The following is a 288,358-nucleotide window of genomic DNA, read 5'->3' on the forward strand; positions in this document are numbered from 1 at the left end:
TAATTCCCGGTCCACTTCGAGGTAATAACATATGGGCAGTAGCTCGGATGGTATTGCAAATGTAGGCAAGCGCACGTGACAAAGGTAAAGGAACTGTCCTACCATTTAGGAGAAGTGATCAGTTTTTCCACAGTAAATTTGTGGCCATCTTGCTTCTTCTCATCATGAATAGAAAGGAAGAAAGGTAGAGGCAACAAAGAAGGATTCGACATTCCGTCAAGAACGAGATAATTAGAAACCGTAGCGAACAAATCTCCGAACTGAATAAGTGGTCAATTTCTACTCGTCACTGCGCCCATTGGGTGTCGAGTCCCAAAATAAAAGCGTGGAAAAGGAATTCAAAGAGGAGAGATGCTTACCATTCTTCGAGATCGAAGAGCTCGGACCTGCTACAAGCCTCGCTGAACGCCGTCGGAAAATTTCGCAACAGCCCGGGTTTGGATTCTCGGGTATTCCGATGGCAGCCGCTCGAGCCACTCGACGCCTCGGTGCCATCTATTATTGTCGCACGGTGCGGCTGGCTCAGTACCGATTGGCACGAAGTCTGGAGCGATCGGCAGCGCGACAAGGTGATGGCACGGCGGTGCGCGCCAGAAATAAAAGGCAGCGAGGCGAGCTGGGCGAGGCGATACGGCAGGGCAAATATAAACAGCGGCGGCGTGTCGGCGCCACCTGCCGCCAGACACGCACATCTGGACGCCGGCTGCGCGCCCGCTTATCGCCGATAACGCCGATCGACTCACCGCGCCACACGGCCACAGCGCCGGGAGCACCTCTCGGCCTTTAAAAATGAGCGAGAAGTTACAATTTGACGTTTCATCAACTTCAGAACGACAATGAAACTGTGTGCCTTTCGTGGGCATGTGCCCTACCGTCTAATCTATCCAAGCACGAGTCACGAAATGTCGTCACAGCTTTGCTTCTGTCAGTACCTCATCTCCTACCTTCCAAACCTCACAAAAGCTCGTGCGAAACTTCCGGCACTAGCACTCCTGAGTGAAGTTTGGAAGGTAGGATGTGAGAACGTTTCATATCAGCAGACATACCGCTGCATAATGAAAATTTCAGCCTGAATCACAAAAGAAGTTACAGTTCACTGAAACCTCAATGAGTTTGGACGGCGTGTGTGTGGTTCAAAATGGTTCTAAACTAACCTAAGGACATCACACACATCCATGCCCGAGGCAGGATTCGAACCTGCGACCGTAGCGGTCGCTCGGCTCCAGACTGTAGCACCAAGAACCGCACGGCCACTCCGGCCGGCTGCGTGTGTGTGGAAATTTAATTGTGGAAGAATGATGGCAAAAAGTCCGTAAGTCCTCGCTAAATCGTTGTCAGCCTAGCAACAAATAGACCGTACAGGAATCTATCATGCAGTCAGGTTCTAATGGCGTGTAACCAGGTGACATTTACAGTTCTCACTTAGGTCCACGGGAAATACGAGCCCCACAACAAACTAGTGACGTCACATTAGTAGCCTTGCCCGATATACAGTCTGGGGCCAGATGGAAAATTTGAATGTCAATGAACATGTACCCAAGAAAGTACTTAACTTTATCACACGTTGTGGAAGGCGTGAGTCTATTTAAACGCGCAGCTGTGAAGTATTACAGTGGTCACAAACAGTAAGTCGCTCCACTGTGGACACAGCCGCTGCAACTCAGAGACCTGTGTTGTCACGTGCTGTGGCGTACGCCGCAATCCCATATATCTCGTTGGTCCAATGTTCACTCGACGAACGTTATCTCCGTGGAGCTTCTGGCCGCCGCTTACAAGGGCATCGTGGCCTGTAGGTGGCAGGGCCAGGTGATCCACCGGGAGCGCCGCCTATTGTGAGCTGCCGTTCCCTACAGCCTCTGACTTGACGACTTCGGTATCTTCCACGGCGCAATCGATGTCGTTATCTGAGCGAGATACAAGATTCTGCTATGAAATTCCTGTGGTAAGCCATCGTTGGATGGCAGTATGAAACAATATCGGCTTAGAACACTGGTCTCCAGGTTGTTAATGTTGCTTTCCGAACCGGAAGTGCTATTTCTTATTCAGTAACTCACCATCTGGCTTCAGGAGTTCGAATGGACCCCTCTTCAGTCTTCCCCCCAACGACAAATTCTTCACACAAGTGTCTGAATTATTCTGATGTCTTGCTTCCATTATCAGGCACATTAGAATTGCCACTCTCTGACTATTGCACACGATTAGCAACTCTACCTGAGCAATCTGGACGAGTGTGGGTAAGCGTGCAGGGAAAATGTGCAGGTAGCTATGAGCGCGCCGGTTCGCGTGCCGGCGAGGCATGCTCTGAGACGGCGGTATCGCTGGTGCCATTGAGAATTTGCGCAGGGCGCGTTATCTGGCGTGGCGTGACGCAAGCGGCGGCCGTGAGCAGATAGGCAGCCGACTCGCCGCCAGATGTGCGGCGTGCCACACACAAACAGCGCAGCACGCGCTTACTTCAGCTGCTGGCCGCTCTCTGCAGGGAAGCACTTCGCGGGTCTCGAGCCGGTGTTGAGGCTGGCGAGCAGTACCTCATATCGTCCCTTGCTGTTCGTAAACGGAGCGTTAACTTCGTTCAGATCTCTTTGTAAAGGAAGTAAGGACTACTTGCGGCAATGCAGTTTGGTTTTCCCGAAGATAGGTTCAGACGCCAAATCGGAAGCGGTCCCTTTCTCTGCGCTGTTCAAATGGTTCAAATGGCACTGAGCACTATGGGACTTAACTTCTGAAGTCATCAGTCCCATAGAACTTAGAACTACTTAAACCTAACTAACCTAAGGACATCACACACACCTATGCCTGAGGCAGGATTGGAACCTGCGACCGTAGCGGTCGCGCGGTTCCAAACTGTAGCGCCTAGAACCGCTCGGCTACCCCGGCCGGCTCTCTGCGGTGTGTGAGAGTTGTATTGTAAGTACTGGGTGATTATAATTAAAGTGCAGCTACTCACAGAGTTCGAATGTGGGCTATAATTATCGTATGGCAGCGAAATTCGTTAGATATTGTAATATGCTTGTCCAGAACCGATTTACTCTGGAAAAAAAAATTAGGTCGAATTTTCACCACCAGGTGCAAATGTGGCTCTGTGAATGCAAGGAAGACGTATACAAATGTTTGCATATGTAATGGATTAGAAACGAAAGGTATAACGTTGATTTTATTATTAACCCCTACTTACACAATTTGTTCAATATGAGCACCGGAGTCGTCGACGAAATGCTATGTATTGCTAGATTTGCACCTGGTGGCCAAAATTGGAACCAATATGTTTCCCGGAGTAAATCGGTTCTGCATTAACGCATTAGCATATCTATCAAGCTTCGCTGCTATACAATAATTATACCCCACACAGGGCCTCCATGGGTAGCAGCACTTTAATTATAACCACCCGGCGTATCTGATGAATGTGGGTGACTAATGGGTATGTATGTAGAGCAGAGTCTTGTTTGCGCCTTACGATGATGAGAGAAGGAAGAGGACGAATACCACGGCCGGCACACCAAGGGCAGAGCTTAAGCGGTCGGCACAGGGGCCGTGCATACGAACGTTAACACGCCGAGTTTCTGAAGTCATAGAGTGGAAAAAGAGCATTTGGAAGTCTTTCCGGACGTGGAGAGTAATACCTTACATGTAAGATATTCTGAATGTGCGTTTGAACGTAGACCAATGGGATGGAAGAACGCCACCTACGTCACATGACGCCGTCTCTTTGCAGATTAAAGCTGCGCGTAGCCATATTGGCTTTCAGCTGAAGCCCAAACGTATATATGCCGTTACTAAGCACCAGCAAGTCGAAGATCTCTCGAAAACCCTTCGTTAATTGAACAATTTGTTTTAATAAAATGACAGGAAACGTCATATTGGTGATTAAAGAATTATTGCTATTTCGTTATTACGAAAATATGCCGTTTCATGTCAACGGCACATTGAGATCCATCAAAAACGCATTGTTCTTGGTACATTTTGTTATGATTAAATGTCTGTTAATGACATACCTGGATTAATGTTTTCAGTAGATGGTATTATGCAAAGTGTGGTCGGTGTAGCGTAATCAGTAGAAACGCAAAATTGTAAGGTAAGAGGTAACTTGTTGCTGGTTTGCGTCTCACTGAGTCCAGAGGCCGGCCGGTGTGGCCGTGCGGTTCTAGGCGCTTCAGTCTGGAACGGCGTGACCGCTAAGGTCGCAGGTTCGAATCTTGCTTCGGGCATGGATGTGTATGATGTCCTTAGGTTCGTTAGGTTTAAGTAGTTCTAAGTTCTAGGGGACTGATGATCACAGATGTTAAGTCCCATAGTGCTCAGAGCCATTTGAACCATTTGAACTGAGTCCAGATATTTATTTACTAACCTTCGTGTTTTCTAATAGGTTCTGGTAGCTTCTTACTAGTTTAATAGAAGTATATTCCATAATATTCGATGCTACGCAAATATAAGCGCTCTCTGTCTCTCTCTCTGTCTCTGAAGAGTGAGCCTGTTCGATTGGCTTTAACTACAAGACAGCTTGCACCACTTGTAGTAAGATATTTTCAACCGTCTTGTTTTAACATGACTAGCATATGGGCAAGCGCGGAAATGTGCGTTTTAATAGACAAGGTAGGAAGTTTAAGCTCGTTCATTTTGTAAACATTGTGATTTGCTAGCTGACGACTGCCGCTGGAGGGCGCTGCGTTCGCACATTCGAAGTACATCCAAGAAAGTAAGTTTCCCGATCTTGTTTCCTCTAAGGCAGACGTATTTAGCAGGGAAAATGGCGCATGCGCAACATATCTATGACGTGACAACAAATGCAGGCCGGAGTGGTCCAGCGTGGTGCCAATATCGCGGCAGCAGTGCTCCAAAACGGCGTCTTTTAATCGTTCACCCGCCGCCTGCGAGGTTCGGTCAGCGACAAGGTTTCTTAATGCGACCATCAAAATTCATCGTCGGCTCTGTGATATCTACAGGCAGAACATTATGAGCAATCAGATGGGGCGTCGCTGGTGTATGCTTTTTTCCCGGCAGTCGTCAAAGTGTCCACGATGAAGGGCGCAATGGGCGACCGTTCCTCATCGGTGATCACCTGGTTGAGCTGGTGCGGCAGCGCACTCTGGAGAACCGTCCCTTCATGATTACGGAGCTTGGCAGCCATTTTCCGCAGACATCCCGATCCTTGTTGCATGAAATTGTCACTAAGCACCTCCTGTTCAAGAAATTGCGTGCCGGGTGGGTGCCAAAAAACCTGACACCCGAGCACCAAACGAAACGCTTTGGAGCGGCACTGACATTTCCGCAGTGGTATCATGATCACGGCAACGAATTCCTCGGCAGGATCGTCACAGGCGATGAGACGCGGGTTTCTCATTTGACCCCGGAAACCGAGCAGTAGTCAATGCATTGGCGTCACAGTCGATCTCCGGTCAACACGAAATTCAGACAGACTGTGTCGATGCAGAAAGTGATGTGCATGGTGTTCTGGGACAGGAAGAGCATTCTGCTCATTGACTTCCTGCCCAGAAGGTGAAAGGGTGAACGCCGATTGTTACTGTGAATCAATGTGGAAACTGCGATGTACCATTCAGAACAAGAGGTGTGGAGTACTTACTGCAGTTGTTTTGCTGCTCCATGACAGTGCTTGTCGGCATACGGCTCGGCGCACAGCGACTGTTTTGCGCAAGACCGGCTGGGAACTGTTTGATCATCCAGCATACTGTCCTGATCTTGCTCCCAGCGATTTTGTCTTTCCTTGCACATCAAGAAACTCCTGTTCTCCCGCCAGCGCTTTTGACAACGACGAAGAGCTGAAGACGACTATCAAAAAATGGTTCAAATGGCTCTGAGCACTATGGGACTTAACATCTGAGGTCATCAGTCCCCTAGAACTAATTAAACCTAACTAACCTAAGGACATCACACACATCCATGCCCGAGGCAGGATTCGAACCTGCGACCGTAGCAGCAGCGCGGTTCCAGACTGAAGCGCCTAGAACCGCTCGGTACGAACATTCCACAAATTGCTATTTGTACAGCAGAATCTTCAAAATGCAGCGCACTGAAACATTTGAGACCAGCAATTTATGCCCTCTTAATGTAAGTGGCAACTACACCCTGAACGTCACTTATCAAAGTGGTTCGTGCTCCATGAATAACAATAAATTCTAACGTAAAATCCTTGCTCCTTGTAGACAAAGGGAAACGAAATAAACCAACACAACCACGTGCAGCTATATTGGCACACAGCACATGTGATTCGTCAGATTTCTTGCTTATTCTGAATGGTCAGTGCGGTCTCATATTAGCCCACACACGCGCGATCTACCGACACACAGCGCGGTTTGGCAACGGACTGCTACAATAGGCCGCTCGCGTGTGCGGTCCTTTATGTCATTAGGCATGGAGCATTCGAATTGGTCAAGGATGCGGAGAAAATCGGCTCTACCAATGCATTTAATGACGAAATGAAGAACGTTAAACTAGGACAAAAATGAGCACACCTGACAAGTGAAATCTTTATGCGGGGCCGATGCTCGTTCTCGACCAAAGGCATCAGACGTTCGCCGGCCACACTCTTGTCGGCTTAGCCATCTGTGCACGCTACTCGGACTGATTCAAAGGTACAACCTGTCAGAAGTTGCTCCAGACATCTTTCGAACTGCACAATATGCCCTCCGACCACCTTGTTGACTACAGTCGTTGAAAGGCATGAGTGAGGAAGGGAGGCGGGGGGGGGGGGGGGGGGGAGTCGCAGTGATGATATTATGTTAAGAGTGGCGTCTGCTAGGACAAGGAATGAAACATTTCATCTCACAATCTCACAAACATACCTGAGGATGTAATTCGTCGAAATCAGTGGTAGTTATTTTCTTCCACGGACGCTAGTAGCACTGACAGAAGACGTCGAAAAATTTTAAAGTAGGTGTTTCTTGTGTTATCACGAAATAGGTGAGAATTTCACAATTATGGATAGCGACATGCGATGGTAAACGTTAAACCAAAGACCTTTTTTTATTGTGACGAAATTAATTTCAATCGGTTTCTCCTGTTCGCCTAAAGTGATGTGGGGAATCAGTGGAAAAACTGCAGCAGGGGTGCCCGGAAGGGGATTGGAGCGGCGATGCTTCCGAGTACGTGTCTATTGTGGGAGTAAGGACGGAGCCTTGAGGGCCGCCAGGTGCGGCGCAGCCAGTGCATTAGGTGGACGAGGACGAGCTGGCGGCAACGCGCGAGCGCGCACCCCCGCGCTGGCGCCAGTAAAGGCGGCGGCGCCGTGAGTCAGCTCCAGGCGGGCTCTGGTTACGTGGGCAGATTTAGCCGCGCGCTGCGGCGCCTGGCCGACCGCCAGCGCTGCCAGGTGTTCCGCGCCGCACCTGCACACACTGCCGCCACTGCTACTGGCGCCAAGCCGCGCACAGCGGGACTGCGCCACGCCAGCCGCACTCAACCCGAGGTGCGCACGGCACGCGCCGTACCGTAGCTCTTGTTCGAGCTTTTCCTCTGTCCAGAAACCTTCGAGAATGGCACGTGCTGTACACGCAAAATAACTCAGTGCAGGGAGGGTAGCAAATCTGTACAGTCCCTGCCTCCTGTCGTCAGGAGTGTCCGCTGTGATGCGGGTTTCACATGCGCAGCTTAGTAAACATCGTGGAAGGAAGGCTAGCATTTACTGCCTCTTAACAGAAGAATGGAAAAACTGGTAGAAGGTGACCTTGGGGGAAGATCAGTTTGGATTCCGGAGAAACGTAGGAAGACGCGAGGCAATACTGACCGCACGACTTACCTTAGAAGATAGGTTAAGGAGAGACAAATCAACCTCTACACAGAGGTGACAGAAGTCATGGGATAGCGACATGCAAATATACAGATGTGGCGCGCACACAAGGTGTAAAAGAGCATCGGCGGAGCTATCATTTATACTCAGGTGATTCATATGAAAATGTTTCCGACGTGACCACGGCCGGACGACGGGAACTAAAAGACTTTGAACGCGGAATGGTACTTGGAGCTAGACACATGAGAAATTCCGTTTCGGAAATCGTTGGAGAATTCGATATCCCGAGACACACAGTGTCAAGTGTGTGCCGAGTATATCACATTTCAGGCAAGGCAGTGACCGACGGGGTTCACTTAACCACCGAGGGCAGCGCTCGTTTGCGTAGATTTGTCACTACTAACAGACAAACAACACTGAGTGAAATAACCGCAGAAATCAATGTCGGTCGTTCGACGAAAGTATCCGTTACGACAGTGCGGTGAAATGTGGCGTTAATGGGTTATGGCAGCAGACGACCGACTCGAATGTCTTTGCTAACAGTACGACATCGCCTACAGCGCCTATCCTGGGCTCGTGACCATGTCGGTTGGAGCCTAGAGGACTGGAAAACAGCGGCCTGGTCACGTGAGTCCCGATTTCAAAGGTGATGGTAGGGTTCGGGTGTGGCGTAGATCCCACGAAGCTATGGACCCACACCGTCAACAAGGCATTGTGCAAACTGCTGGTGGCCCCATAATGGTGCGGGTTGTGTTTACATGCAATGCACTGGGTTCCCTGGATGTTCGGCTACTTGGAGAGCTTTTGCAGCCATTCACGGACTTCATGTTCCGAAACAACGATGGACATTTTAAAGATGGTAATGCGCCATGTCACCAGGCCACAAGTGTTGGCGATTTGTTTGAAGAACATTCTCGACAATTCGAGCAAATGATTCGGCAATTTCAGTTCCTGCGCAATATCCTGCACCGGCAATACTTTCGCAATTGTGGGGGCCTCCAACGACTTGTTGAGTCCACGCTATTATCAGGTATACCATGACATCTGTCACCTCAGTGTGTTTATACCCTAAAAGAATTCAACACATGGAATGCCACAGACATGTACGAGACTGTACAGTATCTCGCTTCTTCTGAGGAGTGCTCATTGTAAGACTGGTTGCGCATGTGCGAATGAGTAAACTGCCAAGGTAAAATCAGTGTATCTATTGGCACGGAACTCCTCTGCATCATAAAAGTCTGAGTCAAGATGAAGTGAAACTGGAAGAAATTTGTACTGCACAGTACGGTAACGATACGCTGGTAAGCGCAAGAGAGTATTAACTGCTTTAACTGTTTCGTGAATGAGTATGAAAACTGCTTGGTCACGTTTATGCAACTACTGTATCGAACGTGCTGAATTCTTAGTCTATGCGAATCGTCGAGGAACAGTTCATTGCACTACAAAGGGGATGAACAGCAGTGTTAGTAAGCACTCCGTCTTCAGGCCACAAGTGGCCCGTCGGGACCATCCGACCGCCATGTCATCCTCAGTTGAGGATGCGGATAGGAGGGGCGTGTGGTCAGCACGCCGCTCTCCCGGTCGTTTTGATGGTTTTCTTTGACCGGAGCCGCTACTATTCGGTCGAGTAGCTACTCAATTGGCATCACGAGGCTGAGTGCACCCCGAAAAATGGCAACACCCATCCAAGTGCCGGCCACGCCCGACAGCGCTTAACTTCGGTGATCTCACGGGAACCGGTGTATCCACTGCGGCAAGGCCGTTGCACAGTGTTAGTAGCAATGCAACAATCATTCACGACGATCCATTCTTCAGCAAATTATCTCTGTGTCTCCACTACGTGTGCGCAGCCAGGGTATTTGCATGAGAAGGGGACATGCATCACCTGAAAACAGTTTCTGTGTTCACTTCGAGTTGAAGGTGATGTCTTGCAGCAAACTGCTGTCACGCCTCATTAAGATTCGAAATAGTATTCACGGGCGCCATATAGCGTCCCTCTCACACGAAACCAAAGTTAAATTAAAAGAAGGACCATATATTTGCAATGTTTTGCGAGCAGTCGTCTTAAAAGCGTTTATATGGATCTCTTAAACAAAAGTGCACGATCGATACGAACTATGTTATAGTTTATTCATTTCATATAAGGTACTTGTCTCAAGCGGTAGTGAGAAATCGTATTTCCGAGAAGAACGAGCGGGATATCTACAAAACATTCCTGCAACTCGATACCTTTTGGAAGATGTGCCATCTATAATTCGAAAATTTGCGTTGTTTCAACATTTCAAAGCTCACGATTTTACAGACCGTCTGAGTTATGTTTCTGGCTACAACTGGCTGGACATTTTTCAGCTCGTCACGTACGGTACCAACAGAGCACTTCTTCTAGCTTCGTTTAAAGATCCTAGTTAACGAATTCCAGTCGACAGTGATAGGGATCCAGTTGCTAGCACTGCCGCGACCATTAAGGTTCGTTACTTCGTTCCGATGCGAGAACGTGAGTGACAGTCGATAGATCGTCTGGCACGCAGTAGTGGTTCTAGTTACGGTGGTCGATGGCATTTAGATCAGGACTTTGAGCAGACCATTACAGCAAACCCGTCAGATTTGCTTCCCGTCATTGTGCAACGATTCTGTTGCGCTAGTAGGAGGACAACCCTCTCTTAACGAAATGGTCTGTCAGCAAACAGTTGGCGCCGTATGAGAAGCTTGATCTTGAATGTCTTCATGAACACCATCTATTATTTTGCCGCCAACCAGTCACTAGACCTAGGAATGCCCATCCGCTCACCAATCCACCTTCACTGAGTGTGTTGTTCTGACGCTCTCGGCTCGTATTCAGCGTCCAAACATATTCCGCCATGAATGCTACTGATGCAAGATGACTCATCATTAAAAAAATGAAAATATGAGAAACTTTACTCTAATACACAGAGCATTGAAACGCTATCTCAACGCCATCAAGCGAAATTTTCCTTTCATTTTAGTGATTAGCTGCTCCTGGGTAGAAACACGGCCGTGGGACCAGAGTTTTATCACTTTTCTATCAGTCGTTGTCTCGTTGACATACGCATCTAATATGGAAAGTAAGGCCTTTTTGACAGCATTCAAGATACAGGAAGTTCGCCATATGCGGATAAAATGTTCTTGGCCTTCCAGTCACGTCAAGTGGTTAAAATCACATGAGCTTTCCCTTGTTGCTCCTTGACCATTATCAAGTGCAATGAGAATGGCCCAGAAATACTTGATCGAAAGCTAGCGTCATATTAACCATTTGACGCTGGTGGAAGCCCGAGAATATTTTACTCAGTGTTACCGCGGCGATTCTCCGCATACTTACATTACTATACAGGGTGTTTGAAAGTCTTTCCATCAAGGGGTGATACATCGAGTGTTGGGGAATGTCTCTTATCGGAGACAAATTTTTCACCGAGGCTTCCCGGCAACAGTAACCGCCTTTAGTGTTCGGTGGCCGTGGAACGACGAGACTTCACCGAACCAGCAGGGTTTGCTAATGATGTGTGCTGTGTACTACCCGCAGCAGTAAGCTTACAAAGTGATTCTCAACAAGAAAACCTTAAGAATGAATGTCTCTACGATAAGGAACAGATTTTGGTAGCGAATCAAGTGCTTTAATTTTACTGGGCCTATCCCCTTTCATACGGAGCAGATGACAGGAGTATAGGCAACACACAAGGCATACTTACGCCGCAGAGTGCCTACGGCCCGCCACAGCTGAAAGACATATGCAATACAGAAGGACACCTAGAGTCATTGGGAATCGTCAGCGAGCATTTTGTCTCTGACAAGTGTTTTTCCCCATGACGTGACGTATCACCCCTAGACGTTTGATGAAAAGGCTTTGAAACACCCTATACGCGAAGATTGCTTTCGTGTGCGGCAGTCGCTACAAGATGACATCTCAGAGTTGCCATGAAGTTTATTGAGCTCGGTGCTTCATCGATAATAATGTACGATAAATAATGCGACAGATTTTTTTCGGCCAATTTCGGTTGAAAAATGCGGAATTTGTTGCGGAACACCGTGGAATATGCCCGTTTCAGCACCTATAATTTCATGAAGTTACGATAGGTGGCGGCGCTATACCCAGCGTTCAGAATGGCGCCTGTAACGGAGTTGCGTTCCAAGCAGAAAGCTGTCACTGAGTTTCTTTTGGCGGAGAACCAGAGCATCGCAGATATTCGTAGGCGCTTGCAGAATGTCTACGGAGACCTGGCAGTGAACAAAAGCACGGCTGGTCGTTGGACGAGGCGCCTCTCATCATCGCAAAAAGGTCGCGCAAACCTGTCCAATCTCCCGCCTGCCGGCCGGCTGCACACAGCTCTTGAAGTGTTGGAACGTGCGGACACTCTCGTTAGAGGTGATCGACGGATCACAGTCAAACATTTCGCTGTTCAACTGGACATATCTGCTGATAGCGCTGACGTACTCGTTCACCAGTTGGGGTACTCAAAAATGTGTGCCCGCTTGGTTCCTCACCACGTAACGGAAAACCATAAAGAGCAATCAAGGAGCATCTGTACGGAACTGCTTAAGTGATACGAGGCTGATCCTGATAATTTTTTGTCGAGCATCGTCACAGGCGAGGAAAGATGGATTCATCACTTCGAAACGGAAACAGAACGGTAACCCACCTTTCCTTCGAAGAAAAAGTTCAAAGCCGCATCCTCATCCGGACGGTCTTCTGGGACTCTGAAGGGGTTGTTCTGTTTGGTGTCCTCCCTCATGGTGCAACGATCAACTCCTTGTCCGTGACAACACAAAGCCCCACGCAAGTCTCCGCACTCGAGAGGAGCTCACAAAACCTCATTGGACTGTCCTTCCTCATCCACCCTGCAGCCGGGATCTCGCACACTACTACTTCCATCTGTTAGTGACAGTGAAGGATCTCCGCGGCAAGCAGTATGTAGATGATGAGGAAATGATGGATGCAACAAGACGTTGGTTCCGACGTCGAGCAATAGAATGGTACCACACGGGCATACAGGCCCTCCCAGAAAAGTGATGTAAGGCGGTCGCATTGGACGGAGTTTATCTTGAAAAATAAGGCTTTGTAGCCAAAGGATTGGGGAATAATGTAGTGTATTTGAATCCCGAATAAAATCAACATGCTTTCAGAAAAAAATGTGCTGCATTAGTTAGTGAACGCCCCTCATATTTGATACATACCACCATCATCAAATCCACAGCCATCACAACCACTACTGTCATCCACTGTTGCGTGAAGAAGTTTTTCCGCTCATTACAAATGGCTCTGAGCACTACGGGACTTAACTTCTGAGGTGATCAGTCCCCTAGAACTTAGAACTACTTAAACCTAACCAACCTAAGGACATCAGACACATCCATGCCCGAGGCACGATTCCAACCTGCGACCGTACCTCTCATTACAGTCTCCACTTATATATCCATGTTCTTCCTGCGTGTCTTCTTATGTCATCTACGTACGTTCCATTACGCCGACATTTAGTAACTCGTGGAATCCAGCAAAGAATTTACTCGCACAATTCGCCTGGCTAGACGCCCTTCCCCCACAAACCCCCCAACTAGCAGACGCAATGGAGAGCGCAGGGGTCGATTTGGAGGCCACAGCCGAAGATGTTGATCCCTGCCACGCCTGCCTCTGACCAGCTATCGGCGAACCGCCGCATTGGTTCGCTGATAATGGCGGGCCGCCTCTCGCCTCTCCTCTTTTTGTCATTACTCTTACAAATATGCGCCGGCGCCGCCTCAAACATAAACAGCGGCTATTTTTAGGGTCGCTACGGGATGTCCGCGTCAGGCGGCCGATGGCTGTTATCGGCCGCGGCCAGAGGGCGACCCCGGGCCAGCTACGAGACCTCACCACGCCGGAACCAGCTGGTCTACGTCGGGCTCTTAAACAGAGCAGCACTGCTGTTGTTTACGTTTTTTTTCGGCAAATGTGACATAAATGCTTGTACTTTCGATCAGCTTAGCAAGTGTGTGACTCCTGTTCGTTTGCGATCACATCTGATAACGGTACTGAGTACTAGAGTTCTAAACTGTGGCAAGAAGAATGATGTGTCAAGCAGACGAACCTTTACAGAATCTCAGTGTTCTGCCTTGATGTGGCAGACTAGGTATAGGAACCTCGGATATACTGCATTTCCAGTACAAATAGCAACAGTTACCTGTGATCTTTAGTAACAAAGAGATAGGAATGAATGGGTGAGTGTGGAGGAAGTGTTTTGCACTGAATTGCATTCGGCACATTTAGTTGTTAATTCCGTTTTCGTCACTCTGATTGCAGGCCATTTTCATTCACTGTGTATCACCGCATCTGCAAGACTATGTTCTCGAAAAAATGGCTCAAATGGCTCTGAGCACTATGGGACTTAACATCTGAGGTCATCAGTCCCCTAGATCTTAGAACTACTTAAACCTAACTAACCTAAGGACATCACACACATCCATGCCCGAGGCAGGATTCGAACCTGCGACCGTAGCGGTCGCGCGGTTCCAGACTGAAGCGCCTAGAACCGCTCGGCCACACCTATGTTCTCGGAGTGGAAGTAGAAATGAGGAAAAATAAACACTAGCTTCAAGAGGAGATGTGGGGTAAAACTATTATGCGAGAGGAAAGAATGAAACTGACACATTAAGACAAGTCAGTGCGAGTGACGTGTAAGTATTGAAATATCAGGAAGAGCATGGGAGGTCAAATGATTTCTTTGAGGGGCGGTCGGCTAAGAAATACCCTTAACTCATTCAAGGCTGTAATGTACAAAACGCTGAAATTAACAAGAAAACTACGAAAAAATGAATACGGCTTGATAATTGCAATTTATTTAAAAATTCAAACTTCTCTAGTAAACGACAAATTTATTCAGATGACATACAAAAAGAACGATTGCAAATCTCATAGTAACAATTGAAAAATGGATTCGCATTTTGGAAATATGCATTGACGTCGGCTGTTTGCGACACGTGAAAATTTGTGCCGGACCAGGACTCGAAAGCCGATTCCCCGTTTATTGCAAGCGGTCGTGTTAATCACTTCGGCTATCTAAGCACCACTCAAAGATCCATCCGCCGGCCACTGTAGACGAGCGGTTCTAGGTGCTTCAGTCTGGAACCGCGCGACCGCTACGGTCGCAGGTTCGAATCCTGCCTCAGGCACGGGTGTGTGTGATGTGGTGGTGGTGGTGGTTAGTGTTTAACGTCCCGTCGACAACGAGGTCATTAGAGACGGAGCGCAAGCTCGGGTTAGGGAAGAATTGGGAAGGAAATCGGCCGTGCCCTTTCAAAGGAACCATCCCGGCATTTGCCTGAAACGATTTAGGGAAATCACGGAAAACCTAAATCAGGATGGCCGGAGACGGGATTGAACCGTCGTCCTCCCGAATGCGAGTCCAGTGTGCTAACCACTGCGCCACCTCGCTTGTGTGATGTCCTTAGGTTAGTTAGGTTTAAGTAGTTCTAAGTTCTAGGGGACTGATGACCACAGCAGTTGAGTCCCATAGTGCTCAGAGCCATTTGAACCATCCAGACCTGCTCAACTGCTTCACCCTCGAATAGTATGTGGGAAAAATTTACACCTAGATGATATTGTTTGTCATAAACAATTTTTTATGCTGTCAGGTAGGATTTTCTTTTATTTATTTCTTGCATGGCGCTTTTCGGGAATTAATTCGCACTCTCACGTACGTTTCTCGATTATTATGGATTTTATGCGTGATATGTGAGCTGTGTTGCCGTTACTGTAATATATACACACAGGCAGTTTTGTAATTAATGCCAAGTTTTTCGATATTGTCCGTCAGTGATATCCGTTAAGGATGCCATTACTCCAGAAGAGGACAGACGCAGAGGATAGGTTTGTGGCATCTTCTAAGTGTCGTGCTAATAAAACACAGTCTGGTGACTGAGTACACATTATAGATACCATGCTGTGTTTCCACGGTTAAACTCTCGCTGACATCGTGGTCAGTAGAGCCGGAGCATCAGCACAGCTGGAAGAGGATAAGGGAAAGAACCTGAGCTGTTCTCCTTCAATTTGCGAGTTCAGTGTCTTAAACATTGCGCCACTGCGCTCAACCGCATGTCTGAGGTCGAGACATTAAAAATTAGTAGCGGCATACTTTTCCTGCATTTGCTGCACAACGGTTTTAGCGCGAGTGAGAGCCGACAGTGACTCTCCGATGTACGAAGCTCGAATCGCGTACAGGCTGGCGCTAGCCACCTGGCGCCACGAGTGGCCCCGTTCGCTCGCGCACTGGGAGCCGGTCGGCTGCGCTGTGTCTGGTGTGTGTGATGGATGGCGCGGCCCGCTGACGTCACCCAGTTCCGGCTGCTCTGTCGCCAGAGGGGGGGGGGGGGGGGGGCGACCGCAGCCCACGAGTCTGCATCTGCGTCCCCACGTCACGTCGCAGAGATTCAGTGTCCTTTACAATATGCTACATGTTCTGTGCACCGAGCGAGGTGGTGCAGTGGTTAGCACACTCGACTCGCATTCGGGAGGACGACGTTCAAATCCGCGTCCGACCATCCCGATTAAGTTCTCCGTGATTTCCCTAAATCGGTTCAGGCAAATGCCGGGATGGTACCTTTGAAAGGGCGCGGCCGACTTCCTTTTTCTAATCAGATGGGGCTCATCACCTCGCTGTTTGGTTCCCTCCCCCCAGATCAACCAACCAACCATGTTTCGCGCTTGCATATACTTTTGGAGACTAAAGATCTCATGTGCAGAAATGAACTTGAATTTCTCTAAGTCACTGATCTTGGTAAACCTAGCTCGCAATTTTCTTTCTTAAAGCTAGAGGGCAGTGGTTGGTTTAGCCAAAGTTATGCCGTAATTCTTGAGTGCAACAGAAATATTTCACGAATACACTGCTCTGGAACATACACCAAGTAAGTTTCGCCAAATTTTATGTTTATCAACTGTAAGGCCATTTCCGATTTGGTTCCTCAAATTATCAATTTTTTCTGTGCGTCTACTTAATTTTGACAAAGAATTATTTAGCTTAGTAGTAAAGCAGTCATCAATCCGAAGATTGTTTTGAACACCACAGTGCTTTATTAGGCAGGGTCCTGTTGGACGTGGTAAACTATTGCCTTCCTCTAACCTTTGAACAGACTTGCCTAGCAGGTTGTATGGCGACCTACAGTATCCACCATGGCATTTAACAAGTGATGTTACTCACGAAAATCCTCAATTTCGATGAGTAAGATTCGACTCCAATATCTTAACTATTGCAGGACTTTGCTCGGTCCTGAAATGGGATGAGAAGGTGATTGAAGGACGCTGAGAAACTTTGTACCCACCTGCCACGAAACGGTATTGCCGAGTAGAGATACGGGCATCACATGTAGTGAGCAAAGAGGAGGTGTACAAATAACTTCAGGCGTGCCTTAGGGAAGTCTGTTCGTACCCTTGTTATTTGTGACGTGTAATAATTACTTATCAGACAATATTAACAGTAATCTTTAGACTTTCCAGATAATAAGTTATCTACAAGGAACTACTGTCTGAAAGAAGCTGCACCAGAATTCAATCAGATCTTGATAAGATTTTAATGTGGTCTCAAGAGTGGCAACTTGTTTTAAATATACAGAAATGTAAAATTGTGCGCTTCACAAAATGCAGGAATTTTGTATACTACCACTAAAATATTAACGAGTCACAGTTGCAATCAGTTAACTGATACAAATACAAGGAAGTGGCAAAAAGTTCAGTCGTAGGTAAAGCAGATGACAGACTCCGATTCATTGGTAGAGTGCTGTGTAAATGTCGTCTACAAAGGAGATTACTTGCAAAACACTCACACTATCCTTCTTACAATACTGCAGAAGTGATGGTACCCGTAATAGACACGCCTGTCAGAATAGCATTAATGACCAGAAGTTTCCAGAACGAATATTGACTCTGCAGCGAAGTGCGTGCTGATTAGGAACTTCCTCGCCAACTTTTCGATGGACCGGGACTCGAAACTAGGACCGTTGCCTTTCGCATTCGGTGTACAGTTTTAATTTGCCAGTATGTTTCCGACCACAGGCATGGCTGCGATCTCCAAAACCAGAAAATTCAAACTCGACGTTGCGGACTTTTTGCCCTATAATCTGGAGTATCTATTTTAAATATAGAAAGACAGTAATTTGGAAATTTGCAATCGTTTATTAACAATCAATTACAGTCAGTTTTTTATGAGACCTTACACGTGCTTTAAAAATGTGTTTCACGCGGTCCACTCACATTAATGTGGCCACCACCTACGTTGAACGTCAACGTCAGATAGCTACTCACAGACGGCAGGTGGCAGCACCACCCGTGGAGGTACATAAATCATGTTTTGGGGTACGCGGAAAACAGTGAACCTTTGTCGTGATGCTGAAACGGAGCGATTTCCCTGACGTACAAAAAGGCATGATCACTAGCTATTGAACCAAAGGTGGAAGCATTTTCGAAACGACTATGTTTGAAACTGTCCGCCTGCCGCCGTGGTTAAACTATACCCTGCAAGGCAAAATGGTGCAGTCTAAAACCGGCGCCGAGGCAACTGTGATGAACCGTGGGCCTTAGATGACAGAGATGAACGACGGCTGCGGAAATGTGTACGGCCGAATAGACGTACAACTGCTGAGCAACTGACCGCTCAGATGAGCCAAGGAGATAACAGGAGTGTCTCCTCAATTAATGTTGTTGTGTATGGGTCTCCGCAGCAGGCGCCTGGTTCATGCACCCATACTGCCTACTGTCGTCGGCGTCGAGGGCTGGAACTTGCACGCGAATACCGCAACTGGACGTCCACCGAGTGACGTCAGGTAGCATTTTCAGTTGAATCACTTTTTGTGCTCCGTCGGGGAGATAGACATTGTCGTGAGAGGTTTGAAACTTGTGACAGCAGAGATCCCTTGTAACAGTTATGGTCTGGGGAAGGTTTTCGTGGAATCGAGAACTCGAGCGCAGCTGGCCGTGCCACTGGAGTAGGCGTGGCTCTACGTCCCTGTCGGTCCCGTCCAGAACCACATTGACTCTCTTCTTGCACGTCTTGCAGTGGTCCGCGCTGAGAGGTGGTCGCCTTAATGTGACTAATAGTATCTTACAAACACCTACGTATCGCTCTTCTAGGGACAGCAAGGACAAAGGCACACTACAACGTGGGAACGGGTATATAAGCAATAACTCTGGCTGCGCTCTGTACGGGAAACGAGCGGGAAGAAGACTTAACGCCTGGCACGCACTTGACAGTGGTTTGCACAGTGTGTGTGTGTGTGAAGACGCAGGGCAGGGGACGGGTGTATGCTGGAGTCGGCCCGGAGGAGAAAGCCGCGCTGTGCCTTGCTGCAGTGTAAGGCGACTCTGGCCATGTGGCGGCGCGGCGGTAGTTTTTGCGGCCGCGCCTTCTGGCGACAGGTGCGGCGATAGCGCGACACGGCCACAGCCACAGCCGCAGCGCAGCGCAGCGCAGCAGCCGGTCCCGCCCACGCCCGCGACCTCGGCCGGCCCGGCGCATCTGGCCGCCACAGCCTGCCTCGCCAGCGCTGACAAAGCCGCCTGCCTACAACTCTCTCTCTCTCTCTCTTTCTCTCTCTATCTATCTCTTTCTATCTCATTCTCCATTTTTTCCAACGGAGCGGCACTGGCAACTTTTAACTTCTGTATCAGCCTCCGAAATCTACGTAATGGTTCATATGGGTAAGTGTACGCGCTTGTGCAGGACACTGTAAAATGCAAGACTGACCGTATTTGGTATTGCGCTTTACATTACATTTTCCTCCCTAAAGGGGACGAATACGTCATACTAGAATAAAAAATTTAAAAAACTGTTACGTGAATTTCGCAAAAATTGCGGAATATCGCTAATTTGCTGCCACGATAGGTCGACACGGAAATTCTGGTCACCTTTAGGTGTATATCGTCGAATATACGCTAAGCTTTTCTGTTGAACAAGTTATCAACACCCTGCACTTCTCCTTAAATTTCAAAGAAAAAGAATTGAACTTAGGGAAAGATATCGAAGAGGATTTCCACTCATGCATTTACCTTACGACCAAACCTCCAATTAACAATGGTTGAGACTGACAAGCAAGAACAAATTTTAATTTCTTTCTGGAAAAATATGCCCCAGCTAAAAATAAGACCTATTCGTTGTCTGTAGCTGCTCGTGTATGTAACACAGTAAAGACTAAGGATACTTCAGTATGAACAGAACACTAAAAATCAAATCTGTAGTACTGCGAAATATTTTTACTCTTCTGTACACGGTGTGCTGAATATTTGTAACACGGTAAAATTTCATACGGGCACTGAACTCAATCTCCAACACGGGCCTCAGGGAAGTACATCAGTTGGAAGTACACAACTCCAAAGAGTCACAGAATATATCTATCTGAGTCAACTGATAAACATGAAAGGAGATTTCAAATCAGGAATATTACGACGAATTAAATTGGGCTGGCAAGCTTATGGGAGGCATTCTTCAATTTTGAAATCTAAGATTTCGGATGAGCTGGAGAAATCTATTTTTGACCAATTTATATTGCCAGTAATAACTTATGGCTGCAAAACATGGACTTTACATGAGTCAATTGTTAGGAAGCTAACAGTAGCCCAAAGAGGAATGGAAAGATCAATCTCGGGTTACAGAAAAAAGACAGGAAGAGAGCAGTTGAAATAAGAACAACGATGGTCACTGACATAATGGAAAGAGTGACTACATTGAAATGGCAGGGGGCTGGACATGTTGCTCCAACAAAAGATGGTTGATGGTCTAAACAAGTTCTAGACTGGAGCTCAATTTACCAAAAAACACCTGGAGGAAGATCACCAGACAGATGAGACAGACATATAAAGAAGACAGTGGGATTCAATTGGCAACGGGAAGCTCAGGATCGGAAGAAATGGAAGATGTTACTGGGCTGCTTTGTTACACGCCGACTCAAAGAGGCCACATCATTAAGTGATAGAACTGGCTGCTCCTGCTGATGATGATTACTGGCCGGGAGTTTTGATGGTTCGTCCGCCTGGCGCAACGTCTTCTACCTGACGCCGCTTCAGCGACTTGCTCGTCGCTGAAGATGAAATGAAATAATGAAGACAGCACAAATATACAGTCTTCTAGCCGGTCGAGAATCTAGCCTAGGACTCCGCGATCTAGAAGCAAAGACGCTAGCCACTAGACCACGGACTACGGACACTTCACATCTCCATACATATATGAATTACTCTGCAATTAACAATCACGTTGTTGACAGAGAATGCAAGACTCCACTTCAAAACTCTAATATGTACTGTTCCACCCTCGAATAGTTCGAGAGAAAAATTAACACCTAAATATCCCGGTAAGAGCTATGATTTCTCCAACTTAATCGCTATGTATGCATTCGGAGGAGAAAGCATTTCATCGAATTTCGTCAAAGATCTCGTCACAAAATGCCTTTTTCTCAATATCTGCCATTCGGAGCAACTGTGTCACCTACTTCGTGCTAACACAAAACAAGCCATTTTTCTTTGAATTTTTTCGATGTGTTCCTTCAGTGCGACTAGCATCCGCGAGAGAAAAGGTGGAGCAGAGAGATCGACGAACAGCAACCTCATGAATGTTAGTGGGATAAAGTGTGATTATCTCAGCAGACACCTCATTGAGTACAGTTGGGGCCGGCCGGTGTGGCCGAGCGGTTCTAGGCGCTACAGTCTGGAACCGCGCGACCGCTACGGTCGCAGGTTCGAATCCTGCCTCGGGCATGGATGTGTGTGATGTCCTTAGGTTAGTTAGGTTTAAGTAGTTCTAAGTTATAGGGGACTGACGACCTTAGAAGTTAAGTCCCACAGTGCTCAGAGCCATTTGAACCAAGTACAGTTCGGAAGATATCTGGAGGAACTTGTGACAGGTTGTCCCTTTGCATCCGTCAGTGATGCGTGCACAGATGGCTATGTCGGTAAGAGAGTGGCCGGCGAAAGTCTGATGTCCTGGGTCGAGAACGAGCATCCGCCCCATAATACACAGATTTCACTTGTCGGGAGTGCTGATTTTTTTGTCACAGTTTGACGTGTTTTATTTCGTCATTAAATGTATTGGTAGGGCACAGTTGCTGGCAGGTATCGTGTGAATGAAGGTGGATGGCTGTAGCAGGCTACAGCAGGTGCAGTGGGTCGCCGCCGGGAATGGAAGGCGGTCCACGGCGCCGCGCCGGGTCGGCTGGCGCCGTTCACACGCGCCACTTGCTCGGCCGCGGGGACGGGAGGGGGACAGCCGGTTCCCACAGCCCGCAAACATCTCTGCCGGTGCACGCTGCACGGCAGCGCCACCACCTGGCCGCGCCTCGCGTGCCCACAGCTGCGGACCGACTAAGCTCGTGGGGAGTACTGCACGTCCGTTCATCCTTCATCGCGCCCGCTATTATTGGAGATACCGCACCGATGACAGTTTCCTCGCCGTGGAAGAAGAATTTGCTCATGCGACAGAAAGCGTTTACCAGCCACGTACTCTACAAGGAGACATTTGCAATGAAGAGCCAAAGAAACTGGTACACCTGCCTAATATCGTGTAAGGCCGCCGCGAGCACGCAGAAGCGCGGCAAAACACGACGTGGCATGGATCCGACTAATGTCTGTAGTAGTGCTGGAGGGAATTGACACCACGAATCCTGCAGGGCTGTCTATAAATCCGTAAGAGTACGAAGGGGTGCATATCTCTTCTGAACAGCACGTTGGAAGGCATCACAGATATGCTCAATAATGTTCATGTCTGGGGAATTTGGTGGATAGCGGAAGTGTTTAAACTCAGAAGATTGTTCCTGGAGCCACTCTGTAGCAATTCTGAACGTGTGGGGTGTCGCATTGTCCTACTGTAATTGCCCAAGCCCGTCGAAATGCACAATGGACATGAATGGATGCAGGTGATCAAACAGGATGCTGACGTAAGTGTCACCTGTCAGAATGGTATTTAGACGTATGACGGGTCCCATATCACTCCAACTGCACACAGCTCACACCATTACAGAGCCTCAACCAGATTGAACACTCCCCTGCTGACATGCAGGGCCCATGGACTCATGAGGTTGTCTCCATACCCGTACACATCCATCCGCTTGATACAATTTGAAACGAGACTCGTCCAGTCAGGCAACACCAGAATAAAAGTAGCCAGCCACGCTTTTACCCCCGAAACAGGGTTAAACTATTCGCAGTACCAAAGTGAATGATTAACGCCCTGTAGCTATCTAATTAATTTTCGGAAAAAATTTCGAAATCCGACCATTGAACTGGAATATACTGACCGCTAACACCGCCTACCGAGCTGCAACTCCAACCGGTATTCCCCACAACAAAAAACGAAACAAAAAAAAATCGGTTTCAACAGGGAAAGAGTGACATAAATAGCTTGCAAATTTCAGCGGAAACCGCTTAGTCTGTCTCCTTCGCTGAAACGCCAGCGCTACTGGCTCCGCGATCTGATGTACGGCCTCTGCCTACCAGCCACATGGAGCCTCATATAAAAGCAACATTCTCTTAGAAAACTGGTAAGTGTCTCAGCAGAATTTCTGGCTTGTTTGCCGACACACGTATTATATGCAAAGTTTTCGCACCGCCGTAATAGTTTGGTTGATCAACCAGCGCGACAAACGGCTGACTTCGGATAAACACTTCTAGAAAACCTCCTCTGCTCCGTATACCCGCGAGAAACACCCAGGATTTCACGGGCTCGAAAGGCCGATGAAATTATTTAATATTTAGGCCTTCAGGCTAATCAAAATCAGGAGGAGAACGTAGGGATTTCATTGACCATTTCTGCCTCCTGCTTATAGTGTGCTGCTTCCTGCCAAGTCTCTTAGTAAGGGGTGGTGATAATTAAAGTGCAGCTATGCGCGAAGGTCCAGTGTGGGCTGTATTACCGCATGTCATCGATACGTGGTAGATATTCTGATTCGTTAAGCGGAACCGATTTACAAAATTAGTTCCAATTTAGCGCACCAGGTGTAAATGTGGGGCTGTACAGCATGTCATCAGCGTCTCCAGTGCTCATGTTGAACAAATTGTGTAAGCGGTGGTAAATAACAAAATCAGCATTTTGCCTTTCTCACTTGTTTCACCTTTTCTGCCCAAGTCCCGTTCCTAATCCATTACATATGGAAATACGTCCATGTGTTTTTGTTGCGTTCACAGCGCGATTTGCATCTGTTGACCAAAATTGGAACTAATTTTTTTCCAGTGCAAATCAGTTCCACAACAGCGCATCAGAATATCTACCAAGTATCGATGCCATACGATAATGCAGCCTACATTGAACTGGTGGCCAAAATTGGAACTAATTTTCTTCCTGCATTAATCAGTTCTGCATGACTGCATCAGAATGTGTACGAACTATCCTTGCTGTACAATAATTATAGCCCATACTGGACTTGTGGAACCAACTGTACTTTAATTATAAACACCCAGTATTTCGCTGCAAAGCGTGTTTGAAAACACCGGCCCTAATGGGGAAATCACTCGACCTTGAGCCGGCCTCTTATACCCAGACTGTTATCAACTTAGAAGAATTAAGGAAAGATCGTTCCTAGGAAAACCATTTCTTACGTAAACAAAAGCCAGTGGAAGAGCACCCAGAGGTGGCAAGGTTCAAATGGTTCATATGGCTCTGAGCACTATGGGACTTAACTTCTGAGGTCATCAGTCCCCTAGAACTTAGAACTACTTAAATCTAACTAATCTAAGGACACCACACACATCCATGCCCGAGGCAGGATTCGAAGCTGCGACAGTATTGGTCGCGCGGTTCCAGACTGTAGCACCTAGAACCGCTCGGCCACATGGCCGGCCGGAGGCAAGGGAATGGTACGTTCCACACAGTGACGTTGTCCTTCTGTTGTTGGTCATCAGTGTTGAGACTAGAATGAGGTTTTCATTCTGTAGCGGAGTGTGCATTGCTGTGAAACTTCCTGCCAGATTAAAACTGTGTGCCGGTCTGGGACTCGAACTCGGGACCTTTGCCTTTCGCGGGCAAGTGCTCTACCATCTGAGCTACACAAGCGTGACTCACGCCCCGTCCTCGCAGCTTTACTTCTGCCAGTACCTCGTCTCCTACCTTCCAAAGTTTACAGAAGCTCTCCTGCGAACCTTGCAGGAATAGCACTCCTGAAAGAAAGGATATTGCGGAGACATGGCTTAGCCAGTCTGGGGGATGTTTCTAGAATGAAATTTTCACTCTACAACGGAATGTGCGCTGATTTGAAACTTCCTGGCAGATTAAAACTGTGTGCCGGTCCGGGACTCGAACTCGGGACCTTTGCCGTTCGCGGGCAAGCGCCCTACCGACTGAGCTACCCAAGCACGACTCATAAACGTCCTCAGAACTTCAGTTCTGTCAGTACCTTGTCTCCTACTTTCCAGAGTTCACAGAAGCTCTTCTGCGAACCTAGCAGAACTACGCTGCAGAGTGAAAATCTCATTATGGAAACATCCCCCAGGCTATGGCTAAGCCATGTCTCCACAATGTCGATTCTTCCAGAAGTGCTAGTTCTGCTAGGTTCGCAGAAGAGCTCCTGTGAAGTTCGGAAGGTAGAAGACGAGGTACTAGCAGAACTGAAGCTGTGAGGAGCGGTCGTGAGTCCTGCTTGGGTAGCTCATTCGGTAGAGAACTTTAGAGCGAAAGGCAAAGGTCCCGAGTTCGAGTGTCGGCCCGGCACACAGTTTTAATCTCTGCCAGGAAGTTCCAGTCTTGAGACTGGTGCCTTGCAGCTCTCCACGCCAGTCTATAGTTGTCAACTCTTTCTATAAGATTAAAAGTCTGCGAGTCGCTGAAGTGTGTACAGCAGTGGGAGGAGACGGCCCTGTGAGGCAGCAGGGGCGAGCGAGTGGCAGTGAGCCGTGGCAGCCGGCGTCATTAGCGGCCGTGGGCGTGCGGAGGTCAGAGCGGCGCGGCGCGGCGTTCACACAGAGACGGCGGGCCACGTGTGTGGGGCCAGATGCCCGGCCGGCGCCGGCTGGCTCCTTCCGCGTGGGCCCGCCCCGTCCCGCCAGATGTGCCCTGGCGCCAGGGGCCGCGTTGCCAAGTCGCGGCGGCCGCCGCCGTGGCCGCTCCACTCGTGGGCGGCCGCCGGACCTGCCAGCTCCCCGTCCTCGTCACCTGTCCCGTCTGCCAGCCGCGCACCTGTTCGTCCCGCGGCAGCTCTACCAGAAACCCATCCCACCTCGCTATTCATTCTGATCGTTAATCGTCGCCTCGTAACTAGTGTGCCCTAGTGACCCAAATCACAATCACTACCATCATAACTAGCCACTTTTCCTCCATCACTAAACCAGCGGGGAAAATACATCTATCGGAGCACAAAAACGCGAATATTCTCCTGTTTATTAAAACTCTCTGACTGAAAACTGGGGTACCAGTTGCCTCATTCTGCTTTCCTCACCATCTACAAAGACTTTCCCAAAAATTTTGCCGTGCGCTCTTTTTAACATGTAACTCACATCTCGCTCTCACAAACTCCCCTAGCAGGCCGGAGTGGCCGAGCGGTTCTAGGCGCTATATTCTGGAACCGCGTGACCGCTACGATCGCAGGTTCGAATCCCGCCTCGGGCATGGATGTGTGTGGTGTCGTTAGGTTAGTTAGGTTTAAGTAGTTCTAAGTTCTAGGGGACTGATGAACTCAGAAGTTAAGACCCATAGTGGTCAGAGCCGTTTGAACCATTTTTGAAACTCCCCTAACTGTAACTCACTCGCACCCATTAGTCCATCCCCGTAAGACGCTCACACTCATTCATTCCCACTTCCCCGTCCTCACTCACTGATTCAGCCCACCTCACTGTCATTATCTTCTTGTGTCTCTCTGTCACTGTCCCCTATCTCACACCCACAGCCTCCTTCGTTCTGTCCTACTAATACTAAAAATTGTTCAAATGTGTGTCAAATATTATGGGACTTAACTGCTAAGGTCATAAGTCCCTAAGCTTACACACTACTTAACCTAAATTATCCTAAGCACAAACACACACACCCATGCCCGAGGCAGGATTCGAACCTCCGCCGGGACCAGCCGCACAGTCCATGATTGCAGCGCCTCAGACCGCTCGGCTAATCCCGCGCGGCCCTAATAATACTGTCTCTTCTCACTGTCATTGTCTCCCTCTTGTTCTCTCTTACTGCTCCTCTCTCTGTCATTCCTTCCCACAGCTACTGTCTGCACGAGTGTCAGGTCACATTCCGGTAGTTCCCTGCAGCGCCTGTTGAAATCACTGCGTGTCAGTAAGCCAGTTGTCATATTTTGTAAGGCCTATAAAGCCGACATTATTGTGTTTAACATGAATTTGCATCGAAAGTTCTGCATTGGGTATGTTAAGCGGAACGCTGACAAGTCGCAACATTCGCGCCGGCAACTAGTTACTCGTTTGTGAAAGGAAGATAAGCTGAAGTTCATCGTCCGGAATTCTCTTAGTGATCATATAAATGAAGCGTTTCTAAGTACTCGTACGGTTCAAAGGAAGATACAAACCAGGTTGGTTTTCATCTGCAAAGCAAGTAAAGGCTCAAATGGCTCTGAGCACTATGGGACTTAACAGCTGAGGTCATCAGCCGCCTAGAACTCAGAACTACTTAAACCTAACTAACCTAAGGACATGCCACACACCCATGCCACAGGCAGGATTCGAACCTGCGACCGTAGCGGTCACGCGGTTCCAGACTGTAGTGCCTAAAACCGCTGAGCGGCCTGCAGCAAGTAAAGGTTCAACGACATTTAATCTATTGTATTGTATTGTATTGAACTGGGAACCTAGAAACGACGGAGAGGCTTCATCCCCGCCGTAGCCCTCAGTGGTTCACAACCCCACAACAGGCTACAGCAGTCCACTCACCCCACCGCCACCCCACACCGAACCCAGGGTTATTGTGCGGTTCGCCCCCAGTGAACGCCCTCCTGGGAACGTCTCACACCAGAAAAGTGTAACCCCAAATGTTTGCGTGCTAGAGTAATGTGGTTTGTGTGTACGTGGAGACAGTGTTTACGCAGCAATCGCCGACATATTGTAACTGAGCGGAACCAGCCCGCATTCGCCGAGGCAGAGGGAAAACCGCCTTAAAAACCATCCACACACTGACCGGCACACCAGACCTCTACACTAATCCGCCGGGCGGGTTCAAGCAGTGCGTTAGACCGCACGGCAAACATTTACTCTAAGTAATATACCAATAAAAGGTCAATTTCTTAGGGATCTGTCGAAACGGTAATATATTTTCACAGAGCGTTTTCATGCCTGTGTCTGTCTGTCTGTCTTATCCGTCCGAATACTAGTCAGGGCTGGCAAGTTTAAAACAAAGTCTTCTTAATCAAGCGTTAAAAACATTTTCTAAATTTATGTACTAAATTTTTCTGTCAAATTAAAGGTGAAAATAATAGCTACTTTTAAAATTCACTATAAGTGCATTAATTAAGTTAATTGTGTCAAAAAATGTCAAATGGAAGAGAATACTCAGAGTGTATCCATTATTGGAAATGAAGTCCCAAGCTTCTTGACAGAGCGTAGGGGAACGATGCGGGAGACCCGCACCGCCGTACTAGGCGAGGTCCTACTGGAGCTCGTTTGCCGTTGCCTTCCTCCGACTATAATGGGAATGAATGACGATGATGAAGACGACACATCAACACCCAGCCATCTCGGGGCAGGTGAAAATCGCTGACCCCGCTGGGAATCGAACCCGTGACCCCGTGCTCGGGAAGCGAGAACCCTACTGCGAGACCACGAGTGGCGGACGTATCCATTATTATAACGGATAAAGTTTTCTTTCACGAAATTATCTAGCTGAAAAACTCGGTGTTGCCCAGGTATTTTTTTATTCTTATCTTCTGTAAGTCCATCTCCTCTTGCCCCCTTTTTCTATCCGTCTCCTCCTTCCTTCCCTCCTGTCTCTGTCCACCTCCTCCCCCCTCTCTCCACCCATCTACTCTCTCTTCATCCCTCTCTTCCCTTCTCTATATCCATGCCCCCTTTTCCTGTCCGTTACCTCCAGCTCTCCCTCTCGCTCTCTCTCCCTCTCTCTCTCTCTCACACACTCTCTCTCTCTTTCTTCTCTCTCTCTCTCCATCTCCACCACTATCTCTCTCTGTCCACCTCCTCCAGCCGCGTTCTCTGTTCATCTCCTCCTCCACCTTTCACTGTCCATGCTCTCCTCCCCTCTTCATCTCCTTCCCTTTCCGTTCCGTGCTCATCTACTCCTCTCTCTGTGGATCTCCTTCTCCTCTAACCTGTGCCTATACCCTCCACCCCCCCCCCCCCAAACGCAGTCTGTTCATCACCTTGTCCTCCCTTCTTTCTCCACATTATCACACTCACTCCAACATGAGATGACTAGTTATTACCCCTACAGCATTTCTTTCCAGATTGTAACTTATGTGAGTACCAAATATGACTTGCTCGACGCACATATCAAATGCATTTCACACATATTTCACGTGTATTTGTACACATATTTCATCTGTATGTCTAGCGAATTTCACCCTGCAGGTTTTATTTTCACGCAGGTTAATGTTTATGATGTTCTATCTCCTGAACTATGCGCCGTACAGTGATATAATTTTGCAGCTACGTGCTGTGTTATATGTGACTACTATATGAAAAATGTGCAGCAAATAGAATTAGTAGTAAAGGAGAAATAAATTAAAACGACATGCTTGATGCGGCAGTTTCTCACTCATCTGAGTATTTATGACGTCGTATCTCCTGAACTATTTGCCGTAAAATGATATAATTTTGCAGGTAAATTCACCAGTAAAAGTGTATACAGTCTGCGAAAAATGTTGCGAATACTATTACTAACAACGAGGTAAAAAATTTAAATGGCTTGCATCATGCGGTGGTTTTTGACGCATTCAGTGTTTATGACATCGTATCTACTGGACTAAGTGTCGTAGAATGGTGTAATTTTTGTGGTACATTCAGTGGTATATGTGAATACTGTCTGCAAAATGTGTTATGAGTATAGTCAGTGGAAAGAAGTAATAAATTAAAACGTCATGTTTGATGTGGCAGTTTTGCTGTATGAACACCGAAAATGTAGTTAACGACAGACTTCTTTTTCCTTTCCGCATTTTTTTGGGGGTCGTCAGCGAGAAAAAGTTTCGTCAAGGTTTGAAATCATGTCTGAAGTTGGTTGCAGGTTTCTAAATGCTGGATAACTAAAGTATGGGTGTTCTCGCGTCACGGGCTACACTGCTTTTTCACACCCGCACCCACGCTTTTGATAGATAGGTGGTTCTTACCCCACAGTGATCCTTTCCAGACAGTAAGTGATATGTACATCAAGTCTGGCTGAAATCGCTCCAGTGGTGTATGAGGAGAAGTGGGGCATACATACATACGTACGTTCATTTTTTAATTTCTATGGATATCGTGGAACCCATTAGGTATTGCTAGTGGTATGAAGCGAAAATACGAACATACCAAACAAATTTAATTACGCGGTAAATCTCACGTGAGGGGAGGGGGTGTACCGACTCTCACCAAGGAGGAGGGAGGTCCAAATTAAAAAAAAAAAAAACACCCTCACTCAATTAATGGACGTACTGTAATGCTCCTTTTACGTGAGTGACTTTCTTAAGCTGATTACTCGTGGTGAGTACACGTCACGTAACAGCGTGTAAATGAGCGACAGGCCCCTTCGTAAGTGGGTCACTGACGTCAAAGATAGACTGACTGCGCCGCGTGTAGAGTTCTAAAATCCTCGGTATGCTGAAGGTTGCAGAAACAGGGGCTGTTGCGTCGTCTGCTACCATTACAAGTCGATCTGTTCTCGCCGCGCCTACACACAGTAATTGATTCTACGTCTTCTTATCCGTTATTTTTATTGCTTCCTTTGTTATCGTGAGACATTGCAAAATTTGCATGGCGAGGTGATATTTTTCCTACGAACGTTACAACATAAGAGCGACCGAATACCTGAAAGCAAAAGGTAGACGAAAAACGTTTTGTAATGAAAATTGTTTCAATAGCGACAGAGTAAGTTGTATTGAGGAAGACAAACGACTCTACGCGCTGCTTTCTTAACATTGTTTGATGTGTTTGGATTCATGTATTTTCTCCAACAAATAATTGGCCATGTTCTGACATGCTTAGACGTCACTTTTCTTATTCTCTCAATTCTGAGCAGTGTGGAAAATTTACCACACCTTTGTCCAGAACAACCATCATGAATTTTGCTTTGCTGATTAATAATCCTTAATTGCATTAATAACAAATAGGAAACACTTTCCTAATGTTCTGAAAAACTGTATTTGATTGGTAACAAATCGGATTTCGGCCTCTTAGGCCATCGTTAGATGGGCAGCTAAAGGTCACAAAAACAGATAAAATGGCATCTGACTTACAAAGGTATTACTTGTGCACAAGATAGAAAAGAAAATGAAAACTTGTAAGGGTGTTTATAAGCGAAAGTATTAGATTTTTATGTCACGCACAAATAGTTAAATTTAACTAAAAATGAAAAATGACGTTTTACTTGGATGCCGTTACAGATGGCGAGAGCTGAAAAATAAAGCTGAATTTAGAATTGTTGTCTAATCTTTGTACTACTAATACTTCATTTAACAAAAGAGGAACAGGAAACTGAGTTTCGTCAGTTAGTACTAAGCTTGCATCCTGTGTGATACATTTATTGATCTTCAATATTTCCAGTAGGGTCACCTTCCTGTCTTTATTAGCAGTTCGTAACACTTTGCACCTGCATCGTAAGGGTGATTTTCTATTAAAAGATATTCGGCAGTGGTTGGAAGTTGAATGTAACTATTTCTGAGTGAAATAAATATGTGATATTTCACTTTTGTAAACTCTCTACATGTCCGCAGCTCGTGGTCGTGCGGTAGCGTTCTCGCTTCCCACGCCCGGGTTCCCGAGTTCGATTCCCGGCGGGGTCAGGGATTTTCTCTGCCTCGTGATGACTGCGTGTTGTGTGATGTCCTTAGGTTAGGTTTTACGTAGTTCTAAGTTCTAGGGGACTGATGACCATAGATGTTAAGTCCCATAGTGCTCAGAGCCATTTGAACCATTTTGAACTCTCTACATGTCTTCATTTTTTTTCTTTTGTATCTTCCGTATAAGTAATATCTGTGTAAGTCGCACCTCTCCTTATTTGCGTTTTCGACGTTTCGTTGTGAACTTGAAGATGACCAAGGAAGCCGAAAGCTGGTTCGGGATCAACTAAATATAATTTTTCGTAACTTAAGCGAAGTATTTCTTATTTAATGTTGCTATATTCTGTCAGGGGCCGATGGGAAATTCAGTCAATGATCTAATATCATTGCTAATTTCTTGATTCTGTCACTACAGTATACTTTTTGTAAGATGGATGTTCCCTCAACTGAGACTCAAACAGCACAGCAGACAATTCTCACAACACACGCCGCGTTGAACAGTGACATGGAAACTAAAACGACCATCCGTACGGGAATAACGTTTCGGGGGCGATGCAGTAGACTAACTCGCCACAAGCAGTCCACGGAGACAAGAGAGTCGCTCGTATGAAAGGGACTGAAAACAACCGACGCCCGGAAGACAGGTAACTGATCGAGCTAGGAGTATTGATTGTTGCCTTACGTGCAGATACTACGATTTCCGAAATTTCTGACTGATCGCGCTACACTCCATGTATTACCTTGCCCTCCTTTTCATTACCTGCTTCCATTCTTGTTTGTCCATCGCTTTCCTTCTCCTACTTCCATTGCTTTGTAATCCTTCTCCAATTCTTCAAGCCACATTTTCCTGGGTCTTCTTCTTCACTTTCTCCCTTCGGGCTTTCCTACACCACGTGAGGTGTAGTGGTTAGCACACTGGACTCGCATTCGGGAGGACGACGGCTCAAACCCGCGCCCGGCTTTCCTGGTTTAGGTTTACCGTGCTTTTCCTAAATCGCTTAAGGCAAATCCCGGGATGTTCCCTGCCGACTTCCTTCACAATCCTTCCCTAATCCGAAGGGGCCGGTGACCTCGCTGTCTGGCCTCCTCCCCCAAATCAACCAACCAACCAGCTTTACTACAAACACTTCCTTCACACTTCGAGTTTCTGTCATTCTCTGTACATCTCCAGCCCATCTTATTCTTTCTTGCTTGATTTTCACTACCCTACTGATCTGTCGTAAACGCGCCAGTAGTTCTGCATTTGTCCTTATTCTCCAGCTTCCTTCCTCTCTCGCCGCCCCACATATCTTTCTCAGAATTTTCCTTTCCCATCTCGATAACTAGCCTTCGTCCTTCGTTCTCATCTCCCAGTCTTCCGATCCATACATTATTATAGGTCTTAGTCTAGTCAAACATATTTAGATTTTTGTATTCCTAGTAACATTTCTAGACTTCGGTACATTTTGCACGGACTAACAACATCGGTTTCCACTTGCTATTCTTCCTTGAATTTCCTTCCAAGCTCTGATATTCCTTGCAGTTAACGCTACGCCGTCAGCGTATGGCACCAATCTGGACACTATTGTTCCTCCTGGTTTTGCTGCCATTTGCCGATTTACCTTCTCTAGTGCAAATAAAAAAAAGGTTCAAATGGCTCTGAGCATTATGGGACTTAACATCTGAGGCCATCAGTCCCCTAGAACTTAGAACTATTTAAACCGAACTAACCTAAGGACATCACGCACATCCATGCCCGAGGCAGGATTCGAACCTGCGACCGTAGCAGTCGCCAGGTTCCCGACTGAGGCGCATAGAACAGCTCGGCCACAGCGGACGGCTTCTCTAGTGCTAAGTTAACACAACCGTCGTACAGAAAACCGATAAGTGACCGAGATAGGATTAGTGACTGTGGTTTAACGTGTGGATTCTACCATTTCCAAATTGCGTGTCGGCCCTTGCGGAGGGCCGCACCTGCGTAGGAGCTGTTGCAGGTGGAATGCACGGCACGCAGTGCGCCGGGCAGGGCAGGGCAGGGCAGGGCTGGGCAGGTATTTGAGGAGCCGTGGCGTGGCGTGGCGCGGCGCGGCTGAGCGGTTGTCGTGACCGCCAGCCGCAGCCACAGCCTCGCCTTTTGAGGCTCGCCGCCTCCCCCCACCCCTCCCCTCCTGGCGACCGGCTGGCGCCACGGACAGGTGTCTGCCGAGCAGCCGACACAAAAAGGCGGCCCGCAGCCAAGACCTCAGACCTCCCTCCCTCTCTCCCACCCACTCTTTCTCTCTCTCTCTCTCCCACCTCGTCCCCTCCGCCCCCCCCCCCTGTTCTAGCTGCGGTTGCTCTCGGCCTCTGGGTGACCGGCAGGTGCCTGCCACTGGTTTTTGGTGCAACCAACAGGTCATTAGACGCCGATCGCAGCCTGGAATGTCAACCAGTGGCATACGTCTACAGTCTCCGTCTTAGGCACCCGCGCTCCTCGACCATTCACCCCTCAATTTGGAACCAAAACCTGTACCAATCACCCTAAAAGAAATCCTGTGCTGTCGCATGCACCGAGCACGGACTCGTCAGCTGCACTACGTTTTCGAATTCGTCGCGCTGTACCGCTGTGAATAAGAGGAGCTACTAGATGTTTGACATTCGTTGTAATATTTGCGAGAGGATAATTTGTATGTAAAGAAATAGTTTTCTGTGGAAACCACGTTTCTGAAATAAACAGCGTTCAGCTGCAGATGAACTTTTAGAAGAATACGACCGGTGTCGTGACTTCAAATCACATCTTCAGGTGTGCGTACGCCAGTAAAACATTTATACGGGAAGGAGGGGGACGCAACATTCTCAAAATAAAATACTGTTTGAAACTATGACGCCCTGCTTATTGCGCGGAACAGTATTTTATTTTGAGAATGTTGGGCCCCCCTCCTTCCCATATCAGGGTTTAAAAGTTTTACTGGCGTATGCACACCTGAAGATGTGATTTGAAATCACGAAAGCGGTCGTATTCCTGTAAAAGTTCACATACAGCTGGAAGCGGTTTATTTCAGAAACATGCAAAGAAAATAAGTTCTTTGCCAATAGATGACATGTGAGTATCCTGTTTGTACAGTAAACATTTTTTGTCTTTCTGTGCATCTTCATGTTTTCGCTGCGCAGTGACTGCTCCATTAAATTTCGGGCGTGCATCCGCAAGAGTTCCTCTTTTTCTTCTAATACTTCGGCCGTATACCGTTCCGCTTATTTCAGAGTGAACCGAAAGAGCCAGTCTTTCGGCTCACTCCGAAGATGGCTGAACAGTATACAGCCGAAGTATTAGAAGAAGGAGAAGAAGTATAGTTTATGCAGCTGCACGACTAAATGGAGCGTTGTTTGTCTTTGCTTTGTGGCGCCCATGTGTACCTTCACTTGATGCTGAACATGTCCTGACATTGTGCAATTATGTTGGGACAGTTGAGCTTTGTGAATGGTGCCCCCGCCCATACGTTAGGTTTTTTAACATTATGAATGCGTTGACACTAAATGTCCGTCACAACAACCAAAATAATATAGACGCAAAGTAAATACTGTTAGTGTTTTCTTCCAACCTTTGTTTGCGCGCCACAGTCAGATATCACACCCAATTTCCTGCATCGCTATGTTCACTCTACTTCTTTGGTATAAGTGACAAGCATTTTAGTACAAATCAAAAGGATTTAGCGAATGCAATGAAGAGTCTCTAAAGAGTACACAGGTATATTGGCCAGTTTGCTAGCAGATATACCATCCTAACGAGATGTGTACTATCGTTCAGTCGGTTGTTTGTCATGCTGTATGCTGTAATTGTATAGCACATGACATTACATCGATGCTCAACCTGGGGAGTTACAAGTAAATCGAATATCAAGATTTTCCAAAGGCTCCAGAACATGTGACTAACACTGAAAACACCTTGGTGTATCGTAACTGCACAGACACACGTATAACTTGCCGTGAATGACGTTGACAACAGATAAAGGAACACACCAGAAAATTAATAGAAAAAAAACAACAGAAATGCTCAGATCTACTGCACTGCAATCACAGCAAACTGGAATAAAGTAAGGATTCCACTGTCGATGATCAGAGATTAAGAATATCTCGAAGTAGTTATAAAGGCCTAAGGGAACAAGTTTTTGTGCCCAAAGTTTCCCAAAAGCATAATAAATAAAAGCCAATGATAGTAGAAACGAAGTATAAACACAGAAAGTTCAGCCTCGAAAAGTGGTAGTCACAAACACACTCACACACACACACACACACACACACACACACACGCGCGCGCGCGCGCGCGCGCGCGCGCTCGCAATTAAATCAAACATCGATCGTAATGCAACTCTCACGTCATCCCCTTTAACTGCGATCGATAGTGTCATAGGTATGAGGAAGTGTCGTCGAATTTGCTGTATGTATTTATGAAACACATTGACACAGGGGTACAATTAACATTAACTGCCATCCGTCGGTTCTGGCCAAGGCTTTCGGCAAGATTACCTTGGCTCTAAGGCAAATGCCGGACCTGGAAATCTCCCTTACGTGACTCCCTCTATGTTATTACCGACTCACCAGATACATGGCTCTGAAGTCCATTGCTGTACAATGAGCCGTTACTCGAACCGCACGTTTCACCTAGAGAAAGCGAGCTAAGACGACGCGAGAATCGCTACTGCCATCTGCGGATGGCACCAAACGGACGTCTCGAGACCGTCTCGTTATTAACAATGGAAACGCACTCACCGCGGTCTGCGTACTGGACGACGGAGCGGCAGAGGCTGGCAACAGGCTGGAGGCGTCGATGCGTCCGGCGGAGAGGCGCAGACTGTGGGAGCCGCGGCCGAGTATATGGGTTTGTTTTTGTGGCGCGGCGCGGCTCGCGTTCCTGGGCGGCAGCCGGCGCCAGCCCAGGCGGGCGGTGGCAGAGGCGGGCGCGCCGGCGCCAGCCGTAGCCGCAGCCGCCGCAGACACCAGCCAGCGGCCGACAGGTGCCGCCGGCCGGGCCACAAAAACACCTGGCAGGGCACACACCCCGCGGCCCAGGGACCCTCCCCAAACCGCACCGTCGACCCACCCCAGAGGGGCCGGTGTCGCTAAATTCCGGCGCACACCGATAAACACCGAGCTGACTCTAGACCAGTGGCGGCTGGTCACAGGAGGCATGAGAACCCGGAGCTTCACTTTTATGTTGTAGTAGTATAGTAACAGTAGTAGCAATAACGACAATGAAGAGCCAAAAAAAAAAAAAACTGGTACAGCTGCCTAATATCGTGTAGGGCCCCCGCGAGCACGTAGAAGTGCCCCCAACACGACGTGGCATGGACTCGACTAATGTCTGAAGTAGTGCTGGAGGGAACTGACACCTTGAATCATGCAGGGCTGACCATAAATATCTAAGAGTACGAGGGAGTGGAAATCTCTTCTGGACCCAACGTTGCAAGGCAGACTCAGAAGTAGTGCTGGAGGGTGTAGACACCATGAACCCTGCAGGGCTCTCCAAAATCCGTGAGAGTATGAGGCGGTGGAGATCTCTTCAGAGCAGCACTTCACAAGGCACCCCAAATATGCTCAATAATGTTCGTCTCTGGGGAGTTTGGTGGGCTGCGAAAGTGTTTAAACTCAGAAAAGTGTTCCTGGAGGCACTCTGCATCAATTATGGAAGTGTGGGGTGTCGCATTGTCATGCTGTAACTGCCCAAGTCCGTCGGAATGCACAATAGATTCAGGTGATCAGACAGGGTGATTACGTACGTGTCACCAGTCGCAGTCGTATCTACATGTATTAGGGTCCCGCATCACTTCAACTGCACACGCCCCACACCATCACAGGGCCTCCACCAGCTTGAACAGTGTCCTGCTGACGTGCAGGGTCCATGGGTTCCTGAGATTGTCTCCACACCCGTACATGACACAATTTGAAACGAGACTCGTCACTCGCCCGAGCAGGCGACATGTTTCCAGTCATCAACAGCCCAATGTCGGTACTGATGGGCCCAGGGGAGGCGTAAGGCTTTGTGACACCAATGGTACACGAGTGGGCCTTCGGCTCCGAAAGCCCATATCGATGATGTTTCGTTGAATGGTTCGCACGCTGACACTTGTTGATGGCCCAGCACAGAAATCTGCAGCAATTTGCGGAGGGGTTGCACTTCTGTCACGTTGAACAAGTCTCTTCAGTCGTCTTTGGTTCCGTTCTTGCACCATCTTTTTCTGGCCACAGCGATGTCGGATTCCTGAAATTCACAGTACACTCTTGGAATCGTCGTGCAGAAAAATCCTCACTTCATCGCTATCTCGGAGAGGCTATATCCTATTGTTCGTGCGCCGACTGTAACACCACGTTCAAACTCACTTAAATCTTGATAACCTGCCATTGTAGCAGCAATAACCGATCTGACATCTGCGACAGATACTTTTCTTATATAGGCGTTGCCGGCAGCGTTTGTTGTCTTATATAGGCGTTGCCGGTAGCAGCGCCATATTCTGCCTGTTTACATATCTCTGAATTTTAATACGCATGCCTCTAACAGTTTCTTTGGCGCTTCACTGCATTTTTTATAATAAACCTTTATTCACTTTTGTCGCCGAGCACGAAAGACGTTAGCTTCTGTTATTCCAGCTTAACTGCCAGCACTAGAGAGCAAAAAAGTCAAAGCGCGAAAGCTTAAACCTAGCCCGAGGCTTACGGATGCGCGAAGCATACGGCGAGGAGGCCGGCGAGGTACATGCTGTAAGCGCTCGGTTCCTGTGGTAACCACGGTGTCACTACTGGGAAGAGAAGAGGGTTACAGGCTGTAGTCGCCGTGTTGCCTTGAGCTTCCGCGGCACTGGAGGGCTGTAACTGTGGTGCCGCCTGCCTAGGTTCCTCTTGCGTTTTGTTGTCCTGCATGCAGTGAATATAGGTGAAGCCCGACCGTGACAAATACTGATGTAAAGCTTTCGAATGAAGACGTCACTACTTCCTTGCAGGAGCTGTCGTATTCAAATGGTTCAAATGGCTCTGAGCACTATTGGACTTAACTTCTGTGGTCATCAGTCCCCTAGAACTTAGAACTACTTAAACCTAACTAACCGAAGGACATCACACATATCCATGCCCGAGGCAGGATTCGAACCTGCGACCGCAGCGGTCGCGCGGTTCCAGACTGTAGCGCCTAGAACCGCTCGGCCACCCCAGCCGGCTGTCGTATTCAACGTGGTGTGAAACTGAACGACGTGAATGATGCACAGGTTTGCAACAATGCTGTCTCAGAATGCATAGCTTACATGAAAACTTAAGAAACGAAGATGAAATAGTCGACTTTTCAATTCCACGAAACGCTCTAGTTCGGAAGCTGAAGCTTCGATGAACAGAGCTGAAATGACGGACAAATGCAGTGGCAATTCATTGATGTCAAAATACAAACAAGTGTTCTTCGAGGCATTCGACAATATTGTAACACAACTGGAAACAAGATTTTTCACGTTGTCAGAAACTGCTCCTTCTTATATGAGGCAATACTACTCAGTTCGCCAATTATGGTCACCATTTCCCTGTAGACGGTGTGGATTAATTATTACAAAAGTAATTTGCGTCCTTCAGTCGCTCGTAGTTGCGCGTGCAACTGGAGACTTCATTTTCTTTCCAGCATACAGAAACATATCAGCTCGTCAGTTTGGGAGACGTTATCAAAAGAATAATTGAGAATGAAACGGACCGAATTCTTCCAGAGGCTTTGAACTATTTTGTCTAATTTCTACCATTCTTGCAACACGTGTTTCAGTTGAAAGGAGTTTTTCCTGTCTAGAACGCTTAAAAACGTATTTTAGTTACAGCATGGCCCAGGACCGCTTATCATCGCTTGCTTGTACCTCAACTGAAAAGCCATTACTGCGAATACTTGAAAGCCGAAACACATGGTACGACGATGTCATCGAAAGATTCAGAAAGGAGGAGGATCGTGTGGTTAACTTGTTTCAGAAGTATGGATCGTCAAGTTACCTTTTTTCACAGGCAACACCAATGAAACGTTTGTAAATAAAAGTATTATCGGTATTGTTATTACTATTACTATTATCGTCGTCGTCTTAGTAGTACTAATAGTAGTTGTAGCGGTAGTAGTAGTCGTTAGGAACGCTAGGTGTGCATACATTAAAAGAAAATGAAAAGGGGCTTTCTAGTATGTTTCCTGGCCTCCCCAGAATTTAGTCCCATAACCCGTCGTTGCGCTAGACGGACACCCCTTACCACGTTTCTATTCGTAGTTCTCGTTGACGTGTACACAGGGGGTGGACAACAATATAGAAACACCGCGGGAAAGCCATGCTTGAACGCAAACACAGATGCTAGCCGAGTCTGCAGGTGGGGGTGGAGGTGTAGATTACGGGAAAATAATAACAGGTTTGTTTGGCTAATTGGAAGGCGTATGTTGATACACACTAGAAGAATAACCGTAATGTTTCGCGAAAACGTGCTAACAAGATGCGAGGAAATTGTTTTAGTTGCAGGAATCTCCTAGGTGTTGTTGAATTCGTTTGTTAAAATATCATCCTACAGGTAACAGATCCCACGGACGCATAGTAATGTAAACAGTCATTCTCCTCACATTCTGTGCAAGATTTAAATGAGAACAATTGTTTCGGACCAGCGAGAACTATATCGTGGTGTTCACAGAACTTAAAAAATTTAAGCGAGTCTATGAAGAGTAAGCGCAGTACAAAATCGTCAGACTATAGGAAATATTATCCCATTCGTGGAAGACCGAAAATGGATAACAGACGTAATGGCACAGTTAAAAATGCATGTTAACATGTGTTTACGCGATGGCAACATCCCTCAGATGTAACTGGCCGCACGCCTATGAAACATTTTGTTCCGTAATTTGTCACGTACAAAAATTCTCGTACTGTCTTCATCAAGGATATATGGGCGGGCCGTTTACAATAATTTACTGTCGTATTTGCATAGTACCCTCTTCTGTCATTGGGACTCCTACGTGAAATTATTCATAGCTTGAAATAAATTCCAATTTCCGCGACTGCACCGTAGATATTCGTAACGACGCTTTCGCACCACTGACAGCACTGTAACAAATCGGCGAAGATGATTTACTGGCGACTCGACCCCCAATAAACGACACAGCCCCGGAACAACACACTAGCGGGTCATTCGAGGTGATGCAACAACGAAATCCCTATATTGGCGACGAGTTGCCTAACTGCCAGATCATGTCTTCCCGCGGGGTGAGGCTGCTGATTCACTGACTGGAGTCAGCGATACTCGTCGACTGACGATTTGGTTGCCAGCGAGGACCTACACGTAGATGTTTCAGTGAAGCTGAGTTATAAACACACGCGACAACACAGTGACGGAAATCTCCTGCTCTACAGTAGGAGGAAGCAACACTTTACCAACGCTGAGAAATACGTGAGAGTTATGCTTATAAAAATGGAGACCTGTCACAAGAGGATTTCAACGATACACATTGAGCTGCACAAAACTTGGATGTTAATATAATGAGACGCTAATGGAACAATTTTATTTTTAAAAAGGTTAGTATATTTGCACGGTTCTTTACCTTTTTTCCCTCAATAATCTGAACGAACTGTATTTGTTGCGTTATCGGTATGTAATATGATGTGTTATCAGCTGTTGTGAGTTCTTTATTTTATTTCATTTATCTGTCAGGTCCCATGCGAGCCACAGTTACTTGGCCATGGAACGAGTTAGTACACAGCCTACAGAATGCTGACGAGAAAATTTATAAACGACAGAATTAACAAAAGCACGAAAAAATGAGAGAGAGTTTACGAATAAAAGACACATTTACAAAGAGAAGTCCTCAACTACTGCGAGGAACTCCTGTACATAATAGAAGGGGTGTACCAGAAGAAAACTTTTCAACTTGAATACTTGGGGCTTATCAATCAGTTTTTTTCATTTCTGCTGGAAGGCTATTGAAAATGAAAGCTGCTGAATGCTACGCGCATTTCTGTACAATGCTTAAGGATGCCTTACCCACATGCACATCGTTTCCACATCTAATGTTCACTGACTGAATGAATGTTTCAGTTTCTTCTGAGTAGCCGGCACGGTAGCTCAGCGTGTTCGGTCAGAGGGTTAACTGCCCTCTGTAATTAAAAAAAAAAAGAAAAGAAAAAGACGTCCGCCCCGAACAATTACACCGAACTAAAACGAACAAAATGAGATAAATAAAGAGCGAGTCAGTACTGTTAACACAAGTCCCGTCACGGAATGCACGTGCGGAGATGACCGAGGTAGAACTCAGAGATACCTGAACCTACACGGAGTTCGCGAGCTTACACCTCAGATCACTCCTCAGATGGCTCTCATCATCTTTTCCTGAGTTATGAATGTTATTGGTGAGTGGACAAGAATTGCCTGAAATGTAACACTGTACTAAACACTAGAGGCAAAATAAGCAAGGGAAACACGGCTCCGTGCTTCAGTCTCGGCGACAGTGGATATTATTGTAACAGTAAAGATAACAGCATTCAATTCTGCGCAAGCTTGTGGACGTGATATGTACTTCGCAAAAAGCTTCCGACCTGTCGTCAGCCCGACAAATTGAAAACGGTCGACTTCACTGACTGTTTGACCCACTTGGGACAATAGAATTTAGCTCTTACAAGAGCTGTATGTCAAAGTGTATGTTTTGCGTTCTGCTGCAGTTCAACATTAATCCGTTCTCTGAGATTCCCAAGCTGATGTTACTGACAATCTTATTAGCTACATAATTTATGTTGCATTTAATCTCTTTCGCAGTAACTCTTGTGTCATCTGCCAAGACAAAAGATTTTTTTAGTCGTCATATTTAATGGCAGATTTATATTGTCTCTAACGGGCATAAGAGCAGATAGTTTTACATTTAATACTTTAACATAAATACACATCTGTGTGTTGGTTGTCTGCGTCAAACAGTCTTCCCACAAACTCATCACAAACATTAAACCTGATGTTTTCCGCATGGCCATAACTGCACCACCAAGTGGACTACGCCTGACAGTACGGACCAACCGTTCTGCGTTCACGTATCCCGTGTCCACACTTCAACATCTGACCTGCTTCCTAGACAAAATAAGCATTAATGGCTTGCTCTTGCCACATGGATTTGGAGGTACTAACCAACTTAAAAGCGTACTACGGATAATAGCTGTAATTACTACCCTGCAAATGAAGTAAACACTTACGTAATGTTGTTCAGTACATCGTCCTCAATCATCAATAGAAATATCTGCATATATACATCCTGTATATATGTCAAGAATCTTGATCCAGAACAGAACTGTGTGTCACCCTACACTTTACATGACTCCAGTCAGATTCAAACCTCGCCCTGTTGGTTGCCACTGGATTACAACCTTCGTTTCGTACTTCCCAGATATGAAGTGAACCACTGCTGAGCTTTTTCCCTAATCCTACAATGTTCCAACGTACGCAAAAGTATTGCATAGTCTACACAGTCAGATACTTTTGTTAAATCTGTATGTCCTTGCACAGTTATACAATTATTTTAGATCACCAGGTGTACCACTTCTATAATAAAGTGCTGGCTCCACAAAACATAAATTACGGATTAATTAAGGAAAAAAGATTGTTGTTTTCTGCTATTGAGCAATACAATTTATTTTAATGCCGAAGCATTTTCTGTGAAGTCTGTCCAGACACTCTGTGACCAAAATGGTACTGAAACAGAGGATGACAGACTAAAGGCCGAAATACTAAATGTCTTTTTCCAAAGCTGTTTCACAGAGGAAGAGTGCACTGTAGTTCCTTCTCTAGATTGTCGCACAGATGACAAAATGGTAGATATCGAAATAGACGACAGAGGGATAGAGAAACAATTAAAATCGCTCAAAAGAGGAAAGGCCGCTGGACCTGGTGGGATACCAGTTCGATTTTACACAGAGTACGCGAAGGAACTTGCCCCCCTTCTTGCAGCGGTGTACCGTAGGTCTCTAGAAGAGCGTAGCGTTCCAAAGGATTGGAAAAGGGCACAGATCATCCCCGTTTTCAAGAAGGGACGTCGAACAGATGTGCAGAACTATAGACCTATATCTCTAACGTCGATCAGTTGTAGAATTTTGGAACACGTATTATGTTCGAGTATAATGACTTTTCTGGAGACTAGAAATCTAGTCTGTAGGAATCAACATGGGTTTCGAAAAAGACGGTCGTGCGAAACCCAGCACGCGCTATTCGTCCACGAGACTCAGAGGGCCATTGACACGGGTTCACAGGTAGATGCTGTGTTTCGTGTCCGCAAGGCGTTCGATACAGTTCCCCACAGTCGTTTAATGAACAAAGTAAGAGCATATGGACAATCAGACCAATTGTGTGATTGGATTGAAGAGTTTCTAGACAACAGAACGCAGCATGTCATTCTCAATGGAGAGAAGTCTTCCGAAGTAAGAGTGATTTCAGGTGTGCCGCAGGGTAGTGTCATAGGACCGTTGCTATTCACAATATACATAAATGACCTTGTGGATGACATCGGAAGTTCACTGAGGCTTTTTGCAGATGATGCTGTGGTGTATCGAGAGGTTGTAACAATGGAAAATTGTACTGAAATGCAGGAGGATCTGCAGCGAATTGACGCATGGTGCAGGGAATGGCAATTGAATCTCAATGTAGACAAGTGTAATGTGCTGCGAATACATAGGAAGATAGATCCCTTATCATTTAGCTACAAAATAGCAGGTCAGCAACTGGAAGCAGTTAATTCCATAAATTATCTGGGAGTACGCATTAGGAGTGATTTAAAATGGAATGATCATATACAGTTGATCGTCGGTAAAGCAGATGCCAGACTGAGATTCATTGGAAGAATCCTAAGGAATTGCAATCCGAAAACAAAGGAAGTAGGTTACAGTACGCTTGTTCGCTCACTGCTTGAATACTGCTCATCAGTGTGGGATCCGTACCAGATAGGGTTGATAGAAGAGATAGAGAAGATCCAACGGAGAGCAGCGCGCTTCGTTACAGGATCATTTAGTAATCGCGAAAGCGTTACGGAGATGATAGATAAACTCCAGTGGAAGACTCTGCGGGAGAGACGCTCAGTAGCTCGGTACGGGCTTTTGTTAAAGTTTCGAGAACATACCTTCACCGATGAGTCAAGCAGTATATTGCTCCCTCCTTCGTATATCTCGCGAAGATACCATGAGGATAAAATTAGAAAGATTAGAGTCCACACAGAAGCATACCGACAATCCTTCTTTCCACGAACGATACGAGACTGGAATAGAAGGGAGAACCGATAGAGGTACTCAGGGTACCCTCCGCCACACACCGTCAGGTGGCTTGCGGAGTATGGATGTAGATGTAGACGTAGAAGTTTATGAGTTTATCATGTATTAAAGATTTAGTCTGCTGCGCTCGTACATAACTTTCACGTCTCTGTATGCCCATCTTCTCAATAATGGTTGCGGGACTCGGCTCTTCGGCACAGGATGTCAGATCAAACACCTGTCAGCCGCCCAGTTCCGAAACTTATTTTATTTGGCTACCAGTTTCGGCTATTTACTACGCCTCTTCAGGATCCTGACCGATATGTATGATGATTCCACCTCGGTTCTGGTCAAAACAGGAGGCAGCAATACTAGTATTAGTAGATTTCTGCTTCATTTTTAGAGATCACCATTATCTGCCGACTGACCAGAACCGAGGTGGAATCTCCTACACGTCGGTCAGGGCCTGAAGATGGCGTATTAAGACGCTGAAACTTGTAGACAAATAAAATAAGTTTGGGAACTAGACGGGTGAAAGGTGTTTGGTTTGACATCCAGAACTTTTATGGTCTCGAGATCATGAACAAATAAATTCCCCGTTGCAGATTCATAGGACATTACGAGTAATTTGCCTGTCCCGACCTGAATGTCCTCCCTGCGCTCTGTGTTCGCACAACACACGCTGACGGAAATTCTTGTGCAGCACTCACAGTCGTTAGCCCGCAAGTGAAACCGCGACCTCTCGCCGGCGAAGACAATTACTCACGTTACCGCGCGGCGTCCAGACAACAGCGTGCCACTTTGCCAAGGTTGGCCGCCCTGGGCCAGCTGCCGCCAGATGCCGCGTAGCTGCTGATCCGATTAACAAATAACGGCAGCCGGTCACATGCGGTGCTGGAGAGAGGAGAAGGGGGGAGGGGCACATCCGGTCGATACCGGAGCTGCAGATTGTCTGCCGATAATATCTCACTGCCCGCACACAAGAATTCTTACCGTGTGAACAGATTGCTCTGACGCACGCAAGCTTCACGGAATGCGGCGCTGCATATTTGCATATTTCGACCTCTGTTTAACGCGTTTGTAAACCCTACATTTTACTTCTTTCGATTTCTTCCAGGCCGAATATCGTAATACGATGTGGCTCTGCAGCTCAGTCGTTTCAACGTCTCATCGGTAGTTCAAAGATCGCTGACTGGTCGCTGAATTTTGCTTCATGGCAGGTAAAGCGAGACATCCCTACTGGTAAATTGTTACTGTGTTACAGGAAAAGAGTGGACTATCCATAAATGGAAGACACGCGCAAATCATAGCCATTACAACAAGGCTTCCAGAAGCTGAAGTTTTTGTTTTGTTTACAAATAGCTCGGTGATCAGCGCGTACCCTAATATTTATAGTTTCATAGGAAATAAACAATAGGGATTCAAACTAACCAGAATAACACAGTACACATAATATAGCTGAATGCTTAAAAATATTGGTGGGTGAAAACGATTCAAGAATATATAAAAAGCTACGAATACTATCCTGTACGAGCCCATTAGAGGAACAGTGCAAACCGCAGTAGCTGCTCTTTTGCCAACGGTTTGTGTAGCGTCTTTTGACCACTGGATTAATGAGCCAGAATTAGAGTCACTCGTGTCATACAAACATTCGGAAGTAAGAATGGCATGAAACGCAATAACCACATAGGCTTGGTTGTAGATAAAGCAAACGGCAGACTACGATTTATTGATAAGGTATTGGGGAAGTCTATATATGTCGTAAGAGATTCATGACTAAGGAATTTATTGCTAGCGCACTCGAGCAGATGTAATTTCGATGGACTGCTCACGCGCTGCCTGCGATATGTAAGCTATCAGAGAATCTCGGACCAGAGAGCAGTGTTGGCTGCAATAAGAACTGTGTGGCAGTAAGTAGTAGTTAGCTGTCGTGTGTATCGAGCTGGCTGGGCCGGTCGTGGGAAGCGATGGCGGTGCCTGAGCGATGCAGTATAAGGTAAAAGCAGCCTCGCGCATATGTACTATTGTTATATCAGGTCCCATGTAAATGTTTTTTAAAAAAATCTCTTAATAATAATCTCTCTTATAAAAATTAACTTTCGAAAATCACTCATCTCAATTTAAAGATTTTACTAATTTCTCCAATCCATGGTCATCCCGATTATTCTAAAGAAAAATCAGTTATTTCCTTTTATACATGACAAATCTATCGGTCAGCATTGCACTGGGCTGTGCCAGAAAAATTTCTTATAGGAGCAGATATATACGCGTTATCCGGCGACTTCATAGAGGTAAGAATTTTCAATTTATTCAGTATGATCTTTCAGGGCCATGACGCAACACTGCTGACGTCCAAATTTACCAGTTTAGATTCACAGCCAGTTAATTATTGAAAGGTTACATATTAGTCACAATTTTATTGAGAAAGAGAGTCACATGTTATTATTGGTAGGTTACGGAATTTATCTGTTGGTAGGTTACACTGAATGTGAATGATATAAGATTTTTTTTTTTTTCTGTGGGGAGGTTACACTTGGTTACTGCAGCCAACACTGCTCTCTGGTCTGAGATTCTCTTATAGCTTACATAACGCAGGCAGCGCGTGAGCAGTCCATCGAAATTACATCTGCTCGAGTGCGCTAGCAACAAATTCCTTAGTCATGAATCTCTTACAATGTAAACAAGTGATCTGACGGACAGTGTAACAATCTGCGACTACATACTGACGAAGCCGTGGCGTACGGGAAAGTACTGTCAGTGAGTGACTGCAGGACGATACAGGATGGTTTCGACAAAACTTTTAGTTGGTGTTGTTACGACGTAAAGTCAAGCGCCGGAACGCCAGTCGGAAATGACAGGGAAGAGAAGGCTGTGAGTAGAAGTCAGCCAGTCGCACGCTGACCGGCCCCCCTTTCAGGACGACAACGCGACAGCAGCGGTCCCTATGTGAAGAGGAAATAAGCGCAGCTCCCGACTGGTGACGGCCCACTTGGATAGCAGCTTCAATATTAGCCACTTTGACAGCAGTTCAGGACAGACTTATGTCAGTTAGAGATCAACAGTCACCGCAAAGACTGATTATTTCATATGTCGCCCTTTGCTTGCGACACATCTGTGTAATTGCCATAGTTAAATATTGTATTTGATTAATTGTAATAAAACCATTAATACGAGTTGTCTGATTGGCAGGATTCCTAGACACAACAGGTGTGATGAATAGCAACTTGCTCTAAATGTAGAAAAATGTAGGTTACTGCAGGTGAGTAGCAAAAAAAAATCCCACACTGTTCGAATACAGCATTAGTAATGTGCTGCATGTAATGTTGTTGCATTAATTTGAGATGTAAGCGGTGCTGATATTCAAGACCATAAAAGTGGGTTAAAAGCTGTGAGCTATGTGAGGAAGTTAACCTTGCATTACTGCGCAACTGTTTCACCAGGTATCCAGTCTAGCTTACCAAATTCCCAACCAGACTAACATTAATTATAATCTTTTAGTACTCATCTTACGATAACCGGTGATATATATATATATATATATATATATATATATATATATATATATATATATATATATATATATATATAAAGTCAATTTAAACAAAAAGAAATAAATCAGTTTATTTGGACATTTATTTTAACATTGATCACTGTTCCGTTAAAATTTCAGCATATCAAACTTGATTCATAACTAAACTGGTGCCTTATTTAGGATTGTGAAAATGTGAGTTTGTATTCTTACGGAACACATCAAATAGGGAGCCAAGATTGGGAGACTACATACAACACTGCATTCATAAAATAACACACGAAGAACGTTGAAACATATCCAAGAGGAAATTAACCACAACCAACCGATTCAATTTTCACCCAAAGAAGTTACGTTCGTAGCGCAATCCTGTCCGTCATGAAATTACCACACACTGGTATACTAAATTCATACTAACACTCTGTGAAATCTTCCCGAAAAGAATAGCTGAGGGCTGCTTTGATGATTACACCACATGCTACACGTGGTCAACTTGGTTTACACAAAGAGTGTAACTCCACAATAATTTTGATAATTAAATTAAATTAGATCGAAAAGCAATTTACAAAAGAAAACCCCGAACTGGTTACTATCGTCTTACTATTAACCTGATGGGTCAAACAATTGTATAAGCACGTGGTACTGGCCTCACAAAGTACAGCCCACGTGGGTTGAACATAAAGAAAAGTTGCTATATTGAAAAATATTGTCAAGACAAGACATGAATTACATATCAACTGTGTTTTAAAGTGTAGTAGTGTGACAGATCGTTCTTGTTTATGTGTAAAAGTAACACGTTTCACTGCGCAGTCTCCTCACAGATAGTGAGAAACACCACAGTAAATTTAGAAGAGGAATTTATGCCGTAAATGACAACAGATTTAAGAAATTAACATGAAAGGAATCCAACAGAGACCTTTCACACTGTAACATCGATACAAGCCTAACGTAGCAAGCGATACGAAATGAAAGGAGCACGTAAGTGTGGTCGTAGGGAAGATGAACATCGACTTCGGTTTCTTGGGAGAATTTTAGGAAAGTGTGGATTATGTGTAAAGGAGACAGCGTATAGAGCACTAGTGCGGCCCACTCTTGAGTAGTGTTCGAGTGCTTGGGATCCGGACCAGGTAGGATTAAAGGAAGAGATCGAAGCAATTGAGAAGCGAGTTGCTAGATTTGTTAGCTGTAGGTTAGAGCAACAAACAAATATTAGAGAGATGCTTCAGGAACTGAAACTCTGGAGGGAAGACGACACTCTTTTCGCGAGGAACTGTTGTGGAAATTTAGAGAACCAGCATTTGAGAACAACTGCAGAACGGTTGTACTGCCGCCAACGTACATTTCGCGTAAGGACGACGAAGATAAGATGCGAGAAATTAGGGTTCATACGGAGGCATTCAGACTGTCGTTTTCCGCTCGTTCTCTTTGTGACGGGAACAGGAAAGGAAAAAACTTCTACAGTTTCGTGGTACCCTCCGCCATGCACTAAACAGTGGTTTGCAGATTGTGTATGCTGATGTAGACGTAGAAGCAGAGTTTATCTCCAAAAGAGATAGCCCACTAAAAACGAGTACAACTCATTTTTGAATACTGCTGAAGATTTGCAGAAAAAATTATAAAAGTCCACACTGGAAGCAGTACCTAGCAGAAGCGCTACAGTTGGGACCGGGAAGTGGTCAATAAAAGTGACTAAATTCTGCTCCTGATTCTGATGACACTAAGACCTAAATGTTAAACAAATCGGTGGAGCGTCTTGGGAGCTCGTGAAATCGAAGCAGTCGACGATAGCCCTCGAGGTGGTGGACCCTCTACGGCGGCGTTTGACATGTAAAGTGATTATCGTTTCAGAATTCGGGAGTCAGTGATCCTTCGTAATCAACGAGTTCACATTTTTCGATACGGAAAGCCTAAAAAGCATTCGGAAGTGCGATCCCATGTGCGGGCGCCGAACGCTTTTAGCCACTATTTCTCTTGCGGATTGGTGAGTGCGAACTTGTTCGGTAAAAAGATGCCTCAGAGCAGAGCGTGCAGCCATTGCCAAATCGGAGATGTATTGGATAAATGCGACAGGCTTGGCTAGGGTCAATTCATACAAGTAAATTTCATTCGTTGTAGCGCAAATCTGAGTGTTTTGGTGTTGTGAGACTTTTTGCTTTATTGATATTGAACAAAAAAAGTCCGCTGCTGTATTGTTGTTGCCGTGATTATCGGTGGGAATATCCAGCCACCAGCTGGGGGCGGTACATTGACTTGTCAGCGCTTAATACACTGTGCAGTCACATTAATGTGACCATCTGTCAAAAGCCTGAAAAACCAGCTTTTGTAACGCGAGAAGTGCAGGAAGATAGTCAGTGCAGTTCTGGTAGGCACCGTAAGCATATGGAGCCATGGGTCCAGTGCCGCGGCTACCTGCGCAAGTTTCCTCGGTTGAGAATCCATGGCGCGAATAGCTCGATCTAGGTGGTCCCACAGATTCTCGATTGGGTTTAAATCCTGGGACTACGGTAAACTCATCCTGGTGCTCTTCGATGTACGCATGTGTACTGCGAGCTATGTGACACGCTACATTGCCCTCCTGTTGGATGACAGCGCGCCGAGGAGAAACAAACTTCATGGTCCCCAGAGATAAATGCAAACTTGTGTCGTTTCATTGTGCCTTCCAGAACGACGACAACATCTAGGACCTTCCACGAAAAAATTCCCCAGATCGTAACGCTCCATCCGGTCTGCCAAGCGCTGTTGGCAAGCGGGGTGCACTCAGCCCTTGTGAGGCTACTTGATAGAGAAGTAGCGGCTTCGGTCTCGTAAACTGACATACGGACGGGAGAGCGGTGTGCTGACCACACGCCCCTCCTCATCCGCATCCAGTGACGCCTGTAGGCTGAGGATGACACGGCGGCCGGTGAGTACCGTTGGGCCTTCATGGCCTGTTCGGACGGAGAGAGAGAAACAGAGAGAGAGAGAGAGAGAGTTTGGTTTCAAACGTTTGTTTCAGGCCGTGCACGCCAACACCTTTCTGTCCAATGGAGCACAAAATGTCATTCATCCGAAAAGGCCACCTGTCGCCGCTCAGTGTCCAGTTGCGGTACTGACGCGCAAATTCCAACCTTCTTCGCCGATGGGCAGAAGTCGGCATTGGTGCACGAACCAGTCGCCTGCTGCGGATGGCCATACGGAACAATGTTCATTGAGAGACACTTTTGGTAGCCCCTTGGTTCACCTGGGCGGTCAGTTGCCCAACATTACCACGTCTGTTCGCCGGTGCACACGTCCGCAGCCGTCGTTCACCAGTGCAGTGCCGTGTATGGCTCCTGCTGCACCACGGTTGCACCTGTTTTGGATAGAGCCATTTTGCTACGGATGGTGAATGGATCGTGAATTTTCCAATCCAATCTTCGGGTCTCGAAATCTTTCCTGAAATGAAAGGATTTTGATATTTGACTTCAGATGTGTGAGACGTTTGAACCCTGTCTTGTCGGTCAATGGAAGGCTGACATGTTTATCAGAGCACAGAACTAATCCGGGTTGCCAATAAAGGTTTCTCATTAAGACTATACAACAGTACATTGCGTAATTTGTCTCGCGCCCCGTAGAACGCCAAAGTACGTAGAACCAGGTAAAGAGGTGGTGGTGATTCAGGCCGCGATCGCAAGTGAGATTTCGCGTGACGCTACGGACACTGCAAGGCAGGGACAAAAGGAGCGTTTCACCACAGCCATTCAATCCGCAGTGAATCGCACAACACAGATGAGGATGTAAATATCTTCATGGGTTTGCTAAAAGTTTACTATGTACGTGTGATAATCTTTCCGAATGACAGGAAGATGATCGTCGGTCGTCCCTAGAAACGGACCCGCAGGTTGACGAGGCTGAGCGTGATTCGCACAATCGGCTTCAGGTTTGGGGGTCGTAAAGCCAGGAGGCGTGAATTGGCGGTGACCCCATTCTTTTTATTAGTTTGTTAGCCCCTGGATACACGAATGCAGCCAGTCGAAAGGCGGTGAAATTGGACGCTGGTAGGTGTGGAGCCGGGCGGCAGGTGTCCGTGTTCCGGAGCTGCCAGGTGCGGGCAGGTGCTGTGCGCCGCGGCAACACAAAAAACACAGACAGGTAAGCGGCGCGACACGCGGGCGCCAGCCCCACACCAGCGCGCGCTTCGCCCGCCCTCGAACTAGCGCCCACACCGGCCACACACCGCAATACACTCCACTCACTTCTGACGTCACAATCATTGCACCACAACCCTTCAGCAAATTCAGGATGCCCCGATACAAGCTTGCAACACCATTCAAATCAGAAATACCTGTTAGGAAAGATGTTGCTACATTTATTCCCATCTAACTACTTGCCTCAGTAGGAATTAATATCGCCACCTCACACTGAAATGGCCATGATTTGAAGAGTTTTTCACCTGTCTTGGGTGCTGTATTACGCCAACAGAAGTGATTTCATCTGGACGAAGGTCACGACGAAGATGACTCGTCCACGCCTTTATTTAAGTCACTGCGTTAGATATCTACAACCCACTTTTCGTCTGTGGCGGTGGAAACTGGGCGTACGTGTATCATTCTCCCCACCCCACCCCTCCCCCCTTCCTTTTGCAATCGCAAATGGTGCGTGCAAAGCCTGGCTGTCTGTTAAACCACGTTCGCTTTCTCCAGTTGGCTTAGTAGTTATTATCTAGCACATCTGTCCCCGTCTGCATTATTTGCAACATATGAGATGAAATGAGTTTTCCGATGTCTGATCAGAGAACTACTCACGCTAAACGCAAAGAATTGCCGCGTATAAAACTGCCAAATAACAGATATACAGTACTACAAACGAACATCCCTAACGCCTCTCTGTTTCAGGTTCACAGAGCATATTGTAAGCTCGATCATTTTGACATTCCTCTAGGAAAAGGAGAAATCAAAGAAGACTACTAACGCCCCGTCGACGGATGGGGAGGGAAATTATCCGTGCTCTTTCAAAGGAGGCATCCCAATATTCGTCCTAAGCAATTTAGAGACATTACAGAAATCCTACATCTGGTCGGCCGCGTGGGGATTTGGGCCGCTGCTGAGGATAGTTTCCATCTAGGCCAGCATCACTTTTAATTGTTCTGCATCTTCAGTTAACACGATCATTAGAAAATCTCAGCATGCCTATTTTGTTACCCCTAGCTTCATCTGTTGCCGTCTGAATGTTTCCGTTTAACAAAAGAGGAGAGAATGAACAGCCCTATTGTCCACCCTGCTTGATAATGGCTTCTTCTTGAAGTTCTCCACATCGTATGACGGCCACCTCATGTGTAGGCCTATACAGTCTCTGCGCTGCTCTTCCGCCCCTATACTTTATGCCAATCTCTCTCAGGTTATTAAACAGCTGTCGCCAGTCTACCCTGTCAAATGATTTTTCTAAGTCGATGAAGACAATGTAAGTATCTTTAGCCACCTTTAACATTTTGTCAAGAATTAATCGTAAGCTGAGTATCGCTTCTCGAGTGCCTACACCTCTTCTGAAGCCAAAATTATAAAAGTTACAAAATATTTGTAAGAATGCTTCTTGAGTTTTGGCCATGGTTATAGGGCGATTGCCATGTTGGATTAATACAAGAGATTGAGAACATCCAACGAAAAACGGCGCGTTTCGTCACGGGATCGTTTAGTAACTACGAAAGCGTTGCTGAGGAGCTCGGCAAACTCCATTGGCAAACACTACAAGAGAGGCGTTGTGTATTATGAAGAGGCTTCCTGTTGAAATTTCGAGAGTACGTAATCAAGCCAAGTGGCATATTACTCCATGCCACGTACGTCTCGCAAAGTGACCTCTACGAGAAAGTCATGATAAGTAGAGTTGATACGAAGGTTTAGGCTCTACATCTACATCCATACTCCGCAAGCCACCTGACGGTGTGTGGCGGAGGGTACTTTGAGTACCTCTAGCGGTTCTCCCTTCTATTCCAGTCTCGTACTGTTCGTGGAAAGAAAGATTGTCGGTATACCTAATCTCTCTGATTTTATCCTCATGGTCTCTTCGCGAGATATACGTAGGAGGGAGCAATATACTGCTTGACTCCTCGGTGAAGGTATTTTCTCGAAACTTCAACAAAAGCCCGTACCGAGCTACTGAGCGTCTCTCTTGCAGAGTCTTCCACTGGAGTTTATCTATCATCTCCGTAACGCTTTCGCGATTACTAAATGATCCTGTAACGAAGCGCGCTGCTCTCCGTTGGATCTTCTCTATCTCTTCTATTAACCCTATCTGGTACGGATCCCACACCGGTGAGCAATATTCAAGCAGTTGGCGAACAAGTGTACTGTAACTTACTTCCTTTGTTTTCGGATTGCATTTCCTTAGGATTCTTCCAATGAATCTCAGTCTGGCATCTGCTTTCCCGACGATCAACTTTATATGGTCATTCCATTTTAAATCACTCATAATGCCTGCTCCCAGATAATTTATGGAATTAACTGCTTCCAGTTGCTGACCTGCTATATTGTAGCTAAATGATAAAGGATCTTTCTTTCTATGTATTCGCAGCACATTACACTTGTCCACATTGAGATTCAGTTGCCATTCCCTGCACCATTCCGAAAGGAACAGGGAAAGGAGGAGGGGGGAAAGAAATTCGAACCAAAAGTACTGTCTGCCACACACCGTAGGATAGATTATGAGCAGTAGATAGAAGTTAGCGGGGATTTGCCTGTGTGGGGGCGTCAGTGTATGCGAGTAAGTCAGGCTGCCACGAATCAGGCGATGTCTTAAATTGGCAGTGTCACGTAAACAGCGAGTGCAGGTGGCCAGGTGAGCGCGTCCCCGTGTGACCGCGCCCCAGCTACGGCCGAGTTCGGCGCCTGCGGTCGCCGCGGCCGGTCGGGACTCCAGGCGAGACAGCAGAGACGGAATCGCGTGCGAAACCGCCTTAGCATTTTTCCCACGACCGCCTAACAGGTTCGGGCGGCGTGGAAATGGCGTGTCCTGTCCTGGCCTGGCCTGTCGTGTCGTGTAGTAGCGGACACGCAGCTCGCCCGACCCGAGTTATGAATGTGCGGGCGACGCCTTTACCCCAGCCAGTGGCCGCCTGTGCGCCTGGCGACGTCTCCGCCGACTGCCCGCAGCACGCCGCCACCTTCAGCCAGGCTCAACAGCGATGTGTGCGTGTGTGCATGTTTGTGTGCGCGTGTGTGTAAATATCACGTTAACAGGTCTCTAGCTGAATTTGTTCGAGGAGACTGTCGTTAAAGGCGTATCAAGTTTTAAAATGTGTTTAATGCAAATTTATTTACAATCACACTAAGTTTTCTCCATTCTTGCCTACGTTCACCCCCTAAATCAGTCTATCACTCAGTTTGCTTAAAAAATAGAAAACGTTATCTATGTCCTAAAAGATGCTGCACATCTGGCTATAGCATAAGAGAGAGGCCAAAATACGTTACTGTATTGAGACCGACTGATCAGTTACAAAAGAACTGGGCCAACCGCAATTACAACACAAAGAAGTCTATTCCCAATTTATACAAGGACAGGAGACATCTTCAGGGCCTATAAATGCTTCGTTATTTGATATTCGAACTCAAACAAGCTCAAAAAACTGAACAGTTGATACATAACCGCAGAAAGGTTACGTTATGACGTCATAAGACCGTTCCTAAAGATCGTGGAGTCGTGTCGGACTGGGATATGTACCTTGCACTTAGAAGAGTTGGATTTATTCGCTTTATATTGCACTGCAGTTCACAACCTATCTAGTTTCAACCCTTCTTCTTTTCTTTTGCAGTTGTTTTTTTCCGGTTGTGTATGAACAGTCGGCGTCCTGAGTTTGTCTTAGTTCTATGATCAACTAACGAAGTACAAGAGCGTTATCAGGATCAGGAAACAAGCTTTAGGCACAGAAACATACGTTTGACACGACCTAATGTCGATACTGCTACGCCGGCTGGTGTGGCCGAGCGGTTCTAGGCGCTACAGTCTGGAACCGCGCGACCGCTACGTTCGCACGTTCGAATCTTGTCTCGGGCACGGATGAGTGTGATGTCCTTAGATTAATTAGGTTTAAGTAGTTCTAAGTTCTCGCGGACTGATGACCTTAGAAGTTAAGTCCCATAGTGCTCAGAGCCATTTTGATACTGCTACAGTCACCAAGGACACCAGCCGTGAAAACCATACTGTATACTTCTCACAAGGGAACCTTCCCATCGCACCCCCCTCAGATTTAGTTATAAGCCGACACAGTGGATGGGCCTTGAAAAACTGAACACAGATCAATCGAGAAAACAGGAAGAAGTTGTGTGGAACTATGAAAAAAATAAGAAAAATATACAAACTGAGTAGTCCATACGCAAGATAGGCAACATTAAGGATATGGTGAGCTCAGGAGTGCTGTGGTCTCGTGGTTAGCGTGAGCAGCTGCGTAGGGAGAGGTCCTTGGTTCAAATCTTCCCGCCAGTGAAATAATTTCATTCTTTATTTTCGCAAAGTTATGATCTGTCCGTTCGTTCATTGACGTGTCTGTTCACTGTAATAAGTTTAGTGTCTGTGTTTTGCGACCGCACCGCAAAACCGTGCGATGAGGAGACGAAAGGACGTGCCTCTCCAATGGGAACCGAAAACATTTAATCGCAAGGTCATAGGTCAACCGATTCCTCCACAGGAAAACACGTCTGATATATTCTATACGAGACTGGTGACAGCATGTGCGTCACATGACAGGAAAATGTTGTCGACCCACCTAACTTGTACACTTGGCGAATGGGTAAAAAGATTCTTCTACCTGCCCGATTTAGGTTTTCTTGTGGATGTGATAATCACTCCCAAAAAAGCGATGAAAACATAAGAGTTTGTCACATAAACTGCAACAAATGAATGCAACAGTTTCACAGTCGCACAGTTTTCCTTGTGCTCTGTCAAAACATATGTTTTTAACGTTTTCAAATTTTTCCGCGTGTAGACCGTCAAATCCTGTATATGTCCAAGCAAATCTGAACATGTCCTGGAATTTTGGAGAGCGAAGTTGATTTTGTGTAAGTGCCTGAACTTTGATAATTGTCTGAAAATAAAAAATTAAAATTTTCGCTGCAGGGAAGACTTGAACCAAGGACCCCTCGTACTGCAGCTACTCACGCTAACCACGGGACCACGGCGCTCCTGAGCCAATATTCACATTTATATTGCATATGTTGCACATGGACTACTCAGTTTGTATATTTTGCTTATTTTTTTCATAGTTCCACACAATTTCTTCCTGTTTTCTCGATTAATCTGTGTACAGTTTTTCAAGGCCTATCCACTGTGCCACCTTATAACTAAATCTGAGGGGGGGGGGGGCGATGGGGATGTTCCCTTGTCAGCAACTTCGTCTCCGTAAGTATCTCAGACTGTAGGTACTCTCACAGGTGTAGGAAGTAAAGTGTCTGAAATGTATCCTCTCAGTAGATGAGTGAGGCGGACTGGGATACATCACGCCAGAAGAGTCGTCTTGTCAATCGCACCTTCCTGTTTGCGTCTTGTAGTCAGTCTCCAACCGATGCATGACTCCATACGTGAATAGGGAGGTTATATTATGTAGGGGGACAAAATGTTCAGTGCGTGTTTCCCTGACTGTCACATCTATTAATTCATATCCCTGAATTCCCGTGTGCACCAGAGCCCAGCACAATGACGCGTTCTTTTGTGTCTTTTGCAGTTGTATAAGTGTTTTTGAGGTTTCTGATTATTTCACCTGCTGGATGTACGCTGTGCACAGACTATCGAGCTCGCAGGATCTCAAGCTTATGAGAAATTTCTCAGAACAAGTCATCAAGTAACTTTAAGGTCATGTAATACTTTGTATCAATCTCAATAAATTGATACTGCAATCAGGTAAAATGACAAAAAGTATAATTTTCCATTACATATGTACGCACACTGAATCGATTAATGAAAATCTGTACGAAGGCTGGGATACGAAGTCAGGTCTCCCGCTCACTAGGTGGATGCGCTAACAGCTCCACCCGGGCGCAATGGCTTTGCTCAACTGCACAGACTATCCTAGCACGACTCTCTCCCATTCACGCCTCAATCCATTTGGTATCCTCCTAAACTCGAACAACATTGCAGAGGCTCCCCAGCTGTATTGGAATGGCACCACGGCATCGAATGAAACGTGGGATCCTAGTTTCGTCATCGCAATAACAGTATGTTACGTCTAGACTCAGTGAAGATGATTGGAATTACGAAACACTGATACCAAATATATTGACCGTCAGCTGTACACTAACATTCGAGACAAAACACTGGCGGTGGAGCGTTCTAACAGCAACAAGATTAGAATGCTGCTATCGTAGCAGGAAACCATCATATTACAGCGACGTAAAGCTGTTAGCCACAGAGATGAGCATATGAACAGAACAAACATTCATAGAGCATTACACTGAAAAATGGTAACAAGACGCTAGCATATTTAATACACTATAGTTGGATTCAAGAACAATGGCGGTCGAGTTTAGGGCTGTTCTGCGCACCTGCGTCACGTTTTCTTCGACAGTCAATGAGCATTCAGTAGAGTTGTGAGCGCTCTGCCGTAGCTAATGCGAGCATTAAACGTGATCGTAGCGGCTTGTTTAGTGAATTTCGATTCCATTTGTTGCGACCTGTCATCGCTGACTGCGACAGTAAGTGATAAATTCTGCGTAAGCAAGCGAGAGACATGATTTGCAGGATACACGTTTTCTTCAAACGTAAAACACGCGCAAGGGCGTATCGCAACTGTCGCTTGGAATCGTCAACAATTTAATCCCCGTCTGTGCCTCGACATGCGCGAGCCGCCATCGTTCATGGATCGGACTATAGCTGATGTTATAACAAACGTAGCTGGGTCATTATTCGCAGAGTCTTGCCACATCATACACTGGAACAAAATCATCAATGGGCTGTGTTTTTCAGTGTTGCCGAGCAAAAAGCACTTTTATTGATGGACTGACTTTTCAAGATAAAAAGTTACGAGACATAGCTAGGATTTCAGATCCAGTCTATGTTTGTTAGTCAACTATGTGGGCCTATTTCATGAGTACCGATTTTTTGATAAGGAATGATTATATAAAAACAAGAAAGAAAACAAGATCAATGGGGAAGGATAATGCATGTGGTTTTTTTATTTTTTTAAAGGAACCATCTCGTCATTGCCTTAAGCGATCTGCTAGATCCAAGAAAAATTTAAATGTGAATGGCCAAAGGTGATCTGAACCGCCACCCTCCCGAGTGGGAATCCACTGCCTTATCACTGCGCCAATTCACCCGGTAATGATTGTACGCTGTCTATAAATAATGGAAATGCCGTTAGACATGACACGTACAACAGCTGACAACGTACTCGTCCTTAATGGAGACAAGGGAAGGATGGGTGTAGAGAACGTCAGGAAGAGATTAACTGCCGCACCAAATAAGCGCCGACTGCCGTACTGCTTATAGCTTGCAATCCGCATCGTCACCTGCCCCGCCTGCCAGCTAGCGTCAAGTACGCACTTGTAACGCGACGTTCACTTGTTAACCGCTGTCAGCGAGACTACGTTGCGAATAGGATACGGTCAATCTAACGTCAGTGCCAAGGCGCCTTCACCTAAGGTGTGCTATTCCTCGCGTATTACAAATGACACTTCACGAGTTGTGCCATCATTCACTAGGCGCCATTTCGCGTCAGAGCGTATCAAATTACAGCCTCAAGAACTGTCGTGACGAATTTTACGACAGCCGTCGTAGGTAAGTGCGTGGCCGGAGGCGGACATAATTCATAAGTCCTTTCCAGGTATCATTACCAGACTGTCAGGCATAAAATACTGAAAAATTCATTTACATTTGGATTCTATATGTATTTGGAATACCTGGATATTTCCACCGATTGTGGAGAACCATCGTTTACCGTAATAGCCTTTATATAAATAATAGACACGCCCACATATACTCTGAAGGAACCATCTTAAGAAACAGTCCGTACTCTAGATATCTAGGACTAAGGCTCGATCGAACTTCCTACAACAACTTCTGGAAAATGTCTCAGATAAAGTAAAAGCCAGAACAAATATAATCCAAAAATGATCAAGAACGTCATGGGGGCGCGGGGGGGGGGGGGGGGGGCTGTTGCCAGCACCTTGAGAACAAGCAGCTGCTGAATATTGTGCCCCTGTTTGGATCAATAGGTAACACGCAAATCTTGTCGATGTCCAACTCCTCCAAGCAGTGAGCTTAGTTACGGCAAAAATCAGGTCAGCTCTCACTCAGACGTTACTCATTTAAGCAATGTAGCACCGCCCCAGACCAGACGTCTTGCTGCTCTAAAGCCTCAGCTTCAAAAATGGTCTTATAAACCAACACTGCGTATTCACGTCGATTCTGTCCAACTCGTCAACGAACATACGGAATTAAGACTCATATCAAGAAATCCCCCAGTGAGAACAGCAACACAAATTCGACACTTTACTACAGACGAACACTGGCGATCACTCTGGAGATAAGAAGTCAGAAACCGCAAGCTCATAAAAAAATTCGACAATCGAATTCCCCGGTTTCAACTAGAGTAGAAGGGTGCGGTGCAACCTCAACAGACCTCGCACTGGACAGGCAATGGCCGAAAAGCCTTCATGTGAAAAGCGTGAAACTAAAGAACAAACAACTTCCCACATGCCTTCGAAAGCCCAAATACTCTCTTTGAAGGGTCGCTGCTAGAAATCCATGACCTTCCGCCTTCAATACTGGACTGGCTGAAAAACAGTAATCTTTGTTTGTGACACGTTTGTATTCATTTTTCTTAATTTTAAATTTCGCTTTTCATCCGTATTTTACTATGGTTGTATAATTCCTGTTCGTCTATATGTTATGTACATGTTATTCATGAAGCGTTCTATAATGTCCATATGAAAATAAATATTTAGATTCTAGAAGTCGTACACCGAGCGAGCTGGCGCTGTGCTTAACACACTGATCTTGCATTCGGGAGGATGATGGCTCAAATCAGCGTTCTGTCATCCAGATTTAGGCGTTCCGTGATTGTCCTAGATCGTTTAAGGCAATTGCTACAGTAATTCCTTTGAAAAGGACCCGGCCGATTTCCTTTCTCACTACGAGCTTGTGCTTCGCCACTGATGCCTCGTTCTCGACGGTATGTTAAACTCTACTCTTTCTTCCTTTCTTTCCAGAACTCACAGAGCGACGTGTAGAGAAGGGTACACTGTGTGCAAGATTTATTTGCCCGTCTTCTGCAAGACACAGACGTTAGGGATATCGATCTTCACCTTTAACGTGAGCAGTCGGTTCTACGCATTTTCCCAGTCGCGCATGACTGTTTGTCAATAAGTGTGAAAGTATTACAGCTAATTTTGTGCCATATCTCTGTTTAAATGATACATCGGAGACACTTTAACGTGGCAGCCAGTCGCAAGTGTAAACAAACGAGAACTACAGCCACCACGGGGAGAGAAGGGTAACAAGTCCCAACATCCCTCTCGCAGGGCTGGGAGCCTACATCCCACATCCGTGCTCCAGCGAAAGCGGAACTGACACATGGTCATAGCGATCGCTGATCCTTTCTGGTGTCGTGCAGTCGTTATGGATGAGGATTAGTCTCTTCTCTCATTTCAAATTAAGAAAAGAAAACAACGAGCAACGCATAAAGTGAAGAAAAGCGGAGTGTACAAGCCATTCGGTAATGACAACGGCGCAGTTGCTTGCTAAGGTTGGTAGTTTCCTAAACGAGGTATTAAACACCTGGTCTCTGCTGGTATGCTGCGTAACCATAATTCAAAACACCCTCACCTACAGCTGTCGTCTTATTATGTCCGCACTATATAGTGCTGTCTTACGGCACTTCTACAACAGAACGCTAAATTCTCATCACGCTCTCCTTCCAGTTTTGGATTTTACCTGTCTTCGACTTAGTTACCACACGATTAAAATAACTCATTTGGTGTCGTCAATAGCCATTAGGCTGCTCTAACTCCTTATTTCTCCTGTCTGACCTTTTATCTTATCCCCCTCATAACTGTAGCCATGTTCTCTGTTCCAAGTTACAAGAGCAGTTAAGCCGTGGCGACGTTTCCTTCCGCTAGAGAGGATTTGTTTCTGCTCGCACTAGGGGACGAATAACACGTGGAGGCGCAAGGTTGCAGTGCCCGAGCAGCTATCGTGGAAAGTTCCACAACAGTCTGGCGCCAGTAGCGTCCCCCTTGGCTTTCGGCGTCCTGCAAGCTGACCGTCCATTAAGAGAGACAAGCCAACGTGACGACCACTGGGCTTCCCCATGTCTTTATTTTTCACCAGACGAAACTTACGACCCTGAGCTACAGAGGGACTGTGACATTACATGTCATTTGATTGTGGAACATCTTTTAGAAATTGTTATTGTTACTGATAGTATCATTGCTGTAGCGAGGAATGACTCGAACGATCTAGAATTAAGATTGACACAAAATTGTGAGGTACCAAACAAGGCTTGGAGTGCCGTTTACACCGTGGATACCCCAGGGCGGAAAGTAGGGCTTAATTATCAGTTGCTAATCGTAGGCCCAGGCCTGTATGCGACACACGTCACACTATATAGGGTAACAAATGACAACTTCGACCGTTGTGGTTGTGTACTGTTCTAATAGGATTTATAATAAATAACGTTTTCTCAATAGTAGAGAAGAAAGTATCAAATACAGTATCAAATTAACTAGGGATTAAGAGCAATATTAACCTAAATATAGGACGTAAAAGGGCGGGTAACACAAAAGCCGCAGAATTAATATAATAAAGAATATGTAACCTCTCATGCGACTTGACGAAATAAAGGTAAAGTTATAGGCTATGTGCTGTATTTCTTCGAGTTCAAATGGTTCAAATTGCTCTGAGCACTATGGGGCTTAACATCTGAGGTCATCAGTCCCCTAGAACTTAGAACTACTGAACTAACCTAAGGACATCACACACACCCATGCCCGAGGCAGGATTCGAACCTGCGACCGCAGCGGTCGCGCGGTTCCAGGCTGTAGCGCCTAAAACCGCTCGGTCACCTCGGCCGGCTTTCTTCGAGTAATTGCAACCATATTCACAATGATCAACGCTCAGCCTGAACAAAACAATGGCTCGAAGCTGCTTCCTCAAACCGCGCCTAAAATTATACTCATAACCATAACCCATAACTTTTCGCGGATGATGCTGTAGTATACAGAGAAGTTGCAGCATTAGAAAATTGCAGCGAAATGCAGGAAGATCTGCAGCGGATAGGCACTTGGTGCAGGGAGTGGCAACTGACCCTTAACATAGACAAATGTAATGTATTGCGAATACATAGAAAGAAGGATCCTTTATTGTATGATTATATGATAGCGGAACAAACACTGGTAGCAGTTACTTCTGTAAAATATCTGGGAGTATGCGTGCGGAACGATTTGAAGTGGAATGATCATAAAAAATTAATTGTTGGTAAGGCGGGTACCAGGTTGAGATTCATTGGGAGAGTCCTTAGAAAATGTAGTCCATCAACAAAGGAGGTGGCTTACAAAACACTCGTTCGACCTATACTTGAGTATTGCTCATCAGTGTGGGATCCGTACCAGGTCGGGTTGACGGAGGAGGTAGAGAAGATCCAAAGAAGAGCGGCGCGTTTCGTCACAGGGTTATTTGGTAACCGTGATAGCGTTACGGAGATGTTTAACAAACTCAAGTGGCAGACTCTGCAAGAGAGGCGCTCTGCATCGCGGTGTAGCTTGCTCGCCAGGTTTCGAGAGGGTGCGTTTCTGGAGGAGGTATCGAATATATTGCTTTCCCCTACTTATACCTCCCGAGGAGATCACGAATGTAAAATTAGAGAGATTAGAGCGCGCACGGAGGCTTTCAGACAGTCGTTCTTCCCGCGAACCATACGCGACTGGAACAAGAAAGGGAGGTAATGACAGTGGCACGTAAAGTGCCCTCTGCCACACACCGTTGGGTGGCTTGCGGAGTATAAATGTAGATGTAGATGAACCACTGGGTGAAATCAGGCTTATAAACAATTAATTAAAATAATTTACTTAAACAAATGACATCACGGTGACAGAAAAGAAATTTTGTTTTTATTATGAGAGCACAGGCCGCGTAATGGTGTACGTGAAAGGTCAACTTTATCTGCAGAGCAGTTTAGTTTCCCACGGCTCTTTAAAAGTAGTTGTGTTTGCATAGCTAAGATGGAATACAGTGCCGTCACAGAATTCTATGTTTATACGGTCGATTCCCACCGAAAAACCTTATCCACTGTTAGCGAAGACTCTTTTATTTACGGCTGATGAGGAATGAACGATTGAATACAAAAGTGTAGTTCTAAGGATGATAAAAATGCAACTACAGATGAAAAAAAGACTTGAGTAACCTGCGTAACACAGTATTGGAGGGTTAGTGATTTAGGCTCTATGAAATAGCTGACGCCACAGGGATATTTCAAAAACAAACAGCGGAACAATAAACACTGTTCTTAGCAATGTTTGTATCGTTTTAAAACAGAAATTAACAGATTTTGTACCCTAATTTCTGACTGTGGATGAGGCGTAGGTCCACCGTTTCACGCTGGATACAAAAAAGCTGTGGTTGGAAGCCGGTAACTGTTCATTAAAAACTCGAAATCGTCGTCCACGAAAGTTGTAAGTGTTTCGAGGATCAGTGAGATTCTGTTTATGGCTTACATTTTAAAGGAATAGGACACAACTGTTGAACACTATGTAAGTCTTCTGAATGAAAAAATACTTCAAAAAAAGGAAAAAAAAGATAATGAGAACAATTCAATAGTCCCAAAGGTTCTTTGCCAGCGAGGCAAGTAAGATGTCTGGAACACGTCTTCAGTACACTAAGTGGTTATGGCAGTCGTAGTTGGGTACTACGCAATGCTTCGATAATCTCACTTGATGGATGAAAGTCGCCGAACGACGTACGCTGACCTAAAAGGAAACTAAGCTTAAAGTAAATTTACATTTGACCTGAAAAACAGTGTTCGACCGGTAGTCCAAAAAAATTTCCTTCTTGCCCTCGTAGATCGCGCCGTAAAAGTATCTCCTGATCAACTAAGCTCATTGGAAAAAATAAGAGAGAACATTGTTCGATTCGGAGCGCTTGTAAATGGCATAGAACTGCTACCAGATGGTCATCATGACCCTTCTCCACTAACATAAATCATGGCAGTCAAGTGATGTCATTGTCGATGTCCGTCCGTCGTATGGAATCAGTGCAGTAAAGTAGACACATGTGGAGCCGTGACGGACTAGTAGAAAGGAGATATAATGTTTGTGCGTATCTACACGAACTCTCGAATGTTTCTACACAGAATGGTGTAGCATTCACAGTCATGTAACACAGCGAAAGAACAGTAGTCGTAAAGAGGTCCTAACCGACAGGAACCGCAGACGAACGTCCCGCGTTGTCAATAACGATCGGTTTCTGACCCGACGGGAATGGTGTTCTTAGTGAATTCAGAACTACCAGGTGTAGGAGTATAAAACCGGAATTTCTCTACAGATGGTGCTAGCCCTGTGTATAGGGCCCGTGAGACCGCATCTGCAGAGCCATCTGCTTCCTGTAACGGCTGATGACGAATGTCAACACGCAATAACCCAAGTTCCATACATCGGTATCTGTTTCAACCCCGTAAACATGTCGAGTTTTGTGCCTACGAACTATGATTTGCCGACGGCATTTGTTTTCTGTTAGCATTTGAGGGAAACTGCTCCAGAATCGCATCGAATGCTTGTCGAAGCTTTCGACGAACACGCTCTTGGAAAACACAGTGTTTCTAGTGGACCAAAAAATTCAAAAGTGGTGATTTTGACACGAGGAACGACGAGTGCAGGAAACCACCGGAAAAGATTGAAGACAACAAATTGCAGGCCTTATTGAACGAAGATCACACTCAAACTCAACAGGAACTCGCGGAAAAATTGAATGTGATGCAGAAAACAGTTTCTCTTATGTTTAAAGCTATGGGAAAGGTGCAGAAAGTGGGAAAATGGGTTCCGCATGAACTGAATGAAAGACAGCAAGCAAGTCGGAAGACCACTTGTGAAATGCTGCTCATTAGATACAAAAGGAAGTCTTTTCTCGATCGAATAGTGACAGGTGATGAAAAATGGATATATTTTGAGAATCCTAAGCGTCGTAAATCATAGGTGAATTCAGGCAAACAATCGGCATCCACTGCAATGTCAAATCGCTTTGGAAAGAAGACAATGCTCTGTGTTTGGGGGGATGATAAGGATGTCATCTATTTTGAGCTGCTAAAACCTGGTGAAACCGTTAACACTGATCGCTACCAACATCATTTGATCGATTTAAATCGAGCATTACGTGAAAAACGACCGGAATATGGAAAAACGCAACACAAAGTCGTATAGCTCCATGATAACGCCCCATCACACACAGCAAAACCGGTCAGGGAAACGAACGAGGCGTCCGGTTGGGAAATACCTGGCTCCGTCCGATTATGATCTATTTGCCTTACTGGGACACGCTCTTGCTGAACAACGCTTCAACTCGTATGAAAAAGGACTACTGGTTAGCTTTAATATATATATATATATATATATATATATATATATATACTCCTGGAAATTGAAATAAGAACACCGTGAATTCATTGTCCCAGGAAGGGGAAACTTTATTGACACATTCCTGGGGTCAGATACATCACATGATCACACTGACAGAACCACAGGCACATAGACACAGGCAACAGAGCATGCACAATGTCGGCACTAGTACAGTGTATATCCACCTTTCGCAGCAATGCAGGCTGCTATTCTCCCATGGAGACGATCGTAGAGATGCTGGATGTAGTCCTGTGGAACGGCTTGCCATGCCATTTCCACCTGGCGCCTCAGTTGGACCAGCGTTCGTGCTGGACGTGCAGACCGCGTGAGACGACGCTTCATCCAGTCCCAAACATGCTCAATGGGGGACAGATCCGGAGATCTTGCTGGCCAGGGTAGTTGACTTACACCTTCTAGAGCACGTTGGGTGGCACGGGATACATGCGGACGTGCATTGTCCTGTTGGAACAGCAAGTTCCCTTGCCGGTCTAGGAATGGTAGAACGATGGGTTCGATGACGGTTTGGATGTACCGTGCACTATTCAGTGTCCCCTCGACGATCACCAGTGGTGTACGGCCAGTGTAGGAGATCGCTCCCCACACCATGATGCCGGGTGTTGGCCCTGTGTGCCTCGGTCGTATGCAGTCCTGATTGTGGCGCTCACCTGCACGGCGCCAAACACGCATACGACCATCATTGGCACCAAGGCAGAAGCGACTCTCATCGCTGAAGACGACACGTCTCCATTCGTCCCTCCATTCACGCCTGTCGCGACACCACTGGAGGCGGGCTGCACGATGTTGGGGCGTGAGCGGAAGACGGCCTAACGGTGTGCGGGACCGTAGCCCAGCTTCATGGAGACGGTTGCGAATGGTCCTCGCCGATACCCCAGGAGCAACAGTGTCCCTAATTTGCTGGGAAGTGGCGGTGCGGTCCCCTACGGCACTGCGTAGGATCCTACGGTCTTGGCGTGCATCCTTGCGTCGCTGCGGTCCGGTCCCAGGTCGACGGGCACGTGCACCTTCCGCCGACCACTGGCGACAACATCGATGTACTGTGGAGACCTCACGCCCCACGTGTTGAGCAATTCGGCGGTACGTCCACCCGGCCTCCCGCATGCCCACTATACGCCCTCGCTCAAAGGCCGTCAACTGCACATACGGTTCACGTCCACGCTGTCGCGGCATGCTACCAGTGTTAAAGACTGCGATGGAGCTCCGTATGCCACGGCAAACTGGCTGACACTGACGGCGGCGGTGCACAAATGCTGCGCAGCTAGCGCCATTCGACGGCCAACACCGCGGTTCCTGGTGTGTCCGCTGTGCCGTGCGTGTGATCATTGCTTGTACAGCCCTCTCGCAGTGTCCGGAGCAAGTATGGTGGGTCTGACACACCGGTGTCAATGTGTTCTTTTTTCCATTTCCAGGAGTATATATATATATATATATATATATATATATATATATATATATATATATTTTTTTTTTTTTTTGGCGTAGCATTCATAGCCTGCCGGAGAGGTGGGAGAAGTGTATAAATAGCAATAGAGATTATTTTGGATAAAATATTGTTTATCAGTTTCAAACAATCGACACGCAGTTATTGCAACCTGATTCCGGGTTCATACTTGTACATCTGGTACATCGATCCATTTCCAAGCGAACTGCATGCTGTGCACATTTAGTATGAGGTACTTCGTAACAGGACATTGCTCACAGCGTCACACCGTGGTCGTCGTCAACGGGCCAAAGGACACATAAACCGGGCAGTAACAGATTTGAGACGTGTAGCGTGGTATGAAGAGTCGCGATATTACCACTTTTCAAATGATCAAGGCACTGAGTGCGTGAGTCGTTTAGCTCGCAGTGCGTGTGTGGAAGGTGTAGTACAAGCCGGAGATGGTTCTGTGATGTTTTGGGGGTGTTTACAGTACAACAAATTGAGTCGATTCGTTGAGACTGCCGTGAACACGATCCAAGACATTTATTTCAACATTCTCTATGAACAAGTGTCGCTCTTTCGTCTACGTATTCATGAAGAGTCTGCTGTGGACACACCGAGCGGGGTAGCGCAGTGGTTAGGTAGCACAGTGGGCTCGCATTCGGGAGGACGAAGGTTCAACCCCGCGTCCAGCCACATAAATAGCTTAAGACAAATGCCGGCATGGTTCCTTCGAACGGGCACGGCAGCTTTCCTTCTCCATCGTTTCCTAATCCGAACTCGTGCTCCGTCTCTAATGACTTCGTTGTCGACGTGACGTTAGAGACTAATCTCCTCCTCCATCCGCGGACTGTCAGGTTTTACAAAATGTCAACAGCCGTGTTCCTGATTGGCGGAACGATCAGACACCATATAGCACCTCGAATGATCCCTAAATCACTTGATCTTAATTCCACAGACAACATCCATAACTATTTGGAACAGCAGGTGAACGTAGCAATCAGTATCTCCGCAATTTGGTAGTCCTGCGGGTTCTAATGCTAAGTTATTTCAGTGTGATATGGCACGTTGTTATTGTTGTTGTTGTGGTCTTCAATATGAAGACTGAACTGATGCTGATCTCCACGTTACTCTATCTTGTGCAAACCTACATCCTTCTGAATATGCTTACTGAATTCATCTCCTGGCCTCGCCCTACGATTTCTGCCCCCCCCCCCCTCCCCTCCCCGCACACGCACACACACACACACTTCTCTCCAATACCAAATTGTAGTTACCCATCATTCTTCTGCAGCAAAACTTTTCAAAAGTCTCTGTTCTCTTCTTGTGTAAATTTTATCACTTCCATATATGGCGAGACTCTAGATAAATACAGAAATACTTTCAGAAAAGACTTCCTAGAACTTAATTCCATATCCGACGTTAACACATTTGTCTCCTTCAGAAACGCTTTTCTTGCCACTGCCAGTCTACATTTCATACCCTCTCTACTAACTCCAACATTAGTTACTTCGCTGTCCAAACAGCAAACCTCATCGACTACTTTTACTGTCTCGTTTCCTAATCTAGTTCCCTCATCGTCGCCTTATTTAATTCGACTACATTCCATTGTCCTTATTTTGGTTTTTTTGTTGTTCATCTCATATCCTCGTTTCAGGACGCTGTGTCCGCGCGGCACCCTCCGTCGGAGGTTCGAGTCCTCCCTCGGGCTTGGGTGTGTGTGTTGTCCTTAGCGTAAAAAGTTAGATTAAGTAGTGTGTAAGCTTAGGGACCGATGACCTCAGCAGTTTGGTCCCATAAGATTTTACCACAAATTTCCAATTTCCAGGACGCTGTACGTTCTGCTCAACTAATCTTCTAAGTCGTTTGATGTCTCTGAGAGGATTACAATGTCATCGGCAAACCTCAAAGTTTTCATTTCACCTCTCTGAACTTTAATCATTCTTCCAAATTTTTCTTTGGTTTCCTTCACTCTTTGCTCAATATACTAATTGAATAACATCGGGAATAGGGTACAACCTTGCCTCACTACTTTAACAACCAATGTGCCCCTCTGTGTGCCCTTCTGGTTTCTGTACAAACTGTATATAACCTGAAACTTCCTAGACCGTGTGCCGGACCGAGACTCGAACTCGGGAACTTTGCCCTTCGCGGCCAAGTGCTCTACCGACTCAGCTACCCAAGCACGACTCACGCCACGTCCTCACAGCTTTAACTCCACTATTACCTCGTCTCCTACTTTCCAAACTTCGCAGAAGCTTTCGTGCGAAACTTGCAGAACTAGCACTCCTGGAAGTAAGGATATTGTGGAGACATGACTTTGCCTTTCATTCTGTATACAACATTCAGCTCCCTGTATTTTACCCCTGCTACCTTCAGAATTTCAAAGATAGTATTCCAGTCAACATTGTCAAAAGCTTCCTCTGACTCTAGAAATGCTATAAACGTGGGTTTGTCTTTCCTTAACATATCTTCGAAGACAAGTCGTAGGGTCAGTATTGCGCGCGTGTACCTACCTTTCTCTAGAATTCAAAGTGATCTTCCTCGAGGTCGGCTTCTACAAATTTTTCCATTCTTCTGTAAAGAATTAGTCTTATTATTTTGCATAAATGGTATATATGAAGAAATTCGTGGACTCTCCTCCTTGCCGAACTGAGATCATTATCAGTCGACTTTATTCGGTAGTAGTGTTATGCCTTCTGGGTTGGCCATTTTTTTAATTATTTTGTTTGTTTGTTTGGCGTGCTTATTTTCTTAAACGGTACATGAACGATATGGACCCAGCGCAGACGTAGGACATTTTCATTTTCTAACGTAGGGGGAACTAAGGGCGTCGTGAGACATTCGGGTATTGTGGGAGGTGGGAGATAACAGGAGCAGGCAGCGAGCGACAAGTGAACAACGTGTTCGCCTGGCTGTGGTGGGCGGCTGGCGGGCAGGCCATGCACCTGTTTCCGGCGCGAGGCGAGGAGCGCTGTTTGGACAAGTGGCAGCATCTGGCCGGAAGCCCGAGGTAAACAGCCGCGGCGTGGCGCGGCCGGCGCTGCGTGCACGCCTCTGAGGGCGCGTGTGTGTGCGTGAGCGTGTGCGTGTGTGTGTGCGTGCTGCGCCAGACAGGCAGCACGCGCCGGGGAATTCCCCCTCCCCTCTCGTGGCGCTGTCACCGCCAGACGCCGCACGTTAAGCCACTGCAAGCCTCTATCGGCGCAGCGGATAGCCTCGTAAATAGCGGCGTGCATCTGGAGCGCCGCGGCCCCGGGGGTCTGTCTACATGGCTGTTCTACACGTGAGATCACCCCCCCAGTGCATGGGGAACGGACGGCCGTGTTACTGGGTGCTTCCACTGCAAATAACAATAACGGCTGATGCGCTAATGGCAGTAAGGATATCATGCAGTCTTTTCCATGTTCGACCCTAATAGTGGCAGCACGCAATGCATCCTACCACAGGCTGTATCTGCTCCATCCCAACCAACCAAAAATGTAAAAGATACACTGTAGACTAGTGAACGTGGGTGTCGTGCCCGAAACAAATTTCGAGCAATACTTAATGGTAGACCGCAAACAAACTCCTAGCCATTAGGAAACTAACAGTTCACATTAACTTTCATTGGTATCTACAAATGGTCTGCTGTTTGGGCGTATTATTAGAAGAAAATGGAACTCAACACCCAACACGAAACCAGAGACGGCTAATATTTATCCCGAACCCAGCCGGATCGAATGTAGGTGGTCGCTCAAACCTTCCAATTTCCGTATCTCTCACCGACGTCCTGTGTAAATCACACACCTCTCCGCAGTATGTCATAAAAAATGGCATACGAAACAGTGGATGGTGATCTACTCGTCGGGTAAGCGCGTTCCGGTCGACTGCCCTCATCAAATTACGACATTGTTCATAAATTCACTGTGCAGTCATTCACATACACAGGTGACACATCACGAAAAGTCGGACGAAGATTAGGGTGAATGCCGATTTTCCTCCATCGGTTCCAACAAACGCTCACTGCGAGCCTTCTTACCCAGAATTCGAGAACTCGGTCTTGACATGGCACACACACACACACACACACACACACACACACACACACACACACACGCACAAAACTCTGAGAATTCGCCCCATTCTCCAAGGAAACTGAAAGATAATAATAATTACTCTCAGGAAATGGTGCCGCACGGCTGTTAAATATTTGAAAAATGCCATATTACCGCTTTGGCTGCTGGTAAAATACTCTATTTATGTAACCAATTTCAGTCGTCTAACCATCATCAGGTTCCTATACACCATATAAAATAATACATAATTCACATTACAAGCTTAAATTGTCACGAATCTATTAAGTGTTGAACTTATTAACATCTTTGGCTCTATCTTTGGCTCTATAAGTGAACAGTGATCGGCTGTTCAGCCGTTTCTGTGTGGTATGAATCTGTTCACAGCCTTCACAGTTTTAACACGAGTGAATACACTCCTTAGCACAGTTTCTATAGACTGACGACGTAATTTATATTTCGGTATAATAACAGGTACCTCCGTACAAATATGAACCAATTACGTCTTTACGATATGTAGCTCTCGTAATGAGTCACGTCACCGTGTTATGATAAACTTTTATTTTCCGTGTAATAGTTAACAGATTCGTGACAGTTTGAGCTTGTAACGTTAGTTACGTGTTGTTTTATTTGGCATAGAGGAATCTGATGATGGTCAGACGACTGAAACTGGTTTTATAAATAAAATATTTTGCCAGCATCTCAAGACGATAATTTCACACTTTTCAAATAATTATTATCTCAAAAACAAATTAAAACCATAACATCATCAGACATTTGACATCTGCTGCTCGATGAAGGTCTCCTCTAGACTTTTCTATGCATTACGATCTTCAGGTTACGAATCCATCTTATCTGAATCCATCCACCTGCATATGAATCCAGAGTCTTAATATCGATGCTACCCATTCGCGAATTAACTGAAGTTCTTGCACTCATTTAGATTTTGCACAAGAAACATTTATTTGGTAGTGTTCCTCTGTATCCAGTGACACTGTTGTCTTCGTACCAAAGATAACCGAAGTGTCAAGACAATTAGGACTGTACACAGAAGACACAATTACAATTTGCGCTATTTGCTAACAATTTATCTTTGTAATTGACGTTATTCACCGTACATCATTTTGCTCATACACTTCATTTCAATAATTTCTTTCTGGTTTCTTTCTTTCGTGACAGCTCATTTTCCATTACTTTTGTGATTTAAAACATCGCAAAAATTCGTTAATAGTAAATCCTAATATGTAACAATGAATTACGCAGTTAACCAAATAAGATTGAAGTTTCTTAGCGGGAAAAATATTTATTTTCAACTTTGTGAAGACGTGATGCTGAGGTAAGGAATGTAACTGTTTTAACAGGTAACTTCTAAATTTCAGACTCGTTGTCGGAATGAGAAATTGTCTAATGGCTTGCTTCTGAACTTCCTGAAAATGCAGAATGACCAGTTGAACAGGAAGCTGTTACGAAATGTGTCCTTGACTGCTCAAGGGTGTGCCATTTGCATTCCTGAGTAGTGTTGACGGCGTTGTACCGAGACTACAAGGACAATGATCAGCCAATTCAAAAATTGTACTACTTGCATTTCATTCACAGTCTGGTGCGAGAGAGTTCAGTGTTTAAAATATTAGTCTCCTACCCGGGTACCTCGTTTTGTATTTCACGTGGTTCTTCTGTGTCACTTAAGGCGTAAGTTAGTTCTTTCAAAAAGATAGCTTCTGTGTCTCGACACCACACATGTCAAAATGATATACACCTTCGTCTCTATCTTGATGTTGACAGTAAAACCCTAATCTTTCTTCCTGATGTCTCACGAAGCTATTGCAGTACATTTCTTCGTTTAGGAAAGTACTAAATGTGTGTGAAAACTTATGGGACTTAACTGCTAAGGTCATCAGTCCCTAAGCTTACACACTACTTAACCTAAATTATCCTAAGGGCAAACACACACACCCATGCCCGAGGGAGGACTCGAACCTCCGCCGGGACCAGGAAAGTACTATACAAGAAAAGGTCGATAAAACAGAAAAGAGTAGCTGTTGGTACCTTCTGCGAGAATTTAAAACACTGGAGCTAACAATTACGAGACTATATTCCACCCAGAACACAAAGAAACGCGTTATAGGTTATTAGACCTACATGATCTTAATATGTAGGACCTTGAAAACTGCAGAACTTAAGAAAAATGACTCATCTGAACAGAACAAAGACACATTTGTATCAAGTTAAAACTTAGTGTTGGTATATGAGACACTCGACTAGCTCCACTGCAAGAGCATTGCCCGGAAAAAGCATAGCAGCTACCCTCTACAGATTTGAGAAAAGAAGACGACAAAATGTGAAACAAGTGAATAACGATTTTCAACTGTCTAGCACTTGGCCTTTAATGACATGGACGGAACGCAAAACTCTTATTTTCTTTGCTAGTAGTTCATGGTCTTAAGAGAACATGAAGAGGTGCTGGAGTATAGAATATTGTAATTATTAAGGAAATTGTCATTGTGGGAAGGCTGACACAGTTAGTTACTCTTAGAATCCAAGTATTTCAATAATTGTGCATCGTCTTGAGAAGAACTGTTGTCTTTTCCAATGGAAGTGGAGTGAGGTTCAGAAGTAAACTAGATTTTAAGTTACTGTCAGTTATGTTTCAAATTAGCACCTAGAAGCAAGAGAAAACGATAGAGTTCATTGATTTTTTAAAGAATAGCATTGCAGATTAAATTTAATACACAAGTATTTGAAAATATAATTTTACGATGGCTACATTCGCTCTACCAGTGAATACTTGCCGAATGTGCAGGCACGTCTTTTCTGTTAGTAAACGCAAAATTAATGCGAATATATATTTCAAAATCTGAATTAGTTCCTTTAAACGGAAATTTAACACGTTGGGTAGGTGGGCTCCAACAGAAAATTAAAATACAGCAACTATTATTGCTAAGTAATTATTTTAATATTTTCAGTCGACTATCAACTTCTTTGGGTCATCAAGTCGAGGTTGGTTTGATGCAGTTTACGCTTCCAGTCGACTGTTAGCTATTGCCTTCATTTCAACGTACCGTAATTGCTGCATTCTACATCATCAACTGTCTTCCTCACACGCTCACATCTAGGTGCGTGTGCCTGTCATATCGAGTATGGGTAGCGAAGTTTCTCGTGATGATGTTCATGAAAATGAACTGTACATATGCTAGAAATCTTATTTAGGTTGTCACATTCTGGATGTAGTTTGTCGAGGAAAAAGTTGCACTCATCGTATCTGTCATAACTCTGTTCGTGTGGCAGATACCTTACAAACGCCACAAGCGTAGCTGTCTTCAAACTGAATATTACTTTGAACGCTACAGAGCTTTACTAGGCACAGTTCTATTGGACTCGGTACGCCCTTTGTTTCCCTCTGTGTTTGGTCTGGCTTACTAAGAACGCTGTAAGTGATTCACTGTCCGAAGGTTCGATTCCCCGGAGATCACATTGGCTTTTCATGTTGTGGTAAGCTCTAGGACGGGATGCAGTCAGCCACACGAGAAAGTCCTTGAGTAAATAAGCAGTGCCATTAATGCACAAGTCGCTTAAGTGGCCTCAGTAGGTGGGTGTTATACCAAGCTATGAACCCTGCGGCACTTATTTTATTGATTAATTGATTATGAAAGAGAGCACATTGGAATGATAAGTACGGCAATACGTACCAGTTGCCAGTAATAGTTTTCAGCTATAACAGTTCAAAGCGACTGCTTTTCTGCACACTATCGCCCATTCGCCATGTGCTTGTCGGAGAGACGGTAGAGATGGGAAAAGCTGATCGGTTAAAACCGATACTGCTATTGTTCGATATTAGTTTGTTCTTGTTTATGAAAAGTATTTTCATTTTTTTCTAATAACCGGGTGAAAAAAATCAATTAGCCACAACAGCAGCGCTAAAATTTTTCGTATTTAAATAAACCGTTTTTAAAGAACTGGTAACTTTATCCGTAACATTTGCATTGCTTTGAAATATTGTGTTGTTATAGAAAATGGGAGAAGCGGTCAGCGTAACAATGCCAATAGAAACGAGCAACAAACAGATGGCATAAGAACTGGTACAGCATTGCTGAGACTATGATGTCCCTGTTACCATGTGGTGTGACCTGTTAGATGGTACGTGTGTACATATAGTGTGCAAGACTTGCCCCATCTGGTCTACATGGTAGTTTCTCACGATCGTCGTCTTACAATTGTTATACAGAATGACCCTCCCTAGTCTGGAAGTTTTAACCAAGTGCGCCGGCCGAAGTGGCCGTGCGGTTAAAGGCGCTGCAGTCTGGAACCGCAAGACCGCTACGGTCGCAGGTTCGAATCCTGCCTCGGGCATGGATGTTTGTGATGTCCTTAGGTTAGTTAGGTTTAACTAGTTCTAAGTTCTAGGGGACTAATGACCTCAGCAGTTGAGTCCCATAGTGCTCAGAGCCATTTTTTTAACCAAGTGCGGTATCCATGAAATACAATGCTCCATTTAATGATTAAGAACTGGAGGAGCCACAACTAACTTGAGACATAATATAAGGAGAAAACTCAAAGCTTGACAGTTCATTCATAGTTTACATTAAAAGAAGAAAGAAACTGATCTGCAGCCGGTGTCTAAATAACATGTTTTTATCCGCTTGTAGCCCTTGAAAACGGACAAATTTACACGAAAAATAGAGTTCTTCAACATCAGTTTGCATTCTTTAGTACTGGCTGTTCGTAATGTCCAAATAGTGGTTCATATGGCTCTAAGCACTATGGGACTTAACATCTGAGGTCATCAGTCCCCCTAGACTTAGAACTACTTAAACCTAACCAACCTAAGGACATCGCACACATCCGTGCCCGAGGCAGGATTCGAACCCGCGACCGGAGTAGCAGCGCGGTTACGGACTGGAGCGCCTAGAACCGTTCGGCCACAAAGGCCGGCTGTTCAAATAGTTGTATGACCCTGATTAATACATGATTTTTGAGCAGAGTTTCAAAACATTAGAACCAGTAGGAGAATACTGGTGTTTTTTTTCTCTGTAGTAGTCAACCACTTATCAATTTTGGAGAAAAGCAGCGAACGGTGGACGAACTAAGTTTTCTTTTACTAGCTTATTTAGTTTAATATTTCGACACTAAGTATCTTAAAACTGAGGGAATGAAAATTTTTCAATTTTTTTCGATTTCCACGTTTAATACAGGAAATAACTTTTTTGTTTTGAGCTGTTTGAGTAGTTCAGTTAAAGTGGCGTTGAAAAAAAAAGCGATATAACCGAAAACCGCTACTTTCGACGATAACCGCCGTCCCTTAGGGACGGGCTCTTGTGTGGGCCGGCCGCCCGGCCGGGCATTCCAACGCAGCTGCGACCGGCGCCCATCTGGCGCGCCCGCCGCGTGTGTGTACGTGAGGCGCCGGCGAGTCGCCAGTCGACTCTGCCCAGCCTCGAGAGATCGATAGGCGCCAGCGGCAGTGGCGGAGCCGGCGTCTCTCCGGGACCCGGCGCGGTTGCCTGCACCGGAGGTCGCAGGGTCGATACTTTCCCCCCTTCGATCTCACTTAAGTTTGTTCATTTAGCACCCTTAGAGAAATAACGTGAAGGACATGTCGCACTGCAAAGTAATAAAATATCAGAAGCCAGTATGCAGTCAGAAACCACTACAATTCATTTACTATTTTTCGTTTTGATTAAGAACCTGTTTTGAGACAGTCTGCTCGACTATTAGAGACACCAAACGGAAGTGCTTTGTTTCCTCTGTAACAGATATCTGCATGGCCAAATCTTCTACCTTTTGCTTTGCAAAAGGAGATTTATAGCGAGAACTGTAATCTTCGGATACACTATTATAGAGATAATGCATATTTTCGTAGTATTTATATGATTCAGACTGGATTTATAAGGCACCGGATGATTTACATACGAACGTACACCCGTGTGGGTACGATTGGCTGACACAGCGAAAACAAGTTTAGTGTGACTTGATACGCGAACTAAGCGGCTTCAACGTTTATGAGCAAAGAAACGTCACACTTTCATTGCTTCATTCGTGAAAGAATAACAACAAAACACTTACTGCATAAGGAAGGCATACTCCGAGTAGCCTTACGACACCAGATGCTTGAGTGATATAGCCGATGACGATTACCAGAGAATACGTTTCCTTCCACGACGATTCAACCTTCAACTTATTGTGAGATGAAGATAGTAGGCTATAGCTGTTCACAGGCACGACGAAAAACTCCAGTAATGTTATTAATTAGACACAGAAGGCTTATTCTTTATTTTTCTTTTTTATGTAAGTACACAAATAGCATACTGTATCAGTAGCAGCAAAAGCACTGGCTGAAGGGGCAAGTAAATTTTTTGGTTCAAAATGGCTCTGAGCACTATGGGACTTAACATCTATGGTCATCAGTCCCCTAGAACTTAGAACTACTTAAACCTAACTAACCTAAGGACAGCACACAACAGCCAGCCATCACGAGGCAGAGAAAATCCCTGACCCCGCCGGGAATCGAACCCGGGAACCCGGGCGTGGGAAGCGAGAACGCTACCGCACGACCACGAGATGCGGGCGTAAATTTTTTGGATTCCTTCCTTCGCCGTCACGTCTCGCTCCAGTCCACAGTCGATGGAAATCGACAAAACCTCTAAGCCTTCGATCCCAGCAGAAAATTTGGTTCACCGTCCCCGCACCCACGTTTCAGACCCTACATTACCGTGGCGAAACAATAGCAATAACTCCATTATTGGACATGATCGAGCTGTGTATATGGCAGCTGTGTAAATCATGTTAGCAACAGACGTCTGTTCAGTGGTAGTCGTCTTCTTGTGAAATTACTGGGACGAAATGACACTTTAGAAATGATATTGTGCCTACATCATGCGTTTTAGTTGCTGGTGGAACGGAAGGTCTCTTCTCGTATGCATAAAATAGGAACCCGAGGTGTAAAAGTACTCACGTAGCTCTCCCGTTAATTCTCAGGTACTCTTTCGGAAGCTGTTCTTGAATCACGACATGTATCGTTCTTCTCATATCAATAGGTGTCGAAAAACGTCTCATGTCCGCGACACGAACAGTAAGTAATCCATTTGATTACATGTGACCGTAGGAACGTGAAATCTGACGCCGAATATTCCATGTCTAATGTGAGTGTGAGAACAAGAAACTGAAGGACATAATTTTATCCATTTGTGGTTTGCTATATAGTAAAGACATGTTCCTACAAAGCTGGGCCCGCTAGTCTACTAGTGAATCAGCGTGAGTGCAAACCAAGAGACCGCTGGGTCGAATCCTCGTCGAACCGCGGAAGTTTTCAGTATGCCTATAATCTAACCTTCACATCTCAGTGAGGTGAAGAGACACCAGGAACGACACGTAGTTCGGACTCCAGTTAAACTGTAGATCTCTTTTCCTTGGTTGCCTAGGTTAGGAACACGCAAAACACCCTGATGGTTTCCAATCGAAAGTCTTACACCTGGTCAGTGAGCCGTACGCAGTTACACTACTGGACATTAAAATTGCTACACCGAGAAAAAATGCGGATGATAAACGGGTATTCATTGGGCAAATATATTACACTAGAACTGACATGTGATTACATTTTCACGCAATTTGGGTGCATAGATCCTGAGAAATCAGTACCCAGAACAACCACCTCTGGCCGTAATAACGGCTTTGATACGCCTGGGCATAGAGTCAAACAGAGCTTGGATAGCGTGTACAGGTACAACTGCCCATGCAGCTTCAACACGATACCACAATTCATCAAGAGTATTGACTGGCGTATTGTGACGAGCTAGTTACTCAGCCACCATTGACCGGACGTTTTCAATTGGTGAGAGATCTGGAGAATGTGCTGGCCAGGTCAGCAGTCGAACATTTTCTGTATCCAGAAAGGCCCGTACAGGACCTGCAACATGCGGTCGTGCATTTCCTGCTGAAATGTAAGGTTTCGCAGGGATCGAATGAAGGGTAGAGCCACGGGTCGTAACACATCTGAAATGTAACGTCCACTGTTCGAAGTGCCGTCAATGCGAACAACAGGTGACCGAGGCGTGTAACCGATGGCACCCAATACCATCACGCTGGGTGATACGCCAGTATGGCGTTGACGAATACACGCTTCCAACGTGCGTTCACCGCGATGTCGCCAAACACGGATGCGACCATCATGAAGTTGTAAACAGAACCTGGATTGATCCGAAGAAATGACGTTTTGCCATTCGTGCACCCAGGTTCGTCGTTGAGTACACCATCGCAGGCGCTCCTGTCTGTGATGCAGCGTCAAGGGTAACCGCAGCCATGGTCTCCTAGCTGATAGTCCATCCTGCTGCAAACGTCGTCGAACTGTTCGTGCAGATGGTTTTTGTGTTGCAAATGTCCCCATCTGTTGACTCAGGGATCGAGACGTGGCTGCACGATCCGTTACAGCCATGCGGATAAGATGCCTGTCATCTCGACTGCTAGTGAGCAGCACGGCGTTCCGTATTACCCTCCTGAATCCACCGATTCCATATTCTGCTAACAGTCATTGGATCTCGACCAACGCGGGCAGCAATGTCGCGATACGATAAACCGCAATCGCGATAGCCTACAATCCGACCTTTATCAAAGTCGGAAACGTGATGGTACGCATTTCTCCCCCTTACACGAGGCATCACAACGTTTCACCAGGCAACGCCGGCCAACTGCTGTTTGTGTATGAGATATCGGTTGGAAACTTTCCTCATGTCAGGACGGTGTAGGTGTCGCCACCGGCGCCAACCCTGTGCGAATGACCTCATAAGCTAATCATTTGCGTATCACAGCATCTTCCTGTCAGTTAAATTTCGCGTCTGTAGCATGTCATCTTCGTGGTGTAGCAATTTTAATGGCCAGTAGTGTATTATTTCTTCTAGAAACATTTTATGAAACAATTTTAATCTAAAACATGTAACAATACGGTACGTATATAATTTAGCAAATAGTTATGGAACCAGTAGTTATATCTGTTTAATAACCATTACAGCAGCTCATGTAGAGCATTTCCGAGATTCGTTCATATACCGATAAGGGAGTTCGGCGCCAAGCTCTTCTCCCGAAGTTGGTCGCTGTGATTACTCGCCCCTGCAGCTGACGTGCGTATGCCCAAGAATAACGAAGGGCGGGGCGCGGGGTGACTAACGGAGCAAGTGAACGGCAGCAGATGTTGAGCGGTAGGGGAATGGTGAGGAGGGGGTGATGGAGAGGGGGAAGGGGGGGGAGGCATGTAACATGCTGGCGTGCCAAGGCAGGGCCCCAGCAGCACATCCGCCTGCTGTATTAACAGCAGCACTCGCTCATGTCCTGCTGTGACTTGGCACAGCGGCTAATCATATTGCAAGCAAACGTCAAGAGGACTCCGGCAGTCTCCCGTAGCTTTGTGGTGAACAGATAAAGAGCAGTACTTTCACCATTTTGTGAAAGCTACAGTTCTCCTTATTTCCGTGCTTGCTACGAAAATGTGAGAGGAATTCTGCATGATGCAAGACACGTCTGTAGTTTCACATTCACACAGACGTGTTACTGTTTTTCATGTTGTGGTGTTCTTGCATTGTGTGTTCTTTCGCTTTTTTTGTGCACAACTCTGTGCTTGGTGAACAAATCGTAGAAAATGTTTGTGTAACCACAAAAGGGAAGAAATAAACGTGTTACCTTGACCTAGACAACTTGAAAACATCAGATCAAAACTCAAAGTAACATTCTCAATAATTTAATGCGTAATAAACGGAAAAGTAAAATAACGTTTTACTGTTTGCAGATGACAAGCTGTAGACTGTGTAATAGGCCTAAAGCAACTAGCATAATTATTCCATACCTTCGTGTGAGTCATGTAAACAAATGTATACATGCACATTAGTTCTAAACGTACAATAAAACTAGAACCTTGAGACATATCCTAAATAAACGATATAGAATGCCTCAACTCAGTGATACATTTCTTAATTCTGATTCAAAATGGTTCAAATGGCTCTGAGCACTATGGGACTTAACATCTGAGGTCATCAGTCCCCTAGAACTTAGAACTACTTAAACCTAACTAACCTAAGGACATCACACACACCCATGCCCGAGGCAGGATTCGAACCTGCGACCGTAGCGGTCGCGCGGTTCCAGACTGAAGCGCCTAAAACCGCTCGGCCACTGTGGCCAGCTCTTAATTCTGTACTGTACTCAAAGCAATGTAAAATATTAGACAATAATCGCACATTTACAAACGTAAATATTTTGTACCAAAAGTTTCTTTAACGGTTAACATGTGACAACAATTCTGCGGAAGGAAAATAAACAAATAAGCTCACTGAAGATAGCACAAAAAGTACTGAAATATGTCTGGTTGAAAACAAAACTACAAAGATGTCTTGCATCAGGCAGAATTCCTCTCCAAGCAGTATTATGTGATAGTATATAAGACATGTACAATTCATCTCGTAAAGTCGCCGGAAGAATTAGAATCCCTCTTTTCCACTAGACATACAGTTTCTCCGTCCAAAGAAACGCTGTTTCGTCCAATAAATCGCATAAGATACATTCTTACTATGTTAGTTTAAGTTGTGGCTGGTTAAGCCCTATTTCTTTTCCTTTTCTTAATTCGATTCTACTTGTTGCACATTTGTCAACAGTGGTTAATTCACATGAGTCTGATCAAAAGTTAGCCAACTAAAACCTTGAAAGAGATACTTGATAACAGATATCAACTCTTGCGTGTTGACCGTACCACAGTCTCACAGCGAAGCGCGACTTGCGCCAAGTTCTTCTCCTTGGCAGACAAACGTGTTACACGTGCTGGTATGAGATATGATACAACTGAACATCGAAACTCATCTACACAATGTTCACATCCATGCAAAGCTGAACTGCCTGTAGGCTAACTTCGTCCGTCTGTCTAAAAACATACAAAAGTGATAAGTGACACCGAGTAGCCGCATTCTTTTATCGGAAGGTAACAAACTGAAACAAATATGTGGCACCAAGTTTTCACGAAATGTGATTAAAGCTGAACTGAAACACAATATGTCGTAGTACTTGGACATAGCGACCTCCTGATGGGTCATGCTCTACCAGTCTACAAGGCTTCTTACAGAATGGCACTCCAGAAGAATAGCTATGGGCATTGCTGTAAGTTTTAGACACAGGAAACGCCACTTTTCCTACAGGAAGCTCTTCAATATTTAGTTTGTATTCCCACACTGTAAATCACAAGCCACCGTGCTTTTTTCCTCATACATTTTCATGACGTTTTGGTATCGTCAGCAATTACGTATTTCTGAGATCTAAATTGGCTAAATGAAAGTAAATACGAGGCTTTTTCCTTAATGGCCACCTGAATAGCCTAATGGTTAGCGTCGCTAGGGAAGGACGCAGTTCGTTTCTCGGTAAACCTTCAGACTTATTTCTGAGGGAGGCAGATGTGGAACGAGGTCCACTCAGCCACTGTGAGGCCAAATGAGGAGCTGCTTGAATAAGGAAGCTGCAGCATTATCAGGATTCATCAACTGGCAGTAATGGCTGGAGATCACAGACCGCTTCTCTTACTGCCTTGTAGGTAGCACTTGGCCAATCAGAACAGAGCTAAGGCCTAAACCGTCAATGGTGTTTACTTTTCATTTTTTTTCCTCCATATCGTTAGATTGTGTCTTAACATGTTTCCTCCATGGGATCATTAAATGTGCGCTTTTACCGTATTTCTTCACTGTACAGCATATCATCTGACATAAACACGCTTCTAATGTTATTCTGAAGATCGTCGAGCTAAACAATAAAAAACAAGTAATAAGTTTCTTTAATTTACGTCTATGGTCACAATCTTTTTTGTTTAACAGATTACCGGTTTCGGTCTTTAATGACCATCATCAGATCTATTTCATAAAAACAAAGTCCTAATGTACTGCAGGACTATGTTTTTATGAAACAGATATGATGATGGTCATTAAAGACCGAAACCGGTAATCCGTTAAACAAAAAAATTGTGACCATAGACGTAAATTAAAGAAACTTATTACATATACGGGTCAGTGTGGTTTTTCGCGACGATGTCGCAGCTTGTGAAAAAACAAGTACTAAAAAACAAGCATGATTGAAAAAGAGCTAAAACCCTGTCAATGGCTACATCGCATTAAGTAAGTTGACATTTCATAAAAGTTCGGTTTCAAAAGGTATCTGCCTTGGAATGGTGCTGCAGTTCAGACTTCCTCCGAAACATTCAGGGAGCAAAACGGCTCAGCACAAGAAGCTGTTATAGTTGTTCTATGGCTAGAATTTCTTCACTGTCTGCGCCTGTTTGGTGCCTTTACTTTAGTGTCCGGCATACGTGTGTAGCCACAAACTCCATTCTTTAAAGGTCATCTCCGCCGACAGAATAAAGTCGCTGACGATCCATTTCCCAATGTCAGAGGCTGATGGCTGTTACAGATTCAAAGTTCAGTAATGTGCCCTCCTTTAGGAAACACTAAGCACTCTAGAGACTAATGACTTTGTACACAGGTTGGGAACGGCAAGCGCCGAATTCTCACCTCGTTGACAAATGCCATCGGCGTGACGGCTACATATTATGAAGGGCAGCCAGGCCAGTCGGTCTTCGACAGCGATCACTTCCAACCGAATAAACAACCCACGCTGTTCTGGAAGTGGTTTACGCGGTTTCTTCTTACCTGTAAGACAATGAAAATTTATCATTTCTTCTCATCTGGAGAAAAGCGCTGGCTGCACAACAAAATGGTTCAAATGGCTCTGAGCACTATGGAACTTAACATCTGAGATCATCAGTCCCCTAGAACTTGGAACTACTTAAACCTGGCTAACCTAAGGACATTACACACATCCATGCCCGAGGCAGGATTCGAACCTGCGACCGTGGCGGTGGCGCGGTTCCAGACTGAAGCGTCTAGAACCGCTTGGCCACACCGTTCGGCGGCTGCACAACAAGTAGACAGATCTGTACGGTGTATCTCAGTCAGACAGAGCATATTGTTTTATATTTTTCAATCGCTACTTCTTGCGAATGTTCTTATACGAGATACCACTTTATGTGCGCTCAGAGCCATTTTCGAACCACTTTATGACTGGCATAAAGTCAAACTCGTTAGCTCTTCATGAAACACGAACTGTGAACAGTAGGCGCATGCATCCTCCAGGCGAGTGTCTTAATCAAATCCAGGTGAGACAATCAAGCTTGGATCTGTAGCAAAAAGCTATCAGGAATTGGTTTTCAGCAAGACCCTAGGAATTTCCAATGCGAGGTGATTCAGTGAAGATGTCACAAGCTTTCAGGGATGATGGAGAAGGGTAAAGGTATCAGTCTCAGGTAAGGGACGCTAGTCAGGAAACGACAGAGTTGAAAAGTATAGCTTAAGCGAAATTCTACTCAAGTTCCTCCTTCACCTCGCGCAGTGCTCACACTAAGGACATGAACTTCCGAACCCTGATCATGACGCACAAAGTTCCAGTTTAATACTCCCCAATACCCTTAGAAAATTTCCCAGTTGTGGACTAGTAACGACATAAGCAACTTGATATCAGAAAGATCGAAAATCCTAAGTCTACAGTACAGTAATGATGAATTCCATTTACCTACAAAAAATTTTACAAGCTGCCGTATTTACAATAGTTCTTCAAAATGGCGTCCCTCAGCATCAATGCAGCCATGGCATCGTTGTTGCACTACCGTCTACTGTACCCTTTCCAGTATCTTCGGTGTCATTTGAACAGTCACAGACAGCAAGAATTCTTACCAGGTGATCTTCTTCAGTCTCGAAAGGCTTCTCGTATAGAAGACTTTTCACAGGGCCCCACAAGAAGAAATCAAGTGGGGTGAGATCAAGTGAACGTGCTGGCCACGAAACAGGACATCCTCCGCCTACCCACTTTTCAGGGGATGTCTGATCCAGGTGTTCAAAGTGAGGTGCGGCTCCATCTTGTTGGAACCACATCCACTGACGTCTAAAACTTGATCGTCGGCATTTTTTACTCTACAATTTTAGCAACAACGGTAATGGTACATGTATTCGACTGCAAGAGTTATCAGAACGATATTCGCTCGTAGCTTTCGACTCGGTCGTTTGCGAACGAAGGTCCCTTACTTCAAATTGATACATTTACCGTTCTCCATCATCCTTGAAATTTTGTAACATCGTAAGGAATAATCCTGTATATTGTTCCTCTAGAACCGAATAGTTAAAAAAAAGGGCACAGAGCCAGATAAGCTATCAGACTTGCCATGTACCATGCACATGTGAGTATCTGCAAACCAAATTGAAAACAATCACGTGGGAAGAAAAATGGTAGTTGGTATCCCGCCCATACACCAGTCCAGGTTACAGTAACAGATAGGCCGACAGCACCAATGAACATAGAGAGGTCAACTTAACCGTAGGAAGAAATTAGATTTTTTACGATGGTTTATAGTTCTCCTCTCACTTTCTTAGTTAAGCTTTCCTCTATAGCGTTCGATCTCACACATGTTTCTAAATAGTAGTATGATACGTCAAACGGTGTGAAGTACGAAAAAGTATGTTTTATTTTTTTGTTTAAAGTAAATAGTCGTGAAATATAAAAGAGAGGCTATCGTAGGAATAGTTGTGACTTGAATCGTTTAAAAATTTGTGTATCTCATTTCTATACGAACATCTATACTCAGGGTGAGACGGAAGGTACCCTCCGTTTGCTGTGCTTTGCGAATGGTGCGCGGCAAGAACAACTATCCGTAAGTCTCTGCACGAATGAATTTTCTGTGTATTAATCTTCAGGGCCATTTCCAGAGGTGTATATGGGGAGAAATAATATGCTGCTTGACTCTTTTTGGGATGTATTCTCTGATAATGTTGACAATAAGCCTTTCAATGATGCAAAACACTTCTCTTGTAGCGTCTGCTATTGTAATTTGATGAGCTTTTCCGCGACGTTTTCGTGCTTGAGAAACGAAACGGCGACGAAAGGCACCAATCTCCTTTGGATTTGCTCTAATTCTTGTCCTACTGACTAATAATAGCGAAAGATCTAACGATCGACACACGTAACTACTTCTTTCAGTTATTTCCTTAGGATTCTTTCACTGAATCTTAGCCTGGCATTTGTTTTTCCTACAAGTAATTTTATGTGGTCGTACCATTTTAGGCGGCTCCGGCCGCGTCCTCTTAGATATGTTACGGTTGTTAATGTCTCCAGCTATTGATCGCCAATAGAGCAGTCGAACAATAGTGGGTTTTGTCGCCTATTTTTGTCAAGCGTCGAATCCTCTGGAGACTTGCCGCACTTCGGCACTATTTTCTGGCGATGCAGTTTCTATTTACAACGGCACCATCCACGAACAGCCGCAACAAGCTTCCGACGTAATCGAACAAATCACTTACGCAGAGTGAACCCGAACTCCATCGTCAAAACTGCGGAAGAATGTTCAAGGATATTTTCTGACAATTTTCATTTAAGGGTTTAGTGATTTTTGGTTATTCGTTACAGAGTAATTGTAGTTCGTTTGATTTCTTACCTGTACTGCATTGAAAACGTCTGCACAACAGTGTAAATTTTTCGACAGTATGCCATGTGCATATTGTTTGAAAACAAACTTTTGCACTCGCTCACGGTGCTTGCTTCTGACAACAGTAACCCGCATTTTACTCTTCGCTCTCATATTGCACTGCCCGGTTCTGTCGCCTATTTGTTTTTCCGACAGCAGTAGCCGTACAATGACAGCGATGCACGGCAGTACTGATAGGTTTAGTGACGAAGTGTTGCCTTATACGCACTCCGTGTATATGTTCACTGAATGCACTGGACGAGTGGCACGACAAAGCGATGTAGAGCTGTTGCCTCAGCGACGTTGGCGACATCGCTCTACATCAGCTTGTCTATGGTGCGCGAGCGCACACTCTATCGTCAACACGGTGGTGCGAATTTTGAGGACTACCTGTTACGCGACTGGATTAGCAATTTGTTGTCAGAAAGGTTGCAGTTCGTAGTAACTGACGGGAAGTCAAAAAGTAAAACAGAAGTAATATCGAGAGTTTCCCAAAGAAGTGTTATAAGCGCTCTGTAGCTCTTAGTCTATATAAACGACTTAGGAAAGAATCTGATCAGCTGTCTTAGATTATCTGCAGATGATGTTGCCAACCTTCTAGAAAAACTGCAAAGGCTGTGGTTCTCCACATGAGTACTGAAAGGAATCCGTTTAATTTAGGTTACACGATCAATAATACAAATTTAAAGGTTGACGATTCAACTCAATACCTAGGGTTTATTAATTACGAACAACTGAAATTGGAACAATCACACAAAAAATGTTATCAGCAAAGCGAAAAGCCGGCTGGGGTGGCCGTGCGGTTCTAGGCGCTAATGTCTGGAACCGCGCGACCGCTACGGTCGTAGGTTCGAATCCTGCCTCGGGGCTGGCCGCTATGGCCGAGCGGTTCTAGGCGCTTCAGTCTGGAACGGCGCTGCTGCTACGGTCGCAGGTTCGAATCCTGCCTCGGGCATGGATGTGTGTGATGTCCTTAGGTTAGTTACGTTTAAGTAGTTCTAAGTTCTAGGGGACTGATGACCTTAGAAGTTAGGTCCCATAGTGCTCAGAGCCATTTGAACCATTTTGAAAGCGAAAAGGATACTTAGAAGGTACAGCAAATCTGCTAGAGAGGCTGCCTACATCAAGCTCCTCCGTCTTCTTCCGCCGTTATGGTGGACAGTATGGGATCCTCAGCAGACAGGACTGAAGAAGGACATCGAAAAAATTCAAAGAAGGGCAACTCGTTTTGTATTATCGTGAAATATGGGTGAAAGTGTGACGGGTATGAGAAGCGAATTTGGGTGGCAATCATTAAAACAAAGGCCTTTTCTTGTTCCACGAAACTGAATTCACCAACTGTGTCCTACTTTCATGGGGAGAAATACCATCGTAATAAAGTAAGAGAAATCAGAGCAAACACGGAAAGATTTAGGTGCTGTTGTAGACTGTAACGGTAGATAAATACTCTGACAGTGGTTCCACGAACCCTTTGATAAACAATTACGTGTTAACTGCAGACTAGTCAGGTAGATGTAGTGTAAGGGAAAAGTTCTGCGCTTGTCAGTAGCGTACACTGATAGAAAGTATTGGTTCAAATGGCTCTGAGCACTATGGGACTTAACATCTGTGGTCATCAGTCCCCTAGAACTTAGAACTACTTAAACCTAACTAACCTAAGGACATCACACACATCCATGCCCGAGGCAGGATTCGAACCTGCGACCGTAGCAGTCGCGCGGTAGAAAGTATTGAACAGGCTGTTAAAACAGCGTACGTTTTTGGTCTGAAGATTGTTGCATTACTGCGTGTTTTGTATCGTACATTTTGGTCATTGAATATTGAGTGTTTTGTGTATCTTGACACAAACAGAGGTAATTAACGTAATAAACCGAATATATTATAACAGCACTGTTTCACTATAAGAAGCTACCCAGAGACCATGGGTCCCTTACACCAGAATAATCAGCATATACTATCGTCGATATAATCGTCTTCAGAGATTCAGCAACTGTTTACATAATTAAGATAATTCTCATTTATTGTTCCGTCTCAGTCGCACATTTTTAATTAGATCACATGTTTCAATCACTGTGGACCGTCTTGATATCTAAGTAATTGCGATAGTAACTCGTCTTGTCTACTCAGTACCACATGTCAGCGTATTGTACTGTCGCAGTACAGTACCCTGGTACGTGGTACTGAGTAGACTAGAGGGTTCAACTACCTACACCTGAAGATGATCCAGAGTGGTCGAGAAATGTAATCTGATGAAAAATGTGCATCTGAAATGAAACAGTAAACGAGAATTATTTTACCCAACAAATATCCCTGAAAAATGTCCGACGTTTAGTCGGTGGAGCTCGGTTTCACTCCGTATAAGCTGCGAATAGTACAGGCCGTATAACACAACCCTAAGCTACTCAGGAAGTAAATTTTACATCAGACGATTTCACCTCACTGAGAGCGTCGTGTGGTCTTGTATGCGACAGGAAGAGCTAAGTGAAATGATAATTCTGATCTGATATTCCGTAAGATTGTCTTTTGCTCGCTAGGTGGGAGTGCGGCACGGTATCGAATGCTTTTTCAGGAGGAAATGTCGCTCACGGCTTTAGGATAAGAGCCTGCCTGCCGTGTGAGGAGGGTGCCCGAGACGACTGGCGGCCACATGGCGACTAATTTCCGCGGCCCGCTCTCGTTTGACGGCGCGTGCGGCTTATCTGTGGCTCGCCGTGGCGCGCCTGTCGGTGCGTGTGCGCTTGTGTGCGTGAGTGTGCGTGTGTGTTGCGTAGGCGCCAGCTGCGTGGCAGGTCCCTGGGCGCGTGCCAGGGCTGGCCACGGCGGCTCCGCCACCGCCACAGCCGGCGAGAAGGGACCCCTCCGGCCTCGGAATTCTCGCCGCCCCGCGCCCTCGGGTGAGCCGCAGCTACGCACTACGCACGGCAGAATGCGACTGCCCTACCGGGAGGTACCGCCTGTATACCGAAATTCACGCCGCAGACTTCTTCACTCACTTTCTCTACTTCTCCTCCTACAGTAGGGCCAACCTGAACACGACAGAGAAAATAACGGAACGTGTTTAGAGGTATTTTCTCAGTATTTTGCTATTAGGGACCCATGATCTCCAGAGATAAGTTATGCAGTAAGAATGTAATTACGACTGTCGACGGCGATGCCGCGGTGGATACACCATTTTTCGTCAGATCAGCGAAGTCAAGCACCGTCGGGCGTGGTTGGCACTTGGATGGTGACCGTCCGGGCCGCCATGCGCTGTTGAACTACCGAGATGCATTTAGCCTCATGATGCCATCTGAGGAGCTACGTGACAGAGCGGTAGCGACTCCAACTCATGAATACTGTCAACGGCCGGGAGAAATGTGAGCTGACCCCACGCCCCTCCGTGTCCGATTATACCAGTCTACTAAGGAAGTCACGGCAGTCGGTCGGTATCGTTGGGCCTTCCGCCGCGTGTTCTGACGGAGCTTGGTTTGTTATTATGATTTATTTGGGTAATTACGAGAATGACCTTTGTTGCTACGAAAATGCCTTCACAACAGTAGAAAAATCTATAATAGGCAACAGTCAAAACGTAAAATACAAAATACAAAGTAATCCAACAGCACTATCAGACGATATAAATGTGTGTGTTGTTGTTACCGTCGATGCGGGAACAGCCGTGTATCGTATGATTCTGAATCCGCTGGTTTCATACGATACAAGGAGTAAGAACTACAAAACTGTGAAATAGAGATAGAGAAAATCAAGGAAAAAGAAATAATTCAACAACTTCCGGCAGCGTTAGCTGCACGTAACAGTGAAACACAGAAGTGTGGATTGGCCGATATGCAGCTCGTGTATGGCTTCACAGAGTGCAACGGAAGAGTAAAACAAGGAAGCCACGCTAAGCTGTTCCCGCACCGACAGTAACAACACACACATTTACATCGTCTGAGAGTGCTGTTGAATTACTTTGTTGCAAAAGTTGCAAGACCATTTAATCTCGAGTCCGGGCAGCGAGAGAATATAACAGTAAGCCTTTCGCGCAAGACAAATGATGAGGATGGCTAGGTTTTGTACTGCTCAGGACGGAGGTGGCTAGGTCAGAAGTATGGCACATAAAAATGCAGTCGGCTGCATCATCTATTTTTCCCATACAACAACACTGCAGAAATTAAAAAGCAATGTACATTTCTGAGGTAAAGATTCGCCTTCTTCACACTGCGGGTATCGAGGTTCCTTATTCTACACGATTTCTATGTTTCAAAACGAGTATAGTTTTTCCCTTAACTCACGTAATGTAGTCTATTGATTCGCCGATATCTTTTATTTTTAATGATAGTGAAATAGGTTCATCAGAGGACGGTGATATGTTGATTAATATAGTTTCGTAATGGGTTAGCACAAGTACAGGATGTGCAACGAAACTCTAACGCAGTATAATAATCAAGCGTCAATAAGTTAGTAGAGGCACTTCATAATTTGAAGTAATTCCCAGAAATCATCGTGCAGGTAGAAATAAAGAAAAACCGTGACAGGTAAAGGCAAATTTTGTTTTATAATAAAAAAGTCATTGTTGTCACTCTCGCATGGTTTCAAAAATGGTTCAAATGGCTGTAAGCACTATGGGACTTAACATCTGAGGTCGTCAGAACTACTTAAACCTAACTAACCTAAGGACATCACACACATCCATGCCCGACGCAGGATTCGAACCTGCGACCGTAGCGGTCGCACGGTTCCAGACTGTAGCGTCTAGAACCGCTCGGCCACTCCGGCCGGCATGAAACGACACTCGTCCGACCAGGCAATATGTTTGCAGTCATCAACAATCTAATGTCGGTGTTGACGGGCCCAGGCGAGGCGTAAAGCTTTATACCGTGCAGTCATTAAGGGCACACGAATGGGCCTTCGTTGAATGGCTGAGTTGGCTCCGAGCATTATGGGACTTAACATCTATGGTCATCAGTGCCCTAGAACTTAGAACTACGTAAACCTAACTAACCTAAGGACATCACACACATCCGTGCCCGAGGCAGGATTCGAACCTGCGACCGTAGCGGTCACGCGGTTCCAGACTGAAGTGCCTAGAACCGCACGGCCACACCGGCCGGTCTTCGTTGAATGGTTCGCACGCTGATACTTGTTGATAGCCCAGCATTGAGATCTGCGGAAGGATTGCACTTCTGTCAAGTTGAACGATTCTCTTCAGTCGTCGTTGGTCCCGTTGTTGCAGGATATTTTTCCGGCCGCAGCGATGTCGGAGATTTGATGTTTTACCGGATTTCTGACATTCATGGAACAAGCATGAAATGGTCATACGGGAAAATCGTGAGATAAGATGAGGTATAAATTTTCGTCGAAGATATATAGTTTTACCGTACGCCCGTCCTACAAGACGATCCCCAAACTGTCAACGGCCTACAAATTTACTTTAGAACAGTGGTCATGTGGATAATAATACGCGCACTGACTCGGGTAATGAACTTGAGTAATTAAAATGGCTCTGAGCACTATGGGACTTAACATCTATGGTCATCAGTCCCCTAGAACTTAGAACTACTTAAACCTAACTAACCTAAGGACAGCACACAACACCCAGCCATCACGAGGCACAGAAAATCCCTGACCCCGCCGGGAATCGAACCCGGGAACCCGGGCGTGGGAAGCGAGAACGCTACCGCACGACCACGAGATGCGGGCACTTGAGTAATTATAAAAGCGTCGTATTGGCTATTCAGTTTTGCGAACATACCCGCTCTGTACTACTAAACAATTGATACGGTTGCACACGTCATGAAGCAAATCCCTCCTTCAGCATTTTGCGGTTTTGCCTGTGTAGCACCTGCCGAATAATGAACTCATATGTACAACTAACAAATATTGTTGTAGGTTGTTTTGTGTGGTCAAACAGTTATTACTGTAAGAGTAATCGGCGTAAACTTCATAAAGTATGTGCCTAATGATGGAACCAACAAAAAGAACGAAATAAAGCAATATTAAAGTTAAAGGGCATAAAACAGGCTAAAGAATTTAACAATTGTGCTGCAGCAAGGGTCTTCGTTGAATGGTTCGCACGCTGATGTGTTTCACAGTCACATGACTGAGAGTACCAAAAATCACACAGCACGAACCAATACTAAGATTGCTGTTGTACCATGTGGTTTGACTTCGATGCTATTACCTTTAGTCGTCTCTCTGAATAAACCGTTCAAAGACTATATACGTGAACAATGGAACAATTGGATGATGTGTGGCGAACAGACGTATACGAAAGGTGGAGCTATAAGGGCTGCATCATATGATGTTTTGTGTGATTTCGTGATCAAATCGTGGGAAAAAGTGGAAGTGGAAACAGCTGTCGAATCCTTCAGGAAGTGTCGGATTTCCAGTGTAGTTGATGACATTGAGGACGTTTTGTTATGGAATACTGATGACGAAGCGGAAATCGTTTCACAAGGTGCAGAATGGGACCAGTATGACGAGATCCTCAAGAACGAAAGTGAGGATGTACTTGAGCAACTGCTTTCCTTAGATGATGTCTGGGAGCATTTTGCGGCGTTTTAAAAGCATTAGTGAGAAATGTAGTTTATTTTACAATAATTTTAATGTATATAAATTTCAGCCCATGTTTTATAGCGGGCCGAAGTGGCCGAGCGGTTCTAGGCGCTACAGTCTGGAACTGCGCGACCGCTACGAATCCTGCCTCGGGCATGGATGTATGTGATGTCCTTAGGTTAGTTAGGTTTAATTAGTTCTAAGTTCTAGGGGACTGATGACCTAAGAAGTTAAGTCCCATAGTGCTCAGAGACATTTGAACCATGTTTTATATCTGTCATATAAAATTACCCAGATTTTGGGTGCCTTGTTTTATGCTTCAGCTATTGTCTTAGTTGCCGAAATATGCGACATGTGTTATGTGTCGTGCGACTGTATCGTGGTGCCATTTTCAACCGACAATGCTCGTCCGCACATGGCGGGTGCCTCTTTGAATGGTGAGCGTGATGTTGAAGTAATCCTGTGGCCAATAAGATCCCTCGATTTCTCCACGATCGAAAATGTTCGGGATCAGCTCAGGTGTCAATTCTGTCCCAGTGCCAGTATCCAGGAGAGTTTTTATATCATATTGAGGATATGGAATGGATATCATTATGCTCCAGTATAAATATCTTACACCGGCAACTGTTTTAACATGGAATTTGCGTACTGTAAAAAAATTAAAAAGATACTTTGTACGTGCCTGTGTTTACAGTACTTGCCAGTGCGAAGAGAATAGACTGTGGTGCGCTGCGGCGCGCCTCCAGCCAGTGCGGCAGAAGCGTCCGGCGACCCTCCCGTGAAGGGGGTGAGGAGGTTGTGCCGGGCCCAGCTGCGTGCCGGCCACGTGGCTGTCACGTGCAGCTCGCGCACGCGCACTCGCACGCGCTTTGCACGGTCCGCTGCGCACCGCTCCCTACCGCAAGCCGCCTATCCAAGCTCGCCCTTCAGCACTTGCCGCGAACGCCCACTGGTCTGCGACCCACAATAGCTCACAATTCTTCTGCTTCTCGTAAAAGAAAAATTAGAATAGTACCAGTTGGTTATAATTAAACTGACGGTGTTCCGAGTGGTGCCGTGCGGGCTGTATACATCATAGAACGATGAAACATCGTAGGTATGCTCTTTAATAGGTGCGATCGCGGAATATGCTGAAAATATGTAAGTTCCGCTTTTAGCAACCAGGTGAAAATTGGGCGCTGTAACCAGTGAGAATGTGAAATGTTTTCTGTTTTGACATCAGTATGCTGTTTGTCGCCTGGCGACAAGCGTTGATTTCTTTTGACTGTCTTTGTTGGTGTAAGGGTCAAGAAGAGTGAACTTTTCCGTATGAAACGCAATGTCAGTTGAGAAGAGAGAACGTGCGCTGTTTTATCAGAACGGGAGCAACAGCAGCGCTGGACTGCGGGAATATCGTCGACAGAAAAAGCTGAGAAGAGGCCCCATGTCAATAAGTCGGCTAACGAATACGATCAAGAAATTTGAAGAAACAGGAGAATTTGGTAGCATATCGGGGATAGGGAGGCAGCCCTTTCCCATGGCAGTTGCTGTAGTTACAGCCGACCGTGGAGTACATGCCTCAAATTCTGCAGCCAGTGCTGGAGATGTGTCATAGCAGTTGTCTTTCCCCTGGTCGACAAATAAATAGATTTCGCGGCGCATTTTACACTGGTATCCCAGCAAGATTGAGAATGCGCCCTGAATGGATCCCCATGATAGACTACAAAGCCGTGACTTTGTCCTTCGTTCTTGGTTCGCATGAAAATGGTTCACATGTGGCTGGGAAATATTATTTGTATGGACGAGGTACATTTCACTCTGCACAATGCCGTGAATGCACAGAACTGTCACACATGGGGTTCCACTCTGCCACATTTTGCGCAGGAACATCCACTTTATGTGACTGTGTGGTGTGGTTTAACAAACTCCTTCGTTCTCGGCTCGTTTTTCTTCAAGGAAATGACACTTCGCGCATCTGTCAGGTGTACAGTGACATCTGCACGTTATAAAGATCTCCTTCGCCGAAACACAACTGTGTTCACACCACTATTTTCATGCACCACATGCCGCTTGCCTGGTGCAAGATTTGATTCGAGAAAAATTCGGTAGCGACCGCATCATCTCTAGGCAATTTCAACATGTGCGGTCTTCCAGGTCCCCCGACCTAAATCCATGTGACTTCTCGTTCTGGGAATACCTGGCAGATCATGTCTACCAGGGATGTATCCGCACTCTCCCTGATCCTTAGGGTAGCATATGACGACATATCGCTCTGATTTCAACGGATATGCTGCGGGCAACTGTCGGCCTTGCAGTGTTAGAGTTGCAGCAGTTACTGAGTCGGCGCCCGGGTTCCCGGGTTCGATTCCCGGCGGGGTCAGGGATTTTCTCTGCCTCGTGATGACTGGGTGTTGTGTGATGTCCTTAGGTTAGTTAGGTTTAAGTAGTTCTAAGTTCTGGGGGACTGATGACCATAGATGTTAAGTCCCATAGTGCTCAGAGCCAAGTTACTGAGTCGAGAAACCATACTGAACACATATTGCAACTTGTAACCATATCTTAATAAACGTGCCAAAACCACCGTTTTCATCTGTTTGTTCATTCCTCCCCTCTCCTTGCACCCATACCAGATTCTGACTGCTTACAGCGTTATATTTTCACCTGGTGGCAGAAAGTGGAAATATTATTTTTTCAGTGTATTCCCTGAGCACGCCAATTAATGAACATATCTACGATGTTTCAGTGTCCTGCGATATACAGAGCCCTCACCGTAGACTCGGAACACCGTCAGTTTAATTATAACCACTTGGTATGTAGGTCCACCATCTTTGTCGGTGTAAATATCAGCGACTCGTGTGAACTACACATCTTTTACTTCGTGTTTGTCGTAATTACAATATAAACTAAGCTGAAGAAGAGTTTCTGATGCCATACATCCATTTCTAGTGCCATATGTTGTGCCGAAATCAAAACATGTCGCTACCAGAAGCGGAAGTATGCGATGGTGCGTTAGTCGCGGCCATTTCCAGTCGAAACGCAGCGGATCAGCGATAAACTGGGGAATTATTTGTTGCACTATAGTCTATCTATCCGCTGATACAATCCAACTCAGCTGCTGGCGATTTTTTTCATTGACGCATTGTTGATGAACATAGCTGGCGGCAGCGTGCAACATTAGATTCAGACATAAGATCCCCCCCACCCACTTCCGCCGGCCGGTGTGGCCGTGCGGTTCTAGGCGCGTCAGTCTGGAACAGCGTGACCGCTACGGTCGCAGGTTCGAATCCTGCCTCGGGCATGGATGTGTGTGATGTCCTTAGGTTAGTTAGGTTTAAGTAGTTCTAAGTTCTAGGGGACTGATGACCTTAGAAGTTAAGTCCCATAGTGCTCAGAGCCATTTGAAACATTTGAACCCCCACTTCCTTGTTGAGACATATTGCCTGATTACAGGAAGATATTAAATTATCAAATGTAACATTATGCGTAGTTCATCATAAACAACAGCCAATCAGCAAGTGATCGCCTCCCTCCATACGGATGAAACTGACATATTTTTAAGAAGAATTACATACCTGCGAAATAATATATGAGAAAATAGCCATAATCCCACTTTCTAAATCTCAATGTACCCCACTGTAGAATACGGGAACCGTTATTTTAATTGTCTGATTATAAAAATCCAAGGGAAGGAGATGACGGTGTTTATAGCACCGATGAAGTCGGCCTACTAAAGCGGAGACGTAGGTTAGGTAAGGAAAGTGGAAGATTCCGCCGTAGTTTGGAGAGCTTGGTTTTCTCCACACCAAAAAGAGCGAGCACAAGCGAACGAGAACTTTAGATCGTTGGCAACTGTGCAACAGGGGTTTAGACTCAAAATGGTTCAAATGGCTCTAAGCACTAAGGGACTTAACAAAAGTTCAAATGGCTCCGAGCATTATGGGACTTAACATCTGAGGTCATCAGTCCCCTAGACTTACAACTACGTAAACCTAAGTAACCTCAGGACATCACACACATCCATGCCCGAGGCAGGATTCGAACCTGCGATTGTAGCGGTCACGCGGTTCCGGGCTGAAGGGCCTAGAACCGCTCGTCCACAGCGGCCGGCGGCGTTTAGACTAAAAGGAATAAGAGAATGGGCGTCAAATCATGCGAACATTCCATTCTAGCTGTTTTCATGCTAAAATCATCCAGTCGTAGGTTCTTACCGCAGAAAAGTAGGTTATTCACGAACAAAAAAAGTGAACAACCGATAAACTATACAGTATCGCAAGCACGTTGTTAGCAATGAAGAAAGTAATAGATTAGATTTGGTAATATATTCGCTAGCGTGTGCGACCTTCTTGGCCGCGGGCAGAAGTATGCGAGACTACAGCCTGAGGGGAAGCGGTGGTGGAAGGAGGACGCGGCGCTTGTAGCTGGTTAACGGCTAGCGGCCACAATGGTGCACTGTGGATCCAGCTGCCACCACTGAGTCACTCGGCCCACGGCTGACGGCCGGGCTCGCCGTGTGGGAGGGGGGATGCGTCACGGCAGGGTGTCTGCCTGCGCCCTGCCCTGGACGGGGGCAATTAGCCGTCCCACGAAATAATGCGTCTCTGCCTTGTCCTTGACAGCATCTATCGGCAGTGCATGCACCGTCGCGGACATTCGTGACGGTTCAATTAGTGTTCGAGGCAGAGGATTTGGCAGTTTACAAGGTTGACTGAGAGCAATAATTCCACAGCGGCAGCACATGTGACAGAGACTGCCAACATTTATATAAGATCGTAGACTACCACGGCCAGTACCATTTTGAATAAAACTACCGCCCTGATGAGAATCGCAGCAAGTTGATCGAAACGTCGGCAGTGTAGTTGCTTTAGTATTTTACAATACCGCGGCCTAACATCCCAAATTTTATTCAGAACTGCCCACACTATTTCAGAAGCCGCCGAAGGCCTGTAAATACTACACACAAGCAAGAAATGGAGAGTTACGGATGCACTGGAAGAAACAGAAATTTACATGTGTGCTAAAAGATAATGGGACAATATCGTGAACGAACAGAATTACGTAGCATAAGTTCTTTTATAGAAATTTAGCCAATTGTTTGATAACAGGAAAAGTTATAAATGTTGGAAATAAGTGCTCAAACGTTCTACGATTACATCTGTGCTATTATACGACAGCCGGCCGGATGGCCGAGCGGTTCTAGGAGCTACAGTCTGGAACCGCGCGACCGCTACGGTCGCAGGTTCGAATCCTGCTTCGGGCATGGATGTGTGTGATGTCCTTAGGTTTGTTAGGTTTAAGTAGTTCTAAGTTCTAGGGGGCTTATGACCTCAGCAGTTGAGTCCCATAGTGCTCAGAGCCATTTGAACCATTTTTATTATACGACAACTTACAACCTCGTTAAGCTAGTAAAGGTTTCAAATTTCCTAGCTGATAATGTTTGTTTTTCATTTCTGACTTCATTTTATATTTTGACTTAGTGTGCGACACGACGTAAACGTTTTCATATTTATGTCTACGAGGTGGAATAGATATATGATAATAATTTTAAACACATCGACAAAAGACATATAACAGTGAGGTACCATGTCTCCGTCCCATAACGATAGGTGCAATTTTCGACAAAAATTTGAAGAGTTTTCTACGGTGGATAAGTATGGAATTAGATTTTTCCATGTGGGAGAATCCGCCAAAGAAACGTCAAGAACACCAAACATCCCATTCACAACCGACATAAATCGTCTGGCTTTCCCTACCAACTCACAAATAATTCTTGGAGGTATGTAATTTAGAGCAACTAAGGGAACGACGGAAAACAGATGAAAATGACGACCACAAATAATTGATAATAACGTCCGTCACCAGAGTCACATGATCGATTTACGTTCGATATGAATCGTTTGGACTCCGCGAGTTCGATAGGCAATCATTCTTGGAAATTAACTCAGCAGTCGACTTGGGCATATTTAGAGTGGCTGAAATGTCTCTGATGGGATTTATTACTCAGGTGTCCTCCAGTGACTAGTTCACGTCGAAATCGCCGAGCTCTGTTGATCGACTGATCCAGGTGCTACTGCTCTGACAATACTCCCCGCCTCCTTTTATAAACGTGAAACATAGTGGTCTATTCCGCATTATGTAAGGGAGTCCGGATACTCTTTAACCAGATGGTATACCAGGAGGAAAGCTGTGAATGCGTGAAGTGTGTTTCCTCTTCGTACCTGCAATGTTCCAGTACTGTGGCTGTGCGTACACTTGAAGTGGGGCGGCTGTGCAGCCCTGGTGCAGGCAGCAGGCAGCTGGTGCGGACACCTGTACGGGCACCCTTTCCCTTATGCAGGCGGGCAGGTGCTGGGACGGACCACCTGTCGCTACCACGTGCCCCGGGCGGGGGAGGGGAGTGGAAGGGGCGACAGGTAGAGGCCCCGGTCGTCAGCCAAAATGGTACGGTCGCGTCTGCCCCCATTATCATAACAAGGCGAGTAATTGTCCCCCGGCGGGCGCGCTCTGCGGTCGCCGGACGGGACGTGCGGCCGCATCTGGCCTCTCCAGGAATTTCACCTCCTGTTCCCATTTCCGAGGCACTCTTCCGGGCATCCGCTACTCTCACCTGGTTACTGCTCACTTCTCATTTGATATGCCGCAGTCCTGCAACTTCATTCCAAGGAAATGCATTAAGTCGGTGCGACAGTCAGTAGAGTTTTTGTTCTGCAAGTTGGTATTCCGGTTGCTATGGGTTTATTTATCGATTGTCATTTTTTATTTTTAGTTTACTGTTGCTATCTGAATTACATATTATCATTTTGTCATCTGGATATAGTGAGTGGAGCTGTGGACGCAAGTAAACGGAGTGCCTAGAGGTGAATTCGGAATATTTCCGACATATTCTTCCGTTTAAGTTCAGTAGAGCGGTGACAGCAGCGGAGGTAGCCAGAAACATAAGCGCCGTGTATATAAATACTGCCTTTATGGTTTTCTCGTTTTAAAAAATGGTTCAAATGGTTCTGAGCACTATGGGACTTAACATCTGAGGTCATCAGTCCCCTAGAAGTAGAACTACTTAAACCTAACTAACCTAAGGACATCACACACATCCATGCCAGAGGCAGGATTCGAACCTGCGACCGTAGCAGCAGCGCGGTTCCCGGCTGAAGCGCCTAGAACCGCTCGGCCACAACGGCCGGCTTTCTCGTTTTAAGGAGGATCGTTTTGGCACTAGTGTCAAACCGTCTCCATAGCATGAAAGTGTCGCATGATGGAGGAATGTTCACAGTTCATCATATTTGCCAGTTCTCGAGTACAGTGACGTGGGACATTGTGGATTAATGAGATCAAATGAACTTCAACAAACCTCGACGGTTTTCCTGGACGTGCATGAAGGCGGAATGGAGAAGGAAAGCGGCCGTGCCCATTCAAAGGAACCATCCTGGCATTTGCCTTAAGCGGTTTAGGGAAATCACGGAATACCTAAATCACGATGGCCGGACGCGGGTTTGAGGCCACAATCTAACCAGCGTAGTACTGCCCAAAACACACTTACTTACCAAACATTTGACACTGGTTTTGGGGTTAATTCGATGCAGTGATCATAAATATGGAGTCCGTCTTTCTAGAATGGTTGTAATTTTTTAGATACAGGATCTTGAAGCTTATGTTCAAAAATGACGTAATTCCTCCAGCTGTATTAAGGTGTTGGTTTTATTGGCAACTAGTTTCGATGTTCCGCATGGAACACGCCTATCTCACCACTGACTACTAGTGTTAGATACATACGGTTACTGTCAACGAGTATGGGCCTGAAGATGATGATGAAACAACATCGAAACTAGTTGCCAATAAAACCAACACCTTAATACAGCTGGAGGAATTACGTCATTTTTAACATATATCATACCAGCTGACTTCCTAAGTCGTGCGTTTTAATTATGGATATATGAAGCTTGAAGTTTATGTTTTTAGTGAAATACATATATTTTTCAAATTCTATTCAAAATTTTTAACAGTGACCAGAATATAGAAATGGATTTACACAATTTAAGGAGTGCTGAATCCGTATTTCCCATTATTTTTGTCAGATGGGTTCAAGTTTCTTTAGATATTTCATGATCTATGTCACAGAAACATAACAGCTTTGCAATGTCGTTAAGTCTAACCTGTTCACAAATCACGTGGGCAAAAAAATGAAAGCGACACTCAATTTGGTCCAATTTAAGATACTCTATTAATCGTTATCTTGGTTACAACATGCGTTTTCTCTTCGGCTGCCACTTATGTAGAAGATGGGACAAACTCCAGCGACCGGCCGTTGTGGCCGTGCGGTTCTAGGCGCTTCAGTCCGGAACCGCGCTGCTGCTACGGTCGCAGGTTCAAATCCTGCCTCGGGTATGGATATGTGTGATGTCCTTAGGTTAGTTAGGTTTAAGTAGTTCTGAGTTCTAGGGGACTGATGACCTCAGATGTTAAGTCCCATAGTGCTCAGAGCCATTTGAACCAAAGTCCAGCGAAAATCTGCCAACACTAAATCACTGAAACTTTCTTGGTATCGATGCACTGTTACAGAGATTTTCTGGCGAAACCTTTTACCTTCTTCATCACTAAACGGCCACAATCTTCAGGAAAAACGTCGATATGTGGATGAATGAAGTACATTCTGAATGACATGTTTCTCATAAGCATATAAAGTCATTCACGAGTTCAATATAATTTCCAGCTGTCTTACTGCTCAAGAACAATGACGTAACTTTCAGAAAGTATTGCCACGCACTTAGCTCACCGAGACTGAGAATACATTCGAACTGCTGGTCTCCAAGGACCTTACATATTTGTGGGCCAATGAATACTCTCTGCTTGACATACGATGTAACAAACTTCGTACAGCACTAAAACTGGAACTAAAAACCAAAAATTATTGTCATTTTAGAATTAAGTGCACCAAAAATCGGTAAAGATTGGGTGTTTTTCTTTATGTAAAAATTTCGTTGTTGAACACTGTAATTTACTTAGCCCGAGGTAGCGTAGGAGTTAAGACATTTTAGGCTCGCTTCTGTGATTAATGGGGTTCATGACCATATACGGCCATAAGCATTTGTTTTGGGGGTTTCCCTAAATTTCATAAGGAAATGGCGGTGTGGTTACTCCGGCTGGAGTGGCCGAGCGGTTCTAGGCGCTACAGTCTGGAACCGTACGACCGCTATGGTCGCAGGTTCGAATCCTGCCTAGAGCATGGATATGTGTGATGTCCTTAGGTTAGTTAGGTTTAAGTAGTTCTAAGTTCTAAGGGACTGATGACCTCAGAAGTTAAGTCGCATAGTGCTCAGAGCCATTTGAACCATTTGGTGTGGTTACTTAGAAAATAACACTATTGAATTCGTTACCTGTCTTTGCCGAGTGGGAGCACGTGCTCTGTCTCTAATGACCTGTACGTCGACAGAAATTTAAAAACTCTTCTCTCCCAGGTTGCATTCTGAATATACTGGCGGCCAAAAGAGTTAGTCCAGTGCTTAATACTGTGCTCGCACTGGGTAGGAGGGGGGTTTAAAATCTGTCACGAACATCAAGAGTTAATTTCTGTTTCCATAAATCGTTTGATATGCGTTCTTGAGAGACACACCGCAACCCTTGTCCAGCTGAGCTGGTTCTCCGTCCTCAGTAATCTCAAAGTCGAAGGGTTTCCAACTCTAACCTTCTGTTGTCAATACGCAGACGAGTGCCGGACTGGGAGGCCCGCCGCCGCGGTCAGCTTGTCCAGAGGACGTGGGCGCCGGACCAGCTGCCAGCGAGACGGCGAAGACGCACTGTTATCTGGCCGGCTGCTGCTGACGCATGGCGGCGCCACACACGCTCCGCTCCGGCACTTCACGCGCAGCGCCAGTTCTAGGCCACCCGCGGGCGCCTATTCCCACCAGCCGCTCCGCTCTGCGTTAAACGTCGCTGCAGCGGCGCTACCCAAGCACGGATGTACACACGGAGAAGCATTACGGAAACGGGGCAGATTTCAGATGCGTGTTACGCGATAGTTAGGCTGGACCGAAAGAAATTTTACAGGTTCGACCCCAACTACAACCATCAGCTATATAATGGGATGATGACAACAAAAATTTATGTCGGACCAGGACTCGAAGTCGAATTTGCCGCTTTTCGCGAGCGGTCGCCTTACCATTGGGCTATCCGAGCGTGACTCACGGCCAGACCTATGTTTCCATATGTCGTCAACCATGTGTCTGCAACTTGTACTCGTACTCCCACTGTGTATAATCCCGTACAGGGGAGACATTGTACTTGAAAGTCGCTTGCCCGGTGTCGGCGGATAAATCCGTTATTGCAGTGCCGGTGTTATTCCGAATTACGACGCAATGCTCCCTTGGGAATGCAGGAATCGTGATTCGGAATAAGACAGGCACTGCTATATCTGCACGGCAGTGCAGCTGTCGTCGGTATGTGCTTTGTCTTTTCTGGAAACAAACTTGGTTCATTTTCGTACGGTAGTTGCTATTCATAACAGTGATTCCCACTTTACTGTTTTCTCTCTACATCGTACACCTGCACACATATTCCGCAAGACAACGAACGGTACCCTGTACCACTACCAGTCATTCCTTTTCCTGCTGCACTCGCAAATAGAGCGATGAAAATACGACTGTCTGTGTGCTTCCGTATGAGCCCTAATTTCTCGTATCTTATCTTGTGGTCCTTACACGTAACGTGTGTTGTCAGCAGTTGAATCGTTCTGCAGTGTGCTTCAAACGCCGGTTCTCTAAATTTTCTCAATCGTATTCCTCGAAAAGACGGTCGCCTTCCCTCCAGGGAATCCCAAAGCTTCTACGCGATACTTCCGTGTTTCTCGAACCTACCGGTATCAAAACTAGCAGGCCGCATCTGAATTGCTTCAACGTCTATCTTCAATGCGGCCTGGTGTGGCTGCTAATCACTCGAGCGGTACGGAAGAATGAGTAGTACTAATGTCCTTTTTGCTGTTTCCTTTATATACCGGGTGATAAAAAAATCAGTATAAATTTGAAAACTGAATAAATCACGGAATAATGTAGATAGAGAGTTACAAATTGACACACATGCTTGGAATGACATGGGGTTTTATTAGAATCAAAAAAATACTAAAGCTCAAAAAATGTTCGACAGATGGCGCTTCATCTGATCAGAATAGCAATAATTAGCTTAACAAAGTAGTAGCTGTAATCGTGGAATAGTTATGTGAAGAGCACTGTAAAGCATGTCCGGAGTTATGGTGAGGCATTGGCGTCGGATGTTGTCTTTCAGCATCCCTAGAGATGTCGGTCGATCACGATACACTTGCGACTTCAGGTAACCCCAAAGCCAATAATCGCACGGACTGAGGTCTGGGAACCTGGGAGGCCAAGCATGACGAAACTGGTGGCTGAGCACACGATCATCACCAAACGACGCGCGCAACAGATCTTTCACGCGTCTAGCAATATGTTTTCTCTTTTTTTTGTTCTAATAAAACCCCATGTCATTCTAAGCATGTGTGTCAATTTTTACCTCTCTATCTACATTATTCCGTGGTTTATTAAGTTTTCAAATTTATACTGACTTTTTGATCACCCGGTATGAACAACACTTTCCCAAAATTCTCGCAATAAACCGAATTCGACCGTTCGCTTTCCACACACAGCCTTCGCATGCTCGTTCCATTTGATATCTCTTTGCAACGTTATTCCCAGATATTTAAACTACATCAGGAGACTACTGATGCTGTATTCCAACATTAAAGGTTTGTTTTTCCTACTCATCCGCATTGACTCACATTTTTCTACATCTGGAACTAGCTGCCATTCATTACACCAAGCCGCGCGGTCTTGGGCGTCTTGTCACGGTTTGCGCGGCTGCCCCGTCGGTGGTTCGAGTCCTCCCTCGGGCATGGGTGTGTGTGTTGTCCTTAGCATAATTTAGGTTAAGTTAGATTAATTACTTGTAAGCCTAGGGACCGATGACCTCAGCAGTTTGGTTCCATTGTCATTAACACGAATTTCCAATTTCCATTTCACCAACCAGAAATTTTGTCTGTCATCTTGTATCCTCCTACAGTCACCCAACAACATCTACCCTCACAGCATCATCAGCAAACAACCACGGACTGCTGTTCGCCCTATTCGTCAGATCATTTATGTATATGGAGAATAACACTGGTCCTACCACACTTCTCTGAGGCACTCCTGACGATACCCTTGTCCCTCACGAGCATTCATCGTCGGATAACGTTATGGGTTTTGTTACTTAAAAAGTCATGCAGGCATTCACATATCTGGGAGACTATTCCGCATGCTCATATCTTCCTTAACAGTCTGCACTGGGGCACCGTGTCAAATGTTTTTCGGAAATCTAGAAATAAGGAGTCTGCCCGTTGCCCTTCATCCATAGTTCACAGTACATCATGTGAAGAAACGCAAGCTGAGTTTCACACGAGCGATGGTTTCTGAAACCGTGCTGACTCGTTGACATAACGTTTTAGGTCTCTAGGAAATGTATTATTTCGAACTCAGAGTATGTTCTATAATAATCTAGTGGATACAAGGATATTGGTTAGTAATTTTGCGGGTCCTTTCTTTTGCCCTTCTTATATGCAGGAGTCACCTGCCCTTTTTTTTCAGATGCCTGGGATGCGCTAGGAATTCAGTACTGTTCGATCCTGTCTCTCAGGTTTGATTTTCGCTGTCTTAATTGTACACAGAGCAAAGTGCGTAAGTTTGTTTATGAAGAGTTGGCCGATATGAGGTTCACTGAATGCAGCGGAAGGTGCAGGGTGACAATTATTGAACTATATGAAAAAAAAAACGTAAGTTAGTTGCAAACCACGGCGTGCACACACTTTATTCAACATATAAACGTCACTACAGACATTCGGATTTAGGTTATGATATGTTCGACATGCCTTCCATCATTGGCGATGGCCGGCCGAAGTGGCCGTGTGGTTAAAGGCGCTGCAGTCTGGAACCGCAAGACCGCTACGGTCGAGGTTCGAATCCTGCCTCGGGCATGGATGTTTGTGATGTCCTTAGGTTAGTTAGGTTTAACTAGTTCTAAGTTCTAGGGGACTAATGACCTCAGCAGTTGAGTCCCATAGTGCTCAGAGCCATTTGAACCATTGGCGATGATGTGGCGTAGACGAATAGAGAAGTTCTGCATGACACACTGAAGTGTCGGGGCATCGATGCAGTAGATGACCTTCTGAATGGCTGTTTTCAGCTCTGCAATGATCTTGGGGTTATTGCTGTGCTCATTGTCTTTAATATAGCCCCACAAAAAGGAGTCGCGCGTGCTCAGATCCGGAGAATATGGCGGCCAATCGAGGCCCTTGCCCGTGGCCTCTGGGTACCCCAGCGCCAGATTGTACTCCCCAAAGTGCTCCTCCAGGACATCAAAAACACTCCTGCTTCGACGAGGTCGAGTTCCGTCTTTAATGAACCACATCTTGTCGAAATCAGGGTCACTTTGGATAATGGGGATGAAATCTTCTTCCAAAATCGTCACGTACCTTTCGGCAGTCACCGTGCCATTAAGGAATATCGCACCGATTATTCCGTGACTTGACTTTGCACACCACAGTCACCCGTTGAGGGTGAAGAGACTTCTCGATCGCGAAATGTGGATTCTCAGTCCCCCAAATGCGCCAATTTTACTTTTTGACGAACCCATCCACATGACAGTGAGCCTCGTCGCTAAACCAAACCAAAGACGCGTGCGCATGCGCATGCTTGTTCCCATCATGACCCGCGGCCAACCGTGCAATTTGAACGTCCTAACGCAAACCGTTCATAAGTTGTGACTATATTATTTCATACAGTTCAGTAATTGTAGCTCTGTACGTACAACGACGCGATGCAGCGCTTTTAGTGCAGCGACAGCAGCCACACCAAAGTGCTTCTGCTTCTCTCTGAAGGTTGTTACTTTGGTTTGTGTTTTTGTGTTGTACATTTTCATGTTTGCATATTGCAAGATTTTCCACTATTGTAAAGAAATTTGTTACACGAAACAATGGGACTGGGGTAACAAACCGTTCAAAATGGTTCAAATGGCTCTGAGCACTATGGGACTCAACTGCTGAGGTCATTAGTCCCCTAGAACTTAGAACTAGTTAAACCTAACTAACCTAAGGACATCACACACATCCATGCCCGAGGCAGGATTCGAACCTGCGACCGTAGCGGTCTCGCGGTTCCAGACTGCAGCGCCAGAACCGCGCGGCCACTTCGGCCGGCTAACAAACCGTTTAAATCGTAATTACATTACACTATTACTTTCTAACGAGGCACCAGAGAAAACGTGTCCCTTTTACCAAAATACTCCGAAAATATCTCTGAACAAAATTCGAAATTTTGTCGATGGGGTTTCGGTTCAGCCTGTGTAAGCAGTGAATAAACGAATGTGACGCTACCTTAACATTGTACAACAGAAGTATCCTCTGACAAGAACCAAACACCAATACCATGTAGTGTAGATCTAGTTTGAAATTAGCTTCTCCTGATCTAAAAATACATTGACAAACTTGTCTGTTACCTTCTCCAATCGCTCTTACAGAAGGTGTAGCGTAGATCTAGCTTTAAATTAGCTTCTCCTGATCTAAAGATACACTGAAAAAAGAAAAGAAAAGTAGGAGCTGTGAGTTTAAGGGGTACAGGTAACTCAGCTAAATTGTGTGTTCCCTTGTCCAACTGCTGCTCCAGAGCGACATACAGGGTATCGGTACCGGACGAAGAAATTTAACCGTTGCATCTAGAGAGAGCAGAGAATATATGCAAAGAGTGTAAGGTTGAAATGTTACGCAGAGTCGACCGACGCTGAAAGAGAGACGAGGGAGACCGACCAGAAATTAATTGGCGGAGCAGTGAGCACAAGTGTGGCGCAGGTGTCTTTGCCAGACTGCTTGTTGTTGCTCGTGATGTCAGAGGCAGGTGCGCCACCACCAGGGCGACATATAGGCCGCGTCCGTTCCACACGGGTGTTCCTTGCCACGATGCGCGTAAACAACTGCCTGTCTGCGGCAATTACACTCTAGTGATGTTGATCCATCGGTGGAATGGGGACGATAAGTTTGGCGGCCTCATTGGTGCTACTCGGGAGGAGCAGGCTCTGCGCCGGCACCTTGGATTCACCCTCTCCCTTCTCTCATCATCATCCAACACAAACATCACACTATATACCTGCTTTATAGTCACCCACACATACCAGACACACTTAACAGTATAACTGTTACACTTCGCGAAGGGAAGGTGCCATTTGACCGTACGGAAAAAAAAAAAGATAATTACTCAGCTGAACCTGACCTTCGGTGTCTCCCAGCCAACAATACCATACGGCTTTACTTCTAATTTATCGAAACCAAGATTTCGATAAGTGGCATTAGGTCAGAGGCGAAAATTTTGCTGCACCCTTAATGTAACTTTTTTACAGACAGAGATCCTGAAACTATTGTGATTTTTGATAGATTAAATTAATTTCTTTCCTATGGAATTCTGAAGCACATCATGTAACTTGTTAATTTTCATTTCAAGCTTTCAGCAGAACAGTGAAATGTGAAAGCTTTGACAACTGTCTGATTCCCGTTTCAGGTAGTTCCTTCAAACCTTAAATACAGTGCAGTTCTCCGATTTTTTTTCAGAAACTGCCGTTTTAAATGTTACAACCTTTAATCACAGTACTATTATTTTCCCAAGCGCTGTTAAGACATTACATACTTGTTATTACATGAAAAAAGGCTGTTTCAATATGTTGTTGAGAGCGATAAGTAGCAAAAGTCAAAGAAGCTAAGAAATACTCTATGAGCATTCGAAAGCAATGTGACAACGAATGGAAAAATCAGTTTTACCATAACATATTTTTAAAAAATTATCTTTACTTTATTAGTTTCATGGACAAAAGAGTAGATCACTGGCTAAATTACAAAGAAAAATGCAATTCCTGAAGTGCGTATTACCTGATATTCAACAACTAAGCCGGCCGGAGTGGCCGTGCGGTTCTGGGCGCTACAGTCTACATCTACATCTACATCCATACTCCGCAAGCCACACGACGGTGTGTGGCGGAGGGTACCCTGAGCACCTCTATCGGTTCTCCCTTCTATTCCAGTCTCGTATTGTTCGTGGAAAGAAGGATTGTCGGTATGCTTCTGTGTGGGCTCTAATCTCTCTGATTTTATCCTCATGGTCTCTTCGCGAGATATACGTAGGAGGGGGCAATATACTGCTTGACTCTTCGGTGAAGGTATGTTCTCAAAACCTTAACAAAAGCCCGTACCGAGCTACTGGGTCTCTCCTGCAGAGTCTTCCACTGGAGTTTGTCTATCATCTCCGTAACGCTTACGCGATTACTAAATGATCCTGTAACGAAGCGCACTGCTCTCCGTTGGATCTTCTCTATCTCTTCTATCAACCCTATCTGGTACGGATCCCACACTGCTGAGCAGTATTCAAGCAGTGGGCGAACAAGCGTACTGTAACCTACTTCCTTTGTTTTCGGATTGCAATTCCTTAGGATTCTTCCAGTGAATCTCATTCTGGCATCTGCTTTACCGACGATCAACTTTATATGATCATTCCATTTTAAATCACTCCTAATGCGTACTCACACTTAATTTATGGAATTAACTGCTTCCAGTTGCTGACCAGCTATTTTGTAGCTTAATGATAAGGGATCTATCTTTCTATGTATTCGCAGCACATTACACTTGTCTACATTGAGATTCAATTGCCATTCCCTGCACCATGCGTCAATTCGCTGCAGATCCTCCTGCATTTCAGTACAATTTTCCATTGTTACAACCTCTCGATATACCACAGCATCATCCGCAAAAAGCCTCAGTGAACTTCCGATGTCATCCACAAGGTCATTTACGTATAATGTGAATAGCAACGGTCCTATGACACTCCCCTGCGGCACACCTGAAATCACTCTTACTTCGGAAGACTTCTCTCCATTGAGAATGGAGCCGAGCGACCGCTCCGGTCGCAGGTTCGAATCCTGCCTCGGGCATGGATGCGTGTGATGTCCTTAGGTTAGTTAGGTTTAATTAGTTCTGAGTTCTAGGCGACTGATGACCTCAGACGTTAAGTCGCATAGTGCTCGGAGCCATTTGAATTTTTTTTCAACAACTAAATCCAAGCCAAATGCCAAGTTTGACTAACTAATAGGGCTACTCACAAAGGAAAATGTAATTGTTTAAAATGTTAATACTTTAGACTTTAAGGACGCGAACTATTGTAGAGCACGCCTGAAAAAAAGGTACGGTAACTGCAAACAAAAAACGAACTCCACCACTGTTACACACGCCGAGCGAACGCTCATCAGATACTCGACAAAGAAGAAACGGAGGTTTAGTTGCGAGCAACTTCTGCGTCTATCGATAGTGCAGGAAAGCACTGGGCGACGAGTTGCAACGTATATCAAGTTCCATGTCAAACTTTACTTCTTGCAAATGTTTCGAAATAATATATCAAATGGCATAACCAGAATTCACAAACCGACTGATAACTAACGTTGCGATTATTTCTTCATATTGCAGCCATTTTTAGAAATTCTGTGTACTTTAAAATTCAGTGCTGGACGTCCCAACTCGTACGTCAAATGAAGCAGTTGCCTTTGATAAGCAACCAGATGTTCTGTTAACCAATGAACGACAGTTAGGTCCACCCTTTTCTGTAGCTTCTTTTCAGACATCCTGCACCATTTGCTCTAAATGTAGTTGCGACATGATTAATGACGTTTGTAAATGCGATTTTGGTACTTCAATATAATTTCGTTCGCTCCCGGATCTCGCCAACCCCAAACACAAGGGAACCTTCTTCGAGAGCGCAGTCCAAAAATAGAGATTGGCATATGTTGTTTATATCCACCCAAATTTTTTGTCGCTTGCAGTGAGCTTTAAACTGACTGACTGATTGCAGTAAAAAAATTCGATTACTCACTGTTTCAAATGGCGCTCTCATCTGAGACGTTCCCGCTAGCGATTATTCAACCGCAATGACAGCTGCATAATGGTTTTTGCTCGACAGTAATTTGCAAAGTACTGAATCAATTCCTAGGAAATTCAACAATAAATGCGATGGTACTTCATAATAAAGTTAGGCCTGCGGCATCTCATAAAGAAGCTCTTGTAACAGCCGCTGCTTGAATAACAGGATACTTACGTCAGCCTTAACAACGTTATTCGGGGAACAATGAGCAGTGTTGACAGTAACTGCTGTTGTGCTTTGACAATCTGGATGTAGGACTGCACTTCATGACAACTCAGTACAAACTGTAGAAGCAGAGGTAACTTGCACGTTCGGTCAGAAATAGGGAACTGGCGCCTTCGTTAAGACACTGGACGGGCTGCTCTAGTCCCTCTTCGGCAACTCATCTTTAGATTTTCTGTGAATATCCTAAATCTTTTACGGCGCATTTAGGAACATTTTCTTCCCGTTTCTTGTCGAAAGCCAGTTTGCTCTCGGCCACTTCATGACGCCGAAGTCAACGGGACGTTACGCCCTAATCTTCCTATTTTCCGTGATTCTCTCTGAAATTGTAAAGAGCGGCAAAAGTAGAACATTCACGTTTATGGCAGTGGGAAAAAGTATAAAAATGATAATATTAAATTGAAACCGACATAAAAATGTGAAAACTAGTTATCTTCCACAGTTTATGAGAATGACTGACGAAGCTTACAGGCACTAAAGATCACGGCCAACTGCAGGTTAGGTGACGTATGTCAGAGTCCACTGCATTTGGTTTCTTCACGTGTACCAAGTTTTCTATGATACAGTCATACTGTAGGGTCCCCCACACGTAAAAGTTCAGCGTTGTTAAATTCGCAGAATTCTAAGGTAACTAAACCACAGTTTCTCGACATTTCTGAAATACTGAAAGACTGTCACCAAGGTAATCTGGCGTGATATCTTGTTGGATTGCCGCGAAGAGGTAGAACAGCCCTTAATTCGAAGATTGGTTCTACCACCGCAGTGTTTTACTACCAGTTGTCCAATTGGAAGAGGTATGCGTTTCTCTTTTTCCGGGTTTCGAACTGACTTATCCAGCCAGCTAAAGGGGAACCCACTGTTAATTTGGGCTCCGAACCACAATGCAGCTTGCCGTTTTTCACATCAGTTCGATTTTTCACATCATTGCCAGGGGAGGAGGAAACTATAAACGACAGAAAAAATGTTAAGTCCGACCGAGGACTTAACTCATGCACCTCCAAATTCGTAGTCTTATACACTCCTGGAAATTGAAATAAGAACACCGTGAATTCATTGTCCCAGGAAGGGGAAACTTTATTGACACATTCCTGGGGTCAGATACATCACATGATCACACTGACAGAACCACAGGCACATAGACACAGGCAACAGAGCATGCACAATGTCGGCACTAGTACAGTGTATATCCACCTTTCGCAGCAATGCAGGCTGCTATTCTCCCATGGAGACGATCGTAGAGATGCTGGATGTAGTCCTGTGGAACGGCTTGCCATGCCATTTCCACCTGGCGCCTCAGTTGGACCAGCGTTCGTGCTGGACGTGCAGACCGCGTGAGACGACGCTTCATCCAGTCCCAAACATGCTCAATGGGGGACGGATCCGGAGATCTTGCTGGCCAGGGTAGTTGACTTACACCTTCTAGAGCACGTTGGGTGGCACGGGATACATGCGGACGTGCATTGTCCTGTTGGAACAGCAAGTTCCCTTGCCGGTCTAGGAATGGTAGAACGATGGGTTCGATGACGGTTTGGATGTACCGTGCACTATTCAGTGTCCCCTCGACGATCACCAGTGGTGTACGGCCAGTGTAGGAGATCGCTCCCCACACCATGATGCCGGGTGTTGGCCCTGTGTGCCTCGGTCGTATGCAGTCCTGATTGTGGCGCTCACCTGCACGGCGCCAAACACGCATACGACCATCATTGGCACCAAGGAAGAAGCGACTCTCATCGCTGAAGACGACACGTCTCCATTCGTCCCTCCATTCACGCCTGTCGCGACACCACTGGAGGCGGGCTGCACGATGTTGGGGCGTGAGCGGAAGACGGCCTAACGGTGTGCGGGACCGTAGCCCAGCTTCATGGAGACGGTTGCGAATGGTCCTCGCCGATACCCCAGGAGCAACAGTGTCCCTAATTTGCTGGGAAGTGGCGGTGCGGTCCCCTACGGCACTGCGTAGGATCCTACGGTCTTGGCGTGCATCCGTGCGTCGCTGCGGTCCGGTCCCAGGTCGACGGGCACGTGCACCTTCCGCCGACCACTGGCGGCAACATCGATGTACTGTGGAGACCGCACGCCCCACGTGTTGAGCAATTCGGCGGTACGTCCACCCGGCCTCCCGCATGCCCACTATACGCCCTCGCTCAAAGTCCGTCAACTGCACATACGGTTCACGTCCACGCTGTCGCGGCATGCTACCAGTGTTAAAGACTGCGATGGAGCTCCGTATGCCACGGCAAACTGGCTGACACTGACGGCGGCGGTGCACAAATGCTGCGCAGCTAGCGCCATTCGACGGCCAACACCGCGGTTCCTGGTGTGTCCGCTGTGCCGTGCGTGTGATCATTGCTTGTACAGCCCTCTCGCAGTGTCAGGAGCAAGTATGGTGGGTCTGACACACCGGTGTCAATGTGTTCTTTTTTCCATTTCCAGGAGTGTACTTACTCATTTAGCCAACGAGACTGCCATACACTGAACAAATCGTGTAAGATAGTGTATCTTCATAAGGGAATGGACGGGCTAAGCCTCATCATATCCCCCCCCCTCCCCTAATGTCTCCAACCTCCTGTACTATTTTCCAAAACAAACCACAGTACTGAATTTACCGAGAAAGGGCTATCTTCATTTAACGCATGCTGAAGTCTTGAAATGTACTCTTTACGTGCCGTATTTTTAAAGAATGTATTGTAATTATACTGGTAGTCCAACGCCCAATCTCGAGCTCAGACCCTTTTGATGGGCTGTAAAATATCCAGCAATGCAGTCTAACAATGGTTCAAATTGCTCTGAGCACTATCGGACTTAACTTCTGAGGTCATCAGTCCACTAGAACTTAGAACTACTTAAACCTAACTAACCTAAGGACATCACACACAGCCAAGCCCCAGGCAGGATTCGAACCTGCTACCGTAGTGGTCGCGCGGTTCCAGACTGTAGCGCCCAGAACCGCTCGGCCACTTCGGCCGGCACAGTCTAACAAGCACTATGACTAAACACCAAATATCGCATAATGTACATAACAAAACAGAACGAGTTACAAAGTGATCGCAAATGCTTCTACAGGGGCGTGCCGAAAAGTAATGCCTCCGAATTTTTAATGTGAAAACTCTTATAAAGTTTTTAAAAATAAAATAAGAATTATTAACATTCTACATCTTTATTCTTCATCTCTACATACATGCACCCCCTGGCCCTAGAGGGCTCCGAATTGTAACGTGTAATATGACGTAACTATATCTGTGTGTAAGAAACAGGGTGCTGTAATCGAGTTTCGAATTCTAAGACTTCATCCACACATGAAGCAACCTCTCCTTGAGCATGACAGACTACACACGAGAGTTGCGAGTTCTGCAATAATCCGACGCCTTGGGTTCGCTGTCCTCCATACAGTCCCGACATGGCCGCATCCGATTTTCATCTGTTTACAAAACTTAAAGATCATCGTCGAGGACTTCACTTTCATAGTGATGAAGCGCAAGCAGAGGTCAGATCGTGGCCTTGTCAACAAAGCCGAACATTCTACAACGACGGTATCAATAACCTGGTATCTCTGTGGGAAAAATGTGTTTGTTGCCAGGGTGACTACGTTGAGAAATAAATGTGTGGACATGAAGAACAAAGATGTAAAATTTTAATACCGTTTGTTTTCTTTAAAAAACCTTAAGAGTTTTCACATGAAGAATTCGGAGGTGTTGTTTTCCAGCACGCCTTCGCAAATATCTTCGACATTCATGTCTGCACTTCACTGAGTCGTCGACAACAGTCTTAGTTTTTCATCACTGCCATGAAGTTGCTTTCGGCTGGCCCAGCGGAAATCGTGACTTAATTTTCTTTATTAAATTTATTAGTCGCATGAAATTCCTAATTCGCCCTATTTAAGTGATATCTGTTACGAGAATAAAGGGTAAAACTATCATCAATCTGAAGGTTGATTTGAACACCACAGTGCTTCACTAGGCATGATACTCAAGAGGTGGTACTGCCTCCCTCCGACCTTGGAAGTAACTTGCCCACTCGTTTGTAGGGGTACCAAAAATTTTGCATAGGTTCCAAACCACATTGCAACACTGAATTTTTACATTACCTGGCATTACCGAAGTCGAAAGAAATGATAAGAGGCAAATAAAAATTATAGGTCCGATAGGGGATCGAAGCCAGACCTATGTATCCGCAATCTGGCACTTACCTACTCTTTCTTTTTTTTGTTACCCATTAACGAAAACTTAAGTAACAGAAACTGTTCTCGTATTCCAGCCCAGCTAGCAAAGATATCAGCTATCAGCGTATAATTTTTCTTATAGTCACCCTTCCGAGGATGGGTGGAGATGAGTAAAACATCGCAGTGTACCGTAGAGCGGCGGCCAAAAGCGAGAGGTATTCGGTTTCTGTGCGGCCGTAACCCCGGACAGCGCGGTAACAGAGCACGTCTGGAGCAGGTGGTCGCAGCCACACCTGCCACTGAAGCCAACACCTGCCGCTGCAGGTGCCGCAGAACACAACGAAACGCCCCACACTGTCGCAGCAGGCTCTGTTATTGCGTGATCCGTCATTGTCTTCCACGCACGAGGCGTATTTTGATGTAATACGTCTTCGGACGGAGTAATAGCTAGTCCAGAGAAGACTGATGGTAGGAACAGACGTTGGCCTAGATGAAGCATCCCAACCAGTTATCGTAGTATGTCACCTGTGATTTAAGCACCAGAAAATCAAAATCAGGAGAAACGGAGTGGGAGCATGGTAAACTGAATGCCGAAATATTAAATTCCTCATTCAGCAGTGTATGCACTCAAAAGTGAGAACGGAGATGTTGATATAAGCAATAATATTAAAGCAATAAAATCAATTCATTCTTGGTGAGTAACGAACACCACTGTTGTTAAACTGATATTGCTACATTATACAGTGTCATTGAAGATTCGTAATGATCTTCGCAAAGTACAGAACGTAGGTGAAAGGTGACTTACAACAGATTTTGAAAATTTTCGGTAATTATTTTGAATTGCTTTCCAGTCCTCACCTAGTCTTTTTTCTGACACACATTACAAATTTCGAGCGATACTCAACTGTTGTTACAAACAGTTCAAAAGATGACTTTGTCAGTACCGTGGGAGTCCGTTTCTTTAACTGGTCCTTTTCGCGGAACCCTCGTCAATCAATCACGGACTTCGAAGACTAAACAGGACTTCACAGTCGAAACTTTGGGAGTAAAATGGTATCCTTGAGTGATGTCACCACCAGATAGTACTTTAATTGTAGTTCTGCCGATATTTTTCCTCTGTAAGGATGTCTTATATAGTGGAAGGTAACTATAATCTTCCAAGAACTGCACAACATATATTTCTTTCTCTCATGATTCGTGAAGTAAATAGGACGCTAGCCATGTTGATTAATGCCGTGTTATTAATCTTATCTTTACTGCGAAATTGGTAGGCAGGTAACTCCTAATGCCTCACAACTGAAGCTATGGGTTAAACGTTAGCAAGTATAATATTGAGCGTCTTCCTATTTAGGATGTTCAGGATGTTGGCGGATTGCCATGTGATCCGAACAAATTTCCGTTATCCCACAGGTTTTAAATATTTGACGTAAAAGAAATTTGCAGACGGTTTGTATACAGTAAGAGAAGTGTTGAACTGTTTTACAAAGAGAATCGCGTGTCAAATCAAAACATCTTCACCATCGAAGTTTCTTCGTCCTTCGGCAAAATAATACAAGGCTACGCAACAAAAACGATGAATCCAGAGGAATCTACTTCTGGTAGGGAGTAGTCCACTAATTAAGAATATTTTTTCCATACATACATGAATCGTGAATATATTCTGTATAAATGCAACTACTAGGTCTATTCTACAATGTTATAGATGGCTACGTGAATTATTTCACGTATCCACTTCGTCATTCTACGAATTCGCGTATATTTATTAAACTCTTCGTGGAAATTAGATAATTACAAATATGTGATGCTGCTAATTGTAGAAAAAATGGGAAGACATTTATGAAACCATACTAAGCGAAAAGAAGCTTTCAGCAAGCACATTCATTTAATTTCAGTCAGCAAACAACAAAGAGAAACAGAGATACCAGAGTTTGTTGTCAAGAGAAACAGGGTTCAAATTTCGGTTTGACTATCCTGGTGTTTCATAAAAGCAATTAAGGCAGATTTTGTATCCTGCTCTAATCAGTAATCTTTTTACTGTTACAACTGCTTTTTAGCCACAATTTCAAGTATGACAAATGTTTTTTTACTGAAATTGCAAGTGTGCGATCAGAAAATTAAAAAAATATAATTTCAGTTTTTTTTTCCCTTTTAGGTACGGCACAGCTATTAACACTAGCAATACCAACGTGTTTTCCATAACTTGTACTACCAAGGGTTTGGGTGGGTGGATGGGTGGGTGGGAAGGGACTTTATGCCCTCGATAAAAAAATTTAAAAAATCAAATTTCGTTAATTTCCATTAATATATTAACGTGGTCACTGATGTTTAGGTAGGGTTCAGAACCTAAAAATATCTTTTAGAAAAATCTTAGAAATACCAACGTATTTACTAGAACCAAAGGGCGATACTTTACGATCAGCGCAAAAAAATTTAAAAAATACAAATTTTGTTAATTGTCATAGACTTTTATTCATAACATACTTTTTAAAGATGTGCTGATGTGTAACAAGGGTCATGAACTTGATAATATGATTATTGCTCTTGTTGTAAAAACCGACATCCACTGCTGAAACTTAGATTTTTTGTTAAGTTTTACTGAAGAATTTAAAACAGTTACGGGCTGTGGTAGACGAAATCATTAAAAACAATAAAATTTTCTCTAAATTTTAAAATATAAGGTACATGGCCAGATGATAACATTTTCAAAAGGTGAGCACGAAGTACCCCTCCCCCCTGCTAATGCAAGGCTTAATGGAATAAATATCCATTGTGTGATGCACTATATTACTTCTTTCTTTCACTACACTTTTACGTGCGTCAGCTTACTTTAATTGGTGTATCATAATACTAATGCCAAAATGAAGTTAACTCACGCTATTGGTAACTGAGTTTCAGTTATTCTTGTAAGGAGAAAAATCCCTTTTATACAGCTCAATAATTTGTATTGATTGTTAAACGGGAAGCGTGGGACAGTAACTGAATTCTTGGTTATATTACTGAAGAAGGAGAACTTGGTATTTGCATGATTACTTCCAACTAATATCAGCAATGTCAGTCACTAAGATAATAACGCACATCACAGTTTCTCGAAACAATACGTTACATTGCCTTCAGCGAAATGCATACGTATACTTTTTTTCCAATGTATTGTTCCCGATAAAGTAAAGATAATCAGCAAATTTCTCTTATTAACCAAGGAAAATATTACGTTGATGTTCAATACCAGAGGCAACTGACTGCTTCTAAATGCAGCATTCGTCAACCAGAAAACAAAAACATGTCATACGTAGTGAGCCTATAGTCATGTGTACGCATTGTTCGTTTGTTTAAATTGCCGACTGCAGAGAATGTGACCTATCTGTACAAATGTCAGTTTCATAACTGTTATCTCAGAAAGACATTGAACGTTGATAGCTAATCTTTGCTACTACAGGGAACTGATACTCAGCCAAAACAATAATACATCTACAGTACAATGGCCATTACCACCGTCGAATGTAACACGTGTCCATTGCAAGTGATTACGACAAAAACGTAAGGCTGCTTGTGGCTTTGCACTTATTATGTAAAGCCACGCAACAACCAAGATATGGCTATCAGTGTTGTCGCCCGGGAAGAGAGAGAGAGAGAGAGAGAGAGAGAGAACGCGTCATGTTGCCAGTGCAACCGTACTTACTTTCGCGGCGTAGTAATGAATGAACAGCTATGGCTCACATGTTGCCTTTCCCATCTAATGTACAGCTAAACTCAACAAACTCGCTAAATATGGATTGATGTTTTTTGAGTAATAATGTAATCAACAGTCTTTCCAAGAATCTAAATAATGTCTATTTTAGTACAGCTAAAATAAGCCTACGCACTGATGCTCATAAAAATATGTAATACCATTTTTTGCCAGTATCTTCCTTCCATCGTAATACTACCTTACACACTCTTCTAGTGTAGGTCCACCTATGATGGTACTTGCATTCATTCGTTCGATGATGGGACATTGTTACACAATACCCTACTAACCCACGGAAGTTTGTCATTCACCTTCGCCGTAGCTGAACCAATGCGATCGTCCTATTTAAAACCACCCATTTCTACATTAAGAGTTTATTTGGGGAGAGGGTTAGCGTTGCACAGTAGCCCCTTACTCCTTGAAGTTATCCTAAATGATGTTCTACTGAACATAAATATATCAAAATACTGAGGTCTGTCTGTTAGCACGATAGTTTCTTTGAATACAACAGTAGCAGTTATTTATAACTTTACGAATATTTGCAATTGTAGTACAACTGCAGCATTAGTGCATTAAATCCGGCCCCGGTAGCTGAGTGGTCAGCGTGACGGAAAGTGAATCCTAAGGTCCCGGGTTCGATTCCCGGCTGGGTCGGAGATTTTCACCGCTCAGGGACTGGGTGTTGTGTTGTCCTAACCATCATCATTTCATCCCCATCGACGCGCAGGTTCTCCGAAGTGGCGTCAAATCGAAAGACCTGCACCAGGCGAACGGTCTATCCGACGGGAGGCCTTAGCCCCACGACATTTCATTTCATTTCAGTGCATTAAATATAGAGCGAATGTTCGTTACGACGACTTCATACAGAAATCACGAGTGAGTGAACCATTTAAAAGCAGGAATCACACATTAAAACGGCTTGCATTAAATATGAAACATATTTCGTCACCGAAATACGTAGACATCAGGCTACCCTACAGATCAATATGTTGCCAGAAATTAATATTCAGTTAACAGATTTCGCCTAACCTAAATATTGAAATATGCGTCAGATCAGTCGGTCACCACAACCAACATTTTGGAGTCAGGGAGGCAATATCACACTTGAAACCTTTCTCGTGTATGACTACAATTTTCGGTATTTTACAAGTTTCACACAAACAAAACTTCCAAAATAAAATATTTGTATACTCATATGAAAAATAGGGACTTTACATACGCTTCGCACGATGCCGTCCTAAAATATTCCGCTTCACATCGTGGATTAATCGCTTCCACAAGTGATAAAAGGAGAACCGTATTTCTCGTCAAAGTTGATTGCACTTGTTTTTTATTCAGAGGTGTTACATTCTTATCAAAGACTATATTCACCTTCATTTTCAACGTTTCTGGGGCACATGGAAAGATTTCGTTACTGTAATTAACCTACATATTTTTAATAATCTTTGAGAAATTTCTAAAGATTGAAACAGATTTAGCTTCGACGTTTGTTTTCATTTTGTAGCTTGTTATTTTTCTGGTGTCAATAGGGACGATATTATACACAAGAATAGCTACGACGAACGTAAATTCATTTTCAGCATGATGCACGGGAAACAGAACACTAACTTATGGTTCAAATGGCTCTGAGCACTATGGGACTTAACATCTGTGGTCATCAGTCCCCTAGAACTTAGAACTACTTAAACCTAACTAACCTAAGGACATCACACACATCCATGCCCGAGGCAGGATTCGAACCTGCGACCGTAGCAGTCGCGCGGTTCCAGACTGCGCGCCGAGAACCGCTAGAACACCGCGGCCGGCACTAACTTATGGATATGAAAGCAAAATACTAGATATTTATACAATATCGAAAAGAACGAAAAGAAAATTTGTATGCTGTATCATAAATTTAACTTTATTCTCAGAAAAAAAAACATCCACCTCAAATAATAGCGTTCACATGTTCGTAACGTGACGCAAATTAACGTGAATGCATGTCATCTTTGACAAAAATGTAATACCTTTGGAAAAAAAAGGATTGAAGGCTGTGCCGAGCGTGTGACTTTCTTTTTTGTTATTTCGTCCAAGCATGATTCATATACACAATCGAAACATTATGCGGGTGCATTGGGGTGCAGTGCGCACTATTTCGGGACTATGTGTGTGAGATACGTTAATAAATACGCTAAACTTATTATGCATCCATATTTCTAACCTCAGAAAATCGGATCCGAAGCTAAACATATAGTTCACCCAACCACTTTAATAAATCGACAATTGTTAAAGCGTCTAGCACATATTTATTCTGGTGCGTATCTGTAGGCTCTGAGCACTATGGGACTCAACTGCTGTGGTCATAAGTCCCCTAGAACTTAGAACTACTTAAACCTAACTAACCTAAGGACAGCACACAACACCCAGCCATCACGAGGCAGAGAAAATCCCTGACCCCGCCGGGAATCGAACCCGGGAACCCGGGCGTGGGAAGCGAGAACGCTACCGCACGACCACGAGATGCGGGCCGCGTATCTGTATATGTAGTCACAAGTTTTATAATCTTTGCTCCAAATATCGAAGTAAGAATTCCACTTTATTATATTCTTGTGGAGGCGGTGGTGAATGCCTGCCACAACCTCAAATCTCGTCTCTCAAACATTTTCAGGCAGTTTGCTTCCAATAAAACTTTTTCAGCGCGAAGTACTTGCATTATCTAAGGAAGGGTCATCGCCTTGAAGTTCGGTTTGTACATATTTCTGCAGTGCTAAGCACGGCTCAGCGCTATGGCATGGTTACATGCCTATCAATCACCGAAGAAACAACACACAGCAATTCATCGACTATCAAACCACCAGTGCAAGAACTGAAAGACCAAGCCACACAAAAAGTCGAAGGCGGCAAAAGAATGGAGAAGTTTTAAACAATGAGATGCAGTTTGTGGTGGAATTAGAAACTTCTATCGGATTTAAAATGAAATACGCGCCTAACCAAAAATCGACGTACTTTTCCGTTACCGCGTCCCTAACGGGTAGCATACGGAAGTGGGGTCTTAACATAATTTTCTCATGCATAGGCCAAATCGATTTCATTTTTTGTAATTATGTGTCCAGATTATTTTGCTACGTCCCGCCTACAAAAGTAAATAGACTACTGCTCACCTCATTCACAAACCTATCTAGAACATGATCTATTGTAGACATCGGTGCGGTACTGATACAATACTTACTGAAAACCAAGAAATAAAGGATTCATTTGGTTACCTTGCTCGACGGCTTCTAGGATATTTTGTGAGAGAGATGCGGATTTTGATTCATGAGATCCACGTTTTCGGATTTCGAGTCGTATTTTGCGGAGAATCTAAGTACAGCCCACTCTGTCCCCGAAACATGTTACTCACCTCGACTGGCGGAGTTGTCTGTCATTTAATGCTTGCTTTCCGTTGTGTGTAAGACAGAATATGATTAATGGTTGCATGTACTCTCTAAGAGGTTCCGCGAATTTCTGTGTATCCGGTAGCTGCCGACTCGTAAACACGCGGGGAAAACCGCTTGTTGTGGCGGTGGAGTCGGTATCGCGGCGTCCTTATCTGCGTAAATACTGCACACGCACTGCGGGTGGGCCAAAGTCTGGCCTCTCCCCCAGCTTGTCGCTTACCCCCTCCACAGGACTTGGCTACTGGGAGCCAAGGCAGGGTCATCTCCGGTAGGCGGGGAACGGCGCGTGTCAGCCCCTGTTTACCGTCAACCACAGCGGCAACATAGGCGACGAGGCCCTTGGGTGTACTGATGGGCCACGCGGCGCATCAGGTTGCAATGCATCGAGGGCTTTCTTGTTTCCTATGCACTATACAGGGTGTCGCAGGAGGAATGATCAGTATTCAGGGATATGACAAGAAAGCTCTTTTGAAGCAAAAAACTTCATGTGGACATACGAGGTCTAATCAAAAAATTCCTGAAAATTCATGATTTCGCGCCAGTGGTGAGTAGGAACAAAATGCTGTTGGCATCCATGCACACGCCTGTGTTTAATGTGCAACTGCCGGACGTTTCAGTGTAGTATGTCTGTTAGTTATTGTTCAGTGCTGTATTGAATAAAGCGCTGTGTGCCACAGTTTGCTGCGAGATAGCAGAATTGGAGGAGCAAAGCGATTGCATTAAATTTTGCATGAAATTCGTGAAAACCTTTACAGAGGCGAGGCGCAGCAAATGATGCAGGAATCCTACAGTGACAAGTGCTTAAGCCGTACTCGATGTTTCGATGATTCATACGGGTTAAACAGGGCCAGACGGTAGTTAAAGATGACACTCGTTCAGTACATCCTTGGGCGGCTAGCGCCGACGCTAATGTCAGGAATGCCAACAAAGTTGTGTGGGTCTATCGAAGACTGACTGATAGAGAGATTGCAGAAGAATGTAAGATTTCAGTTGGAGCCTGTCATGAAATCCTGGGACAGCATCTTGGAATGCACCGTCTTGCCGCCAAGTTCGTCCCACGCACCCGCACGTTTATCCCTGTTGGTGCGTGGCTGCTGCACAAAAATCGGAATCACTTTGTTGCCTCGTTCTCCGTGCTCTCCAGACCTGGCCCCTGCGGATGTTTCTTTTTTATTATTATTTTCAAAGTTAAAAACCGCGTTGAAAGGACGGAATTTGCAACGATAGACCAGATAAAAGAAAATTCGCAGGCGGCACTTAGCGCGTTCTACCAAGAATCGTACCAAGACTGCTTCCGGAATTGGAAACGGCGTTGGGAGCGATGTATCAATTGTGGAGGAGAGTATGTCGAAGGAGACTGTGCACAATATATAAGAGATAAGCGTAGAAACATTTTGTGGACAGAGTTCAGGAATTTTTGAACAGATCTCGTATGTCCTGTTCCGAATGGTTTCCGAGATAGAACACATTTAATGCACATCTGTTTTTGGGCTATTGGCGCTCACGTATGTGTCTTACCCACCCACCCTCTTTGACGTTTTATTGTAGCCCAATCAACCTCGTTGCTTTCAACCTCTTTGTTCGGGATGTATCTGCCATAGGAGTAGGAATAGATTCAAAATTCAGCTCTGCGGGACTCTCTTTGTGGTTTCTCGCCAGTCACTAAAATGTTCTACCCTCCACACTTCGTTTGTGTTACTCATCACAACTTCTTGCATCCTTTCCGTGTAATTCAAACCATTTGTGTGTAAAGCCATCAGTTTCATAAATAACACTGTACATTAAATGTGTTCCATCTCGGTAACCAAATTGTAGCACAAGTACATATTAAGTATTTTGCTTCAAATGAACGTTTTTGTCATATCCCTGAATAATGACCATTCTTCCAGGGACACCCTGTATAGTTATATTGTTTCCCCGAAAAGTAAAATAATATCCGCTGTAGAAATTTCTACTCAAAAAAATCGTGATATGGCTATGGGAAGCAGTCTATTGACGTTTTTAAACTGTGTGACAACGTACCCGCTAAAATAAAATACAAAATAAATATTAAAAAAACGCCAAGATATAAACTAAAATATCGTATAATATAAACCACTGAAATATCGTATAATCTCTGGAAACAGAATGAAGTACTTACTCCGTTGCCATAAATTAAGCAGCTGCCTGTTTTTTCAGGCGTTTATTATTACTGTGACATGACGATAATGTCAATGTTCGCTGAGCAGACGACAACTGTGGACTTTTATGAGTTGGAACTCGTAATTAGGTTATCGAGGCAATACTGTTGCCACGCTGCTAAAATTATTATTATTCTCAAAAGAGGAACAGAGTCAGAACTGCAGTTCAGCACATATTTATGGCAGGCAGCTAATGGCATAATAGCAGACTGAAGAATGTATTTGTTTAATTGCGCAGGCTTCCACTACCAAGAGTCAGTTAACGTGAAAGTTTTTTGGATGTTGTACAGCGCCATATCGAACAGAAAAATTGCTAGTGAAATCAGACCCATAAGAAGGCCACTGAAACCGTGGCCGATACGTTGCTTTCAACAACAAAAGTGTTTTACAATATGACGCGGTACCATACCCAGGAAACATTCGTGTTACTTAATTTATTTTTAATTATTTATTTTAAAATTGAAAGTTTAGTTCTATATGAATAATTTACTGCATAGTTTAACTGTCCAATCTATACACTAAATCATTCTTGAGTAAACATAAAAAAAGGGCCAAGCGAGGTAGCCGCGCGGTCTCTGGCGCCTTGCCACGATTCGCGAGGCTCTCCCCGTCGGAGGTTCGAGTCCTCCCTGGGGCATGCGTGTGTGTGTTGTCCTTAGCGTAAGTTAGTTTAAGTTATATTAAGTAGTGTGTAAGCCTAGGGGCCGATGGCCTCAGCAGTTTGGTCCCACAGGAATTTACCATCACCCACCATCCCATAAAAAAGGCTTTTAAACTCCCAAACCAATTCATACGTCGTATAATTTATATTGAGAGACAGAGAGAGATCGTGATCAGGCACACGTTAAGTACCTGGAGATGAACCAAGCTCGCCGAGTGTTGAGAACACAAAAGGGAAGAAATTGTGGTTAGCATTTTGTCACTTCGATGTTATTTGGACGAGATGGCCTAACGGGAAGAATTCGAACTCGGAAAGAAGGTATTTCAAAACCTTGGCTGGAGATTTAAATTTAGGTTTGCCTAGATCGCTTAAAGCAAATACTGCGTTGTTCTCTAGAAAAACACGAGGATGATTTCCTTACCCATTCTTCCCTTATTCAAATTCGTGGTTATTCACTAATGACTGGTCGTCGATGGGACGGTAAACGCTAATACTCTCTCTTTCTTTTCGTCTTGTATTATCTCGAAACAGAGCGTATGCGGATAAAATAAGTCACTGATAAAGGAACATGACTTAATAGCCTGAAATGAAAACTTAGCACGAAATTGCTTTCCTGGTGATTATTTACATCAGGCATGGATAGCTTTGGTGACCCGCAGGCGTGACCCGAGAGCAGCGCTCCTAGCACATAAATTCAAAACTATAGCGTCCCTGACGTTAATGTTTATGGAGTAATGTACCGATATGAGTGGCACCCCTCTCCCGACACGCCATGCCAAAAAACTGTGCGTTAAAACTCGCGACTCTAGTACATTCATTTTTTGTTCACCAGGAATTTCTTCCACGGGCAGGACTGGAACCAATCGCAGGCCGGAAGCCGGTTACCGCCAGTGGTTTACATAGAGAGACCTATACTCAGTCTGTAAGATGTCGAAGAAAAGCATGTACACATTACTCATATTTACGCCAGTGACTGTTGAAATTGGTCATGCTGCATTCCTTTCAGCAGCTTAGTCACACACAATGTAGTGATATTGTTTACGCAGAAAAAAAAACTGCAGAGCATATACGCGTAATAAGCGACCTACAGAAATGGGAGCGAAAGAATTATTAGACACGCTTTCGCCAACTAGTTAAATATTTGCAGTAGCCGAAATGCCAGTATATTCGTGGCTAGGAAGTGCATACCCAAGACAGCAGTACGAATTATAACAGCTTTATTACTATATATGTAGAAAATTATTCATGCTATCGTATTGGTAGCACAAGCTGTGCTACTGAAACTCATTAAAAACCTCAGAACTGCTGAATAATTCCCTGCTACTTAAGATTTGCATCAAAAGGAGGAATGTACACTCTTTCTCTCTCTTACGAAAATTATATCACGATAATACATTACATAGAAACGGGTTCCGTACTCGGAAAGAGTTGTAGATGTTTCTTGTTGGTACTAAGAAGGAACGTGTTATTTCTGTAACTAAAAGAGACGATATTTTTAATGAAATAATTTGTAGATGATTTTTAGCTACAAGACTTTTTCATGGACTAGAAAACTTTATATTACAAAATATTGTTGTAATGTCGTATTGACGGGGCAGCTAGCAGCACTGAATAAGAGCCTAGGCTCATATTGGAAAGAGCAGGGTTCAAACTCATGCCTGGCCACCACGAATTAGATTTGTCATACTTTCACTAAATGACTTCAGTGAAGCGACGAAAGGTTTTTTCCCCTGAGCCAGTAACGAACTGGGCACTTCTTTAAAAATCTTGACAAAGACAGATTACTAAATATTTATTTAACTTTTCTTCGTTCTATATCTCCAACAGCTACTTCAACTTTATTCTAATATAACAACCTTAGTGACCGAATGAACATCTCGGGAGAGTTGTCTAAGGCAGAGGTAAGACAGCAAACGAAGATTTCATATTGCGACTAAGAAACCGTGATATCCCTCTGTGGATTCTAACTCTGGCTGAGTTGTAAGGACACAAGCATGTAGAGACTGGGCTGATGATACGTATCTAGCGGGTGAAATGGTTTCAATGGCTCTAAGTACTATGGGACTTAACATCTGAGGTCATCAGTCCCCTTGACTTAGAACTACTTAAACCGAACTAACCTAAGGACATCACACACATCCATGCCCGAGGCAGGAGTCGAACCTGCGACCGTAGCAGTAGTGCGGTTCCGGACTGGAGCGCCTGGAACCGCTCGGACACAGCGGCCGGCTAACGGGTGGAACGGAAGGGAAATAAGAGGGCGCTGGAAGCGGAGAAAAATTCCCGTTATTTGTCTTCCGATGGCTACAAGGAACCTTAATCGAAAGGATAAATTTTAGCCGCACAGGAAATTCTAGTTTGAGGAAAGGAGGTTTCAGTAGACATATCACCTCACAGACAGCGTTGTCGATCGAAATTCGCCGCGAGTGGGTATATCGAGAACGAATACGATGCTGCAATAAATGAAAGAATAAAAATAAAGCGTTCATTAACCAAAAGGATTGGCTGAACACCGCGATTCATTGTGTGTGCTCCCATTGGAGATGGGTTCTCCAACCCGAAGGACCGGATGTCTTCGTAAGTTATGGTTTAACAAGGAGTCCCGGTCTCCGTATGCCTTCAGTTTGTTATTTTACTTTTGTACAAAAACGATGTGTCGTCGAAGATTAGAAACGTCTCACCTGATAGGCGACAAGTCAGTAGTCAGTCGTTTCCTGAGGTTTCAAAAGTTTCTCGTTGGTGGACGTCTACAAAGTAAATCAAACTTTTAAAACGCCTAGTAACAACAATTGACCGACTGTATTCTTTTCACAAAAGCTTTTTTTTTCTGTTCCCCCGGTTGTGTATTGACGTCTTTCTATTCTGAGAACGTCGGAAGAAAAGTGAGGATCCGTTTCTTTCCTTTTCTTCAGTAACTATCCCTGCATTTGTCTATATTGTTCTATCGCAATTACCGAATTGGTAAATGACGAGCTTCAGATTTCCAATCTCTCTCTTCACTGCCGCGACCCCTCCGTTGGAAGCACTCACATATTTCGATTCCGAATCTCATTTGTTTCGTAAAGACGAGAAAAGATGTTATACTGAGCTGCTTCTACCTATCTGAGAAACTGAGAGCTTTCGTGGTCTCCCTTGCTATATGCAACACGTAATAATTTAATACAGGCCTAGAGCGGCCGGCTAACGGGTGGAACGGAAGGGAAATAAGAGGGCGCTGGAAGCGGAGAAAAATTCCCGTTATTTGTCTTCCGATGGCTACAAGGAACCTTAATCGAAAGGATAAATTTTAGCCGCACAGAAATATAATAAAATTTTTATGACTCTAATCGATACACAAGTGAGACATTTGTAGATGTTACATTGAGATGTGATCTCTTTCTGGAGAAGTGTAGTCGTATGATTCTTAGGTAAAGAAAAATCTTATTGTGTGCTTTAAACCAACGTATTCCTTATCTCTCTTTGGAAAATTTTTGAGGAATTTGCTTCCAATTAACAGCATAATATTTTAATATATTTGATTAACGTCTCACTTTTCATCGAGTAGAGGATTTCGCATCTTAATTTCGGGGTTCAGTGCAGTAAAAAATAAAATAATAATAATAATAATATTGAACAGGTTTAGAACTGAAAATCTCTGTTGTTGACGTTAAGTAATACACCGCCTTTCTCCGTATTACTCTTCAACTTCTATCAGGTATGTAGTAGTAGTTTATTAGTTACAAATAAGTTAAAAACCTAACTGAGTTCTATAATCTTCTTCGGAAAGCGAGCGGTTCTAGGCGCTTCAGTCTGGAACCGCGCGACCTCTACGGTCGCAAGTTCGAAGCCTGCCTCGGGCATGGATGTGTGTGATGTCCTTAGGTTAGTTAGGTTTAAGTAGTTCTAAGTTCTAGGGGACTGATGATCTCAGAAGTTAAGTCCCATAGTGCTCAGAGCCATTTGAACCATTTCTTCGGAAAGACGCCTGTGGGGTTTCGTCAACAACACGGCTCGGTTATCTGTCACCAATACAGGAAACAATAGCAGGCCAACATTGGAGTAGTTGATGTGGAGTTCGCAAACGACAGAAATTCTGGAAAGCTAAATGTGTTTGAATATTATTGTGTCGATGTGTGCTTCGTTATTTGTACCTGTTATTGAAAAACCGTCATATAATAAAACAAGTTTACGCAATTATGTGAGTGCAGAGTATCTCCAGTTCCTCATATATTACAAAAACGATGACACACCGCTCACATATCAATTACTACTTCTGTTACACGGGCAATTTTGGTATAACTTCGCCATACGGCCTCTACGAGTATTTTCGCAAGATCCATACACAAGAGCGAAGTTGCGTTCGACAGTCTTGAGAGGCCAGTGCGTACTGTGAAACTGCCTCTATTTCTAGTCGATTGAAGATTAGAAAAAAGACCTAGACCGTCCAGACATCGCAAATGGCTCATGTAAATTTAATCGGCTGACATGAACACTGCGAAGCTATGATAGTGATAGAACTTCCTATGGACAAACAGAACCAACGACGAGGGGACAGTTCGAAAAGGTGCGATATCAATATAACGAAACATTGATCAAACGGGAAGACACGTCAGTATGGGGCCCGGCATGTTAATTTTTCAGTGTTGGTACCGGTTTCAGACGAAAGTGTGGCCGTGGTAAATAAATTAGAATTTAGCCCCTCTGCTATGTCGGAGGAGAACGCACATGAGAGAGTGTATGGAATAAACTCAACAGTTTTAGAACTGATCTATCTTCGTCACAGATGACTAGAAAGGAACGCCAATGCACTACACAGGGAGGAAGCTAGTTGATGAAATTCAGCCATCTTTCGAGCTCTGTTACGACGAATAAACAGAAATTATACCCAGTTTGATCTGCAAGTACGGCACAAGATAACTTCGTAATTCGCACTGAATTTTGGAGTAATTCTTCGTCATTTGTGTACGAGCTATTTTGATGGTTCCCAAAGTGTAATTGTTATATTAAAGCGTGTTAATGGAGTAGCTGTTGCCTTCCAGAAGCGTCTGTCGAATGAGCAACTGTACCGTAGGTAGCTTTTCGAACTGTTTCTTCTTCGGCAGCATCTTGAAACTGAAGCTTCGTGTTTCACAGTGTGCTCCACCACTTAGGAATTTACGTATCCCGCACATTTTGTCCCGTATTCATTAGAACATGTTTCGGTATTTTAAACATCATCAGATGCGGATTTGCTCCACCGTTTTCTAATGTTACGAATGTGTTCTGCCTTTAAATTCTGGATAGTGGTAATGAGATAGAAAGTTGTTGCGGAATATTTTGGCACTGCCTGCCAGTGCTGCATCCTCCAGCGATGAAATGGCTAATGTGAGTATTTAAATAAGTTAGTACTCAGAGAATTAGGAAGAAACAGGTCTCAGATTTCAATAAAACATCTGCCAAAAGTAAAAATTTATCCTTGGCTGAACCGAGTTAGATAGTACCGGAATGCAACTCTCAAACAGAATGCAAAATATAGGTTGACCCTTAAATAGAAGATAACAGCATTTTTCATGAATCCCGCACCATCACCCCAAGGAAATTTCATTAGTTGGGAAAACAAAACGAGAAAGCTAATGTAAAATGTGTCTTAACGTGAACTAGCCGTCTATAGATGAACCTGTTGGTTCGAAACCAGTAACAGCGCTATTTAAGTAAATAAACAGCATTGTAAAAAAGTGGTTGGGTGCTGTAATCTTCTGTGTATGAGTCAACCTATTTTCTGTACACAGCCACGAGCTCAGAATATCAGTTTTCGACAAAATAGCGGAATGCAAAATTTTGTAAGAGAAATAGTGACACCCAGAGTAGTCGGTGCTTTCGCTAAAGAAGCCTCAGGGACAATTTAGCAGCGACAAAGAATATTTGCGGAGATATAAGGGTTAGACAAAAGAAAATAAACCAGTTCCTTGTTTTACATCAGAAATAATGAAAATATTACAGCAGAACATGAATAAGATTGGGATATATTTCTGTCAGAGGCTCCTGGGCACACATATACGAAGCAAATCTACTTCTTAAATACAACAGTAACGAAAAATTCTCACGGTAAAATGTGACGTGTTTTCCATGGATATTGTAGAGGTTCCCACCTTAACTTTTGCGGCTAAGTGTCTCGACATGTTAAACAACTGTATGAATGTTACATTTAAAACTTCTCTAATGTATAAATGTTTCCATTAATTCGCTGGATAGGCGTTTCTCCAGAAGTTTCATTGAAGTATAAAACTTATAGTATAGTGTACGTTGTAAATGATCGCAACATAAACAAGAAGTTCACACGAAAGACTTTGTCCAGTGTTGATCCGTCATAATATTTTTATTTTAATTGATGTTATTGACATGTTTTAGTAAATTGCTACAATTCTCTTTAATTTAGTTTATGATTAACGAAAATAATATTCTGCTTCAATTTTCGCATATTAGTGTACTATTTTGGCTGTGTACCTTTGACCGGCAATGTCCTTTTCGATGAACTTCAACACTGGATAGAACTAAAAATTACTCCCATTCAAGAAACAGAAGTTAGAGACGAGATAAAGTTAACACCTGATGATGGAGACGCAGAGGCAGAAACGCAGTGTAGAATGAAATACAGACATTATATATACGCCGGCTGCAGTTAACTTCGGGTGCAGTGCATATGTTCTTGTTTTGTAAATATGCTGTACAAGAACAAATGTAATTGTTTTTCGTACAGGACTTGGGCGCGGCACACTTTTGACGTGATACCGCATAGAATTAGAAACAAAGCAGCGCCGTTCGCGATGCAGGTGAACACTCGAGAACACAGTCACACGCGTCGGTTGACAAGGAGGCACATCCCGGCGGCCGCGGCTGCTGGCGCCACGGAGGCGGCGGCGCGCAGGTGCGTGGGCGGTGTCGCCGAGCTCTAGGGTACGCACCTGGCGTGGCGGGCGGCGTCGTGTTGGCGGTCAGCGGCGGAGGCGGCAGTGGTGTGCGGCGGTGGGTGCTGCGGCGTGAGCCGTGGTCGTCGGCAGACTGGCGTGGCGGCGGCGGCGGCAGCGGCAGCGGCAGCGGCGGCGGCTACTGTGCGGTGCGCGCGCGCGTGTGTGTGTGTGTGTGCGTGCCGGCTGGCGCCAGCTGCGGCTCCGCCGTGTCGGCAGACGCCGCCTGGGAGGGGCGGCGAGGGGGCGGCGGGGGAGGGCGGCGGCGGCGGCGGCGGCGGCGACCTTCCGACAGGCGCCAGCCGGCGCTGCGAGGCGCCCACGCCGCTCCGCACAGCCGGCCGACCCGAGCCGCGCTGCAACAGCATGCAGTTCACTAATTGCTTCTCGCCGCTCCTGCGCATCTTCCGCCCAACTTATGCTCTCAGACGAGATGGCTGGCGGCGCAGGTCACATCTGACGTCCAGACGAACTTCACTGCGCCACAGCTGGGCATATACGTTTCACTTTCTATCCACATGTTCCGTACCAAATGCAGGAAGATCTGCAGCGGATAGGCACTTGGTGCAGGGAGTGGCAACTGGCCCTTAACACAGACAAACGTAATGTATTGCGAATACATAGAAAGAAAGATCCTTCACTGTATGATTATATGATAGCGGAACAAACGCTGGTAGCAGTTGTTGTTGTTGTGGTCTTCAGTCCTGAGACTGGTTTGATGCAGCTCTCCATCCCACTCTATCCTGTGCAAGCTTCTTCATCTCCCAGTACCTACTGCAACCTACATCCTTCTGAATCTGCTTGGTGTATTCATCTCTTGGTCTCCCTCTACGATTTTTACCCTCCATGCTGCCCTCCAATACTAATTTGGTGATCCCTTGATGTCTCAGAACATGTCCTACCAACCGGTCCTTCTTTCTTGTCAAGTTGTGCCACAAACTCCTCTTCTCCCCAATTCTATTCAATACTTCATCATTAGTTATGTGATCTACCCATCTAATCTTCAGCATTCTTCTGTAGCACTACATTTCGAAAGCTTCTATTCTCTTCTTATCCAAACTATTTATCGTCCATGTTTCACTTCCATACATGGCTACACTCCATACAAATACTTTCAGAAACGACTTCCTGACACTTAAATCTATACTTGATGTTAACAAATTTCTCTTCTTCAGAAACGCTTTCCTTGCCATGGGCAGTCTACATTTTATATCCTCTCTACTTCGACCATCATCAGTTATTTTGCTCCCCAAATAGCAAAACTCCTTTACTACTTTAAGTGTCTCATTTCCTAATCTAACTCCCTCAGCATCACCTGACTTAATTCGACTACATTCCATTATCCTCGTTTTGCTTTTGTTGATGTTCATCTTATATCCTTCTTTCAAGACACTATCCATTCCGTTCAACTACTCTTTCAAGTCCTTTGTTGTCTCTGACAGAATTACAATGTCATCGGCGAACGTCAAAGTTTTTATTTCTTCTCCATGGATTTTAATACCTACTCCGAATTTTCCTTTTGTTTCCTTCATTGCTTGCTCAATATACAGATTGAATAACATCGGGGAGAGGCTGCAACCGTGTCTCACTCCCTTCCCAACCACTGCTTCCCTTTCATGTCCCTCGAGTCTTATAACTGCCTTCTGCTTTCTGTACAAATTGTAAATAGCCTTTCGCTCCCTGTATTTTACCCCTGCCACCTTCAGAATTTGAAAGAGAGTATTCCAGTCAACATTGTCAAAAGCTTTCTCTAAGTCTACAAATGCTAGAAACGTAGGTTTGCCTTTCCTTAATCTATTTTCTAAGATAAGTCGTAGGGTCAGTATTGCCTCACGTGTTCCAATATTTCTACGGAATCCAAACTGATCTTCCCCGAGGTCGGCATCTACTAGTTTTCGATTCGTCTGTAAATAATTCGCGTTAGTATTTTGCAGCGGTGACTTACTTCCGTAAAATATCTGGGAGTATGCGTACGCAGACATTGTAATTCTATCAGAGACAGCAAAGGACTTGGAAGAGCAGTTGAACGGAATGGATAGTGTCTTGAAAGGAGAATATAAGATGAACATCAACAAAAGCAAAACGAGGATAATGGAATGTAGTCGAATTAAGTCAGGTGATGCTGAGGGAGTTAGATTAGGAAATGAGACACTTAAAGTAGTAAAGGAGTTTTGCTATTTGGGGAGCAAAATAACTGATGATGGTCGAAGTAGAGAGGATATAAAATGTAGACTGCCCATGGCAAGGAAAGCGTTTCTGAAGAAGAGAAATTTGTTAACATCAAGTATAGATTTAAGTGTCAGGAAGTCGTTTCTGAAAGTATTTGTATGGAGTGTAGCCATGTATGGAAGTGAAACATGGACGATAAATAGTTTGGATAAGAAGAGAATAGAAGCTTTCGAAATGTAGTGCTACAGAAGAATGCTGAAGATTAGATGGGTAGATCACATAGCTAATGATGAAGTATTGAATAGAATTGGGGAGAAGAGGAGTTTGTGGCACAACTTGACAAAAAGAAGGGACCGGTTAGTAGGACATGTTCTGAGACATCAAGGGATCACAAATTTAGCATTCGAGGGCAGCGTGGAGGGTAAAAATCGTAGAGGGAGACCAAGAGATGAATACACTAAGCAGACTCAGAAGGATGTAGGTTGCAGTAAGTACTGGGAGATGAAGAAGCTTGCACAGGATAGGGTAGCATGGAGAGCTGCATCAAACCAGTCTCACGACTGAAGACTACTAGACAACACGCGTACGGAACGATTTGAAGTGGAATGATAATATAAAATTAACTGCTGGTAAGGCGGGTGCCAGGTTGAGATTCATTGGGAGAGTCCTTAGAAAATGTCCATCAACAAAGGAGGTGGCTTACAAAACACTCGTTCGACCTATACTTGAGTATTGCTCATCAGTGTGGGATCCGTCCCAGGTTGGGCTGACAGAGGAGATAGAGAAGATCCCAAGAAGAGCGGCGCGTTTCGTCATAGGGTTATTTGGTAAGCGTGATAGCGTTACGGAGATGCTTAGCAAACTCAAGTGCCAGACTCTGCAAGAGAGGCGCTCTGCATTGTGGTGTAGCTTGCTGTACAGGTGTCGAGAGGGTACATTTCTGGATGAGGTATCGAATATATTGCTTCCCCCTACTTATACCTCCCGAGGAGATCACGAATGTATAATTAGAGAGGGTCGAGCGCGCACGGAGGCTTTCCGGCAGTCGTTCTTCCCGCGAACCATACGGGACTGGAACAGGAAAGGGAGATAATAACAGTGGCACGTAAAGTACCCTCCGCCACACGCCGTTGGGTGGCTTGCGGAGTATAAATGTAGATGTAGATGTAGACGTATCGTCTTTAGGAACACAGATCCAACCAACAGTAAATCCACATCTGTTCACTTGTGCTGTGGTTTCTGCATCCAAATGTGTGCTTTATCGTACTACACACTGTCTGATCAAAAATAGCCGGACACCTATTACATCTGCACCTATATAGGGTGAACAGTAATAAAACCTACAAACTGCAGAGACGAATACCCAACTGGAAACTGAGGATAAAGGTCCTATGAACATGTGTCCAGAAATGGACGATGTGCGTGTAACGACAACAAATCGTCCTGGAACAACGTACAGAGCTGCATAGCATCCACGTCACGACAGATGTTCAAAGTAGCCTCCGTGGGATGCAATGCACGCGGCTGTCATGCAGGTTACACATAATCGTACTCTGGCTTACATCATGTTGACGGGCCAGTTTGCAGGAGCTTGAATTAGGACTCGTCTTAATATCCTCTAGAACCCGATCCTCCAAGTCTGGTGTACGCACAGCCCGCCGCTTTCCCACACGTTCGTCTGTCTGATGCGACCATGATAGCACAAACGCCCAAAAAGGGCTTGAAATGTTGTGTGACGTGATTGGTGTCTGTGAGGGTACTTGTTTCGGTGTAGGCGTGCTATCTCTCGACCATTTCAGTCTGCTTAACCGTAGACAAACACCATTTCAGCTTGATCCCGACGTGCATAGCGGACCATTCTGGTGCTTACAGTACGCTGCGTCAATCACGCAGCTTGCAATACAAAAGGAACACACGGCACGTGCTCAGAACTATCATTCGTCAGCGCCAGCTACTGTGCCGATGATGCATTTGCGGTGCGGACACATGAACATAGGTCCTCCCCCCCCCCCCCCCCCCCATTTCCACGCAGGAATCTGTCCCTGCACTTTGTTGGTTTTATAATTTTCACCCTGTACTCCACAAGCCATCTTAAGGTGAGTGGCGGAGGGTGCTTCGTGTAGCAGTACCACTTCCCCCTTGTTACTTTTCCAGTTGTGAATAGCTCACGGGAAGAATGACTGCTGGTAAACCTCTGTGTTGGCTCGAAACTGTCTAATTTTATATTCATGATCTTCTCGCGAGATGTATGTGGGAGGAAGCAATATATACTCTAAGACAAAAAAGGAAAGAGACGAACCACGAAACATTATCCGGATGGGATGGAAATCGAGAGATGTGATGTACATGTACAGACAAACATGTGACTACAATTTCAGAAAAACTGTATGATTTATTCAAGAGAACGAGCTTCGCAAACAGAGCAACTCAATAACGGGGTCGTTCCACCTCTGGACATTATGCAACCAGTTGCTCGGCTTGGCATTGATTGATAGAGTTGTTGGATGTCCTCCTGAGGTATTTCGTGCCAGATTCTGTCCAACTGGGGCGTTAGATCGTCAAAATATCGAGCTGGCTGGAGGGCTGTGACCATAATGCTCCAAACTTTCTCAACTGGGGAGACATTCGGTGGCCTTGTTGGCCAATATAGAGTTTGACAAGCACGAAGACGAGCAATAGAAACTCTACCCATGTGCAGGCTGGCATTATCTTGCTGAAATGTAAGCACAGGATGGGTTGTCATGGGGGGCAAGAAAACTTACTAACTTACTCCTTGGCACTACAGTCCATGTAGGGCCTTGGTCTCCTGGACAATCTCCATCCACTCTTCTCTGTTGGTTACCTTGGCTCTTCATCTTCTAACTCCCATTCTTCTCAAATCCTCCTACACGTTGCCTAGCCATCTGGTCCTTGTTCTTCCTCTTATACGGCGTCCACTGGTTTGCCGTTGTAAACTTTCTGGATTGTGCTGCTCTCCACCATTCTTTCTACACGTTCCAATCAACGTAGTCTATTACTCTTTATTTCTGTCACGATATTTTGTTTGCTGTACAATTCTATGATCTCATTATTTCTGATTCTACAAAAACCCCTATCATTCACTGACCCAAAGATTTTCCTAAGTATCTTCCTTTCCCATCTCTGTAACAGCTGCACATAATTTTCCGTCATAGTTCAAGTCCCCGAACCATACATCAGCACATGTCTCACAACTGTAAGAAACACTGTCAGCTTGAGATTCCTACTAAGGCTTCTTGTTTTAAATGCTTTAATCAGTACGAAGTAGCTCCTGTTACCAGCTGTAATCCTTGCATGTACTTCTTCTCCCATATCGTTATCCTCAGTTAGCAGGATACAAAGAAATTCTTTATGAGGATGGAAGATAAAAAGAAAGGATTCCAACGCAGAGCAGTTTTCTGTAAAGTATTGTAGGGCAAAAAAAGTCCATCGCGCCTGGCTGTCGGGCCGAATGGACGGCCCAGACAGCGCAGCGACAGCAACCTGACTGTCGCCCGCAGTTCGCCCCTATGGCCCAGACTGATGGTCTGAGGTGCCACTTGGGTTTTCATCCCCGGAACCCTAACAGCACAGCGGTACATCGATGATATCCTACGTCCGTTTTATTGTCCTTCATTGCAAGCCATCAAGGGCTTACATTTCAGCCACCTGCACACGGGTAGCGTTTCTATTGCTTGTCTTCGTGCTTGCTAGGCCCCATCTTGCTAAGCAAGATTTCCAGATCTCTCCCCAACTGAGAACATTTGGAGCGTTATGGACGGGGCCCTCCAACTAGCTGGAGATTTTGACAAGCTAACGTGCCAATTGGACAGAATCTGGCACAATATCTCTCACGAGGACATCCAACAACTCTATCAATCAATGCCAAGCCGAATAACTGCTTGCATAGGAGCCAGCCGTAGACCAGCGCGTTACAGACTTGCTCAATTTGTAAAGCACGTTCCCTTCAATATATCATCCAGTTTTTGTGAAATTGTAATAATTTGTTTGTATGCACATATGTATACATCTACCGACTTCAGTCCCATTCGAATAATAATGGTTTGTCTTTTTTTTTCTTAGAGTATATTTTTTGACCCTTCTAGGAACGTACGCTCTTGAAATGTTTTTTATTCCAGTCTCTGATCACAATATCAATTCTTTAGACGATGACCGCTTTCAGTCCGTAATGACCGTCCCCAGATCTTTGTTACACCATGTCCTAAAGTGATTATGTCGCAGTTGGTGAAACGTACGCTCTTTGTGTTTTAATAGTAAACCAAATCGTGACCGAGGACGCTTCTCTTGCAGCGTCTGCGACAGGAATTGATTGATCATCTCCGTGACGCTTTCGTTCTTACTAAACGAGCCTAAACGAAACGTGTTGTTGTTCTGTGGGCCTTCTCTGTTTCCCCCCAGCGATTATATCTGCTACGACTCGCAGACTGCAAATACTGCTCAAGTACTGGACGAACGTGGGTTTTGATAAGCTACCCCCTCTGTTGATGGACTACGTTTCCCCAGGATTCTTCCAACAAATCTGTCTGGCATCTGGTGGCCGAGCGGCTCTAGGCGCTTCAGTCCGGATTCGCGCTGCCGCTACGGTCGCAGGTTCGAATCCTGCCTCGGGCATGGATGTGTGTGATGTCCTTAGCTTAGATAGGTTTAAGTAGTTCTAAGTCTAGGGAACTGATGACATCAAATGTTAAGTCCCATAGTGCTTAGAGCCATTTTTTTTTTTTTTTTTAGCTGGCATTTACCTTACACGCGATTAATAGCTTTAAATAGCTCCGAAAGCATACTCCTAGATATTTTATGAAAATAACTGTTTCCAATAATCTGTAATTGTGGTATCGTACAATAATGCGGCTTTCTGTCTATGTATACGCAATACCTTACATTTGTTTATGTTGAGGTTCAAATGGTTCAAATGGCTCTGAGCACTATGGGACTCAACTGCTGTGGTCATTAGTCCCCTAGAACTTAGAACTAGTTAAACCTAACTAACCTAAGGACATCACAAACATCCATGCCCGAGGCAGGATTCGAACCTGCGACCGTAGCGGTCTTGCGGTTCCAGGCTGCAGCGCCTTTAACCGCACGGCCACTTCGGCCGGCTTTATGTTGAGGGTCACCTGCCACTCCCTGCACCAAGCGTCGATCCTCTGCTGGTCTCCCTGCATTTCGCTACTATTTTCTAGCATTGTGGTACGTACAAAATTACTTGCACGCCTGAAAACTTCTCTCCGTTGAAGATGACATACTATGTTCTGTTTGCTAGAAACTCTTTAGGCCAATCACGCTGTTGATATGGTAATCTGTCCGTTCGTATTTCTTTGGTTAGGCAGCAGTGCGGAACTGTATCGAATGACTTCCAGAAGTCAAGGAACACGACATGTACTTGGGCGCCACATATATCGCTTTCTGGGTCAACTGAACATTAGTATTTGATGTGTCCACCCTTAGCCTTTATAACGGCTTGAACTCTGCTGGATAGAGTCACATTGAGGTATATGCATGTCTGTGGGGGAATGGTAGCCCATTCTTCCCCAACACTCGAAACCAGTGAAGGTAGTGATGTAGGATGCAGAGGTCTGGAGCGGAGTCAACGTTCTCATTCATTTCATTGGGTTCAGGTCGGTACTCTGGGCCGGTCAAACTATTTCAGGAATATTATTTTCGACAAAGCCCTTCTTCACAGATTCTATTTATTGACATGGTGCAGTCTCCTGCCGAAACAAACAATGACGACAAGTAAAACTTAGTAGCGATTCGTGCATCTGTAAAAAGGTCGTTGCACGAAGCGTACAGCTACCATCGTCACACCCTAGCAAAGGATCTAGCCGAGAACCCGAGAAAAATTCTTGTCCTTCGGGAAATTGCTAAGCGGGTTGAAGGCCTCTGGCCACAAACACACCGTCTTGTGACCATAGCACATATTCCCGTATGGAGGGCTTAGTAAAAAGCGTCCCAGGTGTGGAGAATCAACTGAAAGAGTGGAAAACACAAAAGGCGCCACCTCCGCATGGAATCCCGTTTCGATTTTACAAAGAGTACTCTACGCCATTTGTCCCTTACTACTTAGCTCGCATTTATCGCGAACTTCTGCTCAGAGTAACAAGCGACGGGTATATACAGTATATATAGAGCCAAAGAAACTGGGTTTGAGTTGTTGTGGGGGAGGAGACCAGACAGCGAGGTTATCGGTCTCATCGGATTAGGGAAGGACGGGAAAGGAAGTCGGCCGTGCCCTTTCAGGGGAAACACCCGGTATTTGCCTGGAGCGATTTAGGGAAATCACGGAAAATCTAAATCAGGATGTCCGGACGCACGATTGGTCGTCCTCCCGAATACGAGTCCAGTGTGCTAACCGCCGCACCATCTCGTTCGGTCAAAAAAACTGGTACACCGGCCCAATACTGCGAAGGGCCCCCGCAAGCGCGCACGAGTGCCACAACACGACGTGGCGTGGACTCGCCTAATGTCTGAAGTAGTGCTGCAGAGAACTGTCACCATGAATCCCGCAGTTCTGTCCATAAATTCATAATTGAACAAGGGGTTGGAGATCTCTTCTGAATACCACGTTGTAAGGCATCGCAGATATGCTCAATGATGTTCATGTCTGGTAAGTTTGTTGGCCAGCGGAAGTCTTTAAACTCAGTAGAGTGTTCCTGGAGTGACTTTGTAGCAATTATGGACGTGTGGGGTGTCGATTGTGCTACTAGAAATGCCCAAGCCCGTCGGAATGCACATGGACATGGATGTATGCAGATGATCACACAGGATACGTGTCACATGTCAGAGTCGTATCTAGACGCATCAGGCGTCCCGTATCACTCCAACTGCACACACCTCACACCATTACAGAGCCTCCATCAGCTTTAACAGTCCACTGCTGACATGCAGGGTCCATGGATTCATAAAGTTGTATCCATACCCTTACACGTCCGTCCGCTCGATACAGTTTGAAACGAGACTCGCCAGACCAGGCAACATGTTTCCTCTCATCAACAGTGCAATATCGGTGTTGACGGGCCCAGGCGAGGCGTAAAGCTTTGTTTCGGGCAGTCATCAATGGTACATGAGTGGGCCTTCAGCTCCGAAAGCCCATGTCGATTATGTTTCGTTGAATGGTTCGAACGCTGACACTTGTTGCTGGTCCATCACTGAAATCTGCAGCAGTTTGCTGGAGGGTTGGAGAAAACCTCATGAATCCATTAACCCTGCATGTCAGCAGTGGACTGTTCAAGCTGGTGGAGGAGCTGTAATGGTGAGGGGCATGTACAGCTGGAGTGATACGGGACCCCTGATACGTCTAGATCAGGGCTTAACAACTGGCCGGTTTTGAGCGCGAGTACTCGCGTCTGCTCAGGCATGTGCTCGCGAGCAGGTGCAAGGTCGCGGAGTAGGGTAGGAGGGGAGGGAGGGGAAATGCGCGCGCACGTTTGAATAGGGCCGCAACATGCCTATTGAATTCGCACCTACTGTGTAACGTTTAAAGTACTACGATCAGCTCTAACAGTCACTTCTCTGGTTAAGAATCATGTCAAGTCGCCGTTGTGTAACCCCAACCATGCTTTCGCAGTTCAACCGCCATTGGCAGGAATTGTATCTGTTTACAGAAAAAGATGGAGTTGCAAAATGTTTAGTATGTCACAAAACGCTGAATTCTTTTAGGAAATTTAATTTGCAGGAACATTATATGTCGTACCACGCGAAAGACTACAGAAGTGTAAAATGTGATGGACCAGATCGTGCACAGGAAGTTATTAAACTTAAAAGGAAGCTATCCGAAGAAGATCTGGACGACGAAGAAAAATCAACAGGCAGCTCTCAGAGTGAGTTACAAAACTGCTTTGCTTTTAGCAAAATCCCTGCGCCCCTTCACTGATGGCGATTTAATAAAAGAATGTTTGGTAGCTGCAGCGGAACATTTGTGTCCATCTCAAGTTGAACAGTTTCTGATTGTGCCATTATCTAACATGACCATTATGCGTCGCATACAGGACATGGCAGACGACGTCCAGAGCCAGCTTGCAAATATCTGTAAAGGTTTTTTGGCGTATTCTATAGCTCTGGACGAAAGTGTTGATATCACTGGAACAGACAGCTTGCCATATTTATTAGAGGTGTTAATAGAGATCTTCAGGTGAGGGAGAAGCTCCTCGATGTAGTAGCCATGAAGAACACTGCAACTGGAGGTGATATTTTAAGTAGTGTTGAAGAAAGTGTTGAAAATATAGAATTGTCGTGGAATTCTTTAGTTTCAGTGTCTACAGACGGTGCACCAGCGATGACAGGGAAAAAATCAGGTTTCGTTGCGCTGTTGAAGGAGAAAATGCAAAAATTGACCGTGCCGAATGAAATAAGGAGCGTTCACTGTGTGATCCACCAGGAAAACTTATGTGCAAAGAGTATCACTCTAAAAAATGTGATGAGTGTTGTTGTTCGTACAACCAATTATATAAGGAAGCATGGGCTACAACACAGACAATTTAAAAGCTTTCTTGAGGATGTAGAAAACCAGTATGGTAGCCTGCCTTATTACAGCGAGGTCCGCTGGCTTAGTCGTGGCGAATTATTAAATCGATTTTTTTGCCTATTAGATGAGATAAATATGTTCATGGAAATAAATAATATGTGTGTTCCTGAACTGAAAGAGCCTTCATGGAAATGTGATCTCGCGTTCTTAGCAGATTTAACTAGCCATCTGAATGCTTTGAACATTTCACTTCAAGGTAAAGATCTGCTAATTACTCATTTCATAGATCGAATACGAGCTTTTAAAATGAAATTGACGCTTTGGGTGAGTCAGCTGGAAATAGGAAATCTAGCTCATTTTCCTAAATTACCATCCATGCAAGATGTTCACAAAAACTGTGAACGTTATTCACATAGTTTAGTTGCCCTTAAGGAAGAATTTGATCAACGCTTTCAAGATCTGACAGCACTAGACAGTGATTTTGATCTGTTCTCCTCTCCATATTCAGCGAATATTGAAGAGATTCGTCCTGAGCTGCAACTAGAAATTATTGACGTGCAGTGTGACAGAGAATACAGAGACAAATTTCAGAACAAGAAAAACATTTTGGAATTCTACAGACACTTCCCTCAGCATAGATTTCCTCGTTTGCACAAACTGGCGGCTACAATAATATCAATGTTCGGTTCCACGTATGTTTGTGAACAACTGTTCCCTGCAATGAAATGTAACAAGACGCGCCTGAGAAACGCATTTTCTGATCAAAATTTAAACTGCACGCTGCGCCTACAATGCACAAGAACAATTACTTCGAACATAAACGCAATTGTAAAGGGCAAAAAGTACAAGATAACCGAGAATCCCACACTTCAGTGACACCTTTTATTGTGTAACAGTTCACAAATTAATACGAATGTAGAGGCATACACTAAGCTAATAAAATTATCTGGCACGTGTACATTCTCCTTTATTTGTTTCATTTGTCGCAGTATAATTCGTGAGTGATATCCCTGCAGGCGGCCGCGGATTTACATTGACTGGCGGCAGCTGTTGTGTGCCTCACATGACTCTCCCCACTCTCCGCTCTGGTCCGGTAGTGGGGGTAGCGTGCTCGCGCTGCTCCGTGCTCGCTCCTTGCTGCTCACAGCTTGCTCCGCGAGCACGTATGTTGTGAAGCCCTGGTCTAGATACACCTCTGAGAGGAGACACGAACATAAGTATCCTGTCTGACCTGCATCCATTCATGTCCATCGTGCATTCCTACGGACTTCGCCAATTCCAGCAGGAGAATGCGACGCCCTACACGTCCAGAATTGCTACAGTGTGGCTCTTCTGAGTTTAAACACTTCCGCTGGCCACCAAACTCAGCAGATATGAATATTATTGAGAATATCTGGCATGCCTTGCAACGTGCTGTTCAGAAGAGAGCTCCACCCCCTCGTACTCTTATGGATTTATGGACAGCCCTGTAGCATTCATGGTGTCAGTTCCCTCCAGCACTACTTCAGACATTAGTCGTGTCCACGCCACGTCGTGCTGCGGCACTTCTGCGAGCTCGCGGGAGTCCTACACGATATTAGGAAGGTGTACCAGTTTTTTTGGCTCTCCCGTGTAGTTGGCGATAGAAGAGATTATAAAAAATGCAGCAAAAGTGAAAGAATAGAAAAGTCTAAAAAGTGAGATTGACAGAAAGTGCAAAATGGCTAAGCAGGTATAGCTGGTGGACAAATGCAAGGCTGTCGAAGGACGTATAACTAGGGGAAAGGGTAGATACTGCTTAAAAGAAAAAATCAAGGAATCTTTGGAGAAAAGAGAAGCAGCTTTATGTATATAGGGCGCTCAGATGGAAAGCCAGTGGTAAGCGAAGGTGACAAAACTGAATTGTGGAAGTAACGTATGTAGGCGCTGCACAAGGCAAATGAACTTCAGGAAAATATAATAGAAAAGGAAGAAATTATATTTCTCGTGAATCAAAACTGATGTTTTCCTAGGTCACATTCGAGCAGTCTTTCCAATATTCTGTAGACAATTCATATTTCAGTTTGCTGCCATTACTTACTAAACAGATGATTCAGTACACTCGCAACTGCATTCTTTTGTGGTGGGAGTTTTACAGTCTTCTTGAGGTCTGCGGGTTTATCACCTGTCTCATGTATCCCACATACTAGGTGGAACAGTGTTATATAATGGTCGGTTCTCGAAGATTGTAATAATTCCGAGGAAATGTCGTCTATTGCAGGTGCGTTGTTTGTATTTAGGTCTTTGAGTGCTCTTCTTTCACGATTCCCCTTAAATCTTTTGTCAACAATCATTAGATTTTACTCCGTGCCAAATGTTACAAGGAAATTTTCCATTTAGTTTACTTTCTCATGGCCCATGTTCCTAATATTTTTGCTGTTCTTATGTTTTTACTACCGAATTACCTTTCTTCATCAGAGTTACATTTTCGTCTAGCTAGCGTACTAAATAATTTCTTTTATCTCCTTTGATCTGGGACACATTTTCCGTGGGTCGTAAAGACCCATCTGTTGCAAACTGCTCGTCCATTGTCTCTGTGCTGATCGATTTTGATGAAAGTTGTCACAGTGAAAGGACAGCGTTCAGTTAATAGGAGCGGAATTGTTCCTTTTTTTATCAAATTGTGTAGGCTGATAAATTGTCTTTATTTTAGGCGCAGTTCGGTTATAACCAGCACTTCCTCCCGTCTCCCTTACTCATACAGTCTTCGCGTGGAACAACCGTCTTTCAGTTTCGTCCCTGCCGCCAACGTGTTCTTCTTCGTTTTCTATTTCTTGCCGCATTTGCGGTCCGAGGGTTAGGCTGAACTTCTCCACCTCCTGCGTGGCACCTTCAGGACTGAGGAAACTGTACCGGTTTGAGACAACGTGGGCTGCAGTGTTTCGTTGCGCCACACAGTCTACTGGCGCTTCACGATTTGGTTCCTGGCTCGTGTGTGTCTTACCTGCTTTCACCGCTGTCGTCTCCGAGAGCGTAACTTGCTTCGGGCGCCAGTATCATCGGCACGCCATGGCCGAGATTTTGTTGAAACCACTCATTACGTTGCCCAGTGCTTAAGGTGCCAAAGATCCGGCCATTAAGCGATTAGATCTCTTCCCAAACAGATCGTTATTCCCGCGCCATCCTTCGGAACGACCCCTGTGGTGATTACCGCCCTAGGTGGCGCAGTGGTTAAGCCACCATTTGGCAGAAAGGTCAAACCTCCAACCCTCCTCATCCCCCTCCCCACCTCACCGTTTTCCAGCTGAGCTAGCGCAGCGCTGGTGCTTCCCCTCTCGCGATCTGGCTGTCCAACAGACGTTAAACTCCCACCTTCATCCCTCCTTTCTTAAAATAAATGGCTGGCTCTGAGCACTATGCTACTTAACTGCTGAGGTCATCAGTCGCCTAGAACTTAGAACTAATTAAACCTAACTAACCTAACGACATCACACACATCCATGCCCGAGGCAGGATTCTAACCTGCGACCGTAGCGGTCGCGCGGTTCCAGACTGTAGCGCCTAGAACCGCTCGGCCACTCCGGCCGGCATGAAACGACACTCGTCCGACCAGGCAATATGTTTTCAGTCATCAACAATCCAATGTCGGTGTTGACGGGCCCAGGCGAGGCGTAAAGCTTTATATTGTGCAGTCATTAAGGGCACACGAATGAGCCTTCGTTGAATGGCTGGCTTGGCTCCGAGCACTATGGGACTTAACATCTATGGTCATCAGTCCCCTAGAACTTAGAACTACTTAAACCTAACTTAAGGACATCACATACATCCATGCCCGAGGCAGGATTCGAACCTGCGATCGTAGCAGTCCCGCGGTTCCGGACTGCAGCGCCTAGAGCCGCACGGTCACCGCGGCCGGCTTTGTTTGATTCAAAGTGTCGCATGGTCTGTGAGTGATTACTGTTTGTTTGTGCCCCTATAAGTTGTTGCCACGAATACTTCATAACATCACACTGCATTATTACAGGTAAGAATATACTTATCAAATTAGCGCTGTTATTTAATTTACTCTATTAATATAAGACAGTGACAATTCCATTTCGTTTGCTCTAACAATGTTTCGCTTACTACCTTTTTTTCATATCAGTGTGAGTCGGGTAGTACGGACCATGTGACATTCGGGTGGTATGCGCCACGGAACTCATTTTATTTTCTTTTTTTTTTAGGATACCGTCGCAACATTTAAGGAAAAAACCCCTCAGCTTGCTTCCCGGGCTGAATCTACAATCACTTCTGGAGACTCTACCACTTCTCTCAATGCACTATGTAATGTTGTTGCATTAATTTCTTCTGATAGCGGTGCTGATATTCAAGACCATAAAAGTGGGTTAAAAGCTGTGAGCTATCTGAGGCAGTTAACCTTGCATTACTGCGCAGCTGTTTCACCAGGTATCCAGTCTAGCTTACCAAATTCCCAACCAGACTAACATTAATTATAAACTTTTAGTAGTCATTTTAAGACAACGGGTGATATATATATATATATATATATATATATATATATATATATATATATATATATATATATATACATAAAAAGAGACTTTAAATAAATCAGTTTATATTTAGACATTTATTTTATCATTGGTCATTGTTCCGTTAAATTTTCACAATATTAAACTTGATTCATAACTAAACTGGTGCCCTATTTAGGATTGTGAAAATGTGAGTTTGTAATCTTACGGAACACATCAAATACGGAGCCAAGATTGAGAGACTGCATACAACACTGCATTCATAAAATAACACACGAAGAACGTTGAAACATATGCAAGAGGAAATTAACCACAACCAACCGATTCAATTTTCAGCCAAAGAAGTTACGTTCGTAGCGCAATCCTGTAATTAAAATAAATTACATCGAAACTCAATTTACAAAAGAAGAACCTCGAACTGGTTACTATCGTCTTACTATTAACCTGATGGGTCCAACAATTGTATAAGCACGTGGTACTGGTCTCACAAAGTACACCCCACGTGAGTTGAACATAAAGAAAATTTGCTATATTGGAAAATATTCTCAAGACGAGACGTTATAATCTCACACACATTCGCATTTAAGATAGATGATCTTGGTTAGAGTTACGGATCCTCAACACGTGGTTTCACTTTACTCACAAAGTAGTGACAAAGCAACTACTGGAAGATATTCTGAACTTCACACTCGAATTACACTGCGTTGCAATTTAAGATAACATTAGATATTTTACAGCTAAACCTGAAATAAAGGTGATTAAATTTTCAGTTAGGCTGAACTTAAGAAATCCATTGTCCTACGGACTTAGCAGACACGCGCTTAGCCGGAGATCTTACCACTTCAGACGCTCGCCTCGGACAGACTGCCCGTGGGCCCCTACCACAGATACAAACGGAAGAGACCGGAGAGGTAGCTTCCTATACCAACATGACAAGGGACGGACAGGACCATAGTAAGAATAGAAACTTCTCTGCTTTTAGAAAGCGTAGCTACCTGTTCCGACGTTGGTCCTACTGTTCTCTAGCAGACAGGCTTGTCTGCTACCATCAAGCATGCAACTAGAAATACATTTGCTCATTCATCCTCTCACACAGAAGGGAAGGGGGATGACAGTATCTTATCATATACAGTATATAAAAGAAAGCGGATGTAGGTTCCGTATGACACTGTGTGACATGAATTACATATAAACTGTGTTTTAAGGTGTAGTAGTGTGACAGATCGTTCTTGTTTATGTGTAAAAGTAACACGTTCCAATGCTCAGTCTCCTCCCAGATAGTCAGAAACACCACAGTAAATTTAGAAGAGGAATTTATGCCGTAAATGACAACATATTTAAGAAATTAACATGAAAGGAATCCAACAGAGACCTTTCAACTACACTCAAGTGAACACACTGATTTTGCAAGTATTTTAAAAGAGGAATCGCCTTTGCCTTCCTGCAGTGAAAAATTGGTTGACATGTCAGAAAAGAAAGGCAGAGAGAAGCGGAATATTGACATCAACTCCAATAAAAAAATATACTGACAGAGAACTAAGATTCAGAAGAGCTAAAGGAAAAAGCACAACAGAAAAAGAGACAAATGAAATTAGCAAAACAAGAACAAACCATGATCAATAATAAGAAAAATGAAGAAATGAAAATTTTTCGTAATGACAGTCCTACACCAAGCACATCTCAAGACGTTGTAGATGTAAAATGTATTGTGTGTAGAGAAAGCTATGAGGAAAACTGGATTCAGTGCAAAAAGTGTGAAGGCTGGGCACATGAGCTCTGTGTGGACATTGGCGACTTACTTTTTTTCTTTTGTGATATCTGTAGGTTAAATAAATCATAGAGTAAATGAGCTATAATATGTTATACATTGTGTATAGTATTAAACAATAAAACTTTTATTCAAAACAATGTTTTTAATTGATAAACATAATCATATTGGTGCGGCCCGTTCCAACGGCCGATTCTTAAAATTCCCAAAATGCAAGGTTAATTCTAATTACATTTTGTGTTATGTTCCCTTCACATATTGCTACATATATTTTTATTACTTAGAGGATAGAAGTAGAAAATATGATTTTTTTCGCTCATAAGTGAGTTACAAATATGTTTTTTAATTTACATTTTTTCTTAAATGGACCATAATACCCGCCGTTACTCTATACATTTCTGGATGTCGAACGAAAAATAACAGTTGTATACTAAATGTTAGAATTAGGGTCGCGTACCCTGCCACCCCTCTTTATTTCAATCACAGAAAAACAATAGTATTTCCCAAAAAAACGGAAAACTTTTGTTTACAGTGATTCTGTTTGGGATATATTGTGTGCGTTGGTAACACTGATGGTTATAGGCGTCTGTAAATGATCATCTCCGCTCCTGTTTAGTTTTGTTTTCGTAGTATGTTTTGTTTACATCCTAATTAAAGTTTGTCGCCTAAGTGCTACATATATTTTTGGGTATGGATATTCTTTTATGTGTATTGATAGCTAGATCGAAAGCATTAAGAAATTTGGGCATAAAATGTGGCTGTAATATCAAAGACGAATTGATAGCCTATGACAGACTACGGGTGTAGCAAGCCGAAAGATTCGCTCTTCGAGTAACTAAAGAAGCAAGAAGTGCTGAAACGAATGCCAAGAGGAAGACTGAACATAAAGAAATGCAGCGGCGTGAAGATTATGTTTCAAGGATGTTCTGAGACACAATTTAATTGGACTCATATCTTAATTCGCAATTTCACTCAAGTTCTATTTTTCAGAATATACACATATCTGCTTAATTTAATAAAACATTAAACTATTTTTTTCTGTTGCCACACCTATCTAGTAGACTTAAACTTTATTGCAGTTAGAACTAATCGTAAATTAAAAAGACATAAAATTCTTAATTAGAAAATATATTCCAAAAATTAAAATATAGGATATAATAATAGTTTTCTGGTTAATATATATAATTTCTGGAATTTATTAGGTCTACTATCTCAGTCATCGTGTCACACAGACACCAATGGATCAAAACGTTATGAGCATCTGTTTAATAGCGTGTATTTCGAATTTTCAAACACAGTACAACAGAGATTCTGCTTGGCATGGATTCTACATTTCCTTGACAGGATTCCAAAAATATATGGCACCAGATGTCTACGTACAGGTTAAACAATTCTTTTAAATTACGGGGTGTTGGTTTACGGGCACGCAGCTGGCTTCCGATATGCGTTAAAAAAAAAAAAAAAGTTCAAATGGCTCTGAGCACTATGAGACTCAACATCTGAGGTCATCAGTCCCCTAGAACTTAGAACTACTTAAACCTAACTAACCTAAGGACATCACACACATCCATGTCCGAGGCAGGATTCGAACCTGCGACCGTAGCGTCGCGCGGTTCCAGACTGTAGCGCCTAGAACCGCTCGGCCACTACGGCCGGCTCCGATATGTGTTCCAGTGAGGTACATTTTTGGCCAAGACATCGAGTTCACTATAATGCTCCTCAAATCACTGTAGCACGATTCAGATCTTGCAAGACGGACAATTATGCTTCTTGAAGATGTCATCGCCGTAGGGAGAGACTTCAAGGATGGAGCGATTCAGGTGGTCCGCAACAATGTTCACGTAGTTCACTGCTGTCATGATACCTTCAGTTATCACTACAGGTCCCATGCACGCTCAACTCAATACACCCCATTGCATAATTCTGCACTCTTCAGCCCGCGTCTGTGGCGCGGGGAATGTTCCGTTGAGCCATTCCCCTGGATGGCGGCATTTAAGGACCAAACCATCGACCTGGCGTAACAAGAAATGCGTCCGCCCCCGGTAGCTGAGTGGTTACTTCCGCCTGTGCGGCGTGTGCGAGTGTTTGTTTACTTGTGGACTCAGTCTGCGCGCGGGCTAGTAACAACGATCATGGCGAACAAGTACAGGAAAACTACATTACGATTCAATTTCTGCAAAGACTACGAACGACCAAAGGCTGTAGCAGTGGAACGATTCATTCGAGAGGAAGTCAAGATACCGCCAAACGATATTGTCGGAATTCACCTGTCCATCATTAGTCCCTCGGTGTATGTTAAGATGGTAAATGACGCGGCGTGTGAGAGAATTCTGCAGGCGACAAAAGCAGGTCTCCGATTTTGCCACAGTGACGGGAATGTCGGTGCGGTAACTGTAGAACATGCTGGTCTGGGTGTACGGACAATACGTGTTTTTGAGCTGCCATCTGAGCTCCCGGCTGAAGAAGTTATCGAGGCTTTTAAGCCATACGGCACGGTACATGGTCACACGGCAGAACGCTGGACACAATTCGCCACGTACCCCGTTGTTAACGGAGTGCGACAGATCACTATTGATCTTCAGAAGCATCTACCGTCCTATCTGACAATTGGTGGTTGTCGTGCGGTGGTGATTTACGATGGTCAACCACGTACATGTTCTGGCTGTGGCCAGGAGGGACACCTCAGGTCGAACTGTATGCAACGGCGGATTACGCAACTGCCTTCAGATGTGCGGGAGCCATCGCCGGCGATGACAGTACTACCGATCACCTATGCCAAAGCCCTCACTGCGTCCGCTGATGACCGAAAGGACACAGCCCTGGTGGAAGATCAAGGTGGCACTCTCCGAAACCTTGTCGCAGACGTCGGGATGACAGAGGATGCTGTTCCATCGAGCATACAATCTACAGCGACAACATCAGATGAGACCGAACTCCCGCCAAGCACACCGATAGTCCACGAAGCAGTTCCAGCCACTACGGATGCTGTTCCGTCTGGAACGCACTCTGAGACGACAACATCAGTTTCGACCGAACTCCCGCCAAGTACAACGATGGGACTCGAAACACTTCCAGTTCCTACGGATGCTTTTCTGTCGGGCAGCCGTGATTCCCTACAATCTGAGGACACGGAAGGAAGATCACGCAAACAACGTTCCCCGAAAAGGAGGAAACGGCGGCGTCGCACGACATCTCCTCGGGATGACTCCCCTTGCCCCGACGACGACGTGCATGTGGACCAAGACGACACAACAGCCTCTACGAAACAGGATGAGGCACTGGGAACTGTTCGATCAGACCCACAGCGATCTGTCACATTGACGGTATCGGGACGTGGTGATGCTGAAGAGGAATCACAGCCAGTTGGCTCTCCAGACGCATATGCTGTGGCTATGGACACGAATATATCACAGCCTGAAAAGATGTGGTATGACGATATTGAGGAGGCGCCGGACGTCATACAGAGGCAGCCGGCACTCACGAAGACGGCCTAATAATTGCTGAAGGTGAAGGGAGAGGGGTGAGAGAACGTCTTCTAACTCAGCCCCCAGCGCCGATGCAGGGAGATGTTGTTGCGCCTCGACAGAGTGGAATTCAACGCCATGCGAACCGTATTGCGACATTAAATATAAATGACGCGCGTTCACCGGCCAAAATACACCTACTGAAGGAAACGATTTGGGCATCTGATGTGGATATTGCTTTGCTGCAGGAAGTCCACATAGCTGCACTCCCATACATCGCAGGCTACCAATCCTATTCGTCACATGGAGATCACAATGGGAGTGGGGTGGCAGTTTACGTGTGAGATGGCTTCCCAGTGGAAAACGTGTGTTATCTTCCGTCGGCCAGGGGAATGGCTTTCACGACGTTTGGGACACGCATCATCAATCTTTATGCACCGTCGGGAAATAATCGGCGGCGGGAAAGGGCGCGATTTTATGCAGAAGACATTGCCCCACTATTCCATGGACGTTATGAATGTGTAATAATTGGTGGAGATTTCAACTGTGTTCTCAGCCAGAAATACCAATGGCCGCAAGCAAACATCAGCCAGGAGTTGCGAATCGTTGTCAACGACCTTGTACTTAGTGACACGTGGGAATTACGACATGGAGATGCACCGGGATACACCTCTGTGACAAGTCATTCGGCGAGCAGATTCGATCGCATTTATATCTCACGGGCTCACGAAAATGATGTCCAGGACGCGGGACGCTGGCCATTGGCATTTTCCGATCACAGCTCTTACATCTGTACGGTGCTTCTTCCCCGTAGAGAGGTGTGGAACAGTAAGGCCCCGTGGAAACTAAACATTCAACATCTACATGATCCTGAATGCCGTCAACGGATCCTTGAGACATGGACGATGCGCGAGCGAAGGGTTGGAAGGTATACGACGATGCTTGATTGGTGGCTGTCTTGTGCTAAACCGGCGCTTCGCCGTATGTTCATCTCATATAGCAGGGAGATGGCAGAATGGCGCCGCCGTACGACCGACTTTTATTTCGCAGCACTGCGCGACCTGGGTGATGGTCCACCGGGACAGGACATCTGGATCGAACGCAAAAGGATAAAAGCTAAACTATTGGCTTTAGCTCGGAAACATCTTCAGGGAACCATGGTGCGCGCCAGATGTCACGATACGATAAGGCACGAGATTCCTTCCATGCACCACGCCGTGAATGAACGAAAGCACCGACGACGCGTTTTGGTACGGGAATTAATTACCCGCGAAGACCGAAGAGTGACGCGTCAAGCGGACATTGTCTCTGCATTCGTCGACCATTCCCAACACATCTATCGGGAAGAAGCAGCCTCTGTCGATGACCTCGACCGTATAGCAACGTCCGTCTCCCGTACACTGACGGTGGAAGCCGCGGGAACCTTACTGGAAGCCATTAGCTGTGAGGAAGTACATGATGCGATCGCACAAGGTGTGTTGAATCGGTCCCCAGGCATTGAAGGGCTTCCTGCTGAATTTTATTGAGAATTTCGCAACGAAATGGCACCGCGATGGACGGAAATGTACAACGTGATGTTAAATTCCGATGCACCTATTCCACCTGCTTTTATGGAAGGCCTCTTGGTGCCAGTACATAAACCGAAGCCCGGAATTACGGTCTCACATTACCGCCTCATCACCCTGCTTAATGCCGACTGTAAGATCTTTGCACGGTTACTAGCGTCCCGATGTCGTATGTTAATTCGTAGCGTTCTCTCTCCAGAACAGACGACACCGGGTGGATCGGTGAATGTGCAAACAGCTACTGGCGAATGCCGTGATGTGATAGCGCTGGCGGAGGAGTGCCGGCTTAAAGCGGCGATGGTGGCGGTTGATTTTGACAGTGCTTTTGATAAGGTGCGCCACAACTATCTGTACGCTGTACTGGAACAAATGGGATTTCCAGACCGTTTTACTGTCTCATGAGAAGGATTTATGGGGCGCACAATCCTTGGTACAGGTTAATGGGCGTATAGCAAGGCCCATTCAAATTCGACGATCCGTTTGCCAGGGCTGCCCTCTTTTGATGCTGCTGTTCGCGATAGCGTTGGAACCATTAATTGGGAGGCTAAACAATTCTCTTTCTGGGATGGAACTACGGGGCTACACCTTCAAATGTCGTGCCTATGCGGACGACCTCCTGCTGCTCGTTCGTTCTGAGGAAGAGGTGAAGACGGCCCTTGAACTGTTGTTGGACCACAGTGTGACGGCGGGTAGTGCAGTGAACATGAACAAATCGGCGGCAATGCCGGTTGGACGCGACCTAACGCCGGAAGAAATCAGTCCGTTTCCTTATGTGCAACGATTCCGCTATCTCGGTGTAGACTTTACCTCATCTGTGAAACATACTGCGGCAGTTAACTGCCGACGTATATTACAGACAACACGTACCATGGTCCGACAACATCTCCTACGGCGCCTTGATCCTTTGCAGCGAGTCGAGTATCTGAACAATTATGTGGTTTCTCGAATGGTGCATATTTCGCAGATCATGCCCCTACCACTCACGCTCGGACGTCGACTTCAATCAGCACTAGGCTATTTTGTGATGATTGGATCGCCCCTCAAGGTGCGATACGAAACGCTCACGCCCCCTACGGACAAGGGGGGACTCGGACTTACGAATGTTCACTGCCGAGCGACGGCGCACCTTCTAGCCACGATGTACAAGCAGTGGCGTAGCGGGCATGATTCCCTTACATCCCGCCTACTGGATCTCCTGGTTCCAGCGTCCCTCACACCTCCGGTGGCGGTGGGCAACATTACTCCACATTTTGCGCATGTATCAACATTTATCGTAGAACTTAGTTATATCAGAGACGAGCTTCCGCGCACGAGACCGCCATGCGCGAAGGATTTTTATGTTTGGCTGCTACGACGGATAAGTCGTAATGTCATTGAACTCAAACACCCCAGGTTGCATTGGCCGAAGATTTGGAGACATGTGCACCAAAAATACCTTCGTTCTGGCACTGTGGTTCTCTGTCGCCTGTGGCAAGTTCAACACCAACTAACGGCTCCATGCAATTGGGCTAGTGGACACTCCACTATGCCCGAAATGTCGCCAAGTGGATGACGACCATCACCGCTTAATTTGTATCGCAGTGGAGGACGTCTGGCTCCTAGGAAGACAGATGGAGGCTTGCTACCTCCGTGTGACCCCGCAACATATTACACCTGCTTCCTTCTTACATCCGGAGAGTGACTACTTTCCGGCGACTAAATCACAGTCGATCATCTGGGTCAAAGGTTGGACGATCGCGTACCTCTATGGGGATGCTGCCAAGTCGCGACTTGACTTTTGGTATTTCTTGCAGCAAGCCCACAATGAGGTTCATAGATGGTCAAACTATCGGAAAACCTTTGCCAACTATCTTCAGGCAGTCTTCCTCGACCCCCCACGCAGTTGGGATGTGCCGGGTGCAGTCGGTGTGCACATTTCACAGCTGATAATGAACCTCATGCTTCTCTCACCACTCAATATGTAATGCACATACTATACGATGAAATTATCTACATGTTCCTTTCAACAGAGTGATCTTTATTGAAAATAAACAAATCAATCAAAAAAACAACATCCCTGTTCCTTTAAATTTGTGATTTGTTTTAAAATGATTTTTTTTTCTTTTTGCGGAGGATGCATTTCATTTAGTGTTTGTGAACTGCCTAATTTTGTATCCAAATAGAGTACCAATAAATAAATGTTAAAAAAAAGTGGTCAGCGCGACAGAATGTCGGGTTAGATTCCCGGCTGGGTGTTGTGTGGTCCTAATCATCATCGTCTCATCCACATCGACGCCGATTCATTCGACAGGCGACACGTTTCTATTAATCCACGGTAAGAAGTCAGTGATGCTGTGTCCACTGCAAATCATAACTGACGATGTCGTTGGGTCAACACAGGAACACGTAAGTGTCGTGTAGAGCTCCATGTCCAACAATGGCCTTTGAACGGTGTCCTCCGACACGCTTGTGCCTGCTCCAGCACTGTACTCTGTCGCCAGATCTGTCACAGATTGTTGCCTGTCCTGAACTACACAGTGAGGAATCTTCCGACTCTACGTTTTATGACGAGACATAGTCGTCCAATACCTTATGGCCTACTCGTTAATTCACCATCCTTCAACCGCCTTCTATAGGTGCTCACAACAGTAGTACGCCAACAAGCGACCATCTTCACCGTTTCAGAGATTCTCGTTTCCAGTCGCAGTGCCCCAACAATGTGACCTTCCTCGAAGCCGCTTATATCAGTGGATTTCCGCATCTTCGCTATAATGATTGTCCATTGGTTTTTGTTCCACTTCATTTTTCCTTACTGCGTCATGTGCCCGCAACATCGCCAGGAGGCAGTGAACCTTGTAGTGGACGGTGGTAATAATGTTTTGGCTATAGAGTAAAAATTATATCTCCCTCACGTGTCTATTGTGGGATTAAATACCGGTGGTGTTTGGACTTGAGGAAACATTTTTTATTATTGCTTTCTGCAAACAACAGTGCTTGCAAAATTGTTCAAAATCTTATAAACTGTTTTTAAGGCACTCCAAATTAACTGTGATTAGCTGCAAAACTGTAAAACATGTGCAAAGTGAAATTTACCGAGCGTCCTTCAACCATTGTTCTTGGATACAGGATAACCATGGGTCAAATCTCCCTTCGGCCATTCAGATTTAGGTTCTCTGTTTTTTTTCTTTTTTTCTTCTTAAAATTCTTAACATAAATGCTGGTTGACACCTCTGGGCCGGCCAGAGTGGCCGAGCGGTTCTTGGCGCTACAGTCTGGGACCGCGCAACCGCTACGGTCGCAGCTTCGAATCCTGCCTCGGGAATGGATGTGTGTGACGTCCTTAGGTTAGTTAGGTTTAAGTAGTTCTAAGTTCTAGGGGACTGATGATCTCAGAAGTTAAGTCCCATAGTGCTCAGAGCCATTTGAACCACTTTTGAACACCTCTGGAATGGACAGAACCGATTTCCTTTGTGAATCCGAGCCCTATGCGAGTACCTCGTCTCTAGAGACCTGTCCGTCGACAAGACGTTTCAGCCTAATGTTCTTGGTGTTATGGAAGACAAGGAACGTTCCTGTTCATCACGACCTTGAATTACTGCACTTACCGGTCTCTGTAATAGCAATCGACAATACTACAGGTAGATTCCCATACACAGCGCTTTTTTGCTAGGGAACCCCTGCGGGACGCGTACCCCAAAGCTATTTTGTCCGCAAAGTATCTTCTTTACGATGTAGAAGAACTTAGAAGTTTGCATACGATTTATTCCACGGACAGAAATCGGATTTATTACACTTTTTCATGTTGGTAATCGCAATATAAATGGCGCCAATCCGGTCTGTGATGGGAAAAGCGAATAGGACTGCATTTAACTGTTTCTACCGTTTCGAAGCGGCAGGCAACCATTTTACACAACTGAACCGCTGGCAGGCAATATTTGAGTCTACAATGTTACTCTATCGACACACGGGATACGGCATGCTTGATTATTCACTTAACTGTCCTCTTGTTGGCTGTGCGTGTGATTATAGGCTAAGATGTGTCTTGCCTTTCATTGTAAGTCAGTTTAGAGGTTAAGGTAAGATGAACAGCAAGGGAAACTATTTTACTTGATCTCCTCCATCTACTGCATCTACTTGCCAATAATTTATGTGCGAGTGAAAAGTCAGGAACATCGACGTTGTCGGTGCATGATAAAAGTGAAAACGCAAATCAGAACACTTAACCCACGTGGAAAATATAGCGAACGAAAGTGTGTACGATAGCAAGTCAAATGCTCGTCCAGAATGTTGGACTCTGGATCAAGAAATCGCATTTTGCGAGAGAAAATAGCAGATAATTTTTGCAGACAAAAAATTTCATTGCGAAATTTGGAAAGAAACAGGAAATTTGGACGTAGACAGGAATAAACAAGGTGTGAATACTGAGCAACATTGAGCTACTGTGTCTGTGTCACCATCTGGCGATTCACGAAAAGAAGAGATGATATCTCTTTTTTTTTCAGAAAAAGAATATTTAAGCATAAGGAAAGTCCGCTCATCAAGCAGCTGCCCAAATACTGCTTTGTGCTAAAGAGAAGTCCTTGGAAAATGTTGACACTATGGGGTTTCAAAATGAGCGTGAGATGACAGCAAATATGTTACGACTGGCTTTTAAAGTAGCGAAAAGGAATCAACCTTTCAATGATTTTTGGACCGAAATTGACTGGCAAGAAGTTGATAGAGTTGACATGGGCCAGATTTTACGTTCTGGAGAAAGGGATATTTAGAGGATTTCTGGATTATCTGACGGCGAAGGAAATGCCAGGGTCCCTCCTCCCCCTTCTCAATGCAGTGAAATGTGGACCGCATATCCAGTAGTGAATACGAGAGCTGGTTTTCTCAAATGAATATCATTGCCAAACCTACAAGAACTCCATGCTAGCTTTCTAGCATCAGCACATTGACATTCGTTTAACTATTGGTCGTCTACTGCAGTTGTTTCGACATATAGATTACGTACGCTCTTGGTTTATGAAAGACAGACATGTTGTTACTGATACGAGAAGTAAAGTAAGAAGGCATGAACAGTTCAGCAGCCATGAAGTGCACTCAATTTTGAGGCTGTTATAATGAGAGCTAATGTTAATTACAATATAGTTTTATAGTTCAAATGGCTCTGAGCACTATGGGACTCAACTGCTGTGGTCATCAGTCCCCTAGAACTTAGAACTACTTAAACCTAACTAACCTAAGGACATCACACACATCCATGCCCGAGGCAGGATTCGAACCTGCGACCGTAGCGGTCGCACGGTTCCGGACTGCGCGTCTAGAACCGCGAGACCACCGCGGCCGGCGTTTTATAGTAAAATAAATGGATCGCTATATTGGAAACTTCAATAAATGCCGCTGCATTATATCTAATGTGAGAGTACCTCAAAACTTTTTTTTTGTTTGTAGAAAAATAGCACAGCCCATATATATGGTTCATCTTAAGGCCGGCTTTGACATTTATCGGAAAATCTTTCACTGATGATAGAATTTGGTTCAAAAATGGTTCAAATGGCTCTGAGCACTATGGGACTTAACTTCTGAGATCATCAGTCCCCTAGAACTTATACCTACTTAAACCTAACTAACCTAAGGACATCACACACATTCATGCCCGAGGCAGGATTCGAACCTGCGGCCGTAGCGGTCGCGCGATTCCAGACTGAAGCGCCTAGAACCGCTCGGCCACACCGGCCGGGAATATGGTAAGAAGTTGGAGATCTCAGTATAAAGAAAGTAACAACTTGTCGAAAAGAAAGAATTGACATTGGGATGTTGAAAATGTGACGTGCTGTTGACTTCAAACAAATTCTGTTACAAGAGGCAATAAATGTGCAGTTTATCTAATGAACAGTGAGACGGTCAGAAAGACAGTTCACAATGGGCACATTTTACATAAGTGATAGCCTCACTCTTTGCACAGCCATGATTTGTCAATGAATAGAAGCTATAATCCATTGACGCAATTCACATTCCAAGTTCGTCGTCCAAGTATCTGCCCTTATAAGAAGCATATCTAATCAAGTTCTTGAAACGAGGAACACTGAACTGATACTGGGAAATGGACTGCAAAGCTAAAAAAACTATCATGATGCCAAATGTGCTCCCGTTTCTCGATAATAATTGTGTCCGTTATGTAATGTCTGAAAAAGCAAATATGCGCCAAGTACTTCGGAAGCAGACAGTGCATGAATCCACTAAAAGCAGAATTCCTCTCATCAGGCACACTTGGCCAGAGACGGCAGCTGGCACTCGTAACACCTGCCGTGTCACCTTCTGTGACGTGAGCGCCGCGGCCTGTCTTTCTCGTGTGCCTCGATTGGTTAGTTGGTTGATTTGGGGGGAGGGGGGGACCAAACAGTGAGGTCATCAGTCCCATCGGATTATGGAAAGGTAGGGCCACGCCCTTTCAAATGAACCATCTCGGCTTTTGCCTGAAACGATTTAGGGAAATCATGGAAAACCTAAATCAGGACGTTCAAATGGCTCTGAGCACTATGGGACTTAACATCAGAGGTCATCAGCACCCTAGACTTAGAACTACACTACTGGCCATTAAAATTGCTACAGCAAGAAGATGCAGATGATAAAAGGGTATTCATTGGACAAATATATTATACTAGAACTGACATGTGATTACATTTTCACGCAGTTTGGGTGCATAGATCCTGAGAAATCAGTACCCAGAACAACCACCTCTGGCCGTAATAACGGCCTTGATACGCCTGGGCATTGAGTCAAATAGAGCCAGGATAGCGTGTACAGGTACAACAGCCCATGGAGCTTCAACACGATACCACAGTTCATAAACAGTAGTGACTGACGTATTGTGACGAGCCAGTTGCTCGGCCATCATTGACCAGACGTTTTCAGTTAGTGAGAGATCTGGAGAATGTGCTGGCCAGGGCAGCAGTCGAACATTTTCTTTATCCAAAAAGTCCCGTACAGGACCTGCAACATGCGGTCGTGCATTATCTTGCTGAAACGTAGGGCTTCGCAGGGATCGAATGAAGGGTACAGTCACGGGTCGTAACACATCTGAAATGTAACGTCCACTGATAAAATTGCCGTCAGTGCGAACAACAGGTGACCGAGACGTGTAACCAATGGCACCCCATACCATCATGCCGGATGATACGCCAGTATGGCGTACACCTTCCAATGTGCGTTCACCGCGATGTCGCCAAACACGGATGCGACCATCATGATGTTGTAAACACAACCTGGATTCATCCGAAAAATGACGTTTTGCCATTCGTGCACCCAGGTTCGTCGTTGAGTACACCATCGCAGGCGCTCCTGTCTTTGATGCGGCGTCAAGGGTAACCGTGGCCATGGTCTCCGAGCTGATAGTCCATGGTGCTGCAGACCTCGTCGAACTGTTCGTGCAGATGGTTGTTGTCTTGCAAACGTCCCCATCTGTTGACTCAGGGATCGAGACGTGGCTGCACGATCCGTTACAGCCATGCGGATAAGATGCCTGTCATCTCGACTGCTAGTGATACGAGGCCGTTCGGATCCAGCACGGTATTACCCTCCTGAACCCACCGATTCCATATTCTGCTAACAGTCATTGATGTAGACCAACGCGAGCAGCATTGTCGCGATACGATAAACCGCAATCGCGATAGGCTACAATCCGACATTTATCATAGTCGGAAACGTGATGGTACCCTTTTCTTCTCCTTACACGAGGCACGACAACAACGTTTCACCAGGCAACGCCGGTCAACTGCTGTTTGTGTACGAGAAATCGGTTGGAAACTTGTCAGCACGTTGTAGGTGTCGCCACCGGCGCCAACCTTGTATGAATGCTCTGAAAAGCTAATCATTTGCATATCACAGCATCTTCTTCCTGTCGGTTAAATTTCGCGTCTGTTGCACGTCATCGTCGTGGTGTAGCAATTTTAAAGGCCAGTAGTGTACTTAAACCGAACTAGCCCAAGGACATCACACACACCCATGCCCGAGGCAGGATTCGAACCTGCGACCGCAGCAGCAGCGCGGTTCCAGACTGAAGCACCTAGAACCGCTCGGCCACAGCGGCCGGTGGATAATGAGAGTATGGAGCAGTAAAATTTATGTGACATTCTGGAGCGATGGTTCGTTGATTAGTGTTTATAGAATCTACTATACACCTCTTTCAACTGATGATCGGAAACAGAAGCTCCATAGATTCCCAAATGTTCTGTCCCAACATTTCAACACACAGCCTCCAACTGGCCATGAACATCTTCCGTCGATGATTTCCTCGGCATCAAAACAGGAATCCATTTCAAAATCAATTACAGTGACACTGTTAAATAATTTATGAAAAATGATGAATTAAAAAACTGGCCATATGCGAGTAGGATTCTCACACTGAGGGTTACGTACAAATTTAATTCTGTATATTACACAGTTCATCCACTCCGGGAATGGAAGAATGTCGAACATTGGGTTTGCCTGTTATCGACACTGATACCGGCAAGATATCGGTCCCAGGAATTCCAAGATTTAGTATAAATGTGACACAAAGCCATGTAGGAGGCAGGCCACCATTATTAACTACCAGCAGTTCACCATTCAGGCTGACCGGATCGCAATGGTAAAAGCCAAACATCAGGCGAGGTATGAATTTCTTGCTAATTTGACGGGTTTCGGAATTCATCCGTCCTCAGATATCCAGGAGCGATTACAGCGAATGTTTGTTCTAGATACAACTTCAAACGTCGTATCTACATGCAATAATCGCTCCTGGATGTCTGATGATGGATAAATTCCGAAACGCGTCATATGGGCAATGAAGTAATTTTTGCCTGATGTTTGACTTTCACCATTGCAACCCAGTCAGTTTTTTTTTTTTCGTGTAACGTAACAACAAATTAACAGTTTTCGGCTTATTTGCTTTACTTGGTACTGTGAAACCTAGCTTATTGGCAAATTTCATGATTCTAGGTCAACGGGAAGTATTCAATACGTTTTGATGAGTTTGCGAGTATAAAAATATATGACATAAATGACAGTACGTTTTGATAGTATTGACTTGGCAGCTAACATTTGGTATGCCAGGGGAGCATAGATTTAAGAATGTGACATAAATGTCAGCTTGATACGTCTACCCGTTAATGAGAAAAAGGGATTTTAACAGTCTGACAGACAGATGGATAACAAAGTGGTCCTATATGGATTCCGTTTTTACCGATTGAGGTGCGGAATCCTGAAAACGAAAAGTAAGATTCATAATAATCCATAAAAAACATCATCTCTAAAAGAAATAGGAAATAAATGGCAAATCAATGCAGTGAAACTTGACTCTACTGTGGAACAGTTTCGTTAATCGAAGATGTTACTAACGAACTAAAGTAACGAAATAAATGTAAGAAAATCTGCCATCTAAAATTAAAGTTACAATTACAGCACTATACAAGAGACCACAAACTCAACAAGGAGCAAACATAATTACTGTTGCAACTAGTTATTCTGAAAAACTAACGATCTAAACATACACTACCGGCCATTAAAATTGCTACACCAAGAAGAAATGCAGATGATAAACGGATATTAATTGGACAAATATAATATACTAGAACTGACATGTGATTACATTTTCACGCAATTTGGGTGCATAGATCCTGAGAAATCAGTACCCAGAACAACCACCTCTGAACATAATAACGGCCTTGATACGCCCGGGCATTGAGTCAAACAGAGCTAGGATGGCGTGTACAGGTACAGCTGCCCATGCAGCTTCAACACGATACCACAGTTAATCAAGAATAGTGCCTGGCGTATTGTGACGAGCCAGTTGCTAGGCCATCATTGACCAGACGTTTAGAATTGGTGACAGATCTGGAGAATGTGCTGGCCAGGGCAGCAGTCGAACGTTTTCTGTATCCGGAAAGGCACGTACACGACCTGCAACATGCGGTCGTGCATTATCCTGCAGAAATGTAGGGTTTCAAAGGGATCGAATGAAGGGTAGAGCCACGAGTCTCAACACATCTGAAATGTAACGTCCACTGTTCAAAGGGCCGTCAATGCGAACAACAGGTGACCGAGACATGTAACCAATGGCACCCCATACCATACCATCACGCTGGGTGATGCGGCAGTATGGCAATGACGAATACACGTTTCCAATGTGTGTTCACCGCGATGTCGCCAAACACGCATGCGACCATCATGATGCTGTAAACACAACCTGGATTCATCCGAAAAAATGACGTTTTGCCTTTCGTGCACCCAGGTTCGTCGTTGAGTACACCATCGCAGGCGCTCCTCTCAGTGATGCAGCGTCAAGGGTAACCACAGTCATGGTCTCCGTGGTGATAGTCCATGCTGCTGCAAACGTCGTCGAACTGTTCGTGCAGATGGTTTTTGTGTTGCAAACGTCCCCATCTGTTGACTCAGGGATCGAGACGTGGCTGCACGATCCGTTACAGCCATGCTGATAAGATGCCTGTCATCTCGACTGCTAGTGACACGAAGCTGTTGGGATCCAGCACGGCGTTCCGTATTACCCTCCTGAACCCACCGATTCCATATTCTGCTAACAGTCATTGGATCTCGACCAACGCGAGCAGCAATGTCGCGCTACGATAAACCGCAATCGCGATAGGCTACAATCCGACCTTTATCAAAGTCGGAAACGTGATGGTACACATTTCTCCTCCTTACACGAGGCATCACAACAACGTTTGACCAGGCAACGCTGGCCAACTGCTGTGTTGTGTATGAGAAAGCGGTTGAAAACTTTCCTCATGTCAGCACGTTGTAGGTATCGCCATCATCGCCAACCTTGTGTGAATGCTCTGAAAAGCTAATCATTTGCATATCACAGCATCTTCTTCCTGTCCGTTAAATTCCGCGTCTGTAGCACGTCATCTTAGTGGTGTAGCAATTTTAATGGCCAGTAGTGTAAAAACATATGCAAACGTGTGGAGTTAAGCAATGTGAATCTATGTGATTTAAAATCTGTTTCAGAGGTAGAGAGATTACCATGTCAAACGCAAAACAAAATAAACAATAAATCGCTAGAAGACAACACTTTGAGTCATTCCAAGTAATCAAATCGTTTAAATCAGTGTGTGAAATTCCATTAAAATTAGTCAGTCATATTTCAACAAATAACTACTTATTCTCTTGGACATCCCCCCTCCGGGCTTCCCTTAATTCTCTAACAACCGCATCAGCCGAAAATCGCCTAAGTGATTCAACGACACTAGGCCTGGCCCTCCCCACGTGCCGGCCGTCGATCACAGTCTTGGGACCGAGCGAAGTGGCGCAGTGGTCGGCGCACTGGACCCGTTTTCGAGAGAAGGCGGTTCAGATCCGCGACCGGCCATCCAGATTCAGATTTTCCGTCATTTTACTAAGCTCTACTCAAAGGCCAGGATAGTTCCTTCGAAAGGGCGCGGCCGATTTCCTTCCCCATCGTCGAAATATTCCGAGATTGTGCTCCGTCGCTGATGAGGTCCATGTCGACAGGATGTTAAGCCCTAATCTTCTTCTTGGTGTTCGGTTCGAGAGTTCTGCAGCGGAGAGAGCTTTGGAATCTAATAATGAAATGCTTTAGAAACATGCTCCAACGTGGTGTAAAGTGGAAACAAAATAAGAGCTCTCCATCTTGACACCGCAGACCAACTCACAAACACGCATGCATACATGTAAACACACATACACAAATGATTAATTTTTGTCTGGGGCAATATACAACATTGGTCTAGTAATAAATTAATATAGTTCCAGTCCTGCAACTTAACCGTGGTATTTGGAAGGTTTCCGTTGGTCATCAGGCGAATGCTGGAACTGGGAATCCCCCTCTCGGATATTCCCCATTACGGTTCCCTCTACCTCACTCCCTGCATGGTGGGGTATCTAGGTTAAAAGAATGAAGTTCTACAACAGCCTGCGTGATCTCAGGAGTTGGGAATGAAAGATTAAATAAGTAAATAAACACACACCACCACAAAGTGACACAAAGCACATGCCGAGCCACTCATCGATTTTACTGCATACACACACACACACACACACACACACATATATATATATATATATATATATATATATATATATATATATATATATATATATATATATTATTTTCGATTATTCCCATTTAAGAGAGCGTTTGAACTTGAATTCCTTTATGATGATTGTTTATGTTTTTTCTGAGCCCAAATTTTCTTCATGTGTTCACTGTGTTGTTTCTTTCGCTCCGCTGTCCATTTGCATCCTGTTCTCTTCTGTGTTGTGGTGTCAAATTTATGTTTTTTGATGATGTTCCTGAATTCAGTTCTATTTTCTGCATAATTTACTGTTATGTGTGCTTGTCTGAGGTCCTCTTCAACTTCTTTTATCCATTTTGTTTTTCCCCTGCCTGAGTTGATGACTTTAAGAATTCGCTTTGAAATTCTGTTTTCATTCATCCTGTGGATATGTCCGTAGAACTGCATTCTTCTTTTCCTTATTGTATCTGTAATCTTGTCTGTGTATTTATATAATTCTGATGTTGGTCTCTTCTTCCAGATTCCTTGCTCTTGTATCGGGCCAAAAATTTTCCTGAGAATTTTCCTTTCTTGTTTCTCTATTTCTTTGATTTTAGTTTGCCCACCTATTTGTGTTGTTTCAGATGCATACAGTGCCTCCGGAAGTACGACGGTGTTGTAGTGCCTCAATTTTGCGTTAATGGATATGGACTTTTTGTTATAATAGTTCCACGTGAGTTTATATGCTTTCTGTAGTTTTTTTATTCTTTCCTCATTGGCCTTTAGGTTGATCCCTGATGGTTGGATGATTTCTCCCAGGTACTTAAAATGTGGTACTTGTACAATTTTCCCATGGGTTGTCACAATAGGCAATTTGTCTTGTGGCACTCTTTCTATGTACTGGGTTTTCTCATATGAGATTTGCAGGCCGGTTCTTTGTGCAATTTCGTGTAATTTCTCTATGGCGTTAGTAGCTTCTTTTCTATTATTTGTGAGGATTGCAAGGTCATCCGCAAAAGCTAAACACTTCACATTGAATCTATTATCTTTTCTAATGCCAATTTGGATTCCTTTGACTTCTTTTTCCCATGTCCTGATAATTTTTTCAAGAATGATATTAAAGAGTAATGGTGAAAGTCCGTCACCCTGTCGCACTTATTTTTTGGCTGTTACCCGTTGATTTCAATTAAAAATACTTCCTATCCCCCGGTTACGACCAAGGTTTTACCAAATGAGACTACTATTGGTCAATTATCAGCACACCTGGTAATTGGCTGAGACGTCCCTGTTTCTACACTGGGCCACTGCTCAAAGAGCCTGCTCTACCTAGTGAAGTAAAAATGATAGTACAAAGGGCAAAGAATGATCAGACTTGGTATTGGCACTTCCCTAGCTATCGGAGCTTCATGACCGGAACATCGAGAGTAAAGAGAGAGTTGTAATGAATTGTGGCTTGGAGATGTCGAAGGATAGGTTCAACCACCTATTTGTTAAGGTATTGTCCCTTCTCGCACAATGGAACCTTTTTTTTACTCAAAGCGTATTTTTTCTTGAGTGTGCGATATGTTATGGATGTAATGTAGATATCCTCGGTGTAACAAAGCAGCTTAAATCACTTAATAAAGGCAAGGCCTCAGGTCCAGATTGTATACCAGTCACGTTCCTCTCAGAGTATGCTGATAAAATAGCTCCATATTTAACAATTATATACAACCACTCGCTCACAGAAAGATCCGTACCTAAAGATTGGAAAATTGCTCAAGTCACACCAATACCCAAAAAGGGAAGTAGAAGTAATCCCCTGAATTACAGGCCTATATCACTAACGTCGATTTGCAGTAGGGTTTTAGAACATATACTGTATTCGAACATTATGAAGTACCTCGAAGAAAACGATTTATTGACATATAGTCAGCACGGATTTAGAAAATATCGTTCTTGTGAAACACAACTAGCTCTTTATACTCATGAAGTAATAAGTGCGATCGACAGGGGATGTCAAATTGATTCCATATTTTTTGATTTCCAGAAGGCTTTCGACACCGTTCCTCACAAGCGTCTTCTAACCAAACTACGTGCCTACGGAGTTTCACCTCAGTTGTGAGACTGGATTCGGGATTTCCTGTCAGAAAGGTCACAGTAATAGACGGAAAGTCATCGAGTAAAACAGAAGTAATATCCGGCGTTCCCCAAGGAAGTGTTGTATACCCTCTATTGTTCCTGATCTTTATTAACGACATAGGAGACAATCTGAGAAGCCGTCTTAGATTGTTTGCAGATGATGCTGTCATTTACCGTCTTGTAAAGTCATCAGATGATCAAAACGACTTGCAAAATTATTTAGATAAGATAAAATGTTCAAATGTGTGTGAAATCTTATGGGACTTAACTGCTAAGGTCATCACTCCCTAAGCTTACACACTAATTAATCTAAATTATCCTAAGGACAAACACACACACACATGCCCGAGGGATGACTCGAACCTCCGCCGGGACCAGGCGCACAGTCCATTACTGCAGCGCCCTAGACCGCACGGTAGATAAGATATCTGTATGATGCGAAAAGTGACAATTGACCCTGAATAAAGAAAAGTCTGAAGTTATTCAAATGAGTACTAAAAGAAATTAGCTAAATTTCGATTACGCGATAAGTCACACAAATCTGAGGGCTGTAAATTCAACTAAATACTTAGGGATTACAATTACAAATAACCTAAATAGGAACGATCAAATAGATAATATTGTGGGTAGAGCAAAGCAAAGACTGCGATTCATTGGCAGAACACTTAAAAAGTGCAACAGGTCTACTAAAGAGACTGCTTACACCACGCCTGTCCGCCCTATTCTGGAGTACTGCTGTGCGGTGTGGGATCCGAATCAGATGGGACTGACGGATGACATCGAAAAAGTGCAAAGAAGGGCAGCTCGTTTTGTATTATAGCGAAATAGAGGAGATAGTGTCACAGACACGTGAATTGGAGTGGCAATCATTAAAACAAAGGCGTTTTTCGTTGTGACGGGATCTTCTCATGAAATTTCAATCACCAGTTTTCTCCTCCGATTGCGAAAACATTCTGTTGGCACCCACCTACATAGGGAGAAATGATCATCACGATAAGATAAGAGAAATCAGGACTCGCACAGAAAAATTTAAGTGCTCGTTTTTCCCGCGTGCCGTTCGAGAGTGGAACGGTAGAGAGACAGCATGAAGGTGGTTCATTGAACCCTCTGCCAGGCACTTTATAGTGAATAGCAGAGTAATCACGTAGATGTAGATGTAATGGAGCTGTGTATAGCGTTGCACCGCGTTTGTGCGATAAGAGAGAGAAGGGACAAAATGAAACCACAGTGCCAGCACATAGACTGATCCTATTAAACAGCAGCAACCCTATGATCTTGCCTCGATCAGATGTACGGATGATCAACGGTAATAATAGCGCCAATTTATTTTTGTGTTCAAGGAATGTAATGTAACCTCTATTTTCATTCCACATCATACTTCATATTTGTACTCTAGATATTTTTCAAACAGTAGTTTTAAATAGTCGATATGTTATGCCACAGAGGTTCTGAGAATAAGCAATGTGATCTTTGGTTGCTAGTATCATTGTCGTTGGTGCAGCATTCTAAGAGAAGCTAGTGAGTAAGATGGATGTTGGTCATGCTACTAAGCCGTCCGGAAGTAGCTTGCAGAGAACAGAGGTAAAGATACAGAGGATGATGACTTTTGGAACACAATTTGATGAAGATTAATTTGACAAGTAAAGATTTGAGGTAATGCTGTTGCTGCACAGCTTAGCTGTGCATAGTTATTATGCTTTTGAATAACGGAAAGTCTTAGCTGAATTTTTCGTTATTGGTTTGGGTTGGTTAATTTCATTGTTCAGAGGTAATTAAATAAAGTTATCAGCCCACATGACTTGCACTCAAAGGTTACCGATTTACCTCTCCTTTACCAATTCAGTAATTAACTTCATGTCAGCGTTATATTTATTATAAAAGCAGTTTTTGTAAAGATCATTCTAACTATCAAAAATTAGTTTTAACTTTTGCAATACAGGATTTGAAAATTAGGTTCTTTTCAGTCATTTAGTATGTTCAAATTCCACCACTGTCTCCTCACGAAAGAATTTCATTTATCTGATTATATGTGTGGCCGCGTTGCACTTTGCAGAATACAGTGGTTAAAGTAAAAGCATGATATATTTAAAATAGGTGTATGTCTTTCCATAGCAATGCACAATGTTTTCATTCCTTTTAGTTAGTTTGCTACTGCGCTTTACTTTTCGATGTTCATCATTCGAGTAGTACCGAGTTACCGTTGCCACAGGTACGCCATATCAATTTATTAGGGCCAGTTTCACATCAGTTAGGAAACAGTAGGCTCAGTTTTAGTTACGTGTTGCATTTCAAAATTGTCAGGTTCATTTTTGCTAAAGTTCAGTTTAAAATTTCATTTCTTATTGACACAGTCTTATTCTTACAGTGCAGTGTTACATTTGCGCGTGTATCGCTCAGGGTCTGGAATTTTATTTAGTCGGTTTGCGCACGTAATTTCCTGGGGGATTTTAGCAGACACATTTTCGTTATTTATTCTTTCAAAATTCGATTGGTTGTTTTATGTAGCATTTTCATTCTGTTGGTTTTGTGTGTTGAAACTGCAAGTCACGTTTTGTGACGTCACGCCATGTAGCACTGCAGTGCACTGCACAATACAGAGTTTTACAGGACAGATTAGTTTACAGCTTTAGGTTTTCTAATTAATTTGGTTGAAGTTAATTGCAACAGAAGCATACGGTTATACAGCTTCGGACATTTGGCGACTCATTTTATAAGTTATCGTTTTCACAGTTACACTACTTGTTTTGTTCAGGACGACAACACAGACAAACGAAGTTTAAGATAGGACACCAGTCCAGTCCAGGTTTATCTCACAACACACAAACATTTTTTTCTTCAGAAAAGTTACACAGTGCTGCATTCCCCTTCTCTCAGTGAGACAATGCGGGAAGGTTTGCATGTCCATCCAAGACAGTGACGGAACTCCTAGTGAAGAGGATCTTACACCATTGTCTCTCTTCCTCTCGTGAACGAAACACTGGGTTAATAATTTCATCACCCACGAGGATTTAACCGGCTACCTACGATAGCGACGTTGGCTATGAAGTTGGGTAACGTGAACAGTCAATACAGGGAACAAAATTATTTCCTCGCTAAGGTTGACTGTTTTTACTGACTTCTTCTTCTTAAGCTTCATTATTACCATGCCGACGCTAAATTTATGTGCGTCAACGTTAATAGTTTAAATACGTCTACTGAAACTAATCACGCTTGTCTAGGCGCCCCAAATTTCATCTTCTTCCAATACTTCCTTCCCGTTGTATCTCCTTGAATGATTACATGAATCTGATATTGGCCTCTCCAGATGAATTAGCCAATGCTTCTTAGGTTTTCGAAATATTTCTCACCCATCACTTACCACCTCTATACTCTTATATCGAGATGTTATTCCTTCTACAGCTTTTAGAAAGTGAGTAAACCAAGGTAAAATAGTTAGTACTACTTCGAATTACAATCTCATTACTGATGAATTTCTGAAAGACGGATCGATATTTACGTTACTTGGAAATGAAGAGAGTGTCATTTAGAGTTACTATTAGTTATGAAAGCTTTCCAGTTCAGACTGGCACAAGTATGCACATCAAAATGCAATCCATATTTAAGCGCGGTTGACCAGTAGATAACCCCTACCCATTGAAACTGTTTTACACTTGGCGATTGTAATGGCTGAATAAAACGACTAGGGTATTTCTTATGATTGAGGAAACGCTCTCGTCTTCATTGAAGTTGAGAACGGAGAACAAATAATTAATCACGAATTTGTCCCTGTCTTACAATAAAATAGAGATTTATTTTGACCTTAAATATGTTATTTTTACCAACGAACCGTTTACACAATAAATATCGTATTGTGTGTTATCTGTTACTCCCGTACTCCACATACGTACTTGGCACCTATTTCTTTGCGTCTCGACTTACAACATACACAGAATAAATGGAAACGATTCGATCTATGAGCACACGAGAGAATAGCATGAAAAGCACTTACTATACCACATCTTCACCACAATTGTCAAAACAACTGACAAAGTTCCATAAGTTCCCGCTGTACTGTATTCCTTTTACGAATGCGTAGCTTAAGAAAATTGTGTCCTTAATTCTTTTGTGGACGTGTAGCGGGCGGGATTTATTTTGGAATAAGAAATAGGGGGGAGCGGCAAAATATTGAGAGTGTGGTGGACGATCGACGCAATGCTCATAATAATCTTTGTAGTGATATTTTCCTCTACTGGATTCGTGATTTCCTATAGCAATTGATAAAAACTCATCGAGTAAAACAGAAGTGATTTCTGGCGTTTATGCCCTCTGAGTTTCCTCATCTATAAAATGATGTAGGAGACAGTACGAGCAGCCGTCTTGGACTGTTTGTGGATGATGCTGTCGATCGTCTAATAAAGTCATCAGAAGATCAAAACTAATTGCAAAACGATTTGAAAAGATATCTGCTTGGTGCGAAAATTGGCAGTTGACCATAATGAAAAGGGCAAGGTCATTCACGTGAGTGCTAAAAGGAATTCGTTAAACTTCGGTTGTACAATAAATCAGTCAAATATACAGACCGTAAATTCAAGCAAATACTTAGGAATTACAATTACGAACAACTTAAATTGGAAAGAACACACAGAAAAAGTTGCGGGCAAGGCGAACCAAAGACTGTTCAAAGAAGGGCAGCACGTTTTGTATTATCGATAAACTGGGGTGGACATCATTAAAACAAAGGCGTTTCTCATTGCAGCAGGACCTTCTCACGAAATTTCAGGCACTAACGTTTTCCTCTGAATGTGAAAATATTTTTTTGACGACGACCTACACAGGAAGAAACGATCATCATAATAAAATAAAGGAATTGCCTATTGGCTTCTGTCTCGGGTTTTTCGGCCGACGTTCATCTAATGATTTTACTGACGTTTCGCCAGCACGAGTGGCTGGCGAAACGTCAGTACAATCATTAGATGAACGTTGGCCGAAGAACCCGAGACAGAAGCCAATAGGCAGTTTGTCAACAAGTGGCCACGAAAGCCTTAACTATTTTTTAAAATAAAGGAAACCAGAGATCGCATGGAAAGATAGAGGTGTTCGTTTTTTCGACGCGCGTTTCGAGTGGGACAATAGAGAATAACTGTGAAGGTGGTGCGGTGAACTCTGTCAGGCGCTAAGTGTGATTTGCGGAGTAGCTGTGTAGATGTAGATGTATTAGGCAGGCGCCTATGTGAAGATCTGTTCAGCCTGTTTCCTCCAAATGAAGAGTTAGCGGCTATAATAATTTACGTACCCCACCTGCCTTTACTGTAAAAACGGTTCTGAGCGCTATGGGACTCAATTCTGAGGTCATTAGTCCCCTAGAACTTAGAACTAGTTAAACCTAACTAACCTAAGGACATCACACACATCCATGCCCGAGGCAGGATTCGAACCTGCGACCGTAGCGGTCTCGCGGTTCGAGACTGCAGCGCCTAGAACCGCACGGCCACTTCGTGCCTTTACTGTAACTTCATTACCATCGAAAGAAGTGACGCAGTGGTTAGCACACTGGACTCGCATTCGGGAGGACGACGGTTCAAACCAGCATCCGGCCATCCTGATTTAGGTTTTCCGCGATTTCCCTAAATCACTCCAGGCAAATCCCGGGACGGCTCCTTTGAAAGGGGACGGCCGATTTCGTTCCCCATCCTTCCCTAATGCGATGGGACCGATGACCTCACTGTTTGGTCCCCTCCCCCAAACTAACCAACCAACTTCATTACCAAAGTGTCTTACCATCATAGTGTCTCTTACTTTCAGCTCCCGAATTTCTTGGTTGTAGGCAGAAATATTTCGGAAAGTAAGTGAAACAATTAAATACTAACAGTTAACATTCATTCGGAAATCGCGTCAGAACGATGAGCACCCATCTGAGACAAAAGACGCAGGAAGCTACAAAAAGCACAAAGGCAGAATGAGAAACTACCATCTTTGAAAACAATTTGAGCTGCTGGAAAACAGCAGTTATAAATACAGACTATACTATGATTACTGTTCCCTTATAATTTATTGAGGTCATTTAAAAATACAATTTCACCTAGGACCATCAAGAGGAAGTGTTTTCATTGTTTACAAAATAATATAGAGAGAAAGCATGAGTTACTCTGAAACTAAGTTCAGCTGTAGAAGTAAGGCTCACTAGTGGAAGAAGAAATAACTTTTTCGGGAAACGACTTAAACAGAATATAGATTGCGGAGGGTAGATATTTTAAAGTAACGGCACTGTAGTTTCCAGTGTACTGAAATATCATATGCACAGAATTATTCAGTGCGAAAGCAAAAGGAAGTTGAGAAGTATGGTTCAAATGGCTCTGAGCACTATGTGACTTAACTTCTGAGGTCATCAGTCGCCTAGAACTTAGAACTAATTAAACCTAACTAACCTAAGGACATCACACACATCCATGCCCGAGGTGAGAAGTATGAGACTAGTCAGTTCAACTTATCACCAGATTTAAATTGGTTAACAGAATGGAGTCCTGTTGAATGTAAAAAATAACGTAGGTTTCTGATAAGCAAATGTGAATCAAGCAACACGCAATTTTCATTTAAGTGATAACTGTGTGGAAACTGACAAGGTTCTTAAGAAAGAAAAGGCCACTTTAATTTTACAAACCAATGTCCGCGATGACTGTTACGTCTGTGTTTTATGAGAATGGGACACATACACTAACAGGTAAACATAAATTTCAGCTTAATTTTAAATTGACATACGCCGTAAACTAACATGTAATGAAGTACAACTGCGGCTCAAAATTAGCGATACACTGTTCATCCTATGCAGCAAATATGTTGTGTATCTTAAAAACAGATGGATTGTAAAGCTGGAACAGGCGAAGTGGTCTGCTCTATGACGATGAAGATTTAGAATGTGAATGAGTAAATTTGAAGAAATAAAAGTTACATTACTTTATTCCAGATTTTTATCACAATTTTTTAAAACACTGATAGTTAATTTAGTGCACTGTAGTCTGTTATGACGACTCTGAACGTCCACAACATGAATTTCAGTGAACTGTTGTTTCAAACCAGTTTTATGTTTGAACGAATTGTGTTAGTATTGTGTCAATACTGAGACTGCGAATTTGTGGTGCAATTTATCTGCTTAATTGTGACTTACACGTGGGATTAAAAAGATCTGAAGATTTTCATTTTTGAAGGAAATTAATTATCTAGACTTTTTTAAAAAAGCATTGTGGTCAAAGACTTAGAAGAAAATAATTTGAACGTTCTTAGGATCACCGTTAGCTGTTGGCGACAACATTGAATCGGTAAAATTTCAGACTTTTACTCAAGTTGTGACGTTTCTCAACTAAGTTATTACGTTCTACATCAAACCGCTCACAGTATTTGTACGTTAACGTACGCAGGCATGGCCAGCGACGACAATTTCCAACTGCCTCTGGTGACAGCGAGTTACGGTATAGTTTATGGCATTTGTCATCCATTTACAATGTTTGCCCATTAAGCATCACGGGAGTCGGATAGGTGTTTTTGTCGCATCCCTATAGTATTTTCTGTTAGAAAGATTTTAGTACTGAATTGACAACAGATAAGTCGCAATTTTTGAGAGGGTTGCACAACAGACAAAAGCACGTACTTTTTAATACTGTAATTTCCGCCAATCATGTCATGTTAATGGCTGTGGGGAAGATGTATTGAGATGGCTTGAACGATTACTCAGTAGAGCCAGCAGAGCTTAGTTACCAACGCGACCTGTTCATTCACGTTAATTGTAATATTTATGGCCCACAAAGACACCTCAGTCCCAACACGTGTTGGCAACACTGCGCCTGGCGAGATGCGTGAATTTTCGTGCCTTGTTTAGAATGAAATAACAGTTATTTTGGTACAAATTACTCAGTAAATACATGTATTAGTCTGTGTTTTAAGCTTACTGTTAAAGATTTCATTTTCTTTATGAATGATTCCCGAAAACTCGAAAAGATCGTAAAGTTCGATTGTCGTAGACTTTTTGGCTGCGTTTTGCTACAATAAACTTAGAAAATCTCGTTTCATTTTTCTTTTTCTTACCAACAACTTAAGTTGACCGTATCCCTTCATTATTTAGTTCATATTTACGGCACTTAGAGTAAGTTTTAAGTTGTTTCGTTCAGACACTTTCTGCAAATATTTTGTTTACAAAGAGTTGCGTATACTCCAAATTTTTGAAAACATGTTTTCTTGTTTATCGTTAATTTAACTGATTTATTCTGACTAAAGCATTAATTTACCATGAGTGAAAAGTGTTTGACTTGCCGTAGGATTGTTAGTTCCAGGACGTGGTGTGATGTGTGCTGCGGTTGTTTTCCACTGTAGTGGCTTGGAATTGGGGAAGTAAAGAAGGATCTTTAGTGGTTGTGTAGGATATGTAGTAGAGATAGGAAAATAGTGGAACGGGTGGGGAAATTCGCTGCTCATCAGGCTGAATTAGATATGGATAAGGAAGACCTGGACAGCTTAAGAAGGAAAAAGGGTAGAAAGAGCTGGGAAGTGGCAACAGGTAACAGAAGTAACAGCCTTATAACTTCATCTAACCGCTTTGTGGTAAATGTGAAAAATAATTTTGACATGTTGCTTCAACTAGAAACTGAAGTACCTCAGGCGAATGTAGCTGTAGACATGACGCAATAAACTTTGTATTGAAAAGCAAGAGTGTAGGGAAGTCAGTAAAGAGAAAATTTTGTTGATAAGATAATTCTTGTGCTAGAGGTGCAGGTCAACTTTTGAGGGATGAACTAGTATCAGAACACCAAGAGATCAATATTTTTAAGCCTAGTGCTGCTCTAGCTCAGGTGACAGAGGATTTAGGCTCACTTTCACCAAGGAAGACGCCAGGTTTACTTTGGGTGGACCAGGAAAGGGTAATGACAGACACCCTGGGTCCAGCATAGAGTGTAACCTGGTAAAGATTGCATCATAGTCGAGATTAAGTTTGTAACTGCTCTGAGACGCCATAACCGATCTAATTCTAGCTCTTCTAGTCTTATGTTGCAATAGCTCCTTATGTGAGATGCTGTGTCACATGCTGAAGTAGTTCCTGTTGACTCTGTTAGTTGATGGTGTAATGTTGTTGCATTACTTTGTTCTGAAAGCGGTGCTGATATTCAAGACCATAAAAGTGGGTTAAAAGCTGTGAGCTATCTGAGGAAGTTAACCTTGCATTACTGCGCAACTGTTTCACCAGGTATCCAGTCTAGCTTACCAAATTCCCAACCAGACTAATATTAATTATAATCTTTTAGTAGGCGTCTTAAGATAGCCGGTGATATATATATATATAAAAAGACAATTCAAATAAATAGAAATAAATCAGTTTATATTTGGACATTTATTTTAACATTGATCATTGTTCCGTTAAAATTTCAGCATATTAAACTTGATTCATAACTAAACTGGTGCCTTATTTAGGATTGTGAAAATGTGAGTTTGTAATCTTACGGAACACATCAGATATGGAGCCAAGATTGGGAGACTGCATACAACACTGCATTCATAAAATAACACACAAAGAACGTTGAAACATATGCAAGAGGAAATTAACCACAACCAACCGATTCAATTTTCACCCAAAAAAGTTACGTTCATAGCGCAGTCCTGTCCGTCTTGAAATTACCACACACTGGTATACTAAATTCATACTAACTCTCTGTGAAATCTTCTCGAAAAGAATAGCTGAGGGCTACTTTGATGATTTCACGACATGCTTCACGTGGTCAACTTGGTTTACACAAAGAGTGTAACTCCACAATAATTTTGATAATTAAAATAAACTACATCGAAATACAAATTACAAAAGAAAAACCTCGAACTGGTTACTATCATCTTACTATTAACCTGATGGATCAAACAATTGTATAAGCACGTGGTACTGGTCTCACAAAGTACACCCCACGTGAGTTGAACATAAAGAAAAGTTGCTATATTGGAAAATATTCTCAAGACGAGACGTTATAATCTCACGCACATTCGCATTTAAGATTGATGATCTTAGTTAGAGTTACGGATCATCCACACGTGGTTCCACTTTACTCACAAAGTAGTGACAAAGCAACTACCGGAAGATATTCTGAACTTTACACTCGAATTACACTGCGTTGCAATTTAAGATAACATTAGATATTTTACAGCTAAACCTGAAATAAAGGTGATTAAATTTTCAGTTAGGCTGAACTTAAGAAATCCATTGTCCTACGGACTTAGCAGACACACGCTTAGCCGGAGATCTTACCACATCAGATGCTCGCTCGGACAGACTGACCTGGGCCCCTACCGAGCGTGCTTAACAGATACAAACGGAAGTGACCAGAGAGGCAGCTTCCTATACCAACATGACAAGGGACAGACAGGACCATACTAAGAATAGAAACCTCTCTGCTTTTAGAAGGCGTAGCTACCTGTTCCAACGTTGGTCCTACTGTTCTCTAGCAGACAGGCTTGTCTGCTACCCTCAAGCATGCAACTAGAAATACATTTGCTCATTCATCCTCTCACACAGAAGGGAAGGGGGATGACAGTATCTTCTCATATACCGTATATAAAAGAAAGCGGATGTAGGTTCCGTATGAGACAGTGTGACATGAATTACATATAAACTGTGTTTTAAAGTGTAGTAGTGTGACAGATCGTTCTTGTTTATGTGTAAAAGTAACACGTTCCACTGCTCAGTCTCCTCCCAGATAGTCAGAAACACCACAGTAAATTTAGAAGAGGAATTTGTGCCGTAAATGACAACATATTTAAGAAATTAACATGAAAGGAATCCAATAGAGACCTTTCAACGGATTTGTACTATGAATGTCTTAACCTCAGGAGGAAAGGGAAGATTAAATTGGCTATGGTAACAACAGAAAACCTAAGGGTTGGAATGGTAAAATGTTAGTGATTATACCAGTGGTTATAGATATCAAATCTACTCCATTTTTAGGATAGGAAGGATAGGAGAAATAATGATTTAAAGAGAATAAAGACAAGTAGGGCTGAAACAAACTTTAAGTTTAAAGAAGAAACTAAACACCAGTTCTGGGATACTGCATCACAACAAATTTTCAACAATCAATAGAAATTTTATCTCCATCCAACAAATCTGGGATAATTGTGAGAGATAGGTTTTCAAATAAGGTCAAGTCTTAATTAATAAAACGGTTGTATTTTTCATTCATCGTATGAACATGGTGTACATCACTCTACTTCACGTCTCTGAGGAATTTTCCAAGATTATCTATTTTGTAGGTTTTATAACCTGATTAGTATTAACGTTTAACAAAAGAAATTGCATATGATGGTCTGAGAGATCATTGACTATATTGGTTCTGTAACATAATTTTGTTCATTAGACCTTCCTATAAGGGTACTTTCAATGGCTGCTTCTGAACAATTGGCTACCCTAGTTGGGAAGTCTCCAGCAGGAATTAAGTTGTGTGATAATGTTACTGACTGCAGTAAATTCTTATTGGCAGAGTTTTTAAGAAAATCCACATTAAAATCGCTAGCAAGTACTATCACTTCGTTTCTTGGTGTTAAAGAGGTCAAAAGATCTTCAACGTGATTTATGAAGAGATTAAAATTACCTCTATGTGCTCTGTATACACTTACTACGATAAAGGATTTATTATGAAATTATTCTTTTGTTGCACATGCTTCTAAACGCTGTTCTAAGCAAAATTTCTACTTAAATTTATGATGATTCCTGATGAGTGTGGCAACTTCTACTTTCACCCTTTCTGTTCTACAAAAGTCAGTACAAACGTAAGTTCTGTAACACTTGACCCACCTACATCAGTGCTTACAAGATTTTTAGAGCCTTACGTCAGCTGGGCTTGATGACTAACCCCACAATTCAGCTAAGTAGTTCATTAATTTTAATTCTAATTCCTTGAATATTCTGATGCAATAAAGTTACGTAGATGGCTTTACAAACCAAGAGCTGAGTTTATGAAATCAGAACTAAAAATAAGAATAATTTTCATAGAGATTAAAAGTCGCTTTCTTTTATCCCCTGTAATAATAATAATAGTAATAATAATAATAAGTAGTCACATATTTAGGGAATAAGTGTAGCGGAGAAGATGCAGGAACCTTGCACCGCCACTCATGGGTTGTGTTGTTTTGGGGGAAGGAGACCACACTGCGAGGTCATCGGTCCCATCGGTTTAGGGAAGGACAGGGAAGAAAGTCGGCCGTGCCCTTTCAAAGGAACCATTTGCCTGGAGCGATTTAGGGTTCAAATGGCTCTGAGCACTATGGGACTCAACTTCTGATGTCATTAGTCCCCTAGAACTTAGAACTAGTTAAACCTAACTAACCTAAGGACATCACATACATCCATGCCCGAGGCAGGATTCGAACCTGCGACCGTAGGCGATTTAGGGAAATCACGGAAAACCTAAAGGCAAGGTCTTAGTGGAGGTGGTCTTATGTTGTCTTCCTCCGACCTGTTAAGGGGTGTCAAGAGTGGATCTGTGTCATATGGGGGACTTTGAGGTTGCTTGTGCAATATAGTGTTGGGTTTGTATTGTCATGGATGAAGAGAAGAAAGAGGGAGAAACCCAGTGCCGGCACCTAGCCTATTCCTCTTGAAAAGCACCAAGGGGGAGCCGAGGTTAATGTCCCCACCCGACGGACGGATCACCATCAACAGTGTCACATGCCCTGACTCCATGAGACATTGTGCAGAGGTTTGGAATTTAATCCTGGACATTGATACAAAGTATGGCGATCAGTAGCTTTATGCCACCACCTGTCGTACCCTTGCTGGCCAAATACTGGTAGTGAATATTTCATCCACCACCACTATTCTAACTGGCCTACCTCCGTGTCCAGCAATACCGCACTGGCGTTCATTGGCGACCTCAGCTAAGGAGGCGGGTTTAGTCCAGATAGGTGTCCACTATTCGGGAACACACATTTACAGTATCCCGCCAGCAGCCATAAAAATTCCAGCTACTAATGAAATTCAGTTTAAGAGAAGCCCACAGCATTTATTGGTGACCAACTGCTTCTACTACAGTGATGAATTTCTTAGTAGAACAGCTGATGTGTGTCTGTTACCAATAACATCAAATAATCGAGTATTAGTACAATCTGAGGTCAGCACAAGTTCAGTGCAGCAGTGTGACCATCTCCATGTAAAGAAGGCAACGTCCCGATTGACGGACTCACTCACTGACTCATCATCGCCCAGCCCAGCTTGCAATTTGCAGAGGGAGCTGATATTGTAGGCGTCGTTTAAGAAGAGATTTTTCGAAAGTCCACCGCTAAGGGCTGGAATAGGGGATGATTTTTTTTAAATGTCGCTATTAAGACAACTTTGAAGCCAGACCTACGAAAACTGGCATTTGGTTTCTTGGTCAGAAATAGCGAAATACACTACTGGCCCTTAAAATTGCTACACCAAGAATAAATGCAGATGATAAACGGGTATTCACTGGACAAATATATTATACTACAACTGACATGTGATTACATTTTCACGCAGTTTGGGTGCATAGATCCTGAGAAATCAGTACCCAGAACAACCACCTCTGGCAGTAATAACGGCCTTGATATGCCTGGGCATTGATTCAAACAGAGCTTGGATGGGGTGTACAGGTACAGCTGCCCATGCTTCAACACGATACCACAGTTAATCAAGAGTAGTGACTGGCGTATTGTGACGAGCCAGTTGCTCGGCCACCATTGACCAGACGTTTTCAATTGGTGAGAGATCTGGAGAATGTATTGGCCAGGACAGCAGTCGAACACTTTCTGTACCCAGAAAGGCCCGTACAGGACCTGCAACTTGCGGTCGTGCATTATGCTGCTGAAATGTAGGGTTTCGCAGGCATCGAATGAAGGGTAGAGCCAGGGGTCGTAACACATCTGAAATGCAACGTCCTCTATTGAAAGTGCCGTCAATGCGAAAAAGAGGTGACCGAGACATGTAACCAATGGCACCCCATATCATCACGCCGTGTGATACGCCAGTATGGCGATGACAAATACACGCTTCCGATGTGCGTTCACCGCGATGTCGCCAAACACGTATGCAACCATCATCATGCTGTAAACAGAACCTGGTTTCATCCGAAAAAATGACGTTTTGCCATTCGTGCACCCAGCTTCGTCGTTGAGTACACCATCGCAGGCGCTCCTGTCTGTGATGCAGCCTTAGGGGTAACCGCAGCCGTGGTCTCCGAGCTGATAGTCCATGTTGCTGCAAACGTCGTCGAACTGTTCGTGCATATGGTTGTTGTCTTTCTAACTTCCCCACCTGTTGACTCAGGGATCGAGTCGTGGCTGCACGATCCGTTACAGCCATGCGGTTAAGATGCCTGTCATCTCGACTGCTAGTGATACGAGGCCGTTCGGATCCAGCACGGCGTTCCGTATTACCCTCCTGAACCCACCGATTCCATATTCTGCTAACAGTCATTGGATCTCGACCAACGCGAGCAGAAATCTCGCGACACAATGAACCGCAATCGCGATAGGCTACAATCCGACCTTTATCAAAGTCGGAAACGAGATGGTACGCATTTCTCCTCCTTACACGAAGCATCACAACAACGTTCCACCAGGCAACGCCGGTCAACTGCTGTTTGTGTATGAGAAATCGGTTGGAAACTTTCCTCATGTCAGCACGTTGTAGGTGTCGCCACCGGCGCCAACCTTGTGTGAATGCTATGAAAAGCTGTTCATTTGCATATCATAGCATCTTCTTCCTGTCGGTTAAATTTCGCGTCTGTAGCACGTCATCTTCGTGGTGTAGCGATTTTAATGGCTAGTAGTGTATGTATGGCAGTTTGATTGTTTAAAGAAACGAGAAGTTTACTGGTAGTAAGATGAATTTGTTAACATCTTTCCAACCGAATCTGACGCTGCATCTGACACGACGGCACTGTAAATACACTGACGGAAAAAATCTTAACACCAAAAAAAGTTAATGTAGAGTAATGAAATTTTGGGATTACATTTGTCTAGGTAACATAGACTCATGCTCATAAATTAAGTATAATTGCAGAGTATGGTGTCACACAACGTGGCACTACACAAAACTAGCGCTAATAGCATAGGCACATAGGGAACACACACGACACAGATCTGTAAGTCCACGGTACTGGTGGTAAGTTGAGAAAACCGTGCCGAACACATGTGCTACAAAACGCCATTATCTCCTGCGCATGTACCCCGACATCAGTATGGGATATGATCACCATGCACACGTACACAGGTCGCACAACGGGTTGGCATACTCTGGGTCAGGTGGTCGATCAGCTGCTGGGGTATAGCCTCCCATTCTTGCACCAGTGCCTGTCGGAGCTCCTGAAGTGTCGTAGGGGTTTGAAGACGAGCAGCAATACGTCGACCGAGACCATCCCAGACGTGCTCGATGGGGTTTAGGTCTGGAGAACAGGCAGGCCACTCCATTCGCCTGATATCTTCTGTTTCGAGGCACCCCTCCGCGATGGCAGGTCGGTGGGGCCGTGCGTTATCATCCATCAGGAGAAAGGTGGGACCCACTGCACCCCTGAAAAGGCGGACATAGTGGTGCAAAATGACGTCCCGATACACCTGACCTGTTACAGTTCCTCTGTTAAAGACATGCAGGGGTGTACGTGCACCAATCATAATCCCACCCCACACCATCAAACCACGACCTTCATAGAGATCCATTTCAAGGATCGTAATTGACATACGGCCGAGAGAGCGGTGTGCTGACCACATGACCCTCCATATCCGCATCCAGTGTTACCTGTGGGCTGAGGATGACACGGCGGCCGGTCGGTAACGTTGGGCCTTCGTGGCCTGTTCGGGCGGAGTTTAGTCCAGTATAGGTAATGACAAATCACGACTGGAACCGCACTCATATATATATATATATATATATATATATATATATATATATATATATATATATATACACATCACAGATTACAGAACATATTGCGACACAACAAAGTAGCGTCTATCATAAGAAATTTTCGCAGCATTAATGTTTTAAGTTTGAGAAATAGAGTAATATTTTATGCAATATATTATGTCTCTATTTTGTAAATATTTCCTTATGAATGAATATGTTATATAATTTAAATGTAATATCTAAAAAAGAATTACGTAATAACATGTAGAAAACGCACTGGTCTAATCAGTGCGATTAGCAGTTCTGAACAATTAGGTACGGAACATTGTGCAGTAGAGTCTTGAGAGAAGCCCTCAGGCGATGTGGTTGCTAGCGGCATACAGTGCAACAAATTGTAAGCTACCAAACTGGAAGAACTGTATGTTATGACAAGGTGTAGTTACGGCGTTAACTGGGCACAGTGCAAAAAGCATCAAGAGGAATTATTACGGAAGAAGAGCACTGTGGGTCCAAAATTGTATATTGCAAAGCGACGCTAAGAAGAAGCTGTTGCCATATGTTGTTGGCGATTGTTACCTTACGCAGCACCAGCAACCACTCACTGAAGTAAGACCACAACAGCTTTAATGTTTGGAAGTGTATCAAGTCTAGCTAGTGTGGCAGATCCCTTCTGTGAATAATTATCAACCTTAACACTTCGAGTGCTTCAGACGTAATATTATTGCGCTTGCGTGAAATGGTAATGTAGGGGGGGGGGAGGGGGGGGGAAGGTTATACACTACTGGCCATTAAAATTGCTACACCAAGAAGAAATGCAGATGATCAATGGGTATTCATTGGACAAATATATTATACTAGAACTAACTTGTGATTACATTTTCACGCAATTTTGGTGCATAGATCCTGAGAAATCAGTACCCAGAACAACCACCTCTGACCATAATAACGGCCTTGATACGCCTGGGCATTGAGTCAAACAGAGCTTGGATGACGTGTACAGGCACAGCTGCCCATGTAGCTTCCACATGATACCACAGTTCGTCAACAGTAGTGATTGGCGTATTGTGACGAGCCAGTTGCTCGGCCACCATTGACCAGACGTTTTCAATTGGTGAGAGATCTGGAGAATGTGCTGGCCAGGGCAGCAGTCGATCATTTTCTGTATCCAGATAGGCCAGTACAGGACCTGCAACATGCGGTCGTGCATTATCCTACTGAAATGTAGGGTTTCGCAAGGATCGAATGAAGGGTAGAGCCATGGGTCGTAACACATCAGAAATGTAACGTCAACTGTTGAATGTGCCGTCAATGCGAACAAGAGGTGACCGAGACGTGTAGCCAATGGCACCCCATACCATCACGCCGGGTGATATGCCAGTATGGCGATGACGAATAGACGCTTCCAATGTGCGTTCACCGCGATGTCGCCAAACACGGATGCAACCATCATGATGCTGTAAACAGAACCTGGATTCATCCGAAAAAATGACGTTTTGCCATTCGTGCACCCAGGTTCGTCGTTGAGTACACCATCGCAGGCGCTCCTGTCTGTGATGCAGCGTCAATGGTAAGAGCAGCCATGGTCTCCGAGCTGATAGCCCATGCTGCTGCAAACGTCGCCGAACTGTTCGTGCAGATGGTTGTTGCCTTGCAAACGTCCCCATATGTTGACTCAGGGATCGAGACGTGGCTGTACGATCCGTTACAGCCATGCGGATAAGATGCCTGTCATCTCGACTGCTAGTCATACGAGGCCATTGGGATCCAGCACGGCGTTCCGTATTACCCTCCTGAACCCACCGATTCCATATTCTGCTAACAGTGATTGTATCTCGACCAATGCGAGCAGCAATGTCGCTATACGATAAACTGCAATCGCGATAGGCTACAATCCGACCTTTATCAAAGTCGGAAACGTGATGGTATGCTTTTCTCCTCCTTACACGTGGCATCACAACAACGTTTCACCAGGCAACGCCGGTCAAGTGCTGTTTGTGTATGAGAAATCAGTTGGAAACTTTCGTCATGTCAGCATGTTGTAGGTGTCGCCACCGGCGCGATCATTGTGTGAATGCTCTTAAAAGCAAATCATATACATATCACAGCATCTTCTTCCTGTCCGTTAAATTTCGTGTCTGTAGCACGTCATCTTCGTGGTGTAGCAATTTTGATGGCTAGTAGTGTATTAAGCCATACCAGTTATGAGGATTTTCCGGGGTGTCAACCCGTATTTACGGGTCCCGCAAACATCCGTCATGCCTGCAGGCTTCGTAGTTTCTGCTGTACGGCGGTGGCGATATCACCAGAAAAATTCGTCGTTTTGAAACCTTTATTACTGTATCGTGTTTAGGATGCATTAGCTGACGTTCAACTTCTCACTGTTTCCTTCATTTTGTGTACTTTTGTCTTGTGTTCAAAATATGTAGTGAAGAGGAGAAACGTCTGAAGCAAATGATTAACAAAGTCCTTAACGCGTCTGCAGATGATGGGAATGAAATATCTGATGACTATTCAGATTACTCATTTATCGTATTATTTTCGCAGATTGTGTTCTTGCGCAGAGTTTTCTTGCAGGTCAATCAGGAAATCAATCAGAGCGTACAGTTCCAGTCAGTGTTATTTTGGACTACGTATCTCTCAATGTTTTAGTTTGCGTCACACTGTGTCACAGAATGAACGGAAAATTTTGCTTTGCACTAGCGTTTGGCGTGCTTATTTAGATTTAAATATAATTTGAGGACAAATATCACTTGTTTGCTTACCGAAATATGAATTTGAATACCAGAACTCTTTTCAATTTTTTTCTGTGATGATTATTATTAAAGTGATTTCGCAACTGTTACCATCTGTTGAAACAGATTTAAAGCTAGAAGGCCAAAATATGCACATTACTATAGAAAGTCCATAAACCTGAAAGTGTTCAGGAAGTCCAACTACATATTTGTACAGACGAGTTAAAAAAAAGACGTAATTTTAGCTGGTCTACATATAATGGCAGCACCGTACAAGACCAGCACCGTAACTGTTATCATTACTGCTGTGTTACAAGTGCTTAGACCTGAATATTTACCTAGCAGGGTCCCAGCCTATTATTATTTATTAAAACCGAGTGTCACTTTGGATGATAAAAACACTAAAACTTCTGAGTTAATTTAATTTTGAAGATTTGTTTTAAAAAAGTAAAGGTTACCAATACAAAAAATAACTGAGACTGAGTTAAAGATAATGGATTTTGTTACTCAGCGAAATCTTCACTGATAAAGCCGCTATTAATACTTAGTAATCATAAAAAGAAATTTCAGTGAATTTTTAAAGAGTATTGTAGATCAGAATGTTTAATTTCATTATGTGATCAATAAATTCTGCTCTTATTTCCAAAATACGTAACAGTGTTATGCAAAAGTTAATCAGCAGTTAACTAACGAAATTGACGTGCTAGTAAGAAATATTTTGCGTAACGGCAACTATTTATTTAAGAACAATCTCAGTAGCAGAAAAATTAACAGCAGGCATTATGGTAGGCTGTGGCAGACTATTAGCAGTCCAGTGCATATGCTGTGCACAATTTGCTTTACGGATTTCATGATTAGATTTATTTCATGTTGCTAAATGTGATTCTGAATCTGAGCTCGAGTCAATGTTATTATGCCCATTCCTGCCTGACTGCCTCGCATTAATTATTGCGTAAATACTTTTCCAAATTGTTTACCAACTATACGATATTGGTCGCTCACACTGTGCGCCGGCGACAGTTTTCTATAACTATTGCAATCTAAACTAAAAAATTCTTGGGAACCGAAGTTATTTTCCGAGACGACAGGGACACTGTAAACACGTGACATCAATTATTCCAATTATTCGAAAGCGTATGTCCGTCACAATACTTCTATGAAATTAATAATGAAATACCAAAATCTTTCAGAAATACTAAGACAAACAAAAAGGCGAATACGGCTGGATGCGGTCCCACTTTTTCACACTTTCCTACTTTGATAAAAATACGCTCATCATAACGATTACACCACGATATACTGACGGAGCAGTAAACTTTATATGCTGCAACTTAAACTTCGGAAAAGCTATAATTGCCTGAATGTCATTATGAGGCGTTTAATAACACAAATCGTACCAAGAAAGTCGTGTTTTTGTAAATCTTTTCTGCCCGTGCCTTGAAACGGCATACTTTCAAAATACGCAATTTGACACTAAACGGCAACTCCCGAGCATCCCACATCTAACGGTAACGAAAGTCGATAGCAGTTCCTGCTGATTCGATTGTGGGTGTAACATCAAAATGGCGTTACGTGTGCATGAAGTCTTGTGAAACGACGTTTACTCTGCCACGTCGAATGGGGGGCCTCTTTCTTTTTCGTGAGCAAACTATGTGACTCGTATGCTCTCTGATGAACAGGCAGTTACCCGCCGAGCTGCCTGTAACAAATAATAGTCTGCATACTGCTAGTTTTGCAGGTGTTGGTAAAGGTGGGTCAACATATGATGCTTTGCTTGATTGCTGTTCGTAACACATTTTACTACCTAATCCTGTGTGCGCCCCCGGTAGCTGAGTGGTCAGCGTCACAGAATGTCAATACTCAGGGCCCGCGTTCGATTCCCGGCTGGGTGTCGTGTTGTCCTAACCATCACCATTTCATCCCCATCGACCCGCAAGTTGCAGAAGTGGCGTCAAATCGAAAGACTTGCATCCGGCGAACGGTCTACCCGACCGGACGCCCTAGTCCCACGACATGACTTTACACAGTCCTGTCCACTATAATGTTGTTTGGTAAGAACGATACACAGGATTTAGATACTTACTTAGATCACATGGATGTTTTAGCATACAGAATGTAATATTGAGTCAGTCTCGTGGCAGAACTGAATGCTTTAAGCAAAAAGCTAACACTGTTCAATTTGCGTCAGCACTTTTGCAAGTCAGTATTCACTGCCTAATGTTCATATTAGTAGCTGTGTAGGCCCATGTTCGTTAGCTATGCATTATTATACACTGAAGCGCCAAAGAAACTGGTATACTCAATGCGTAATTAGATACAGAGATGTGTAAACAGGCAGAATACGGCGCTGAGGTCGGGCCACGTCTTTATAAGACAACAAGCGTCTGTCGCAGTTGCTAGATCGGTTACTGCTGCTACAATGGCAGGTTATCAAGATTTAAGCGAGTTTTAACGTGGTATTATAGTCGGCGCACGATCGATGAAACACAACATCTCCGAGGTAGCGATGAAGTGGGGATTTTTCCGTACTACCATTTCCCGAGGGTACCGTGAATCAGGAATCCGTTAAAACATCAAATTTACGACATCGCTGCGGTCGGTAAGAGGTCCTGCAAGAACGGGACCAACGACGACTGAAGAGAATCGTTCAACATGACAGAAGTGCAACCGTTCCGCCAATTGCTGCAGATTTCAATGCTGGGTCATCAACAAGTGTCAGCGTGGGAAGCATTCAACGAAACATCATCTAATTACAGAAACGTATGTACACCCACTTCGGTTGCACAAATTTTTGTCAGTTGACCACGGTTTCGACTGCACTAGGGTAATCTTCATCAGAATAAAAAGTTACGTGGACTACATGCAATCACACCATGGTTTAAAATGTCTGAACGAAAGTGCTCTCGTCAGACAGAAATGTCATAGGAATAAAACGTAAAATGTAAAAGTATAACATAATTGTCAACCAGATAAAATTCTTCATGAAATATAATGACAACCGCAAGTAGCTTAGGGCTAAGAGCGGCATAATACAGCCGGTACCGACAGACTAAACGGCTAACACGCCGAGGCAGCCACGATGTGGGCACGAAAATAGATTAGCGCCATCTAGCCTAGTTGGCATTTTAGTTTTTATTCCTATGACGTTTCTGTTTGACGAGCGCACTTTTATTCAGACGTTTTGAACCATGGCGTGATTACATGTATTCCATGTGACTTTTTATTCCGAAGAAGATTGCCCTAGTGCCCTAGTGCAATCGAAACCGTGGTCAATTGCCAAAATTTTATGGAATCGAAGTGGCTATACATACGTTTCTTTAATTAAATAGCGTACGGTTGCTGGACCATAGCAAACGAAATATTTAAAATTTCACGAAACGTCATGGATATGGGCTTTCGGAACTAAAGGCCTACTCGTGTACGCTTGATGACTGCGCGACACAAAGCTTTACGCCTCGCCTGAGCCCGTCAACACCGACACTGGACTGTTGATGACTGGTCACATGAGGCTGGTTTCAAATTGTATCGAGTGGATGGACGTGTATGGGTTTGGAGAGAACCTCAAGAATCCATGGACGCTGCATGTCAGCAGGGGACTGTTCAAGCTGGTGGAGGCTCTGTAATGGTGTGGATCGTCTGCAGTTGGAGTGATATGGGACCCCTGATACGTCTAGATACGACTCTGACAGGTGACACGCACGTAAGTAACCTATCTGATCACCTGCGTCCACTCATGTCTCTTGTGCATTCCGACGGACTTGGGCAATTGCAGTAGGTCAATGCAGCACCCCATACGTCCAGAATTGCCAAAGAGTGGCTCCAGGAACACTTCTGAGTTTAAACACTTCCGCTGGCTAGCAGACTCCCCAGACATAAACATTACTGAGCATATCTGGGATGTCTTGCAACGTGCTGTTCAAAAGAGATCTCCACCCCCTCGTACGCTTGCGGATTTATGGAGAGCCCCGCAGGATTCATGGTGTCAGTTCCCTCCAGCACTACTTCAGACATTAGTGGAGTCCATGCCACGTCGTGTTGTTGCACTTCTGCGTACTCGCAGGGCCCCATCACGATATTAGGCAGGTGAAACAGTTTCTTTGGCTCTTCAGTGTAAAAGCACGTGTATGTGTGTGTGAGTGTGTGTGTGCGTGTGTGTGTGTAACTATTTTTGTTGAACTTCACGAGTCAGATAACGTTTTCAAATTTTTTTCTAGGGTATGAAACTCATACATTGAAGGATTCAGGTATCAATCATCACTGCTTTCGGGAGCAGATCTCTTCTAATCAACCACACGGCAGGCATTCAACATTCATTAATCATTACTATATTTTGTGATCAAGTGTGACATTTGCTTAATAAATAAATAGGTAGGAGAGCAAGCCGCAATACAGTAATTACATGGTCACAAACACTTATTTGACAAACAGAAGTGTTTTTCACCACGGCTATAAATACTTAACTAACTTTTCTTTCAGAATGCTTGAACACTTTCTATTACTGCCAATTAAATAAAATAATAACGTAAGCAGTATCAGTAAAAAGGTCTTCAGGGACGTTGCGAGGGTCATTCACCGGCCATGGTCGGGCTGTTAGCGGCGTAGTTGAAGCTATCTGAAGCCAGTTGGCAGTGTGTCTGACGGCAGCATGATCCGACTGGCGGCGCGTGCGTTTCGGTTGAGACCAGAACTATACGTCCGCATAGCGGTAGTGACGCTCAGGAGCCTACAAGGCCACAATCGATGTCTCTGCTGCAAAAGGGGCTCAGTATGGCACCCACCAGTGTCAAGAAGAGTCTGAAAGCGCAGGATTGCATTCTGCACATCAGAACGAAGCGCTTCCGCAGGTATGCAGGCTACCTCTCTTGATATGCTGCGCTTCAGATCAGCACATATACGAGTGTTCCCCTGGTAAACCTTGTCCTACTGGTAGCCCCACAACCAGAAATCACAGGGAGTGAGATCAGGTGATCGTGCCGGTCAAGCATCTGCAAACGATCAGCTGATAATTCGATCGTTTCCAAATGTGTTGCGGAGAAGCAGGTGAAGGAGGCTTTCCGCCAGTCGTTCTTCCCGCGAACCACACGCGACTGTACCAGGAAAGGGAGGTAATGACAGTGGCAGTAAAGTGCCCTCCGCCACACACCGTTGGGTGGCTTGCGGAGTATAAATGTAGATGTAGAACTTCACGAGCGATGCGCGGTGGGCCCCTATCTTGCATGAAAATTAATGATTTCAATGCGTCTCTCTCCTGTAGGGTGGTTTTGACATGGCGAAGCATATCACAGTAACGCTAGCCAGTCACACTGCACGTCTTTGGTCCCTGAGCTCCAACCTTTTCAAAAAAGAATCGGCCACTGATGAACGTAACAGTGAAGCCACACCACACGGCGACACGTTCACCGCACAGAGGAACTTCGTGCACATTGAATGGAGGTGAAGATCAGGCTCACTCGGAAAAATCTGTGTGTTCTCCTGATCCGTCAGAGAAAAATGGGCTCCGTCTGGCCATAGGATCATTCAGGGCCAGCCCTCGTCGACTACAATCCTTGCGAGAAAGTGGAGAGCGTCGTTGTGCGTTCTGTGGTGCTAGCTGCTGTGCGATATGGATCTTGTACGGATACCATTTGAGGATGGTTCGAAGCACCTTCCGTACAATGGACCACGGGATGTTCAACTGTCGTGACACAGCACTGGCGCTGCCTGGCGATCGGGAATTGCGCGCAACGTTGCCTGCCGTAGAAAAAGCGATTTCATCAACCAGCTGTTTTACAGCCGGTCACCGGCCTCTTGCCGGGACGACGCTCAGTTCTCCAGTTGATCGGAACTCCTTCATTATGGTCCACACAGCAGGAAGCGAAAGTGGGCCCTTCCGTGATCCTTTCAGCCGGTGATATTCTCTAAGTGCAGCTACAGCATTACTGTAGAAACTTCCTGGCAGATTAAAACAGTGTGCCGGACCAAGACTCGAACTCGGGACCCTTTCCTTTCTCGGGCAAGTGCTCTCCCATCTGAGCCTCCCAAGCACGATTCACGACCCGTCCCCACAGCTCCAATTCTGCCAGTACCTCGCCTCCTACCTTCGATACTTCACAGAAACTCTTCTGCGAACCTTGCAGAACTAGCACTCCTGGAAGAAAGGATATTGCGGAGAAATGGCTTAGGCACAGCCGGGGGATGTATCCAGAATGAGATTTTCAGTCTGCAGCTGAGTGTGCGCTGAAATGAAACTTCCTGGTGGATTGAAACTGTGTGCCGGACACAGGTCCCGAGTTCGAGTGTCGGTCGGGCACACAGTTTTAATCTGCCAGGAAGTTTCATATCAGCGCACACTCCACTGCAGAGTGAAAATCTCATTCTGGAGCATTACTGCTGTTTTGATAATAGAGCTTCACCAATAATTCCCTTTTGCTTTTGTCCAAGCTCATGTTGACCTGTCTACAAGTGCACTGCGACTGGTGAGGTGTGTGAGACCATGAATCACGATGACTAACCACGGCATCTGGTGGGCATAGTTGGAACTGGACGGTGGTGCTGTGTCACATGGAATCATGCACCCAAGACTCTGAACATGAATGGTACCAAGTCTGTTACTCGTACGGTAATAAGTTTCCGTGTTATAACGTGTTATATTGGGAAAGTTTAATCATAATCACCTGGTTCTATTTATCTGTTCTCCAAAGGTCAGTGAACCTAATATTATTATGTTCAATCGAAGTAGGAGTATCAGTATTCGTGTTGGTATTACTAACACAACTTAAGAAGTAGTTTCTGAAGAAAAATCAGAGTGCTGATAGTACTAATAAGGACTTTTTATAAGTGTAACAGTTATATTGTTTATTATTGTAGTGGTACATGGTTCAGTAATATTAAAGTGACCACCGCCTGTGTTCGACGTCAGCTTTCAGCAACCACTCACAGACGGCAGGTGGCAGTACTAGCAGTGGATGGTATACATGAAGCGTGTCGGGGGGTCGCACAAAACAGTACAGTCGTCGTAATGCAGAAACGGAGAGATTTATCTGACGTCCAAAAGGCATGATCATTGGCTCACAAGCCAAAGGTGGAAACATTTCCGAAAGGGCGAAGTCTGTAAATTGTTCCCGTGCAGTCGTGGTTAAAGCGTACCGTGCATGGCGAAATTGCGTTCTGCAAAACAGGCATAGAGGCAGCTGTAGAGCACCATGGGCAATACATGACAGAGCTGAACGACGGTGCAAAGACGCTTACTATGGACGAATAGGTGCGCAACTGTTGATAGTCTGGTCCCCAATTGAATCAAGGGGCTACCAACAATGTATCAGCCGGCCTGAGTGGCCGAGTGGTGCTAGGCGCTTCACTCCGGAACCGCGCGACCGCTACGGTCGCAGGTTCGAATCCTACCTCGGGCATGGATGTGTGTCATGTCCTTAGGTTAGTTAGGTTTAAGTAGTTCTAAGTTCTAGGGGACTGATGACCTCAGATGTTGAGTCCCATAGTGCTCAGAGCCATTTGAACCATTTTGAACAATGTATCCTCAAGGACCATTCAGGTGAAGTTGCTGCGTAGGGACCCCGTGAGGCACGTGTCTGATTCATGTACCCACACTAACTGCTGGAATTTGTACGCCAGTACCGCAACTGGACGGCCACTCAGTCACAACATGTGGCCTTTTCAGATGAATCACGTTTTATGCTCCACTGGACAGACTAACGTTGGCATGTTCGGCGTGAAACGTCTGAAAGTAAACACCCTGCAACTATAGTCGGAGGAGTACAAGCCGGAGGGCATTCCCAGGGTGATCTAGTCATTCTGGACGGCATAATGGTTCAGCACAAGTATGGATCTACCCTTGATGACCATGTCCACCCCTAAACGCAGTCTGCTTCTCCTCGGCTCAATGGCATCGACCAGCCGGACAATGCAACGTGTCACACTGCTCGCAGTGTGCGTACCTGGTTCTAAGAGTACTAGGACGAGTTTACCTTACTCCAGTGCCCACCAAACTCCCAGGATTTAAACCTAATCCAGAATATGTGGACCCCTCGATGGAGCTGTTCGCGCCATTGGTCCTCAACCGAGAAACCTATCACAGTTGACCACGATACTGGAGTCCGCATGGCTCCAGACCCGTGCCGGTACATTCCATCTGTTGCCCACGGTGCTCCAGAGCTGCCTCGACGCCGGTTTTGGTTTGCGCCATTTCGCCATGCGCGGTACGGTTTAGCCACGGCGGCTCGGAAACGGTTTACAGACTTAGCTGTTTCGGGATGCCTTTTAGACGCCAGATAAATCTCTCTCTGCATTACAACGACTGGACTGTTTTGCGCGTTCTACCCACGCGCTTCATGTATCATCCACTGCTAGTACTGCCGCATGCCGTCTGAGTGGTTGCTGCACGCAGACGTCGAATATACGTGGTGGTCACAATAATATTACTGCACGATATACCACTACAATAATAAACAATATAACTATTACATTTATAAAAAAGTTCTTATTACAACTACCACCACTTTCCATTATCTTCAGCAACTACTACTACTTCAAATGGCTCTGACCACTATGGGACTTAACATCTATGATCATCAGTCCCCTAGAACTTAGAACTACTTAAACCTAACTAACCTAAGGACATCACACAACACCCAGTCATCACGAGGCAGAGAAAATCCCTGACCCCGCCGGGAATCGAACCCGGGACCCCGTGCTCGGGAAGCGAGAACGCTACCGCGAGACCACGAGCTGCGGACTACTACTACTAATATTTACAACTTCTTAAGTTATCTTAGTAATACTGTCACGAACACTGATATTTCTGCTACGATTAAATATGGTAATGGTAGGTTCACTGACCTTTCGAGAACAGTTTATAACACTACTGTGTGCTATTGCTATAACATAACCTTAAAATTGGAGGCAGTTCGTATAATGAAATTATTTTTATTCAAGCAATTTTGGTATAGAGCAACAGAACAGTGTTACCCTGTGAGAGGAATTTCGTTATGTTGACCTATGTTATGTTTTACCTAACGGGGATGGCTTATCGGAAGTGAAAGTCAAAATTACGTAACTATTTAAACAGTAACAAACAATGTTTTACCTATTTACACAGCTCAAAGAATAAAGAAAACGGTCGCCAGCCTAATTAGGCAAGAGAATAAGTAACATTCTTATTCAAGAACTGAAAATAAGTATGAGTAACTTTTATGGACAAACACAACCTATACTTTGCCACACGCGAGTGCAATGAACTCTGGCACCTGAATACAGTATGTTCAGATTAAGGTTGGAGCTACCAGGTCAGAACAAACTATTTGCATAAATATAACAGATAACAAAACACACTATTACCTAGAGGACTTAGTCAAACTGAATGTCTCAATAATGTTACTATTAACATTCACTGCAGGATCGTAAATTGGACATAGGCTCAGTATTACTTTTCAGACATGTTCCTTTCTGACATGAAATATGGATATGGTTCACAGCAAAACAGTTATTGTGCATAGAGTAAGTCTCTCAATACTAAACACCTTTCTACTTAGAATGAAAATTAAATGGAGTTCACTAACAGATCACTTCTCACTGAATTTTGAATAAAAAGGAAGTTACTGTTTTCAAGATAGTGGTCTTTCTATTGTTCTTTTTGTTGTGGTCTTCAGTCCTGAGACTGGTTTTATGCAGCTCTCCATGCTACTCTATCCTGTGCAAGCTTCTTCATCTCCCAGTACCTACTGCAACCTACATCCTTCTGAGTCTGCTTGGTGTATTCATCTCTTGGTCTCCCTCTAAGATTTTTACCCTCCATGCTGCCCTCCAATACTAAATTGGTGATCCCTTGATGCCTCAGAACATGTCCTACCAACCGATCCCTTCTTCTAGTCAAGTTGTGCCACAAACTTCTCTTCTCCCCAATCCTATTCAATACCTCCTCATTAGTTATGTGATGTACCCATCTAATCTTCAGCATTCTTCTGTAGCACCCCATTTCGAAAGCTTCTATTCTCTTCTTGTCTAAACTATGTATCGTCCACATTTCACTTCCATGCATGGCTACACTCCTTACAAATACTTTCAGAAACGACTTCCTGGTACTTAAATCTATATTCGATGTTAACAAATTTCTCTTCTTCAGAAACGTTTTCCTTGCCATTGCCAGTCTACATTTTATATCCTCTCTACTTCGACCATCATCAGTTATTTTGCTCCCCAAATAGCAAAACTCCTTTACTACTTTAAGTATCTCATTTCCTAATCTAATTCCCTCAGCATCACGCGACTTAATTCGACTACATTCCATTATCCTCGTTTTGCTTTTGTTGATGTTCATCTTATACCCTCCTTTCAAGACACTGTCCATTCCGTTCAACTGCTCTTCCAAGTCCTTTGCTGTCTCTGACAGAATTACAATGTCATCGGCGAACCTCAAAGTTTTTATTTCTTCTCCATGGATTTTAATACCTACTCCGAATTTTTCTTTTGTTTCCTTTACTGCTTGCTCAATATACAGATTGAATAACATCGGGGAGAGGCTACAACCGTGTCTCACTCCTTTCCCAACCACTGCTTCCCTTTCATGCCCCTCGACTCTTATAACTGCCATCTGGTTTCCGTACAAATTGTAAATAGCCATTTGCTCCCTGTATTTTAACCCTGCACCTTCAGAATTTGAAAGGGAGTATTACAGTAAACATTGTCAAAAGCTTTCTCTAAGTCTAAAAATGCAAGAAACGTAGGTTGGCCTTTCCTTAATCTAATCTTCTAAGATAAGTCGTAGGGTCAGTATTGCCTCACGTGTTCCAATGTTTCTATGGAATCCAAACTGATCTTCCCCAAGGTTGGCTTCTCCTAGTTTTTCCATTCGTCTGTAAAGAATTCGCGTTAGTATTTTGCAGCCGTGGCTTATTAAACTGATATTTCGGTAATTTTCACATCTGTCAACACCTGCTTTCTTTGGGATTGGAATTATTATATTCTTCTCCCAAGGCCGTCAGTAGTTCTAATGGACTGTTGTCTACTCCCGGGGCCTTGTTTCGACTCAGATCTTTCAGTGCTCTGTCAAACTCTTCACGCAGTATCGTATCTCCCATTTCATCTTCATCTACATCCTCTTCCATTTCCATAATATTGTCCTCAAGTACATCGCCCTTGAATAGACTATATACTCCTTCCACCTTTCTGCTTTCCCTTCTTTGCTTAGAACTGGGTTTCCATCTGAGCTCTTGATATTCATACAAGTGGTTCTATTTTCTCCAAAGGTCTCTTTAATTTTCCTGTAGGCAGTATCTATTTTACCCCTAGTGAGATAAGGCTCTACATCCTTACATTTGTCCTCTAGCCATCCCTGCTTAGCCATTTTGCACTTCCTGTCGATCTCATTTTTGAGACGTTTGTATTCCTTTTTGCCTGCTTCATTTACTGCATTTTTATATTTTCTCCTTTCATCAATTAAATTCAATATTTCTTCTGTTACCCAAGGATTTCTACTAGCCCTCGTCTTTTTACCTACTTGATCCTCTGTTGTCTTCACTACTTCATCCCTCAAAGTTACCCATTCTTCTTCTACTGTATTTCTTTCCCCCATTCCTGCCATTTGTTCCCTTCCGCTCTCCCTGAAACTCTGTACAACCTCTGGTTTAGTCAGTTTATCCAGGTCCCTTCTCCTTAAATTCCCACTTTTTTGCAGTTTCTTCAGTTTTAATCTACAGTTCATAACAAATAGATTGTGGTCAGAGTCCACATCTGCCCCTGGAAATGTCTTACAATTTAAAACCTGGTTCCTAAATCTCTGTCTTACCATTATATAATCTGAGTCCACATCTGCCCCTGGAAATGTCTTACAATTTAAAACCTGGTTCCTAAATCTCTGTCTTACCATTATATAATCTATCTGAAATCTGTCAGTATCTCCAGGCTTCTTCCATGTATACAACCTTCTTTTATGGTTCTTGAACCAAGCGTTAGCTATGATTAAGTTGTGCTCTGTGCAAAATTCTACCAGGCGGCTTCCTCTTTCATTTCTTACCCCCAATCCAAATTCACCTACTACGTTTCCTTCTCTCCCTTTTCCTACTACCGAATTCCAGTCACCCATGACTATTAAATTTTCGTCTCCCTTCACTATCTGAATAATTTGTTTTATTGCATCATACATTTCTTCAATTTCTTCGTCATCTGCAGAGCTAGTTGGCATATAAACTTATACTACTGTAGTAGGCTTGGGCTTCGTGTCTATCTTGGCCACAATAATGCGTTCACTATGCTGTTTATAGTAGCTTACCCGCATTCCTATTTTTTAATTCATTATTAAACCTACTCCTACATTATCCCTATTTGACTTTGTATTTATAACCCTGTATTCGCCTGACCGAAAGTCTTGTTCCTCCTGCCACCGAACTTCACTAATTCCCACTATATCTAACTTTAATCCAGGGCTTCCCAACCTTTTCAGCTGGCGGACCCCTTATTCAGTCGAAAATCCATGACGGACCCCTAGTCAGTCAAGAGCACAGTAACTTCAAATTTCAGAGCGAAACCAATGGGAACTGAAAGCTTCTTAATGCAAGCGCCATGTGCCATGTTCCCAATGACCACCCCCCCCCCCCCAAAGTTTGGTTTGGAGATGAATGAAAACAACTTGAAATTATCGATCCAACTTCAATTCCCACTATATCCAAACAGTTACTATTGGATTTACTCCCTTTGTTCAACATACTATAGCCTGATTAAAATTACTTAGTAGTTGAAATTTCACACGATGGAGCTGTCTTCCTCCAAGACCAATCAACGTCACGTCCAAACTGTTCGCTGTTGACAAGTTGGCGCTTATTGTCTGTTCACTTCCACTATTTGGCTACTGTTGTGTAAGGAGCATGCGTATTTCGTAACATTCATGTGTGTGTGTGTGTGTGTGTGTGTGTGTGTGTGGTTTTTCTTGAAATCCGAAGAAAAATGTTCAAATGTATGTAAAGTCTTCCTTTGGTCGTCCTCCCTCCTCATTCATTTCAACTGGAAACTTCCCTTGTTGTGAAGGCGATGGAGAAACTGCTCCCTTCTTCAATGATACTGACTTCAGCCACCGATCCATGTTAGAAGTAATAAACTTATGAAATGGGTAGTGCACTGACAAAGCAAGTTTAACATTTAATGATGCCTGGGGCCGCATACGTGCGAGCGAGCGCTGGGATTGGTCGACGAAGCGCTCCGCGCATGCGTAAAAGGTTTCAGCGCATCTAGCGCCGTGAGCCGGCGCACAAACGACCCCCGTATTGTTGCGAAACAGTCGATCAGAGAAGCCGCATTCTCTGGCACTAGACTGTGTATGCGTTCTCACTTAGGAACCGCAAAGGCTGCTTGGGAATATGACCTGAAGTAAAAGTACACATGTTTTTCACACGAAAAAAAAATAGTGATGAATTTGATTTTCACATTTTTATTCAATAATTTTACTCATTATTTTACACGATTTGGTGAAAGGTGGCCGCGGACCCCCTAGAAAGCGTCCAGGTTGGGAAGCCCTGCTTTAACCTATCCATTTCCCTTTTTAAATTTTCTACCCTACCTGCCCGATTAAGGGATCTGACATTCCACGCTCCGATCCGTAGAACGCCAGTTTTCTTTCTCCTGATAACGACGTCCTCTTGAACGCCCGGAGATCCGAATGGGGGACTATTTTACCTCCGGAATATTTTACCCAAGAGGACGCCATCATCATTAACCATACAGTAAAGCTGCATGCCCTCGGGAAAAATTACGGCTGTAGTTTCCCCTTGCTTTCAACCGTTCGCAGTAACAGCACACCAAGGCCGTTTTGGTTAGTGTTACAAGGCCAGATCAGTCAATCATCCAGACTGTTGCCCCTGCAACTACTGAAAAGGCTGCTGCGCCTCTTCAGGAACCACGCGTTTGTCTGTCCTCTCAACAGATACCCCTCCGTTGTGGTTGCACCTACGGTACGGCTATCTGCATCGCTGAGGCACGCAAGCCTCCCCACCAACGGCAAGGTCCATGGTTCATGGGGGGAGGGTCTTTCTATTAATAGTTATTTATCGTGAGCATAAAGGATAAACTGTGGATCCTGTTACACTATTAATATGCACTTTTAATACACAAGAGGAACCCAATATTGTACAGAATTTGACTTGCGTAGCAAGAGTAATTGAAACTTTCTCTAATTAAGTAAATTTGTGCATTTGAACTAGTTTCAATGGAGGGGGCCCTTAATCTTGACCACTGAAGCAGAGCAAACTAAACACACTTTCATTACATCAGTAAAACAAGCACTTAGCAAGCATGAACATATAAGTCTCAACAGCCGGCCGAAGTGGCCGTGCGGTTAAAGGCGCTGCAGTCTGGAACCGCAAGACCGCTACGGTCGCAGGTTCGAATCCTGCCTCGGGCATGGATGTTTGTGATGTCCTTAGGTTAGTTAGGTTTAACTAGTTCTAAGTTCTAGGGGACTAATGACCTCAGAAGTTGAGTCCCATAGTGCTCAGAGCCATTTGAACCATTTTTTTTATAAGTCTCAACAGTTCTTAACTTTTACTGCATTGAAACACAAAATTGAGATATTTGTAAGACCCTTTCACAAACAATATTAAATTTAGCACACTCTGTTGCCGTATTAATTTTAATATGCTTTCAATGAAGGACACTCGGTAATCGCTTTAGCATGGGAAGGACCGGAAGTGGTTGTGTGACTCGGGATAAAAAATCACAGTAGGTACAAGAGTTCAGACAAATTTTACCCTATATTTGGGTACACTATAACATCCTATGAGCTGATCCTTCACTGTACATTACTATAGTGTTCCATTACAGTGATTGCGCAATGTGGTGGCGATTGCATGTTGGTAGGTGGATTTGCAGGTAGAATTGGTAGACTCTGTCATTTCTTGGTGGCGATGATAGATACAAATTCCAGAATAGTTGCAGCTTTTTATCCATCCATCCGAGGCATTGGAAAGCGTCAGGAAAAGACTCTATCGGAACCAGCACAATACACAACTTTTACATGAGCAGTTGATAGTTTGGTAACTCGTCCCCGGCTGACCCTTGATTCCACCTTTCTATCCATGCCAACCACATTTTGCGCGCGCTACTAAGTTCCATCCCGGAGGGGAGCGACACCACCTTTTACATACAAAATAACCAAGAACCCTAAGTGAAGGTCAGCAGTTTACATAACAGCAAACAAACATTTAAACAAAACAGAACATTTGCATATATTGGTAGTTCTACACAAAATTATTTAAATAAAATTATTTAGTTTTAAAGATAACCAGAGATTATATGAGGAAGACAAAAGATCATTTGCTCATGTTGTGCATATTACAGAGACTACACTTCCTACACTCTAAAAGACATCAAAGTTTTTACAAAGAAAGGAGTATGCAATTTTGTGTTATCGATTCAATCAAACACATTTACAGGAGCGCAAAGATGTAACACTAAATAAAACAAAAGGCAAAATAAATCAGTAGAGCATTAGGGCTATGGTGTTACAAGTTAAATGGCATATTCCCTTGTATACCTTCACTGTTTCTGTTTCTGTAGTTATGTTAATGTTACCAGACACTGTAGTATGCGCTGTTGCAATAGTCTTAATGGCAGTAGGTGTGAAGTTAAGATGATAGATACAAATTCCAGAATAGTTGCAGCTTTTTATCCATCCATCCGAGGCATTCTGCAGAGCTCTCTCCCTGGGCGTGACCGCGTACCTCACTGCGCAGCTCATGATCCTTTTCTGGACAGTCAACTTATTTTGTAACATATTACTAAACTGTTGTCTGCCGCCCGCAATTCTCACTGATTCCTACGAGACATTACCTCGCTTGGTAAGTTGCGTCTCTGTTAGGTGTTGCCGTCTCATGTAATCTGGATGTGTCCATTTGTCATTTCTGCCTTTATATTTGCAAACTTCTGCTTTCACTTAAGCCTGAAACTATGGATATGCGTCCGCCACCGGTCCGATGCACGTTCAGACCTACAACAGAGCCTGGGCGAATAGCGTGTGGCGTCAGACGCCTGCGACCACAGATTGCACGGGCGTTCGCCAGTTTGTCACCGAACAGCTATTTTATGTGGGAGGCAGGCTAGAAATCTCGTCTGACCGATATATTACAGTGGCTTACCACTGCTCCACCTACACCGGTAGTCGATTTTCAGAGAATTAATTATTAACACTGGTGTTTTAAAAATGAAGCTAATTGGCAGAGAACTGTTGAGAAACAAGTCACGCAAAACAGCCATGCCCTAGAGGAAATATATAGGAGCACCAACTGCAATTTCGTTAAAGGTCTGCAGTCTAGTAATCAAAGAGAAATGAAAAGCAGAATGACAAGTGTCATTCAAATGAAGTAAGAGATGCCGCCGAAATTACCCTGCTACTGGTGTGTACTGGCGCGAGAGAGGCCATTGCCTCAGAAGATAAAAGAATACTGCACTGAAGCTCCAAAAGAAACTGGTACAGGCATCCGTATTCAAATACTGATATATGTTAAACAGGCAGAATACGGCGGTGCTGTCGGCAACACCTATATAAGAAAACACGTGTCTGGCGCAGTTGTTAGTCCGGTTACTGCTGCTAAAGTGGCAGGTTACCAAGATTTAAGTGAGTTTGAACGTGGCGTTATAGTCGGCGCACGATCGATAGGACACAGCATCTCCGAGGTAGCGATGAAGTGGGAATTTCCCCGTATGACCATTTCAAGACTATACCGTGAATATCAGGAATCCGTGAAAACATCAAATCTCCTACATAGCTGCGGCCAGAAAAAGATCGTGCAACAACGCGACCTACGACGACTGAAGAGAACCGTTAAAGTGACAGAAGTGCAACCCTTCCGCAAAATGCTGCAGATTTCATTGCTGGGCCATCAACAAGTGTCAGCTCGCGAACCACTCAACGAAACATCATCGATATGAGCTTTCGCAGCCGAAGGCCCACTAGTGTACCCTTGATGACTGCACGACATAAAGCTTTACGCCTCGCCTGGGCCTATCAACACCGACGTTGGACTATTGATGACTGGAAACATGTTGCCTGGTCGGACGAGTTGGTTCAAATGGTTCAAATGGCTCTAAGCACTGTGGGACTTAACATCTGAGGTCATCAGTTCCCTAGACTTAGAACTACTTAAACATAACTAACCTAAGGACATCACATACATCCGTGCCCGAGGCAGGATTCGAACCTGTGACAGCAGCAGCCGCGTGGTTCCGGATTGTAGCGCCTAGAACCACTCGGCCACCGCGGCTGGCGTCGGACGAGTATCGTTTCAAGTTGTATCGAGTGGGTGAATGTGTCGTGGTATGGTTACAACCTCATGAATCCATGGACCCTGCATGCCAGCAGGAGATTATTCTAGCTGGTGGAGGCTCCGTAATGATGTGGGGCGGAACGCCTGATGCATCTAGATACGACTCTTAACAGGTGACACCTACGTAAGCCTCCTGTCTGATCACCTGCATCCACTCATGTCCCTTGTACATCCGACGAACTTGACCAATTTGAGCAGGACAATGCGACATCCCGCACGTCCAGAATTGCTACAGAGTGGCTCCAGGAACACTCTTCTGAGTTTAAACACTTCCGCTGACGATCAGACTCTCCAGACATGAACATTATTGAGCATATTTGAGATACCGTGCAAAGTACCGTTCGGAAAAGATTTCCACCTCTCCGTACTCTTACGGATTCATGGACAGTGCTGCAGGATTCATGGTGTCGATTCCCTCCAGTGCTACTTCAGATATTAGCCGAGTCCATGCCACGTCGTGTTGCAGCACCTCTGCGTGCTCGCGTGGCCCCTACACGATATTACGCAGTTGTGCCAGTTTCTTTGGCTCTTCAGTGTATAACACGCCTTGTATTCAGCCGTGGTCGCTAAAGAGAACAACTACTCGTACACAGCGTTGACTCTGTGGGGTTCACATTGCGCGATTGCAATAGAAAAGGGAACGCCAACCGCGTCTTCTTTGGCTGTACAAACATCTACGGTACTCTAAATCCGCTACTGTACCTGGGTCAGAACAACAAAGCGACTGAGAGCTAGTTGTTTGGAGAATAGCCATCAGAGCAAGAAGCGATCAGAGGACCGAGTACGGCCAGACCTCCTGTCCTGCGTACAGTTGTCATATCGCTCTGCTACGTCCGCTGCCGACTACCAGTCAGCTGCGAACTGTTGTATTGCGATCTGTAACGCAACTGTTGATTTGTTCTTATGTGCTTTGTTTCTCGGTTCAATACATTTCCTGTACAGAAAGTGTGAAGTCACCTGTGAAATTACTTAGGAAAGGGAGCCATATTAAGCTTGCGCGTAACGGTGAACCGACAAAATCCTTTCCGTTCCAATCTAAAAGCTCAATCACTTTGTTATTCTGGTCCACGGGCACAACATCTGCTCAACACAGACTCTGCTTTGTCAACTTCTGTAGCCGTGCCGCTTTGTCTAGAGCATACTGCTTGTTATTTTCATTTTCAACTGAAGTACAGGTCATATTATCACGTGTCGCACCCGTATATTACATCGAAGTTGACGATGATAAATGTTCCTACATAAAAATTCAGTCCCTCTCTCGCACTCTCTCTCTCGCTGTATATAGCGCGCGAGAGAGGAAGCGTTTATGTAGGAAGCGTTTGGTCACATACAGGCAGGCATTATATTTTAATATATAAAACATGTAATAGTGAAACTTTGCTAGCTAACAGATAAGTTATATTTATGGCTTACCGGCTTCAGAATACCGCCACAGAATCTGGATTTGCAGTAACAATAAACAAGACCCAAAGTCAGACAGATGGGGAAGAGGAGATGGACAGATGTGTGGGAGGAAACGGACACAGTGAGCGGAGAAAAGGAGATGGATAGAGAGAGGAGGTAGAAGGAGATGGAGAGAGGGGAGGCGGAGAAATAGGAGAGAGAAAGGGGAGAGCAGTTGATGGACAGAGAGGGGGGAAGTGAGAGGGGACAGGTGGAGATGGAGAGAGAGGGGTAGATGGTAATAGACAAAGAGGGGGGAAGGAGGATGGAACGGACAAGGAGAGGGGGAGAAGAAGCTGGTCAGAAACAGGAGGAGAATGATATTAGGACGCATATCCAGTTCCGATATATATTTAGTAATTTTCCGTTCAACCAAACTGAACCATAGTAACGCATGACCAGGTGTAGCTAGTATTGTATTATATATATGTCTATAGATGTGTGCGTGTGTTTGCGAGCGCGCGCAAGCTCGTGTGTGTGTGTGTGTGTGTGTGTGTGTGTGTGTGTGTGTGTGTGTGTGTGTGTGTCTGTGTCATCATTCGAATAATTTAATGCTAGGTACTATATATATATATATATTTGGAAGGTATATGCATGTTCCTCTGGTATACGTTTAAATTCCCATGTTACCATAGTGACCATAGTACGCCAGTAGCGGAGTCAAAAGAGAATGACTCAGCCCATTCTCAAAGTGCAGTATCGTCCGTTAATTCGGTTTCGGCAGGAACGCAAATATTGCAGCATTGTCAGGCGGATCCGGACGGCCAGATATGTTAACTGGATCGGTCTGACCAAGCTGCGATATTTCCGCTGCTGTCGAAAACGAATTAACGCACGATACTACACTTTAACAATGGGCTGAGCCACGTTGTCTTGGCTCCTGTAGTGGCACGTTACGGTACGGTGGCGCAGGGATTTCAGTTTGTGCCACGACTGGAGAAATGTATCTGCAGACAAACAAATGCCTACCGATCGTGTGTTGATGGATGAGTCCCTACTCATATGACCAATAAAAAATTATTATTATTATTATTATTATTATTTATTTATTTATTTTTTTACAGCCGTATCCCAACCGCATGGCTTGCAGTCTACGGCTCTACGCAGTCGCAAAGTAAGCTTAGCGACGCAACAGTTGCGCGAGAAAATCGTCTCCGGGCGGGAGCCTTCCGCCCCGGGCCTTTACCTGTGCGACTGTGGGACCGGTACGTGCGCGCAGCCTCAGGGAGTTCCGCTTGCGCCGGCCAATCTGGTAGGGGAGGCAACCTGCTGGTGGGGGTTACAGTGGGAGAGCGGGAGGGGGGGGGGGGGTGGAGGGAAAGGCTGGGCGCCAGGCGCCAGCCGGCAGCGGCAAGGCGCGGAGGCGGACTGGCTGCGGCTGCCGCTGCTGCTGCTGGCCTTGGTGAACGCCGCGCTCACGAGTCCTCGCCGCCTACCTGCTGCCGCTCTCCGTATCAAACCAACCACACACACTCCACAGCTTTACCAAGGACACGGCCTAAAGCAGTGGTTTACAGCACTTCTTTGCTCCCCGGCGCCCTTAATGTGTCTGTATTTGGGGGTAATAAACTACTGGCCATTAAAATTGCTACATCACGAAGATGACGTGCTACAGACGCGAAATTTAACGGACAGGAAGAAGATGCTGTGATATGCAAATGATTAGCTTTTCAGAGCATTCACACAAGGTTGACGCCGGTGGCGACACGTACAACGTGCTGACATGAGGAAAGTTTCCTACAGATTTCTCATACACAAACAGCAGTTGACCGACGTTGCCTGGTAAAACGTTGTTGTGATGCCTCGTGTAAGGAGGAGAAATGCGTACCATCTCGTTTCCGACTTTGATAAAGGTCGGATTGTAGCCTATCGCGATTGCGGTTTATCGTATAGCGACATTGCTGCTCGCGTTGGTCGAGATCCAATGACAGCACAATATGGAATCGGTGGGTTCAGGAGGGTAATACGGAACGCCGTGCTTCATCCCAAAGCCTCGTATCACTAGCAGTCGTGATGACAGGCATCTTATCCGCATGGCTGTAACGGATCGTGCAGCCACGTCTCGATCCCTGAGTCAACATATGGGGACGTTCGCAAGACAACAACCATCTGCACGAACAGTTCGACGACGTTTGCAGTAGCACGGACTATCAGCTCGGAGACCATGGCTGCGGTTACCCTTGACGCTGCATCACAGACAGGAGCGCCTGCGATGGTGTACTCAACGACGAACCTGGGTGCACGAATGGCAAAACGTCATTTTTTCAGATGAGTCCAGGTTCTGTTTACAGCATCATGATGGTCGCATCCGTGTTTGGCGACATCGCGGTGAATGCACATTGGAAGCGTGTATTCGTCATCGCCATACTGGCGTATCACACTGCGTGATGGTATGGGGTGCCATTGGCTACACGTCTCGGTCACCTCTTGTTCGCATTGATGGCACTTTGAACAGTGGACGTTACATTTCAGAAGTGTTACGACCCGTGGCTCTACCTTTCATTCAATCCCTGCAAAACCCTACATTTCAGCAGGATAATGCACGACCGCATGTTGCAAGTCCTGTACGTGCCTTTCTGGATACAGAAAATATTCGACTGCTGCCCTGGCCAGCCCATTCTCCAGATCTCTCACTAATTGAAAGCGTCTGGTCAATGGTTGCCGACCAACTGGTTCGTCACAATACGCCAGTCGCTACTCTTGATGAACTGTTGTTATCGTGTTGAAGCTGTATGGGCAGCTGTGCCTGTACACGCCATCCAAGCTCTGTTATATATTTGTCCAATGAATACCCGTTTATCATCTGCATTTCTTCTTGGTGTAGCAATTTTAATGGCCAGTAGTGTATCAAACGGTCCACTGCCTAACGCATACAGTCACGATACTCTAGCTCATTTTTGGTAAATTCTGCCACAGCAACGCGTCAAACGGGCACTGGGCTACATTCTTGAATAAACCATCAAATGAATGCGAGCAGCACGTACATTGAGGTGACAATAGTCGTCGGATACCTCCCAATATCGTGTCGGACCTCCTTTTGCTCGACGCGGCATGAACTCAACAATTCGTTGGAACTCCCTTCCGGAAATACTGTTCCACGTTGCCCTAATAGCCGTCCATAATTGCGAAAGTGTTGCCGGTGCAGGATGTTGCGCACGATCCGACATCTCGTTTATGTTCCACAAATGTTGGAAAACATTCATGTCGGGCGGTCTGCATGGCGAAATTATTGCACGAATAGTCCAGAATGTTCTTCAAACTAGACGCGAACAGTTGTGGCCCGGTGACATGGTGCATTGGCATGAAGTCCATGAGTGGCAGCAGATGGTCTCCAAACTGCCGAACGTAACCATTTCCACTGAACGGAATGGACAGTATCTTGAAAGGAGGATATAAGATGAATATCAACAAAAGCAAAACGAGGATAATGGAATGTAGTCGAATTAAATCGGGGGATGCTGAGAGTATTGGATTAGGAAATGAAACGCTTAAAGTAGTAAATGGGTTTTGCTATTTGAGGAGGAAAATAACTGATGATGGTCGAAGTAGAGAGGATATAAAATGTAGACTGCCAATGGCAAGGAAATCGTATCTGAAGAAGAGAAATTTGTTAACATCGAGTATATATGTGTCAGGAAGTCGTTTCAGAAAGTATTTGTATGGAGTGTTGCCATGTATGGAAGTGAGACGTGGACGATAAATAGTTTAGACAAGAAGAGAATAGAAGCTTTCGAAATGTGGTGCTACAGAAGAATGCTGAAGATTAGATGGGTATGTCACGTAACTAATGAGGAGGTATTGAATAAAATTGGAGAGAAGAGGAATTTGCGGCACAACTTGACTAGAAGATGGGCTCGGTTGGTAGGACATTTTCTGAGGCAGCAACGCATCACCCATTTAGTATTGGAGGTCAGCGTGGATGGTAAAAATCGTAGAAGGAGACCAAGAGATGAGTACACTAAACAGATTCAGACGGGTGGAGGTTGCAGTAGGTACTGGGAGATGAAGAGGCTTGCACAGGATAGAGTAGCATGGAGATCTGCATCAAACCAGTCTCTGGACTGAAGACCACAACAAAAAATTAAAGAGACGTATGGAATAAATAAAAGCAGTTGTATGATATCAAGGGCTCGGATGGAAAGCCATTATTAAGCAAAAAGAGATAACGAGAGGAATTTGACAGAACACTGAAAGACCTAAGTCGAAATAAGACCCCTGGATTACACAGCCTTTGCTCAAAACATCTGATATCCTTGTGAAAGCCAGGTATAACAGAACTGTTCCACCTGGTGTGCGAAATGTATGCGAAGGGCGAAATGCCCCAGTCTTCAAGAACAATGTAGTAGCCGGCCGAAGTGGCCGTGCGGTTAAAGGCGCTGCAGTCTGGAACCGCAAGACCGCTACGGTCGCAGATTCGAATCCTGCCTCGGGCATGGATGTTTGTGATGTCCTTAGGTTAGTTAGGTTTAACTAGTTCTAAGTTCTAGGGGACTAATGACCTCAGCAGTTGAGTCCCATAGTGCTCAGAGCCATTTGAACAATGTAGTAATTCCAATTCCAAAGAAAGCAGATGCTGTCAGGTGTGAATATTGTCGCACTGCCACTTTCGTAAGCCATGGCTGCAAAATACTATCACGAATTCTTTACAGGAGATGGAAAAACTGATGGAAGGCGAACTTGGGGATGATGCGTTTGGATTCCGGATAAACATAGGAACATGCGGGACAATACTGACCATACGAATTTTCCTTCCCTTTTTTTTTTAATTTGTTGACATTCGGCATGTTCCCACACAGCCATCCAAACATAGGACACGTTATATTACAATAGGTTTCGACAATTCATGGTAGACATTATTTTAAGGCGTACCCTGGTATGATGTAACATAGGATTAACAAGGAACTTATTCGACATAAAACAAAATTTACAGTCAGAGTACACGAAAACGAGTAAACAAGACGAAAATGGAACACAGGATACACAGTGGTAGTATACTATAAAATTCTTACTGGTAACACAATAATAAATGATAAATCATTATTGGTACACATGTGGGATATTCCAATTCAGTCCACATTAATGACTGTACATCTAAAATTACAATAAAAGGTACTTTGTATATCTTGTGAGAATTGTTTCAAAAGCTGTTGATGGAGAATTGAATATTTGTGCAGGTCCATAAGTACCATCTAGACAGAACAGGAGAACAGTTTACAAGAACCGGTATTGTGTAGAACAGCCACACGTAGAGATACACGAGTATTTAGACACGTACACATAGGAAGTACATAGTGACATACATTTAGATGTTAATTTAGTCATTTGAGCTTTGGTCTACTCTTGGAATCCAAAGTACCAGGAACATTAGATTAGCAGCGCAGGGAGCTAAATCTCGATGTTAGCACTATTAACGAACTCGTACAACAGCTTAGATATTGTTATATCGTTGGATGCTGATAAAATCTGGAGGCTGTTTGGGACCTGATGACCAAGAGCTGGAAGATTACTTGCAAGGACGTTATGTAATACGTGCAGCAGGGACATCCTCTCCGCAAACACATAGAGGGGTGGCGCTTAGGTTGAGCCGACACACGTGTTTGTTGAACTTCCAATGATTAAATTTCAGCCACGCTATAATTATCGTGAAGCTCCTAGCTGTTGTTGTTTTGTTATAGTATGGTACTCTCGGAATCGTGGAATACACTATTTCATAGTGCTTGCCTTTAACCATTCCTCTTGCCAATCCGAGGACAACCGTTTTCTGAGCATGGGTATCATATCTGTGGGGGAAAGGCTGCATGCAGAGATGCCTGCATCTACTTCTTCATTTCCATGTACCCCATAGTGGCATTTCATCCATACCATCACGATGTTGCGACACTTCCTGCGCACCCAAAAAAAAAAAAAAGTTCAAATGTGTGTGAAGTCGTATGAGACTTAACTGCTGAGGTCATCAGTCCCTAAGGTTACACACTACTTAACCTAAATTATCCTACGGACAAACACACACACCCATGTCCGAGGGAGGACTCGAACCTCCGCCGGGACCAGCCACACAGCCCATGACTGCAGCGCCTCAGACCGCTCGGCTAATCCCACGCGGCCCTCCGCACACGAAATACGGTTTATCTTAGAAGTTAAGTTAAGGGACGGCAAATCTACATTATAGATTTCGTAAATTTAAAGAAAGCTTTTGACTCTGTCGACTGCAAGGGGTAATATACAGGCAGCAAAAGATTATGCACAATTTGTACAGAAACGGGACGATAGATAGTAAGCAGGTTCAAAAGGATGTCGATTTCTGTAGTTATTCGAAGACGAAGAAGCTTGCACGTGATAGAGTAGCCCGAAAACAGGCATCAAAACAGTCTTGGGACTGGCGATGTCAAAAAACGTGGTTTTTTATTTTTACTATAGAGGATGAGTATGCAGCGCAGTAAATTCAAGTAATAATGGAAAGAAGGCACAAAGTCTGTCATTCTATATGTTTCCTAAGGACCACAGGAGGTATAAATGACCACATTACTGGACTGTTTAGTTGCGATTTGCTTGTTATGTACGGACATATACTGAACAATAGCGTTTCTTTTTGAGGACAAGAAATATATTGTAAATAGCAGAAGATGTGATGAATTGCAGAAAGACATCATATATCTACACAATAACGTGAAATTTTATTCCTACGCTTCGAAACAAACCAGTTTATGAAGAATGCAGCACCAACATATAAGCCACGGCCGGCCGAAGTGGCCGTGCGGTTAAAGGCGCTGCAGTCTGGAACCGCAAGACCGCTACAATCGCAGGTTCGAATCCTGCCTCGGGCATGGATGTTTGTGATGTCCTTAGGTTAGTTAGGTTTAACTAGTTCTAAGTTCTAGGGGACTAATGACCTCAGCAGTTGAGTCCCATAGTGCTCAGAGCCATTTGAACCATTTTTTTATAAGCCACGATAATTATATCCGAAAAGAGCACTGTCACACAGGCGCGATGGTAAAGCGACAAATACATTAAACTGTTACCTAGCTCAGAAGAAACCAATTTCACAGTTGCTTCATTGGAGTCACTAACGTCACAATTTTTTAACACTGTCTCGTTTTGAAAAAGAAGTAATTGTATTAAACAAGTACTCGTGAAATGGGAAGTCTACTGAAGTGCGGCAATGAGCAAATCTTTAGACTTGGTGCAGAATTCATGCAGGTCAGTTACAGCACCATTCATAACAATCAGCGACAAAAATATATGCCGCTTATGGATGAAACAGTGTTAACGTTCTCTTGATTTCAGTGGGATAAGTTGTAGTTATATGCAGTTTCGAGAGTACTTCATCAAGAACACATCGTAGCTTATGTCATTTCATTCATGAGTGTTGGATCTGTTTACATTTATCTTATATTTTTTTAGGTCTGTTGATGTACAGTGTGTGGAAAAAGCACCGCCAATGCTTAGTGTTTTGTGCAGGAAGCCAAACTGTTCGGTTTTCAGAAGGAACCCATATCCGGAAACGCACGGCTTGGGCGCTGGGAAGTGTCAAGGTCTGTGATGGGTGTGCGTTCCACAGTAAGGCAATAAACCCAACACGAGTAGCGTATCGCAATGTGTACATTAAAAACAGGCTTCGAACTGCGTACCTCGTACGTCAGTGCAGAGCCTACATCGGCGGTGCTGAGCCTCATGAGGCAATACGTGCGGTTGTCTCTGCAGTGGACTCGAGCAATAAAGTCCTCCGCTGACGTTACGGGTGTATCATACACCATACCCTTCATACTGTTCCATAGAAAATGGTCGAGAAGTGTCAGATCTGGCTACCGTGCTCGCCATGGAATCGATCAACCTCTACCAAACCACCGACTGGGATATGCGACGTTGAGGTGATTCCGCACATCGACATCAAAGTGTGCTGGAGTTCCGTCGTTTTGCAGCCACATGTCCATCCGAACATTTAGTGGGACTATATCCAACAGGGTAGGCAAAACATCGCTGATAAATGTGAGGTAGGACGGTCCTGTGAGTCTGTTTCGCAGTGTATATGCCCCAGTGATATCATCACCAATTATCCCGGCACAGATGTTAATGCTAACCCCGCGTTGGTGGTATTGAATCACCTGCACACCCGGACTTTCGTACGCCCAAGCACGCATGTCCTGCAAGTTTAATACGCCGTCTCTAAACAACATGCATTCATCCGTGAATAGCACCACGCTCGGGTTCAAATGGCTCTGAGCACTATGGGACTCAACTGCTGAGGTCATAAGTCCCCTAGAACTTAGAACTACTTAAACCTAACTAACCTAAGGACAACACACACATCCATGCCCGAGGCAGTATTCGAACCTGCGAACGTAGTGATCGCGCGGTTCCAGACTGTAGCACCAGAACCGCTCGGCCACCAGCGGCCGGCCGGCTGGAGAATCCATTGTTGTAAATACCACCGAGTGAACTATACCTGGGTTAGGTAGTCCCCCACCCGTAATGCCTGTGTTCATGGACCTAAACGCCACACGGCACTTTACTAGCGTGCAGCGCCAGTGCCACCTGCCGAATGCTGGTGGCAGGTTTCTTTGCGAAAATTGTCAGCACGTCCTCCTCAAACTGTATTGTTCGAGCCAAGTGTGGAGGACCCGCTTCACGTTTCGGCACGTACCAGAGGACAAAGAGCACACTGGGGATGGTGTTCGCAAGTGCTAAGCACAAAGTGATACTACTTTACTTTATAATGGGCAAATCTCAGGCGAAAAATACTTACGTGCAACTTTCCGGCTTCTCTCGATGACCGCGAATGTGGAATAACGTGGATGGGGTACGTCTGTTTGGAAATCGTTCCACAGATAATCTTGCAGCAGCTCTCCGTATGCAAGCACCATGTTGGTCGGTCATTTCCGCAGCTGTGTACTGGTGCGTAGGGCATTGCTGTCAACAACGTTATGCACTGGAAGTAGAACGCGCACAAAGTCTGGGAAGAGGAATGTAACACACGCGCACGGATGTTGTTAGCCTCAGGTCATTCATCTGCAGTATACATATGGATAAAGTTGTTGGATGTGAGGTCCACCAGTTATGCAAAATACCGTATTTTCTCAGTACCCAAACAAGTTTCGGAACCACTGTGCCATCATAAGTGGGTTTTTCGTTTTTATTTATTCCTTACATTTGGTGTGCATGAATTTTCTGGATCACTTATGTGTTAATTACTACAGGTAGCTTGTCATCTGCAACCAAACGATGTTTTAGAGAAAGTTTTTTGCTGGGAGTTAACCTATCTTCTAGAATGTCATTTAGTTTGTCGCGATGTTTTCGCACCTATATTCGTTTTTACTTACGTTTTCGTGTGACAAGCACTTCCGTTCTCCGCATCAAATGGTTCAAATGGCTCTGAGCTCTATGGGACTTAACATCTGAGGTCATCAGTCCCCTAGAACTCAGAACTACTTAAACCTAACTAGTCTAAGGACATCAAACACATCAATACCCGAGACCGGATTCGAACCTGCGACCGTAGCGGTCGCGTGGTTCCGGACTGAAGCGCCTAGAACCGCTCGGCCACAATGGCCGGCTTCTCCGTATCATGCTGAAGTGTTGTGATGCACATGTAACTATAACACGTATTTTACAAAAATAACGTAGTAAAACGCTTTTCACTTATCAAAACACAGTGTGATTGTGGTTTGTTGTGTGTCCCAGCCAAGTCAGTGTTCATTTGTTCACCAGAGAGCTCGGCGCCAAATTTGAATTTTGTTTGCATTTTATCTGTGTGTGTGTGTGTGTGTGTGTGTGTGTTTTCTGCGCGCTTCTTAGCTGTGTGTGTTGTCTTTTATATGGTATTCCTTTTGTGTGTAAATGGTGGGTCGTTGCAGATTTTAGTGTAGCTTTTTTCGTGTGTATGTGTATGTGTGTGTGTGTGTGTGTGTGTGTGTGTGTGTGTGTAGACTTTATCTGTTTGTGCTGTTTCTATTTGTAAAGTTCCTTTAATGTGTTAAATAGTGTGCCCTTGCAGAGTGTAGTGTATTCGTTTAAGAGCAGTTTTCCTTCTGCTATTGCCTTGTATATATGGAAGTTTTCCTCAATGGTCAGTTTGCTGTATAGTCTGTGGCTAGGTTTTAGTAGTCTTAAGTCTGTTTTTATTGTGGTTGTGTGGTGATTGTTGGCTATAAGGTGTTCAGCAAATGTGCTATGGGAGCTGTTGCTTTTTAAAGCTCTGAAACGTTCTGAATATCTTGTTTTGAACTTTCTGCATGTTTGTCCTATGTACACTGACTGGCAAGTGTTGCATGTGAGTTACTATATTCCTGATCTGTTAAATTTATTCATGGATGTTTCTTGTGTTCTGATGTTTTTCTGTGTTGTGTTCTCTGTCCTCTATCCTATTTGGTAGGTGAGTATGTGCACACACACACACACACACACTCTCTCTCTCTCACACACACACACACACACACACACACACACACACACACACGAGAAAACGATACACTAAAATCTGCAGAGACCCACCATTTACACACAAAAGGAATACCATATAAAAGAAAAGTCACACAGCTAAGAAGCTCACAGGAAACAAACACACACACACACACACACACAGAGATAAAATGCAAGCAAGATTCAAATTTGGCGCCGAACTCTCTGGGGAACAAATGAACACTGACTGGGCTGAGATACACAACAAACCACAATCACACTGTGTTTTGGTAAAGTGAAAAGTGTTATACTACGTTATTTGTGAAAAATACTTGTTATAGTTACGTGTGCATCACAACACCTCAGCATGATGCGGAGAATGGAAGTGCTTGCCACACGAAAACGTAAGTAAAAACGAAAATAGGCGCGAAAACATCGCGACAAACTAAATTACATTTTAGAAGATAGGTTAACTCCCAGCAAAAAACTTTCTCTAAAACATCGTTTGGTTGCAGATGACAAGCTACCTGTAGAAATTAACACACAAGTGATCCAGAAAATTCATGCACACCAAATGTAAAGGTATTTACAAAAAGAAACGATCTGTCGTTTGAACTAAAGACGCACACAATATTATAATCATTTAACAAAAATGTTCACATTGCAGAATAGATAAAAACGAAAACCCACTGATGATGGCACAGTGGTGCCGAAACATGTTTGGGTACTGAGAAAAAACGGTGTTTTGCATAACTGGCGGACCTCACATCCAACAATTTTAGCTGCAAACACGGCCAAGACAAGGAGCTGCAAATCAAAATGATGAATATGGATGAAGGGTGGGTACCTTCCGTATTCAGATACAAAAAGGAATCAGAACAAATCGTCACAACCATTCGGCCTCAGACATCGACGCTCTCCGGCGCCCAAGTTGTGCGTTTGCAGATATGGATTCGTTCTTGAAATCCGGGACGTTTGCCTTCCCGCACAACATACCAAGTGTTATCGGCGATTTTTTGGACCATCCTTTATTAACAGCGCTTGGGACGTAAACGTATAGAGTAGTGACTATTTCGTAAGTGAAGTAGAAAAAGTATTAAAAACAAGCATTAATCGTATGGCACATATGTCGTTAAGAGACGAATGGCTTTCTTGACGCTAGGGGCGCTAGTGTATCTACAACAGTAAAAAGATAACAGCTTTCGCAGCAACGGGTGTCGCGGTTCTATATTTTATACTGTGGTAATACTAAAAAATGACACAAAAAAGAGTTGATCACTTAAAATCATTATTTGGAAAGAAAAATGGAAGCGTTCTTGCCAAGTGCAAAGGGAATCGCACACAAAACACTAGTCTGACCACTCAAGAGTATTTTCCCTGTGTTTGGAGTACTTACCACGTAGGCGTGACAACTGACGAATGAATTAAGAGACGCGACGCTAGGGTCGTAGCATGTCTGTATTGCTCATCGAAAGTGCCACAGGTTGCTCGGGTGTAATGCTCTTTGAAAATGTCAGAAAATCAATTTTCGCTTTTATTACAGTGCTAATCCCAAGTTCGCCAAAGACCCTGTTACCGAGTTACATCTACATTTACGTCTACATGATTAATCTGCATTTCACATTAAGTGCCTGGCATCTTCAAGTTACTTCTCTACCGTTCCACTCTCGAACAACGCGCGGAAAAAACGAATACTTTAATCTTTCCGTGCGAGCCTTGGTTTCTCTTGTCGTATTATCGTCAACATTTCTCCATATGTAGGTGAGCTTCAGCAAAATATTGTCACACTCTGAAGACAAAGTTGGTGATTGGAGCTTCATGAGAAAGTCCTGCCACAGCGACAACCGCCTTTTTTTTAACGACTGCCAACCCTATTCGTGTACCATATCCGTAGCACTTTCTTCCCTATTTCGCGACAACCAAAACAAGCAGCCCTTCTTTGAACATTTTGGATGTCCTCCGTCAATCCTATCTGATGTGGATTTCACACAGCACATCATTGCCCCAGAAGAGGACGTACAAGAGTAGTGTAGGCAGTCTCTTTAGTAGCCCTCTTGCATTTTCTAAGTGTTCACCCAAAAAATCGCGGTCTTTGGTTTTCTTTCTCTACAACATTGTCGATGTGATCGTTCCAGCTTAAGTTACTCGTAATTGTAGTTTCTAAGTATTTCGTTGAATTTGCAGCCTTTGGAATTGTGTGATTTATCCGGTAACCGAAATTTGGTGAATTCCTTTTACTATGGATGACCTCACACATTTCATTATTTAGAGTCAGTTGCCAGGTTTTGCACCATATAGATATCTTGTCTAAATCATATTGCAATTCGTGATGATCATCTGATTACGTTACAAGACGTTAAACGACAGCATCATCTGTTAACAGTCTAAGAGGGCTACTCAGACAGTGCCCTAAATCGCTTATGTAAATCAGGAACAGCAGAGGGACTGTAACACTTTCTTGGGGAACGCCAGATATCACTTTTCTTTTACTCGATGACTTTCCGTCAGTTATTACCAACTGCGACCTTTCTGACAGGAAATCACGAAACCAGTCACACGACTGAGACGACATACCATAGGCACACAATTTAATTGCAAGTCGCTTGTGTCAAAACCCTTCTGGAAACCTAAAAATGTCGAACCAATTTGACGTCCTATGTCAACAGCACTAATTACTTCATGAGAATAAAGAACTCGTTGTGTTTCACAAGAATGGCATTTTCTGAATCCGGATGGATATTTCCCAATAAATCGTTTTCTTGAAGTGATTCATAAAGTTGGAGCACTGTATATGTTCCAAAATCCTTTTGCAAATTGACTTTAGCGATATGGGTATGTAATTCAGAGGATTATTCTTATTCCTTAGTTAGGTATTGGTATGACTTGGGCAACTTTCCATCCTTTGGGTACGGATCGTTGTACGAGCGAGCGGTTGTGTATGATCGGCGAGTGTGGAGCTATTGCATCAGCATGCTCTGAAAGGAACCTGACTGGTGTACAACCTGAACCTTGCTTGCCGTAAGTGTGTTAAGCGTTACAAGGCAGTTTGTGAAAAGATGTCTCCGAAAACGATTCACAGCAGAAAAAGTAATCGATATCGCGGTCAGTGCGGCAGCATGTAATTTCAACGACGGCCTAATGGCGGTTTTGGAAATTATGAACGTGCTCGACGTTGAGTTCGGACCAGCCTGTTGTACTACTGCACTAGGCAGACGAAAGGCGTATCAAGCGAGCAGAGCAATGTATGGCAGAAGCTGCCGAAGAGACCGACAGGACCACCACGGCTGCGAAGAAAATGGAGGAGGGCCTCATTTTGGATCTGGAAGGATTGCTGTATGGTCCAGGGATCGCTGGCTAGAGATATATTTAACTTAACTATAAAAAATGTAACCCAAAACTTTAAACGCATTTTTCTCGAAACCGTATTTTTCAAAATGGCGGGGAACATAACTTGAGAACGGTACATGCGATTCTGATTGGAATTAGACGCCGGCATTCTAAGTTTAATTCTCTGTCCGCATACGTAGCTGTTTTGCGGTATCTTAAAAAGTCAACTTTCACTGCAGGCTTTTTTCTCGATGTTTTGGGTGAAAAACATGACATTTGTTTCAGTTATCCTATGTCTGCTGATAGAAAATTTATTGAAAGTGACTTGTTGTTGGGAACATTACTCGTGGAGAATATCAGAAGCCTTGATAAAATGTTTCAAAATTGAATTAAAAACAGTCTTAACCACAGTAAAATATTTATTGGCAATTGCAACTGGTTTCGGTCAAAATGTGAACATCTTCAGACCATTTTACACCATGATGGCAGGCAGTGGCGGTGAACGTAGCGGGTATCGTGGATCCTCGAACTCATCGTCATATGAACAACCATTTTTTTCTCCCTCATTCGATACGCGAACGGAATAGGGAAGAAAATCAAAATGTAAATACAAAATACAGAAAACTGAAACCCGTCAAGTATTTGAAATATTCGTTTATTCCATTAACTAGTTTCCAGACCTTTTTAGACTCAGTTTCAGGATGGATACGTGGAAGCCACAAGCTTATTTCTACAACGTGATGCCGACTACTGGCACTGTGCCATTACGGGCGGCTTTGTAATTGACATCCAAGTGGCAGCTTCCATTCTCATTGCCTGTGGGTAACAACCACCCACTTTTCACTATAAATATGTATCGATCGATTGTCACAGTAAAACAGCTACGATATTGGTACGATATACCCTCCGCCTGCATTGAATATTGACTTGCGAAGAGTACACACTTCGTGAAAAAAAGTGCAGCTTCTAGAAGAGTTCGTGCTGATAGCTATCACAATGTGGTTTTTGGCGTAATAGTGTGGACAGATGACGCTAATGCAAGAATTTTCGCCTTGTCTCCCCAAGAAACGATCCACAAACATCCTGAGAAGAAAAGGGACGGAGGGAGAGGCTCAGGAAATCTATATGCATCCGAATCGTGTCAAAGTGGTCATAGAAAAGTTCTATATTAAACAGTCTGTGTTTACTGGATAAATTGCAGCATATTGAAGGTGTGGAAGCAGGGACCAAATTCTTCATACTAAAAGCAGACACAGCGAAGTCCCATACAAATTTCAATGCAGATTGGCAGTCGCCATAGAATGTTTCATATACGAATATTTAAACCATACTCTGTGATATGTGCGAGTTCCCAGTTAAGTACAAGAAATTACACACTGTTACTGAAGTTCAGCTTCTGCAAGATTTCTAGAGAACGTGTTATTTAACATTTGTAATCATCAAAAAAGCACGTTGAAACGTCCCCTTCGAAAAATTAGTGAACTACTGTGCTGGTAAATCCCTTACGTTATTTGATTTTCAAACAGCTGAGCAGAACTGAACGTACTCAGACATTTCGCATTTCGCTCTTTACCTATTCTGATCAACACTAAACTGACACACAATATTTTTAGCGCAACGCAATCTGACCTTCAAAAATCCCTACAAAAGAATGGCGCTGACTAACATTAACCTATACCTTTCACAAATCACTTACCTCACAAAATCTTCGTTACTCGAACTACTGCAATACAGCGAGCGCCACTACTGCCAGCTAAATAAAAGATTCAAACTACGGAAGGCACTAACTACTGATAGGCATAGTTAGCAAATGAAAGATTTTGATAGAGAACAAACAATGTATTTACCTTAACAGTGTTCAAAAGTCATAATATATATAGCAGTTCATGACATCCATTCTTACAAATGTACTGTTTCTGATGGACACACGTCCAGATCATCCGCTCTCAAAAATCCGCCATCTCACTTCCCCACATCCACCACTGCTGGCGTCTCACCTCCAACTGCGCAACGCTACGCGCTGTTAACAGCCAACTGCCTGACACTACAATAGCGAATATTACAACAATGCCACCCAGCCACAGACTGCACACAGCCCAGCCAGTGATTTTCATACAGAGCGCTACGTGGCGTTACCAATATAAAAACCTAAACAGCCTACTTACAACGTTACTTTTCTTTCCATTGTAGTTCCCTATTATTATCGCCGTGTGCAGAAACAAAAAGGCGGAGGGAAACATGAATGCTGTAGAAACGGGATAGAAATAAAATAGCTGTGTCACGACATTATTTTTTGTATCAGTTTTCTGCATAGTAGAGTGCTGGGGACCTGCATGTTATTGCAGAACAGGTGACATAAATTAACAAAAATATTTAATAAAATAAGAACAAATATGTCAGAGAAATCATAACCTGGAATTCAAACGAGAAGACCTCATTAGACATCAGGACAAAGAAACTGAAATAAGTACAACGGAACACCTGGTCAGTTCCAAGAAACCTCTCTCAACGTACGCCAATATATATAGCAGTTCATGACATCCATTCTTACAAATGTACTGTTTCTGATGGACACTTAAAGCAAACATACAAAACTGAAAAATGTTGAGCACTGAATCATCAACAGATGAGCTACAGAAAGCAGACAGAAGAATCATCACAACAATCACCAACAGAAAACACCAAATAGACTCTTAGCAGAATTTTACTTCGACGATTCTACTTTCCGCGAATACGTTGCCACTTCCCAAAATATAAGCTGCTTCAGCACGCACTACGCTGCACCTTAGTGAAGCTGAACATCAAGACACGCCTTCCATTCAGCGAAGGTTCACTGAAAGAGAAAATTTTAGCTGACAACCTAGCAGCACGACTATCGTCAAGACAGATCTACAAAAATGGCTCCAAACAAAAAGACGGGGCAGGAAGAGCATTCGTAGATGGCAACACTAATCAAGGAGGCAAATTCAAGCTCCTGGAAGTTGCGTCCACACTCACTGCAGAACTCATAGCGATTTTAGAGAGACTCAAATTTGCAAAATAAGTGCAAGAAGAAGCAATCGTAATTTTACCAAACTCACACTCAGCATTGATATTGTTAAAATACTAAGACGTCAACTATACCAAAAATATCTTCTACATCGGATTACAGAAGCAGTGCAGGAGATTTCTCACGTAAATAAAATGACTATGATGTTATGGGTGAAAGAGCGAGGCGGCACAAAAGGAAATGAAAAAGTAGCTACTCTGGCAAAGGAAGTTGTATTCATTGTTTCAGTGAATTATGATAAAGTGCAGCCAGACGACATTCTTCGCTACGAATGGACTATAATCAAGGCTCGACGGAATGAAGGTCTCCAACAGCCTTTCGAAATTGAAGGGAGACACCATGCAGCAATGGTGGCTAAACAAGAGAAACTTCATAGTGACAATGGCGCGACTTCGCTTCAATCATGGGAGATACCGCCACTATCTCTATCGCCTCAACAAAGTCATATGCCGGCCGGGGTGGCCGAGCGATTCTAGGCGCTACAGTCTGGAACCGCGCGACCGCTACGGTCGCAAGTTCGAATCCTGCCTCGGGCATGGATGTGTGTGATGTCCTTAGGTTAGTTAGGTTTAAGTAGTTCTAAGTTCTAGGGACTGATGACCTCAGCAGTTAAGTCCAATAGTGCTCAGAGCCATTTGAGCCAAGGTTATATCTTCTTCCTGTGAATATGGCAGTGAGGAAGGTGTTAATCACATTGTTTCCGTTTCCACGTAAGATTTCAAGAAACTATTGGGGCATCTGATGACCTCTGAATATGCCCTGCCTACAGACATTAAAACCCTTTCAGCAACAGAAGACACAGATGATTTTATAGCATAGTGTCTAATAAGAGTATAGAAAGAGATAAATTTTTCAGCTTGTACTATATTAAATAAATTATTTTACTTAGACTGTGAATATAGGTCCAGCTCAAATGAATGTCACAAATAATTGTTGTTTTTGAGGTCTGAGGCTGGGTGTGTGGGTGACGCCCAAAAGCCACAAATAAATTAAAAAATAGACGAACAACAAAAATTGCTGCCTAGGTAGATACAATACGACAAATGATTGGGTTTTGTTCCGTGTATCAAGACTGCAAGAAACTAAGCTAGTGATACAGTATTCAACTACTTTTGGAACAATAAAACCAAGAATAACTGGATGAAAGAGTTCCATGATGATTTATAAGAGTTAAATATGACAGTGCAACAAACAATGTAAACTAAGTAAAAAAAAGTTGAGATAGCGTATACGTCCGGCCTATTCCACGTATTCGCAGATTTGCGTTGTCAACTTGAATAAAAATGTCAGGAAGGTACCCTTGACAACTGCAGACTGCTCTATTTGAGGAACTAAGCGTGAACTAAACATAATGCCGACTGACAAGGAACAGTTGCAACGACTGTGAAGACTGGTTTCAATACTACATATTCCGGTGGGACTAAGCTTTACTGCAGGTGTGTCTTTTCGACTAACCACCTGACGGCATTACTGGCAGTGAGTACGTAATGGAATGCCCGAATATCAGAAAGTCTATACTGGCTACCTGTGGGTAAGATAGACTCGCAGTTCGTCTAACAAGCGTGATCGCCGTCCTGAGATATGTTGCTTCATACTTAAAATCCTACGTCCGGTCAGTGCAGGATGAGTGGACTTTGCAGACTACAGTGTTACATCCCAGTATATTTTAAGCCGCCTGCCACTTCCACCTCAACAGCGCTGAATTGATTGGTGCTTTTATTCCTGGATAGTATAAAAACTACTGATTCATTGCAAAACTGCGTAACTCCGCAACTTATAGTAATGACGCCAGTTTTCACTGTCGCTGCAGTTGTTCCTCGTCAGTCGGCATTATCTCTAGTTCACGCGCTCAGCATTTAATAACAACCTCACATTATGTGCTGCCACCTTGCAATACCTCTTGTACTCTCTTTCAGCAAACTAACGATGAGAAATGTATGAATGGTTCAAATGGCTCTGAGCACTATGGGACTCAACTGCTGAGGTCATTAGTCCCCTAGAACTTAGAACTAGTTAAACCTAACTAACCTAAGGACATCACAAACATCCATGCCCGAGGCAGGATTCGAACCTGCGACCGTAGCGGTCTTGCGGTTCCAGACTGCAGCGCCTTTAACCGCACGGCCACTTCGGCCGGCCAAATGTATGAATGCATGGTCTCCCAGTGATATGAGTGAATAACATCTTCTCTGGTTACCAGCCGCATCAAGTGACTGTAAACCCACCACACTGATGAGTCCACCGCTCAAAAGAATGAAAAACCACCTGTTGCAGGGCGGAACACTGCAGGACGTGCAGAAAGAGAGCCAATGAGGTGCTGGAAGGTACCGGCAGGAATGCGGAGTCACGCCGACCCCAGTGTCGTGGCGAGCTGTACTACGTTGAGAATTCATGGCGCAAACAACCCGATCGACGTGGTCCCACTGATTTTCGGGTGGCTTTAAGTCCGGGGAGTTTGGAGGCCAAGGGAGTACGGTAAACTCATGCTGGTGCTCTTCGAGCCACGCACTTACACTGCGAGCCGTGTGACACGTTATATACTTCTGTTGGTAGGTGCCATCGTGGCGAGGAAAAACAAACAGCATATAGGGGAATACATGGTCCCCAAAGTCAGACGCATGCTTGTATTGATCCATTGTACCTCCCAGAATGACTATATCACCAAGGGAATGCCATGGAAACATTCCCCAGACCATAACGCTCTCTCCTGTGGCCTGGACCCTTCCGACGATTGTTGCACTGTGTTTGCCTTCTGCCGTTTCACGCCGTACACGCCGACGACCATCTGTCCGATGGAGCACAAAACGTGATTGATCTCAAAAGGTCACCTGTCGCCACTCAGGGGACTTCCAATTGCGGTAGTATCGTGCAGATTCCGGCCTTCGTCGCCGATGAACACGTCAGCACAGATGCATCAACCAGGCGTCTGCTGCGGAGGTTTACACGCAGCAACGTTCGCTGAACGGTCGTTTAGGACAAACTGTTGGTAGTTTTCTCGTCCATGTAAGCGGTCACTTGTTCAACAGCTGCAAGTGTATTCGCCCGTACACATCTCCACAGCCATCGTTGAACCGTCATCTATGACCCGTGGAGCACCCCACTTGCCTAGACGCCGGCCTTGGATAGCGCCATTTTACCACGCACGCTATATTTTAACCACGGTGGCACAGGAACAGTTTGCGAACTTAGCGTTTCGGAAATGCTTCCAACTTTGGTCCGAACGCCAACGATCATGTCTTTCTGGACGTCAGATAAATCACTCCGTTTTCGCATTGCGACATCGATTGCACTGTTTTCCGCGTCCTCCCGACATGCTTTCTATACCCTCGACAGCTATTGCTACCACCTGCCGTTTGTGAGTACTCACTTCACACTGACGTCGAACATAGGCGGAGTACACATTAATGTGACTGGACTGTATACATGCACGAGTTTCCATCCGGTCCTCCGCTACTGTCAGGTGGTAACCAAATCCTTACCGGAGGTGCACAAAAGTTCCCATAACGTTATGGAATAACATTTTGGAATCCTGTGCGGTGACAATTTTGATTAGTAAAGAAGGGCAAGCAGAAAGGTGGAAGGAGTATATAGAGGGTCTATACAAGGGCGATGTACTTGAGGACAATATTATGGAAATGGAAGAGGATGTAGATGAAGATGAAATGGGAGATACGATACTGCGTGAAGAGTTTGACAGAGCACTGAAAGACCTAACTCGAAACAAGGCCCCGGAGTAGACAACATTCCATTGGAACTACTGACGGCCTTGGGAGAGCCAGTCCTGACAAAACTCTACCATCTGGTGAGCAATATGTGTGAGACAGGCGAAATACCATCAGACTTCAAGAAGAATATAATAATTCCAATCCCAAAGAAAGCAGGTGTTGACAGATGTGAAAATTACCGAACTATCAGTTTAATAAGTCACAGCTGCAAAATACTAACGCGAATTATTTACAGACGAATCGAAAAACTAGTAGAAGCCGACCTCGGGGAAGATCAGTTTGGTTTCCGTAGAAATGTTGGAACACGTGAGGCAATACTGACCCTAAGACTTATCTTAGAAGCTAGATTAAGGAAAGGCAAACCTACGTTTTTAGCATTTGTAGACTTAGAGAAAGCTTTTGACAATGTTGACTGGAATATTCTCATTCAAATTCTGAAGGTGGCAGGGGTAAAATACAGGGAGCGAAAGGCTATTTACAATTTGTACAGAAACCAGATGGCACGAAAGGGAAGCAGTGGTTGGGGAGGGAGTGAGGCAGGGTTGTAGCCTCTCCCCGATGTTATTCAATCTGTATATTGAGCAAGCAGTGAAGGAAACAAAAGAAAAATTCGGAGTAGGTATTAAAATCCATGGAGAAGAAATAAAAACTTTGAGGTTCGCCGATGACATTGTAATTCCATCAGAGACAGCAAAGGACTTGGAAGAGCAGTTGAACGGAATGGATAGTGTCTTGAAAGCAGGATATAAGATGAACATCAACAAAAGCAAAACGAGGATAATGGAATGTAGTCGAATTAAGTCGAGTGATGCTGAGGGAATTAGATTAGGAAATGAGACACTTAAAGTAGGAAAGGAGTTTTGCTATTTGGGGAGCAAAATAACTGATGATGGTCGAAGTAGAGTGGATATAAAATGTAGACTGGCAACGGGAAGGAAAGCGTTTCTGAAGAAGAGAAATTTGTTAACATCGAGTATAGATTTAAGTGTCAGGAAGTCGTTTCTGAAAGTATTTTTATGGTGTGTAGCCATGTATGGAAGTGAAACATTGACGATAAATAGTTTAGACAAGAAGAGAATAGAAGCTTTCGAAATGGGGTGCTACAGAAGAATGCTGAAGATTAGATGGGTAGATCACGTAGCTAATGAGGAAGTATTGAAAAGGATTGGGGAGAAGAGAAGTTTGTGGCACAACTTGACCAGAAGAAGGGATCGGTTGGTAGGACATGTTCTGAGGCATCAAGGGATCACCAATTTAGTATTGGAGGGCAGCGTGGAGGGTAAAAATCGTAGAGGGAGGCCAAGAGATGAATACACTAAGCAGATTCAGAAGGATGTAGGTTGCAGTAGGTACTGGGAGATGAAGAAGCTTGCACAGGATAGAATAGCTTGGAGATCTGCATCAAACCAGTCTCAGGACTGAAGACTACAACAACAACAACCTTATTATGCTCACATTTTCGGAAAATTGAAGATTGCTGATCAAATCAGTACTTTAGCTCCGATATGGTTCGAAATTTTTTTTGAAAACACTGCCTTCCCACTGAATATTGCCGTCTCCCGCACCGCGATTAATGCGCGTAAACCCGAATGAAATAATTACTCCGCCGAAACGCCCCCTTATAGGCGTGGAAAAGATATATTGCAACACGTCAGATGTCATCGAGCGGCATCTTAAACTGTCCATACCATCTTTTCGTTATCTGCGGGGATGCTTAAACATCTGACGCAATCTATTGTGAGGTGTCAGGCAAATCCAACACCTTTCATGAAAACTCTGTCATGACAAGCAAATCCGGCAGTATCACACATAGCTCCGAATACATCCTGACATTAAATTAACCAAAGTAATACGATCAACGAGTGAGCAAATGGAATACCACAGACAACACAAGAACGCCTAAATGCATGTCATACCTTTCCACCGTGAAACAGACGCAGTTCCGAGGGAAGAAACGAGAACAGAAGCCGAGAGCAGAACCGTGTTAAGCTAGAAGGCCCTACGATAAGGGACGGACACCCACATCGCCGGCTGACTGCCAGGACCACCCCCCAGCCCATGTTAAAAGATAAGAGCCCTCCAGAAGAACAGTATAGATCTTACGATACCACTAAAAGGGCCACACCAGCTGCAAGTTTTAGCGTGAGACTTTTTCACGTCTCTGTTACGTTGAAAACGTTAAAAACATTGCCCCACCACGAAAAGTATAACGTTTCTCATTGGATAGACAGAATTTTTGTAGGCGGAGCTTAAGGTTAACATTGAGACCGTGATTGGTCAGTTGAAAACACAGCCAGATAGCTTTTGTAAACCAACTTCGGTAAATTGTAGTAAGGAGAAGGTAGGAGAGAAGTTGATTCCGAGACGGCGAGGTGCGTGGAGCTGTGCCGCGCGCCGCCCTCTGACGCTGCCTAAACACCGACAAGGTAATGAACGCACGCGATGCCGCATTTTGAGCGTATAAGGCTTCACTCAGAACTGCAGAAGTCTCTTCTGTTACACCCCTTTTTACGTAATACTAGTGTCGATCGTCAATTAAATCTCATGGTGTTCACATTTGCTACTTGAAGTAAAAATCTGAAACGCGATGATTTTTCTGTTATATAATTACTGAGAAGCCACATCAGCCACTGCAATTTACGACAAGTTAGATAAGTACATACAGATAATTGAGGGTCACTGTAGACCATTTTGATAGTTTTCTCTTTTATGAAACTTAACTTAAATCTAGATTATAGATGTGATATGGCATAGGTCATCCTTCGATCCATTGTAGAACTTGGAAACCCGTTCAGGGAATATTCGTTCACATTTTTGTTGAAAGCAGTTGGTTTTTATCAGCCTGTATTAAAATATTTCCTTTTATCAATAGCGCAGTTTATAAACAATGTTTTGTGAGTAGAATAAACTTTCCAATGGTAAACTTAACTGCTTTTTCGACGTTATTTTAGCAGCTAACTAAAAATAGGAAAGCCTTGAACCCCTTCCACTAAATTTAGTTAGTATTAAGATTCTTTTACAGGGAGTGCAGTGGAGCTGACGCTGAAATCATTAAGTATTTGATTATATCATCGCTAGTCTCACTGAACTCTTCTGAACTCTACATGTCATGTGTGGTCTGGCATCTCCTTACTAGCAACAGGTCCCAGGTTGAAACTAATCAATTCCCTAAAAAACACGCTCAGAGCGTCGTTGCGCGAAAGTGGTAGGGAGACACGACTTAGAACAAACAGACACCACGCAGAATGTTAGACTACTGCCTGCCATCTGCCACGATTTATTTGTATGAGGAATAACAGGTGATTTATGAACCAATGATAGACCAACAAGTAAATACATGGGGTGTCATTTTTTTTTTTTTTTTTTACTGTGTGTACACGTAGCGTCTCAGGGCTCTCAATTCAATTTCGATGCTGTACTGTGTACTTTGCGAGGGACGTTCAACACGTAATGCAACACATTTTTTTCTAAGAGAAAGTTGGTTTTATTTAGGATACCCCATTCTTTTGGCTAAAAAACGCTATTTTTCAACATAATCTCCGTTATGTGTGACGGCCTTACGCCACCCTAGAGGGAGGGCCTGAACGCCCGCATGGTACCAATCTACTGGTCGATGTCGGAGCCAACGTCCTGCTGCATCGATAAACTTCACATCATACAAGTGCTGCATCTATGTTCAAAATGTTCAAATGTGTGTGAAATCTTATTGGACTTAACTGCTAAGGTCATCAGTCCCTAAGCTTACACACTACTTAACCTAAACTATCCTAAGGACAACCACACACACCCATGCCCGAGGGAGGACTCGAACCTCCGCCGGGACCAGCCGCACAGTCCATTACTGCAGCGCCTTAGGCCGCTCGGCTATTCCCGTGCGGCGCTGCATCTATCAAAGGGTGGATGGAAGTCGGAAGGTGCCACATCCCGACTTTAGGGCCGGTGAGTAGTAACAATACAATGCAGTTTTATGAGCTCCTCTCGGGTACGCAGAGGTTCAAAATGGTTCAAATGGCTCTGAGCACTATGGGACCTAACATCTGAGGTCATCAGTCCCCTAGACTTAGAACTACTTAAACCCAATTAACCTAAGGACATCACACATATCCATGCCCGAGGCAGGATTCGAACCTGCGACCGTAGCAGCAGCGGGGTTCCGGACTGAAGCGCCTAGAACCGCTCGGCCACAGCGGCCGGCGGTGCGCAGAGGCCTTGCGTTGGCACGATGAAGTTTTTTTTTTTGTATTTTTGTGGCGACGAACACACTGAAGTTCTTGTTTCTTGCTTCTGGTCCGAATTGATGAACCCAGGTTTCATCGCCTGTGACAAAAACTGTCACGCATAGCCTCGTAACACGCAAGCAGTTCCTCACAAATTGTCCTTCGTTGCTCGTTGTGGTCTTCTGTTAGGCGGTGAGGAACTCAGCGGGTTCACAACTTAGAGTACGCCAACGGGTGTGTCAGTGATAGCGACAGAATCGTCCAGTTGTGTAGAGAGGTGTTTGATTGTGATCTGTCGATCAACTCGAATGACAGTGTCTGCACGTTTCAACACTGCAGGAGTCATAGTTGCGTGCGGCCGTCCGGCACGTGGGAACCGGACTGGTTTGCGCGACCTTGTTGCGATAACAGACGCCTCGCTGAGCGACTCACCATGCTTTTCTTTTCTGACAGGTCTCTGCAGACATACTGCAAGCGCCCATGAATACATGCGATGCTCTTGTTTTCCGCGAAAAGAAACACAATGATAGCTCACTGCTTGGGACGCACCTCAGTTACAGACATAATCTTGAAGAGAATGAGATTTTCACTCTGCAGCGGAGTGTGCGCTGATATGAAACTTCCTGGCAGATTAAAACTGTATGCCGGACCGAGATTCGAAATCAGGACCTTTGCCTTTCGCGGGTAAGTGCTCTGGTTTGGAAAGTAGGAGATGAGGTACTGGCGGAAGTAAAGCTGTGAGGACGGGGCGTGAGTCGTGCTTCGGTAGCTCAGTTGGTCGCCGGAACGGTAGCTCAGCGTGCTCGGTCAGAGGGTTAGCTACCCTCTGTAATAAAAAAAACTGAGTGAGCGGATCAACAAAGAACCTGATCGGGTGGCATCGGACGTCTGCCCCGAACAAATTCAACGAACAATATTGAACAAAATGAGATCTAAAAAAGAAAAAAAAGAAAAAGATTAAAAAAAGTTGGTAGAGCACTTGCCCGCGTAATGCAAAGGTACCGAGTTCGAGTCTCGGTCAAGCACACAGTTTTAATCTGCCAGGAAGTTTCATAATCTTGAAGGCTACGTGTACATCATTTTGAAGGCAGCCTATAGCGCCGCCACCCGTGGGAACTTCAGGAAGCTATAGGCGCTCAAGTGTGAATATTTCACGATGTCCCACAACAAATTCTGAGTTTTTCAACGGAAACTGGCTGATAAAAAAATGTGTTGCATTACTTATTGTGTCAGTCCACTTTCTCAGTAAACGGCAAGTGCCAGATTCTGAGGTGAACTGATACAGGATAGCAGCTGCATCTGAAAGAGTGATTACGTCATAGCTAGGGCACAAGGTAGGTTCACTGTGCTCGTGTGAGCGTAGAAACGCGCGGGATTGGGAACGCGTTACGCGAGGCTTGGTACGGGGTGTCGCTTTAACAGCGAGACTGAGAGTGAAAGTGATTAGGGCTGTCAATGACAGGCGCCATATATTGCAGTTGCGTGGACAGAATCGATTATTTGGCAGTACAGCAGCGGACGTGTCAGAGCAGTCGGCTGTGCGCTATCTGCTGGGAATCTGGAAAGGCAGAGACAATAATCTGTCGGCTGTTGTGCTAAAACGTTACTCGGCAGTGAGTATGTGGAAACCGTATGACCGTAACATACATCTCTCGGCCGGCGCAAAGTCCCAAGCGACTGAAAAATCGCCAATGACTTCTGCATATAAGAAGAGTGAAAGAACAGGCCCGCCAAATTACAGACCAATGTCTTTAACAACGGGTTGCTGCAGAATACTTGAACATATACTCAATTCGAGCACAGCAAATTTCCTTGAGACAGAAGAGTTTCTATCAACAAACCAGCGCTTGCCCTTTTCTTATATAATACGTTGCGAACTGCGAATGAGGGACAACAGGCAGGTTCCATATTCCTAAATTTCCGGAAAGCGTTTGACACCGCTCCCCACTGCAGTCTGTTAACGAAGGCAGAAGCGTACGGAATAGGTTCCCAGATACGTGAATAGCCCGAAGACTTCTTAAGCAATAGAACCAAGTACACTGACATAGAGAGTGAATGTTCATCAGAGACAAGGGTATCGTCAGGTGTGACCCTGGGAAGTGTGACAAGGCCACCCTCATTCTCCTTATAGATAAATGATCTGGCGGACGGGGTGAACAGTTATCTGACATCTCTGCTGATGATACTGTGGTGTTTGGGAAGGTGCTGTCGTTGAGTGCCTGTAGGAGGATACAAGGTGACTTAGACACATTTTCTATATGGTGTGATGATAGGAGGATACAAGGTGACTTAGACACATTTTCTATATGGTGTGATGATAGGAGGATACAAGGTGACTTAGACACATTTTCTATATGGTGTGATGACAGACAGCTCGCCCTAAGTACAGAAAAATAAAAGTTAACGCAGATGGGTAGGAAAACAGCCCCGTAATGTTCGAAGGGAGCGACGTCGGTTAAATAGCTAGCCGTAATGTTGCAAAGTGATATAAAATGGAACGGGCGTCCAAGAAAGATTGTAGGAAGGGTGCATGGTTTGATTTCGGTTTATTGGGAGAATTTTGGGCAAGTGTGACTCATCAATAAAGGAGACCGCGTATATAGTGCCCCCCAGTTCTTGAGTACTGTTTGGGACCCCCCACCAGATCGTGTTATAGGAAGACAATTCAGAGACGAGCTACTAAATTTGTAACCGTTAGGTTCGACCAACACGAGAGTACTGAGATGTTTCGTGAACTGAAGTGGAAATCCCTGGAGAGAAAGCGACGTTCTTTTCACGGAATACTATTGAGTAAATTTAGACAATCGGTATTTGAAGCTGACTGCAGAACGATTATACTGCCACCAACGTACATTTTGTGTAAGGATCACGAATGTAAAATAAGACAAATTAGGGCTCTCAAGGAGGCACATAAACAGTCGTTTTTCCGTCGCTATAGTTGCGAGTGGAACAGGAAACAAAATGACTAGTAGTAGTACAAGGCACCCACCACCATGAGCCTTACGGTGATTTGTGGCTTATGTATGTAGATGTAGGTGTAGATAAACACCAAAATATACGACCAAAATCGACGGACATGTTAAGCTACTCGCTTGAGAGCTGGCATACATACCGTGTATTGAAACAAGAACGCTCGCATTACTAAGGAACTGCATGTCGTTGCGTATAGTGCGCGACTGTTTGCCGACCTTATGTTGTGCCCATGCGGTGTGACGACGTTTTGACTGGTAGTGGACCAGCAGTTTGCTATGGATGTATTCCTGCGTTTTGACACAAGGTAAAAACGACGGAGCTCCTATGCACTCTCACGAGGAACTATATTAGAAATGTTTCGAGCAGCAGAAGGAACAAGTGCAGATTTGCGTGGACTCAAATCTATGCTACTTTGAAGGTGACAACCAATAATTTGACATATGTGATAACTATAATAATTTCCAGCGTTACTCTCATTTTTTTGTTTCCGGCCTCCTACACGATACTTGTCCGGCGGAGCGGAAAAATACGTGAGTAATAAGATACCCGGCCCACCCGGTTGGCCGTGCGGTCTAACGCACGGCTTTCCGGGCGGGAAGGAGCGCCTGGTCCCCGGCACCAATCCGCCCGGCGGATTAGTGTAGAGGTCCGGTGAGCCGGCCAGTCTGCGGATGGTTTTTAGGCGGTTTTCCATCAGCCTCGGCGAATGGGGGCTGGTTCCCCTTATTCCGCCTCAGCTACACTATGTCGGCGATTGCTGCGCAAACAAGTTCTCTACGTACGCGTACACCACCATTACTCTACCACGCAAACATAGGGGTTACACTTGTCTGGTGTGAGACGTTCCCTGGGGGGTCCACCGGGGGCCGAACCGCACAATAACCCTAGGTTAGATGTGGAGCGGCGGAGGGGTGAAGTGAACTACGATAGTCGTCGTGGGGTTGCGGACCACTGCGGCTGCGGCGGGGACGGAGCCTCTCTGTCGTTTCTAGGTCCCCGGTTAACATAACAAAACATAATAAGATACCTGTCAGTCGGTGCTGAGTAGGCCGATTGTGATGAACCCTGTTGCCGTGTAAGGACATACACTCCTGGAAATTGAAATAAGAACACCGTGAATTCATTGTCCCAGGAAGGGGAAACTTTATTGACACATTCCTGGGGTCAGATACATCACATGATCACACTGACAGAACCACAGGCACATAGACACAGGCAACAGAGCATGCACAATGTCGGCACTAGTACAGTGTATATCCACCTTTCGCAGCAATGCAGGCTGCTATTCTCACATGGAGACGATCGTAGAGATGCTGGATGTAGTCCTGTGGAACGGCTTGCCATGCCATTTCCACCTGGCGCCTCAGTTGGACCAGCGTTCGTGCTGGACGTGCAGACCGCGTGAGACGACGCTTCATCCAGTCCCAAACATGCTCAATGGGGGACAGATCCGGAGATCTTGCTGGCCAGGGTGGTTGACTTACACCTTCTAGAGCACGTTGGGTGGCACGGGATACATGCGGACGTGCATTGTCCTGTTGGAACAGCAAGTTCCCTTGCCGGTCTAGGAATGGTAGAACGATGGGTTCGATGACGGTTTGGATGTACCGTGCACTATTCAGTGTCCCCTCGACGATCACCAGTGGTGTACGGCCAGTGTAGGAGATCGCTCCCCACACCATGATGCCGGGTGTCGGCCCTGTGTGCCTCGGTCGTATGCAGTCCTGATTGTGGCGCTCACCTGCACGGCGCCAAACACGCATACGACCATCATTGGCACCAAGGCAGAAGCGACTCTCATCGCTGAAGACGACACGTCTCCATTCGTCCCTCCATTCACACCTATCGCGACACCACTGGAGGCGGGCTGCACGATGTTGGGGCGTGAGCGGAAGACGGCCTAACGGTGTGCGGGACCGTAGCCCAGCTTCATGGAGACGGTTGCGAATGGTCCTCGCCGATACCCCAGGAGCAACAGTGTCCCTAATTTGCTGGGAAGTGGCGGTGCGGTCCCCTACGGCACTGCGTAGGATCCTACGGTCTTGGCGTGCATCCGCTCAAAGTCCGTCAACTGCACATACGGTTCACGTCCACGCTGTCGCGGCATGCTACCAGTGTTAAAGACTGCGATGGATCTCCGTATGCCACGGCAAACTGGCTGACACTGACGGCGGCGGTGCACAAATGCTGCGCAGCTAGCGCCATTCGACGGCCAACACCGCGGTTCCTGGTGTGTCCGCTGTGCCGTGCGTGTGATCATTGCTTGTACAGCCCTCTCGCAGTGTCCGGAGCAAGTATGGTGGGTCTGACACACCGGTGTCAATGTGTTCTTTTTTCCATTTCCAGGAGTGTAGTTCAAGGTTTGAAACAAGCGCGCACCAAACGTCATGACGAGTAGTTCCTTAGCAATGCGAGCCGTCTTGTTATTTGTCAGATCAATACGTCTTTAATTTGCATAAATAATTTTAAAATATTGGTATTTAACGGATTCGCTATGTCCAACAGTATATTATCTAAAGTTTGTGGAAGAGTTGTAAGAACATCTGATTCTTCGTTTTCAGAAGTTAAGGAACCAGTAACTGAAGTTAAATGCTACCGTACTCCTCCTACTGATCCTGGTAATGCCAACCCAAAACTGCAGCCACATGTGGGTGAATCGAGAAAAAGCATAATATGACACTGGGTGATTGGAAAATAAATATGTATGAAATACATGATGCTCTATGCAGTTTCAAACTGTTGAATTTTTATCGTAATAAGATGCGGAATCAAATTACTCTGCTATGTTTAGACGATTTTAAGGGAGATTCTTAGAGTGGAATTTTTTCAGAAAAATTTTAATAGCTGTTTCAAATCTTTTGAATGTTCACTCTTAGATTTCCAAAACTGTTTGACTACATTCGAATTCCAAGTTCACCTAAAAAAAATATTTGAAGTATGGACTGCGCGAGGAGTTTGTACCTGTCTGTCAGGGACTTGCATCTGATGCACTTCTGGTAAGATGCCCTGATGGTAAGGCACAAAATGCAAATGATAGTTTTGACAGTATAATTTGGTCCAAGTGTCTAAAAAAAAAAGGAAAGATACTTTTGGGTCTTTTAGAAGCTATTTCTCAGTTCAGTACGGAACGTTTAAAGACTGAAGAAGACAGGAGCCCCACATACTCCTTTATTACCCTGATTACCCAGAGATCAAGGATGTTCGCTGTCTGGAGAAGGAAAAATTCAAGAAAAAGGCTACCTTGGCCTTGAAATTACAAGAAGTGGAAGAAGCCTTAGGTCAGCTGACAGGTAAAATGTGTGATGTTGGAGAACTTTAATAGGTATGTGTCTTGTACTAGCATTAACTTTTAATCAATTTTAAAGTCCATTTTCTAATAACTTTGTTTTTCTAAGTGTATACCAACCTCTTTGTCCTAAATATTAAATAATCTCAAAGAAAGTTTTCCAAGCAGTAGTCTTGTAGTATTTGCATACTTCTATTCATTAATATAATTGAAAATCTAATTCGCCTATTTTACATTTACGCACCGACAAGTCAGGAAAATTTAAATTTGAAACTTGAAAGAAATATACTGAAAGTAAATTAATAACATTTCTCATAAAATGAATGAATAAAACAGCTGAACTATGTCTTGTGCATACACCTAAAAAATCGGGATTGTGAAAACTGAGGCCTGAGTACGAAAAGTTGATTTTCAAAAATACCACTAAAATCGTATTCAAAGCTGAAAATTCAAACACTAATGAAGTTTTGGTCTTCAAAGCTTCGGTGTTGCTACATCTTCACGTGACGGACATGGTTTCAAAATTAGGTTAAAATCGGTAAAGCAGAAGAACAGTCAAATCTTTGGGTGGAGTCTCCCCTTGAGAAGAATCTTAACTGTTTAGTTTTATGCGGAAATTCTTTACTATAAGAAACAAAACTTCAAGTGAAACAGTGAACGGCAGGCATATCTCCAGAAAAGATGGAATCGATTTAATTTTCAGAAAACGGTAGCTATTTTTCCTGAGGCTCAATTCAGTTTTCAGCTACCATAAGATGGAGATGAACATTATAAAACCTGTGCTTGTACCGCCAGCTTCGAAGTGACACTGAATTCAGATGACGTGTTACTGACTCACAGAACATGCACTGTCTTGTACAAAAGTGAAAGAACATCTACGATCATCCACTAAACCACCGAACCGAAAGCGTTTAAATTCATACGTCGTAAGTATACACACAGGGCAGAACCCGAGAGACCTCCCGCCTTTTCGTTATGCTGATCTGCAAAGCTTTACTGTCTGTTGCACAGCATAGAAAGCAAGGAAAACACAGTGCTACCAACGTACTATCAACTCATGTGTGTCCCAAGTTTCCTTTACAGAAATCAAAAAGTGATATGCCAACTGGACAACGTTAGGGGTTAGCAAAACAACCAATTTTTAGCAAAAACAGATCAATAAGACAGTCAGTTCTCTTCTACCCCAACACTTGGAAGGAAAATAGTAGTCTACAACCATCATAGCCCGTAATTACAACATTGATCGCGATGCGCGCTTTCTTTAATGATGCGATGTGGACTTCGAAAACGAATGTTCAGTTGCTTTGCATTTTGTTTTTCCCACAGCTTTGATAGCTCTTTGCGACTGACATATCCTTTTCTACATCACTTTCATCGACAACTAAGTGATCGAAGACAGCAATAATAGTTGAGATGTCGCAGTTCGGACATATTAGTCAGACTTTTCTGACACACTGGATTTAAGTGGTTCTTACATCACATGGAATTTCATAAATTAGATGGTGGGTAGCAAATTATCGGCAGTTGTTAGTGGTGCTAGTTTCTGTCAACTTAATTAGCTGAGCAATATAATGGAGACGTTCGGGTTGTTGCTAAGCTACCGATGACGATGCATTAAGAGAAAGATGAAGCAAAACCATTGAACATATTTCTTTATTGTTATTAGCATGATTGTATGTGTGTACGCGAAGTACGTTGTGTCCGACGGTCGTTCTCGTAGTTGTTTTAAGACGCAGATAAAGTTTCCCTGTTGATCCTCATCGTCAAAAATTTAACTAAAACGAAAGCTACTAAACAACCCTAAGAGCGGGTGGACGAAGACGAGGACAAACTGAAACGCTCACTCTGGCGGGCTGTCATAATCCAATCGAATGACCATGATTCTATCAGTGACGGCTTTCGCCTATCCAGTCTGACGGTCCGGCAGGTTAAACCATGCGGCCACTCAAGCGCATGTCTGTAGCCGCGGGACTTATATTTTCGAAGCGTCGCGATGTACGGGGAATAGAAGACTGCATAAGAAACTTATGCTCGCTTGAATTGGTTGGTGCATATAGCTCCGCGTAAGTCCGACATATGCCATTACAGTCGCTTTCGTCGCGGAGTGCAACGGCGCTCTACTTTCTTGGCACTCGTTCAGGTATCGGATTCTCGAACTGTCTGACCGTCTACTGTAGTTACCCGAGCATCATTCAGTAGCCCACTGTTTAAACATCTTACGTAAAGATGGGCTGCAGGAGAATGCGAAAGCGAAACTTGATTCGAAAGAATATGTCCTGAGTGCGAAAGACGGTGGTCTGAAGAGAATCGTTCAACGTGACAGAAGTGCTACCCTTCCGCAAATTGCTGCAGATATCAATGCTGGGCCATCACTAAGTGTCAGCATGCGAACCATTAACCGAAACATCATCGATATGGGCATTTGGAGCCGAAGGCCCGCTCTTGTACCCTTGATGGCTGCACGACACAAAGCTTTACGCCTCACCTGGGCCCGTCAACACCGACATTGGACTGTTGACGACTGGGAACTGTTGCCTGATCAGACGAATCTCGTTTCAAATTGTGTCGAGCGAATGGACATGTAGGGTTTGGAGACAACCTCATGACTCCACGGACCCTGCATGTTAGCAGCGGACCGTTCAAGCTGGTGAAGGCTCTGTAATGGCGTGGGGCGTGTGTAGTTGGAGTGAGATGGGACCCGTGATGCGTCTGAGAGGTGACACGTAGATAAGCATCCTGTCTGATGACTTGCATCCATTCATGTCCATTGTGCATTCCGACGGACTTGGGCAATTCCAGCAGGACTATGTGACACCCAACACGTCCAGAATTGCTACAGAGTGGCTTCAGGAACACTCTTCTGGCTTTAAATACTTCCGCTGGCCACCAAACTGCCCAGACATGAACATTATTGAGCATATCTGGGATGCCTTGCGAGGTCCTGTGCAGAAGAGATCTGAATCCCATCGTACTATTACAGATTTATGGATAGCCCTGCAGGATTCAAGGTGTCAGTTCCCTCCAGCACTACTTCAGACAAGAGTCCATGCCGCGTCGAGTTGCGGCACTTCTGCGTGCTCGCGGGGGCCCTACAAGATATTAGTTTCTTTGGCTCTTCAGTGTATTTGCTCTTATGAATCACAATGTTGTCGCGATTAGCCAGTATCATCGAGGAATATTCGTCTACAGTATAATTAAATTGAGCTGAGTGTAGCCCCAGCAGCTGGTGGGGATATGTCAGAGACGACTCGAGCCTGCAGACACACGCTGTGCTGCTGCTGTATGTAACGGGCACAACAGCAGCGCGGTGGCCTGCGCCCTGCCCGCCCGACGGTGCCCCGTACGACCACAGCGTGCTCGCTTCCAGCATTCGCGCTCGTGCAATTCATGTCCGAACACGGTGGGTTCAAGCGAGTAAGAGCGAGCAAAACTCCCTGTTTGGTGACCTCTAATGAGGACCTCTGGAGAATATTTATGTGTCAATCCCACTTGCACACAAAAGATACACTTAACTAATACGTGTTGGACCCGTACCGGAAGCACCTATTCGTTAGCAGAACAGATAAGACGCCCATTCTTTACACAGGATCGGTAGAGGACAAGGAGCCCCACAAATTCCCGACCGTCCACCAGTTTTGCCAGGTGCTACGGCAGCAACATTGTTTGGCGTGGCAGGTTGCTGGTGGTTGTCTAGAAAGTGAAGATTTCGTCCTGAATGCCTTCTCCATTAGTTTTAACACACTCAATGCTGTAGCAACTAAAATATTAATTTAAATATATACAAATATAAGCGTGCTATGATGTCATTGATTTCAGCTTACTTTCATATTGTAATAACCTACTGGGGGTCGTGGATCACTGTTGAAACAATCGTTTTAATTATACCCTAACAAAATAACATTTTCAGCTGCAGAGCGCATTGGTTATTACTGGATATAATAGTGAGTCTAGTGGGTACACATCCTAAGGAAACGAACTAGTAATGTACTGCGCACACGAACAGCAATTGTTACGAGTGAAACAGTGAAAACCATCATCAAGCAGAAAAGAAGACACATTACAATGGCACGAGACATCACAATTCAACACATGAACGACGTCAGTGCAGCGAGCTACAATCTCAAGCAGAAATACGTGTAAGTGTCGAAAAAAGCTTTGCTGGCGCAATGGGTTGCAAGAGTCTGTAGACGTTGTTAAGCAGACGTTTGCTTTGCGCATTTATCGCCACTAAACTATCGTACTACGTCGGAAAGTGAAAGTCGATGTAACGAGGCTGAAGTATTAGAAGTCACGGAGAAAAATATCGAGACGGGTACTGAAAGTAAGTCTTAGTTACTCTAGCTCGGAACCGAAATACATTATCCGATCAAAAGTATCCGGACACTTCCGAAAACATACGTTTTTCATATTAGGTGCATTGTGCTGCCGCCTACTGCCAGGTACTTTATATTAGCGACCTCAGTAGTCACTAGACATCGCGAGAGAGGAAAATGGGGCGCTCCGCTGAACTCATGGACTTCAAACGTGGTCAAGTGATTGGGTGTCACTTGTGTCATACGTCTGCACGCGACATTTCCACAGTCCTAAACATTCGATGTGATAGTGATAGTGAAGTGAAAACGCGAAGGGACACGTACAGCAGAAAAGCGTACAGGCCGACTTCGTCTGTTGACTGACAGAGACCGCCGACAGTTGAAGAGAGTCGTAGTGCGTAATAGGCAGACATCTATCCAGACCGTCACACAGGAATTCCAAACTGCATCAGGATCCACTGCAAGTATTATGACAGTTAGGCGGGAGGTAAGAAAACTTGGATTTCATGGTCAAGCGGCTGCTCATAAGCCACCGATCACGCCGGTAAATGACAAACGACGCCTCGCTTGGTGTAAGGAGTGTAAAAATTGGACGATTGAACAGTGGAAAAACGTTGAGTGGAGTGATGAATCACGGTACACAATGTGGCCATCCGATGGCAGGGTGTGGGTATGGCGAATGCCCGGTGAACGTCATCTGCCAGTGTGTGTAATGGGAACAGTAAAATTCGGAGACGGTGGTGTCATGGTGTGGTCGTTTTATGGAGGGGGCTTTCGCCCGTTGTTGTTTTGCGTGGCATTATCACAGCACAGGCCTACATTTGTGTTTTAAGCACCTTCTTGCATCCCACTGTTGAAGAGCAATTCGGGCATGGCGATTGCATCTTACAACACGATCGAGCACCTGTTCATAACGCACGGCCTGTGGCGGAATAGTTACACGACAATAACATCTCTGTGATGGACTGGCCTGCACAGAGCCCTGACCTGAATCCTATAGAACACCTTTGGGATGTTTTGGAACGCCGACTTCGTGCCAGATATCACCGACCGACTTCGATACCTCTCCTCAGTGAAGCATTCCGTGAAGAACGGGCTGCCATTCCGCAAGAAACCTTCCAGCACCTGATTGAACGCATGCCTGCAAGAGTGGAAGCTGTCATCAAGGGGCCAACACCATACTGAATTCCGGCATTACCGATGGAGGGCGCTACGAACTTGTACGTCATTTTCAGCCAGGAGTCCGGATACTTTTGATCTCAAAGTGTAATCACGGCCAAGAGAAAAATAGATGTAGATTATGGAATCGCTGAAATGTTGGGAACTAGTGCAGCAGTGTTTTATTTGATGGATGAGACACGGGAAGCGAATGACAGTTGTACACCAGTTTCACGACAGAGTCAGGAAGACTCACGATACAAAGGAATGAAGACAGAACAGATACCTACATAGACAAGTACGGGAGGATAAGGAGGTTTAGATATGCAGGCATTCTTAGCAACAATAACGGGGATGCTGGAGGATAACGCGGCCTACTTGAAAGAAATAGAGCAAAAGATAGATGCAAACACGACCGGATAGGAAAAAACCTAGATTAAAACACTAGAAACCTTGATGTAAAATAGAATTAAATGCGGCCGAAATGAGACAAGTAAAAACTCATCAAGCAGAATTCATCACTAAGTGGAATGAGCGGAGCGTAAAATACGAGGAATAGAGTCGTCTATACGAACTAAAACTCATGCACGTCCAAGCAGTAGGGACGGGTTGCGCTAAGAATTGAAGCCAGCTCAGCACACAGCCAATCTCTGTACAAAACTAGGCAAAAACGTAGCAAAAGAGATATCTGAAATTAGAGAAAGCAGTGAGGCATAAATCGCCAAGGCGAAAGTAACAACGGCTGCTACCACTGTGACAACTAACGATAATAACTTGGTAACTTTGTAATGGATGTTTTACAGAATGAAGCAGAAATCTCAATACAGAAGCCGCGCAGTGTAGCCTCGTGGATAGAGGTGTCATGTCACGGATTGTGCGGCCCCTCCCGCCAGAGGTTCGAGTCCTCCCTCGGGCATAGGTGTGTGTGTTGTACTTAGTGCAAGTTAAAGTAGTGTGTAAGTCTAGGGACCGATGACCTTAGCAGTTTGGTCACTTAGGAATTCACGCACATTTGGATATTCAATACAGGCGTAAACAAAGCACATTGGGCAACAGAATTAAAGAACCACTTTTTCAAAACCCCGCAATTCCCATCCATTGTGGCGCTTAAGTTTGAAATTTGGTTCAAAGGTATCTACAATCTTTCTCTGTATCGTGCAAAATCGTGTTGCCCTGCAACATGATTCTCGGACTCGACGACGGTTGGAATAGCAAGCTGTCGACACATGCTCAGAAGTTCATGTGACGGCCAACATGGATTAATGATGTAACATTGGCACCAAACTTCACCACACTTCTGCCCGACGCCACTGCTGACGTGTCACACGATCATAAGAAGGTTCTCACAGCCCCTCTTACCCACCTTTCGCCCACTATTCTGACGCCTCTGCCATGGAGGTTAGAACCGCGACGAACAGCTTTGAAATCACGCGGTTTTGTTATGAGTGGCCGGGAAAAACGTTCCAGACACATTCGCCGCTCAGGATCGGCACGAAAATGCCCCAGGGGATGGCATAAAGGGCGTCAATCATACCACTCATCTCCTTGCGGCATTGATTCCCACACATTTCGCTGCTGAAAATGACAGTTCGGCAAAACCCTTGGTGCCAACTTTCCACCTCTATTAATCACCTTAAAAATGTACCTGTACGCACCAAAACCCGCGTCGAGAGTTCCAAGCGCCTGCAGACGGGCTATGCTGCTGCTCTTTAGCCGTTAAGCTGCTACTATTGCGCCTGATAGTAGGCCACCTGGAGTAGGAGGGTGTCGAAGGGGTTGCCGGTCTGCAAGCGCCTGTGACTTCGTCACCGGTTCTGCCTGTAGCGATCATGCCACAGGAGAACACAAAACAGGAGCGCTGAAAAAGTATAGGCACCTTTTGCTGCTTCGGATCACATTCAAATTTATTCGAGTGTTTTTCTTTTCCTTTTTTTCGGCCCCTAATCGTGCCAGCCTGTACGCGAGAGTAAAAAATTGCGGTCGTGCTGCGCTCCAAACGGATTTGATTATGTTCGATGGGTATTCAGCCTCACAATGTTCTTCCTTAGGAACGTCCGAGGGTGTCAGCAGTGCCAAAAGTTCCCAAAAACGTCTGTCTGTTGATCGTCGCACTGCAACTGTCGTTTTTGACAGCGAAATATGTGGCATTCAACGTCGCAGGGAAAGGAGTAGTTACATTGACGATGTTTATACCACCCCTTGGGGCCTTTTCGTGACGATTCTGAGCAGTGGTGTGTCTACAATATTTTTCGTGTTCACTCATAAGAAAACCGCTGCCTTCCAGGCAGAAGGTGAAATGTGGCTTAGAGGGGCTACGGCGACCTTCCAATCGTGTGCCACTTCGTGTGTGGTATTGGACAGAATTGTGGTGAAATGTGGTGCCAATTTGATACAAGCAACACACCTTGCAACTCACGTGAGCTTCTGGACTAATGCCACTTTTCGCACGTGTCGACACCTTGTGGCTGAAGCGTCGTCGAGGCCGAGGGTGACGTCAGAAGGTGCCATGATTTTGCTCTGTTACAGAGGAAGGTATTAGGTACCTTTGAGCCAAATTTGAAACTAAAGCGTCGCAATGGAGTTACTACCTATCGACAAAGTGATCTTTTAATCGGTTGCACAGTGTTCTATTAACTGGTTTGGAAGTAGTTAGAGATTTCGGTAGAGTGTGTGACACATTCCGATCAGGAGGAAGACTGCACCGAATGGTACTTTTACGCAGGCTTAAAAGAGCGATACCGAGAAATGGGCAGACACAAAAAGTTAGATTCGGAGTGAGACGAATGGAAGGTGGTGCAATCATCTGGGAAGATTCCCTCAATTTGGACAGGATGACATGCGATGAATTTTAAAAAAACTTTTCGTAGAGAAACGTTGGTCACAGTAAATTGTAGAAGAGATCAATGATGAACTGAGACTAATAGCTTACAGAAGACGTATGGATGGGTCGCTAGTTAGCATGTTGGAAACGTTATTAAAATGAAATCGATATTTGGAAATGCCAGCTGGAGAGAAAACATTAATAAATCGGGTAATGAGCAGAGCACCGGCGCGGTATGGAGAGATACCATTCAATCTCATGATCGAGAGAGAAGAGCAAGAAAAACTGATTTTGAATCATGCAGAGGAAAGCATGCAGGGTGGGCATAATTGTATTAGGAATAACGGAAGACAATACGACCGAAATCACGAGCACCGAGGTGTATGGCCGGTGCCCCAGTCGCATGGCAAAAATCGGGAGCCTGAAGTGTGGAATGACAGGCGGTGAGAAGGAAGAGGCGGCGACGAGAGGGGAAATTTCCAACGTCGTGGCGGCGTCCGCGGAGGATATAATCACAGCAACTTCGGAGAAAGCTTTCACCTGCCCGAACAGGAGGCAATTAGTGTAGGAAACAAGAAATGAAAAGAATCGCGATAATTGGGGGCGACAGCACAGGCACTTGAGACGCGACGAGAGACAATACATTAACCAGAGAGGAGAGGAAGAAATGGGCAGACTTTGGTGCGAGAACAGTAGAGGTATAAAAGGAAATCAGGAAAATGTATGAGAGGCAGCCAAATGAAAACCGAACACCTGCACAATGGGACCATGGAATGGCTCCATTCAAAAGTAATTTCTGAACGCGTTGAGACATTTATCTCAATGGGAGACGAGACGAACAGTTCCTGTTTCATAGAACGCGGTCGGCCACTGACGGATCCACAAGTGCACGTACTCTCGCACTTCCTCGTCTGACTGAAACCGACACCCACGCATGTTTCTCTTCGGTTCGGCAAACATGTGAAAATCACACAGAGGAAGATCCGCGCTGTAAGGAAGATGTCGCAGTGTTTGCCAACCAAATTGCTGAAGCGTAGCCTTCGCCCGACTAGCAGTGTGGGGCCGACGTTATCGTGCAACAGGATAAATCCGTCCGACAGCGTTTCGACAGCCTGAGGGCAAACGGCTAAGCCAACAGTGGAAACATCCCGTATCTCCCCCACAAAGAAATCCGAAGCTGTTCCATTAAGTTTCGGGTGTGCAGCCGCAAGAATTCTCCTTCTTCTTCTAATATTTCGGCTGCACAACGTTCAGACATCTTCAGAGTGAGCCGCAAGACTGCTAGCTTCGTCCCTTTATACTCGTGTACTGCGCGACCGCGCATGCGGCCACAGATGCAAATGCGCCCGAGACTTTGGTCGGCGGCAGAAACGTGCACAATGCGCGAGTTGCATCTATGACTCCGCAGTCGATCTGTGTCTTTGTGAGTTCATTACAGCAAGTGCCGGATTCCATGATTTATCAATGTTGAAACCACTACCTCTATTAATTAAATTCGTCGTCAAGCGAATTTCAATGATGTAGATACCAATATTTCAACGTTGTCATACAACATACTATGACCAGTGTCAATACAATGCTCTACCACTGCCGACTTGTTAGGTTATAAAAGTGATGTGTACCTCCGGTGTTCTGTACATCTTTCTTGGACAGTACGAGTTATTTGTCCGATGTAAGAAAGGCGACATTCACATGGAATTTTGTAAACTCCAGATTTTAGGAACAGCAAATCATCTTTGACGGGGCCCACGAGTGTAGCTGTTTTGGGTGGAGGACGAAAAATCACTTTTTTTCGTGTCTGCTGAGAATCCGTCCTATTTTTGATGAGAGGCTACCCACATATGGCAGGAATGGCATCGATTTAAAGGTTTCTTCGCCTTCTTCTGCTTTTTTTGTAGCCTCTTTCGGTTTCATTTTCAGTGCCTTCTGTATTTGTGTGTGTGTGTGGAGGGGGGGGGGGGGGGGGGGAGGGAAACCATTGTCTTCACTCTTTGTAAGTGGGAAAGTTAATCTTGCAGACTGCTTTCGTCAGAAATAATATGCGCTCTGTGGGTCAAAGTTCGGTGAACACTCATCGTCTGGGCAGGATGGTGGCAGCTATTTGCACGTAAATACTAATTCGTGTGCGTCGGCTTCCGATGCACTTCATGTCCCACAGTGCCATCCTCTCAGAACCGAACCATAACATCCAAGAATGGAAGGCATCCCTGTTTTTCAATTTCCATTGTGAACTTTATTTGATCGTGGAGTGATCGTGAGTCTTGCGGCTCACTCTGAAGATGGCTGAACGTTATACAGCCGAAATATTAAGCGAAGAAGGAGAATTCTTGCGGCTGCACACCCGAAACTTAATGGAACAGTCTTTGCGCCGCCAAAACCTGAAGATTCACAAATCCAAAGCTGTTCACACAAGTTCCGACAAGTTCATGAAGACCCTTCTTCTTCGATTGAAGGGGGTGTCTGCTCGTCGAGTTCATCGAGCTTGGAACCACAACCATTGTGCAGCACTATGAAGGCACTTTGTCGAAACTGCGACGCGCCATAAAATCACAATGCCCAGAAATAATGCCGGACTCCATAGGCAGAGCCACTGTGCTAGCTGGAGTGCTGGTAGCAATTTAAAACTTACGAGTGATTCCTTACGCTGATTCCACGAGATTTTTCACAGCCACCTTCATCAGTGCCCGACTGTCATTGTGCGTCAGTACACGAGTTACCGGTACGCCTGTTCTTGGTTTAGCTGTAGTAGTTTCTTCGCGTTTCCACTTCACATTCGAGTCACCAACAGTCGACTTGTGCAGCTTTAGAAGGCTTGAAATGTCCCTGATGGATTTGTTGCTGACTTGACAACCAGTGTATAGTCAACGTCCGAACTCACAGAGCTCTCCTGAGCTGTTACTGCCGGCCGAAGTGGCCGAGCGGTTCTAGGCGCTTCAGTCTGGAACCGTGCGACCGCTACAGTCGCAGATTCGAATCCTGCCACGGGCATGGATGTGTGTGATGTCCTTAGGTTAGTTAGGTTTAAGTAGTTCTAAGTTCTAGGGGACTGATGACCTCAGATGTTGAAGTCCCATAGAGCTCAGAGCCATTTCAACCATTTGAGCTGTTACTGCTTCTCTACTGGCAACACAATACTCCCCGCCTGCTTTGAGACTGGCCCGCCCGTCTCTCGTGACATCTGGTGGTCAGTTTTGCATTACAGCTTAGTGTCCACATACTTTTAATCAGATAGCGTGCAGTTTCCGTAATTCAGTCAATGGGTTGCATGTCAAGAGCACAGCCGCTGCTTTCCGTGCCGCATATCAGATTCCGTTACAAACGATACCCTATGTTGACTGCCCTGCCAGGCACTAACGAGAAGCAAGATAAAACAAAACGCTTCACTGTGCGCCGTGTGACGAAAGAGGACGTTTCGCAAGCGGCCAGGTGACAGCGCGCGGCGCTAGCCCCTCTGTTGTACTTCCCGTGTGTGCGTGGGTGGCCAGGGCAGGCCTGCCCGCGTGTTTCACACGCCGACGGCCGCTAACAGGTGGCACAATGGTCGCCTGTGCTGCTGCCGCTGGCCCAGCGCCACAGCCACGCTACACTGCAGAGGCACCGCTACTGTGCACGATGTTCCAGTATCGTCCGCTTGGGAAAGCGCATGCACTCCCTACGAAGCCGGTGACAGCCTTCTGCTAAATATGCAACGTCAGTTACGAGTATCAGCGGCCCCAGGAGCAACTGACTGGTAATTAACGCGGAGGGGTATTGCACTGTACACCGTAAAGCACAGAGACTAAGAGACGATCAAAAAGTTTCTGTTCGAAGGCAGTACAGTCCAGAATCGGTATACCTGTAGGGCAAAATCGGGGTGATCATTTAGGATATCATCACACCGAGGGACCATGCTGAAGGTACCTCTTTGGTAAAACACCTTGTCCTGCAGCGTGAAAAAGTTCGTAACCGACGGCTGCGCATCCTAGTGCGTCAGGAACCGCCGACCGTTCAAGGCCTTTTTTAAACGACCAAAGGCATCACAATCGCATGGGAGGATATCAGGGCTATATGGCGGGTGCTCGAGGCTCTTCCACTACTGTTGGCGTAACTTCTGTTTTATAAAATTTGCGATATTGGAACATGCGTTATGACGAAGTTGGCGCACTATTCCACGACGGTGGCTTTCGACAGTCATACTGCCCCATACACATTCTTCAGTCACCGGTGGATGTCTGCCGGTGTTTGTCCCTCGGCAGCCAAGAAAAGAATATTCGAGGCGCTACAGTCTGGAACCGAGCAACCGCTACGGTCGCAGGTTCGAATCCTGCCTCGGGCATGGATGTGTGTGATGTCCTTAGGTTAGTTAAGTTTAAGTCCTTAGGTTAGTTAGGTTTAAGTAGTTCTAAGTTCTAGGGGACTGATGACCTCAGATGTTAAGTCCCACAGTTCTCAGAGCCATTTGAACCAAAACAATTAGTAATAGAGAAGTAATAAATTAAAAGGTCATAAATGATGCTGCAGTTCTTCACAGAGCTATTTGACGTCACATCTGCTGAACTATCTGTCGCACATTATATTCTTTGTACGTACATTCAGCGGAATGTATGGACACTATCTGTCAAAAATGTCGCGGACAAAGTTTATAGCAGGGAAGGATTAAATTTAAACGTCATGCATGGTACGGCACTTCACGCATATCAGTATTAATGACGTAGTGTCTCCTGCACTATCTGTCGTACAACGACATAGTTTTGCTGGTCCGTTCCGTGGAGTATATCAATACTGTCTGAAAAATGTGTCACGAATACAGTTAGTAGTAAAGAAGTAACAAATTAAAACGTCATACCTAATGCGGCAGTTTTACTTCATGAATAACGAAAAGGTAGTAAGTGATAAACTTTTTTTTCCCTTTATCATTTTTTGGGAGTTGTCAGCGACGAGAAAAAGTTTGGTAAAGTTTGAATTTATATGAGAAGTTTGTTGCAAGTCACTAAGTGACTGCTTCCAGTTGTTCACCTGCTATATTGTAGCTAAATGATGAAGAATCTTTCTTACTGTGTATTCGGAGCACATTACACTTGTCTACATTGAGATTTAATTGCCATTCCCTCCACCACGCGTCAATTCGTTGCAGATCCTCCTGCATTTCATTTACAACCTCTCGATATACTACAGCATCATCCGCAAGAAGCCTCAGTGAACTGCCGATGTTATCCACAAGGTCATTTATGTATATACGGTCCTGCGACACTCCCCTGCGGCACACCTGAAATCACTCTTACTTCTGAAGACTTCTCTCCATTGAGAATGACATGCTGCCTTCTGTTATCTAGGAATCACACAATTGATCTGATAGTCCATATGCTCTTACTTTGTTCATTATACGATTCTGGGGAACTGTATCGAACGACTTGAGGAAGTCAAGAAACACGGCATCTACCTGGGAACCCGTGTCTATGGCCCTCTGAGTCTCGTGGACGAATAGCGCAAGCTGGGTTTCACACGATCATCTTTTTCGAAACCCATGCTGATTCTTACAGAGTAGATTTCTAGTCTCCAGAAAAGCCATAATACGTGCTCCAAAATTCTACAACTGATCGACGTTAGAGATGTCGGTCTATAGTTCTGCACATCTGTTCGACGTCCCTTCTTGAAAAACGGGGATGACCAGTGCCATTTTCCAATTCCCAATCTTTTGGAACGCTGCGCTCTTCTAGACACCTACGGTACACCGCTGCAAGAAGGGGGGCAAGTTCCTTCGCGTACTTTGTGTAAAATCGAACTGGTATCCCATCAGGTCCAGCGGCCTTTCCTCTTTTGAGCGATTTTAATTGTTTTTCCATCCCTCTGTCATCTATTTCGATATCTACCATTTTGTCATCTGTGCTACAATCTAGAGTGGTTGTGGAAGAGATGTGGAACATACGTACATATAGACGTACATACATACGTAGATATATACACGGAGGTGACAAAGGTCATGGGATACCTCGTCATTCTGTCATGCAGTGAAACATCTTGTAGTAACATCGGTAGAACATTACGTAGGAAATCAGCATACATTGCACCATTTAGATTGCCATCGATAAAATGGGGGCCAATTATCCTTCCTCCCATAATGCCGCACCATACATTAACCCGCCAAGGTCGCTGATGTTCCACTTGTCGCAGCCATCGTGGATTTTCCGTTGCCCAATAGTGCATGTTATGCCGGTTTACGTTACCGCTGTTGGTGAATGACGCTTCGTCGCTAAATAGAACGCCTGCAAAAAATCTGTCATGGTCCCGTAATATCTCTTGTGCCCAGTGGCAGAACTGTACACGACGTTGAAAGTCGTCGCCATGCAATTCCTGGTGCATAGAAATAAGGTACGGGTGCAATCGATGTGGATGTAGCATTCTCAACACCGACGTTTTTGAGATTCCCGATTGTCGCGCAATTTGTCTGCTACTGATGTGCGGATTAGCCGCGACGGCAGCTAAAACACCTACTTGAGCATCATTATTTGTTGTAGGTCGTGACTGACGTTTGACATGTGGCTGAACACTTGCTGTTTCCCTAAATAACGTAACTATCCGGCGAACGGTCCGGACACTTGGATGATGTCGTCCAGGATACCGAGCAGCATACATAGCACACGTCCGTTGGGCATTTTGATCACGATAGCCATAAATCAACACGATATCGGCCTTTACCACAATTGGTAAACGGTCCATTTTAACACGGGTAATGTATCACAAAGCAAATAGCGTCCGCACTGGCGTTGATGCTTTAGAATATCTTCATTTAACTGAATTATTTAGTGCCCGCCGGTGTGGCCGTGCGGTTCTAGGCGCTTCAGTCTGGAATCGCGTGACCGCTACGGTCGCAGGTTCGAATCCTGCCTCGGGCATGGATGTGTGTGATGTCCTTAGGTTAGTTAGGTTTAAGTAGTTCTAAGTTCTAGGGGACTGATGACCTCAGATGTTAAGTCCCATAGTGCTCAGAGCCATTTTTTTGAATTATTTAGTGGTACTCCATCTGAAGCGAAACGTCCTAAACAAGACAACCACGTACTTATACGTTTGTGATTATTACAGCGCCATCTATCACAAAGTGAAAAAGTGGTCCAACTAAAACATTCATGTTTCTTTACGTACTGGACGAATACGTAATAAAAAATGGGAGTTCCTATTTTTAAAAAAAAGCAGTTGATATCCGTTTTAACCTACGGCAGCGCCATCTAGCGGACCAACCATAGCTCCATCTGGTTTCCCCCTTCAAGCTAGACAAGTTTCGTTCTTTGTAGTTTTTTCGTTTGACGCTTATTTCGTGAGATATTTGGCCCGGTCATGATCAATGGACCACCCTGTATACAAATATACGTACGTTCATTGGTATGGATAACTTGGCGAATACTGAAAAGATTTATTCAAGGGTGTTGTTTATTGTAACGTGTTACGACGATAAACTTCGTACCGATAACATTTCCGCTGAGTTTCCCACGCAGTAGGCCGCTACTTCTGCTGCTGCGACGTAAATAACTGCGGCCGGCGCCTCGTGGCGACGCCCACGCTGCCGCAGTAATCTGCCAGGTGCTGCAGCGAGCGGCGCCCTTATCTGCTGTTGTCAGAGGGATTTGGTGCGGCAGGTGGCAGGTGCCACTGTACCCGCTGAAGCCTGCTGCGCAGCGCAAACTCACCGAAAGCCGCCGCCAGCCGCCAGCCGCCGGGACCGTGAACATCTGTCCCAGCAACTTCGTATCTCGGCCTCGGATCACTGCCAGAAACCCTAATTTACGAAGTTGCTGTAAGCTCACACAACTTCGACTCGGGCGTCTTACGCGTTTCTGTGCTGTCATGTCGTTTTGATTACACGAAGAAAGGAAAGTTAAATATCCAGACAGCATCACGCACGTTAAAGGCGCTGCATTACTTATCAGACACACAGTTTTCAATGTTAACGCTACAAAATTTTGAAAAAAAAGGGTGGTATTGTGAACAGAATATAATTTCTCCATGTTTTCTGGATCACAGAACCCTAAAACAAAACTCAAATTTAAACTGCCGGAAAAAAATCTTAACACCGTAAAGTAATTAACGCAGACTAATAAATTTTTAGGAATACATTCATCTAGGTAATATATTTACATGAATAACATTGCAAGATCACAGGTTAACGTAATCGCGGGATAAGCCATTGCGAATATGGAATGCTGCAACATTAATAACCGGTATAACTGCCAGGATGTTGAAAGAAAGCCTGCATGCATGTATTTTACAGGTGCCAGATGTCAGTTTTTCGGGTGGATTTCCATGCCCGTTGCACTTGGTCGATCGGCCGCTGTTGCCGAGCGGTTCTAGGCGCTTCAGTCCACAACCGCGCTGCTGCTATGGTCGCAGGTTCGAATCCTGCCTCGGGCATATATGTGTGTGATGTGCTTAGGTTAGTTAGGTTTAACTAGTTCTAAGTATAGGAGACTGGTGACCTCAGATGTTAAGCCCCATAGTGCTTGGAGCCATTTCAACCAAGTTTTGAGCACTTGGTCGGCCAATGCAAAAACGGTTAATGCTGTTTGTCGATGACGCTGGAATCATCATCCCCTGATGTCGCACATGTGCTCGACTAGAGAAAGATCTGGCGATCTACAGTACTGGCCATTGAAACTGCTACACCAAGAAGAAATGCAGATGATAAACGGGTATTCATTGGACAAATATAATATACTAGAACTGGCATGTGATTACATTTTCACGCAATTTGGGTGCATAGATCCTGAGAAATCAGTACCCAGAACAATCACCTCTGGCCGTAATAACCGCCACGATACGGCTGGGCATTGAGTCAAACAGAGCTTGGATGGCGCGTACAGGTACAGCTGCCCATGCAGCTTCAACACCATACCACAGTTCATCAAGAGTAGTGACTGGCGTATTGTGACGAGCCAGTTGCTCGGCCACCATTGACCTGATGTTTTCAGTTGGTGAGAGATCTGGAGAATGGGCTGGCCAGGGCAGCAGTCGAACATTTTCTGTATCCAGAAAGGCCAGTACAGGACCTGCAACATGCGGTCGAGCATTATCCTGCTGAAATGTAGGGCTTCGTAGGGATCGAATGAAGGGTAGAACCACAGGTCGTAACACATCTGAAATGTAACGTCCACTGTTCAAAGTGCCGTCAGCGCGAACAAGAGGTGACCGAGACGTGGAACAAATGGCACCCCATACCATCACGCCGGGTGATACGCCAGTATGGCGATGACGAATACACGCTTCCAACGTGCGTTCACGGCGATGTCGCCAAACACGGATGCGACCATCATGATGTTGTAAACAAACCCTGGATTCATCCGAAAAAATGACGTTTTGCCATTCGTGCACCCAGGTTCGTCGTTGAGTACACCATCGCAGGCGCTCATGTCTGTGATGCAGCGTCAAGGGTAACCGCAGCCATGGTCTCCGAGCCGATAGTCCAGGCTGCTGCAAACGTCGTCGAACTGTTCGTGCAGATGGTTGTTGTCTTGCAAACGTCCCCATCTGTTGACTCAGGGATCGAGACGTGGCTGCACGATCCGTTTCAGCCATGCGGATAAGATGTCTCTCATCTCGACTGCTAGTGATACGAGGCCGTTGGGATCCAGCACGGCGTTCCGTATTACCCTCCTGAACCCACCGATTCCATATTCTGCTAACAGTCATTGGATCTCGACCAACACGAGCAGCAATATCGCGACACGATAAACCGCAATCGCGATAGGCTACAATCCGACCTTTATCAAAGTCGGAAACGTGATGGTACGCATTCCTCCTCCTTACACGAGGCATCACAACAACGTTTCACCAGGCAACGCCGGTCAGCTGCTGTTTGTGTATGAGAAATCGGTTGGAAACTTTCCTCATGTGAGCACGCTGTACGTGTCGCCACCGGCGCCAACCTTGTGTGAATGCTCTGAAAAGCTAATCATTTGCATATCACAGCATCTTCTTCCTGTCGGTTAAATTTCGCGTCTGTAGCAAGTCATCTTCGTGGTGTAGCAATTTTAATGGCCAGTAGTGTAGCAGGCCAATGCAACATTTCAACATTCTGCAGGACATGTTGGGTTACAACAGAGATATGTGAGCGACAGTTAGCCGGATATAAAACAGCCCCTGAAGCGCTGTTCATGAATGGCAGCACAATAAGTCTAATCACAATACTGACGTACAAATCTGCAGTCAGAGTGCATGGGATAACTACGAAGTCACACCCTAGATCATAATTCCAGGTGCAGATCCAGCGTGTCTAGCACACAGCCAGGTTGGTTGCAGGGCCTCAACTGGCCTCTTTCTAACGAACACACGGCCAACAGTGGTACCGAGGTAGAACAAACTTTCATCAGAAATCACAACCGACCTCCTCCCTGCCCTCCAATTAGCTCTCGCTTGACTCCACTGGTCGCAAATGGCGGTGGTTTGGGATCAGTGGAACGCACGTTACAGGGAGTCTACCTGGGAGCCGTCCTTGATGTAACCGATTTTTTTTTTTTTTAATCTTATGGGACTTCACTGCTATGGTCATCAGTCCCTAAGCTTACACACTACTTAACCTAAATTATCCTAAGGACAAACACACACCCATGCCCGAGGGAGGACTCGAACCTCCGCCGGGGCCAGCCGCACAGTCTATGACTGCAGCGCCTCATACCGCTCGGCTAATCCCGCGCGGCTGTAACCGATTTATAACAGGTCGTTGTATCACTATGGTGCCAACCGCTGCTCAGATTGCTGCTGCAGAATCGGTACGATGCGCTAGATCCACACACCGGACGTGATGGTAATGCCTCGTGGCCATCCGGACTCCGGTCCTCTTGCGATCGTTCATTCGCGTGACCACCGCTGCCACAACTATGAACAGAGGCTAATTTCTTGCCAAGCCTTTCTGGAATATTGCAGAAGGAACATCCAGCTTCTCGTAGCCCTATTACACAACTACATTCGGACTCAGTGAGACGCTCGTAAGGGCGTCTTTCTCATTCATGAGTAATGTCAACACACCACATCCAGTCTCTAAGATAACTAACGCCCTCGATCGTTACAGCATGTATTTAAAGCAAACCTGTTTTACATCGTCATAGTGGCCGTAAGACTCATAGGCGTCTGGCACGAAATTTGAAAAGGCATCATCTTTCAGATGTAGAAACACGCCATGAACCATGGACCTTGCCGTTGGTGGGGAGGCTTGCGTGCCTCAGCGATACAGATGGCCGTACCGTAGGTGCAACCACAACGGAGGGGTATCTGTTGAGAGGCCAGACAAACGTGTGGCTCCTGAAGAGCGTCGGCAGCCTTTTCAGTAGTTGCAGGGGCAACAGTCTGGATGATTGACTGATCTGGCCTTGTAACACTAACCAAAACTGCCTTGCTGTGCTGGTACTGCGAACGGCTGAAAGCAATGGGAAACTACAGCCGTAATTTTTCCCGAAGGCATGCAGCTTTACTGTATGGTTAAATGATGATGGCGTCCTCTTGGGTAAAATATTCCGGAGGTAAAGTAGTCCCCAATTCGGATCTCCGGGCGGGGACTACTCAGGAGGATGTCGTTATCAGGAGGAAGAAAACTGGCGTTCTAAGGATCGGAGCGTGGAATGTCAGATCCCTTAATCAGGCAGGTAGGTTAGAAAATTTAAAAAGGGAAATGGATAGGTTAAAGTTAAATATAGTGGGAATTAGTGAAGTTCGGTGAAATTCTAATTCTGTCAGAGAGGAGGATATAAGATGAACATCAACAAAAGCAAAACGAGGATAATGGAATGTAGTTACGTGATCTACCCACCTTATCTTCAGCATTCTTCTGTAGCACCACATTTCGAAAGCTTCTATTCTCTTCTTGTCTTAACTATTTATCGTCCATGTTTCACTTCCATACATGGCTACACTTCATACAAATACTTTCAGAAATGACGTCCTGACACTTAAATCTATACTCGATGTTAACAAATTTCTCTTCTTCAGAATCGCTTTCCTTGCCATTGCCAGTCTACATTTTATATCCGCTCTACTTCGATCATCATCAGTTATTTTGCTCCCCAAATAGCAAAGCTCCTTTCCTACTTTAAGTGTCTCATTTCCTAATCTAAATCCCTCAGCATCACTCGACTTAATTCGACTACATTCCATTATCCTCGTTTTGCTTTTGTTGATGTTCATCTTATATCCTCCTTTCAAGACACTATCCATTCCGTTCAACTGCTCTTCCAAGTCCTTTGCTGTCTCTGACAGAATTATAATGTCATCGGCGAACCTCAAAGTTTTTATTTCTTCTCCATGGATTTTAATACCTACTCCGAATTTTTCTTTTGTTTCCTTCACTGCTTGCTCAACATACAGATTGAATAACATCGGGGAGAGACTACAACCCTGTCTCACTCCCTTCCCAACCACTGCTTCCCTTTCATGTCCCTCGACTCTTATAACTGCCATCTGGTTTCTGAACAAATTGTAAATAGCCTTTCGCTCCCTGTATTTTATCCCTGCCACCTTCAGAATTTGAATGAGAATATTCCAGTCAACATTGTCAAAAGCTTTCTCTACGTCTACAAATGCTAAAACCGTAGGTTTGCCCTTCCTTAATCTAGCTTCTAAGATAAGTCATAGGGTCAGTATTGCCTCACGTGTTCCAACATATCTCCGAAAACCAAACTGATCTTCCCCGAGGTCGGCTTCTACTAGTATTTCCATTCGTCTGTAAATAAATCGTGTTAGTATTTTGCAGCTGTGACTTATTAAACTGATAGTTCGGTAATTTTCACATCTGTCAACACCTGCTTTCTTTGGGATTGGAATTATTATATTCTTCTTGAAGTCTGAGGGTATTTCGCCTGTTTCATACATCTTGCTCACCAGATGGTAGAGTTTTGTCAGGACTGGCTCTCCCAAGGCCGCCAGTAGTTCCAATGGAATGTTGTCTACTCCGGGGGCCTTGTTTCGAGTCAGGTCTTTCAGTGCTCTGTCAAACTCTTCACGCAGTATCGTATCTCTCATTTCATCTTCATCTACATCCTCTTCCATTTCCATAATATTGTCCTCAAGTACATCGCCCTTGTATAGACCCTCTGTATACTCCTTCCACCTATCTGCTTTGCCTTCTTTGCTTAGAACTGGGTTTCCATCTGAGCTCTAGATATTCATACAAGTGGCTCTCTTTCCTCCAAAGGTCTCTTTAATTTTCCTGTAGGCAGTATCTGTCTTACCCCTAGTGAGATAAGCCCCTATATCCTTACATTTGTCCTCTAGCCATTCCTGCTTAGCCATTTTGCACTTCCCGTCGATCTCATTTTTGAGACGTTTGTATTCCTTTTTGCCTGCTTCATTTATTGTGTTTTTATATTTTCTCCTTTCATCAATTAAATTCAATATTTCTTCTGTTACCCAAAGATTGCTACTAGCCCTCGTCTTTTTACCTACTTGATCCTCTGCTGCCTTCACTACTTCATCCCTCAGAGCTACCCATTCTTCTTCTACTGTATTTCTTTCCCCCATTCCTGTCAATTGTTCCCTTATGCTCTCCCTGAAACTCTGTACAACCTCTGATTTAGTCAGTTTATCCAGGTCCCATCTCCTTAAATTCCCACCTTTTTGCAGTTTCTTCAGTTTCAATCTGCAGTTCATAACCAATAGATTGTGGTCAGAATCCACATCTGTCCCTGGAAATGTCTTACAATTTAAAACCTGGTTCCTAAATCTCTGTCTTACCATTATATAATCTATCTGATACCTTTTAGTATCTCCAGGATTCTTCCAGGTATACAACCTTCTTTTATGATTCTTGAACCAAGTGTTAGCTATGATTAAGTTATGCTCTGTGCAAAATTCTACAAGGCGGCATCCTCTTTCATTTCTTCCCCCCAATCCATATTCACCTACTATGTTTTCTTCTCTCCCTTTTCCTACTCTCGAATTCCAGTCACCCATGACTATTAAATTTTCGTCTCCCTTCACTACCTGAATAATTTCTTTTATCTCGTCATACATTTCATCAATTTCTTCATCATCTGCAGAGCTACTTGGCATATAAACTTGTACTACTGTAGTAGGCATGGGCTTTGTGTCTATCTTGGCCACAATAATGCGTTCAGTACGCTGTTTGTAGTAGCTAACCCGCACTCCTATTTTTTTTATTCATTTTTAAACCTACTCCTGCATTACCCCTATTTGATTTTGTATTTATAAATCTGTAATCACCTGACCAAAAGTCTTGTTCCTCCTGCCACCGAACTTCACTAATTCCCACTATATCTAACTTTAACCTATCCATTTCCCTTTTTAAATTTTCTAACCTACCTGCCCGATTAAGGGATCTGACATTCCACGCTCCGATCCGTAGAATGCCAGTTTTCTTTCTCCTGATAACGACGTCCTGTTGAGTAGTCCCCGCCCGGAGATCCGAATGGGGGACTATTTTACCTCCGGAATATTTTACCCAAGAGGACGCCATCATCATTTAATCATACAGTAAAGCTGCATGTCCTCGGGAAAAATTACGGCCGTAGTTTCCCCTTGCTTTCAGCCGTTCGCAGTACCAGCACAGCAAGGCCGTTTTGGTTAATGTTACAAGGCCAGATCAGTCAATCATCCAGAGTGTTGCCCCTGCAACTTCTGAAAAGACTGCTGCCCCTCTTCAGGAACCACATGTTTGTCTGGCCTCTCAACAGATACCCCTCCATTGTGGTTGCACCTACGGTACGGCCATCTGTATCGCTGAGGCACGCAAGCCTCCCCACCAACGGCAAGGTCCATGGTTCATGGGGGAAGAATGAGGAGGTATTGAATAGAATTGGGCAGAAGAGGAGTTTGTGGCACAACTTGACAAGAAGGAGGGACCGGTTGGTAGGACATGTTCTGAGGCATCAAGGGCAGCGTGGAGGGTAAAAATCGTAGAGGGAGACCAAGAGATGAATACACTATGCAGATTCAGAATGATGTAGGTTGCAGTAAGTACTGGGAGATGAAGAAGCTTGCACAGGATAGAGTAGCATGGAGAGCTGCATCAAACCAGTCTCAGGACTGAAGACAACAACAACAACATGTGGCTGGGCGCAATAAAAGCAATGTTGAAATCCCTGGGCTAGCAGGACAGAGCGGATGTGGTTATATTTGTGGAAAGGTCCAAAATAAGTTACTATCAGTTGCACTCTACATATAAAGTTTTTTTCTTAAAACACACAATCCCACAATCAAGAATCAAAACTCTTAAGGTTTTAAGCAAAGACCTCCTTTGATTTAATTTAGATTGGCTGAAAGCCACATGGAAAATCCAAGGCACAAGGCCTATGCAAGGAGCTGAGGTGCAGGAGTTGTTCTGGAGGTTTCACTTCTTTAAAAAGAAATTTTTTTTGTTCAATATAAATAGGCTGAAAGCCTTAGCTTAATTTTTTTTTATAGAACTCGACTGAAGACCTCACATTAATCAAGAACAGTGTTACGGTTTAAGGCCGAGACAAGGTATTCAAAGTTTAATCTAAATATTCTGAAAACTCGGCTGAAAGCCTCATATCAACAAAACAATTTAACGGCCTAAGACCCACAAGGAAGAGCTTATAAATGTCAACTAAAATGGTCTAAAGGCTTTATCCTAAAAAGCTTCATATCAAACTCGGCTGAAGGCCACATACGAAACCTAAACAGTCTCATGGCTTAAAGCCCAGACCAAGAAATTTCAAATTTTTAATTTAAGACGGAATACTCAGCTGGAGGCCACATACACACCAGAAAATATTTCTTACAGCTTAAGGCCTAGACAAAATGTTTCAACTTTTGATTTGAAAAAGCTGAAACTCGGCTGAATGTCACATACCAAACAAGAAACAATTTTTTTATGGCTTAAAGCCTAAGAAGAAAAGCTTTGCAATTTTAATAAGCTAAAACTCGGCTGAAGACCACACAGAGGAGTTAAGAGTAAAAGGAAATCACTGTGTAAAACACAAGGAGCGGCGCCCAGAAGGTTCCAAGCGTCGGCCTGGGATGATAACACTAATGCACGTTTAGGTGATACAGGCAGCCAGACTGACAACCTCTTAATCGGAAGGCAACCCAACCGAAAGTCAGCCGACGAACCAACCAAGATCTGTTCTGCTCCACCTGACCAACAAAACGACAACAAGATGTCAATAGCACAACGTTCTGGATTCTGATTCACAATCCAGCCAAGTCAGAATAAACGCCCAAAACTGCCAACAACACCTCAGCTGTCGAACTACACGCCGTGCTGGACAGCATCAACACAATGAGGAAAATACACTGCCGAACACTACGTTAATGCCCAGGGCAGTTAACCGGAACAACAACGGTCACAAGGCAGAAGATGCCACTGGTACACTTCATTAATGAAGGAATGAATTAAATTAAGTTAAACACCACGCAGGAAGACGGCTAGCCGACTTCAATGCACACAAGTTGTTTCACGCGGGAATCTCCCAGAAAGCAGCAACCAGGATCAAACGAAGAGATGTGATGGCAGTTGAGGCTTGATAGTAAGTTAAGTGAGCACTCAACTTTAGTGTCCAGGATCGGTGGGCGACGAACTTCATAGCCCTCGCAAGAAGGACCTCACAATTCCAACCGCGCGTGCACGCCGCCAGCGGCTCCAGCCTGACTACGCGCCATGGAGACTTCCTCGCTGCTCTGCCCCAACCGACCGACTGCCACCACCCGGAAACGGCCAAAGGACCAAACAGACGTCGGCCGATGGGACGATCGACCGAACGACCAACCAACGGTCGTTCCCGCTCCAGTCTCCTTCAGCCGGACAGTGCATGTGTGACGACAGTGGTTGGCAAGTACTGGCTGTGTGCACCTCACTGGTGCTCCGTCCCCGACGCTCCTTCGTCGCCGACCGCTGCTCCGTCCCCGACTGCACCGACTGCACTGCTGGTCCGTCTCCAACTCACTTCCAGACACAGGACGGCCCGGAAATACTATCGGTCGCTCCAGAGATGGTACGACAGTGCACTATCGATACGCGAAGCTGCTGTCACTCATAGGCAAGTAGGACAGGAAGTTAGTGACGCCAGTAAGTGGAATAAGAAAACGAGGCGGCAGTACCGTAATAAGAGATGACAAACAATAAATGGCATGAACACGAGCCGTGCACGGCTCAAAAGTTATGTTACAGAAAGAAAGCGAAAAAATAGGTACGAATATCAGGAAGGTTACTAAAGTGCATAATGAGAACAACTAGCTGGTTCTTGGAGGGAGTGAACTAACTTCACGTTCCCACCGTACTGGTGTTCACAACAACACTTACCAAACTCGTAGCGTGGATGCGACGGGCGGTAGCGGAACTGGGTGGCGATTCAGAGTTCAGATATCTCTCTGTGGTCTGTTCTCAGTTGGAGACATCCTTCTATATGACAGCAAGGCTCATCTCATAAGTCGTCTGGGAACAAGTCTTTACTTGTTCAACTCCCAGCGCCAAGTCACCTCAATCTTAACGTTCTGAAACTTCGCTGTTTCTGTAGGAGCAGCAATCTTGCTGGCCAAGAGAAGCAGACGTTGCGAGTCCCATCCAGCCCAAGTCTAGTAATGAAATTAAACGAAATCGTACTATTACGGATTTCGTTACTAACCAGAAGTATTTTGGCGTGAGGAAGAAGCTAGGAGACTTCTCCCTCCCCGTGATACAATTCTAAAGCTGACAAATAGGAGAGATGCGACGTAGCCAACCACGAAGAAGTGCGTGATCTCTGGAAAATGATGCTGTGAATCAACGGAAATGCTTGTTTTAGACGGAGCGAGGTAGCGCAGTGGTTGGCACACTGGACTCGCATTCGGGAGGACGACGCTTCAATTCCTTCGTCCGGCCATCCTGATTTAGGTTTTCCGTGATTTCCCTAAATCGCCCCAGGCAAATGCCAGGATGGTTGCTTTGAAAGGGAACGGCCAACTTCCTTCCCCGTCTTTCCCTAATCCAATGAGACCGATGGCCTAGCTGTTTGGACTCTTCCCCCAACTAACCCAACTGCGAAGTAGCGCAGTGGCTGGCACACTGGACTCGCATTCGGGAGGACGACGCTTCAATTCCTTCGTCCGGCCATCGTGATTTAGGTTTTCCGTGATTTCCCTAAATCGCCCCAGGCAAATGCCAGGATGGTTCCTTTGAAAGGGAACGGCCAACTTCCTTCCCCGTCTTTCCCTAATCCAATGAGTCCGATGGCCTAGCTGTTTGAACTCTTCCCCCAACTAACCCAACTCAACCCAACCTGCTTGTTTTAGAAATTTAAACAGAATGTTATTCTGCAGTTTGACCGATGAGGCGATGGCAGTTCTCACGCTGGCCTCTGGAAAGCCACACCTGGCTAGATTTTTTTATCTTTTTAAAAGGGTTCTTCGCACAATGCTGTGTTTTTCTCTGGGAGACAGCTGTCCACGTGAACCGCTCGGAGCACGTGGTATGAAGGAATGCGAATGCTGTGTTCGCTACCTGAGGCTTAAACTCAGCCCTGGGCTGACAAGTTTACGACACTGCTCTTTCCTTTGAAGAAAACCCTTATCTTTTTCCAGCCTGCTCGTAGGCTCTCAATGGTGCAGACTCGCGCCGTAATAAGAGAGAAACGAAAAGAACACAATATGCACGACAGTCACTGGCGATACTGAATATGGTCTGCAATTACGGAGCACTGTAAGAGAATGACTACAACGATTGAGGGGATAACTATATAATATTCTGAAATATATTGTGTGACAGTTTAAGAGAAAACTTGCCATGCAACATCTTCTGCAGGAAACTCTCCCAATGATCTTTCGCTAGCCGCAGCAACCTGGTATTTTCGAAGCAGAATGAATGTCCTTTGTCTAGGTTATGTCCTCCGATGGTCGATACCTTGTACTTCTGAGATGGATGCATGTGACGCTTTCCACCCAGCGCTGTTCCGACACGAGGCTCTTAAAAGGACAAGTCTCACATATTCTTGCTTTGAGACATTTAATTGTTTACAGTTTGGCGACCTGCATAAGCAGATACGTTGCAGGAAGGGAGAGAAGAAGTAGAAGATGAGTAATCCTCCTATACCATTAAATATCTCAAAATAAGAAAATGTGAGGTACATCACTTGTGCCAAAACCTATGAATTTTTAAGTCATTTAGATGGTCACGAGATTACTGCTGATGTGTTACTGTTGAAGATGTTCAAAATACCTAGGCACCAATACAGTGTCTGTACTGCTGCGGAACAGAACGATACAGATGTGGTATGGTTGTCATTGGAATGGACTCACAGATACTCGCAGTCGCTTCTCTCATTTCATCTAGCGTACGTGGATTTATGGCGTAGGCGGTGTCCTCCAGAGTTCCACGCAGAAAGAAGTCTACGTAGTTAAGTCTAACAGCGTTAGATGGAGAGATCTCGGAGGAAACTCAGCACTTCCTCGTCGGCCTCTCACTTCTCAACAAATACTTCACCCAGGAATTGCCGCACGTCACGATGGTAATGTGACGGTGCACTGTCTTGTTGAAAGAGGCAGTCTTCATCTCGGTTCACTCGGCGACGAGCTGGTAAAATTCGTTCCTGCGACGTGGTGAGGTACTTTACACCTGTTATAGTTCCTTAAAAAAGAGTGGATCTACAACTCCTCTTACAGATATACCACATCATACTGATAACCCAAGAAGAGTAACAGCTCCTTCCTTCACGTGGGGATCGTCTCTTGTCCAGTACACACAGTTATGGCGTTCGATGGTTCTATTCAGTTTAAACGTTGCCTAGTTAGACGAAACAATGATATCAGTCATCTGTTCACTATCGCAAATCCACTCACAAATGACCAGGTGCCTATCCGGATCGCCCTCATTCATCTCGTAAAGCAACCTGGGAATTTAGGATTACCACTTCGCTTGCTTTAAAATTCGGTGGACACTTGAATTTCTTGCACCTGATTCATTCGCAACTTACCGTATGGACTTCTTTGGGGATGTTTTAAACGCTTATACCACTGCGTCTGCCACTCTGCCGTTCGCTACTGATTTCTTCCTCCCACACCGTACTTCTTCAGGTCACGTACGCTTCATTCCCTCTCAAGTTTTTCACGTAGTTTCGCTATTGCAAGTGTCGGTGGCACAATATCAAACTCTGACCACCATCATGTCTGAATTTCTTTCATGTTTTCACATTTCTAATAAAACTTTAAAATACAATTTATTTGTTCTAAAGATAAGTTTTCAGCCATCTTGTTATCTACATACAGTTACTGGCAACAGGAAATTAACAAAAGAAAAACCAGTGAATGGCTACACCAATTTCGCGAGGCTTTATGTGTGGGGGAGAGTACTACAACAAAGTCAAAGGAATTATCTTCTCCATAAACAATGCTTTAAAAAAAAAATTAACTGAGTCTTGGCGTGGCTGGCGCCAGTGTTCTCGCACTTACAATGGCATCGCTGCCATCGATTATAGGGTCACCATCTTCGCCTTCCGCGATTCAGGCCGGTGGTCGGGTTGTTAAGCGAGAGAGAAAAGAGACAGCGGAGTGGAGATTCGCAGGGTCGGAGGTGGCTTGTTGACGTTTACCGTGAGGCCTGTGGTACGACGCCTGTACGCTATGGGCAGGGTCAGCGAGAGATCACGGCAGTGACTTGATGGGACCTCGGGTTTGGTATCGCGGTTGTACATTGTTGTGTTTTGGGGCTTTTCTGCTGCGAGGGCATGTATATGTTCTTGTTACTGGCCATTGAAATTAAGATGTGTCTATGGCGTGACGGAGGAAATGTGTGATGCTCGCCGCTGTTGCATGTGAAAACGCTTCGTCTGCCTTGTGTCTGTGCAGGAAATTATGTGAAGTAAATAGCTGATACCACGGCGACGTCTTGCTCTCACGCGTTGTTGAATATATTTCGGAATTACTGAATGGTGAAGATATCCCAAGTGTAAAGCAAATGAAGCCATTTGCGCCATACTAAGATACTGTTTTATTCTGCTTAAATCTGTGTCAGTTATATGTCCATTTATGTGCCCTTCTTTAGTTGCAGAAGTTATAGAAGTGTGTAAGCAGAGAGCTGTGTGGAAAGGGATGTAAAGTTGAAACCCTTGCAATAAGTGAATACATTCGAACTCTGTATTTCTAAAGGTGCTAAGTGTTATTCGGAGGTTGTCGTGGTACTGTAAGTAATTATTATACACAAAATTGTTTATTCTGATTATACTAAACTGGAGACGTAAGGTCGGTTGTGTGCCGCTTTAAATTACTATTGTCTCCTCTGTGTGGCAGCCTAGCATTGTCAGTGGCTTCAATCATTAATCCTGTCATATTTCGAGTTTTGTATTCGCGGGTTTGCGTAAGCTGACACTGTTGAGTTGTAAGACCTATAAACAGGCGAGTCAGACTGAGTATTCTATGAACTCAAGAAGATATTCTGTTTCGTGGTAACTTAGTTTGTTATAGGTTAGAAGTATTCTACGTGTTATTAGTATTCTGCTGTTTGTCTGAAGAGGAGATAGTTCTCTGAAGTAGTCGTTTATACTTTATTAGTGTGTTACGCGTTGTGCCTTTTCATTTTAACTGTTTTCAAGAAGCTACAAATGACTCTGTGTATGTTGCAGGTAGCTGAAACTGACGTGTTGACGGGGGTCGCGTCATGACGGGGTTGATGGTGGCCCATTTTACTACGGCACATCCGGCTGTCCTCCTTCAGTGCATTTGTCTCGCCAATATCGTTACTACGTTTGTCGAGTGGAATTAGGGCTCACTGTAATCACCTTATATGTTGAAGTTAAGTATCTCCCTTGCCAGGGCGCGAACCTTCGTGGATATAGTCGTATTCTCATCTGTAAAGATTGATAGTGTTATTCATTTGTTCTCGTCACATGTATGATTATTTATCTTGTTATATTTAATGTCAGTAAAATGCAAGTGTTAGCGAGGTCCGAATTGAACCCTGTATTCTCCTCTTGTGGAAACAAATTTAAGTGATTTTATTCCTTTTTTAAGTAGCCTTTAGATGCGTACATTTTGCCTCCATGTTTGGCGTTGTTATGGCTTCCACGTTAATTAAAATTACATTAAAGGTAAATTTGGCAACGGAGGATTTCGTGTATTTATTAGTTGCTAAGTGGATCCTAAGTTAAGTGCAGGAACCCTACCATTAACTTTACTTATAGGAAAGTTCTATTTAGTGATATCAAATAAATGTTCACATGTTGCACGAACTTCCAAAACATGTCTCCGTTCTTTGGCTGTTCAACGAGTTTAAAATAACTGGAGGTATGATTGCTACTAAGACCTGTGCCGGTATCTGATAAGCTAAAACGAATAAGCTGAGAGCAGTATTGGCACGCATTTTATTCGATTAATTCACTAAGGTACCAACAGCCAAGCGGTCGAATACAGCGGGAAATAGTCTTCAAATGGCTCTGAGCACTATGGGACTAAACATCTGTGGTCATCAGTCCCCTAGAACTTAGAACTACTTACACCTAACTTACCTAAGGACATCACATACATCCATACCCGAGGCAGGATTCGAACCTGCGACCGTAGCAGTCGCGCGGTTCCGGACTGAGCGCCTAGAACCGGCAGACCACCGCGGCCGGCGGGAAATAGTCTTACTTTTACTCCTGTTAAGTACTGCCAGTAGGTGATCCCTAATGGAAGACAAAGGTCATTCATTAATCTCATCCTCCAAAGGGAAGGAAAGTCAGTGTTTAGCGCCCAGTTGATTACTTCAGCCTGACCTCGGCTGTGAGTGCCCTGAGCACAACCACAATCAGTCTCCCGTCCTCGGGAAATACCTTTCTCAGGTGTTATAGTCCGAAGATTGTTTATGATTCGAACTTTGTTAATCACAGTGGTTCATAAGTACATCACACGCATTACAAGAAGTGATCGATTATACTGAGTATAGCCGGCCGCTGTGGCAGAGCGGTTCTAGGTGCTTCAGTCCGTAGCCGCGCTGCGGCTATGGTCGCAGGTTCGACTCCTGCCTCGGACATGGATGTGTATGATGTCCTTTGGTAAGTAGTCCTAAGTCTAGGGGACTGATGAACTCAGATGTTAAGTCCCATAGTGCTTAGACCCACTTGAACCATACTGAGTACGGACATAAACAGATGCTCTCTCGCATACACCAGCCTTACATATTTTTGTCTGGTGTATACTATCCGACATTTAAATTAAAATATACTCTAAGGAAAAAAGAAAACACCACACTATGTAGGAACTGTCCCAATGTGACGGAAATCGGTGGATGGAATCTATATGCACAAGCAAACAAATGATTACAGTTTCAGAAAAATTGGATGATTTATTCAAGAGAAAGAACTTAAGAAACAGAGCAAGTAATAAACACATTGGTCCACCTCTCATATTTACGCAAGGAGTTATTGGGCTTGGCAGTGACTGATAGTTGTTGGATGATCTCCTGAGTGAGATAGTGCCGAATTCTGTCTATTTGGCTCTTTAGATCGTCCAAATCCCGAGCTGGTTGGAGGACCCCGCTCATAGGGCTTCAGATGTTCTCAACTGGAGAGAGCTCCGGCGACCTTGCTGGCAGATTTAGAGTTTGGCAGGCACGAAGACAAGCAGTAGAAACTTTCGCCGTGTGCGGGTGCGCGTTATCTTGCTGAAATATAAGCACAGGATGGCTTGCCACGAAGGATAAGAGAATAAGGCGTAGAATATCGTCGATGAACCTCTGTGCTGTAAGGGTGACGTGGATGACTACCAAAGGGGTCCCACTTCTGGTTGTAGGGCCGCATGGAGGGTGACAGGCACGATGGTATCCCATTGTGTTGGGCGTCTCCAAACACATCTTACACCTTCTGCCTGGAATCCCATTTCTGGACTACAATTGTCTTCAGTGATGAGCCCCACTTCGAACTGAGGCTCAGTGACCAGCGGAGAAGGAATGGAAGACCTCCTTGAAGATGGGCGGAAGATGTTAATGATGCAGTGGATCCAACAGGCATTCGGGAAGAAGATAGAACAGATAGTTCTATCATAGTTCATAATTCATAGACTGGTCAGTAGGAGCGAAAGTGGTATGGGGAGATATACAGTACAAGAGAGTTCCTCGTGACATACCAGGCATCAACGCTGTTCTGCCAGTTCAGTCTGCTGTCAGCTCTTAGGTTAACTCGCTTAACGTTTCGCTTGCATTGCATTGTTAGGACACATGTGTCAGCAATTACATTTCTCTTCATAGTGTTTACTATGGGTGATGTAAAAGAGACGTAACAAAGATTAAACGAACTATCAAGAGCGTTGGCATTAGTCAATTTGTCGGGAGATACTAGAAACAGAAGAGTGTGTCACGGGGTTGTCAGATATCAGCAGAGAGAATAGCTGCAGCAAGTGACGTGGGGCAGAGGCGGTCAGTCAACAGCCAACAGGTGGCGCCGCAGAGCATTATCTTTTCCTCTTTGTGGAAAGCGGCAACTTCTTAGAATGCTCAGAATGCTAGGGGTTATTAAATGATGGCGTGTAAATAGCGGTATGTGTGAACAGTTTCCTGTGCAAAGAGCGTTACTGGGTTTCTTCCTTACCTACAAGTCCAGGAATGTCAGTCTGCCAAATGTGTTCTCTGCCTTGGTTAACTTTGTGTAGGATTGAAACTGAAGATATTATCAAGTCACTAAACATCCAAGGGTTGCAATCCCTTGTCCTCTGCTTGGGCTGCTCTCGGGGTTGGAATCTCGATAGGTAAAACTTTCCAGCCGTCACCGTCTATGTCAACTCCATTGCTGCCAAACTTTACTGCCCATCATCAGCATTGCCTACGCTTTGCTGTCAGTTCTTGCTGCCAGTCATCACATTCGCCACCAGAGCTTGCCCTCGTTGCTGGTCATTGCTAGTGATCGCTAATCCACATCTTTGCTGTTAGTCTTCACCTTCATCATCTAGTCACCACTGTTTAACCGTCTGCTTGTCACTAACGTCGCTGCCCTCATTCAACGACGTATCAGCCTACAACTACGACGATCACTATCATTTATTCGCACCTGTACTCCACTCCCAAATCCACTTACTCATTTACCCTCACTCACTATCCTATGCTACTCTACCCTCCATTCCCTCCTTTCCCACTACTCGGATAACTCCACCCGTCTTTCCACTCTCACACACTGTATCCCAACACTTCATTAACTCCTGCAGAGGTCATCTCTCCCACATGCACAGCAGCTCCACTGCCAGCGCCACTGCCACTATCACTGCCACCCTTGCCACCAACGTCAGAACTGCACCAGCCAGCAGCGCCATCAGCCCCTGCTGCTGCTCTACTGCCAGGACCGTCATCACTACATGTGGATTCAGAAGTAGAAGCACCATCCTCACCTACTCCATCAACAACCAACTTCGGTCCGTAGTCTGTTCAAGGACTTCCAGATGACCCACTTCTCCATGTGTCCAGGCGGCAGGGATTCTTGTGGTGTCATCCAGTTTGACAGGTGTTGGCATCTTTCTTTCCACTTGGTGAGTCGGGTAGCCGCGGCTGATCCTTCTAAGGGCTGTGAAGTTGTTAGGAAACTCTTCCTGGACTTCAGTCTTGGCTTGGCAGGCTGATGTCCAAAGAGTGGATGTGATGTCACTGTATTTTATTTATGCCTCTCGATGTTAGCGGCGACCTCTCTTCTGATGCCACCTGGAACAGTACCAGCGAGACATTGAACTTTGTCCATGGGGGTTGGCCTTAGGCAGCCTGTAACAATCCTGCAGCTGTCATTTAAGGCTACATCAACCTGCTCTGCATGTACTGAATTGTACCACAATGGGCTAGCGTACTCTCCTGCAGAATAGCATAAGGCAAGAGCTGTTGATCTTAATGTTTGTGGATGTGTACCCCAGTTCGATTCCGCCAGTTTTCGAGGATACTTTCTGCTTCAGCTTCAGACAATGGTCCTTGTAGATTAGTGTACGGCCGACGGTGACATCCAAATACTGGGGTGGGAGCAATATTCTAGTGCAACTCCATTCCAGAATATTTCAAGTTTCCTGTCAGCTTGTTTATGTTTCAGATGGACTGAATACACTTGCGTTCTCTTAGGATTGAGATTATGAGTTGTATATCACGATCTCTGTTTTGCAGGTATTTTCCAATTTCTAATTATGTCCAATTCCCAATAAAATTTCGAATGATTTTCAATTCTCTCCGAAATTTCATCCTTAATATTACATTTCTTGGTTAATTTACTTAGTAGATACTTGAAAACATCTAGTTTTTAAAATAGTTTTACATTAATTAATAAATATTTATGATCTATTTATTATCTGTGTAAGCACCATCTATTTCGTAATAAGCAATTTCCTTCAGTTTGACTTTTGTATTTACCTTTAACCACAACTTAGAGCTGCAGCCTCTGTTAAGTGCAGATGAAATTCTAGCTAACCTTTTAATATCGATTTATAATTTGCACTGGTTTAGTAAACGCTAAAGTTCGTGGGGGAGTTCCGTCATCACTGGGTCAGAGTGTCATGAACTGGTTCAAACAATAAATTATGTACAAGCTCGAACGGGCATACTAAAAGCATAAATGAAGAAAAAGAAGGCAGTGGCGACAATGGACCGGAAACCATAGAGGAGTGTGTTGAGGAACGTTTGAAGGCTTTAAAAGCGGCCAATGAAACGATTGTATTCTCATTTCTGTGTAAGTATTAAATAATTACACGCGTATCGAATTGATGTAACTGCTGAATAACGATGAAGTAGCCAGATATCATTTCACGCACTTCTTGAACACGTATAATCTGATTCAATGCAAATGTGTGGCACATATTCAGAGTACTGAATGAAGATATTTGACGTAAATTTCATTACAGTATAGCCAAATCAGCTTTCTTTGATAATCATTTTGTACGAAAACATGCGAGCCAATAAATTTTGTTAGAGACATTTGTACTGTTGCTGTGCAGGGAATGGTGCTGAGGCGCCAGAGCGCGCGAATTTTAGTTTAGGCGTTGTATTCCCTATTCGTACCTGTATTTCTGGCCAATGTCCCGAATAAACACCCTTTGGATGTTGCGTCGTAGTAAAGTGCATGACATTATTGGCTTGAAAGGACACTGCGTCCATAAATGAGATCTGGCAAGCCTGCAGAGTGCGACACATTACTATCATTTCTGAATATTTGAAGACATTGCTTTTAACTGTATTTGTCACTTTACCTGTAAAAAATTGCACAAATAAACCCGAATACACAACATATGTGAAAGGCACATCGTTCATTAATAAAACCGTAAGTATCATTTTTCTACATTTATTCTCCGGTTCTTGAAACCTGAAAAGGTGATGTGCTTTTGCTTATGGAAAGAACCATCCGTGGCGCAGTTGCATATCGTCTACCAGGAAGACCCAGCGTTACTGTTACTCTGCCCTTTCGTCGCCGGGGCTTCTGATAAAGACATTTTTAACGCCGTTCACGTCACCCATAACATTGGACGTAATTCAGAATAAACAAGCGTCTGATACGCTTTGCCCATCTGGTTCGACAAGCAGGCTTGTTGTTTCCTCAGACTGATTAAATGACGCTGTGGGAAGTCGTAGAGTTATCTAGTGCTTGCTGTTCTTCGCTATGTCGTTATCAGTCAGCCTGACGCTCAACTCTGTTCTCACTCTGCATTCCACGCGAACTGCCGCTAGAAATCTCCGGCTACTGTTGGAAAAGCTTGTATTTCCAGCACATTCACAATGACTGGGCTATAGCTTCGCGACCCTCGATGAGTCTTTCTGACTCATAGTGCAAAACCTATTGCTCCGGTTCATGTAATCTCCCTCACCTAGTCCCTTTTGAACAGATACATGCAGAAAGGTTTTTTTAACGTATTCTTCATCTGAAACCAGGTACGGGAATCCACTTTGGTAATTGTGGTGCACAAACGTTTATCACGCTTGCTTCATTAATGAAGTTAATGTAAAGGTAGGGCCGGCTGCGGTGGCCGAGCGGTTCTAGGCGTTTCAGTCCGGAACCGCGCTGCTGCTACGGTCGCAGGTTCGAATCCTGCCTCGGGCATGGATGTGTGTGATGTCGTTAGGTTTAAGTAGTTCTAAGTTTAGGGTACTGATGACCTCAGATGTTAAGACCCATAGTGCTTAGAGCCATTTGAACCATTTTTGTAAAGGTAGGGTTTTATTGGCTACTAAGTAACTTGATCTTCTTACTTACGGCCAGAATTTAAATTGATTAGCGATCGTTATAATTTACCGTCGTCGAAACTTTACTAATGAAAGTAACCAAAATTAATAACAGATACTATCATTAAATATTTAGCAATATGCACACAGAGCGATTTAAAAGGATTTCCATAAATATTATAAAAATGTACATATTCAGGTTCCGCATCTCCTAAAAGGCTGAGTGCATTTCAACCAGACTTATTGTCTGCAAAGAACCGCTGTAAGGGTGAGAACCATCTACCACTGATAGGGATTGGGGTGGAGTGGGAGTGAAAAAAAAGAGCGTAGCTCACGACGCACAAATAGCCGTATTACTCGTATATTAATCCAGTATCAGAGAATGAGAGCAGTTATAGACTTGCAAGAAACTTTACGAGACTTTTTTTGCTGATCTTCCATAAAATGATGAATGGAAAAAAATTTTATCGCTTGCTACATCAGGCAAGGCGTTTTAATTTACTACTTCTCGACTAATAATTATTTGCAACACATTTTGCAGATGGTATTCACATGTACAACTAAATGCACCTGCAAAATTATATCATTTTACGACGCATAGTTCAGGGAATGTGACGCATATACACTGAGATGCGAGAAAGCCGCATCATTGTATTCTTGTATGGAACTGGGTACCTAGAAACGACGGAGAGGCTTCGTCCCCGCCGTAGCCCGCAGTGGTTCACAACCCCACAACAGGCTACAGCAGTCCACTCACCCCACCGCCGCCCCACACCGAACCCAGGGTTATTGTGCGGTTCGGCCCCCGGTGGACCCCCCCCCCCCCCCCCCCAGGAACGTCTCACACCAGACGAGTGTAACCCCAGTGGCAGCAATCGCCGACATAGTGTAACTGAGGCGGAATAAGGGGAACCAGCCCGCATTCGCCAAGGCAGATGTAAAACGGCCTTAAAAACCATCGACAGACTGGCCGGCACGCCTTCCCGCCCGGAAAGCAGTGCGTTAGACCGAACGGCTAACAGGGCGGGCTTGCCGCATCATGGATAACACTTGAATTTATTAGGTCTTTACTACTAACTCTATTCTCAACACATTTCGCAAACAGTATCCACATATACCACAGAATCCATCTGCAAAGAGGAGCAGATCCACAGGGAGGGATAGGAGGGGATGGAGAGAGAGACTGTGAGGAGGGAATGGGTGGATAAAGGGAAGAGGAAGGGGACATAGTGGTCGAGAATGAGGTAGACAGAGAAAGTAATAATAAGGAGATGGGCAAAGAGAGTGGTTCAAAAATGGTTCAAAATGGCTCTGAGCACTAAGGGACTTAACATCTCTGGTCATCAGTCCCCTAGAACTTAGAACTACTTAAACCTAACTAACCTAAGGACATCACACACATCCATGCCCGAGGCAGGATTCGAACCTGCGACCGTAGCGGTCGCGCGGTTCCAGGCAGAAGCGCCTAGAACCGCATGGCCACAACGGCCAGCAAAGAGATTGGGGAGAAGGCAACTGATAGAGTGAAGAGGTAGGAGGAGATGTACACAGGGGGGGAAAAGAAAATGGACAGAGAGAGGGATAAGCAGGAGTTAGGCTAATGGAATTGAAATAAATACATACCGAAATAAATACATACCTTGCGAAGGCTTGGTACTCAGTGGTTGTATAAAAGTAGTTGTAGTAAACGCAGTAAACTGAGATTTTTTTTAGAATATCAATAAGGAAGTTTTAATCACGCAGGGAAGAGATATGATCAAAAGATTCAGGACGGCACTATATAATGTGGAATCGACCACTACGTGAAACTAGAGGCGGACCCACCAGCGTAGAGGGAGACCGGAGTACTGCGCTGTCTGAGAAAAGCAGTATCAGCAGTGTAGTTCGGTCAGGAGAACTTGATGACTAGTCATTGGATGTCACTCGAGTAACAAATCCATCTGGAACGTATCAACACTTCTAAAGCTGCCCACGTCGACTTTGGTGATGTGACTGGAAAGTGGAAACGTGAAGGAACAACGACAGCTAACCAAAGACCATGCAGGCCTCATGTACTAAAGGACTCGGACATCCTAGAGTTGCGGAGGATGTTTGTAAAGACTCGCATGAAATCGGCAAAAGGGATCACTCGTGAATTCACCAGCAGTCTACTTCACATAATGGCTGTGCCTGGAAAGGTGAAGAGAATCTGGTACTACAGTCGAGCAGCTCCTCATAAGTCACTCACCTCCATAGTCAGTGTTAAGCGACGCTCCTCATGAGTCACTCACCCCCATAGTCAGTGCTAAGTGATGCTTCTCATAAGTCACTCACCTCCATAGTCAGTGCTAAGCGACGCTCCTCATAAGTCACTCACCTCCATAGCAGTGCTTAGCGACACGCCTCCTAAGTCACTCTCCTCCATAGCCAGTGCTAATCGATGCTCGAAGTTGTGTGCAGGGCGACACTGTCGGATGGTGGATGATTGGAAACTAGTGACGTGAAATGATAAATCACACAGTGGCAATCCGATGGAAGAGTCTGAGTTTGGCGAATGCCGGGAGAACGTTACCTGTCATCATGTGTAGTGCCAAAAGTGAGGTCTGGAGGAAGTGTTGTGATGGTAGGTGTGCCTTTTTCGTGGTTAGTCCACCGATTTTACAGCATTTTACAGCACTGTGTACTGCGTAAATTAGAGAGAAGCAATTCGGAGACGATGCCTCTATCAACATGACAATGCACCCTGTCACAATACTACATCTGTGAGGCACTGGTTCGAAAAATGTTCAAATGTGTGTGAATTCCTAAGAGACCAAACTGCTTAGGTCATCAGTCCCTAGACTTACACACCACTTAAACTAACTTATTCTGACTTATGCTAACAACAACACGCAACCCATGCCCGAGGGAGAACTCGAACCTCCGGCGGGAGAGGCCAAGCAGTCCGTGGCATGACGCCTCAAACCGCGCGGCCACTCCGCGCGGCACTGGTTCTAGGACAATAAGATTCCTGGATGGACTGCCTTGCCCAGAATCCCGACATGGTGTCGACGGAACACGTTTGGATAAGTTCGAACGTAGACTTCGTTCCGGACCCCAGCGTCCAATGCCTTACCGACTCTGGTTCAGGCTCTTGAGGAAGAATTGACTGGCATTCCTATACACAGAATTAGATTTGACAGTTAAAGCAGATTTCAAGCCGCCATAAAGGCGAAGGGTGAACACATCCCTTATTAATGTTCATCAACAGGAAGCCGAATACTTTTGATCAGATAGTGTTGCTTACTATACTGTCGAACATTCGATTCTTCAGTTTTGCTCCTGTGTCTGTAACCGTTACCGGACAAGATTACTAGAGTATATTCAAGGATGGGCAGCATGTTTCACTACGGTTTCGCTTAGTAAGCTCCAGAGCGTCTCAGAGATGCTCATGCAACGCCAATGATGGGAGCTGTGACACATGTTTTGTATCACGGACAGGTTTGGTGATAAAATTCTACTAAGAGTCAAGCAACACAATAGAAAACCCGAACACCCCGCTCAGACTGCTACAAAAAAGTTTTGCACCATCTGCATTGCGAAATGTGTGAGTGGGAATGCAAAGACAGCTAAGACTTAAAGAATAAGCTTGACGAAACATTTTAAGAAATTGTAAAATCGAAAAAAGCTGTAATAAAAACAAACGCAGTCTGTTCCAAAGTAAACATCTTTGCACGTCTTTTAAATTAAAAACCACTATTGGGTAAAATTCAGTACCGTGGATAGTAACATACTTGGGTCGCCTTTGGAATGCTGTACATCGGGTGGTCGAAACGGGGATGTTCAAGCCTCTCTCACATTTCGACGATGCCATCCTGAAGTGATCCATTGTGGGATGAGGTTTCCTCGACGACGCGCTGCTACTTCATTCGGGTTCTTGTGAGCAGATACTTTAGTTACTTAGTTTCATGTTCCATGGATCATTTTGCACGATAAATCGGAATAATGGGGAACGAGTCATTTTATATTCACATTGCAAATTAATTTGTAAATTTGCCTACATGCTGAACATTTATAAGTTTATATGCAGACTGAAGTGACGAATGAAAATACACTCCTGGAAATTGAAATAAGAACACCGTGAATTCATTGTCCCAGGAAGGGGAAACTTTATTGACACATTCCTGGGGTCAGATACATCACATGATCACACTGACAGAACCACAGGCACATAGACACAGGCAACAGAGCATGCACAATGTCGGCACTAGTACAGTGTATATCCACCTTTCGCAGCAATGCAGGCTGCTATTCTCCCATGGAGACGATCGTAGAGATGCTGGATGTAGTCCTGTGGAACGGCTTGCCATGCCATTTCCACCTGGCGCCTCAGTTGGACCAGCGTTCGTGCTGGACGTGCAGACCGCGTGAGACGACGCTTCATCCAGTCCCAAACATGCTCAATGGGGGACAGATCCGGAGATCTTGCTGGCCAGGGTAGTTGACTTACACCTTCTAGAGCACGTTGGGTGGCACGAGATACATGCGGACGTGCATTGTCCTGTTGGAACAGCAAGTTCCCTTGCCGGTCTAGGAATGGTAGAACGATGGGTTCGATGACGGTTTGGATGTACCGTGCACTATTCAGTGTCCCCTCGACGATCACCAGTGGTGTACGGCCAGTGTAGGAGATCGCTCCCCACACCATGATGCCGGGTGTTGGCCCTGTGTGCCTCGGTCGTATGCAGTCCTGATTGTGGCGCTCACCTGCACGGCGCCAAACACGCATACGACCATCATTGGCACCAAGGCAGAAGCGACTCTCATCGCTGAAGACGACACGTCTCCATTCGTCCCTCCATTCACGCCTGTCGCGACACCACTGGAGGCGGGCTGCACGATGTTGGGGCGTGAGCGGAAGACGGCCTAACGGTGTGCGGGACCGTAGCCCAGCTTCATGGAGACGGTTGCGAATGGTCCTCGCCGATACCCCAGGAGCAACAGTGTCCCTAATTTGCTGGGAAGTGGGGGTGCGGTCCCCTGCGGCACTGCGTAGGATCCTACGGTCTTGGCGTGCATCCGTGCGTCGCTGCGGTCCGGTCCCAGGTCGACGGGCACGTGCACCTTCCGCCGACCACTGGCGACAACATCGATGTACTGTGGAGACCTCACGCCCCACGTGTTGAGCAATTCGGCGGTACGTCCACCCGGCCTCCCGCATGCCCACTATACGCCCTCGCTCAAAGTCCGTCAACTGCACATACGGTTCACGTCCACGCTGTCGCGGCATGCTACCAGTGCTAAAGACTGCGATGGAGCTCCGTATGCCACGGCAAACTGGCTGACACTGACGGCGGCGGTGCACAAATGCTGCGCAGCTAGCGCCATTCGACGGCCAACACCGCGGTTCCTGGTGTGTCCGCTGTGCCGTGCGTGTGATCATTGCTTGTACAGCCCTCTCGCAGTGTCCGGAGCAAGTATGGTGGGTCTGACACACCGGTGTCAATGTGTTCTTTTTTCCATTTCCAGGAGTGTATGTACCGACGCCGGGATTCGAACCTGGGTCTCCTGCTCACTAGGCACATGTGATAACCCCGTGATAACGGGGAACCACACACGTGATTTCTCCCCGGTCACAATTACTTCCCGGTACTATATTGGTTGAATTACTAAGTACAACTTTCTGCATTCTTTTGGTTAGATATGTCATTATCCATTCGCTGGATATACTATCAGTCCCATATAACTTCAATTTATCTACGAGAATACTGTGAATAGAAGTCATATGCCTTACACACGTCGCATAAAATATCAACCGGTGCTATTTTATTATCTAATGCTCGTAAAACTTGGTTAGTCAACATGTAAATTGCATTCTCAGTAGCGCAACTCTTCTGAAAATCAAACTGTGATTTTCTGAGGATATTATTGTTGCTAAGGTGACATATTATTGCAGAACACACCACTTTCTCAAAAAATTTGGAAAATGATGTCAGCAGTGAAACAGGCGGGTCGTTATTGACATCTCTTTTATCAACTATAAGTCTCTCAGGAAAAAAAACCTTGTGTTAGTTATGCATTAAATATTCATTAAATATTTTGGGGCAACAAACCTGTAGTACTCCATTGGAAACACCATCAAAATCAGACGAGCCTTTTTTTTTTTTACAATTTTCGGAGGCGCCAGTATATGATACTAGCCCAATACGTGACCGACTCACCTCCTTGCTCAACCACAGCGTGCCTGAGACATGACTTAGTACCTGGCCACTTTTATATGAGGGATTACGGGGATAAGGCAAATCCTCATAAATAAATTCAGTTTGGAAAGGCATACCCCAGAATTGCTTAAGCGCCTAAACAAATTTGTATTTTCCATGAGAATGATGTCAAATGTAGGAGATATAAATATAAAAGAACTTGCATACATAGCTTACTTTCATTCTATTATGTCGTATGGGATCATATTCTGGGGCAACCCGAGCAAAAGTTTTTAGGGTGCAAAAGCGTGTGATAAGAATCACTTGTGGTGTATATTCAAGAACATCTTGTGGAAACCTGTTCAAGGAGCTTTGTATTCTAACCACTGCTTCTCAGTATATTTATTCCTTTATGAAATTTGTTGCAAGTAATACATCTCTATTTACAACCAATAGCTCAGTACACAGTATCAATACCAGGAATAAGGACAATCTACATAAAGGCCTAAAATCACATAGCTTGGTCCAAAAAGGCGTCCAATATTCAGGAACACATATTTTTAATAAATTGCCAGCAACCATTAAAAACTTGGTTTCAGATAAAGCACGGCTTAAACAGAGATTGAAAGACTTTTTGATAGGCAACTCCTTCTACTCCATAGATGAATATCTTAATACAGACTGTTACAAGGTGCATTCAAGTTCTAAGGCCTCCGATTTTTTTTCTCCGGACTGGAAAGAGATAGAAACATGCGCATTCTTTTAAAATGAGGCCGCGTTCATTGTCAATACGTCCCAGAGATGGCAGCACCGTACGGCAGATGGAATTTTACCGCCAGCGGCGAGAATGAGAACTGTTTTAAATATTTAAAATGGCGACGTTTTCCTTACTTGAACAGCGTGCAATCATTCGTTTTCTGAACTTGCGTGGTGTGAAACCAATTGAAATTCATCGACAGTTGAAGGAGACATGTGGTGATGGAGTTATGGATGTGTCGAAAGTGCGTTCGTGGGTGCGACAGTTTAATGAAGGCAGAACATCGTGTGACAACAAACCGAAACAACCTCGGGCTCGCACAAGCTGGTCTGACGACATGATCAAGAAAGTGGAGAGAATTGTTTTGGGGTTATCACTGTTAGCATTCAACCGCGATTCTTATACATATTTTAACAACGCGTTTCAAGAGACAATGCTCTCATCATCAGGTTGTAAAATCTATGTCATGAAATTAAACGGACTTTTTAGTCCGTTTAATTTCATGACATAGATTTTACAACCTGATGATGAGAGCATTGTCTCTTGAAACGCGTTGTTAAAATATGTATAAGAATCGTGGTTGAATGCTAACAGTGATAAACAGTATAACGACAACTGCTACCTCGACTCCATAATGGATTATATCAAATTGTTTTGGGGGATCGCCGAATGACTGTTGAACAGATCGCCTCCAGAGTTGGCATTTCTGTGGGTTCTGTGCACACAATCCTTCATGACGACCTGAAAATGCGAAAAGTGTCATCCAGGTGGGTGCCACGAATGCTGACGGACGACCACGTGGCTGCCCGTGTGGCATGTTGCCAAGCAATTTTGACGCGCAACGAGAGCACGAATGGGACCTTCTTTTCGTCGGTTGTGACAATGGATGAGACGTGGATGCCATTTTTCAATCCAGAAACAAAGCGCCAGTCAGCTCAATGGAAGCACACAGATTCACCGCCACCAAAAAAATTTCGGGTAACCGCCAGTGCTGAAAAAATGATGGTGTCCATGTTCTGGGACAGCGAGGGCGTAATCCTTACCCATTGCGTTCCAAAGGGCACTACGGTAACAGGTGCATCCTACGAAAATGTTTTGAAGAACAAATTCCTTCCTGCACTGCAACAAAAACGTCCGGGAAGGGCTGCGCGTGTGCTGTTTCACCAAGACAACGCACCCGCACATCGAGCTAACGTTACGCAACAGTTTCTTCGTGATAACAACTTTGAAGTGATTCCTCATGCTCCCTACTCACCTGACCTGGATCCTAGTGACTTTTGGCTTTTTCCAACAATGAAAGACACTCTCCGTGGCCGCACATTCACCAGCCGTGGTGCTATTGCCTCAGCGATTTTCCAGTGGTCAAAACAGACTCCTAAAGAAGCCTTCGCCGCTGCCATGGAATTATGGCGTCAGCGTTGTGAAAAATGTGTACGTCTGCAGGGCGATTACGTCGAGAAGTAAAGCCAGTTTCATCGATTTCGGGTGAGTAGTTAATTAGGAAAAAAATCGGAGGCCTTAGAACTTGAATGCACCTCGTAAGTCAGCTTAAGTAAAAATATCTGTTAGATTTCAATTTTGACAATATTTGGTCACAAGAGTCAAGATTAGGTATTTTGCGTATGATAAATTTAATAATAGTGGATGAGAGTGTTTGATTCTGACAGCGTTTTAATTCTGTAAATACTAGATGTCCCAGTTTACTGCATTGCATTAACTTTTTTCCGACAAACTCGTGACTAATGATCGGGGTAGTAAGTATTATATTCAAATGTTTTACGTTTTTATGTCATACTTTCTGACATGTTCTACATCCACGAGAATCATCTCATTTTTTGGGTCTATGGAACGAAAACTTAATCTAATCTAATCTAAACCCAGTGGAGAACCCGATACCTTTGATCTAGATTCCACTCCAGGTGTTCTCTTACTCGTCTTACTCCCACACGACGGTGGTAGATCTTCGATGTTTTGCGTCACACTACAGCGGTCGATTACTTGAGTGACGTCGCTGTGAAAGACAGAGAAGTTTAGGGTTTAACGTTTCGTTGACGGCGAGGCTATAGGACAAAGCTACGGCTGGAGAATAGCAAATTTGGGGTGCCCTTTCAAAGGAACTGTCCTGCGTTTGGCTTAAGCGATTTAGTTCAATGACGGAGAAAGTATAACATGATGGCTGGATGTTTCTGGCCGGTTCGTCGGACTGCTTCTAGTGGTGAGCGCCGTCCTTGTAAAAGTGACAATGCGGGCACATTCTAAGCATGGGACGACCCTTGGAGGCACGTCGCCTCACCGAACACCGTACATGAGCCGTATAGTCCCGTCGACGATTGCAGACACAACGCGTTCTTGTGAACTGTGAAGAGAATGTGGTTTTATTTTACGACTATCGCTAAGGTGGCAGTAGACTGTAGATTGATTTCCTATGATCGAAATGTTACTGAATAAGAGGATTTCAAAAAAAACTATATGAAAGACAGTAACTAACCAAGTAATGAGGGTGGTACAAATCTTTTTGCGCTGCTTATCCCGCGAAATAGTCATGACAGCGAATTCCTAAAAATTCAGGGTGTTAGGGATGCTTCCTATCAGCCGTTCTCTCCGTGAACCATTGGCGTACTGATCAAGAAACGGTAGAAATGATAGTGACACTAGGGATACCATTCACCACATCTCCTGATCTATTTCAATATTCCCTTCAGTTTTTCGATAAAGTACAGCTGCCAGCAAAATAATCTCTCAGATATGCAGCGCTTGACTCCCTGTCTTCTTGGAATGTGCCACTTCCTATAAAGCGATCCACTAAGACTTGTTTTTCTAATCAACAATCTTCTGAGTGGATTGATGCAACCCACATCGAATCCCTCTCTTGTGCCAACCTTTTCACCTCAGAGTAGCACTTGTAACCTACAACCTTAGTTATTTGCTGGATCCCCCTGTCGGAGGTTCCAGTCCTCCCTCGGGCGTGGGTGTGTGTGTTGTCCATAGCGTAAGTTAGTTTAATTTAGATTAAGTTGTGTGTAGGCTTAGGGACCGATGACCTCTGCAGTTTGGTCCCATAAGACCTTACCACCAATTTCCAATTTATTTCCTGGATGTATTCCAGTCTCTGTCTTCCTCTATAGCGTTTACCCTCTGCAGCTCCCTCTGGTACCATGGAAGTTAATCCATGATCTTGTCACTTCTTCTCGTCAATGCTTTCCATATCTTTCTTTTTTAGCTGATTCTGCTGATAACCTCCTTATTCCTTATCAGTTCACCTAATTTTCAACACTCTTCCGTAGCACCACATCTCAAATGCTTCGATTATCTTCTGTTACTGTTTTCCCACAATTCATGTTTCACTGTCACACAACACTGTGCTCCAAACGTACAGTCTCAGAAATTTCTTCCTCAAATTGAGGCCTAGGTTCGGTACTAGCAGACTTCTCTTGGCCAGCAGCGCTCGTTTTGCCATTACTAGTCTACTGTTTACGTCCTCCTTGGAACGTCCATTGTGGGTTATTTTGCTGCCTAGGTAGAAGAATTCCTTAATTACGTCTACTACGTGATCGCCTATTACGATAATAAGTTCCTCGCTGTTCTCATCTCTGGTACTTTTCATTGCTTCCGTCTTTGTTCAATTTACTCTCAATCCATAATCTTCATAGACCGTTAATTTATGCTGACTAACAACTGCTTGACATGAAAGTATAGGCTGTATTTTGGGATCTACCCTAGTTGGTTCCCTTGAATACCATCTGGTAGCATACGCCAGAGTAGTTCATTTATCATCAACGCTGACAAAACAGGGCAGTTTGCTCTTGTGAGCATGTTTGACGCATGTAATGTTTACGGCATGTTTTTTTTTTCTCAGTAGTTTGTGAAAAACTTTTCGCAAAAATTAAATTCAGTAATTGTAGCGTTAAGCCAAGGTGCTTATGGAGTCTTCGGAAAAGACATGAATGAGTGTCAGAATACATTAATTTGATCAGAATGTACACAGAATACACCATTTATCTCGACCACCCAAAGTAACTTATTGTCTAGAAGCGAAATGAAAAACAGTGTCAAGCAAACGTTGTTTAGCTACCACAGGGACATTAACCAACATGATTGTCTTTCATGCAACTCTGCTTGTTATAAACAAATAAGCAGGAGTACATTTTTCACTTTCATCCACTTTCTATCCTCAATATCTGTTAAAAAAACGTATCACAATGAACCATTCACGTAAACATGACGCTATTAAATATACACCACAGAACTGATTTAGAATCTACTACACTAGCAGATAGTGCAGGTACGCGGGTTAACGTAACTCGCCCACTTGCTAGAGCTGACAGTAAACAAATGGAATCATACATTAAGGCAGTCATTGTTCTGCCAACTTACATTCTCCACAGTGAGTGTCATTTCTAGCCTTTCTTCACTGGTTTACACTGTACTCACACAGACCTTCAACTGAAGGCGGGTGACTTACTGAGCGATCAACTGTTCCCTCCCGTGCATTTACTGTTAACTCCAGCAAGTGGATGAAGTACGTCAGCCCAGGTACCTGCACTGTAGACTAATACAGGAGTGTCAGTCAGTTTTGCGTTACTTTTCAGTAACGTCCTGTTTACATGAATCGTTCACTTTGATAGATTTTTGAACAGATTGTGAGAAGGAAACTTGGATTAGCGAATAAAAAATCTATAAGCTGTTATTTCAAAAATACTTACAGCTGTTCTTATCTTCGTAGACCACTATCATCAGTCGATGTTTTAAAGCTTATGGATGAGGAATCTATAAAGCATTTAGCCAAATTATTTACCTAAGTTGTTTGCACAGTGGAAAATTACCAAGAGATTGGAATAAAACCAAAATAATCGTAATACATTAGAAATTTAGTGCTAAATATACAAAGAACTGTCGCCCTATCAGCCTTCTGTCCATACTGTACAAAGTTTTTACTAGAATTTTGACTACCAGCACTACACTTGGCCTGGCTGTATCCATTGAGTAAGATGGATTCGGCGCAGGATTTACTACAATTGATCATATCCTCACTCTACACGAAACAATTAGCAGAACAAATGAGTATCATCTACTTCTTTGCCTTGGCTTACAGCTTTTGAAAAAGCATTTAATTCGATCAGTCATCCAGCCGTCTTTGAGACTCTAACACAACAAGGAATACAACAAGCCTATTTTAAAGTCATATATAACATATACGAGTAAAAATCCTGCACAGTGTTTATGAATGTCGTTGAAGAAACCAAGGAATTTACCACTGAAAAGAATGTAAAACAAGGTGACTCTATATCTACAAAATTGTTTTCAGCACTCCTTGAAAATATAATGTTTAAATTGGGTTGGAAAACCCAAAAACAAAGAAAATCCAAATTATGGGAAAGAGGTTAAATAACCTGAGATTTTCTGATGATGTTATTCTAGTTGCAAATAGTATAGAAAAACTACAAATAAGAGTTAGTTAATTTGCCTTAGTCTGCTCTGAAGTAGGTCTAAAAATGAACTGCAATAAAATCAAGATCATGATGAATGAATGAACACCACAGAGAAATATTTCTCTCGGAAGTACGCAACTGCAAGGGGCCACAGAATATATCTATCTGGGTCAAATTGTAAATGTGAAAGTAGAGCTAAAACAATAAATATTTCGACGTTTTAAATTAGGATGACAAGCTTATGGAAGATAATATTCAGTTTTCAAGTCTAAGATGTCGGCCGACATGAAGGAAACATTTTTTTACCGATCTATATTGCCAGTAATAACTTATGGCTGTGAGACATGGATATTAAATGACTTCATTGTTAGAAAACGTATAGTAGCCCAAAAAGAAATGGAAAGATCAGTGTTGGGCTACACAAACAAAGATATAAAGAAAGATTGAATACCTTGAAATGGAGGTGGACCGGTCATGTCGCTCGAAGCAGAGATGGCAGGTCGTCAAAACAAGCAGACTGGATGTTCACCACAGGAGACCGAGGTTAAAACCACAGAGCAGATAGGGCAGGGGCTCAAGAAGGACAGCAGGAGTGAATCGACAACAGGAAGCTCATGATCGGCAGTAATGGAAGAACCTGCAGGACACCTACGTTGCATGCTGTCTCAGAGGTCACGTCACCGACTGATCAAATTCGCTGTTGATGATGATGATGATGATCGTAACAAAGCTACGAGATAGGCAATCACACTGGTTAATGTACAGCTGGTAGCAAACAACACCTGCCTGACACGTATTTATTTGGGATCAGTAGAAAAAATTACATGGGATGACCAAAATAAATTGGACTTGCTGTATAGGAGTACAGATTCACGTAACAAAGTAATCGAAGACGTTCCGAGGTGTTTCGTTGGGGACGTGATTTGAAAGAGACATTAGTAGTGCGTTACAGTTAACGTTGTTTTGTCCAGATCGTTGACGCCGTAGTGCTTGCGGAACTGGAGCAGGGAACAATGCCGCCCTCATAGGCGACGCTAGAAGGCCCCCTCTGTGTTTGCGACTCTGTGCCAGAGCTGCTAACTGGGCTGGTTACCGCGCATTCTCGCCACGGGTGATTCACACAGTTTCTTGTATTACATTACGCACAGCCGCTTACAAATGACTCAAACAGCAAACACACACTCGTGTCGAGAAGAACATGGCATTTTAACAATGGAGGAAACCACAAGTAACATAGGCATTGCCACCTGTTCAGAAGTGGTACATGGCATCTACACGAAAATTTATATAATTTATAACTGATATACGACTGGGATGGATCCCAAAGTCATGTGGCCGAGCTGTTCTAGGCGTTTCAGTCCGGAACCGCGCTGCTGCTATGGTCGCAGTTTCGAATCCTGCCTCGGGCATGGATGTGTGTGCTGTCCTTAGGTTAAGTTGGGTTTAGGTAGTTCTAAATCTAGGGGACTGATAACGTCAGATGTTAAGTCCCATAGTGCTTAGAGCCATTTGTTACTACACATCAGGAAACCGTCGTGATGGATTACTTTACGGAGAACGAATATGGTTCAAATGGCTCTGAGCACTATGGGACTTAACTTCTGAGGTCATCAGTCCCCTAGAACGTAGA

Source organism: Schistocerca nitens, chromosome 2, assembly GCF_023898315.1.
Source record: "Schistocerca nitens isolate TAMUIC-IGC-003100 chromosome 2, iqSchNite1.1, whole genome shotgun sequence".
Taxonomy (NCBI): Eukaryota; Metazoa; Arthropoda; class Insecta; order Orthoptera; family Acrididae; genus Schistocerca; species Schistocerca nitens.